Source organism: Bubalus bubalis, chromosome 7, assembly GCF_019923935.1.
Source record: "Bubalus bubalis isolate 160015118507 breed Murrah chromosome 7, NDDB_SH_1, whole genome shotgun sequence".
In the NCBI taxonomy this organism is placed as follows: domain Eukaryota; kingdom Metazoa; phylum Chordata; class Mammalia; order Artiodactyla; family Bovidae; genus Bubalus; species Bubalus bubalis.
The window spans coordinates 20,147,489-20,406,626 of NC_059163.1; the positions used below are offsets into that span (position 1 = coordinate 20,147,489).

General features: G+C 42.1%; 4 protein-coding genes, 1 non-coding gene and 2 pseudogenes across 24 annotated transcripts; 6 read left to right on the top strand and 1 right to left on the bottom strand.

The window, feature by feature from the left end:
• Positions 1-2,085: 2,085 nt before the first annotated feature.
• TMEM150C (transmembrane protein 150C) lies at positions 2,086-117,014 on the top strand. Of its 5 annotated transcripts, none has more exons than XM_044945736.2 (9): positions 2,676-2,763; positions 96,127-96,223; positions 97,620-97,673; positions 97,800-97,832; positions 98,299-98,366; positions 106,489-106,616; positions 109,369-109,546; positions 113,080-113,314; positions 116,996-117,014. In XM_044945736.2, the coding sequence occupies exons 2-8, from the start codon at positions 96,144-96,146 to the stop codon at positions 113,286-113,288; spliced, it is 750 nt and encodes a 249-aa protein (XP_044801671.1). In that variant the 5' UTR covers positions 2,676-2,763; positions 96,127-96,143; the 3' UTR covers positions 113,289-113,314; positions 116,996-117,014. The 5 variants fall into 5 exon arrangements, with proteins under 5 accessions (XP_006072956.1, XP_025145600.1, XP_044801671.1 ...); XM_044945735.2 differs by lacking the exon at positions 116,996-117,014 and adding an exon at positions 113,589-115,251; XM_006072894.4 differs by lacking the exons at positions 2,676-2,763; positions 116,996-117,014 and adding an exon at positions 2,086-2,497 and having other exon boundaries at positions 113,080-115,251.
• On the top strand, positions 90,603-90,742 carry LOC112586313. Its single transcript, XR_003110775.1, has one exon. It is a non-coding gene; the product is annotated as a U4 spliceosomal RNA (small nuclear RNA).
• A 19,605-nt stretch (positions 117,015-136,619) lies between the features above and the next one.
• Positions 136,620-174,589, bottom strand: ENOPH1 (enolase-phosphatase 1). 3 transcript variants are annotated; one of them, XM_025289831.3, is made up of 6 exons: positions 174,438-174,589; positions 147,586-147,687; positions 145,665-145,867; positions 143,767-143,899; positions 141,085-141,208; positions 136,620-137,712 (listed from the first exon to the last, which is right to left on the bottom strand). In XM_025289831.3, the coding sequence occupies exons 3-6, from the start codon at positions 145,787-145,789 to the stop codon at positions 137,573-137,575; spliced, it is 522 nt and encodes a 173-aa protein (XP_025145616.1). In that variant the 5' UTR covers positions 145,790-145,867; positions 147,586-147,687; positions 174,438-174,589; the 3' UTR covers positions 136,620-137,572. The 3 variants fall into 3 exon arrangements, with proteins under 3 accessions (XP_025145616.1, XP_025145615.1, XP_006072955.4); XM_025289830.3 differs by having other exon boundaries at positions 174,427-174,589; XM_006072893.4 differs by lacking the exon at positions 174,438-174,589 and adding an exon at positions 173,771-174,331.
• Positions 174,590-174,766: 177 nt separating this feature from the next.
• HNRNPDL (heterogeneous nuclear ribonucleoprotein D like) lies at positions 174,767-180,094 on the top strand. 9 transcript variants are annotated; one of them, XR_006552158.1, is made up of 9 exons: positions 175,001-175,453; positions 176,258-176,426; positions 176,523-176,684; positions 177,158-177,289; positions 177,463-177,577; positions 178,113-178,283; positions 178,579-178,670; positions 179,042-179,146; positions 179,834-180,094. XR_006552158.1 is itself a non-coding variant. In XM_025289817.2 (8 exons), the coding sequence occupies exons 1-7, from the start codon at positions 175,011-175,013 to the stop codon at positions 178,647-178,649; spliced, it is 1,263 nt and encodes a 420-aa protein (XP_025145602.1). In that variant the 5' UTR covers positions 174,767-175,010; the 3' UTR covers positions 178,650-178,670; positions 179,834-180,094. The 9 variants fall into 9 exon arrangements, 6 of the variants coding, with proteins under 6 accessions (XP_025145602.1, XP_006081029.2, XP_025145610.1 ...); XM_025289817.2 differs by lacking the exon at positions 179,042-179,146 and having other exon boundaries at positions 174,767-175,453; XM_006080967.3 differs by lacking the exon at positions 179,834-180,094 and having other exon boundaries at positions 179,042-179,201.
• A 10,429-nt stretch (positions 180,095-190,523) lies between these two features.
• On the top strand, positions 190,524-194,644 carry LOC123465990 (annotated as a pseudogene).
• A 598-nt stretch (positions 194,645-195,242) lies between these two features.
• Positions 195,243-197,628, top strand: LOC102401465 (annotated as a pseudogene).
• A 32,723-nt stretch (positions 197,629-230,351) lies between these two features.
• Positions 230,352-247,456, top strand: HNRNPD (heterogeneous nuclear ribonucleoprotein D). Of its 6 annotated transcripts, XR_328811.4 has the most exons (10): positions 230,353-230,860; positions 232,739-232,795; positions 241,665-241,833; positions 242,442-242,603; positions 243,834-243,965; positions 244,394-244,493; positions 244,607-244,753; positions 245,857-245,951; positions 246,265-246,371; positions 247,131-247,456. XR_328811.4 is itself a non-coding variant. In XM_006072888.4 (9 exons), the coding sequence occupies exons 1-8, from the start codon at positions 230,628-230,630 to the stop codon at positions 245,922-245,924; spliced, it is 1,068 nt and encodes a 355-aa protein (XP_006072950.2). In that variant the 5' UTR covers positions 230,353-230,627; the 3' UTR covers positions 245,925-245,951; positions 247,131-247,456. The 6 variants fall into 6 exon arrangements, 4 of the variants coding, with proteins under 4 accessions (XP_006072952.2, XP_006072950.2, XP_006072953.2 ...); XM_006072888.4 differs by lacking the exon at positions 246,265-246,371; XR_003110534.3 differs by lacking the exon at positions 244,607-244,753.
• The last annotated feature ends 11,682 nt before the right edge of the window (positions 247,457-259,138 follow it).

Sequence of the window (259,138 nt, forward strand, 5' to 3'; positions counted from 1 at the left end):
GCCCTGTTTGCTCTGTTGTCAACAGATTGTGTTAGAATACAGGATGGGACTACCCTGGTGGTACAGTGGATATGAATCTGCCTACCAATGCAGGGGGCATGGGTTCGATCCCTGGTCTGGGAAGATTCCACATGCTGCGGGCACCTAAAGCCTGTGTGCCATAACTACTGAGCCCTCAGACTGCAACTACTGAAGTCCATGAGCCTAGAGCCTGTGTTCTGCAATAGAAGCCAGCACAATGAGAAGCCTGTGTGAGGCAACAGAGTAGCTCCCACTCACTGCAACTAGAAAAAGCACGCTCGTAGCAACAAAGACCCAGTACAATCAAAAATACATAAATAAAAACAAAATTAATTAATTAACAACTAAAGAAACTTAAAAAAAAAAAAAAGGAATACAGCCTGGATTTTTTTTTTTTTCCTAGCTGCACTGGGTCTTTGTTGTGGCATGTGGGCTTCTCTTGTGTGGAACATGAGCTTAATTGCCATGAGGCAACGTGGGATCTTGGTTCCCCAACCAGGGATCAAACTCCCATCCTCTGCATTGGAAGGCAGATTCTTAACCACTGGATCACCAGGGAAGTCCCATGGATGGATCTTTAAATACATTTTAAAAAAAGAGGACCAGCTCCAGGATAGATTTTTACTCGTATACCCATAGATGATTTAATATATCTAGATTATATTGAGTACATTGTGGATGAATTTTTCACAGGTGAGATGCCAAGACCAATAAAAGAAAGATCAAAGCATGGATAAACTTCTATTTTGTTTGTCTTTGGTCCTCTTGAAGCTTCACTAGAACTCTCGTGACATTAATGGAATCTGCTTATAACAACAAATTCTCCTTCATAGCCAGCATCTTAACATAATATTTCAGCTGTCAATATCCCAGTCTGGAAGGTAATTTATTCCACTCTTTGAGTTAACATTTGGATGGATGTTTTAGAGGTGAAACTGGCCATGATTTAGTGCTAATGACAAATGGCGCTGAGCCTGACGCCACAAATTCAAGTTTGTTTCTTAAGCACAAGTGGGCCTGGCTTTAAGTGAAAATGAAAATGTTCAAATAACTTTAACGTAGTGCAAGAGTTCTCAATCCTTCCATAAAGACAAAGAAAAGTCAGGACATTTTACAAATAGGGAACCCTTCAAAGAAGGGCAATAACTTAGTCGTGGGCATGTCAGAATCGCCTTTGGCTCTTTTTTAAAAAACATAACCTTGCTGAATTTGCTCTTCTCTGCTCAACATTCTCCACCCCAGGTTCAGACTTAGGGGGGTCTGAGGCAGATCAAGGTGTTTCTGTTTTTTACAGTTCCCAATGGTGATTCAAATGTGCAGACAATGTTGAAAGGGACCACTAACTGTTTGGACAGATTCAGAAGTTTTCAAAGAAGGGACTGGAATCAAGTGTAACTAGAGGGTTCCTTCAGTTATCCCAGAGAGAAATGATTGGCATTAGGAGAGATGAAATTTAGGGAAGGTCCTCCCTTCAGAGCTGGGGTTCATTCAGGAACTGGCCTCAAGCAATTCTGAACTCTGGAGAGAGATCACTGAGGAGCTGATGAAAGCTACAATCATTCTCCTCAGAAAAATGGGCAGACTCAGCCTTACAAAATGCAGCAGAGGATTTCAAGTTTTTGGTTTGGCTGTTTTAACTTTAAGGGAAGGGAAAGAGAAGAGGCCAGGTTCCTGGCCTCAAGAAGCTCACAGTTTAGTAGCCAGGAGAAACCAGCAAAAACAAATCAATACACGGATAGTGGTGTATTGTGGGGGAATAGTATATCATGGGGGAAGGAACAGTTCTGGAAGGTTGAATTGGAGGATCTGAACTATGTGCTTTGAGAGGCAGCAGCGAAGAGGCAGGTGTGGTAGGGAGCGCCTGGGGAGACCTCCCTCCCCCCGCAAAAGAACAGAGGTCAGCCTACGGCAGGTTAATAAAGGGGGTTCTCTTGTGGGAGCACCGGAAGGATGCCTTTGGAAGAGAAGTTAACCCGTGAGCGTGTGATAAAAATAGTTGATCACGCCGCTGCCAGAGGTCACTGACATGGTGCCCTGATAGGCTGCGATCCCGGGTGGGGACAGCTATTCAAATACAGATGAAGACAGTTTTCAAAGAGACGAGACTCTGGGAGGAAGACAGCCAGCTGTCGCTGGGAGGGCGCCCTTGGAGTGCCGCTCATCGCCAGGGTCAGAAGTTGGCCCTGTGTTGGTTCTTCCCGATGAAAGAAAACCGCGGGAGAGCGCCGAGCGGCGGCGAACTGCATTCAACCGATGGGCACGAAAATGAATTTTAGCTGCTCTGTGCAAAAGCCCTAGGTGTGTGAACCGAAGGGAGCCGGCCAGAATATTACAACAGGTCAGGAATAAATAACCGCCAGGCGGAGGATCCCAGATTCCGTCCTTCCTTTTGTTGGGTGAGCGGCGAGCGCCAGGCGTTCGCGTCCACAAAGGCGAAAGAAGCGGTCCCACCGGCGCCGCTCGGCTCCATCCCCGGGTAACTACGCGGGGCCCCCAGGGGTGGTGGGGGTCTGAGACCTCGGGGTGGGGAGAGCGGGAGGTGAGGTGAGGGGACTCTCTCCCGGTGGCCTGGCAGCCGGGACCCCAGAATAAGTCGGGGGCGGGCCGCGGTGCGGCGCGGCGGGCGGGCGGGCAGATCCCACCCCTTCCTGAAGGAAGCGCCCTCCTCGCCGCGACTGCTGCTGCCGCCGCCGCAGGTCACGGCCCCGCCAGGCGACCGCGGCCCCGCCGCACCGGGAGCAGGTAGGCGCGGCGCCCCCTCCTCCGCGCGGGGCCGCCGGGCAGCCCGGGCTCATCGTGCTCGGCTCCGCACCCAGCCCCGAGGCGGAGACCCCAGGAGCGGCGGGCGCCGCAGAGGGGCTCGGGCGGCGGGGTCCTCCCGGCCGCGGGGCCCTGCTCGGCTAAGCCCCCTCCCCGGAGAGCCTTGGGCGCGAGGCCGCCCCCCGATACCCCGCGGGCGCACACCCCGAGCGAGGCGCGGTGGCCGCCGGCGCTCCGGGTCCCCGCCGCCGCCGCCGCAGTGCCGTCCGCCGGGCCCCGGCGCCGCCCGCCGGCTGCGGCTCGGGTCCGGTTCCTTTGACAGGTGTCCCCGCCCGCCGCCCCATCGGGTGCCCAGGCCTTCGGTGGTGGTCGGGGGCACGCGGGTGGGAAGGGACCCCAAGTTCGGCCTCCCAGGTCTCCGCGCCGCGCGCCGTTCTTCACTTTCCCGTTCGCCGCGGCAGGCTGGCGCGGGGAGCCGGGCAGGGGCTCTAAGTTGCCTTGCCCTGTGCGCAGCCCTCCACTCGAAAACCAACAGCCTCGCCGTCCTTCCCCGGGTGCGCCCTGAGAAAGAAATGGATTTTCGGTTTCTCCGGCGAGACGCCGGTGAGTGGGTGACGACCGAGGCTGTCTGATCATTCGCTGCAATAAAAGAGTGATTAGCTGTGGATTATGGAGAGAGCCGTTGTGGAACGATTCTCTCCTCCTTAAACGAATCCAACGGAGAACCAGAGGGTTATTTTCCCAATCTAAATCCATATTCCCTTTCTCTACTCATCCCTCTCCTCCGTCCACCCCTACCTCCACAGCACTTTATTATATTCCCGACACTTACCCGATTTTTTTTTTTTTTTTTTGTGGTCAGGTTTTTTTTTCCCCAACCAGACTGTCTTTCCCGGTCGAGCCAGGATTGTGACTACAAATGTGAGAACACAGCCCAGTTGGGATGGAAACCCTTCTCCTTGAGTGAACCGGTTCCCACTTCCTGTGGGAGACCAGGAGAGGTCCTGTTAGGCAACCAAATATACTAATAATATGTGTTTTTTTTTAAGTTCTTGGATCAGTTACAATAACACAGCCTAAACGGTAATATTAATTTCTGCTTCTCCGTTTCTGTGCTTGAATCAAAGGCAGATTTTTTAATAATCCAGGGCTGTAACTCCATCCTGGGCTGCAGTTCATCAAAAGGATAGGCAAATGTGAATGTATAAACTCCATGGCAACAGTTAATAAGTTGACCTACTTAAAGTTTTCAAGGAAAAATTGTTAGTTTTTTAATCATAAAAAATATGATATTTGCAGATCAAAGAATTTTACAATTTCAGCTCTCATGCATTAAATCCCAAACTTTCTCTTCTGTGTGTCCCAGAAACACCATGTTTCAAAGATTAACTATAGCTACCGTCTCTTAATGAGCTAGAAATGTGAGTTTAATCTTCGAGGCATAAGCATAAGAATTTTAATGGTGGTTTTTATTTATACAGTATTTAATAAATATTTTGCAAGCTCCCCAGGTTGCAAGTTCATAAACTAGACATGGTAAATAAAAGGATAAAGAAGTTTTGCTAACAATAATGACAGTTGGTAGATGTTATGACATTGAATAAACATATTAAAGTATTTGGGAAACGCATGTTTATTATAACCTGCCATTTTGCTGAAGGCAATTTGTTTGGATTATTTAAATTGACTTTAAAGTGTCTTTATAGCAGTTGTTTAACTTATGTATTTCTCATCAAATGCCTTTCACCAGTTGCTTTGTGGGGGAGATAGGTTACTCTGTGGAGTCATTTTTTTTTTTTTTTTTGCATGAACACAGTAATGCCTTACGTTTAGGCTTTGTTCTAGAACTACCATGGTCATGCTTATGATGACCTTGCAGGGATTTCTCGTACTCATTTTATCTGCTTGTGATCATCAAGAGTGATGGCACTTGACTTGACACTCCTGTGTCTTTCTGCTTTGTTTTCCCTGTGACCTAGGCGTACCTGTGCAGTACAGTAGCCAGATTAGCAGGGCAGCCTGGAGACATGAAGGATGAAAAGCTAGCTGGCCCCTGCAATCCTAGCCATTTGGTTTCAGCGTAATCTGGCCGCTTGGGATCAGTTCAGTAACTGACTAAGCAAGACAGACACTGACAAGATAATGCATGACCTCTGTTTTCCCCTTCAGGAGAAGAATCTACAACATTCAGAATCCACACTAGAGTGCTGATTAGGTGCTGTGAAGCTCAAATGATATATGAGCTAAAGTTCTCAACATGTGATGCAAAAACCAAATGTTACAGAATCTGAGTCTAAATTCATGAAAAGGCTAGAAACACACCCATGTGTGTAATAAATATTTTCTTTATCCTAAGGGCATCCCTACTTGTTTTAACTATAAACTTTTATTCTGAGAGCTAATGGTGCCATGTATCTTTATGGTTTTATTTTTTTCCTTCATAATTTGCTCTTAGCACTAGCTCATAAATTAGTAGAACTTTAACAAGTTATTATTATCACCAAATATCATTTCCTGGCATGTATGAATTTTGAAAGATAACTTGTGGAAATGGCAAACCTTAATGCAAAGAGATATTTGGCCAATTGAAATGATACTTTGAAATAATAATGAAATCTTTGGCAGTAGCCTTCACAATCAACCTCACAGTATTTTAAGTCATGCCAGCTCCATTAGGTAGCACTCGGAACTCGTTATGAAGGGAGAAATGAATAATTTTCTTTTTAACATCTGCGAATGGCCTTTCTCTAGATCAGTGCTGTCCAATAAAACTTCCCACAATGATGGAAATGTTCTATAGTCTGCCCAACATGGTAGCCAAGAGCCCCATGTTGCTGTTGAATCCTTGAAATGTGTCTAGTATAATTGAAGAACTGAATGTTGAAGTTTATTTCATTTAAATTAATTTAAATAGCCACACGGGGCTTGTGGCTACCTACTGGACCCTGCAGCTTTAAATTCTGCCCCCCTCCTATTTCCTGCAGAGATAGTACTTAATGGCAATTACCCTTAATTAGAAGAAAGTAGAGATCAACCTTAATAGAACCGGGACTTAAGATTTGACTCTAATCCTGTTGTTATGAAAAAATACTCACAGTTACCCTGAAGAAGGTGTGTCATGCTGAAGTTCAACTCTATTCTAAAAGTAGTTTTTCTTTTTTAATTTCCATATGTCTGCTGGCCACAAAAATAAGCAGCACTCAGATGTGTTTAGATGCTTGGCCCCATGTGTCTGAGTTCTTAAACTTGTTTTATTATTTGCTTGTTTACCCATTATGGAATCATTCATTCTTAAAGTCAGTTTCTATACTTTTCAGTGTTTCAAGGTGAGGGTTAAATAATTTTATTTATTGCTTTATTTTTGGCTGCGCTGTGTCTTCGGTGCTTTGCGCTGACTTTTCTCTAGTTGTGGCGAGTAGGGGGCTACTCTTGTGGTGTGTGGGCTTCTCTTGTTGGGGAGCATGAACTCTAGGCACTTGGGCTTCAGTAGCTGCTGTACTGATGCTCGGTAGTTGTGGCCCACGGGCCTAATTGCTTTTAAGCATGTGGAATCCTCGAACCCCCATCTCCTGCAGTGTCAGATGAACTCCCATCCACTGCACTGTCAGGTAAGTCCAAGGGGAGGGGGATGTAGAGAGGCAGAAAGTCGCTGCCTCACTCAGCCTAGGTACCTGGAATACCTCTCCCCAGCCCAGAGCTCGGGGTCCTGGGCGCTCCCCTTCTCTGGAAGGGACTCTCCTTCAATCAGTTATTTTAAAATGTCACACAAATGTTCATGCATAGAGATGGCGAATCCATCTGCCATGCAGGAGACGCGGGTTTGATTCCTGGATTGGGAAGATCTCCTGGAGGAGAGCATGGCAAGACACTCCAGTATTCTTGCCTGGAAAATCCCATGGGCAGAGGAGCCTGGCAGGCTACAGTCCAGGGGGTCACAGAGTCAGAAGAGACTGTGTGACTAAGAATGCACAAAATATAAAGTAAATTAACCCCCAATTTGTCCCTGCCCTTAAGGTCTTAACACTATAGGATAAGATTTCCCAAATTAGTGTCCATTCCACGAGAGGATAGAGATGCTCAAGTGAATTTAGGAACTGTTCCATATAATCCACCCCCTTTTTGGAGATTTTCAACGCACTACCTCATGTTAAGTTTCTAAGATGAGATGCATATACTTATTTAACTTTTTTATTGTTGAGGTTTTTCAAAAAAATTTTTCATACAGCACTTACCATAGTATTTTTCAAGCCACATGTTCTGAGTCAGAAAATTGATTTAACAGGTTTGTATCAGCATTTAAAATATATATATATTTATTTATTTATTTGGTCAGGCCTTGGGCTTCCCTGGTGGCTCAGCTGGTAAAAAATCCGTCTGCAATTTGGCAAACCTGGGTTTGATCTCTGGTTTCAGAAGATCCCCTGGAGAAGGGAATGGCTATCCAAGACAGTATTCTGGCCTGGAGAATTCCATGGACTGTATAGTCCATGGGGTTGCAAAGAGTTGGACATGACTGAGTGACTTTCAATTCACTTCACTTCCTGTCAGGTCTTAGTTTCGGGATACAGGATCTTCCCTTGTGGCTCAAAGGCTCTAGAGGACACAGCCTTAGTAGTTGCTGCACTCGGGCTTAGTTGCTCCGTGGTATGTGGGATCTTAGTTCTCTGACCAGGAGTCGAACTCACATCCCCTGTGTTGGAAGGCGGATTCTTAACCACTCAGCCACCAGGGAATGGGATGGGATATATATTAGAATAGGAATTATCACTGTGCAGCCCTCTTAGTGGGAGTTACTAGGGTTTGATAAAGTAGTTCCCTCATGTATATAAGTGCAAGGCCATGAGACAATGGAGAGTGGTGGTCAAAAGCACTACAGAATCAAGGCCTCTGGGTTCCAATTCTGACTCTGTGCAGTAAGCACTATTTAAACCTACTCATTGTTCATTCATTTATTTATTTTTGGCTGCACTGGGTCTTCGTTACTGCCAGCGGGCTTTCTCCCGTTGTGGCTACTAAAACCTACTCTTGGTTATGGTGCGTGGTGTTCTCATTGCAGTAGCTTCTCGTGTTGCAGACCACGGGCTCTTAAGAGTGGTCTCAGTAGTTGTGATGCCCAGGCTTCGTTGCTGCTTGTCATATGGAATCTTCCACCATCAGGGACCAAAGCCCTGTCCCTGCATTGCAAGATGGACTCTTAACCACTGGACTACCAGGGAAGCAAGCCTTCAGTTCAGTTCAGTTCAGTCACTCAGTTGTGTCCAACTCTTTGCGACCCCATGAATCGCAGCACGCCAGGCCTCCCTGTCCATCACCAACTCCCAGAGTTCACTCAGACTCAGTCCATCGAGTCAGTGATGCCATCCAGCCATCTCATTCTCTGTCGTCCCCTTCTCCTCCTGCCCCCAATCCCTCCCAGCATCAGAGTCTTTTCTAATGAGTCAGCTCCTCGCATGAGGTGGCCAAAGTACTGGAGTTTCAGCTTTAGCATCATTCCTTCCAAAGAAATCCCAGGGCTGATATCCTTCAGAATGGACTGGTTGGATCTCCTTGCAGTCCCAGGGACTCTCAAGAGTCTTCTCCAACACCACAGTTCAAAAGCATCAATTCTTCAGCGCTCAGCCTTCTTCACAGTCCAGCTCTCACATCCATACATGACCACAGGAAAAACCATAGCCTTGACTAGATGGACCTTTGTTGGCGAAGTAATGTCTCTGCTTTTGAATATGCTGTCTAGGTTGGTCATAACTTTCCTTCCAAGGAGTAAGCGTATTTTAATTTCATGGCTGCAGTCACCATCTGCACTGTTTTGGAGCCCAAAAAAGTAAAGTCTGACACTGTTTCCACTGTTTCCCCACCTATTTCCCATGAAGTGATGGGACCGGATGCCATGATCTTCGTTTTCTGGATGTTGAGTTTTAAGCCAACTTTTCACTCTCCTCTTTCACTTTCATCAAGAGGCTTTTTAGTTCCTCTTCACTTTCTGCCATAAGGGTGGTGTCATCTGCATATCTGAGGTTATTGGTATTTCTCCCGGCAATCTTGATTCCAGCTTGTGTTTCTTCCAGTCCAGCGTTTCTCATGATGTACTCTGCATATAAGTTAAATAAGCAGGGTGACAATATACAGCCTTGACGTACTCCTTTTCCTATTTGGAACCAGTCTGTTGTTCCATGTCCAGTTCTAACTGTTGCTTCCTGACCTGCATACAGATTTCTCAAGAGGCAGGTCAGGTGGTCTGGTATTCCCATCTCTTTCAGAATTTTCCAGTTTATTGTGATCCACACAGTCAAATGCTTTGGCATAGTCAATAAAGCAGAAATAGATGTTTTTCTGGAACTCTCTTGCTTTTTCCATGATCCAGCGGATGTTGGCAATTTGATCTCTGGTTCCTCTGCCTTTTCTAAAACCAGCTTGAACATGAGGAAGTTCACGGTTCACATATTGCTGAAGCCTGGCTTGGAGAATTTTGAGCATTACTTTACTAGCGTGTGAGATGAGTCGTGCTTTATTATTAGGTAAATGTCTGTATGTATACTGGATTGTGATGTAAAATACTGCCTCTGAAACTAGGGTGTTTCACTTTGGGAAACACCCATCTAAGACAGGACTCCATGCGAAACGCTGAACCTGGGTGTCTGGTGACAGAGTCCATAAAGTTCAACTGTTTTGGCTCACATGTTGCAATGTAGTAGGGATACATAGATGCACGTCTTGCAGACCTGTGAGACTCCAACATTGTACAGCATTGCACAAGTGCGGAAACGAGCTGACGGCAGTTGTTTTCTGTGTAAGACGAGGCCTGATGAGTGAGAGGGAAGTCGTTGTACATTTTGGCTGCAGGAGACCTCACTGCTGCTGGCCTGTGGCCTCTAAAGTTGAATGCTCTTTAAAGGACAGGCAGTATGGGGCCCAAAGAAACCCAGATGTCCCAGAAGCTGAGAACTCAGTCTTCTGTCCCTCCTGATCACTTCCTTACTTCTACACACTGCTTTGTAGCAAATAGTCACAACAGGTCTAAATATGTCCGTCCCATACACCCCCCACTTTTTTTACTTGATTCTAAATTATTTCTTTTTCAAAATCACTTTCTGCCTGTAAGTGCTTCATGACCTAGTTTTCAATATAATAAAAGGAGAACAATGTTGCTTTAAGAATTTCATATAAAGGGATATGTCCTAAAACTGAGGCTAGGAATCTCCTTGTACCCTTCCTTGGCTCCAGAACAATCTGAAAAGTAAAACTAATTTTGCTTTAGAAGCAGAGTTCAGTTTTTCTTAAAGGTCAAACTAAATATGAGCAATCACTTGTTCATAGACTTTGTCAGGTCCAATAGAAAAGGCAACAGCTTGTCATCATCGTTACTTTTCTTCTTTAAAAACTATAGAGGCTGTGTCTAACATCCTAAAAACCCATAAGATATGCAGATTTTGTTCAGTGCTTCAGAACTGTCCATCTCCGAGGACAGTGATACAGGCTCTATCTTTGGAATGCAAAGGAATGAGATGAAGTGTCTTTGACAAGACATTGAAAGTCATGTAATATTTTTAGGCTAATGTAGACAAAGCTTAAGAAGTAATTGTGATTAACTATGGCAGTAGCGGAAATTAGCCTGTAGTTTAAATGGTGTTATTTAACTCTGAAGTAATTATAATGAATTATAATGGCTTTCAACTAAATGTAAACATAAATGTCTCCAAAAATAGCATAGCCTTAGTATTCATCAAGCATTTCATGTATTAGCAAAGTAGATGTCTTCCTGGTTTTTTTACACTTATGATGACTTAGCTGCCAAAGAGATATTTTAAATGGTAATAACTGGAAGTTTTGAAACATGAATTAAAACTGACTGGCATGCTGCGATTCATGGGGTCACAAAGAGTTGGACACGACTGAGCGACTGAACTGAACTGAACTGATACATAGCTAAAATGAGTATTGTATTTTTTAAACTGGGCTGGTTAATAAAATAGTCTTCAAATGATTTTTCATTCTATCGATTCATGAGTGAAAGGTGTTAATTAAGAGGTGTTGATACCATGGTAAAGCAAGCCAAATAGAAATATGATTTTTTTTTATACTGAACTTGGAGTGTTTTGTTTGTGAATTATACTTAGAATTATGAAATGTAATTGTTGTGGAATTTCAATGGCAATCTATCTCCTGGAATTTGTAAGTTCTACTTTTCACTAAAATTACTAATACAATTATGTAAAGTTTAAAAATAAAATAAAATAAAAAGTATATTTACATAGAAACAATAGTATCTAAATTATACCAAGTGTTATAACAGAAATACTAACTTATGGATGACAGTTTTTCTTCTTTGTGGTATTATGTTCCCACATAGGCTAGACTTTAAAATTATGTCATTTTGAAAAATTTGCTGGTCTTGTCAATGACAGCACAATGTTTACAAGAATCATATTTATCTCCCTATAATTTTTGTAGCTAATAGAATTGTTCTTGAGAAAGCTTATTATCTTTTCTGTGACATTTTGATTGGTGTTTTTCCATTTTAATTTGAGCTTATATGTGACATAAAAATTGATTCTATGAAAAGTGGACCACTTGTATGCCAAAATTTTGATTGTATGAGTAAGAAAAATATAACAACCTAGTCTATCATCTAAGAGAATTAGAAAAAGAAGAACCAACAAAATTTTGATTGTATATGTATGCATGTAAAAATAAAGACAAAATTTTCCAGTAAACTGATTTGGGGAAAAAAATACCACTGTGATTAAATAGTGGCCCGTTGTGTGTGTGTGTGTGGTTCTTTTTTTTTTTAAGATCAGGCCACATGAGTGTTCACTCACTGAGCCATAAATTTTGGCAATTCAGAAATGGTATTCTTTATTAGTTATTGGGCATTATTTGTGAAATCCGTGGAATGGTCCCTGGCCCAGAGTACCTTTTTTTTTTTCACTGTTACTTCCCCCTTATTCATAACATAGGTTTTTTAACTGATGTCATCACATGGAAAATTAAAGAGGATTGTTCTGGATGATAACTGCTCCCCTCTTGAGCATCTAAGAGCTAGAAAAAGCCTTTTGAAGTCACATAATTTATTTCTTAGAGTCTTGGCATGACCACAAGAAAGATGATGTGTAGATTTTGCATGTGTGCGTGCTCAGTTGCTCAGCGATTCTGATTCTTTGTGACCCTATGGACTGTAGCCTGCCAGGCTTCTCTGTCCTTGGGATTCTCCAGGCAAGAATACTGGAGTGGATTGCCAAGCCCTTCTCCAGAGGATCTTCCCGACACAGGGATGGAACCCGCATCTTTTATGTCTCCTGCATTGGCAGGCGGGTTCTTTACCACTGAGCCACCAGGGAGGCCCTTGTGTAGACTCTATTCTACTTTTAATCTATGAATATTTTACGTTAGTTCTTGACATACTGTTTATCCAGGCTGACTTAAGAGGACTCCAACATAGAAGCCAGGCTCACTTCCTTTCCATATGACTCTAGGTTTGCTTGCTTGTTGCTTATTTACCATCTTTTTCCAATTAAATCATTGTGTGTAGAAATTACTATGCAAATTTTTTTTGTATCCCACTGAGCTGTCTGAGAACAGGAGTTAGCAAATTGCACTATTTTGAAAATAGCCACACCCATTGGTTATGAATTACCTGTGACTACTTCTGCACTCCCTCTACAGAGTTAAGGAGCAACTGAAACAGAATCCATCTGGCCCATAAAGCTGAAAATCTCTGCTCTTTGGCCCTTTCATTTGATACTCCAAGACTTGTTCATTTGATATTCTTCCTATGGGATTCTGGAAGAAAAGATGAAAAAAAAATAGCTTATTACAAATTATATATAGTGAATTACTTTCTGTAGGGGCAAATTTCATAGCTGCATGACTAAATGAATGACATCCCTTCTCTCTTCCTGTTTCACTGTCAATGGCTGTGAAAGAAGGTGTTATCATCATACACTTAGATGTCAAGTTGACCTGTGTAACCTTAAATAAGCTACTTAATCCTTTTAAAATCATTGTTTCCTCGTGTACAAAGTGGGGATAAGTACAGTACCTGCTGTTGGGAGACAGTTCTTGCGTCCCATGCATTTTGACAGGACTTACAAAGTGAGGCACTGACTCCCCTTTCAGTCTAGATTGTCTTTACAAGGATGTTTATGTAGCAAACAGTCTTGGCTGATTGAGATACTGTTTTCCTCAGAAGTGCAGAGCAGGCTTGCTAATATTCAATATAATGGATTTGAGTTCTTGCAGCTCAGAGTCCTCTCCAGTAAAGCTGCTAACTGCTTATGCAGGTGTTATGGCCCTCTTTGAATGCCCTAGGAATTGGAGCTGGGGAATTAGTGCAAGGAAATGCTGGTGCTTTGGCTACTGCTATTGCTATGGATGCTAAAGTCCTTTGTCTCCACCCTGGGAGTCTTGTGTCTTCTGCTAACCTCTGCAAGTAAAATCTCAATTCTTTCACAGTTCTTGGACAACTGTTCTATGGAATTATTATGAGAATTGAACAAAGCAATAAATATAGAACATTTAACACAGTGCCTGGTATATAGTAAGTGCCCAGTAAATGTTAGCTATTATTATCCAGCTGGCTATTAACTCTGCAGTGTGAAATTCAAGTCCCAGTTTTGTGTGGACCACTTATGTTTTAAGGTAGTAGTTTTTCAAACTACTGGCCACCAGAGCTATGAGAACAGTTAAGTAGGTTTATTTTTTTTAATAAAACAGAAAATAGAAAATAATAGAATAATAAAGTATCCAAGTGAAAAATATGTAGTAAGGATAAATATTGATTTGTAAAACTTTTAATTTCTGTTATATATGTATATATCTGTATACAAGATTATGATGTAAAATATGTATTTTTTACTGTCAGTTGCAGTCAAAAAAGTTGGAAAGCCATTGCTGCCCTAATACATAGGTGGAACTGTCCAGAAAAACTTTTGTTCAAGAGAGCATAGAACTCCTTTCTTTGTTCTTATTCTTGGAAAGGGGTGGACTTCCCTGGTGGTCTAGTGATTAATCCTCCATACTTCCACTGCAGCGGCCATGGGCTTCATCCCTAGTCCAGGAACTAAGTTCCTACAGGCCACATAGTGTGGCCGAAAAAAGAAAAGAAAAGAGGTAAAGGGCCACTGTCACGCATCTGAAAAGGAATGACCAGAGATTCAGTGTGTTCACACTGTGCATATTGTGTGGCTCATTTTGCCCGTGATTAGCAGAAGATGAATATAACCACATAGGTCATTTTCTGAAGAAAGGAATATTTTTGTATCAGCATTTTCCAACAGAACTTTCTACATTAATGGAAATGTTCTGTTTCTGAACAATCCAGTACAGCAGCCACTAGCTACTGAGCACTTGAATGTGCAGCCGAGGAGTGGAACTTTTAATTAGAGCAATTTCAAATTTGTATTAATTTAAATTTAAGTAGTCACGTGTGGTTATTGGACAGCCTAGTTTTAGTTTGAACACCCAACGGTGGCCTTCTCCAGCACAGCTAACTGTATAAATTTGGCTTATGTTAAGTCCTAAGGTGCAGCACCCTTCCCTTGGGTTAGTCAAAAGACCATTGACCCTTGCCCATGGCTGGTTTGGGCAGACATTGGGGTGAATAAGCGCTTGGTGAACTGCTACCTTGGACAGCGCCACAAGCCAGGGGAAAATGGCAAAGAACCAGAGGGTAATGGTTCTCAACTCTGGCTGTGCAATAGAATCATCTGAAAATCTGTAAAAATGCAGGCTGCACCCCAGATTGTTAAAGCAGACATTTCTACAAGGCTCACCGGGTCTTCTACCATACTCTTTCACTTGGGAAGCATCACAGATGAGCAAGGCAACCCATAGTATCACAGGGATGCCCAGAATCAGATAGAGAGGGGAGCAGATGCATGAAAGACAGTGGAACTCCATCTTACCTTAAACAGAAAGGCTCCAGCTTACTTTTAGTGTTGGGAGTTGAGCTGTTTTCACACCTGGATGCCCTGGCAACAAGGGCCCTCTTTTTCAGTGGTGTCAAAGTATGAATTTGTGTGTGGCCGAGTTGAACTTCAAAGGAGGAAAAGTACAGGCTTTTATTGACCAACTCACATGTCCAGTACTTTCCATTTGTATATTTGGCCCTCGTGTATGGAGTTCCTACTGAGTATATGAGATTTGCTATCCTTGCTCAGTCTAATGGGGGAGACCAACAGGTAAACAGTTATCATACAGGAGGGTAAGCACAGTAATAGAAGAATTATAGGTTGCCTTGAGAGCACCCAAGAGACATCAGGGAGGGCTTCCCGGAGGAGGTGACACCAAGCTGAGTCTTGGAGGATCAGAAGTAGTCATGAGAAGAGGAGGAGATGGGAAAAAAGAGAAGATAGAGTTTGGGAGCGGAGTTTGGCCAACATTTTCTGTCCCTTTAGGACTAAATACCATAAGATGGCTTCCTCCTGGCAGAGACCCTACCTGCTGTTTTAGCAAACCTCACGGGATATCCTTATCCTAACTGGCCTTTATCATTTATCTGTTCACTCATTCATGCGTTCACTCAACAAGTGTGACCTATGGAGGCATTACTTGTGCAGATATGACCTAAGTGCTGGTGAAAATGCAGTGAACAAAGCAGATAGCATTCCTGCCCTCGGGGAGCTTTATATGCTAATGGAGCAAGCTAGCCAGAAATAAACAAGGAAATGGTATAGTATACAGCTGATGTGCTAGAGAGAAAAAATAAAACATGGCGAGGAACTTGGAGATTCTGGAGACTGTGCTCTTAGAACCAGAAGTCACATCACATTTCTCTATGAACTTAGTAGCAGCTTGCTCTCTCTCGCTCTCTCTCTCTCTATCTCTATCTCTATCTCTCTCTATATATATGTAGAACCTATTGCTCAGTCGTATCTGACTCTTTGCAATCCCATGGACTGTGTAGCCTACCAGGCTCCTCCGTCCATGGGGTTTTCCAGACAAGTGTACTGGAGTGGGTTGCCATTTCCTTCTCCAATGTGTGTGTATATATATATATATATACATATATATACATGTATATATTTGGCTGCACTGGGCCTTAGCTGTGGCATTAGAGATCTTTAGTTTCGGCATGTGGGATCTAGTTCTCAGACCAGGGCTTGAACCCAGGCCCCCTGCTCCACAGCGTCTTAACCACTGGACCATCAGGGAAGTCCGTTAGTAACTGTTCTTACCACTTTTCTGAGACTGGATTCCGTAGTCATTTTCCCTCCTTTGCTCAAGCCTGGACATCTACCTGTGTCCATAACCCTGTGTCCTTCTGCAGCACCGTAACTTGTGCCAACACAACCTCTCAAACCCACCTTCCCCCCACCATGCGTCATGTCTTGTATTTTCACTGTCTCTTAGCATCATCTCTTCCGGTCCTCTGTTGATTTCCCTCTCTCCCACTTTTCCTCTTTGCCCCAGGGTGAGTAAAGTTCTCAACCTTTTGGCTGATTGCTCTGTCACCCTCTTCCAGGGGTCACTGAATGAAAAGGCTTGTTATCCTCAACTTTGAGGCTAAATGTGGTCAATCACCTTTTACTGTTTCTCACCGCTACTCTCCATCCAGCTTCCAGGCACTTTCGTTTGTTGCCTGAAAAACTGAATACCTGGTCTTCCCGTACCTCCCTTTCCTGACTGGTCATAACCCTTGGGGACAGCACCATCCCAGGTGATCTAGTTGTGAATCTGGCTTAAAAATCACTAGACCTGCTCAGTGAGTTCTCTGAGAACCTCAGCTACTCACTCCCAACCCTCCACCCAGATCCTTGTCCAGCTGGTAGTTTTTCACCTTCAGGAATTTTAACCTCAGTGTCTTATTTCTGAACATAGCTGTGTATCCTTCCAACTCTTTCGTGCCCTACTTCTCTACCTCTTTATCTTCATTAAGATGTCATCTCTTGACTTCTTCAGTTACCCAGACTTTTCTCTACATGTGCAAATATATTCATGGTGGTGGTTTAGTCGCTAAGTCATGTCTGGCTCTTGCGACCCCATGGACAGTAGCCTGCCAGGCTCTTCTGTCCATGGGATTCTCTAGGCAGGAATACTGGAGTGGGTTGCCATTTCCTTCTCCAGGGGATCTTCCCAACCCAGGAATCGAACCCAAATATATATATTCGTACTCATCTTCATTTCCTTTGCTCAAGAGATGTGGTCCATTTTGACCCATGTTTAAGGTTGGCCCAACAATGGCACCCCACTCCAGTACTCTTGCCTGGAAAATCCCATGGACGGAGGAGCCTGGTAGGCTGCAGTCCATGGGGTCGCTAAGAGTTGGACATGACTCAGACACTTCACTTTCACTTTTCACTTTCATGCATTGGAGAAGGAAGTGGCAACCCACTCCAGTGTTCTTGCCTGGAGAATCCCAGGGACAGCGGGGCCTGGTGGGCTGCCGTCTATGGGGTCGCACAGAGTCGGACACGACTGAAGTGACTTAGCAGCAATACTTGAACCCTGAATGCCATCTCTTCATGCTATCTTTGTGGGGTTTTTTTTTTTTTTTTTTTTGGTAGTTGTTGTTTCACTTTTGTTTTGTTTTTTTAATAAGCATAGTCTTTTAAAAAAAATTTATTTGATGTATGTCAGAGAGTGTTTTGCCTATGTTTTCCTCTAGGAGTTTTATAGTTTCTGGTCTTACGTTTAGATCTTTAATCCATTTTGAGTTTATTTTTGTGTATGGTGTTAGAAAGTGTTCTAGTTTCATTCTTTTACAAGTGGTTGACCAGAGTTCCCAGCACCACTTGTTAAAGAGATTGTCTTTAATCCATTGTATATTCTTGCCTCCTCTATGACCCACCTCCTAGAATATTGGAAATAAAAGCAAAAATAAACAAATGGGACCTAATTAACCTTAAAAGCTTCTGCACATCAAAGGAAACTATTAGCAAGGTGAAAAGACAGCCTTCAGAATGGGAGAAGATAATAGCAAATGAAGCAACTGACAAACAACTAATCTCGAGAATATACAAGCAACACCTACAGCTCAACTCCAGAAAGATAAATGACCCAATCAAAAAATGGGCCAAAGAACTAAATAGACATTTCTCCAAAGAAGACATACAGATGGCTAACAAACACATGAAAAGATGCTCAACATCACTCATTATCAGAGAAATGCAAATCAAAACCACTATGAGGTACCATTTCACACCAGTCAGAATGGCTGCGATCCAAAAGTCTACAAGTAATAAATGCTGGAGAGGGTGTGGAGAAAAGGGAACCCTCTTACACTGTTGGTGGGAATGCAAACTAGTACAGCCACTATGGAGAACAGTGTGGAGATTCCTTAAAAAACTGGAAATAGACATGCCTTATGATCCAGCAATCCCACTGCTGGGCATACACACTGAGAAAACCAGAAGGGAAAGAGACACGTGTACCCCAATGTTCATCGCAGCACTGTTTATAATAGCCAGGACATGGAAGCAACCTAGATGTCCATCAGCAGATGAATGGATAAGAAAGCAGTGGTACATATACACAATGGAGTATTATTCAGCCATTAAAAAGAATACATTTGAATCAGTTCTAATGAGGTGGATGAAACTGGAGCCTATTATACAGAGTGAAGTAAGCCAGAAGGAAAACACCAATACAGTATACTAACGCATATATATGGAATTTAGAAAGATGGTAACAATAACCCTGTGTACGAGACAGCAAAAGAGACACTGATGTATAGAACAGTCTTATGGACTCTGTGGGAGAGGGAGAGGGTGGGAAGATTTGGGAGAATGGCATTGAAACATGTAAAATATCATGTATGAAATGAGTTGCCAGTCCAGGTTCGATGCACGATACTGGATGCTTGGGGCTGGTGCACTGGGACGACCCAGAGGGATGGTATTGGGAGGGAGGAGGGAGGAGGGTTCAGGATGGGGAACACATGTATACCTGTGGCGGATTCATTTTGATATTTGGCAAATCTAATACAGTTATGTTAAGTTTAAAAATAAAATAAAATTAAAAAAAAAAAATTTATTTGGCTGTGCCAGGTCTTAGGTGTGGCACACAGGCTCCTAGTTGAGGCTTGCAGGATCTAGTTCCTTGACCTGGGACAAACCTGTGCCCCCTTGCACTGGGAGTGGGGAGTCTTAACCACTGGACCACCAGGGGAGTCCCTCATGGTTTCTTTGGAACTTTTGCTCTATTAACATTCCTCTCTCTTCTGTGGTCTTGCATCTTTCTTAACGCTTTACTGGCTCCTTCCCATCAGCTGTCACGGTTCCTTCCTATCAACCAAGACTTTGCAGGTTTCATCCATCTTAAGTAATTCTCCTGGGTTAAGTAAATTAAGGTAGATCTCTACACTAGAATTAAAAGCAGGAGGAGAAGGAAATGACAGAGGACCAGATGGTTGGATGGCATCACCGATTCAATGGACATGAGTTTGAGCAAGCTCCAGGAGATGGTGAAGGACAGGGAAGCCATGGGGTGAAGCGTGCTGCAGTCCATGGGGTTGCAAAGAGCCGGACACGACTGAGCGACTGAACAGCGTTAGAATACTGTAGAGTTATCTGAAATATTGATAGCGATATACACTGCTATCGGTATTTCAAATAATCATGTGGAAAGGTGATCACAAAAAATGAGTGAAAAAAGTATTAAAATAGCTTAATGAGTGAATTTCTTTTTCACATTTTATTTATTTTTCTTTTGTGTGGTTAAAAAAACACATTAAATTTACCATCTTAATTATTTTTAAGTATACAGTTCAGGAGTGTTAAGTATATTCACAAAGGTATAGCCAATCTCCAAAATCTTACCATCTCACAAAACTGAAACTCTACCCATTAAACAACTGCTGACTTTCTCCCCCTCCTCCCCCAGGCGACTGTCACCACCATCTACTTATGCCTCTATGAATTTGACTACTCTAGGTACTCATAGACGTGGAGTTGTACAGCATTTGTCTTTTTCTGATTGGCTTATTTCACTTAGCACAATGTCGTGATGGTTTATCCATCTTGTAGCATGTCAGAATTTTCCTTTTTTTCTTTTTTAAGATTTTTTTGACTTGGACCATTTTTTTTTAAAGTCTTTATTGAATTTGTTATAGTATTGCTTCGGTTTTATGTTTTGTTCTTTTGTCCATGGAAGCCTGTGGAATCTTAGCTCCCTAACCTGGGATAGAACCTGCACCCCCTGCATTGGAAGGTGAAGTCTCAACCACTAGACCACTAGGAAAGTCCCAGAACGTTTTTTCTTTTTAAGGCTAAATAATATTTCATTGTATGTATATGTGTGTGTGTGTTAGTCACCCAGTTGTGTCCAGCTCTTTGCAACCTCATGGACTGCAGCCTACCAGGCTCCTCTGTCCATGGGATTCTCCAGGCAAGAATACTGGAGTGGGTAGCCATTCCCTTCTCCAGGGGATCTTGTTGACCCAGGGATCAAACCCAGGTCTCCTGAATTGCAGGCAGATCTTTTACTGTCTGAGCCACCAGGGAAGTCCACCACACTTTATTTTTTTTTTTTTAATTTTATTTTATTTTTAAACTTTACATAACTGTCCACCACACTTTAAATGATTTCATTTTTAAAGAAAAAAGTATTTGTTAGTATAGGTAAATTTGGGCTTCCCAGGTAGCTCAGCTGGTAAAGAATCCACCTGCTGTGCAGGAGACCCTGGTGTGATTCCTGGGTCAGGAAGTTCCCCTGGAAAAGGGATAGGCTACCCACTCCAGTATTCTTGGGCTTCCCTGGTGGCTCAGACTGGAAAGAATCCGTCTGCAATGCAGGAGACCTGGCTTCAATCCCTGGGTTGGGAAGATCCCCTGGAGGAAGGCATGGCAACCCACTCCAGTATTCTTGCCTGGAAAATCCCATGGACAGAGGAGCCTGGAGGGCTACAGTCGATGGGGTCACAAAGAGTCGGATATGACTGAGCGACTAAGCACAGCACAGCATAGGTAAATATATAATATATAAACATATTAATACATACATATATGTATAAAAGATTGTACATCAAAATGTTAACAGGCCCTCCTTACAGTGACCCAGTGTAAATGATTCCCCCAAAGTATCTGAAATGTTTAGCCAAAATGATTGATGACAGGGTATTTAATGTTTGAAAGGATTGGTTTTTCAGTTCTAGACTATGGGATTTGGAACCCTTTTCATCTTCTTTTTCCTGATGTGCACCTTTTAAAGTCTTTGCAGTGAGCACACTTCCCTGTCATAAATGCTGAAGGAACCTTCAGTGGAGCCGCATCAGCTCACTGTAGCCGTCCCCGCCTTGCCAGGTGCTGCTCTCCTCCCAGCGTCTCACTCACCACTCGCAGCCTGACCCATTCTGCTCTGAGCACCACGGAACTCTGCTTCCTGTGCCCACAGTGGTGGGATGACCTGCACGGGCCTCCACAGCTGCATGGGAACCCCCTGCATCTCTGGAGACATAGCTCAGGGCCATTTCCTCCTCACCTGCCCTCCCCTTGCCCTCAGTGCAGAGTCAGCTTCCTCCCTTCAGGGCTCCCTAATCCCTGTTCCCATGTCACTGCACTTGTTTCCTGATTGCCTGTGGGCCGCCTGGGGCTGGGGACTGTGCCTACATCTTTGTATCTGCAGCCCTTAGCACAGAGCCTGGGCAACGATGCTGGGCAGCCTGGGGAGCCATTGGTTGTTCAGAGGGGCTGGCTCCCTGGCTGCTTAGAAATGAGGCTGGACTGTTTATAATAGCCAGGACATGGAAGCAACCTAGATGTCCATCAGCAGATGAATGGATAAGAAAGCTATGGTACATATACACAATGGAGTATTACTCAGCCATTAAAAAAAATACATTTGAATCAGTTCTAATGAGGTGGATGAAACTGGAGCCTATTATACAGAGTGAAGTAAGCCAGAAAGAAAAACACCAATACAGTATACTAACGCATATATATGGAATTTAGAAAGATGGTAACAATAACCCTGTGTACGAGACAGCAAAAGAGACACTGATGTATAGAACAGTCTTATGGAGTCTATGGGAGAGGGAGAGGGTGGGAAGATTTGGGAGAATGACATTGAAACATGTAAAATATCATGTATGAAACGAGTTGCCGGTCCAGGTTCGATGCATGATACTGGATGCTTGGGGCTAGTGCACTGGGACGGCCCAGGGGGATGGTGTGGGGAGGGAGGAGGGAGGAGGGTTCAGGGTGGGGAACACATGTATACCTGTGGCGGATTCATTTTGATGTTTGGCAAAACTAATACAATTATGTAAAGTTTAAAAAAAAAAAAAAGTCAAAACCTAAAAAAAAAAAATAGAAATGAGGCTGGAAGAGTAGATGGAAGACTCCCTCAAGGCCCTTCATGCTACTATACCCTTCGTGAACAGTGCAGAAGACGTAGGAGTTGTGGGTTCAATCCCTGAGTCGGGAAGATCCCCTGGAGAAGAAAGCGGCAACCCACTCCAGTATTCTTGCCTGGGAAATCCCATGAACAGAGGAGGCCGCTGGGTTACAGTCCATGGATTCGGAAAAGAGTCAGACATGACTTAGCGACTAAACAAACAACAACAAAAAGAGATGTTAAAATTATTGAAATGCACTGCATTTATGTCTTACTGATATTGGTCTCCTGTTGTCTTGGGCTCATAACACACATTTGGTAAATACCTATTGTTTTTTAGTCGCCGAGTCATGTCCGACTCTTTGTGACCCCATGGACTGCAACACACCAGGCCTCCCTGTCCCTCACCATCTCCCGAGGTTTGCCCAAGTTCATGTCAATTGCATCAGTGATGTCATCCAGCCATCTCTTCCTCTGATGCCCTCTTCTTCTTCTGCCCTCAATCTTTCCCAGCATCACGAACTTTTCCAGTGATTTGGCTGTTTGCATCAGATGACCAAAATACTGGACTTCAGCATCAGTCCTTCCAACAAGTATTCAGAGATGATTTCCCTTAAGATTGACTGGTTTGATCTTCTTGCTGTCCAAGGGACTTTCAGGAGTCTTCTCCAGTATCCCAAGGACAAATACCTGTTAACCACCTTAATAACCCTAGTAGCTCCCCGTGATCAAACTTCTCTTCCTTAAATTTGGCTACTTTGAGAGGCTGGGAGGGGGGTTATTTAGGGGCCTGGGAAGCCATTATTAACACCCTCCAAGTCATATGATTGTGACTAGCTGCCTACACCGCATGTATGATTGATCCCAGTCAGGACCCTTTTGAGAAAAAACAAAGAAGTTTTAAGAGATCTACTACTGGCATGGCTTGAGTGCAGTGTTTAAACATCCTGTGTGTAAAAGCAGCTGATGAATCCTTGCTGTACTTGCTGTTGCCAGTTACTCCTGGGCCAAGAGGGGCTTAAAGTCTTACTGTGTAATGTTCACTCTGAAAGCTGTAATGGGCCAAGTTTTGTGAAACAGATTTTGCAGGCTGGTGTAGTTAGGTCGTTTGGGACAATTCTCTTACATACGAAAGAAAGGTTCTAGGCCTCCTTTAGGGAGCATTAAAAGAGCAGAAGGAAAAATGAAAAAGAGTTATAATTACTGTGCAGCTGAATCTTTTGGGGTCATCTTTAGCTTCACAGACCACAAGAATTTACCTTGATTTTCCTTGAGAAAAGTGGCCCAATGTAAGCGATTCACCCGAAGTATCTGAAATATTTTTAGCCAAAATGTTTGATGATAGGACAATTAATGGTTGAAATGATAGGTTTTCCAGCTGTTGAAACAATTTGTAAATTGGCATAGGTGGTCTGTGCTGTTTGCATCAGAATCACAATAGCTTGGTTTAATGTTTCCTTCTTACCAAGATCAGGCTCTTTTTATAAAAGTTGAGTTAGACTAGATTGGCTTGGTTATGATATTGTTGTTTTGTTTTCTTTTGTTTTTGCCTAGTAGGCCAGCAAAGGAAGTAACATCATTACCTGGAGTAATAGACTCAGAGATGTGATTTCAGCATTTAAGCCCTGGCCTGACCACTCTCTAGCCGGCTGTGTGCTTGGATAAGATATTTAATTTATGGAAGCTTAGAGTTTCTGTTGTTCATCAGGAAAATGTGGATTATCTGTCAGTTTTGCTTACTAGACTGTAAGCTTCTTCAAGTAGGGGTGGTATGGTTCATCCATCATTGGAAACTCAGTGTGTGGTATGAGGCCTGGTGAGTAAGAACTCTATAAATATTTTTCACACAAATCAGATTCGTCTCACTTATTTCATAGGTTGTTTGAAAGAGCGAGTAGGATGAGCAGCAGTAGAGTGTAGTGTTAAGAACACAGTCCCTTAGTCCTGGTTCTGGCCCCAGGAAGTAGCAGTAACTCTCCTCTGGGCATCTGTGAAAGTGGATGATGCTACCTACTTCCTAGGGTTGTAGTCAATGTGCCTGAACACCTAAGTGCTATATGAAAGTGAAAGGAAGTGAAAGAAAGTGAAAGTGGAGTCGCTCAGTCGTGTCCGACTCTTTGCAACCCCGTGGACTGCAGCCTCCCAGGCTCCTCCGTCCATGGGATTTTCCAGGCAAGAGTACTAGAGTGGGTTGCCATTTCCTACTCCAAGGGATCTCCCCAACCCAGTGATTGAACCCAGGTCCCCCACATTGCAGGTAGATTCTTTACCGTTTGAGCCACCAGGGAAGGGCTATGTAGAAATAACTGGTCAATTCCTAGGCAATAGAGATTTTTAAGATGATGTTAAATAATACTGATTTCTTATGTGCAAACACTGCAGTAGCTTCCACTTTGGTTTCTCTGCCTCTGGGCCATTAGAGTCTCCTTCACACAGTGCTATCTGCCTCATCCCCCCATTATTTCATTCTTGCCAGGTCTTCCCAGTCCAAGAACTCTCTTGAGATAGTATCTTATTGCAGGATCAAATCCAAGCTCCCGGTGTTGCCTTTCAAGGCCATGCATAATCTGAGCCCATTTTATCTATCCATGTTTTACTTCCAGTTCCTCTCTAATGTAGAATTTTACTTCCCACTCATTGGGGTCTAATCTTTTTCCTGGTGGCTCAGACAGTAAAGAATCTGTCTGCAATGTAGGAGACCTGGGTTCCATCCCTGGGTTGGGAATATCCCCTGGAGAAGGGAATGGCAACCCACTCCAGTATTCTTGCCTGGAGAATCCCATGGACAGAGGAGCCTGGCAGGCTACAGTCCATGAGGCCGCAAGGAGTCAGACACAACTGAGCAATTAACACTTTCTTTCACTTTCGCTTGTGTTCTTTTGTTTTCAAGGTCCCCACACTGAAATGCCCTCCCTGTCCCTTCTATTTACACTTAAATAGCTTTTAAATTTTTTATTTTGTTTTTATTTTTTATTTTGGCCATACCACTTGTCACTCGGGATCTTAGTTCCCTGACTAGGGATCGAACTCATGCCCCCTGCAGTGGAAGTGAGAAGTCCTAACCACTGGACCACCAGGGAAGACCTGACATGTGCCTGTAGCTTTAAGGCCCTCTGCCCACCTTTTTCCTAAACCCTGTCTCTTCCTGAACATTGATTGGCATCTCCTGTATTTTTGTATTTGATTATATGTAATTTAGAGCTTTCTTAGGTACCATTTTGAAAATTAGTATCTTCTCATAATGACTCAGACGTTAACTTGATAATATTAAAATTATTGTAAGTTTACCAGTTAGGCATTCAGGAAAATTATACCTGTTTTATATGTAGTATAAGTTTTGAAAAAATGTAACCTTCTCCTCTTGGCAGCTGTAATTCCACCCCACTGCTCATAAATAAAGCCCTGGAGTCCAGGCTATATGCAGTAAAACAAAATAATATTGTAGAGCAAGGCAGGACTACTATTGCTATTAGGGGACTCATAAGTCTCTAGTTCTTGACTTTTATAATACATGAGACTTTGGCTGTCTCAGTACATCAACATTTCTTCACTATTAAACCACAGATAGGTGATAGAATAAAAGAGCCAGAACCCTGAAATCACTTAAATACATAGTGGAAGTTCAATAATTGTTATGGACAGATTGGTTTGTGGTTTATTTGGGGCCCTTCAATGATTTAGTCTGATCTGTATGTGTCCATTTGCCTTTCCATACTAATTTAGTAGATCTGCTAAAATATTAGACTTTTATTAAACTTAAGATATAATGTGTTGGGAAGATCCACTGGAGAAGGAAATGGCAACCCGCTCCAGTGTTCTCGCCTGGGAAATGCCATGGACAGAGGAACCTAGTAGGCTACAGTCCATGGGGTCACAAAGAGTTGGACACGACTGAGTGACTGAGCACCATGCACCACCATAATGAAATAAAATTTTATTGCTGGAGTGCAAACATGCTACATACATTGTGAAAACCAACTTCATCTTCTGTCCTTTCTCCCTCTCTCATTTTTCTTTTCTTTCAATCAATGGGCATCTGAAATGCAGACAGCATTGGTCTCGACGGAGCTCTGTGAGTAAAACATGGCCTTCTGCTAAGAGATCACAGCCTAGCACTGGAAACGTATGTGAACAATGGTGGTCTAACGATAATGAGATTGGATTAAATAAGGGTAAATAGTTACATTCGAAAACTGGGTAAATACAGAGATAGAAGGCCAAGCTTAGAAAGTATATAAACATAGTTAATCACACTTACTAATTTTCTAGTGCCAAGGTCTGTGCTAGGTCATAGTTATGTTCCTATTAATATATCCTCCTGACAAATATTTGAGTTGGATATATTAATCTACTTTTCAAAACCAAATAAATTGAAGCAAACTGTAAAAGAGGCAGAGCTGTGATTCAAATATAGCCCAGTCTTTTATTATACCAGCCTGTCTTTATGCCAGTATAAAAATAAAGTTTAATATGTAAATAAAAATGTTTTGTTGGGTACTTCAAAATGACCACAAAGCTTTGCAGAGGTTGGCATTTCCCTAGAGGAAATTAGCCAGGATAAAAGGGAATAAAGTTTAAAAGATGTAATGCACAAGGGGAAAAAAAACTCTTTAAAGAAAATATCCTTCAGTTTTGAAACCTCCTGAGTAATGAATGGTAATATCTTCTCTATTAATTTGACACTAAAAGAACAGGTAGAGATGTTGAATGATTATTTTGTGAATCTTGAAATAAAACTAACTTTCTTTAGGCTTATTAAGTAGATTGCAAAAGGGGACTTAGACACGGTTTTTATATATAGTTGTGTATTTCAGCAATTATTTCGGATGAACATTAAAAACACTGTCAAATTCCAAATTAATCCCCTTGCATTTTTTTCTATTGAATTCTTTGATATCTCTAAATTAATTTGGTGAGAGTGACTTTCTTCACAGCATTCTAATTAACTCTCCAGAAGCGTTTATTCAAGCTTTTCTGTCTCAGAATTTTGTGAGTTTTTTTCATGTACATTTCTCATCACGGATAGTTCTAGATAGTTTATGGGTTTTGTGGCTATTGTAAACCTATTATGTTTCTTTCTTTACTGTATAATAAAAAATGGTTTGAATTTTCATCTTTTATCCAGCCCTTTATATGAATGCTCATTAATTCAAATAGTATTTTAATCAATTCTCTGGCCTTATTGTTGCAGATAATTCCATTTCTGCATTTCTTATATTGAAGCCCCTTATTTCTGTTTCTTTTTTGATGAATTGGTAAAACCTGCCCAAGCAGTGTTGATAGTTGTTTTTTTCAAAAAAACAATTCAACTGAGTAAAATTTAAAGACCTTACTGGCTTTATTTAATGATTCTTGAATTGGGCATCATCCCATTTAGGAGATAGAAAGGAGTTCCAAGAAGCTGTACCAAAATGGAAGACTTTATAGGCAGAAGGAGGCAGGACACAAAATTTATTCCAGCACAGGGTGGACTGTTTCAGGCAATGTCCCCTTCTTTGGGGAGAAGACAGGGGTCTGTCAAGCAGATTACTGTGGAGGTGCTAACCAAGTAATTCCAGACAGACTGGTTAAAGGTTATGTCGTGGGAGAGGCTGAAATAGCAGCTAGCTTTGGTATTAATTCTTGGTTTGGTGATGTGGGCTTAGTACAAGAGACTCCATTTGGGGACTGTTGTCTCTTTTTTAACATCATCATCGATTCATCCTAGTTTTAGTAGGAAAGCTCCCTTTTCATGCCAAAAAAATAATATTGGCTGTTGGCTTATGAGAGATACCCATTATAAAATCCTTCTAACCTTAGTTTTCCTAGATATTTTGAAAGGGATGAGCACTGAATTTGGTCAGCCTTTTGAACATCCTTATAGGGTTAATCTTATTTGACTCAATAGTGTACTGCATTATCTTCATAATAATAACTATTTATTTCCTGAGATAAACCCTCCTAGGCCATGATTTGCTTTTCTTTTACTTTATTGTTGACTTTATGTGCTATTTTCTATTTAGAACTTTTTACTCATGTTGTTCATCACTGTTATTCAAAAAATAAATATGTGTATTATATACAGTTGTACTTGGGGAATGACATTGTACATATGCTTTTGTATCCTGAATTTGACACTTAAATACAATAGCATTTTCCTATGGCATTAGAAGTTCTTCAAAACGTATTTCAATGGCTGCACAATATATTACGGTTTATCATAATTTCCTTTATCTTCCTGTTTTTTTCATTGCTTTAAGTTTTTGCTAATTTTGGACTGCTACAAACTGTGGGAGATAGTGAAGGACAAAGAAGCCCGTTGGGCTACAGTCCATGGGGTCACAAAGAGTTAAACACAACCTAGCGACTGAACAACAAAAGCTTAAATCATGCAAAGATGAGCATCTTTATGTGTAAACATTTGTTCTTACTGCTGATTGTTTCTGTAGTGTGTTCATTTCCAAAGGCTACCACTACAAATTACACAAACCTAGTAGCTTAACTAGGGCTTTTCAGGTGACGCTAGTGGTAAAGAACCTGCTTGCCAGTACAGGTTTGATGTAACAGACATGCATTGGATCCCTTGATTGGGAAAATCCCCTGGAGGAGGGCACGCAACCCACTTCAGTATTTTTTTATTATTATTATTATTATTTTCACTTCAGTATTCTTGCTTGGAGAATCCCATGGACAGAGGAGGCTGATGAGCTACACCCCATAGGGTTGCAAAGAGTTGGACTTAGCATGCATGCACAGTAGCTTAATCCAGCAAAAGTTTATTTTCTCATAGTTCTAGAGATCAGAAATTCAAAACCAAGGTGTTGGCAGGGCCATGCTCCCTTTGAAGGCTCTAGAGGGAGACTCATTCCTGGCTTCTTCCAGTTTCTGGCAGCTCCTGGCGTTCCTTGTGGTATCATCACTCCAGTCTCTACCTGTCTTCACGTGGCCTTCTCTATGTATGTCTCTGTGTTCCCTCATTTTCTTATAAGAACATCAGTCACTGAATTTAAGCCATGTTTTAAATCTATGATGATTTCTTTCTTTTTTTAATTTTTGGATCATATGGTAGCTTTATTGTCAATTTTTTGAGAAATATCCATAGTTGTTTTCAATACTGACTGCATCAGTTACCTTCCCATCAACAAGGTACATGGATTCTTTTTTCTCCGACACTCCAACATTTGTTATTTCTTATCTTTTTGATAATGGCCCTTCTGATGGGCATAAGGTGAAACCTCACTGTGTATTTTGATTTGCATTTCCCTATAATTAGCAGTGTTGGACAATTTTACATTTGCCTGTTGGCCATCAGTATGTATTCAAGATGATTTGTTCTTAAGACGCTTTGTTAATTATACCTGCACAGGGCCTGTTTTTAAATAAGGTAACATTCATAGGTAACTAGGGGTAGGACTTGGGCTTGTCTTAGTTGACAGGGACAATATTTAACCCACTACACCTTTTTTGAGTAGAAATACGAGGGCAAAAAACAAGTATCAAAGTATCTCTTGATATTTATTACCAAATTGTTTTCGAAAATGCATAAGATGGCCTGGTTCATCAGCATTGTAGAGTACTCATTTACCTACAGCTTTGCCCAAATTAAGTATTACCATTGGAAAAAAACCCACCTTTTTTGGATTGGGTACAAATGGAAACTGGTTTTTTAAAGTTCATTTCATGAATTGTTCATAAATTTGACAAGATTCTGTGTACTTAACATGGAAATTTCTTTTTCTGTAAAAAAAAATTTTTTTTTGGCCAAGTGGCATGTGGAATCTTAGTTCCCCAACCAGAGATCAAATCTGTGTCCCTTTCACTGGAAGCACAGAATCTTAACCACTGGACCACCAGAGAAATACCTCTGTAAAATCTTTTGTAATGTCTTTGCCCATTTTTATTTTAATGCATTTGCTGTTTTCTTATTTGTACAGTCATTATACATGAAGAATATTATCCTTTGGTTGCACTGCTTGTAAATATTTCCCCAGTTTGTCAGTCAGTTCAGTCGCTCAGTCATGTCTGACTCTTTGCGACCAACCCCATAGACTGTACCATGCCAGGCCTCCCTGTCCATCACCAGCTCCCAGAGCTTGCTCAAATTAATGTCCATCGAGTCAGTGATACCATCCAACCATCTCATCCTCTGTCATCCCCTTCTCCTCCCACCTTCAATCTTTCCCAGCATCAGGGTCTTTTCCAATGAGTTAGTTCTTCGCATGAGGTGGCCAAAGTATTGGAACTTCAGCTTCAGCATCAGTCCTTCCAATGAATATTCAGGACTGATCTCCTTTAGGATGGACTGGTTGGATCTCCTTGCAGTCCAAGGGACTCTCAAGAGTCTTCTCCAACACCACAGTTCAAAAGCATCAGTTCTTCCACGCTCAGCTTTCTTTATAGTCCAACTCTCACATCCATACATGACTACTGGAAAAACCATAGTTTTGACTAGACGGACCTTTGTTGGCAAAGTAATGTCTCTGCTTTTTAATATGCTGTCTAGGTTGGTCATAGCTTTTCTTCCAAGGAGTAAGTATCTTTTACTTTCATGGCTGCAGTCACCATCTGCAGTGATTTTGGAGCCCAAGAAAATAAAGTCTCTCACTGTTTCCATTTTTTTCCCATCTATTTGCCATGAAGTGATGGGACCAGATGCCATGATCTTAGTTTTCTGAATGTTGAGTTTTAAGCCAACATTTTCACTCTTCTCTTTCACTTTCATCAAGAGGCTCTTTAGTTCTTCTTCACTTTCTGCCATAAGTGTGGTGTCATCTGCATATCTGAGTTATTGATATTTATCCCTGCAATCTTGATTCCAGCTTGTGCTTCCTCCAGCCCAGCGTTTCTTATGATGTACTCTGCATATAAGTTAAATAAGCAGGGTGACAATACACAGCTTTGACAGACTCCTTTCCCTATCTGAGGTGTACTGTATTGTAAATGTTAAAAATTTCATGTTTTCCTGGTGCCTCAACATCCCACAGACAGGCTGTGGGCACCCTGCCTGGATGACCAAGTCAATGTGATAGGCTGGTGGTGCCACAAGCTCCCCTCTGACCCTCCTCTGACTGTGACCTCATGACCTTCAAACACACCAGTGAAATCCCCTGGCAGCTTTGGCATGTGCACTTTCCCCAAGCCCCTCTGAAGGCACTGCCCTCAGGGCCTCATTGTCTTGGCTGCTACCTGCCTGGTTGAGCCGCTACCTGGGCGCTCGTCCCATGTGGTCCCCTCCGTGTCCCGCCGCATCTGCCTCTTCTAGGACTCCTTCGTCTGACCAAGCTCTTTCACTTTCATACCCCTCCCCGTGATGGTATTCCATGTCCTTGTCAGACCGATCCTCCATAAACAAAAAACACCCCAACAACAGTTTAAGTAATGTTATGACTCCTTGCAACACAATTGGCGTAGAGGATGGGATGATCTAAGCCAGGGATGGAAAGCCCCACGGAGATGCCCCGGGACCGCTCTGGCTGATGAATGGGCTGTGGCACCTGGGCTCAGGCATTTGGAAGGCTCTGTGTCTTGGCATTCAGGCACCACCTAGACTCCAAGAATCCCCATGCTAAAGTGCAGACCGTGCCCTGAGCCCAGTAGAACGTCCCAGGATCTCGTTTCCCAGTCGCGAGCCTCACAGGAGAAGCTGGTCATCGTGGGGCTGCAGGTAAGCAGAGCCGCTGGGCAGCTAGCCTGTCATTTTCCCTGTATCCTGGTGGTGGTTGTTCAGTTGCTGTCGTGTCTGACTCTTTGTGACCCCATGAACTACAGCAAGCCAGACTTCCCCTTCCTTCACTGTCTCCCTGAGTTTGCTCAAACTTGTGTCTATTGAGTCAGTGATGCCTTCCAACCATCTCGTCCTCTGTTGCCCGCTCTTCTCTTGCCCTCAATCTTTCCAGAAATAGGGTCTTTTCCAAAGAGTAAGCTTTTTGCATCAGGTGGCCAAAGTGTTGGAGCTTGAGCTTCAGCATCAGTCCTTCCAATGAATAGTCAGGGTTGATTTCCTTTAGGATTGACTGGTTTGATCTCCTTGCTGTGTAAGGGACTCTCAAGAGTCCTCTCCAATACCACAGTTGGAAAGCATCAATTCTGCGCTTAGCCTCCTTTATTGTCCAACTCTCACATCCATATATGACTACTGGAAAAACCATAGCTTTGACTAGACGGAGCTCAGACTAATTAGGGAAGGGCTGTGCTGTGCTCAGTCATGTTTGACTCTTTGTGACCCCATGGACTGTAGTCTGCCAGTCTCCTCCATGAGATTTTCCAGGCAAGGATACTGGAGTGGGCTGCCATTTCCTTCTACCACCTGTATCTTGGTTAAGCACTGTGAAGTGGCGCCAAGGGCTGTGTCAGCGCCCACAGCCGAGGGGTCACTGTGTCCCGTGGTATTGGTCCATGACCCCGTCCACACTGCCCTTGTGGCTTTGAGTGACACCGGGAGTACCCCTCCCTTCTCATTCGGTGTCAGGAGACCCCCCCACAGAGTGTCAGCCATGAGGTCCTGTAAGGATCCGCCCTGCTGGGGTTGGCAATCCCGTCTGCAGTATTCCTCTTTCAGCCCCCAAGCCCATAGAGTATCAGGGATCCCGTTTATGCAGACAGGTGGCCCAAGTGGGAAAAAAAAAAAGGCTGTGGGGTGTGTAGGGGGAGGGGAGGAGCACTTTAATCCTGCCCCCCCAAAATACTTGAGGCTGTTCCTCAGTTTGCCTGAGATCTCTGGGTCCACTTAAGTGCTATTGACATGCTAGTAGTCTCCTTAGAATTAAATTGCACAAAACAAAGTTGTTGGGGCTGCTCCAGATCTCCTGCTTATAGACCCCAACCCCTCTAGAGGGAGGTAGATGGGGACTCCCACCCCAAGAGAGGACATCTCCCACCCCCTTCCTCACAGCTGCAGTCACTGGAGACCACCAGGAATTTGTCCAAAGACAGAGGGGGAAAAAAAAATAGCTGCTGGGAGATACAAAACACTCAAAAAGATTTTAACAAAACAGCAAAAAAAAAAAAAAAAGAGGGAACAAAAAAATGGGCTGATTATCCTGTGGTTGGTTGGGAGCAGGAGGGGAAGGCAGTCCCAGAGAGCGGCTTCTGCCTGGAATTAAGCCGGTCCTTCCTCTTCTCCCTTCCCCTTTATCACGACTAAAGACCAGTGCTAGCAGGAAGCTAAACAAATAAAGTGTTGGGTAGACAGACTGCCACTTTTGGTGGCTGCAAGCCCAAGGGTAAAGGAAGGAAGGGAGGAAACGAGGGAGGGAGGGAGGAAGGAGCTGCAAACCTTACAAACCCAGCAAAAACCAGAGGCAGCAAACATCATCCTAGTCCAAGAGTACTTACTGATTAAACCAATAGAACTAAGCAGAGGAAAAATAAGAAGTTACAGCCTCCTCCAAGGACATGCATAGGACATGCATTATAGTGTATGATAATAGCTAAACATCATCTCGTCTTCTTTGGATTCTGATGACAACATACTTCTCATTTATGAATTTTACTTACAAATTGAAATCTACAGGCACTCCTACTGGGGTCTTCAAAAATTCCTTCACTGTAGAGGCTTTGGCAGCCTCTTTTCATGCCTCTCAAAAGTCTCCAGACCACTTATTAATATAATGGCCATTGGTTGCCCCGGGGCTTCTGATGCAAGACACTGCCCCTTGGTCTCATGCTATACACCATTAAAACAACAAGTGATGGCTACTTACTGAGCTTTCCTAAAAACTGAGGCTCTCACAGACCTCGAGCCTGTGACCCTCTATACCCAGCTGTCCCTTCTGCTTTGTATGTGTGTGTTAGTTGCTCAGTCATGTCCGACTCTTTGCGACCCCATGGACTGTAGCCCACCAGGCTCCTCTGTCCATGGGATTCTCTGGGCAAGAATATTGGAGTGGGTAGCCATTTTCTTCTCCAGGGGATTGTCCCAACCCAGGAATCAAACCTGGGTCACCCGTATTGCAGGCAGATTCTTTACCATCTGAGCCACTGTGAGTGCTTCTGCTTTGGATCCTAAGCATGCCACAAGCTTAGCACGGCTCCCAAGGCCTCCTTAAGACAAGATGGAGCCCCACTTGGGCCCTTTGGTGTATTCCACCTACAGGAGGGGGTGGTTTCCCTAGGCCTCTGTCCATTGCCAGATGCCAGGGTACTGGAGGAGGTCATCCCTAGACCACTTGGGTACCTGGAAGGCGTCTGGATTAACTGAGGGAAGAGCAGTGGGGTTCACGTACTGGACAGGTGTCACTTCTCGCTTCAGACAGGATGGAGCTCAGTGGGATGCTACTCCTTTCCAGATTGTCCTGAGACAGACTGTCCCCAATAAAGGAGGGGCCCCAAGCATACTCAGCCACACTCCAGGGGTCATCTCGCTGTCTGGAAACCCAACCCAACAATGGCTCCATCTCATATTTATTACAAACTGTTGGGCTATAGCCTAAAAAGTATCCCCTTCAGGGTAAAATAGTTTAGAAATCTCTTGCCTCACTAATACCCAGAATATAAACCACAGTTACACAGGTCTCTGCATATACTAAGAGGCTTCCCAGGTGGCACTAGTGGTAAAGAACCCACCTGCCAATGCAAGAGACATAAGAGACACGGGTTCGATCCCTGGGTCGGGAAGATCCCCTGAAGGAGGGCATGCAACCCACTCCAGTATTCTCACCTGGAGAATGGAGAATCCCATTGACAGAGCAGCCTGGTGGGCTACAGTCCATATGGAAGCAAAGAGTCTGATGCGACTGAAATGATGTAGCACATGCACACACTGCATTTGCTAAGGCCACAGTACAAGGCTTTGCCAGGACACTCCTTGCCTTCAGAGTTACAGACGTTACTGGCAGTAACCAAGATGCACATTCTCACATTTCAGAATTCGCAACATGGGACACTTGGAAAACTAGCCAATAGGTCCTTTTTTTGGCTGTCGGATCTTAGTCGTGGCACATGGGATCTTCATTGCATTGAATGGGATCTTTTCAGTACGATACACAGACTCTGCTTGTGAGCACAGGCTCAGTAGTCGCAACTTGCCAGCCTAGTTGCCCTGCTGCACGAGGGATCCTAGTTCCCTGACCAGGGATCGAACTCAAGTCCCCTGCATTGCAAGGAAGATTCCTTACTACCGGACCATCAGGGAAGTCTCCCATAGAACGTTTATGTCCCTGAGAGATTTCAAATAACAGTTTAATTAAGAGACATTTGGTCTCTCAAATGGGCTTCCCAGGCGGTATTAGTGATAAAGAATCTGCCTGCCAATGCAGGAGACACAAGAGACGCGAGTTTGATCCCTGGGTGAGGAAATGGCAACCCACTCTAGTAATCTTGCCTGGAAAATTCAAAGGACAGAGGACCCTGATGGCCTACAGCCCACGGGGTCACAAAGAGTTGACACGACTGAATACTCAGCTTTTGGTCTCTCAAACAACCCCTTTTCAAATTCTAGTACAACCAATAGTAAACTCTCAAGTTCTCTATGTTGCCCCAAGGCTTAACTTATTCTTATAAATGTTCAAAACTAATACAAGTATGTAAAGTTTAAAAAAAAAAAAAATGTTCAATCTACCTCTCACCACTTCAGGCTGGAGGCCAGATCAAGGGCACATACTTTCCTAGGAGTCATTAACCACAGCTTATTCCACAGGCCAGGCCCCTGCTCACCTGATATAGGACTCATTTGAACCAAAACTTTCACCAAAACTAAAACAGCCACACACCACTCTGTTGACTGTTGGTCTTATTACTACTGGCCTAGGCATTTCCATTGGTTTACAGTCTGGAAGTTCTCAGCAGCTCAAATGGGTACCCACTTGGAAAGAGCCTCCCGAGTCCCACATTCCAGACCACATTGTCCTGGCCCAGAATCATCACCCCAACCCAAGACCACAGCATTGGAGACAACTTCACCCTCGGTGTCTGAGATGTCTTCACTTCTTACACTAAAACCTCCACCCCAGGGGCACCCACGGACCACCTCTCCTGTGGCACAAAGTGGACATAGGACATTTTTCTTTCCTTCCTGACCTGTTGTCCGCTTAGCCCTCGATTCTAGTATACTCCTTGCTCTCTATTAAAATGTACACCCCGTGCCCCCATGGCTAAAGGACGAGATCGAGGTTACTAATATAAACAGAGAGCCTTCCCTAGTGGTCCAGCGATTAAGAAAGACTCTGCACTTTGAATGCAGAGGTTTTGGGTTTGTTCCCTGGTCTGGGAAATAAGATCCCACAAACCAAGTGGCACAGCCAAAATGAGAATCTTTGGATTTCCCTAGTGGTCCGGTGTTAAGACTCCATGCTTCCACTGCAGGGGGCTCGTGTTCAATCTCTGATCAGGGAAGTTCCACATGCTGTGCTGTGCAGCCAAAAAAAAAAAAAATTGATATAGATTGTTGCTTTCTCCAAGAGGCACTTGTCTCATGTCAGCCAGCCCTTTGACTTCCTGGGGAAAGGACCACCCACTCCCTAATGCCTTTTCTTATACCCTCCCCGCACCCAGCTTGCAACCAGTCTCTTGCCTTCTTTCTCCAATCGTGACCTTCTTTCCCCTCCCCATCGGTTAAACACAGTACATTGTGCTCTAAATAGTGGCACCTTCGGGTATGACTGTGACCTGGACTCAAAGGCACAGCACCTTATATATTTTTCCTGGTTGGCTCCCCCACCAACATTTTTCCTAAGGAAACCATACTCCAGGGTGCAATGGTTACACTAGGGTTTCCAGGTTCTTTACCCACCGGGTGCTTCTGGCTTCTGTCAACCCAAGGACGATATTGATTCCTATCCTGATAAGGTTTGTCATCGTCTCAAGAGCATCCAGCCTTGGCACCAGTATAGGGGCCGTTCTCAAACAAAGCCAAGTCCTGACTGCCACCCCGCACCTTTCTGTGGCCTTTTCAGATCGCTCAGAGGCTGGACAAAATACTCTACCTTAGGCAACAAGCCCGTGAGTCCCTAACCCACATGGTGATAGATGACAGACTGGCTCTTGACTACTTACTAGCCAGGGAAGGGTTTCTGCCTTTCTTCCCACCTATTGTCTTAAATTAAGAACATGCAGATCAGGGACTTCCCTAGTGGTTCATCGGTTAAGACTCCATGCTCCCAGTGCAGGGGTCCAGGTTCAATTTCCGGTCAGGCAACTAGATCCCACATGCCGAAACTAAAAGACCCCACATGCTGCAGCTAAGACCCAGCGCAGCGAAATAAATAAACAGAAATAAACAAATACTTTTAAAAGAAACATGCAAATACAAGAAGGCACAGGCCACCCATACCTCAGCATCTGAGCTGCCATGTTGGGAAAGTAAAAGCCTGGGTTTTTTTGTTTGATGGTTCAGTTTCAGTACACTCACACAATGAAAGTAAAGTTACAAGATGTATTACTTACAGATCCCAGAAATGGGGGTGTTTGAGGGGGAGGGGAAGGGCGGCAGTGAGCCAGGGGAAGGGCAGCCCTCCATAGTGGGGTGGTTGGGGAGAGCAGAAGATAGAGAGCAGGGTAGCAAGCACCTTTTACCGATAAGATGGTTGGGGCCAAGGTTACAACTTTTCTGGGGCCTCAACTCTAAATGGTTCTTTATTTTTTACTGCAGGATAATTGCTTTACAATGTTGTATTGGTTTCTGCTGTACAACAATGAGAATCGGTTGTAACTATATATATATTATATATATATATCCCCTCCCTCTTGAGCCTCTCTCACACCTTCCCCACATTCCACCCCTCTAGGTCATCACAGAGTGCTGGGCTGAGTGCTAGGCTGGGCTCCCTGAATTATATCACAGCTTCCCACTAGTTATCTGGGGCTTCCTTGGTGGCTCAAACGGTAAAGAATCTGCCTGCACTGCAGGAGGCCAATGGGTTGCCATTTTCTTCTCCAGGGGATCTTCCTGACCCAGGGATCAAACCCGCATCTCCCTGCATTTACAGGTGGATTCTTTACTGTTGAGCCACCTAGGAAGCCCTAAATGCCTACTATCAGTATATAAAATATGCTATAAAATGCCTGCAGCAACTCAAATAGCTGTTTTCTCATCACACATAGTACCTCCTGCTGTATGGCATTATTAACTCAGATACAGGCCAGACTACAAGGCATGGGCCGAGAGGTAAAGCTCTCTCATACCAGCATCTTCTAAAAGATTTCTTTAGAATCAGAGATGTTGTCCTGTTCTCTTCTTGGCTATTGCCAACAAAGTGACATGCCTGGTTGTGGGACTGGGTTCCGCACTCTCATCATATATCGTCACCTATAGCAGAGTTAGCCTTCCACGGCCAATCAAGCTGTCCCACTCACTTTAACATCTGCGCAGCCCAGGTGACAAATGTCATCAAGCCTGCCTGGTATTGTCAGTGGTGTTGCAGCGTCACAAGGCCGATTGTATACTATTATAAATTTGTAAAAGTTAACATTTTCCTACTGCCTCAACATCCCCACAAACAGGTTATGTGCACCCCCGGCTGGGTGGCCAGGTTAGAAATAGGCTGGTGCCTACCACAAGTTTCTTCCTGTTTTCTTCTGATTTCATTTTGTTTCTTTTTAAAATTTTCTTTATTTTTGGCTGTGCTGCATTCTTCATTGCTGCAAGCATGCTTTCTCTAGCTGCGGCGAGCAGGACTGGTCCCCAGCTGTGGTGTGCAGGCTTCTCATCGCGGTGGCATCTCCTGTTGCAGAGCACGGGCTCTGGGTGCATGGGCTTCAGTAGTTGTGGTGTGTGGGCTTACCTGTTCCTCGGTATGTGGAATCTTCCCGGAGCAGGGATTGAACCCGTGTCCTCTGCATTGCCAGGCAGATTCTTAACCACTGAACCACCAGGGAAACCCTCTCCCCTGCTTTTGGCCTAGTGACATTCAAAAGCACCAATGATACCCCTCATGTCTTTTGCTTGTGCACACTCCCCTAGCCCCCAGTAAAGTCATCTGCCAAAGGTCTCCTCTTTCTTCCCCCCTCTCTGCTCCCTACCCGGCTTGACTGAACCCACTTACTGACTGCCAGCCCCTTCTCCCTTGTAGTCCTCTGCCATGCCTACCCCTTCTAGAACCCGTGAATATAATCCGTCTCTTTCACTTTCAAACACTTCCTTGTGGTGTTATACCAGTTCGCACCAGCAAAAACTGGTGCGAACTGGTATAACAGCAGTTCGCACTGATCATCGCCAAAAACCCGTTTTAAGTCATATAATTCTTCCTTACAACCCAGGTACCTGTGGCCTCCCCAACCAAGTCACATCTTCTGGATGTAGCATCAGATCATTCCAAACAAAACCTTCAAAGTGGGTGGGGAAAAAAAAAGATGCAGCAGTTTTCTGGTGATGTAATCATTTAACACACAGAAACAGTTATACTTCTGTAACTTAATGCAGGAATTTCTCTTGGGACTGCTCTATTCAGTTGATTTGTTTGTTGTTTCTTGCAAAAGGCCACATTATTTTTATTATTAAAGTTTTTGATGTTTTTATGTGTATTTTTAAAGTTTGTAATACACTGTAACATGTCAGGGCATCCCCTTCTTGTCTCTCATTCCAGATGAAGTTGGAATCTTCTTTGAAGTTTTATAAAACCTGCATAAAACTGTGGTTGGTAAACTTTAATGTGTATTAGAATCACTTGGGGCTGGGTAAGAAGATAATTTTCTTGAAAACCTACCCCTCTTGTTTTTCTTTTAAGTCTGGGCTGAGCCCAGGAATCTGAATTTTAATAAGCATCTGAGGGATTGTAAACCAGTATCCCTAGACCCCAGTTAAAGATACACTGCTGGGAGTAATTTTCATGAAACTGACAACTTTTTACTGTCTCTCCCTTTATTTGGGTCTTCTTTTTACCTTTTAGTCAGGTTTTCGCTCCGTATGTTACATCTTGCTCATTGTGAGTGGGTTTTTTTTTTCCTATTATATCTTGTAATTGTTATTGCTAGTACACAGGAAAGCTGTTGATTTCTTAGATGTCTGTTTTTTATCCAGCCACCTTGCTGAGTCCTCTTGTTAAGCCTAATAGTTTTTCAGTTAAATCTTTTGTAAGGACAAGGGGAGAGTGAGATTGGTAAACCAGCCCAGCACCTGGGAACACTTGATTTTTCTCTTCCTTCTTTACGTTAAATTTAGCATAAACTATTATATCTAGTTTACGTGTCACTGCATTGTCTAGAGTTTCTAGAACAATGCTAAATGAACACTCATAGGTGGTGGTTTAATCACAAAGTCATGTCCAACTGGAGTGGCTTGCCATTTCTTTCGCCAGGGGATATTCCTGACCCAGAAATTGAACCCAGATCTCCTGTTGCAGACAGATTCTTACCAACTGAGCTACAAGGGAAGCTGAACACTCATAGGATTCACCTGTAATTTATTCCTGATTTTATAGGGAATGTCTCTACTATGGTTTCATGGTTAAGAATGGTTTTGGCCATTGCTCTTCTGTGTGTTAGCCGCTCAGTCATGTCCAACTCTTTTCGACCCCATGGGGTTTAGCCTGCCAGGCTCCTCTGTCCATGGGATTCTCAGGCAAGAATACTGGAGTGGGTTGCCATTTCCTTCTCCAGGGGATCTTCCTGACCCAGGGATCGAACCTGGGTCGACCCCTGGGTCTCCTGCACTGCAGGCAGACTCTTTACCATCTGAGCCACCAGGTTGCTGTTCTATGGACCTTTACAAAATCATGATAAGGAAATAGCCTTCTATTCCTACTCTTCTTAAAGCTGCCTTTTAAAAAAATGAAGAAATGGGTGTAGAATCTGTGGGAAGGAAAAATTCTTTTTCCTTCTATCCTGCTAGGTTCCAGCTGAGGCCTGATAAATGGGACTGACAATAGGCAAATGAACAAGAGAAAACCAACGAGCTTATTAGCATGTGCATCCTGCTTACACATGGGAGTGAGCAGAGATGAATAACTCACAAGGGTGGTTAGGATCTAGGGACCAATGAGCCAGACATCCTGGAGTGTGAAGTCAAGTGGCCTTAGGAAACATTCGTGCTGCTCTGCTTAGTTGCTCATGGGTAACCATCCCCTTTTCCAGGGAATCATCTCACCACAGGGATTGAACCTGTGTCTTCTGCATTGGCACCCAGATTCTTTACTGTCTGAGCCACCAGGGAAGTGCAAGAAAGCATTAATATGAACAAAGCTAGTAGAGGTGATGAAATTCCAGCTGAGCTATTTCAAATCCTAAAAGATGATGCTATTAAAGTGCTGTACTCAATATGTCAGGAAGTTTGGAAAACTCAGCAGTGGCCATGGGACTGGAAAAGGTCAGTTTTCATTCCAATCCCAAAGAAGGGCAATGCCAAAGAACATTCAAACTACCATACAGTTATGCTCATTTCACATGCTAGTAAGGTTATGCTCAAAATCCTTCAGGCTAGCAGTACGTGAACTAAGAGCTTCCAGATGTACAAGCTGGATTTCAAAGAGGCAGAGGATCCCGAGATCAAATTGCCAACATTTGTTGGATCATGGACAAAGCAAGGGAGTTCCAGAAAAACTTCTGCTTCATTGACTCTGTGGATTACAACAAACTGTGGAAAATTCTTAGAGATAAGGAATACCGGACCACCTTAACAGTCTCCTGAGAAACCTGTATGCGGGTCAAGAAGCAACAGTTAGAAACAGACATGGAACAATGGACTGGTTCCAAATTGGGAAGGTTGTATATTGTCACCCTGCCTATTTAACTTATATGCAGAGTACATCATGTGAAATGCCAGGCTGGATGAAGCACAAGCTGAAATTAAGATTGCCAGGAGAAATATCAATAACCTCAGATATGCAGATGACACCACCCTTATGGCAGAAAGCCAAGAAGAACTAATGAGCCTCTTGAATGTGAAAAAGGAGAGTGAAAAAGCTGGCTTGAAACACAACATTCAAAAAACGAAGATCATGGCACCCTTTCCCATCACTTCATGGCAAGTAGATGGGAAAACAATGGAAACGGTGACAGATTTTATTTTGGGGGGCTCAAAAATCACTGTAGATGGTGACTGCAGCCATGAAATTAAGACACTTGCTTCTTGGAAGAAAAGCTGTGACAAACCTAGATATTAAGAAGCAGAGACATCACTTTGCTAACAAAGGTCTGCATGGTCAAAGCTATGGTTTTTCCAGTAGTCATGTACAAATGTGAGAGCTGTACAAATGTGAGAGCTGTACAAATGGGAGAGCTGGACCATAAAGAAGAGAATTTATACTTTTGAATGGTGGTGCTGGAGAAGACTGTTGAGGGTCCCTTGGATGGCAAGGAGATTCAATCAGTTAATCCTGAAGGAAATCAACCCTGAGTATTCATTGGAAGGACTGATGCTGAAGCTGAAGCTCAGTCCTTTGGCCGCTTGATGTGATGAGCTGACTCATTGGAAAAGACCCTGATGCTGGGAAAGATTGAAGGCAAAAGGAGAAAGGGGCTGGCAGAGGATGAGATGGTTAGATAGCGTCACTCAATGGACATGAATCTGAGCAAACTGCAGAAGATAGTAAAGGACAGGGGATCCTGGCATGCTGCAGTGCATGGGAATCAGATACAACTTAGCAACTGAACAAAAGCATTTTGTTGTATGTCAGTTACACCTCAATTTAAAAAAAGAAGAATTTGGAATATATACCTAACTTCCAAGGGGAGGGGGGAAGGGGAACTTAGGGAAAAGCAAATGACTCTGGTTGAATCTACTGTGCATAAAGAAGATTACAGTTGCTTCTGAGAGGATTTAGGACAATCGAGTTCTTTGGGAAATCCCTTAGGCAGATGAAGGATTTCAGGAACTCCAAAACCTTCACAATAGTTCTATGTCAAAGGGGTAGATTTGGGGGTGGCATATACTGATCCCCTCAAATCTCACATAGTGCCTTTTTAGTGTCTATTTAAGTGATAATATTATTTTCTTTTTTTAAAAAAAGAAAAAGTATGTTAATATAATTCCTAAGGCATCCCCACTCTTCTGAAATAATTCATATCTGCTGCTGCTAAGTCACTTCAGTCGTGTCCGACTCTGTGCAACCCCATAGACAGCAGCCCACCAGGCTCCCCTGTCCCTGGGATTCTCCAGGCAAGAACGCTGGAGTGGGTTGCCATTTCCTTCTCCAATGCATGAAAGTGAAAAGTGAAAGTGAAGTCACTCAGTCGTGTCAGACTCTTTGCAACCCCATGGACTGCAGCCCACCAGGCTCCTCCGCCCATGGGATTTTCCAGGCAAGAGTACTGGAGTGGGGTGCCATTGCCTTCTCCAATTCATATCTAATTGTAGCTTATTCTTTTCTTGCACTCTGAATTTTATTCCTTACAAAAGCAATCTCTCCAACAGTGAGAATTTTCATTGCCTGGCACAACTACAGTTGTCAAGACCAAGGTGTAAAAGCAGATTTCAGTAAAAAATAAAATAAAAGGGATGGGGGTTAAAAAAAAAAAAGGGAGATTGGAGCAAGGTACCAACTTCAGTTTTGAATATGGAGCCAAATTCAAAGGGAAAGTTCTAGGTGGTAACGTCTTCTAGCACAAACCAGATTTGTTGATGCTAAAACCTGTGTTGATAAACCTTTTTCCTGATTCACATTCTTTGTGTGTGTTTGTGTGTATGCTCAGTTGTGTCCAACTGTTTGCAACCCCGTGGACTGTAGCCTGCCAGTCTCCTCTGTCCATGGAGTTTCCCAGGCAAGAATACTGGAGTGGGTTGCCCTGGCCTTCTCCAAGGGATCTTCCCGATCCAAGGATCAAATCTGCGTCTCCAGCATTGGCAAGTGGATTCTTTACCACTGTGCCATCTAATTGATCAGAAAACATTTCTGTGGTTTCCTGATTCATTGAGAAACTGAGTGTGCTTTGGACTTGGAGTCTCCTTTGTTTGTTTTTATAAATTTAGCTAAATACTTCTTAAACTGCGGTCATTTGAGAAGATTATCAGAATACTTACTGGCATGTTTTGGGGTGGTTCCCTAATGGTCAATCTGTGGATTGGGAAGATGGAGCCAAAGAGATCTTTCTGATCCACTCAGGAGACTCACACACAAGATCCAGGGACAGAAATGATTATTGTCTTTTCTTTTTTTCCTTTTTTTCTTGTATAAGGGCATAAACTGTGGATATGTGGAAAAATGAAGAATTTATAATTTTTGGTAAGGAATTATAAAATTTCATCAATTCAAAACTGAGAGTTGATGTCTTTTGTTTTTATTCAGAAATTAAATTGGTCTATAGTTTTTCTTGGAGATAATGTTTTTGGTATCAAAAATACCCAATTTTCAAAAAACTTTGAGTAACTTCTCATATTTTTCATGTTCTGATATAATATATTCAGCTTTAGAATTGGCTTTTTCTTAAAATTTTGCAACTGTTAAAGGGATAATATTCAGAAAAAAGGAAAATTTTGACTCACACAGATAGAAAAATGAACATGTGTTATTTTATTATATTCCTGCCTTGTTATAAAGGGGGCTTCCATGGTGGCTCAGATGGTAAAGCATCTGCCTGCAATGCAGGAGACATGGGTTTGATCCCTGGGTCAGGAAGATCCCCTGGAGAAGGAAATGGCAACTCACTCCAGTATTCTTGTCTGGAAAATTCCATGGACAGAGGAGCCTGGTGGGCTACAGTCCATGGGGTCGCAAAGAGTCGGACACGACTGAGCGATTTCAGTCACTCATACTCAGTAGTCAGTGAGGGAGCCAGGCAGATGTTATAACCAGTTCAAAGTAAACTTTTTCAAATGGACACATTTACAGATCAATACTGAATATTGAAATGAATGTATTGAATATTGAATGAATATTCAGTATTGAAATGAATGAATAAATGTACAAATGAAAACGTGAAGTGTTTTTTCACAGGTAAGAAGGGAATCAGTTGGGCTTCTTCCAGACACAACAGAATATGCATGTCTGTTGATAGGAATGGTTTTGTGTTACTCTTAATTACCTATAATTTACAATTATAAAATAGCTTTCATAGAATCAGATAACCTGGAAGGCTGTCCTCTAGATGATACAGGTTTCCACTGAGCACAACTTTTTTCCTACAGAAGTGACACATTAGTAAAGCTAAAGAAATGCATTTATTCAACAAAAGTTTAAATTTCTATCCAGTGTCAATTTCTTTCTAAATTTGATCCATTTGGATTGCCTACATTTAGATTCAGTTTTAGAAATTCATGTATTTCCAGAATATAGTCCATTTCATTGAGATTTTCAAATGTATTAGTATTCAATTGCTTACAGTATTTTCTTCTCTATCTTCTAGAATTTTCTTTTAAATTATTTTTGAAGTCCTATGATTCAAGTATCAAAAATTATGAAGTTATATAGTGAAGTATATCTTTCCTAAACGTTTATGCATGCATGCTAAGTCACTTCAGTCATGTCCTACTCTGTGCGACTCTATGGACTGGAACCTGCCAGGGTCCTCTGTCCATAAAATTCTCCAGACAAGAATACTGGAGTTGGTTGCCATTTCCTTCTCCAGGGGATCTTTCTGACCCAGGGATCGAACCCGGATCTCCTACATCTCCTGCACTGGCAGGCGGGTTCCTTACCACTAGTGCCACCTGGGAAGCCCTCTCATCTATGTCCTCTATCTGCCTAATTCTCACTCCTCCCAACAAGTAACTACTACTTGTTTTGTATATGGTGTGTGTGTATAAAACTATAGACACATATATATACACAGTGTAGAGGGGGAAAAAAGACGCACAATGAGAGCTATGACTTCAGTTTTATTTGGGGCTGACAGCCTCTTTAATAGGTCCAAGGACCTGCTCTGGAGAGGTGGGGGTGGCGTGAGGTCAGTATATATATGACTTTGGCAAAGGGGGTATGTGCAGTCAAGCACACATTTTGGCGGAGGCTTCCTGGTAGTCACAAGGAGCAGATGTCACCATTAATGGTTCTAGTGCTTTTCTACGTGTGAGAAGGTGAAAGAATTTGGGTTCATAAAATTTTCTTCTGAAAATATCCAACTCTCCGAAGGCCTGTTCTGCCAGTTTCCCTCAGAACACAGAATGAGCTGATCTCTGCCCTGAATTCCTTTCAGGGTGTGTTGGAGGACAGAGCCTGAACTGCTGGTACAGGATGTAGAGCCTGGTGGGAAGTGATACTCTTGTAACACCAGTCAATGTAAATACATATTGTAGACATTTTCTAGCAGTATTTTGCATATTTTTATTCTTAAGATATTTGATTTATTTAATTTTCTGTGGGGGAAGTAATGGTGGTTTAAGAACCAGCTCTTGGATTTTCCTTTGTGCTAATTTGCTCTTTTTTTATAATGCATTGATTGTTGCTGTTAGATTTATTATAATTCTCCCTCTTAGTTTCCTTATATTTGTCTTTTTTCCCCTAAATTCATGAAGAGACTGCTTCTTTTATTCTTTCTCCGGTTTGTTCTTATAATGAAAATATTTAAGGTCACCCATTTATTCCTGAGTATAACTTGACCTGCATCTTCCTACATACAATATTTGAGAAATTCATAAAGATTATGCCAGTATGCATTATCACCAGCACTAATTCTTGTCATTTTTTATTAAAATTTTTCTGACTTAAGAAGCAAGCATGTTATCTCACTGTCTTAATTATACTCCTCTTTTATGTTCTCCACTGGCTTCTTATTCTCAGCTTATATAATCCATTGTGCTGATCTTGCCATAGTTCCCATCCCAAAAGATCTTTGATTCTGGCTTTTCTTGGAACTATTGCTCCATCTGTCTACTTAGAGCCAAACCTCTTGAAACAGTACTCCCCACCCCACTCCGTTCTCAACCCAACTGTACTCTAGCTTCTGAGCCATACTCTGAATACCATTCATGCCAGTGTCATCAATGATTTCTGAACTGTCAGATCCAATAATCTCATCTTGTTTCTTGTCTTTGCTGAGCTCTCAAAACGTTTGATGTTGTTTGCCCATCTTTTCTAACAATATATTCTTTCTTCCTTTTGCTCAGCCTCCGTGACTGTTTTCTCAGCCTCTCTTTCTCTGTGTGCGTGCTCAGTTGCTTCAGTCGTGTCTGACTCTTTTCAACTGTGGACTGTAACCTGCCAAGCACCTCTGTCCATGGAATTCTCCAGGCAAGAATACTGGGCTGGGTTTCCATGCCCTCCTCCAGGGGATTTTCCCCACCCATGGATCGAACTCATGTCTCATGCATCTCCTGCATTGAAGGCAGATTCTTTATCCACTAAGCAACCTTCCCTTCCTCCCTTGCCTCTAAACATGAGTGTTCTGCAACCTTTTTTTCCATAAAATAAAATTCATATTTTATAGCACGACAAGAAAAATTTAAACATGAAACATTTTGTCCGCCTTTTGGCCTCTTCTCTTTCCCCTACCATACCTTGTATATCTGCATTATACAAGGAGCAAAGCTCCCCCATTGGCAGAAATACCCGTTCAACCATAAACAGGAACCTTTTCCCAGCATCAACAAGACAACTCCTTAAAAAATAACATTCATTCTTGAACTTGTAAGAGACCACAATGATGCTTAGATCTGGATTGTGCAAACTGTCAATATGTCATTAATGTTCAGCCTTCTGTCTCAGAAAACTTCCATAACTGTGTTTGTTATGTGACTTGTAAGGGGTGGAACAGTTATGGGAGCTTTCTGAGATGCTGTTCCTGGATTTTAATCCTCAAATTAAAAATTTCATTTCTTTTTGATAGACAAGTTAATTTTCTGTCGATTCTTCTCATCCTACGCTGTCTGAATTACTGCAATGGCTGCCTTGGCTTGAACTTTGAATCTTGACTTGAACCTCTGTGGAACTGACTCCCAAACCTCTTGTCTTTAACGTCGCCCTCAGTTCTGAGCTGTGTATTTCTTTTCTGAATGTCCCGAAGGCCTCTTAAATGCAGCTTGTCCATATTATCATACTTTTTCGTTTCCTTGGGCATTTTGATTTTCCTTCAGCTATTCTTGTCTGATTCACTTTGTACACCAGAAACTAACACAACATTGTAAAGCAATTATACTCCAATAAAACAACAACAACAAAAACCCTTTCCCTGGCTTCTGCAACAAACTCTCCCTTGTCCTCCTGTCTGGCTGATAACTCACACTCGCTCACCTCTGCAGTATCCCCTTTGTCCTCTCCTCCTGATGTGCCGGGGTCCTCTGTCTTTGGCCCTGCTGAGCTCTCCCTCTGCTCTGCCCTCTTCCCGCTCCCTCCCTGCTCGCTCATCCCCTGCCCTCATCCACACTCTCCTTAAGTGATCTCTCCCCTGCACTTTCATGGTTCCCCCATCACCAGGAGGCTTAACTCCCAAATCGGTGTGTCCAGACTGCCTGCTTTCCTGAACGCCAGGCCTGTATCATCTCCTGCCTTCTTAACAAGTCTGCTTTCATCCCTCAGAGACACCGTAAAGCTTGACTTGTCCAAGATAATGGGCCGAGAGGGCAAAGAAAGTAGAAATAGTAAGAGAAATGGGAGACCAAAGAAGGAGGGTCTTGGGAAGGAAAAAATTGTCAATGCATTTTTATGCCTCTCCTGCTTTGCCCCAGCTGTGTTGGGGATGCTCACCACCCTACCCACTTTTCCACACTAGAGCCGTGGTTTTCAGCCTCTAGTCTCCCGGCCAGCGTCACCTGGGAGCTTGTTAGAAATACAGATTCTCAGGCCCCACACCAGGCCTACTGAATCAGACACTCAGAGGTGAGGTCCAAAAATCTATGTTTTGTGTTTGGATAAGGTCTCCAGGGACTTCCCTGGTGGTCCAGTGGCTAAGACTCTGTGTTCCCAATGCAGGAGGCCTGGGTTCAATTCCTGGTCAGGGAACTAGATCCCACATGCTGCAACTAAAGATCCCGCATGCTGCATCCAAGACCCAGCGCAGCCAATTAATAAGTAAATTAAATATATTTTTTTAAAAATAAGCTCTCCAGGAGATTCTGAGGCCTGCTAAGGTTTGAAAATCCCTGACCTAGTGAATTCCCTATTCATCCTTCATGGCCCAGCATCAGTGTTACCTCATCTGCAGAGCCCTCCCCAGTCTTCTTAGACAAAATTAATGACTTCCTCCTCTGTTTTCCCGTAGTACTTTATCCATGCCAATTATATAGCACTTATTCTATTTTAGTTAGCTTTTTAAGAATCCTTCCTCTCCAGCAGATTATAAGGTCCAGGCTTATTATTGATCTTCATATTTCGAGCGCTAGGCATGGTGCCTGGTATGAAGTAGACATGTTACTTGATCACAAATTACTTTTATTCATTCTGCCCTGCATGACATCCTGTCCCTCCCTTCTTAACCCATTCTTTTTCCTTCCCTCCTTGCCTTGAACCTGGCTTCTGGGTATGAATAAATCATTACAGTGAGATCTTACTGTTTAAAAGCAATGTTCTCATTGGATTCAAGGGTTCAACCTGTTCATATCTATCAGGTGGAGTTCAAAGAGAGCAGAACCACAAATAGAGATATAGAGGTGTGTGTGTGTATGCGTGTTTGGATAATTGTTACAGGGATTTGAGCTCATACGAGTATAAGCTAATTAAACTAACTGTGCAAAGCTCCTGTCTTCACTTGCATGCTGGAACTTGAGTCCATTTGGGCCAACATTTGGGAAGGGAGAGAGAGCTGTAAAGGGAGTGTGTGGGGAAAGTGAAGGAAAACCAGACCCCACAAGTACACGGTGGAACTCATGAGCATGAACTTGAACCCAAGGACAGACTGGAACAGGACAGTTCTGCCTCAAACCTTGATGATATGGATGTCCCACATGTGTAGCAAGTGCCGCTGCCATGGAGCTAAACACACTCCCAACCCAGCAGTCGGAGGCACTAAAGGAGAATCCGGGAAAGGGGGGAAGCTTTGGCCAGTGGGTGCCCCTCACTGAAGAGAAGGCCAGCAGATAAACAACCCCAAGTGGGAGCTATAAGAGCGCCTGCCTCAGGGACTGCCCTGGTGGTCCAGTGGTTCAGAGTTCCCACCCGTAGTACAAGAGACATGGGTTCACCTCCTAGCATGGAACTAAGATCCTGTATGCCACGCAGCGGGGCCAAAAATAAAAAAACAAAACACCTGCCCTGACCTTCGAGAGTGAAAATAAAATGTCTCTGTGCTTCTAAAAGAACTCCAAAAGAAACTTTTTTTAAATGGCTGCTGCTTCACTTTTGCCTCCAAATCTCATGTGAAAATTTGCCTTGTGCCCCATTCTCACCAAGAACAGACCAGGAAGAAATTTGGGAAAACTTAGTTTAGGCTAGCAAGCTGACACCTTATAAAGTCATCACAATATCCATGAGTCTGATTCTGAAATTGTTGCTATTGTTCAGTTGCTAAATCGTGTCTGACTCTTTGCTGACCCCGTGGACTGCAGCATGCCAGGCTTCCCTGTCTTTCACCATCTCCCAGAGCTTGCTCAAACTCATGTCCATCGAGTCGGTGATGCCATCCAACCATCTCATCCTCTGTCACCTCCTTCTCCTCCTGCCCTGTATTTTTCCCAGCATCAGAGTCTTTTCTGAAAGAGTGAGTCAGCTCTTTGCATCAGGAGGCCCAAGTACTGGAGCTTCAGCTTCAGCATCAGTCCTTCCAATGAATATTCAGGACCAATTTCCTTTAGGGTTCACTGGTTTGATATTGTTACTGTCCAAGGACTCTCAAGAGTCTTCTACAACACCACAGTTTGAAAGCATCAATTCTTCAGTGCTCAGCCTTCTTTATGGTCCAACTCTCACATCCATACATGACTACTGGAAAAACCATAGCTTTGACTATACAGACCTTTGTTGGCAAGGTGATGTCTATGCTTTTTAATATGCTGTCTAGGTTGGTCATAGCTTTTCTTCCAAGGAGCAAGCGTCTCTTAATTTCATGGCTGCAGTCACTGTCCACAGTGATTTTGGAGCCCAGGAAAAATAAAGTCTGTTGCTGTTTCCATTATTTCCCTATCTATTTGCCTTGAAGTGATGGGACCAGATGCTATGATCTTCGTTTTCTGAATGTTGAGTTTTAAGCCAACTTTTCCACTCTCCTCTTTCACTTTCATCAAGAGGCTCTTTAGTTCCTCTTCACTTTCTGCCATTAGTGTGGTGTCATCTGCAAATCTGAGGTTATTGATATTCCTCCCAGCACTCTTGATTCCAGCTTGTGATTCATCCTGCCCAGCCTTTCACATGATGTACTCTGCTTGATTCTGAAATACCTGAGATTTACTCTCTGAACTGAAAGCTCTGCAATATAGGCAATATTTTGCAAGAAAAACCACACTGTGAGCTGGGTTGTCAAGGAAAACTCTGCTTAGATTGGCTGGCAGTGGAACTGGTCCCAGAAAGATGGATAAGAATTACATAGGGGAAGATGAAGACATCCCAGGGGAGACAAATCATGATTCTCAACACAAGATCCTCAATCACCAGTGAAAGGCATAATTATGCTGAGGACATTATCTTTACTGAGGAAGAACAGATTTTAGAAAGATTATCAGTAAAAGTTAAAGCCATCTAAATTTAACTCATTAGAATATCCTTTATGCGTTATAGTTTAGTGAGGTTTTTTAATACTAGTGAGTGTAATAACGGATAATAGAGTTTAGTAGAATATAGTGGGTGAGAGCTTGGACTCCCCACTTAATAGCCCTGTGACTTGAAGCAAGATATTATACTTTTGTAAGCCTTTGTATTCTCATTTGTAAATTGGCACTAATAATGGTCTCTACCTCACAGAGCTGTTGTGAGGACTTAATAAGGGAATGCATGTCGAGTACTTGGTTGGCAGAATATTAGGCACATAAGTATGTTAACTGCTGCCAGTATCTCATTGTTATTGTTGGTGCTGTTATTACTGATACTGCTATTGTTTTTCTAAGAAATACTTTCCAGGCAGGCTGCCTCCAAAGATTCAGTGATACCTTTGATCTCAGCAGACAAGATTGTTGTTACCAGAAGAAATTTGCTCTTGTTATTTTTATCTTTCCTTTGAATTCAAATGTTGTTGCCTTTGTCTCTTCAGCTCAATCCCAAAATTCATCCCTCTGCTTTCCTGTAAATCTTCTCTTTGCTTTGCCTAAGTCATGGACTTTGCAACTTTTCTCTACTACCTGCTCTACAAAGCCTTGGGCAAGGATGGTTTGAGAGCCCAAAGCTCAGCAGTTAATATGGCTAGAGCCCCAGCCTCCCAGCCTGTTCATGACTTAGGTGTCCATGTGCACACCCCCCAGAGTTGGTCACTTGACCCACCCTCAGGTGCTAGCAGAAAGGAAGGAGATGAGGTTAAAGCTATTGAAGGGCAATGCTCTGTGGCAACCTGAATGGGAAGGAAATCCAAGGAAGATGATACATATGTATATGTGTGGCTGATTCACTTTGGTGTACAGCAGAAACTAACATAATATTGTAAAGCAACTATACTCCAATTAAGAAATAAAAAAACTAAAAATTAAACAAAAATAAAGCAATCGTAGGTCTTCCCTGAAGCAGGGTGTAGAGACTTGTTCTGTGGAGCCATGGAGAAATAGACTGATGTCCGCCCACAGCCGTGGGTTTCAATTTACAACCATAATTAGAAGCTGTTAAGCCTTTTTCTGCCTGAGAGAAAGACCTGCATATTTCTTTATCTTTGTTAAACAATTAAAAACAACAAACAAAATGTTATCCTTTAATTAAAGAGCTATCCTAACCTCTTTCTTTACTTGATTATCATTGAGTTTTCATAAATCTTTATGTCCTGCAAATCTGCAGTCTCATCCGCTCCCTCCACCACCACCACCCGCCCCTCACCATCTTTAATTAGATTTCCTGGCTTGTGACCATTTTAACTGGAGAAAAATCACTGCAGTGGAATTTGAAGTAATACAGTTCCTTCTGGCTTTATTACTTAGTTTCAATATCAATTCAGTTCAATTCAATTCAATCGCTCAGTTGTGTCCAACTCTCTGCGACCCCATGGACTGCAGCACGCCAGGCTTCCCTGTCCATCACGAACTTCCAGAGCTTGCTCAAATTCATGTCCATCAAGTTGGTGATGCCATCCAACCATCTCATCCTCTATCGTCCCCTTCTCCTCTTGCCTTCAATCTTTCCCAGCATCAGGGTCTTTTCCAGTGAATCAGTTCTTTGCATCAGGTGGCCAAAGTATTGGAGTTTTCAGCTTTAGCATCAGTCCTTCCAGTGAATATTCAGGACTGATTTCCTTTAGGATTGACCGGTTGGATCTCCTTGCAGTCCAAGGGACTCTCAAGAGTCTTCTCCTACACCACAGTTCAAGAGCATCAGTCCTTCAGCATTCAGCTTTCTTTATAGTCCAACTCTCACATCCATACATGACTACTGGAAAAACCATAGCTTTGACTAGATGGACCTTTGTTGGCAAAGTAATGTCTCTGCTTTTTAATATGCTGTCTAGTTTGGTCACAGCCTTTCTTCCAAGGAGTAAGTATCTTTTACTTTCATGGCTGCAGTCACCATCTGCAGTGATAAAGTCTGTCACTATTTCCACTGTTTCCCTGTCTATTTGCCTTGAAGTGATGGAACCGGATGACATGATCTTAGTTTTCTGAATGTTGAGTTTCAAGCTAACTCAGTACTGATTGGATCCCCAGAATGTATTTTCATTTATATACTTCTCCTTTAAAACAAAATCTATGGGTCCTTTCAAAGAAATCATTTTTTTCTTCTTTAAAAAAAATCATGTTTTTTCTAAGCCCAAATTGATTTGATTCCAATTACAAAAATTCTTTCAGTAGAATAAAGGGTTCCTAGTCATTGAAAGGTGTATTTTGCAGACCCTATCTCAGCTGTTTCCAAGAATGAAATGCCTCAAGCATTCTTTATGCTTTCACCTTCCACCTTCAAAATAGTCTCGGACTTCCCTGGTGGTTCAGTGGTTAAGAATTTGCCTGCTAATGCAGGGGACATAGGTTCAATCCCTGGTCTGGGAAGATCTCACATGCTGTGGGGCTACTCAGCCTATGTTCTGGAGCCCATGCTCCATGAGAAGCCCTCGCACTGCAACTAGAGAAAACCTGCGCACAACAATGAAGACCCAACACAGCCAAAAATTTTACTAAAAAGTGTCTTGAATTCATGTGTTTCACAATGTCCCAGCTGCTACTGCTTTGGTTCAATATATCTGTGTCTCCAGCACAAGCTCTAGGAGTTGGTGATGGACAGGGAAGACTGCCATGCTGCAGTCCATAGGGTTGCAAAGAGTCGGACACGACTGAATGACTGAACTGAACTGATTCGTGTCTCTCTTGGAGAGACAAGTGCAAGAGCTTTTGGCTCCCCCAGTACCACAGCCATACCGAAATCCTCTTTGATGGTAAAACAAGTTCATTTTCTAATCCTGTTTCCATGGCTTTGTTCCTCTGCCCAGCCCCTTTCAGCTTTGTCTGCCTGGTGAATTCCTTCCAGACCATCTTAAATGTCACCTTCTCTACTCATCTCTCCCTAGCTTCCTCAGGGGGATTAGGCATGCCTGACTCTGGGCTTGTAGAGCTTGTTTGTATTATGAACGCTATGACATTTGCATGTGTAATTATCTGATGCTGTCCCACTCCTCCTCTAGACTCCTTGATAACAGAATCCTTGCCTTCTTCATAAATATAGGCACTTGGTAAATACTTGTTGAGCAAATGAAAGCAAAATCTCCTTTAAAATAAAAAAAAACCCTCCTTTTTTTAGGTTGGTATATAAATAAGAAAGAGTAAAGGAGACAATCACTTGTATATTTTTCTGAAGAAACTAGAGAAAGCTGCAAGTAACTTGTTTGCAATTTAAAAGAAATGGGTTATTCTTTCACAGTCAGAGGATAAAAAGCAGGGCTCCCAAGATATACTTCACTCTTTTTAGAAATGGATAATATCTGCCTAAATATACAATGAATGTGTTTGTAGAAAGAAAAAAACAGATTTTGTTTTTGTTCAAAAAAGATCAAAGAACAAAATAGTACATCTGAGATCATCTTAGTTTCTGCGACCCAGTTTTGAATTATGGTCATGTTTTTAGGTGTTGTGTTTTAATAAAGTAGGCTATTTTGACCCTACCCACTCTTTCCTCTCTTTAAAAAAATTTTTTTATTTGTTTGGCTGCACCAGTCTTAGCTGTAGTATGCAGGATCTTCGATTTTCATTACGGCGTGCAGGGTCTTTAGTTGCTGCATGTGGGATCTAGTTCCCTGACCAGGGATTGAACACAGGCCCCTGCATTGGGAGCTTGGAGTCTTAGCTTCTGGTTGTGAGAAACACACTCACCAGCCCAAACTCGAAGAATGGACTTGGAGACATGAGGTGCAGCGAGGAGCGAGGCTTTAATGACGGTGTTAACAAGGTCAGGTGTCTGATGGGCAGGCACACCCAGAGTGGTTCCACAGAGCATCTTATCCCTAGCACACAGGTCCCTCCCCTAGTTCCTCAGTGGCTGAATTCTATGGGGTGAACAATCTTGCCAGACATTGCATAAGTTTGTTCCCTCCCTCTTTATGGGCTGCCCCCTCCTGACATCCTGTTTCTCCTTCCCTGCGCACCTATTCTCCTTCTTATGTTTTGAATTCGCCAATAGAATGAACCCGCACCAAAATCCTAGGCACCCCTCCCTCCCTTTGTTTGCCTGGACTTTCCAGTTTTGTAAGCCTTATGGCTATTGGCTATTACATCAGCACGCTGTCACTCAGAGCTAGCTATTCTTGAAAATGAACCACTTTAAGTTTTTTATTTCTTACATGGACCACCAGGGAAGTCCTTCCTGCCACTCTATCACCATCATAGAGAATGCTCAGGACCCTACAGTTGGCTGTCTGATGCCTCTCAGGACAGTACACGTTTTGATTTCATGCACCAAGATGCCAGATTTTCTTTGCACCCCAAATAAACCTAGAGGCACCTCTTTATCTTTGTAAATCCATCATTTAATGCAACAGGAAGTAAAAGTTTATGTGTTATGACCCCCACTAACTTTCAGAATATATTCTGGGGTGTTTTGTTGGCGCTTACTTCCATTATATCAGAACTATTTCAAGAATATTCGATGGTTTTATTTCTCCACATTGTTTCATTTGGTCAGTTATGGACTTTGGTAACAAGGACAGGGTATGTCTCACAATTCTTTTTTTTTTTTTTTTAATCTTTATTGAATTTGTTACAATATTCAGTTCAGTTACTCAGTTCTGTCCGACTCTGTGACCCCATGAACTGCAGCACGTCAGGCCTCCCTGTCCATCACCAACTCCCAGAGCCTACCCAAACTCATGTCCATTGAGTCAGTGATGCCATCCAACTATCTCATCCTCTGTCGTCCCCTTCTCCTCCTGCCCTCAATCTTCCCCAGCATCAGGGTCTTTTCAAATGAGTCAGCTCTTCGCATGAGGTGGCCAAGTATTGGAGTTTCCGCTTCAACATTAGTCCTTCCAATGAACACCCAGGACTGATCTCCTTTAGGATGGACTGGTTGGATCTCCTTGCAGTTCTCCAACACCACAGTTCAAAAGCATCAATTCTTCGGTGCTCAGCTTTCTTTATAGTCCAACTCTCACATCCATACATGACTACTGGAAAAGTTACAATATTACTTCTGTTTTATGTTTGGAGTTTTTGACCCCAAGGCATATGGGATCTCAGCTCCCCAACCAGGGACCCAATCTGCACCCCCGGCATTGGAAGGTGAAGTCTTAACCACTGGACCGCCAGGGAAGTCCCTAGCTCACCATTCTTAACCAGACAACTCCCAAGGCAGAGAAGTGTGATTAGAAATGGGAATAGCAGCCCTTCCTACAGCCTTCTAGCCTTTTTCCCATGTAAGTGTGAAAACAAATAACTACACTCTAAGGAATAACCTGATCACTGCTACACACAAGTTGAAAACAAAGATCTATACCCATACTACAGTAAAAGTGCTTCATGCTGACTATAGCGATCAAGACCGTGGTGGAGAGGGAGGCATTTGAGCTGGGTCTTGATGGGGCATCGAACTGCAAGATGCTGGAAGGAAAAGGAAGGTTATCAAGCATATGTTTCTGGAGAATACTATGGACAAATAGCACACGTCATCCTCCTAAACCACTGTCGGAAAGATCCCTTAGAGAGTAGAATGGCTACCCAATCCAGTATTCTTGCCTGGAGAATCCCATGGACAGAGGAGCCTGGTGGGCTACAGTCCATGGAGTCTCAAAGACTGACACGATTGAGCGACTAATGCTTTCACTTACCATATTATTGCTAATAGAGGACCCGCCAGTGCCTCCTCATTACCCAAGAATGTAGTCCCCTCCCAAGTGTGCCTTCCAGCCCACACAGCCTGGCTGCAGACCCTCCCGGACCCCACTTCCCACCTCTCTGTTCTCAGCCCCACTGCCTCACATGTTCTTCTCCACAAATATTTTCTGTCCTTTTTAGACAGTTTATCTTGCTTGATAACCTTCCTTTTCCTTCCAGCATCTTGCCCCATCAAGACCCAGCTCAAATGCCTCCCTCTCCACCATGGTCTTGATCGCTATGGTCAGCATGAAGCACTTTTACTGTAGTATGGGTATAGATCTTTGTTTTCAACTTGTGTGTAGCAGTGATCAGGTTATTCCTTAGAGTGTAGTTATTTGTTTTCACACTTACATTTCTTGGGCCAAGGCTTCTGCTTTTTGCCTTTTTAAATTTTTGTATTTCCCATTTCCTAGCGGACTGCCTTTCATTCACTCTTTACCAGGTATTCATCCCACCATGGGCCAGGCCTTGTTCTTGACACTGGGGATGGAGCCAGAAATAAAATATAAAAATTCCTACCCTCATGTTTGGGGTTAGTAGATACAAACTATGACATATGGAATGAATGGGTAAAAGGTCTTATTGTACAACACAGGAAACTATACTCAATGTCCTGGAATAAACCATAATGGAAAAGAATATCTTAAAAAGAATATATATATATATATATCATACATATGTAGAACATATATGTACATAGAACATACATATATCTGAGTCACTTTGCTGTACTGCAGAAATTAACACAAGGTTGTAAATCAACTATGCTACTATTTTAAAAAACACCCAGGCCAAAAAGAAAAAAAACCTACCCTCATGGAGCTTATATTTAGCCAAAGAAGAAAGTCTATTAATAAAATAGATAAATTATCACTCTGGGTTCTGTTGAGAAAAATAAAGCAAGATGATTCAGGGAATTCTGGAGGTGAGGCATGAGGGTAATTTAAAATGGGTTTTCAGGGAGGCGGTAAAAAATCCGCCAGCAATACAGGAGACCAAGGTTCAATCCCTGGGTCGGGAAGATCCCCTGGAGGACAAAATAGCAGCCCACTCCAGTATTCTTCCCTGGAGAATCCCATGGACAGAGGAGCCTGGTGGGCTACAATCCAGGCTACTCTCAGAAAGAATCAGACAGGACTGAGTGACTAACACGTGTACTTTTTCACTTTCACGTTCTCCCCAAGGAGGTCCCATTTGGGTGAAGATTTATGGGGGTAAGAGGGCAATCATGTCCATTTCTGGGGGGTAGCGCAGGAAATGCTGAAGGTATCCATGGTTCACCTGGAGGGTGGCATGTCTGGAGCCAGGAGAAAGACATGGACAAAGTCGGAGCAGAGTGAGCATTCAGAGGTAGGGGCTCGTGTTTAGCCTGAGCAGGAGTTGAGCTAAACAGTGATCTGATCTATGTTTTAAAATGACCAGACCACTGTAGAAAGAAGTGGCTAGGTTTCAGATCAGGATTTCCTGGCACACTGAGTGGAGTTCAGTTCAGTTCAGTCGCTCAGTCGTGTCCGACTGTTTGTGACCCCATGAATTGCAGCATGCCAGGCTTCCCTGTCCATCACTAACTCCTGGAGTTCACTCAAACTCACGTCTATCGAGTCGGTGATGCCATCCAGCCATCTCATCCTCTGTCGTCCCCTTCTCCTCCTGCCCCCAATCCCTCCCAGCATCAGAGTCTTTTCCAATGAGTCAACTTTTCGCATGAGGTGGCCAAAGTACTGGAGTTTCAGCTTTAGCATCATTCCTTCCAAAGAACCCCCAGGACTGAACTCCTTTAGAATGGACTGGTTGGATCTCCTTGCAGTCCAAGGGACTCTCAAGAGTCTTCTCCAACACCACAGTTCAAAAGCATCAATTCTTCGGTGCTCAGCTTTCTTCACAGAGTGTAGGGTGGGTGAGAAATTGAGCCTTTGAAGGAGACCCTGAGGATTTTGCCTGAGAATCAGAAAGGATGGAGCCACCATTAATGAGTGGAGACTGCAGGTTTGGGGAAACAAGATCAGGAGGACATCTGTGTCTACTGATGTATAAAGCTGCCCACAATATATTAAGTAAAAAAACTTCACACTTAGACATATGGAGGTGGGGAGCCTGGGAAAACATATGTTTAAGTGCCACCAATTAACTAATTAGGACGCAGCATTATTGGGGACTTCACCTTCTATTTTTCATGTGCATATAATCTACAAATCCAGTGATATGAGGAGCACAAAATGCACGACGTGGCCCTTCCCTCAGTGCATGTGAGAAGGCGAACAGCAAAGATGGATAAGATAGGGCCGTCAGACCAAGGTATAAGCTCTCAGCTTTGCAGGTTTCCTTCATCATTCACCAGAAAGTGCTCAAACTGTGGAAACGTTTCTAAATCAGAATAGAAATGTATGGACAATGGGGTGAAAGTAGCATTAATTGTTTGCTTAGGAAAATTCTTTCTTGTAACTCCGTTCAGAATACCATATTCTAAGCCAAAATGTGACTTGGTAAATATAGATTTAGAATAAGAGAAGTGAGGATATTTCTATCCAAAAAGACTACTTTGGCAAATTGCTATTTTTTTCTGTCAAGCTGTTTCTCCCCAGAAAACTAATCACTTTTAGAATCAAAGAAACTTTGACATACTGAGACATACTGAGAATTCTAATGGTTCAAGTTGCTCAGTTAAAGAATCTGTCCTTAATTTACACCAGGCAAGGAACAATTCAAGATATTAAGGGACATATAACTGACTTGAAAATGTGAATAATATGCTAGAAATTAGTTATATAAAGAGAGAATAGATTGTCTATTTGCTGATGAGCTCTTTCTAAAAGAAAACTATTTTTTCAATCTGTTTTTTCTAAGAGGGCCAAGTGCTGCAGAACCTTCCAAGGAGAATTTTGCAGATACCATAGCAAAAGGAAAAGTAACACAGGCCAGTGGAACATCCTAAAAGACAGAACAGTACTTGTCCAGAAACTGAGCAGTCAAACCACGGTTGGGAAGAGACTTGGTCTACGTATGGTAAAGGGAACTGTCCAAAGTTCAGGCGGGAAAAAAACAGAAGTAAAACCAATGAATCACTGAAGCAATCATTAGTATGTTTATTGTGCACACACCACAAAAATATAGTTTGCAAGACACGAGCACACAAACCAAGACTTGGAATGAGGCTCCGAGGTATATTGTTATTAATATAAAGTAGCTTATACAATGTGGAGGCAGTGATTGTTTATTCTTCACAGTGTTTCATAACAATATTAGAATTTCCTTAAATGAAAGAAATTGGTTCATGATGATCTCATATCAGTTTAGGGAAACAGTTTTAGTTTTACTTATGGTTTCCAGAGGCATAAGCAAGAAGTGACCCAGATCAAGTTAGCATCACTCATCTTGCAAAATGAGGTAAATTAATCTTTGCTTTTATAACTAAACGGGTTTTGTCCGCTCAAGGAATTTTCAAGTCTGGTTTCCGTTTGTGTTTGATTTTAACAATTACCTCCTTTGTTCTTTCTCTCAGCAAGCTCAGAGTCTGAGCAACTTGTCTAGCAACTTGTATGCCATAGAATGTGAGCAACTTGTATAGCACAGCTGCTGCTAAGTCGCTTCAGTCGTATCCAACTCTGTGCGACCCCATCAGGCTCTGCCATCCCTGGGATTCTCCAGGCAAGAACACTGGAGTGGGTTGCCATTTCCTTTTCCATTGCGTGAAAGTGAAAAGTGAAAGTGAAGTCGCTCAGTTGCGTCCGACTGGTAGCGACCCCATGGACTGAAGCCTACCAGGCTCCTCCATCCATGTGGTTTTCTAGGCAAGACTACTGGAGTATAGCACAGAGTATGAGCAAATTGGTGACTTTTAATTACCACTCTTGGTGTAGCCAGGCTGAAGAGTCACTGAATCTTTGATTCACATATTCACTGAATCCAATAGTCATCAAGATTGAGGATCCTGTATTTGCTATTACCAACAGTTGCATCAACATCACAGACCTGGGAGGTCAGATCGTTGTGTTCCTCAAGTTGTCTAATTCTGATGGATATCACTGATGTGTGTGTGGCTGCCGAAAAGTTTTTTAAACCCTTAAGAGGATACAACACACTGGAAAGGTTAATATAATGACAATACTGAGGTCAGTAGCCAAGGATTGAAAAATTCCCCAGAGCAGAGATTTTCAGAGGCCAAGATTTCACCAATGAAACAACTCGAATGGGTTATAATCAGATTCAGACTTTACCTTTCTAAGTCAGTCTACCTTTTTTGAGTGATTGACATAGCCCAACATAATGTATGAGCAATCACATATTCTCTTGACTACGTAGAACAGGATGAATGTGAGGGTGTTTTGTTTCAGGAGGGAGTGTTACAGGTGAGTCTTCACCTAAATTGCGCATCTGTGTAATGTGAACTGTCAGGTAATTTAATAAGAAATGTTTCTATGGAAACAGAAAACCAAGGGTAATAGTTTCAGCAAATTATACATTCAGTTTTGAAATTTGGAGAACAGCTAGTTGAGAATATTTCTAGGTTTGAGTTCAAAGCATCTTTAGCAGATGGAATGAGGGTGGCAGTCTCAGTTGGATGGATTTCCCTGGTTTGCAGTTTGACTATATATATATGTTAATTGATGGATAATTACAATATTGTGATGGCCTCTGCCATACATCAACATGAATCAGCCCACAGACATACATTTGTCCCCTCCCTCCTGAACCCCCCTCCCACTTCCCTCCGCACCCCATCCCTCCAGGTTGTTACAGAGTACTGACTTGGGTTCCCTGCATCATACATCAAGCAGTTTGACTATCTTTGATGAAGTCGTCAGCTGTTCTGTTAAACATGCTTGAGTGGCCCACACAGCAACAGGCCTGAAGGTTGTCCATGTGAAATTTACTGTGCTAATGTCTCTGAAGTTTAAAGTCAATAACACAGCCCCAAGACAACAAACTGGACCAGAATCTGAGAATGGGTATGCTACAGTTTTCTATTGAGACACAATTTTTATAGTTACCCATTTTTGCCAAAGATATTGACAGTGAAACTAATTTGTTAAAACAAAAGGTCTAGCCTTAATATTCATATCAATGTAGTAACAATAGTAATCCTATGCATATTCTCAAATATAACATTTCAGCATAAGTTTTATTGATTAAAGTCAACCTTAGTTCTTTAACACTGTCTGGTAATAAGGAATCTCAGATTAAATTTTTAAAGTTTCTTTAAGATAAGAAACCAAGCTAAGAACTTGTCTAATTGTGTCCTGCTACAAGAAGAAAAGATTCTTATTGGACTTATATAAACACATATTGTCATGAAAAAAAATATATTTAATAAAGGTTTCTGAATTCTGGAAGGATTAGATAGAGAGAAAAAAATGTTTTAACTCGTGTTTACAGAAGTATGCTTTATCAAACAGGTATGAGTATAAATAGCTTTTTTAAGAGAGGAGAAAAAGGGTCCTTTAAATCTGGAAAATAAAACATTAAAGATATGTAAGACAAACACTAACAAGTATGAAAGGAGAAATTAACAATAACACGATAATAGTGGGAGACTTTAATACCCCACTCACACCTATGGATAGATCAACTAAACAGAAAATTAACAAGGAAACACAAACTTTAAACGATACAATAGACCAGTTAGACCTAATTGATATCTATAGGACATTTCATCCCAAAACAATAAATTTCACCTTTTTCTCAAGCGCACATGGAACCTTCTCCAGGATAGATCACATCCTGGGCCATAAAGCTAGCCTTGGTAAATTCAAAAAAATAGAAATCATCCCAAGCATCTTTTCTGACCACAATGCAGTAAGATTAGATCTCAATTACAGGAGAAAAACTATTAAAAATCCCAACATATGGAGGCTGAACAACACGCTGCTGAATAACCAACAAATCACAGAAGAAATCAAAAAAGAAATCAAAATTTGCATAGAAACGAATGAAAATGAAAACACAACAACCCAAAACCTGTGGGACACGGTAAAAGCAGTCCTAAGGGGAAAGTTCATAGCAATACAGGCACACCTCAAGAAACAAGAAAAAAGTCAAATAAATAACCTAACTCTACACCTAAAGCAACTAGCAAAGGAAGAAATGAAGAACCCCAGGGTTAGTAGAAGGAAAGAAATCTTAAAAATTAGAGCAGAAATAAATGCAAAAGAAACAAAAGAGACCATAGCAAAAATCAACAAAACCAAAAGCTGGTTCTTTGAAAGGATAAATAAAATTGACAAACCATTAGCCAGACTCATCAAGAAACAAAGGGAGAAAAATCAAATCAATAAAATTAGAAACGAAAATGGAGAGATCACAACAGACAACACAGAAATACAAAGGATCATAAGAGACTACTACCAACAATTATATGCCAATAAAATGGACAACGTGGAAGAAATGGACAAATTTTTAGAAAAGTACAAGTTTCCAAAACTCGACCAGAAAGAAATAGAAAATCTTAACAGACCCATCACAAGCATGGAAATTGAAAGTGTAATCAAAAATCTTCCAGCAAACAAAAGCCCAGGTCCAGACGGCTTCACAGCTGAATTCTACCAAAAATTTAGAGAAGAGCTAACACCTATCCTGCTCAAACTCTTCCAGAAAATTGCAGAGGAAGGTAAACTTCCAAACTCATTCTATGAGGCCACCATCACCCTAATACCAAAACCTGACAAAGATCCCACAAAAAAAGAAAACTACAGGCCAATATCACTGATGAACATAGATGCAAAAATCCTTAACAAAATTCTAGAAATCAGAATCCAACAACACATTAAAAAGATCATACACCATGACCAAGGGGGCTTTATCCCAGGGATGCAAGGATTCTTCAATATCCGCAAATCAATGTAATACACCACATTAACAAATTGAAAAATAAAAACCATATGATTATCTCAGTAGATGCAGAGAAAGCCTTTGACAAAATTCAACATCCATTTATGATAAAAACTCTCCAGAAAGCAGGAATAGAAGGAACATACCTCAACATAATAAAAGCTATATATGACAAACCCACAGCAAACATTATCCTCAATGGTGAAAAATTGAAAGCATTTCCTCTAAAGTCAGGAACAAGACAAGGGTGCCCACTTTCACCATTACTATTCAACATAGGTTTGGAAGTTTTGGCCACAGCAATCAGAGCAGAAAAAGAAATAAAAGGAATCCAAATTGGAAAAGAAGAAGTAAAACTCTAACTATTTGCAGATGACATGATCCTCTACATAGAAAACCCTAAAGACTCCACCAGAAAATTACTAGAACTAATCAATGACTATAGTAAAGTTGCAGGATATAAAATCAACACACAGAAATCCCTTGCATTCCTATACACTAATAATGAGAAAACAAAGAGAAATTAAGGAAACAATTCCATTCAACGGAAATTCCATTCAATTCCATTGCAACGGAAAGAATAAAATACTTAGGAATATATCTACCTAAAGAAACTAAAGACCTATATATAGAAAACTATAAAACACTGGTGAAAGAAATCAAAGAGGACACTAATAGATGGAGAAATATACCATGTTCATGGATTGGAAGAATCAATATAGTGAAAATGAGTATACTACCCAAAGCAATTTATAGATTCAATGCAATCCCTATCAAGCTACCAACAGTATTCTTCACAGAGCTAGAACAAATAATTTCACAATTTGTATGGAAATACAAAAACCTCGACTAGCCAAAGCGATCTTGAGAAAGAAGAATGGAACTGGAGGAATCAACCTACCTGACTTCAGGCTCTACTACAAAGCCACAGTTATCAAGACAGTATGGTACTGGCACAAAGACAGAAATATAGATCAATGGAACAAAATAGAAAGCCCAGAGATAAATCCACTCACATATGGACACCTTATCTTTGACAAAGGAGGCAAGAATATACAATGGATTAAAGACAATCTCTTTAACAAGTGGTGCTAGGAAATCTGGTCAACCACTTGTGAAAGAATGAAACTAGAACACTTTCTAACACCATACACAAAAATAAACTCAAAATGGATTAAAGATCTAAACGTAAGACCAGAAACTATAAAACTCCTAGAGGAGAACATAGGCAAAACACTCTCTGACATACATCAGAGCAGGATCCTCTATGACCCACCTCCCAGAATATTGGAAATAAAAGCAAAAATAAACAAATGGGACCTAATTAACATTAAAAGCTTCTGCACATCAAAGGAAACTATTAGCAAGGTAAAAAGACAGCCTTCAGAATGGGAGAAAATAATAGCAAATGAAGCAACTGACAAACAACTAATCTCGAGAATATACAAGCAACTCCTACAGCTCAACTCCAGAAAAATAAATGATCCAATCAAAAAATGGGCCAAAGAACTAAATAGACATTTCTCCAAAGAAGACATACAGATGGCTAACAAACACATGAAAAGATGCTCAACATCACTCATCATCAGAGAAATGCAAATCAAAACCACTATGAGGTACCATTTCACACCAGTCAGAATGGCTGTGATCCAAAAGTCTACAAATAATAAATGCTGGAGAGGGTGTGGAGAAAAGGGAACCCTCTTACACTGTTGGTGGGAATGCAAACTAGTACAGCCACTGTGGAGAACAGTGTGGAGATTCCTTAAAAAACTGGAAATAGAACTGCCTTATGATCCAGCAATCCCACTGCTGGGCATACACACTGAGGAAACCAGAAGGGAAAGAGACACGTGTACCCCAATGTTCATCACAGCACTGTTTATAATAGCCAGAACATGGAAGCAACCTAGATGTCCATCAGCAGATGAATGGATAAGAAAGCTGTGGTACATATACACAATGGAGTATTACTCAGCCATTAAAAAGAATACATTTGAATCAGTTCTAATGAGATGGATGAAACTGGAGCCTATTATACAGAGTGAAGTAAGCCAGAAGGAAAAACACCAATACAGTATACTAACGCATATATATGGAATTTAGAAAGATGGTAACAATAACCCTGTATACGAGACAGCAAAAGAGACACTGATGTATAGAACAGTCTTATGGAGTCTATGGGAGAGGGAGAGGGTGGGAAGATTTGGGAGAATGGCATTGAAACATGTAAAATATCATGTATGAAACGAGTTGCCAGTCCAGGTTCGATGCACGATACTGGATGCTTGGGGCTGGTGCACTGGGACGACCCAGAGGGATGGTATGGGGAGGGAGGAGGGAGGAGGGTTCAGGATGGGGAACACATGTATACCTGTGGCGGATTCATTTTGATATTTGGCAAAACTAATACAATTATGTAAAGTTTAAAAATAAAATAAAAAAAAAACAAAACATTAAGGAACCAACAGTGTTTTAAATGAAGTCATAAAAATTATAATCATCTTCTGCCGGCTCCCGGAAGGAGGCTCGGCATACGCAAAGGCGGGATCGAGCCTCAATCTTCATCGGTTCATTCAGTCTCCTGTAATTAATTTTTATTTTGCTTCATCTTGGGCTTGAAGCTTTATGATTCTATCAGTTTTCCATTAAACTTCAGAAATTCTTGCCCAGTTCGGTATTATGATCTTAAAGTTATCAGAAACCTGTATTCTAAAGTTCTTGCCAGCGTCTTTTCCATGAATCTGTTTGCAGATTCATTTTGCTGAATGTAGTTGATTGTAAATGCTTTCAGAAAAGAATGGAGTATAAAAAGATTTAAAAATACCATCGTTCAGGATCTCATGAGAGAAAGTTCACCTGAATGATACAATTGAGAAATTGTTATTTTTATGATATACAGTATTATAATAACTGGAATTATGACTAAGAACATTGTACCAGGACATAGCAGATTTTTAGGAATTTTGTGTAATTTTTGGAGCACTTATATAGCCATGTAAATGTAATCTAAGATGTAATCTAAAAAAACATTACTTTTTATTTTACCATGTTTCCCATGCAACTTAACATATCAAATAAGCCTAAACAAACTAACATTTTTCTTTTATAAGGAGAGAGAGAGTATCTCTTGGGATCTTCCATGGGCCCTCTCTGGAAAATCCCAAAGTTAGTTTAAGGTCAAAAAGACAATTCAGAATTTGATTTGGGGAAGTTTGTCCAAAATGTCAAAAGGCTTAAAACACTTGAACAAATAGGATTACAGGTCATTGTAAACAATACCTAGTTACCTATTCAACCAGAGTGACAAAGGATTTCAAAGAATAATCAAGGAAGTTATATAGTTGTAAAAAACCTTAGCTCTTTTAATAGAGAGAACTCAGTTTTCTTAATCAAAAATGTGATGAAGACAATGTGAAGCCCCAGAAAGTATTTTGATAAAACACAGAGTCCTTGTTTTCTAGGCAGGTTACTTTAAGGATAAGAAAGACCTTGCAGAGCTTATTAGGAGCAGACCAATGGTCTAATACAATTTTGTCCTTTTAGCAGATGAAAGCATGTTAAGTTTTAGTTTTACATAGGACACTACTTACTAAAGATTATTTTTAAAACCTTTATAATAAGTCCATTCAATTTCAGCCAGCTTTCACTTCACAACATAAAATTCCTTTCCACAAACCTGTGACTTTCTATATTCATTTAGGTTTTGTCTTATTCTTTTCCTTTCTTACTCTGGAACAAGTAGTTACTTTATACACCTTTACCCTCTTTTTCCTTAACAAAAACACAGTTTATATTCCTTGCACACTCTGCATATAAAAATACATCCCATTTTCTTCCCCTATTTTGTATGGAAAGTTGTTTCCCTTCATTCATTGTTTCTTATAGTTTTGTCCTACATATTAATTATAAAATTTAACCTTTAGTAGCTTTTGCCTTCCAGTGAAGGCTAGGAAAGAGGTACTTATCAATTGTCTATCACATATTAGCATCCTGTGGTGGATTAGCTTCCCAGGTGGCTCAGAGGTAAAGAACATGCCTGACAATGCAGGAGACAGTCAGTCAGTTCAGTCGCTCAGTTGTGTCCCATTCTTTGTACCCCATGAATTGCAGCATGCCAAGGCCTCCCTGTCCATCACCAACTCCTGGAGTTCACTCAAACTCACGTCCATCGAGTCGGTGATCCATCCAGCCATCTCATCCTCTGTCGTCCCCTTCTCTTCCTGCCCCCAGTCCCTCCCAGCATCAGAGTCTTTTCCAATGAGTTAACTCTTCACATGAGGTGGCCAAAGTACTGGAGTTTCAGCTTTAGCATCATTCCTTCCAAAGAACACCCAGGACCGATCTCCTTTAGAATAGGGGGGACAGTAAGAGACACCAGTTTGATCCCCGATTTGGGAATGATTTGGGTAGATCCCTGGAGGAGGAAATGGCAACCTGCTCCAGTAATCCCATGAACAGAGGACCCTGGCGGGCTACAGTCCTTGGGGTCACGAAGAGTCAGACATGACTGAGCATCTGAGCACCACCTCCAGTAGTTTAGCAAATTTATAAATGTATAATTATTAAAACTTGTACTTTTTAAAGATATGTTTTTTATAGTATAACTTTTACTGTGGTAAAAGACATTTATTAATAGACCCAATTATCTTTTGTCTGTCTGTAAAATAAAAATTAAAAAGCCAAAAGTAGATGAACATGTTTAATGATCAATGTCTCAGTATATTATCTTATTTGGAAATAATCTAGATATTTAATGAATATCTATTATTTAGTTTAACTTAGTATAAACTTTTATCTTGTTTATTTAAATTACTTGTTTTTAACAATCATTCTTAGTTGTTAGACATCAAACAACTAAACATCCTCTTAAGTTATTTTTCTTATTGACAAATTTTGTAACAGAGAGCTAGCATGAGCTTATGTGACAGAGCAAACCCAGGTACGAAAAATTGTATGTTTTTATTACATTTAATGTCAACAACTCTGAAGACATGTTTTTATTGAACCGATAAACTACATTTTTTCCAAAGTATTCTTTTATTAAAAATTTTTTTTAGTTTTATACAATTTTTAAAACTTGCTTTCCATTTACAGTTATTACAAAATGTTGACTGCATTCCCCAAGTTGTACCATCCGTTCTTGTAGCCTCTCTTACACCTAATTGTTTGGACTTCCCACTTCTTCACCCTGATGTTGCCCCTCCCCCATGCACTGGTAACTGCTAATTTGTTCTATCTCTGAGACTCCTTTTTTTTGTTATATTCACTGTAACAGTTCAATACAACTGTTTTTGTTGTATTTTTTAGATTACACTTATAACTGATATAATACAGCATTTGCCTTTCTCTGACTTATTTCACTTAGCATAATGTCCTCTAAGTCCATCCATGTTGCTACAGTTGGTAATATTTCATTTTTTATAGGTGAGTAGTATTCCATTGTATGTGTACACCACATCTTCTTTATCTGTTCATCTGTTGAGGGGCAGACACTCTGCTTGCTTCCATATCTTAGCTATTGTAAATCATGTTGCTATGAACATTGGGGCACATGTTGTCTTTGAACTAGTGTCTTTGGTGTTTTCTGATATATAGCCCAGGAGTGGAATTGCTGTGTTGTATGGTAGCTCTATTTTCAGTTTCTTGAGAAATCGCCATACTGTTTTCCACAGTGGTTGCAATAATGTACGTTCCCATCAGTAAGTCCACCGGGTTCCCTTTTCTCTACATCGTCACCGACATCTGTTACTTGTGTTCTTTTTGACGATGGTCGTTTTGACAGGTGTGAGGTGGTATCTCATTATGGTTTTGCATTTCCCTGTTAATTAGTGATGTTGGGCATCCTTTCATGTGTCTGTTGGTCATCTGCATTTCTCCTTTGGAAAAATGTCTACTCAGTTCTATGCCCATTTTGTAATCAGATTGTTTGCTTTTTAAAAGTAGAGTTGTATGAACTGTTTATACATGTTGGATATTAATCCCCTTGCAGTCATATCACTTGCAAATATTTTTCCCATTCAGTAGGTTACCTTTTCTTTTGTCAATAGCTCACATTACTATGCAAAGGCTTTGAAGTTTTATTAGGTCTTTTTTTTTTTTCTTTTATTTCCTTTACTTTAGGAGGTGGATCCAAAAAAAAAAATATTGCTATGATTTATGTCAAAGAGTGCTCCGCCTATGTTTTCTTCTAGGAGTTAAACTATCTTCCATTTATCAAAGATTATCTTCAGTTCAGTTCAGTGGCTCAGTTGTGTCCGACTTTTTGCGACCCCATGAATTGCAGCACGCCAGGCCTCCCTGTCCATCACCCACTCCCGGAGTTCACCCAGACTCACGTCCATCGAGTCAGTGATGCCATCCAGCCATCTCATCCTCTGTTGTCCCCTTCTCCTCCTGCCCCCAATCCCTCCCAGCATCAGAGTCTTTTCCAATGAGTCAACTCTTTGCATGAGGTGGCCAAAGTACTGGAGTTTCAGCTTTAGCATCATTCCTTCGAAAGAAATCCCAGGGCTGATCTCCTTCAGAATGGACTTGTTGGATCTCCTTGCAGTCCCAGGGACTCTCAAGAGTCTTCTCCAACACCACAGTTCAAAAGCATCAATTCTTCAGCGCTCAGCCTTCTTCAGAGTCCAACTCTCACAACCATACATGACCACAGGAAGGCAATGGCACCCCACTCCAGTACTCTTGCCTGGAAAATCCCAAGGACGGAGGAGCCTGGTGGGCTGCAGTCCATGGGGTTGCTAAGAGTTGGACACGACTGAGCGACTTCACTTTCCCTTTTCACTTTCATGCATTGGAGAAGGAAATGGCAACCCACTCCAGTGTTCTTGCCTGGAGAATCCCAGGGATGGGGGAGCCTGGTGGGCTGCTGTCTATGGGGTTGCACAGAGTCGGACACGACTGAAGCAACTTAGAAGCAGCAGCAGCAGCTGCAGCATCTCATATCATGTTAGCTTGAAAAACATTTGGGTTAGATTTTATATTCTGAGAAGTTTAGGAAAATTTAATTTATATAAATGTTACTTTTCTTTAACTCAACTAAATAGAACTCTTTTTAAAATATCACACAAAAATAATATACACGCACACATAATATACACACATAAACATAGACAAACATGAATACAGATCTTTTAGCCTTCATTTAAAATTTTTAGCCGTGTCTCAGATACAAAACTCAAAAGAAAAACTGGATCCAAATTGTGTTTCTGGCAGGTGGACTAAGTTAAGATAACCTGCTTAGATGGATAAAGTCTTCTTTTACAAAAGGTTTCTGGGGCATCCTGTAAGGATTCTTTTAGAGAAGATACTTTTGGAGTCATCTTGTCTTTTAGTCAAAGAATGCATTCCATTGTCCCTGAGAAGTTTGGGATTTTCTCTTTGCAAGAGTGTCTCTTAAGGTGGCCTTATCTAAACTGAAACTTCTCCACAGTGGCCACTATCATTTTAAATCATCTAAAAGTTCACTCATTTTTCCAGAAAGGCACAAGATCCTGATCTATAGTGGGCATACATACGAAAGAGGGAGTCTTTAAAGGGAGAAGGAGATTCAGATCAGGTGGAACTTATTTCTACCTTTAGGTTTCCTGAAACAAATAATCTATGCGGAGCCCAGTAATCCTGCTGCTGCCTAAACCCCCGGGGAATCACAGGTTTCTCCCCTCCGAGTCAGACTTCTGAAGAAGCTTACACATACAGAAACAGAAAGCCATTGTGCACAGTCACGTCGGAGAACTCAGAACGCAAGGAGAGGAGAGCTCAGATCCGACAGGCCTACCCCTCAAACTCCAGGGCCATGAGAAGGGAGCAGACACGGTGGGCTCTGGGTCCTGGCACCTGTTGCTCATCGACCTTGGCGTCATTGGGGATTTTCTCTGGATTCTACTTCTGATGCTGTGAACTGTCAAAAGTTTAGGAAAAAAGCAGAAGTAAAACCAGTGAATCACGGAAATAGTCATATTAGTTTAAGTTTATTGTGCACATACCAAAAATAAAGAGTTTGCAAGACAGGAGCCCTCAAACCAAAACATGGAACAAGGTTCAGAGGTAGATTGTTATAAAGCAGCTTACACAGTGTGATGTGTGTGCTCAGTCGTGTCTGACTCTTTGGGACCCAGAGGGATTGTAGCTTGCCAGGTTCCCCTGTCCATGGGATTTCCCAGACAAAAATACTGGAGTGGGTTGCATTTCCTCCTCCAGGGAATCTTCCTGACCCAGGGATGGAACCTGAGTCCTCTGCATCTTCTGCATTGGCAGTTGGATTCTTTACCACCATGCCACCTGGGAAGCCCAACTTATATAGTATTGGCTGTTTACTCTTCACAGTGGTTGTTTACAATATTAGAATTTTCTTAAACGAAAGGGAACTGGTTAGTGATGATCTCATTATCAGTTTCAGAGAACGACTGAAGTTTCACTTTTGACTTTCCCAGAGGCAGAAGCAAGAAGTGACTCAGGTCCCGTTAGCCTTGCTTGTCTTGCAAAACACACCAAATTAAGTTCTGCTTGTATAACTAAGCTGATTTTGCTCAGGGCATTTTCAAGTCTGGTCCCATTTGTGTTTGATTTTAACAAAACCAAAAGGAGACACTTGGGAGGGATGGTGTGAGTGTCATAGGGGGTGATTCCCCTCCTCCACTGTGCTCCTCCCTCTCACTGTCAGGAAATGGATAGCATGCAGGATACGTCTGACCCATCTTCACAGGGAAGTAGAGATGGACCACAGAAGGGAGCTGGCATCTGAGCTGGGAAGGGGGCAGCTGGGAGAGCACTGACCTGAAAAAATAACCCAGGACCCAAGCCAAAGCATTCTTGGTGTGGTGACGGACATTGGCGCCTTCAGAGAGCCACCGAGGGGCATGACCAGCCGTTGGGCCCAGCATACTGTGCAAGTTAGGTAATTTGAATTTTGTTTGTTTCCTTGTTCTGGCCGCCCAGCATGTGGAACCCTAGTTCCCTGACCAGGGATCAAGCCTGCGTCCCTTACGCTAGAAGTGCAGTTCACTGGACTACCAGGGAAGTCCCTCTTGAGCAGTTTAGAGTTCCAGTTGCACGCCAGTCATTACTTTCTGAGAGTTGGGAAGCAGACCCGTCTCCTAGCAGATGCCTCTAGGCTGTACGGATTGTGTATGGATTGGACGGTTGGACGGATGTGTTACTCCTCTAAACGCTAAATGTCATTGTTCACTATGGAGCCACCTTTGTTGGTGATTTTCCTAATTTTGCACTGAATTCTGCGATCATGCCCCTTAAGTATACCCTGTAGCCTTCTGAATGTGAAAGTGTTAGCCACTCAGCTGAGTCTGACTCTTTGCAACCCCATGGACTGTAGGCCACCAGACTCCTCTGTCTGTGGAATTTTCCAGGCAAGAATACTGAGGTGGGTCGCCCTTCCCTTCTCCAGGGGATCTTCCCAACTTGGGGATGGAATCTAGTTCTCCCACATTGCAGGCGGATTCTTTACCATCTGAGCCACCAGGGTAGCCTTCAAAGTGCTTAAAATTAACAGAGGATGAGATGGATGGATGGCATCACCGACTCAATGGACACGAGTTTGAGTAAACTCCAGGAGTGGGTGATGGACAGGGAGGCCTGGCATGCTGCAGTCCATGGGGTTGCAAAGAGTCGGACACGACTGAGCGACTGAACTGAACTGAACTGATAATTTTATTTATTTATTTACTTTTGGCTACACTGGGTCTTCATTGCTGCACAGGCTTTCCTCTAATTGGGGCAAGCAGGGGCTACACTTCATTGCAGCGTGCAGGCTTATTATCATGGTGGCTTCTTGTCGTGGAGGACAGGCTCTGGGGCGCACGGGTTTCAGTAGTTGCAGCATGTGGGCTCCGTAGTCATGGCTCCCGTGCTTTACAGCTCGGGCTCAATAGTTGTGGCAAACAGGCTTAATTGCTCAGAGGCATGTGGGATCTTCCTGGACCAGGGATCGAACCCGTACCTCTTGCATTGGCAGACAGATTCTTTACCACTGAGCCACCGGGAAGCCCCAAGGTTGATGATTTTTGAGGTCTTTTCCAGGTTTTTTTGTGTGCAAGGGAACTGTATGAAATGAGAAACTGCCTTAGGTCACCTTTCACGCAGTGTATGTAACACCAGCTGGCTGTGGAAGACTAGGCATCAGGCAAGTTACCAACATTTTATAAGTCCTTGGTTTCACTGGGTTTTATTCTGGTGATGTAGCGGTTCTGAGTGTTCGAGGGAGCTCAGGTTCTGAGTTGTTGATTAGTTCCTCTGGCCTTGAGAAAGATGCAAGATGATATATGACCTTTACTGGTGCCTGTCTGAACTCTGCAAAGCAACCTCTGGTCTCAGATATTTTATGTTGTTTTTTTTTTTGTCCTTCCAAAGAAATCATCAGCATAATTTCTAAGAGACTGTTTGAAGGATTTTTGTACAAGGTCATACCCTGCTCCACTGAGAGAACATTAAAAGCCTATCTTCCTTTCTCTTTCAGTTTCCTCATTGAATTCCTAAGCAGTCACTGTTAAGCTGGAATAAATCTGCATTTCTACTTTCTTTTTCTCAACCACAAATGGGTGGGCTCTAGAGACAGTAAGACAGCAATTTATAAAAATGGGCTTCCAGTTATTGAGCTCTTGCCGTATACTTATCAAAGAGCCTGATGTGGATTAACTTCCTTAATTATCATGGCATCGCTAGAAAGGAGGTACTATTATGATCCCATTCTATAGATGAGAAAATCAAGGGTTAGATAGGTTAAGGGGTTTGCACAGCATCACCCAGCAACTCCGTGGGGAAGGAAGAGGCTACCCACTCCAGTATTCTTGCTTGGAGAATTCCATGGACAGAGGAGCCTGGTGGGCTGCAGTCCATGGGGTTGCAACGAGTCGGACACAACTGAGCGACTATCCCTCACTCACCCAGCAACTCAGTGGCAGAGCCTAGATTTGAAACTGGAGTCTCTGGATTAGGGGCACATTCTCAGGGATCCAGCTCAGTTCTGTGTCCCCGCTGTAATGGAGAGTGGAAGAAGGACCTTTTTGACCGTCACTTTTGGTCTTAGCCTATGAGCAGCTTGTCAGTTTGTAGGATGTAGAGATCCAAGTTCCGTGCTTGGGGCTTGACGATCATGTGCAGTAGTAACCTAGCATTTCTTAGCCATAGCGTCCTACCACAAGCCACATAAGATTCTCCCTGCATTTCCTTCGCAGATCTTGAACTTCCTGAACTTACCTATCTTCCCGGATTTCTTTTATGCTCTGGTTTGTTTCACGTCTATTTCAGGCCTGAGCAATTGGTGTCAAAGCCTGGCAAGAGAGTGCCAGCATCACGAGGAGTCGTTTGTTTTGGGTTCTTGGAGCTTCGGCTTTGGGTTAGAAAGGCTTGTTACGATGCTATTTCAAAGCTCTGGATCAGGGACTTCCCACCACAAGGATTTCATTTTCAGTTAGCCTGTGATCAGACTGCTTTACAGTTTTTTTTTTTTTTAATGTGTTTGTTTTTTGCCTTTAGGGACTGAAAGGCTCATAAAATAATTGCATGTGGCAAAAAGTCTAGAAAAGATTCTTTAGAACTGGTGAATCACAAATGTTAAAAGCAATCACTTCATTGTCATCTATAAAATTAATAATGTTACCCAACCTTTATTATACCTCCCAGGATGTCCTGAGGATTCATTTGATTTCAGATCTATAAAGTACAACTAGCTCTTTAGGAAAAACATATGTTTTGAGTATTTGTAAGGTCTTAAAAAAAATTATATATAGCATCAATCACTGCTAAGTGAGGAAGCCGTTCCTTGGCCTTAATTATTTCCCGTACTTAGAGCAAACACCTGGTCACTTGGAGCTCTTGGGTATGATCTGATTCATCAGGGCAGGTTCTGTTAAATGATCATCACCTCAGAATCCATGTGCTTCTCCAGGAGCTCTGGATAGTCACTTCATTATTTTTGTGGGAAATAATGGCAAGTATCAGATAAGATATTTGGGCTGTGGTTAACAGAGTATCTGAATGTATTAGCTATAGTAAAAGATTCAGCTGCTGTTAAAAGAAACCCAACAATAATGTGCCTTAAAAATGAAGGTTTGTTTCCTCATGTATCAGTCCTTGGCGGGTGTCCCACATTAGTGGGAGAGGAGGCTTTCATGACAAGCCATGCTCAACGTAACTTCTTTCTTCTGATCCTCGCCGGCTCAGCCCACGGGAAATGAGTGTTTGAGAGGTGCGCACTGGGCCAGGAGTGGCACACACTCCTCTATTCACATTCCATTAGCAGGAGTTTCATCTGGTGGATAATTCCCAGTGCAGAGGAGGCTGGGCAGCCAAACGCCTAGCTCTTCTAACGTGATGGAAGAAAGGGAGAATGGATTTTCATAGACAGCTAGCTAACAATCTTTTAAAAAATTTTATTGAAATATAGTTGATTTACAATGTTGTGTAAGTTTCATGTGTACAGCAAAGTGATACAGATATATATATATATATATATATATTAGTGTGTCTATATATATATTAGTGTATGTCTGTGTGTATTCTTTGTTAGATTCTTTTCCATTGTAGGTTATTTCAAGATATTAAATATAGTTCCCTATGCTTTACAGCTATGGCCCTGATGGCTCAGACGATAGTCTGCCTGCAATGTGGGAGACCTGGGTTCGTTACCTGGGTCAGGAAGATCCCCTGGAGAAGGGAATGGCTTCTCCAGTATTCTTGCCTGGAGAATCCCATGGACAGAGGAGCCTGGTGGGCCACAGTCCATGGGGCCACAAAGAGTCAGACATGACTGAGCAACTAACACTTACTTATATGCTATACAATAGGTCCTTGTTGGTTATCTATTAATATTTTATATACAGTAGTGTATATTTGTTATTCCCAAACTCCTAATTTATTCCCACCTCCGCCAACCTTTCCCCTTTGGTAACCATAAGTTTGTTTTCTATGTCTGTGAGTCTCTTTCTGTTTTGTAAATAATTTCATTTGTATCATTTTTTTAAATGTTTAACTTTTATATTATAGTTGATTAATAATGTTGTGTTAGTTTCAGGTGTACAGCAGAATGATTCAATTATACATGCACATGTATCTATTCTTTTTCAAATTATTCTCCTATTTAGGTTGATAATATTGAGCAGAATTCCCTGTGCTATACAGTAGGTCCTCATTGGTTATCCATTTTAAATATAGCAGTGTGTACGTATCCATCCCAAACTCCCAATCTGTCCCTCTCTCCCATCCTTCCCCCCTGGTAACCATACGTTCATTCTCTAAGTCTATGAGTCTGTCTCTGTTTTGTAAATAAATTCATTTGTGTCATTTATTTAAATTCCACTTATAAGTGATATCATATATTTGTCTTTCTCTGTCTGACTTACTTCACGTAGTATGATAATCTCTGAGTCCGTCTGTATCGCTGCAAATGACATTTCATTCTTTTTTATGGATGAGATAATATTCCATTGTGTATATATACCACATCTTCTTTATACATCCCTCTCTATTGATGGACACCTAGGTTGATGGCTAAAGCCTTGCCACAGTCAGTCCCTCTGGCCACCAAGTATCATGAATATCCTCTTTCCAACACATAGAACCCAATTGCTCCATCCCAAGGGAGACAGACAAGAGCCCATACAGTAAACATACCAGCTCAAAGTCCATGGTCTCTGGGGAATGCACAATCGCTTCCATCAGGTTTGGATATGCTTCCAATGGCCTGGCCACCTGTGAACTCAAATACAAGTTACCTCCTCTTGTACACTCATACTCACACTTGATATACAATGACGGAACAGGGATTAGAAAACCGCAGCTGGAACTCCCATTTGAAAAAGAGGAGAAAGAAATGCACGTAGCAGCCCCTGGCCCATAGCAATGCTGGTATGGAGCGGGCGGTGGGCAAGAGCCCTGCCCTGGCAGAGGAGGGCGTTCCCTGATTAGACCCTGGTTCTCTTCTTCAGGAGGACCCTCTTGTCCATGGCTCTGTGTGTCCCTTGGCCTCGTCTTTGAGGGAGGGGAGGCTCTTCGTATTCAGTTTCCCCTTTAGCCATGTCTGAAGCGGGCGTTAGAGACATGCCCTTGTTAGTGGCTCTACTGTTTTCTCTACATGCTGACAGCCGGAGGTCGCAGTACAGCGGTCACAGGGTTTATGGGCTTGGCTGTAGTACGTTTGCAAATACAAATTCCTCTGAGACTCAGCTGGCTTCTGATGTATTAACTTCTCAGCAGTTCACAGACCAGAGGTCTCTCACAAATCCTTTCCAAACCCTGGGTCTTGAGCCTTATTTCTCTACTTCCTTGCCTCCCACACTGAAATCAGTGGCAGCTCTATGCAGGCCTCTGGAACAGTAGACTTCAGGAGAAAGGCAACGTGCATTTTCTCATCTCTAATCTCCTAATGTCTGAGATAGAGAAGCCATTGGCATTTCCCACCTGTCAGTTCAGTTCAGTTCAGTTCAATCGCTCAGTTGTGTGCTGTGGACTGCAGCACGCCAGGCTTCCCTGTTCATCACCAGCTCCCAAAGCCTACTCAAACTCAAGTCCACTGAGTCGGTGATGCCATTCAACCATCTCATCCTCTGTCATCCCCTTCTCCTCCTGCCTTCAATCTTTCCCAGCATCAGGGTCTTTTCCAATGAGCCAGCTCTTTGCAACAGGTGGCCAAAGTATTGGAGTTTCCGCTTCAACATCAGTCCTTCCAATGAACACCCAGGAATGATCTCCTTTAGGATGGACTGGTTGGATCTCCTTGCAGTCCAAGGGACTCTCAAGAGTCTTCTCCAACACCACAGTTCAAAAGCATCAATTCTTCAGTGCTCAGCTTTCTTTATAGTCCAACTCTCACATCCATACATGATGACTGGAAAAACCATAGCTTTGACTAGACAGACCTTTGTTTGCAAAGTAATGTCTCTGCTTTCTAATATGCTGTCTAGGTTAGTCATAACTTTCCTTCCAAGGAGCAAGTGTCTTTTAATTTTATGGCTGCAGTCACCATCAGACATATCAAATGATTTTTGTTTTCTTTTTCTCTTTAAAACAATCAAGGGACTTTCTTGGCATAGACCAAATTTTGGAAGACATTTTTCTTGTGTCTGTTCTTTTTTTCTTAACAGTTTTATCTAATTATCTTATTTCTATTGAAGTATGGTTGATTTACAATGTCATGTTAATTTCAGGTGTACAGCACCTGAAAATGATTTAGTTATTGCAAAATATGGAATACAGTTTCTCATGCGATACAGTAGGACCTTGTAATTTATCTGTTTTACATATAGTAGCATGTATGTGTTAACCCCAGTCTCCTAATTTATCCCTCCCCATCCCCTGTGATGACTGCATTTGTTTCTATGTCTATGAGTCTCTTTATGTTTTGTAAAAAAGTTCACTTGTATCTCTTTTTTTAGATTCCACATATAAGTGATATCATATAATATTTGTCTTTGTCTGGCTTACTTCACCTAGTATGGTAATCGCTGGGTACATCTGTATGGCTGCAAATGGCATTATTTCATTCTTTTTATGGCTGAGTAATATTCCATTATGTCTATGGACCACATCTTTATCTATTTGTCTGTCAATGGACATTTAGGCTGTTTCCATGTCTTGGCCACTTCCCTAGCTATAATGAAAGAAGGGAGGGTAGATTTTGATGCTATACCAACCTATAGTAATAAAACAATAAAGACTTCATTGGTTCACATTACAAAAAATTTGGAAGCTGGTGATAGCTAGAATCTAGTGCAGTGTCTCAATGATACTATCAAGGAGTCAGTTCTTCCCATCTGCTACTCTGCCATCCTCAGCATGTTGGCTTTGGCTCTTTGGATTTGTGGTCTCATGGTTACATGATGGATGCCATAGCACTAGGTATCCTTCTTTCACAACAGCATCCCAAATGGAAAGGAGGAGAGTGGGCAGAAAAGAGACTTTCCATTATCAGGGATGCAAATCCTTCCCATTTGCATCTCATTGGCTAGGTGCAAGGGAGTCTGGAAAAATATTTGTCTAAGGAAAATGAGATACCTGTGATGGGCTTAGACAGGTCATGACTTATACCCTTGGGTTGAACACATTGCTGTCCTGAGTAGAATTAGATTGTGTTAGCTAAGACAAAGCAGAGAAATGACTGTTGGGTTGGCAATTTTATCTGTCACACATGGGGAATATTTTTAATATTATTGAAGATATAAATGGCCTCTGAGGAGGCTCTTGGCATAGAAACTCTAAGAGGATATTGTTGAATTGAAATACTGGAAGAAGAGACTTCCTTCTGGGATTATTTCTTGAATGATGTGAGGTCAGTACATTCCATCTATTTCTGAGAAAAAGAATCATTTCGGCCACAGACATGAAAGGATCCCAAAAGTCATCTGTCAATTGAATGAAAGTGATTGACTATCTTTTATAATATTTCTTTATTAATATTTATGTAGGCTGCACGGGTCTTCATTGCAGCTTGTGGGATCTTCACTGTGGCATGCAGAGTCTTAGTTGCAGCTTGCAAGATCTAGTCCCCCAGCCAGGTGTCAAACCCGGGCCCCCTGCATTGGGATCTTGGAATCTTAGCCACTGGACCACTAGGGTAGTCCCAAAGTGATTGATTTTAGAAATCAAGAGTACATTGGGGGAAAAAAAACCAATCACCATTGGTTCTATATTGAAATTATCCTATTCTTTTGGAGATGGTAATATTTCACAGATTTCCCTCTTTAACTAATATATTGTTTCTTTCCAGTGCTCAGAGAAATTATTTTGGAAATTGACCTCATAGCCTGAATAGTATTGTTTATATCTCTATGATTAGAGGAAGTCATGTATTTTTAGGGTGACACCAGGTCACTCAAGCTATCATGCTTTCCCAGATTTAGAATATTGGAAGCAGAATTTTAACCACCAGCATATTGAGTTTGTTGTTTTGCAGATGTCTCTCTATGCTGGCTTATATCTGAGACTCTGTAAACATTTTAAGGACAAAACAAAACAAATAGTCCTTGTCATTACGATTTGTAAATGAATTATAAAATAACACAAACCCTCCACATTTGTCTATGACACATGTGAAAAATAACTCAAGATTCCATGAAGGTTAAAAAAAAAAAATCAAGGATGTGCTTGGTTCATAGACACTGTGACAATCCTGGTCATTAGTAGTGACTTGTTAGTCTTTCTTGCTCCATGCCAGCTGGCTCTATGAGCAGAATGAAAAATTGCTTTGGCAGAGAGCTTACTTCCTGATAAATTACAAAATTAAAAAAAAAAGATAACTGAAGACCCCAAATATCACTTGCAGTAGCATGTAGTTAAGACATTGAAAAGACATCAAATGCTAGGCACTGCTATCAGAGCTTTAGATGTATTTTCAATCCTCACAAAAACTCGATGAAGTGGGTACCATTATTGTACCCACTTTACTGGTGAAGAAACTGAGACACAGGGGACTGAACATCCGAAGTCACACAACCACTGTAACAAGTGGCAGAGCTGGGATTCCAAGCTCTGGTATCTGGCTCCCAAGTCCATGAATTATAGCTGCATCTCTCCACTAACCTCCGTTTTATAAAATCCTTCTAGTTCATAACAAGAAAATTGTTTCCAGCTCCAGAAGATATTATCTTAACTTCTGAGACATTTCCCTGTCCTAAGTAGTTTCTCATTAAGTAAAATTATAAAATCCACAAATGAAGGTGATCCAGTAGGCTTTGCTTTTTCCTATTCATGGCTTGGAGAAATTTTACCTCCACTTGAAAGAGCAGAAGGCTTGTCTTCAAGGGTTACCATGGTAACAGTACACTATATTCTTTGACTTGAGTAGCTTCAGTAGATAATACTGTATGAGCCATCTGTCTGGAATTTGATGATAAAAAATATGAATATATGACCATTATCAAGACCCCCTCTTCAGATCATGTTCACATAGGTGGAGGCTTGGGTGCCAAGCTAATTTGGGCTTAAGGTAATGCTTTATTTGCTTCCATGAGACTGTAAATGTTCAAGTGACCAGATGTTCTCTTGAGCATTAAAGCTAGAAGACTTAGGACTTCCATGGAAGTCCAGTAATTAAGACTCTGTGCTGCCAATGCAGGGGGAAAGAGTTTGATTCCTGGTCAGGGAATTAAGAGGGCCTCCCAGGTGGCTCTGTGGTAAAGAATCTGCCTGCCAATTCAGGAAACTCAGGAGACATGGATTCGATCCATGGGTGGGAAAGATCCCCTGGAGGAGGAAATGACAACCCACTCCAGTATTCTTGCCTGGAAAAATCCCATGGACAGAGGAGCCTGGCGGGCTTCAGTCCACTGGGGCGCAGAGTTGGACGTGACTGAGCACACACGCAGGGAATTAAGATCCTGTATCCTGCATGCCCTGGCACAGCCAAAAGATTTTTTAAAAAGCTATCAGATTTACAGAGGGATAAAAGTGGCGATGGCAGAGCCACTGCAGACCTTTGACAGGGTTCATTTTTCTCTCTGAGGAAGAAGGAGAGCTTCAGGGTATCAGGGAGCAGATTGAAGTGTTCAGCCTCTGACTCCAAGTGTTCGACGGTCCTCACTGTGTAGTCCCACTCCTACCACAGATGCCATGAAAGACAGTGAAGACTGCTCAGACTTGTGTGCTAGTCGCTCAGTCATGTCTGAATCTTTGCAGCCCCTCTGACTGCAGCCCACCAGGCTCCTTTGTCCATGGAATTCTCCAGGCAAGAATACTGGAGTGCGTCACCTTCCCCTTCTCCTGGGATCTTCCCAACCCAGGGATCAAACCCAGGTCTCCCACATTGCAGGCAGATTCTTTACTGTCTGAGCCACTAGGGAAGCCTCAGACTTGAGGAATTGCTATTTACTGAAGAAACAAACACCCAGTAGAAATGTACAGAGGATTAGCAGTACTGGCACGCGAGGAGGATTTGACCGTCTGGATAACAGCTTCGCAAATCATTTGGATAAATGACACCATTTGGAGGAGAATCTTCCAAACCGAGTCTAAATGCCAGAACCCTTTTGAGAAGGTTTACGCAACTCTGGTTCTTTTCTTCCTTTTGTCAGAAATGTATTGGGTGACATTGTTCCAGATATAGTTTACTATTTGGGACATGGGAGAAATTATCCTGTTTTTTCCTGTGAGATATTATTGGAAGATTAATATCAATGGAGTAAATATTATGTTAAGTAGAAACATAATTCAGAATGCAAAGATAAAGCTGTCTTAGAAGTATGGCGTAGTCCTTCCTTCTTCCCCTCTTATCTTTAAAAAGGCAAAGAAAAATGTGGCCTCCTAGTACTCTTGCCTGGAAAATCCCATGGACGGAGGAGCATGGTAGGCTGCAGTCCATGGGGTGTCTAAGAGTCAGACATGACTGAGCGACTTCAAAGACTTCACTTTCATGCATTGGAGAAGGAAATGGCAACTCACTCCAGTGTTCTTGCCTAGAGAATCCCAGGGATGGGGGAGCCTGGTGGGCTGCCGTCTATGGGGTTGCACAGAGTCGGACACGACTGAAGTGACTTAGCAGCAGCAGCTGGTAGGTAGCACATTGATGCAACTCAGGGAAACAGTGGAACTTGTCCTTACTGGGAAATGTAAGTAAACTTTGTGTGACACTTGCTTCTGTGACTGGAAGCACTGGGCCAGTTTATTTTAATGGTGTCAGGAAAGATGGGAAAAAGAGAACCACCTCTCAGGTAACACTGAGGCAGTGAAGAGACTTAATTGAATAGACCTATTCATTTTTTTTCTTTTAAAGGTATTTGCAGTCAATATCTGAACTTACCAAGTCAGAACAGCTTATAAAACCAAACAAGGAACTATCCTGGTTGTCCAATGGCTAAGACTCTGTGCTCCCAGTGCAAGGGGCCCGGGTTCCATCCCTGGTCAGGGAACTAGATCCCACATGCTGCAGCTAAAGATCCCATGTGCTGCAGCTAAAGATCCCACGTGCTGCAACTAAGACCCGGTGCAGCCAAATAAAGAAATATTTTTTTAAAGAAATCAACTTTTCATCTCTTGGCACCTCCAGGAATCTTCTTCCAGCACAGAAACAATAGAGCACATCAGTGTTTTTTCTATTGCAGGTTCTTTTGGTCATATTATCAGCTAGGTATGGGCTAAGGAAAGACAGGTTATTTTGGACAAAACGGGACTTAGAGTCCCATTCTTTGGGTGTATATAACACAGTCCCTTGTGATTACAGAATGGAGGTGACAAATAGATTCAAGGGGTTAGATCTCGTAGAGAGAGTGCCTGAAGAACTCCTGATGGGCACAATAGGTAACAGTTACCTCCTTTACAACAGGAGGTTTGTAACACTGAGTGCTTAGTCACTCAGTCGTGTCTGACTCTTTGCACCCCATGGACTATCAGGCAACAATTAGAACTGGACATGGAACAACTGACTGGTTCAAAATTGGGAAAGGAGTATGACAAGGCTGTATACTGTCACCCTGCTTATTTAACTTCTATGCAGAATACATCATGTGAAATCCTGGGCTGGATGAGTCACAAACTGGAATCAAGGTTACTGGGAGAAATATCAACAATCTCAGATACACAAGTAGTACCACTCTAAAGTGGCAGTGACCAAAACCATCCCAAAGAAAAAGAAACAGAAGAAGGCAAAATAGTTGTCTGAGGAAGCTTTACAAATAGCTGAGGAAAGAAGAGAAGCAAAAGGCAAAGGAGAAAAGGAAAGATATATCCATCTGAATGCAGAGTTCCCAAAGAATAGCAAGGAGAGATAAGAAAGCCTTCTTAAATGAACAGTGAAAAGAAATAAAGGAAAAATATAGAATGGGAAAGACTAGATATCTCTTCAAGAAAACTGGAGTTATCAAGGGAACATTTCTTGCAAGAAGGGGCATGATAAAGGACAGAAACAGTAAGGACCTAACAGAAGCAGAAGAGATTAAGAAGTGGCAAGAATATACAGAAGAACTAAACAAAAAAGGTCTTAATGACCTGGATAACCACAATAGTGTGGTCACTCACCTAGAGCTGGACATCCTAGAGTGTAAGGCCAAGTGGGCCTTAGAAAGCATTACTATAAGCAAAGCTAGTGGAGATGACAGAATTCCAGCTGAGCTATTTCAAATCCTAAAAGATGATGCTGTTAAAGTGCTGCATTCAATATGTCAGCAAATTTGGAAAACTCAGCAGTGGCCACAAGACTGGAAAAAGTCCATTTTCATTCCAGTCCCTTAAAAGGGCAATGCCAAAGAATATTCAAACTACCAAACAGTTGTGCTAATTTCACATGTTAGTAAGGTGATGCTCAAAGTCCTTCAAGCTAGGCTTCACAGTATGTGAACTCAGAACTTCCAGATGTGTAAGGTGGTTTCAAACAGGCAGAGGAGCCAGAGATCAAATTGCCAACATTCATTGGCTCATGGAGAAAGCAAGGGCGTTCTAGAAAAATGGCTACTTCTGCTTCACTGACTATGCTAAAGCCTTTGACTGTGTGGATTACAACAAACTGAGGAAAATTCTTAAAAGAAATGGGAATACCAGACCACCTTACCTGCCTCCTGAGAAACCTGTATGTGGGTATCTTGTGCTTAGTCACTCAGTCGTGTCTGACTCTTTGCACCCCATGGACTATCAGGCAACAATTAGAACTGGACATGGAACAACTGACTGGTTCAAAATTGGGAAAGGAGTATGACAAGGCTGTATACTGTCACCCTGCTTATTTAACTTCTATGCAGAATACATCATGTGAAATCCTGGGCTGGATGAGTCGCAAACTGGAATCAAGATTACTGGGAGAAATATCAACAATCTCGGATATGCAGGTAGTACCACTCTAAAGGCAGAAAGTGAAGAGGAACTAAAGAACCTCTTGATCAGGGTGAAAGAGGCGAGAGAAGAGGCTGGCTTGAAACTCAACATTAAAAAAACTAAGATCATGGCATCTGGTCCCATCACTTCATGGCAAATAGAAGGGGAAAAAGTGGAAAAAGTGACAGATTTTCTTTTCTTGAGCTCCAAAATCACTGCAGACAGTGACTGCAGCCATGAAATTTAAAGACGCTTGCTCCTTGTAAGGCAAGCTGTGACAAACCAAGACAGTGAATTAAAAAGCAGAGGCGTCACTTTGCTGACAAAGGTCCATATAGTCAAGGATGTGAGGACTGGACCATAAAGAAACACTGAGCACCAAGGAAGGATTGATGCTTTCAAAGTGTGATGCTGGAGAAGATTCTTGAGGGTTCCTTGGACTGCAAGGAGATCAAACCTATCAATCCTAAAGGAAATCAGTCCTGAATATTTATTGGAAGGACTGATGCTGAGGCTGAAACTCCAGTACTTTGGCCACCTGATGCGAAGAGCCAACTCATTGGAAAAGATCCTGATGCTGGGAAAAATTGAAGGGGCTGGCAGAGGGTGAAATGGTTAGATAGAATCACCAACTCAATGGGCATGAGTTTGAGCAAACTCTGGAGATGGTGGAGGACAGAGGAGCCTGGTGTGCTACAGTGCATGGGGTCACAGAGAATCAGACAGGACTTAGTGACTGAACAACAACAACATAGTTGTTCAGTTACCAGGTTCAGTTACCACAGTTGTTCTCTTACCAGGGAAAGAGAAAGAGGGAAAAGGATCTTGATGATCTACATGAGATGGGGCACTGGTAGATTAACAAAACCAGAAAGTGTTGGTTGCTCAGTTGCATCCTACTCTTTGCGATCCCATGAACTGTAGTAGCCAGGCTCCTCTGCCCATGGAATTCTCCAGGCAAGAATACCAGATTGGGTAGCCATTTCCTTCTCCAGGTGATCTTCCCCACCCAGCAATTGAACCCAAATCTCCAGCATTGCAGGCAGATTCTTTACCATCTCAGTCACCACAAAACTGAAGCTGGTCCTAAAAGAGCTTTTTACTTTGATCTTCTGGCCTCCATGGTAACTCAAAAGTGGATAGGGAGGTGAAGGAAGGAAGGGGGCTTCTGCTATCTACACACATACACCTCACCGTTGTCCTTAAGCTTATACTCGTCAATTGCCAAAGAACCTAGTGACATTAGGATATATTATGGCTGAAGTAGATGGTCTTCATTGTAAGAATCTTCTTTACGACTTATTACTAGGTCAGAAGACTGATTTAGCTCATCACCTATTTCCTGATTCCTGTCAAAGTGATTTTGGGAGTCTAATCCAATTGAATAAAACAGTAAAGATCTATAGTTTTAAAGACATAACTAGATCACAGATTTCAATCTAAAACTATACATATTTCAGAAAAAACTACAGGAGGAGATCTTCTATATTAAGCACTAAACAGAGAGTTCTTAGGCTTGACATCGGAATAATGATCCACACAAGGAAAACTTGCTAAGTTAGAATTTATCAAAATTGAAAAAGACTTTCCTTTAAATACATGGTCCTGGATATTTACATGCAAAAAAAAGATGAAGTTATCTTGCACCACATACAGAAATTAAATCAAGATATAGCAAAGATCTGAATAGGCAGAGATAAAACCATAAAACATTTAGAATAAAGCATAAGGAGAAGGTCTCATGACACTGGATTTGACAGTGGTTTCTTGGATGGAACACCAAAACCACAGGCAACAGCAATAACAAAATAGATAAACTGGACTTCATGAAAATTTAAAACTTCTGTTCATCAAAGGTCACTATCAATAAAGTGAAAAGGCAACTCACATAATGGGAGAAAATTTTGTAAGTCATATATCTGATAAGGGATTAATGTTTAGAATATATAAAGAACTCCTACAACTCAACAATTAAAAAAAAATTTTAAACGTGCAGAAGACATGAATAGACTTTTCTCCAAAGAAGAGATATAAATGGCCAGTAAGCAAATGAAAAGATGTTCAACATCACTAATCATTAGGGAAATGCAAATCAAACCCACAGTTAGATACCACTTCACACCCATTTGGAGAAGGAAATGGCAATCCACTCCAGTATTCTGGCCTGGAGAATTCCATAAACTGTATAGTCCATGGGGTTGCAAAGAGTCGGATATGACTTAGCAACTTTCACTTCACTTCACACCCATTAGGTTGGCTACTATCAATCCAGAAAATAGCCAGAGTTGGTGAGGATATGGAGAAATTGGAACTCTTGTATATCACTGGTGTGGGTGTAAAATGGTGTGGCTGTCATGAGGGGTCCTCAAAAAATTAAACATAGAATTATCATGTGACCAATTTCATTCCTAGGTATATACCCCAAAGAATTGAAAACAGGGACATGAGTTTGTTTATATGTAATATATAGCAGCATCATTCACAGCAGCCAAAAAGTGGAAGCAACCCACATGTCCATCGATAGAGGAATGGGCAAACAAAATATGGTGTGTGTATATACATCCAATGGTGTGTTATTCAGCCTTAAAGAGAAATGAAGCTCTGATAGACACCATATCAGGGATGAACGTTAAGGACTTTATACTAAATGAAGTAAGCCATACACAAAAGGACGGATATTGTATGATTTTACTCACATGAGGTAGCTAGACTAGTAAAAATCATAGAAATAGAAAGTACAATGGTGGGCACCAGGGGCTGGGGCAGGAGGAAAGAGGGTTATTGTTTAACAGATATATAGTTCCAGTTTGGGAAGATGAAAAAATTGTGGAGATGAATAGTGGTGATAGTTGCATAATGATATGAAGGTACTTAAAAAGTTCTGGAGATGAATACTGGTGATGGTTACATAATGATATGAAGGTCAGTTCAGTCAGTCAATTCAGTTGCTCAGGCGTGTCCGACTCTTTGCAACCCCATGAATTGCAGCATGCCAGGCCTCCCTGTCCATCACCATCTCCCAGAGTTCACTCAAACTCACGTCCATCGAGTCGGTGATGCCATCCAGCCATCTCATCCTCTGTCGTCCCCTTCTCCTCCTGCCCCCAATCCCTCCCAGCATCAGAGTCTTTTCCAATGACAACTTTTCTCATGAGGTGGCCAAAGTACTGGAGTTTCAGCTTTTACATCATTCCTTCCAAAGAACACCCAGGACTGATCTCCTTCAGAATGGACTGGTTGTATTGCCTTGCAGTCCTAGGGACTAGCAAGAGTCTTATCCAACACCACAGTTCAAAAGCATCAATTCTTCTGCGCTCAGCCTTCTTCACAGTCCAACTCTCACATCCGTACATGACCACTGGAAAAACCATAGCCTTGACTAGATGGACCTTTGTTGGCAAAGTAATGTCTCTGCTTTTGAATATGCTATCTAGGTTGGTTATAACTTTCCTTCCAAGGAGTAAGCGTCTTTTAATTTCATGGCTGCAATCACCATCTGCAGTGATTTTGGAGCCCCAAAAAATAAAGTCTGACACTGTTTCCACTGTTTCCCCATCTATTTCCCATGAAGTGATGGGGCCAGATGCCATGATCTTCATTTTCTTAATGTTGAGCTTTAAGCCAACTTTTTCACTCTCCTCTTTCACTTTCGGGCACTTAATGCCATTGAATAGTACACTTACAATGATTAAAATGGTAAAAAAAAAAAAAAATTAGTGTTATGTATATTTTACCATACATACATAAAAAAACAAAATAATTCTTTAATAAGAGATTTAATAAGAGAAGACTCTCTCCTTCAAGAGAACGGAGATGCTACAGCCTTGAAGGTTTCCAAACCATGTATCCTCCCAAAAAAGATTAGTATCTAGAATATATGAAGATCTCTCAAACTGCTTTTTTTTTCTCAACTGTTAAAAAAAGAAATCCAAATTGAAAAGGAGTAAAAAGAATAGACATTTCACTGAAGAGGGCATCCAGATGGCAAACAAGCACAGGGAAAGATATTCAACATCACTAGCACCAGGGAAATGCAAATTAAAACTACAATGAAATATCAAATATATAACTATCAGAATGGCTAACACGAAAAAGAGTGGCAGCAGTGGCTAACACCGATTATTTAAAGATAACACCAGGTAGTGGTATCACCAGTACTGATAATGATATGAAGACCTTCAATCAATCATACATTGTTGCTGCTGCTGCTAAGTCGCTTCAGTCATGTCCGACTCTGTGCGACCCCATAGACGGCGGCCCACCAGGCTCCCCCGTCCCTGGGATTCTCCAGGCAAGAACACTGGAGTGGGTTGCCATTTCCTTCTCCAGTGCATGAAAGGGAAAAGTGAAAGTGAAGTCGCTCTGTCGTGTCCTACTCTTCGCGACCCCATGGTCTGCAGCCTACCAGGCTCCTCTGTCCATGGGATTTTCCAGGCAAGAGTACTGGAGTGGGGTGCCATTGCCGGAAACAGTTTGACCAAGTCCTTAAACTAAACATGTAGGACTTCCCTGGTAATACAGTGAATAAGAATCCACCTGCCAATGCAGGGGACATAGGTTTGATCCCTGGTCTGGGAAGATCCCATATGCTGCAGAGCAGCTAAGCCCGTGCACCATAGCTACTGAGCTCATGCTCTGGAGCCTGTGTTCTGCAACTACTGAAGCCCGTGTGCCTAGATCCTGTGCTCTGAAACAAGAGAAGCCACCGCACCACAACTAGAGAGTAGCCCTCATTTGCTAAAATTAGAGAAAAGCCTGAGCATAGCAACTAAAACCCAGCACAACCAAAAATAAAATTAAAATAAATATATTATTTTTAAGAAAGAACTGAACGCTTATTAGCTTTGCACAATGGCAGTTTTGTAGGCAATGAGGTTTATCCAAGGTGTGATTATTGCTAATTGAAAACTTTTCCCAATACCCCACCATGATGACTTGAAATATAGTTTGCAATGGCAATTTTTGACAGTCTCATGGAGACCAAATTTTTTTTTTTAAAGGCTAGACATGTATTATCAAATGACCCAGAAATTGCAATCTTGGGTGTTTATTCCAGAGAAATAAAAACTTATGTTTGCACAAACACCTGTAAACTAATGTTCATAGCTTCTTGATTTGCAATGGCCAAAACCTTGAAATAAACCAGGTATCTTGTAGGGGTGAATAAACACACTTGGTCCATCCATACCATGGAATACTACCCAATAATAAAAGGTACCGAACTATTGATCAACACAAACCTTAGATGGTCTCCAGGGAATTATGCTGAGTTAAAAAAAAAAAAAAAGTCAGTCCTAAAGGCTCCATTCTACATGATCCCATTTGTATAATATTCTTGAAATGATAAAATTATAGAATTGGAGAACAGATTAATGAGCGCCAGAGATCATTAATTAAGAAGGATGTGGAGGAGAGAAGTGGGTGGTTATGAAAGGGTGGCACTAGGGCTCTTTGAGGTGATGGAAACTGTCCTGTGCCTTGACTGTGGTGGTAGTCATGTGACCTACACATGTGAAATTGCATAAACTAAATACACAGAGTGAAAAGGCTGGCTTAAAACTCAACATTCAAAGGGCTAAGATCATGGCATCTGGTCCTATCACTTCATGGCAAATAGATTGGGAAAAAGTGGAAATGGTGACAGACTTTATTTTGGGGGGTTCCAAAATCACTGCAGACGGTGACTGCAGCCATGAAATTAAAAGACGCTTGCTCCTTGGAAGAAAAGCTATGACCAACCTAGACAGCAGATTGAAAAGCAGAGACATTACTTTGCCAACAAAGGTCCGTCTAGTCAAAGCTATGGTTTTTCCAGTAGTTATGTGTGGATGTGAGAATTGGACCATAAAGAAGGCTGAGTACCGAAGAACTGATGCTTTCGAACTGTGGTCCTGGAGAAGACTTGAGCATCCCTTGGACAGAAAAGAGATCAAACTAGTCAATCCTAAAGGAAATCCACTGTGAATATTCACTGAAAGGACTGATGCTGTAGCTGAAGCTCCAATACTTTGGCCACCTGATGTGAAGAACCAACTCACTGGAAAAGACCCTGATGCTGGGAAGGAATGAAGGCAGGAGGAGAATGGGATGACAAAAGATGAGATGATTGGATGGCATCACCGACTCAATGGACAAGAGTTTGAGCAAACTCTGGGAGGTGGTGAAGGACAGGGAAGCCTGGCGTGCTGCAGTCTATGGGGTCACAAAGAGTCAGACACGACTGAGTGACTGAACAACAACAAAATACACATACACAGAAAGGAGAGCACGTTTTAAAGCTCATGGAATCTGAATAAAGTGAAAACATTGTATCAGTGTCAGTATCTTGGTGCTGATATTGTACTGTGGTTATACAGGATGGGGATAAAGAGTGAAGGTTATACAGGATCACTCTATTCTTTCTTACAACTGCCCGTGAACTTGGAATTTTCTAACACAAACAAAAAACATAACCAAAGTAAATATAATGAAGAAGCACAAAGTAGTTCCATTAGGAGCGAATAAAACAATTATCCATAAACTTATTCTTATCACCTCCCAAGGCATCTCTTTGGTTAAGAAAGGGAAATTTTCATTTCTCATTAGACAAAGGATACAGTCTGGTTTTTTCCTAATTTGAACTTAAGGTTTTCCTGTGAGAATTAGGCTGGTAAAAATAGAACATTTCAGGAGAGTAGCCATTAGCCACCTTAACTGCTTCCAAAACAAAATAAGAAAAGCAACGCTTACTTAAAGATAACCAAAGAGTAAACACTTAGAAAGGTGGGCCTTCAATATATATGTAAGGAAAAGGTATTAACTAACTTTTGGAGAGTCATCTGCAGAAAGAAACTATTACTACCAGGAGGGGTGTCTGTATTGTCCTAGAAAAGCATGAGCCCAGAGCAGAAAGCATTAACCCGTCCTCACCCCAGCCCTGGAGGGAGAGTACTTTGTCCTTATAGGAGCACTGGCCTGCTTGGCAGTTAGAGTTGACAGAGATGCCACTTACAGAATATGCATTATGTATGAGGTACTTTACCTGCCTTGTCGTTAATCCTCCGAACAACCCTACAGAATAGTATCTCCATAATGAAACTAAGGCTTAAGAGATGAAATAACTTAGGACTTCCCTGGTGGTCCAGTGGTTAAAACGTCACTTTCCAATGCAGTGGGCACGAGTTCGATCCCCAGTTGGAAAAACCAAGGTCCTGCGTGCCTCGGAGTATGACCACAATTTTAAAACGAGAGAGACGGAAAAACTTGGCAGAGATCACACAGCTATAGAATGGCAGGCCTGGGCTTCAGTCCCCTGCCTGGCCATGCCACCTCCTGCCCACCATACTGCCTCTCTCGAAAGGCAGTGAGCGCACAAAGCTATTGTTCTTGATGCCATAGTCCTAGAATCATCCTGGTAACTCTCTTCGCTCTTCTCTCTTGCAAGTTTTGATTTCTCGTGTAGATGTTCCTAAAAGGGGATCCAATGCGAGCGTTTGTCCTTTTGGGCAGTTGTGTTTCTCACTGCACATGAATCGGTTGACACTGTGATTTTGTCACCAGTCCATTTTAAAAATGGTGAATAGGCATGCATTCTACTATGGCTGTTAATTCTGAGTATACTGGAGAATTCTGTTACTGTAAAAATATAACATACTGAACTTGGGTTAACTTCCAAGGTATTCCACCACCCTGTGGGGCCTCAGAATTCAGTCTTCAAGATGGAGAGATGGTGTTACTGATTTAAGGAACTGTCCCAGGCTGACAGCATCAGTTATTGGCAAAGCTAAGGTTGAGAACTAGGTCTCCTACCCGTTACTCTGGTGTAACCATTTCAGCTCTACTTATCCTGACGGAGCACCCTATTTCAGGGGCAGATCCAGAAAAATGGGTTTACATGCTCAATTAATGTCCTTATTTTCTGTACTCCCATTGCATTTTGAGTACTGGTGGAATTATTTTTGTTAGCATTATTTGTAGCTTTATTATGAGCCCACAATATTCTGTACATAAATTAATGAATGGATACTGAAAAACTGTATTGTGAACGTTTAAAATGTTCTTCATTTTTCACATTATATTAACTGGGTAGCTATGCACCACTGGGTCATAGAACAGCTTTTATATATTACACAGACTACTACCCATAAATAGTTGTATTCATTAGAGTATTTCCACCACCCGTTATAGTACCTGTCATGAGTAGGTTGTCAATAGTTATGAACGGGTTTGGATTGGATTCGATTGAATTAAATTGATTGAAAGGGGCTCTAATGTGTTTCAACTTCTAGATTCTGTAATTTATTTAACACCCCTACTCAGATAGATGTTTAGACAACAGCATGATTGTTCACTGACACAGTGTTAGGTCCAGTTGTCTGTGCCTTAGTGTGAAAGACGTACCGAATCAGGTAGGTCAGTTCTGAGAACTAAGATCTTCCCGAGTCCTCACAGGTTAGCAGCCTGGAAGGGAAGTCTGGCTTCTCTCTCTGTTTTCAACACTCGGAAGAGCCAGGGAATCTCAGCACATGAAAGCGGGTACCGTGGAGGTATCAGAAATGTGGTAGCGCTGGTTCAAACCCAGCAAGTCACTTTTTGTGGTTAATTATAAAACCCGAAATATTAATAATGAGCAGTGATATTTCCTTGTGAAAGTGTTAGTTGCTCAGTCGTGTCTGACCCTTTGCGACCCCGTGGTCTGTAGCCAGCCAGGCTCCTCTGTCCTTGGGAATTCCCAGGCAAGAATACTAGAGTGGGTAGCCACTACCTTCTCCAGGGGATCTTCCCAACCCAGGGATCGAACCTGGGTCTCCCGCATTGCAGGCGGATTCCTTACTGTCTGAGCCATCCACTCTTACTACTGGGCCATGAGACTTTTAGTTCATCATGTCTTCTGTACAGTGTTGCTAAATAGGCGAGATGATGGTTGTTGAAATTTCCATTACCTTCTTCTAGTTCAAACAAGAGACCTGCTTTCAGAGCTTTTAGCTCCCTGTGAACATATCCTTCCTTGCCAAACAAAAATAACAGCCGCTGTTAGAGGTGCATTTAATCACATTATCCTGTTTGTCAAGTCACCTGTGGAGGTCACTTAGGACATTTTAGTTTCTTGGAACAAGCTTTCCTTTTTGCCTTAAGGATTGTTGGCATCCAGTGTCTCAAATCAATTTCGTCTGATAGCTTTGGGCAAAGAAGGAAACTGATAATTAGTTACTTCTTTCTGTTCTATACCAATAACTGTTCACAGATATATCTGAAGCTTCTGGTTTTCATTTCATTTTTGTGGAGAATATTTTGTTCACATATTTTTCCTTTAAAATACAATATCCAAAATGCCTGACATCTGTATTCTTTTTCATTGTGTTGGTTGAAGCAAATTTAAAGTTATCCACAACACATTGTTTTCTAGAGCATTCGTCTTCAGAGTCTTCTGAGATGGTTGCTCAATAACATGTCATGAGGAAAGTCCAGATTTGCAAAGCATTCGTCATTTCTTTCTGTGCTGCTAATTTGTTTAGTAACCATTTCTCACACTCTTGTCTGCCAAGTTGCAGACATATGTACAAGCCAGGTCCATAGATCTATAAATCCATAAGTGTTAATAATAGCACTAGGACTTACTGGTGGTCCGGTGGTTGAGACTCGGCACTTCTGATGAAGGGGGCATGGGTTTGATCCCTGGTCAGGGAACTAAGATCCCACATGCCACGCAGCCAATAAATAAATAAAAAGATGATGAATGTAGATAGTTTCAAAATGTCATATTACTAGAAAACTATGTTAGGGACTTCCCTGGTCATCCAGTGGCTAAGACCCCACGGTCTCCGTGCAGAAGGCCAGGGTTCAATCCCTGCTCAGGGAACTCGATCCCACCTTCTACAGCTAAGTGTTTGGATAACTCAACTAAAGATCCCACATGCTGCAAGGAAGATCAAAGATCATACATGCCACAACTAAGACCTAGCACAGACAAATAAATACATAAACATTTTTAAAAAGAAAACTATGTTAAGTAATATTAATAGCACTACAAGTAGGTTATATGCCTTTGGTATCTAGATTTTCTCCTGAAACTCCTAACCCAAACTCTTTGGTCCTTTCTTGAATACACTGATGCTTGTATAAGGATGCACATCTTTAGGAGAAATTTTCCATCAATTCTCAACTAAAATTCTGGAATATTTAAGGTACTGATAGAAAACAGTCTAACATGTTACTTGCTCAAGGGATTTCCTGCCTGTGTAGTTGACAGTAATGATACTCATTTGAATCTTTGTTTCATAAAATATGCTTTTGTTTTTTCTTCATTAAAGTAAGCTTCCTTTCTATCTTGAAAGGGTGAGACCAAGTTTTGCCTCAGTTATTAACACTTGTTCATTTTATTTCAGGGGTACAGGCATCAGGCATGGATGGGAAGAAATGCAGTGTATGGATGTTTTTACCTCTTGTTTTTACCTTATTTACATCTGCTGGATTGTGGATAGTGTGAGTATTCTCTTATTTAAGGACTCAGGTGTAATGTAGATAAAAAAGTAAAGTCTTGATAGTACAGCCCCCCTTGTCTGTGTCTGCAGGCTCCACACCCTCAGAGTCAACCAACTCCTAATCAAAAATATTCAGGAAAGAAAAATTCCAGAAAGTTCCCAAAAGCAAAACTTGAATATGCTGGTCACTGGCAACTATTTATATAGCATTTTACTTTATCTTTACAACTATTGTATCAAGTGTCATCAGTTACTTAGAAATGAAAGTGTACAGGAGGATGTGCAGAGAGCACAGGTGACCCTTGACCAGCAGTAGTTTGAACTGTGAGTGTCCACTTATACGTGGATTTTTTTTTTCAATAAATACTACAGTACTATGTGGTCCGTGGTTGGTTGAGTTTGAGGATGTGGAGCTGACTATAGGACGTGAGAATCCACGGATTCTGGTATCCACTGCTTCTCCTGGAACCAGTCCCCTGCAAATACAGATGGACAACTGTATATGTCATATTCTCGTGAATGTACTTGTAAATACTTTAAAATAAGGTTTGCTAACTCAACCTTGCTGAAGTCCCCATTTCCCTTTCTTTATTCTATCACCCAAAGTAAATAATAAGTATGAGTAATAAATTTTGCAAAGCATATATTGCATACTGGTGATATGGACTCATTATTTGCAAGATTTGCTAATTTGATGCTAATGTGCTACAGATTTGGGCTTCCCAGGTGATGCAGTTGGAGAAAGCCATGGCACCCCACTCTAGCACTCTTGCCTGGAAAATCCCATGGATGGAGGAGTCTGGTGGGCTGCAGTCCATGGGGTGGCTAAGAGTCGGACACGACTGAGTGACTTCACTTTCACTTTTCACTTTCATGCATTGGAGAAGGCAATGGCAACCCACTCCAGTGTTCTTGCCTGGAGAATCCCAGGGACGGGGAAGCCTGGTTGGGCTGCTGTCTCTGGGGTCGCACAGAGTCAGACACGACTGAAGTGACTTAGCAGCAGCAGCAGCAGTAGGTGATGCACTGGTAAAAAATCTGCCTGCCAATGCAGAAGACTCAAGAAATGAGGCTTCAGTCCCTGGGTGGAGGAGATTCCCTGGAGAAGGAAATGGCAACCCTCTCCAGTATTCTTGCCTGGAAAACTTCATGGACAGAGGAGCCTGGCGGACTACAGTCCATGGAGTCACAAAGAGTCGGACTCAACTGAGCACACATACATACATATATTTGAACATTTGCTTGTTTAACAGTCATCGAGTATAAGGACGTCCTTATATTCGATGAATGTTAAACAAGAAAATATGATTTAATGTGGTTAGTCCAGTAATATTGGGAAACAGATAATTATTTTTTTAATTCTTTGTTTTATAAAGTTTATTGTTTTTTCTTCATAGATACTTCATAGCTGTGGAAGATGACAAAATTTTCCCATTAAATTCAGCTGAAAGGTAAAGTTTATCTCTGGGTAACTCTGTTCATCAGTAGATTTAGCAAAACTTTGCCACTGGTAAAGTTAAACTATGCAAAAGTAACTGTGTGTTAACCTGAGCTTCTGGGTTTTTTCTGTCATCCAGGAAACCTGGTGTGAAGCATGCACCATATATAAGGTAACTTGATCATTCTCTTCTGATCTGCTGTATCTTAGGCAACGTTAGCAGGGTGTATTAGTTCTGACTATTAGGACAAAGTAGCCTAGACTGGGTGGCTTACAAACATCAGAAATTTATTTCTCACATCTCTGCAGGCAGAAGTCCAAGATCAGGGTGCCAGCATGGTCAGGGTCTGATGAGAACCCTCTTCCGGGTTTCAGACTGCTGCGTTCTCATTGTGTCCACACATGGCGGAAAGAGGACTAGAGAGCTCTCTGGGGCCCTTTTATAAGGGCACTAACCCCATTCACTGGGGCTCTACTTTCATCACTTAATCACCTCCCAAAGGCCGCACCTCCTAATACCATCAAGTGGGATGTTAAGATTTCAGCATATGAATTTTGAGGGGACATAGACATTCAGTCCATTGCAAACAGTCATAGATTTTACTATAGAAATAATAAAACATTTCATATTTTTCAAGTATTGCAGGTGATGAACCTCCTGCAAGCTGTGTGTTTAGTCAAGTTATGAACATGGCAGCATTCCTAGGTAAGAAGAACATGAAGAATGCTTTATGTGCTTTGGGGTATTTCTTTTTTATTTTAAATTCTCCAAAAACTCATATCAAAAGTATGGTGGGCTTAGTTGGTAATTTAGTGTCATATCATGTCAGTATGCTAAAGTGGGCTTTTTTTGTTTTGAGGGTCATTTTTTTTTCATAAATCCCTTTCACCTGCTTACCTTCCGTTTTCTTTTCTCTTTACCATCTTCAATCATTATAGCAAATTCTTGACTTTATTTCTTTTGCTGCATGAAATAATGTATTTCATGTACCATAAAAATCCTGCATGAGACTATAATATTGTGCAATATGTTTTCTTTAAAAAGAATGCTTTATATATTCTTTCACTGGCAAGCATGAAAAATGCATAGGGTCTGAGATAAATATTGATGTGTATAGACATCATCTTTCAGTCTAAAGGTTGGCATTATCATTAGGGTCATGCCCTCCCCTGTTCCTGTACACATATCAAGCTGGCAAATGGGAACACAGGTTTATAAAAAACAGAAAGAAACCTTTTGTACTCATGTCCGGCCCTAATTCCCTTTTCCTTTAGGGACTAAAGCTCTCATTTAATATCCTGTCCTCTTTGTTCTGTGAGTGCTTCTCTCCGGGGGCTGTGGGAACCAGCCACACTCTCTGTCTTCCTCCAAATCAGCCTCACTGTTGTTCAGTCACTCAGCTATGTCTGACTGTTTGTGACCACATGGACTGCAGCACACCAGGCTTCCCTGTCTTTCACCATCTCCCAGAGTTTGTTCAAACTCATGTCCATCGAGTCGGTGATGCCATCCAACCATCTCATCCTCTGTCGTCCCCTTCTCCTGCCCTCAATCTTTCCCAGCATCAGGGTCTTTTCCAATGAGTTGGCTCTTCCCATCAGGTAGCCAAAGTATTGGAGCTTCAGCTTCAGCATTAGTCCTTCCAATGAATATTCAGGGTTGATTTCCTTTCGGATTGAATGGTTTAATCTTCTTGCAGTCCAAGGGACTCTCAAGAGTCTTCTCCAGCACCACAGTTCAAATTGCAGAGCTCATCTCCTCCAGGCCAAGGACTGCTCTGTGTCTTTCAACAGGTTGGGACTTCCCTGGTGGTCCAGTGGTTAAGACTCCATGCTTTCCATGCAGAAGGCACGGGTTTGATCCTGGGTCTGCAATTAAGATCCCACATGCCATGCAGTGCACCCAAAAAAAGTCAACCAATTATCAGCATTGGTATTTTGTTGGGTCCAGTCAGTGACAGCTAAATCCTTCAACAGCAGTTTTCTGCACATGGTCCTTTTGGATACTGAGACTTTCACTCCAAGTGAGAGCTAATGATGATGTTTATTACTGAGGGAGTATTTGACCTTTGTAGCACCTGTCCCCCAAAGAGGTGGCCTGTTATTTCATCTATTTATAACTCTCCTCCCCCTAAAAAATTTCTACTGGCTGTTACATGTTCTTTTTAAATTTTTGCTGTAGGAAAAGGGAAGACCTATAAAATTCCCTGGAAAATCAAGGGAGATGGTTGGTCCAACCTGCAGCACAGGCAGAATCTTAGTTGGTTCAGAAGGCAGAGAAACATAGCGAATGTTCCCTTGAGCCCCAAGGGAAATGCTAGGCAGTCTGGTTTTGTCCTCACTGCCTTCAGTCTTCCTGTTAGTCATTCAGCTGTGTCCAGCTCTTTGAGATCCCATGGACTGTAACCAGCCAGGCTCCTCTGTCCATGGAATTTTCCAGGCAAGAATACTAGAGTGGGTTGCCATTCCCTTCTCCAAGGGATCTACGTGACCCAAGGATCGAACCTGCGTCTCCTGCATAGGAACTCAGTACTCACTCTTTTTTCCTACTCTTCATACCACTCTTCTGAAAAGATGTAATAAATGTACTCATACTAAGGCATAAATGACCTCTAAGGAGATATGTGCATCTAATAGAACACAAAGTCCCAAGAATGACTCTGGACTTGCAGGATCAGAGACCTTTCCCAGTCCATTAGCAATCACACCACGTAGGCAGGTTGGTACCAACTCACACCCTCATCCCCACGGAGCACAGCAATAACAGTCATTAATGACAGTCCCTTAATATTCCAGGCACAATGCTAAGTGCTTTGCAAACATTACCTCTTTTAATCATAATACACTGGAGACTTCCCTTACGAGGAAATGTCACAGGATGTCTGTCCGCCCTGGGGCTTTAAAGAAACCATGAACATGTTAGAAGCCACATGTTACCCTTTGTATTCTTAAGACAAATCGATATGTCCCAATAGTCCTTAGCGCAATATCTAAAATATGCCAGTTTTCCCAGCCCACAAATTTATCCCTTTACAAAGCTGATGATTAACTCATTATAAAAGCAGTTCCAAAAACACAGTCATGAGAACAAGTTCCCCTCTTGCAGATGACATCCGTCAGCATCTGATTCTCCAGTCCTCCCCTGCTCCATCAAGAAGCAATTAGGTTTTTACTGGCTTTTGCTCTAAGGTATTGCAGCATCCGGTGTTTATTATATCTCATCACTTTTAGTGCCAGCTGGTAGACACAAAACTGAGTAAGATTAGTGTTCAGTGAGAGTGAACCATCTATTATTTACTTATCTGGGAGTGAAAATGAATCATTTTCCTAATAATTCTTGCCTTACACTGTGGTCGCTTTTGTCTCCCCAGGCCTGTCCCTTTTAGATCTCAGACTATCATTTCAGATGACGTAACTAACTATAAGAAACAGCCTGCATGCTGTGTATTCACTCAGTTGTGGCTCTTTGTGACCCCGTGGACTGTAGCCTGCCAGACTCTTCTGTCCATGGGATTTTCTAGGCAAGAATACTGAAGTGGGTTGCCATTTCCTCCTCCAGCAGGTCTTCTAACCCAGGGATCCAACCTGTGACTCCCGTGTCTCCTGCATGGTAGGCAGATTCTTTACTACTGAGCCATGGAAGAAGCCCTAAGAAACAACAAAGACCTCATATAAGTCACTGCTTGTTGGCAGCCATATAGATTATCATTTTCAACCCACAAATGCGTTGGTGTGGTATTTATTAAAATCAGTTAGCAAAAATCTTGTGTTTTTTTGATGGACTAATCAAAGATCCAACCAGTCTATTCTGAAGGAGATCAGCCCTGGGATTTCCTTGGAAGGAATGATGCTTAAGCTGAAACTCCAGTACTTTGGACACCTCATGCGAAGAGTTGACTCATTGGAAAAGACTCTGATGCTGGGAGGGATTGGGGGCAGGAGGAGAAGGGGACGACAGAGGATGAGATGGCTGGATGGCATCACTGACTCGATGGACGTGAGTCTGAGTGAACTCCGGGAGTTGGTGATGGACAGGGAGGCCTGGTGTGCTGCGATTCATGGGGTCACAAAGAGTTGGACACAACTGAGCGACTGAACTGAACTGAACTGAATCAAAGGTCAAATAAATGCTCAGTGATTTTCTTTACAGAATTATTTATATTGTTTGTTCTAAATCTGCACTTTTATGATCTAAGATACATTTCTTTTCTAAAAAATTAATGTATTTATTTTAATTGGAGGCTAATTACTTTACAATATTGTGGTGGTTTTTGCCATACATTGACATGAATCACCCATGGGTGTACATGTGTTCCCCATCCTGAACCCCCCTCCCATCTCTCTCCCCATCCCATCCCTCAGGGTCATCCCAGTGCACCAGCCCTGAGCACTCTGTCTCATGCGTCGATACTGGACTGCTGATATATTTCACATATGATAATATACATGTTTCACTGCTATTCTCTCAGATCATCCCACCCTTGCCTTCTCCCACAGAGTTCTTTACATCTGCATCTCTTTTGCTGTAAGACACATTTCTTAATAGAAATACTTCTGCCCTGGAGAGGTTGTGAGGATAAAGTTAATAGCTGAATGATTTGGTCACCTAGCAGCAGCCTCTCTCCCTCCTTCAGCCAAAACATATTGATTGTTATGTTCTACTGGTGTCATAAATAGGTATTATTGATGCATAAACAGTAAGACTAAACAAAATGAAGAAGAATTTGGCCAGGCACCAGTCTACAACTGCAGTGAAGAGCTGCTATTTTGGGTTTGAACTTGAAGAACCCTATCAGCTTCAAAATAAAAAATTTAACAAAGAAAATAAGCAATTACTCTCTAATATTTGTATTTTTTAACAGAGATAAATTAAAAAGAGCATCTGTATAGCAGATGTATAGCAAAGAACTGCTCTAAGTATCAAAAACCACAGATGGGTGGGTTTTTTAAATCTTTTCTAAAACTGTAAGTAAAATTTTAAAAATCTAAGGAAACTTTAAAATGATCTGTTGAACAGAATGTTAATGTGGTAAAATTGGTTTGCATATGTAAAGATAGCTTTGAAATTGCCCTACTGCCCAGAAGACCCTTTCAAGAAGCTATAATTAAATCACTACTTGGTTGTAAGTGGACTTCATTACAGATAGTCTGAATCTGCCTCCATTTAAACCTTTTAATAAAACTGTTAACAGACCAGAAACTTTATTATTTCCACAACCATAAAATTTCAACTAGATCTTATTTTAAAAGGAAAGTATGCCTTGTCTCAGTTGATTTTTTTTTTAAAGATTTGTTTATTTATTGGCTGTGCTGCGTCTTTGTTGCTGCTCTGGCTTTTTCTCTCGTTGCAGTGAGCAGGGGCTGCTCTCTCGTGTGGGTGGGCTTCTCATTGCAGTGGCTTCTTTTGTTACTGAGCACAGGTTCTAAGTCCACGGTCTTCAGGAGTTGCAGTGCGTAGGCTCAGTAGTTATGACACAGAGGCTCCGTTGTCCCATGGCATGCGGGACCTTCCCAGACCAGGGATCAAACTGGTATTCCTTGCATGCAAGGAGTATTCTTAACCATTGGACCACCAGGGAAGCCTTCAGCTGATTTATGATGGAGTTAATAGGTGAAAAGGGCAAAATGTGGTGTTTGGAATGCAATTCTGGAAGTTAGGCACTTTGGGTTGATTCCTGTCTTCAGGAAGGTTTCTGCTTCCTGCTTAATTTCATTATCTATTCTTGATGAAATGACTTACCATCCAGATTACAAATGAGAAGGCTAGAATGACTGGAGCCAGGGTAGTGGTACATGTCCAGAGTTCATTGGCGATAAATGAGTAACACAAAGAGTGGCAGGGACTGTGTCCCTGGGGGTACAGTGGCACCAACTACCTGGATGGCCAACGTGAAGAGCCATTTTGGTGTTTGCCTCAGCAGTGAGTCAGGGCTTCGGCTGGAGTTCCAGCACCATCCTAGCCCTCCAAACTGAATGATAACCAGAGAGTTCCCAGAGTCATACCCCCCACTAGTCATTTTTAAAAGCACATTTGAAATGTATTTCAAATGCATTTTGTCATATTTGCCTTGGTATTTTGTCATTCAGTTCAGTTCAATTGCTCAGTCGTGTCCGACTCTTTGCGACTCCATGGAGTGCAGCATGCCAGGCTTCACTATCCATCACCAACTCCCGGGAGCTTGCTCAAACTCAGGTCCATCGAGTCGGTGATGCCATCCAACCATCTCATCCTCTGTCTTCCATCTTTCCCAGCATCAGGGTCTTTTCCAGTGAGTCAGTTCTTCGCATCAGGTGGCCAAAGTATTGGAGTTTCAGTTTCAGCTTCAGCATCAGTCCTTCCAATGAATATTCAGGACTGATTTCCTTTAGGATTGATTTTGTCATTATGCCCTGACTAATATCCACACACAGGTAACTAGCAAGTGTCTCCCAGATGGCCTGTGTGGAGATTTCTGGTCTAAATCTAATGGCTTCCTTTTCTAAAGGTCACTTTGTGTTGAGGTGCTTGTAGTGAATTTCTCCTCTCCCCACTTCTTCCTCCTATTTCCATCCCCAAAGTAATAGAAATCTTTTCATCTCCTAATGTGGACAGAGGAGCCTGGCGGGCTACAGTCCATGAGGTCACAAAAGAGTTGGACACGACTTTTCGACTAAACAACAAGAATAACTGTTGTCACTGTTAATAGACTTCTGAAAATATCCCACTGTAGCTCCTAACTGGATCCCTCAAACCATTAGGTCGAAACGATAAATCATGGGCTAAATATAAATATACTAAAAGCTAAATCAGAGCCAAACAATTTACGATTTCATAAATTATGGTTTCTTTCTATTTTGCTTCCAAAATCCAAATATTATCCAAGTTGTATACCACTCTTTAATCAGAGGTACTTGGAACTGAAAGTCAATTCGATGAACTATCTTCGTCGTAGCTTGAAACTGTTAAATTCGGCAGATTTGAGAAATGCAAATTTGTGGATGGTTTCTTATTAATGGCTATCCGGTCCCATCACTTCAAGGGAAATAGATAGGGAAACAGTGGAAACATTGTCAGACTTTATTTTTCTGGGCTCCAAAATCACTACAGATGGTGACTGCAGCCATGAAATTAAAAGACGCTTACTCCTTGGAAGGAAAGTTATGACCAACCTTGACAGCATATTCAAAAGCAGAGACATTACTTTGCCAACAAAGGTCCGTCTAGTCAAGGCTATGGTTTTTCCTGTGGTCATGTATGGATGTGAGAGTTGGACTGTGAAGGAGGCTGAGCGCCGAAGAATTGATGCTTTTGAACTGTGGTGTTGGAGAAGACTCTTGAGAGTCCCTTGGACTGCAAGGAGATCCAACCAGTCCATTCTGAAGGAGATCAGCCCTGGGATTTCTTTGGAGGGAACGATGCTGAAGCTGAAACTCCAGTACTTTGGCTACCTCATGCGAAGAGTTGACTCATTGGAAAAGACTCTGATGCTGGGAGGGATTGGGGGCAGGAGGAGAAGGGGACGACAGAGGATGAGATGGCTGGATGGCATCACCAACTCGATGGACATGAGTCTCAGTGAACTCCGGGAGTTGGCGATGGACAGGGAGGCCTGGCATGCTGCAATTCATGGGGTCGCAGAGTCGGACACGACTGAGCGACTGAACTGAACTGAATCTTGGACAGTAATCAAGGTAGACTTTTAGCAAATAATTACCTACTGAATTGCTGTATAAATAGGATAATTCCTGAATTCCTAATCATCTTCCCTGCTAAACCTTAATGTCAAAATAAATTGCCTTAGGAAGTAGTAACTGCCTTTCCCTATATTAGCTATAACATATTAACTGCAAGTGCTTTTTAAAAATCATTTGTAGACTAGGCTCTCCCAGCTTTTTGTATAAATATGAAAATATCCCTGCAGTAAGCAATTAATAAAAGGGGATTCTTAAATTAATGGCTTGAGTATGGACTAGCCTTAAGGTCACTATTAGAAATCAGATTTGAAATCAAAGTAACTTCCTTCATTCTCTCTTCAGATTCTCCGATGACAATTTGGTTGAAAAGAGTGAGCTTTCAAAATGAGTAATTAACATCATTTGGAAGAACTGAGCTTTCTTAATATAATCACAGTATGATTTTTTAATACATACCAAACCCCCAGATCTGCTATGTTAAAATACAGATTCCATGATCTTCTTACTGTCAGCGCCCTAATTTGGATGAACTATCTTTGTCCTTTGACAATGAACACCCACAGGTAGAATCAGAGGAGAGAGGGAGTGAACTAGTAACGAAGGGATTTGTATACTTGCTTTATCTTCCTTCCCATACCCAGGAATGATTTCTGGCACAGGCACCAGCAGGTTTGTCTAGACTGATAACCATGTCTTCTTCCCCATGTTTTCTTGCCCCGTCTGTCCTAACACTGTTCTCAATTAAAGGGTGATTGAATCAGTGAATTCTCGTGCCATGGGCCGACTCTCTGCATCTGATTTGCCGTGTGCCAAGCCTCTGCAGTGCTCTCCTAAGCCAGTCTGTCCTGTGCTGACCTTGTTTTTGAAAACTCTGGGAACAACACTATTACCAGTCTATCATCTTGCATCACCCAAGTAACGTGTAACACTGCTGCTTCAGTTCCTCTCTGCTTTCCCCGGGTTAGCTAGAATAAAACATCTCAATAATCAGAAACATTGCCTGCAAGTTTTCTTTTAAAAATTGTCATTTCAGAGATTTAAAAATGTACAATGGCAAGAAGTTTACTTTAGCACATTGTGGCTTTAGAGTGCTATTTCCTAGTCTGGCTGCGTGATTTCAATTTTCCAATTATAACATTTTGTTTTATTCCCAGCTCTTGTCGTAGCTGTTCTGCGCTTCATACAACTGAAACCAAAGGTTTTAAATCCGTGGCTGAATATTAGTGGCTTGGTGGCTCTCTGTCTGGCTTCCTTTGGAATGACCTTACTTGGTAATTTTCAGGTACTTCATTTGGCCTTTTTCATCTCCATATCATGCTTCACCTATATGATTATCACAGCCAGTGAGGCATAGTCACTCTGTGGCCCATAAAATTCTCCATGGACTTTTAAAAACATTCTAACAGTGGTTCCTAATATGCACAGGTTCTCCAGCAGTCAGCCTGTCTGATCATTGAGCCTCACCTCAGTCAGTTCAGTCACTCAATCGTGTCCAACTCTTTGCAAGCCCATGGACTGCAGCATGCCAGGCTCCCCTTGTCCATACATGGGAAAGTCCTCACTGTACATCGGACATATAGCACAGCTCCTGGGAAACGCAGCCACTAAAATAGCTGTGTATTTTCTACAAGGGCTTTCAAAGTACTGTATACTTCTTTCATAATAAATTGTATCCGAATCTATCTTTCTAGAAAACTAATAGGACCATTGCCTTTCTATAATTAAACATTGAACATCCTTATTGGATGAAAGCTTGTGTTTCAGATTAGCAGGCTCACGTGGGAGTTAGTTTGAAAATCCAGAATTTCTTTAGAATTTCTTTAGAATGTGACTTGTATAAAGATGTACTAACCCTAACTCTGCTTCCCAGAAATATAAAAGTGCCAGGTCATTTAGGGACTTTTCTGGTGGCTCAGGTGGTAGATAATCTGCCTGCAATGCAGGAGACTCAGGTTTGATCCCTAGAGAAGGGATTACTGGAGGAGGAAATGGCAACCCACTCCAGTATCCTTCCCTGGAAAATCCCATGGACAGAGGCACCTGGCTGGCTACAGTCCATGGGATCGCAAAGAGGTGTACACGACTGAGCAACTAAAACACACACCCAAGGTCATTTAAGCATAATTTCCCTTGTCAGCACCAACTCTTGACTTCATTTTTAAGTCACGGAGACCACTGCATTGTTACAGTGGTTGTCTGTTTTCCCTGCCTCCACTTCCTCCCCAGCATCCTCCAGCCTCTGCTAAATACTGCTACTAGAAACCTCTTTCTTGCAATTAAACGCTGATCCTAGACTTCTCCCTTGTCTACTGAGTGAAATCCAAATGGTGACGACATTCCAGACACTCAGCACTCCAGTGAGCATTTCGTAATGTTCTCACTGAAAATAGGGCAGTGGGTTTTCTAAGACTGACTCTCGCCCTGAGTCCTCAGTGCTGATAATCCGTTAAATTAGTATCTCATTCCCCCGGACACCCCCGGTACAGTATTTTTTTACTTAATGGGTCGTCTGACAGACAGGCATGCAATCCCACCAGTTCCTCTAATTATCCAAGGTCTCATTCCATATCAACCCCAATAATGAGAAAGCTGCATCCTTAGAACCTATTGCCTTAGACAGTGAATTATCAGGAGAATATTTGAGAGTTTATCTGTTGAGCTCCAAAAAGTTAGGGCACAGAGCATTTTTTATTGAGATTTTGGTGGGAATCTTCCTTCCACTTATGCTTCTGTGCTACAAGGGCTGGCATGTTGTAAAATGCTCAATAACTATCATTTCTTTCAACTGGGTCTTGGATGGAAGTTACTGAGTAGACATTTTGTCTTTCACTTAAGTTCCCTAAAGAATCCATTGATGGGGTTGTTTGATTGAACCACAAATATTCAAAACCATCAATGATGACACTACATGTTCTTCACAGAACATTTTCAGGAGTATCTACAGAGATTACACAGGGAACAAATAATGCAGTTGCCTATACTCATTTCATAATTTTTTAAAATTTGACCCATGTAACTAAATATACCATCTATTTTTAAAATTAGATTTAAAAAATAAATAAACAGATTATGTATAGCATGGAAAGCCAGTTTTCTAGAAGTAAAATTTGACTTGGGGAATCATTATTTTAAATGTTTTAAAAATACGTGTTTTGACCTGTGGGGTGGTGGTTTTTTTCAAAGAAGAAAAAAATCCTACTGTACTACTGTATATTTTTTTAATCAGTGGGCAGTGATTTGAGCAGTTTACATCTCTGACTTCCAACTGGAACAACCCAAATGGGTCTCCTTTAACCTATTAACTGTATGAAGGCCTTGACCAGGAATCTTCAAACACTGTTGCCTTTTAATGGGTCTCCAGATATGGCAAAAGCTCATAAGTGCATTTTTCTTACTATAATGGGGGAGAAAAGGGAATTTCCTGGCTGTCCAGTAGGTAGAACTCCACGCTTCCCCTGCAGGGGGCATGGGTTCAACCCCCTTAACAATAATTGGCCATATTACAGAAAATGGACAATTCTGTAAGAATAGATAACAACCAGCATTGTTAGTTATCCAGGCCAATGAAATCTTGACCTGCTTAGAACTGACCATGCTCAATAGGTAAATACACAGCCAGATTCTGGTTCATTTCTTAACCTGGAGAACAGAGTTCAGGGTTTATGTCTATAGAAACTTGACATTGCTCCTTTTATGGGTAACTTTCCTGTTTTTTTCTTTTACTTTTCTCCAAAGCTTTTCTGGAAAACAAATTCAAAAACTAAATTACCACTGCTTGTTCATTCATTGGTTCATCTTAGCAAATGTTTTGAGGTTTGAGGGTACTAGTCATTTCCCTTCTTTCCCTCAGAGTTCAAACCAATGGAGAATAGACACAAAGAGCTGGTGGAGATAAAGGATTTTGCTCTTTCTACAATCTGTTAGCCCACTCTTAGAACATCTCTTTACCTATTTCTTTCTCCTTCATGTGTTCCACTGGCCTGTATGTATTTTCTGAATGGGCCTCCACAGGTCATTATCTGTTCATCCCTTAGCTCACAAATGATGAAGAAATCCATAATGTTGGAACTTCCTTGACTTTTGGATTTGGCACGTTGACCTGCTGGATTCAGGCGGCATTGACACTCAAAGTCAACATCAAGAATGAAGGACGGAAGGTTGGAATTCCACGAGTTATTCTCTCAGCGTCTATCACTCTCTGTGTGGTCCTCTGTATCCTTTGAGTGTGAAAAGGGTCTCTGCCAGTGAGATTAAAACATGGATGACTTGTCCTTGTAGAAGATGAGAACATTGCCATTCTCAGTTGCTTAGGATATACTGTCAGATCATCTCAGAATATTAGATAAAAACGAAAAGTAAAAGTAAAAACTGAAAACTCTCAGACCTACTTTTCGTGCCAAAGAGGAGATGGAGAACTAAAAATAAAACAAGCACTGCCTGCTCAAAACTGTTTCAATCTGTAGGAATGGTGTCATGTATTCTCCTTATCACAAATGGCAAAAGGCTTCCTTTTGTGAAATAGACAGAATGCATAATCCAAGAGAGAATTGTGCTTTATTTCTTCCATCTTGACAATTTTTTTTTTCATTTGTGACTTTATCATGGCTCTGTTATTTCATTTAATTTATTAAACTGTAAAAATGAATTTCAGGAGACAAAAATACATTTCTAAACAAGTAAGCTTTTCTGGAACAGAAATTCAAGAACTAGATTACCACAGCATGCACTGGTGTCCCAAACAAATAATTTTGAGGTTTTGATGTGCTATTTCCCTTCCTCCCTTGGAGTCTGAACCAAGGAGAACAGTCACAAGGAGCCAAATGGGTGCCAAATGGGTGTGAAGAAATCAGCCTTTATTCCTAGTAAACTTGGAAGGAGAATTGTGCAGGCCTCCTATCTCACACCTTAGAATTCAACTTATCCACCCAGTAACAAGGAGAGAAATCAGGGAAAGACAGAGAACAGCACTTCACTCAGTTGAACCCCAAACAGATTGCAGAAGGACTAGTCTAGGGTGGAGAACAGTGACCCCACCTACTATAGCAGAGCCCAGTGGAAGCAGGCCAGTTCCAAGCCCACCAATCAGATCAGTCAATCATTCCTAAGTGTTCACTCCAATAGGTCCTCTGGAAACCGTGGAGAAGAAGGGAATAAGGTTCCTAGATGGCCAACTGTAAACTAACACTATTACAGTCTTCATGAATAGCCAGTATTTATTGGGCACTTACAATGTGCTAGACATTATTCCAAGCAACTTTAAATGTGTCTACGCTTTTAATCCTCTCTTAACAAGAATAGTAACAGAGGTTAGTTACCCAAGATCACACATGAAATGTGTCAGTTTGTTTTAAACTCAGGCTCAGTTCTTTTACTTAGAGTGGCTTTAAAATATGAAAACATTTAGTCTTCAAAGACGTTCTTTAGTTAGTGGATTATTTAGAGGTGTTTATTTCTTCTTCCTTTCCAAACTGCCATTCAGTCATTTTAGGGGTTTTCTGAAGTTCTATGGTCACAATAGATAGAGAACATCAAAGGACTTGAAATTCAAGTAATCTGAGAAATACTAGTAATCTGAGTAAATAAGTCACAATTATTTTATGAGTAAACAGGTCAGAATTCTGCCAGTGTGAGATCTGAAGATGTATCCCTCCCCTATTAAGTAATAATAATATTGTTTTGGCAATATTTTGAACTGTCAATCAGAAGAGTATGTGAAGGTTTTGAATTATTTTAAATTTTGAGCTTATACTAAACAATTCTGATCCATGTTATTTCTGAAGACTTGGAACCATTCCTTGGTTCCCTGATGAATGGATCCAAGTCTAGTCAGGAGAACAAAGTTTAGCTGAAGTAGTTCTCACGTACTTTTTTGCTCTCTAAAAATTACCCAAGATTTTAAGTCTAAGTTCTGAATGTAGAACTAATTCTAAGGGAACATTTCTGACTTTCTAAATAACTTTATTTAGTCCTTGACCTCTTAGCCTTTCACTAGAGCATTGGTCACCAACCTTTTTGGCACCAGGGACGTTTCACGGAAGACAGTTTTTCCATGGACTGGGGTGGTGGGGGAGAGGCTGATGGTTTCAGGATGTTTCTCATCAGGAGTGCCAAACCTAGATGCTTTGGACAGGCAGTTCACCATAGGGTTCACGCTCTCATGAGAATCTAATGATAGGAGGTGGAGCTCAGGTGTAATGAGAGCAATGGGGAGCAGCTGTAAACAAAGATGACGCTTCGCTCCCTTGCCTGCCACTCACTTCTGTTGTGCACCCCCGTTCCTAACAGGCTATGGACCAGCAGCAGTCCATGACCTGGGGTTTCAAACTCCTGCAATCAAAAATATTGTGAACCTTTCTTCTTCCAAGCTCCTACCTTTATATATCCCGAAGTGTGTGTGTGTGTGTGTATATATATACACATATATGCATATACTTCATATATATTCAGGCATAGACATATCATCTGTTCCTTTGGTTTCTTAAGTTGCCTGTTTTTATTTGGGCACAAGTTTAAATGCAACACCAGGAATGAAACCAGCCTACATAATATTGTCTGAAAAACAATAATAAAAATTAGAGAGAGGAAGGAGTGCCACTTAAACATTGTTAGTAACATTGCAAAGACAAACACAGCTTATATGGATGTAGTTCACTATTTGGTAAGTACACATTGTTCCATAGTCATTTGCAGTGTCTTTTAAAAATATAACATTATTTTTCTGGCCAAATAATTACTTTGGAATTATAAGTCTTTAGCTAGTCTCACAGTTTATTAGGTCGCCATGGAGAATAGTGGGCAAATGCATGGGCAAGGAGTCAGAGTTCTTGTGTTTGAGCCCCAGTTCCACCAGTTAATACGTGTGTTACCCATTTGGCCTCCATTTCCTTATGTTAAGGGCTTCCTTGATGGCTCAATAGGTAAAGATCTGCCTGCAGTGCAAGAGACTTGGGTAGGAAATGGCAACCCACTCCAGTATTCTTGCCTGGAAAATTCCATGGACAGAGGAGCCTGGCAAGGTACAGTCCATGGAGTCTCAGAGTCAGATGTGACTGAGCGACAGACGGCTACAGTCCATGGGGTCTCAAAGAGTTGGACGCAACTGAGCATGCACACATGCCCCTGTACTCCCTAATATTTTTACTTATTTTTAATTGATAATTAATTATAATTGTTTTCAACATTATGTTGGTTTCTGCCGTACATCAACATGAATCAGCCATAGATATACATACGTCCCCTCCTTCTTGAACCTCCCTCCCACCTCCCACCCCATCCCACCCCCTTGAGATTGTCACAGAGCCCCGGTTTGAGTTACCTGAGTCATACAGCAAATTCCCACTGGCTGTTTCTTTTACATATGGTGGTGTCGGTGTTTCCATGCTATTCTCTCTATTCGTCCCACCCTCTCCTTCCGCTTCCCCCGCTGTGTCCACAAGTCTGTTCCCTATGTCTGCGTCTCCTCTGCTGCCCTGAAAATAGGTTCATCAGTCTGTGCTCCCTATTTTAAACAAACTGAAGATAACAGGATGTTGTGAGGATCCAGCTAGGTGCTCCATGAAAGCACCTAGAAGCATGTCTGGCACAAAGGAAGGGCTGCATGACGTGGCCTCATATTATTTATGTAGATAGAGTTCGGCTGGCCCCGTCAAGTTCTTTGGCTCTTTCCTGTAACCTGTCTCTGCCCAGAGAAGAGCCCAGCCTTAACGTGGCTGACGGAGGTACTTTCCTTGACCACTTCTCCTCAGACTTCATCCTCATGGCGCAAGGCATCCACATGTACGCCGCCAGGGTCCAGTGGGGCCTGGTCATGTGCTTCCTGTCTTACTTTGGCACCTTTGCTGTGGAGTTCCGGCATTATCGCTACGAGATTGTTTGCTCCGAATACCAGGAGAACTTCCTAAGCTTCTCAGAAAGCCTGTCTGAAGCTTCTGAATATCAAACCGACCAGGTGTAACCCTTCAGCTTTTCCTTGCTGGGCAGGTGGGTGTGGCAGCGAGGGAGGGGCCAGGACACACCCATAGGACTTGACACACAACCTCGTGACACACCACACACACACATTCATGGCCACATTTGCCAAATGAGCTTTTCAGGGCGAGTTATTTAACGAAAAAGCACAAGCCCTGTGTGTCGAAACACATGCTGTTACACTGAAAATATAATGCACGACAGAGCAAGAAGCTTGTGCATGATCAACGTCTTTTCCCCTCTCTCCCAACACCCGTGTTCTTATTGTCCTCTTCATGTACTCCAGCCACCGTGATCACCCTACCTTGGGTAGGGCAGGCCAAATGTGACGTGGGAACAATGCCAACTCCCAACGTTGCCTTCAGATCCAAAGGGCTTGGAACCAGCTCATGAAGAAATTGTGAATCTGGCTCTTGAATGGACCGAGTATCATTTACTTGGACAGGCACTGTATAGAGATGTGACCCCTCGTAACCTGTGGACGATGTGGGATCAAGGATGGAACTTTCCCAAAGAAACTCCCTTCATCATTGTTCAGCGGTTGGCTGACCAGATTCGACGCTATAAGCTGTGAGAGGGAAGTCCACCACGTGATTTGGACTTTCCTGTGACTGAGAAATATTCCCCAGTGTGAATATTTGCAGGACCAAGGTCTGCCAGGCATGGAGAGATGGGGGCAGCCAGGGTGTGGTTTCGTTTTTACTTCTATAGTACGCTATGTTTGGTTTTTATTTTCTACTTCATGATTTGCCTTTTTTTTTTTTGGTAAGTAACTACCATGGGTCTTTCAGAGGTCTCATGGATAAAGAGGATGTAGACCAAATGCAAGAACTAAACTTGTTTGGGGTTTAACCATGATAAAGCGGGGAGGGGAAGGTCACCTGTAGGCTCAATTTTATGTTTGAAGCCAAGAAAATATTCACAGAAAAGCACAAAGGTAAAAAAAAGAACTCCTTCTGGACATTTGTCAAAGATAGGAGTTTTAGAGCATCTTGTTGGAGGTTCAAATAAGAGGGGAGTTTCTCAAATGTACCTATCACTTAAATTTTGTATTGGGGTGGGGGAGGTTAAGGGCTTTTCATATTCAGAATTTGTAGGAGCCAATTAGAAGGGTACCCTCCCCCCCAAAACAAATTGGTTCAGCCCTACAACCCAGCATGCAGTTTCCACCTGCAAAGAGTTTTGAACTCAAACTGTAGGCCTGGGCTTTATAGAGGCTGTGTTTCATAAAAATGAGCAGAATTCTAAATTCAAAACGTCTTGGAGTTTTGGGCCAAGCTGACAGACGCTGTGAGTGCACTTTGTTTCAAGAAATCCCCAAATTCACTTCGCAGGGACTTGAGATTTCAAGGACTATAATGTGAATAATGTTTTTTAATTCAACACAAACTCTGAGCTTCTTGAGGAGGGGGTTCAATGACTTTTCACTTCTGTATTTATCCCCACTTCTTAGCACAGTGCCTGGCACACCTTAGGTGCTCAACCAACATCTGCTGACTAGAATTCCTGGTAATTTAGAGTAGGAAAAGGGTGTATCAGAGAAAGACTCAAAGATGAATGAGAGAGAAGATGACCGTTTCCTGCAAGATAGGAATGGAAGGAATCATGAGGTGGGGGAGGGAGAATACCTCTAACAGCCAAGTAAAATGTGAGAAAAAGAGTGTTCTCCTATTAGAAAGGCATCTTACTGTAAATAGTCCAAGGGGACATTTGTTATTTTTGAATACTGCTTTGGAGGCTTTTTTTCATTTTTATATTTTAAAAATTTTATCAAGGAACAAAGATTTATGAAGTTTGCTTTTACTCTACACAATCCAAGTTAAATAGCTTTTGCTGATGCACTGTACACTTTTTAAGAGTGTATCTAATAGCACATTTTAACAGAATCGAGCAATGACTGGCATTATTCATTGAGATCTGATTGCTAAATAAAATTCTTTTATGCAGAATTGTGATTTTTTTTTTTGGCCTCTTCAAAGAACATTTCTTCTCTAATACTGAAACATAGGTAAACCCAATGAGACATTATGTTGAAAATGAACTTCAGTGTTACACCGATAGCATATTTCTAGGGTGTTTGGGAACACTAACAACCAAGTCTCTGATTCTCTAGACACCAACTGGGTGTCCTACGATTCAGTTCAATTCTGACACGACCCAATGTTATTGCCAGACTCCACCAGCTTAAAGGCTCAGTCCCACAAAACTGCCCTCACTTCCTATGCTGGTCACAAGTGTCAGGTCCCCAGATTACCTTAGGTTCAACCTGGTCATAAAATTTGGAGGGTTCCCGCAACTCCCTACCCCTCCCTTCAGTGGTTTCCTGAGAACAGCTCACAGAACTTGGGAAGACAGTTTACTTCAATTTGCTGGTTTATCATAAAAGATATCGCTTGGGTTTTCCCGGTGGCACTGTGGATAGGAATCTGCCTACGAATGCAGGGGACACAAGTTCAATCCCTCGTCCAGGAAGATTCCACATGCCTCGGAGCAACTAAGCCTGTACGCCACAACTACTGAGCCTGTGTGCTGCAACTGCTGAAGCCTGTGTGCCTGGAGCCTGTGCTCTGCAACACGGGAAGCCACTGCGATGAGAAGCCCGTGCATCACGACGACAGTAAATCCCAGTCTCCTAGGTGCAGCAACAAAGACCCAGTGCTACCAAAGATAAATAAATCAATTTCTTAAGAAAAGCTATAGCTTCAGAACAGCCAAATGGATGAAATGCACAGGACAAGGAAAGCGAGGGACGCAGGGGCACGCCATCCTCCCAGGGTTCAGTGTGCTCACCAACACAGAGCTCTCTGAATCTCAACTGCTGGAGAGGGTATAGACCTTCCCCTCCAGCCCCCTCCCCCACCCCTGCCTGGAAGTCCAGCAGGAGATCTGGCCGTTTGGTCTTCCTGGTGACCAGCTTCACCCTGAGGCCATCTAGAGGCCCCACCCATAGTGATCTCATGAGCATAAACTCAAGTGTGATCAAAGGGGCTCATTATGAAAAACAAAAGCTCCCCCTATCACTTGGAAAATTCCAAGAGTTTTAGGAGCTCTTGGCAGGAACCAAAGACAAAGACCAAATAAAATTTTGTATCAGAGCACACAGACCCGTAAAGATCCAGACGACAGAGCCTCCTAGGAGTTAAGGACCACAGTATTCATCTAGGAGGACAAGACCAGGGAGCCTGCATTTGGAGTGAGCATTCTTACAGGAGCTAATGCAGACGACCCAGAGAACACAATAGGAGATACACTACGCTGCGTTTCTGGTAGTCCAGCTAAGTCTCCTGAAAAGTGCCCTTCCTGGTTAGGAGAGAAATATTTCAAAAACAACATTCGAGGTTCAATAGTTTTTGATTCAGTGGAGAACTGACAGTGAGGTCAAGTTGTGTTACCTGTGTTATTTATTGGATTTTCTTTGCACATGGTATGGAAAGGCAGAACTTGCATATCCTGAAATTTGCACTTTGCTGGTTATCGTGGAGACTGGTACATCACTGCTTATTTTTGTCCTTAGGCACTGTGTCAGGATGAATTAGGTTTTTGCCTTCCCAAAATAAAACTAACGAAACTAAAGTTTATTTTTCATACTAGGTGTCTATCCTGGATGAGCAAGGAGGCTCTGCTCATCATTATGACTCAAATACTGGCTGATAGAGGCTTCATCTTTTTTTTCCCATCTTTTTTTTCCCCTAGCCACAACCACGGACCATGTGGGATCTTAGTTTCTTGACCAGGGATCGAACTCAAGCCCTCCTGCTGTGGAATCATAGAGCCCTAACCACTGGGCTGCCAAGGAACCTCTAAGTCTTCATCTTAACCCTTTCCATAGCTGCTGACAGCCAAGAAGATGTGGGAGACTGCTCGGTGGCCTTAAAACCACTATGAAAGGACAAACATCACTTAGCTTACATTTCACTGGTGAGAGCAAATCATCATAGCCAAGGGTGGCTTTCTGGCCGTGTGCCCAGAGTAGGAGAAGCCTTTTTCAACAACCTTGTGACTTACTGCCACGATTCATATTTAGGTTTTTTAGGGGGGTTGGAGGTGGGATGTTATTGATTTACTTTTATTGAAATCTAATTGATTCACATTAAGTTTTAAAGACTTTTTGAGTTACTATCCTTCCTTTGAAATGGGAGAAGAATTGTTAGAGAACTCATCAACAGGGACTTCCCTAGTAGTCTAGTGGCTAAGACTCCACGCTCCCAATGCAGGGGGCCCAGGTTTGATCCCTGGTCAGGGAACGAGATGCCACACACTGCCACTGAGAGTTTGCATGCCACAACTAAAGATCCCACATGCCACAACCAAGATGAGAGATCTCGCAGGCCGCAACTAAGACCCAGTGCACCCAAAAAAAAAAGAAACTCATCATCATCCAGAAATGGAGGAAGGAGGCGAACTGTGGGGTTGGGTTAAACACCTAATTACAAGTGTGAAGAAGCATCTAAACAGCAGCTAAATGACAGAAGTGCAATTCCACCAAGTCTAAGGACTCTCAGCCACATTTAAAATGTGTCATGTCCTCCAAAGTAGTGGGAAGTTTGGAGAAAGAGAATTCCACATATGAAGCAAGTTGATTTTCACATGGTATAGAAAAGCAAAACTTGCATATCCTGAAATTTGCAATTTGCTAGTTATCGTGCGACGATAACCAGTTCTCTATCTGTTCAGATTCCCTATTAACATTCCTCAAAGTGAGGGTTCCAAGAAACAGCAAACATCCATATCTGAAGCGCAAGGGAAGGTGAGTGAGAAGGTTAGGTCCATCACTGGAAAAGCAAAGATCTTTTCATTAGCATAAATATTCTTTTATTTCTCCTACCTTAAAAAGTAAACAAGGACTTCCCTGGTGGTCCAGTGGTTAAGAATCCACCTGCCAATGCAGGGAATATGAGTTCGATCCCTGGTCCGGGAAGATCCCACATACTGCGGAGCAACTGAGCCCATGCACCACAACTACTGAGCCGATGTGCCCTAGAGCCACGCTCTGCAACGAGAGAAGCCACCACAACGAGAAGCCCGTGCACTGAAACTAGAGGAGCCCGGATGGCTGCAACTAGAGAAAGCCCCCAGGCAGCAATGAAGACCCCGCTCAGTCATAAATAAATAAATAAATACATTTTAAAGCAAGCAAAAGAAACAACAAAAAGTCCATATTTGCTGTTCCCAGCCCCTCTCCCACTTCTTTTTTAAAAAAATTTATTGAAATACAGTTGATTTACAATGTTGTGTTAATTTCTGCTGTACAGCAAAGTGACTCAGTTACCCATATATATATATTTTTTTTCATATTCTTTTCCATTATGGTTTATCACAGGATACTGAATATAGTTCCCTGTGCTACACAGTAGGACCAGTTCTTTGCTGAACCCACTCCAATAAGCTGTTGCTTGTACCACTTCACTGGACCTGCTTTCCTCAAGTTCCCCTTGTCATGTTGTAGACACAGTTCATTCTTTTAATATTTTACATAGCTTCACAACTGGATCACCCACACTTTCTTCATGTGGCTTCCAGAACATCACACTCTTAGTCTCCTTCCTGCTCTTGTCCACTCCTCAGTCTCCTTTCCTGGGCCGCCTTCTCCCAGACATCCTAACGTCAGATGACCATCCTAACGCTGGTCCCGTGGCTCGGGCCTCAGAACTGTTCCCTCTCGTCTATGCTCCTGCTCTTGGTGACTTCGTCCAGTCTTCTAGTTTGAACTGTTGCCATCTACTCACCTCTCGCAGCTTCTCCAGCCCAGACCTCTATCCTAAATGCCAGGCCTATATATTCAACTACCTTTGTGGCATCTCCCCTCAAGGGCACCTCAAGTTTAACAGTCCTGATCTGATCCCTTTAAAGTCATTCCTCCAGGCATGTTCCCGTATAAGTTAAAGACAACTCATCTTCAAGTTGCCAGACTGAAACCTTGAAGTCATTCTTATCTCTTCCTTCTCTCACACCCATATCTGTCAGCAAATTCATTCTGCTTTATCTCTAAATTATAGTAGAGTTTATCCCCTGCTACCATCTGGTCCAAACCACTTCCATCTCTCCTGGATTTTTATAATAGCCTACAAAAACTAGTTTCTCTGCCTTTTCATTTGCTCCCTTCAGACCATCCTCAACACAGCATTCAAAATGATCTTAGATCATCACACTCCACTTAAAATCTTCCAATGGCTTCTCTTTTACTTAGACTAAAAGCCCAATTCACTGAAATGCCCTACAAAGGCCAATAGGACCTGCCTTCTCACCTTTAAAAAAATTTTTTTTTTTGGCTGCAAGCCAGGTCTTTGTTGCAGCACCTGAGATCTTTATTGCCACATGAGGGATTAGTTATGGGGTGTAAGATCCAATTCCCTGACCAGGGATGGAACCCAGGTCCCCTGCATTGGGAGCATGAAGTCTTAACTGCTAGACCACCAGGGAAGTCCTTGCCTCTCTACTTTTCATTCTCTCCGATCTAGTCCCTCTGACTCCATATGTTCCCCTAAGAGCCAGGCATGCTCTGACCTCAGGACCTTTGCATTTGTTAAAACCTCTGACTTGACAATCTTCCCCCAGATATGTAAAACTCTCACCTTCTTCACCTCCTCAAGTGTTACTTTCTCACTGGGGCCTCTCTGGCCTCTAGAATTCACCCCCTTCGAGTCCATTCCAGCACCGTCACTCTTTTCAGCTTTATTTTGCTCCACAGCATTTTTTAAAAAACATGGTCCTGTAATTATGAAAATGTTTACATGTGTAACACTAACACATTTTACTTATCTTATTATCATATCCTCTCTACCCTACAAGGCAAGCCCCATGAGGGCAGGGATTTTTGCCTGCCTCATACCTGGTTCCTAGAACAGTGCCTGGTACAGCTAAGTGCTTAGCAAGTATTTTTTAAGTAAGTGGCTGTTAGCGACAACCCTGCCCTCTCTTTTAGTTTTATTATCATTCTTATTTTTCTTTTTTTAATATTTAGTCTTGTAAATACGAGCTACTCAGTGTTCACTTAGGAAACAATGGTAACGGTCAGATTTCAGAGGATGCAACTGTTCCTCCACTTCTCATAGCAAACAGCTTTCCTGTGTCTTAAGGAGGAAATTCCAGATTATAAAAAGGGTTATTTCTTATGATGTCTGCAGCAAGTAGAACACATTAAATACTCAGGTTCTAATTAGGACCTGAAGTAATCTTCATGCAAGCTCTGTGTCAGAACCTGATTTTCTCTTTTGGAGCTTCAAAAATAAAATCACTATTTTTGGATAACTGGGTACTTACCTGAAGAAAATTGCATCTATTTCATGGCTTTAAGACAGGAAGCTGAGATGAGCCTGCAAGTCATACTCAGATTTAAAAAAAAATTTTATTCCCCTCCACCACACACACCGTATGGCATGTGGGATTTTAATTCCCTTGACAGGGATTGAACCCGAAATCCCTTCATTGGAAGAATGGAGTCTTAACCACTGGACTGCCAGGGAAGTCCCATACTCAGATTTTTAAAATGTAGCTCGTCAAAAACTCTCCTTACAGATACTGTTTGGGTCAAGATAAACAAAAGGGTATAAGCTAGAACTAAGAGATTTATTTAACAGTCAACACCTAACACCTCTAGATGTCTGTAAACCAAGTTTAAATTTGTAGCCAAGGTCATTCAGAGAGGCTGGAGAAAAAGCGCTTGGATTAAACACAGGAACCAAGTGGATCCAGGGATTAGAAGCACTCCAGAGATTTCCCCAGTAGTCTAGTTACGGCTTCAAGCTCCTACTGCATGGGGTCCAGTTTCCATCCCTGGTCAAGGGGCTAAAATCCCACAAGTCACAGGCTGCAACAAAAATAAATAAATAAATAAAATTTTGCCTTTAACTTAACTTAAAAAGAAGTACTCCAGAGACTACTCACTGATTTGCTTCTCAAAGAGCCCTGGAGGCGCTTTCTCAAAACACAGCAGACTTCCACGTAGTGTCCATTAGTATTATTATCACTTGCCCCTGGAAAGCTTTAAACCCTACCCTTTTCTAGTATGAAACCTGAAAGCCTCATGCCTATTATTACTGGGTGTCTATTTCCATCTCATTGCATTGTATTCTGTAGGTAACAATGAACTCCTGGAATTTCAAGCACAGACTGTTAGGAATGGAAAGAACAAATTTGTGAGGCGCTATGAAAAAGACAGCGGGTGTGATTTGTTACTCCAGGAGGGTGAAGTGTTAGTCGCTCAGTTGTGTCCGACTCTTTATGGCCCCACCAGACTTTTCTGTCCATGGGATTCTCCAGGCAAGAATACTGGAGTGGGTTGCCATTCCCTTCTCCAGGGGATCTTCCTGACCCAGGGATTAAACCCGGGTCTCCTGCATTGCAGGCAGATTATTTACCATCTGAGCCACCAGGAAAGCCCCAGGAGGGTAAAGGGAAAGGAAAAAACAAAGACATTCTGAGGTTTCAAGCCTGGATGATTGGGGAGGTGGGGACACTGTGAAAATGGAGGAAGATGAGAGGCCGCTGTTTGGAGGGAGGAAAAGGGAACCTGTGATACAATCCTGCTGGTTATCCCCTCCCCCCAACTTCCCCAACCCCCTACACTTTTGAACACGGGCCCTTTAAATCCATCTGCACTGAAAGGGACAACTTGTCTGTCCACTGCTTGATACCGTATGACTCACTTGGTGAATTTCCAGTTACTGTGGCTGCCTAGCAAATTACCGCAAAATGTAGTGGCATAAAAACAACTGTGTATTATGCTCACAGATTCTGCGGGTCAGACAGGGCACAGCAGGGACAGCTCATTTCTGCTCCATGAGGTCTGAGGTCTCAGCTGGAACTCAAAGACTCTGAAGGCTGGTTTATTCATATGTCTGCAGATTGAGGCTGGCTGTCAGCTTGGGACCTTTTTATGAAAATATTTACTTGGCTGAACTGGGTCTTAGTTTATTTATTATTATTTATTTGGGCTTCCCTGTTGGCTCAGAAGGTAAAGAATCTGCTTACAACTTGGGAGACCCAGCTTTGATCCCTGGGTCAGAAACATCCCCTGGAGAAGGCAATGGCAACCCACTCCGGTATTCTTGCCTGGAGAATCCCATGGACAGAGGAGCCTGGTGGGCTGTAGTTCATAGGGTCGCAAAGAGTGACTAACACTTTCCCTTTTTGACATGAAGGCTCTTTAGTTGTGGCATGTGAATTCTTCATTGCAGCACATGGGATCTAGTTCCCTGACCAGGGACTGAACCCAGGTCCCCTGTATTGAGAGCTTGGAGTCTTAGCTGCTGGACCACCAGGGCAGTCCCAGCTTGGGGCGTCCTTTCCTCTCCCCGGGAGCCTCTCCACCTGGGCTAATTTGGGCTCTCACAGCGTGGTAGCTGGTTCCCCAAGGCAAGTGTCCAACCCCTAGCTCCTGAAAAAAGGCTAGAGAAGCTGTATCCTTCTCACAGTCTAGCCTGGAAAGTCCGAGTGTCACCTCTGTGGGCCTCTTTCGGTTGGAGCTGTCCTAAGCTCCCGCCCAGACTCAAGGAGGGAACAAAGGTCGCCACCTTCTTGGTGGGAGGAGTGTCAACGTCATATTGTTGAAGAGCATGGTGGGGTGACAGCAGGGAAAATGGAGGAGTAAGTCAAGGCTTCCTGGAGCAACAATATCGAATCTAACTCCAGACCAGAAGGTTGTGTGTTTAAATCACGTTGGGGTCAAAGTGTTATTTTTGGTATGACAGTATGGGGCTTCCATGATGGTTCACATGGTAAAGAATCTACCTGCAATGTGGGAAGACGCAGGTCCGATCCCTGGGTCGGGAAGATACCTCAGAGAAGGGCATGGCAACCCACTCCAGTATTCTTGCCTGGAGAATCCCATGGTCAGGGGAGCCTAGCGTGCTACAGTCCATGGGGTCATAAAGAGTCAGACATGACTGAGCAACTAACACACAAGGAACCTCAAGTCTTTCCCTCCAAGGGATTTCCCTGGTGGTCCAGTGGCTAAGATTCCAAGCATGCAATGCAGGGGTCCCAGGTTCAATCCCTCCTCAGAGATCTAGATCCCTCATGCTGCAACTAAGAATTCACGTGCCTCAACTAAGAATTCACATGCCGCACCTAACACCCAGTGCAGCCAAATAAACACATTAATTAATTACAAAACAAGTCCTTCCTTCCAAGGAAGCACAAATAGATGGGCAAAACCTGTCAGAATCAACTATTTCAAAATCCTGGAAAGTAAGTAAAACCTTGCAGCAGCCCAGAGGGAAAGGCGTAAGGCAAAAACAGCTGAATCTCAGTAAAAACAGAGAGCGTGGTGGTGTTTTAACTCTCTTTGGTCCCAGCCCTGCTCCCAGGCTCACGGGTGGCCTTGACAGTAACAGCCTGTATTTCTGGTACAGGTAAGAGCAGAAAAATGGACCCCATTTGTTGAGAATTGTGGCTGTTTGCTTTGACCTATGTGTTAGTTCAAGCAGCAGTTTAAAAAAAAAAAGCATAGGCTGCTTGTTGAAGTTTATTTTTTCACAGTCTGGAGGCTGGCAAGTCCAAGATCAAGGTTCTGGCCAATTCAGTTTTTGGTGAGGGCTCTCTGGGGTCTCTTGCTCCTCTTATAAGGACATAAATCCCACTGGATTAGGGCCCCACTCTGTGTGTGTGTGTGTGTGTGTGTGTGTGTGTTAGTTGCTCAGTTGTGTCTGACTCTTCAACTCCATGGACTGTAACCCACCAGACTACTCTGTCTATGAGATTCTCCAGGCAAGAATACTGGAGTGGATAGCCATTCCCTTCTCTAGAGGATTTTCCCGACCCAGGGATTGAACCAGGGTCTCTTGCGTTGCAGGCAGATTCTTTACTGACTGAGCCACCAGGGAAGCCCAGGCCCCACCCTGATGACTTGATCTAACCTTCAGTTTCAGTTCAGTTCAATCGCTCAGTCGTGTCCAACTCTTCGCGACCCCATGAACTGCAGCACGCCAGGCCTCCCTGTCCAATGCCAACTCCCAGAGTTCACTCAAACTCATGTCCATTGAGTCGGTGATGCCATTCAGCCATCTCATCCTCTGTCGTCCCCTTTTCCTCCTGCCCCCAATCTTTTCCAGCATCAGGGTCTTTTAAATGAGTCAGTTCTTCGCATCAGGTGTTGGAGTACTGGAGTTTCAGCTTCAGCATCAGTCCTTCCAATGAATATTCAGGACTGATTTCCTTTAGGATGGACTGGTTGGATCTCCTTGCAGTCCAAGGGACTCTCAAGAGTCCTCTCCAACACCCCAGTTCAAAAGCATCAATTCTTCGGTGCCCAGCTTTCTTTAGAGTCCAATTCTCACATCCATACATGACTACTGGAAAAACCATAGTTTTGACTAGACAGATCTTTGTTGGCAAAGTAATGTCTCTGCTTTTTAATATGCGGTGTAGGTTGGTCATAACTTTTCTTCCAAGGAGCAAGTGTCTTTTTTAATTTCATCGCTGCAGTCAATTACCTCCTAAAGTTCCCATCTCCAAAGAAAGTCACAATGAAAGTCAGGACTTTAACATATGACTCTGAGAGGAGTTGGAGGGGGCAGGCAGAGGGCCTAGAAACACAGTTCAGTCCATGACAACCATCTGGTGGCTTCTTGGGGGACTGGCTCCAAGCATTCACCTTTATCTTGCCTAACTAAGAATTCCGCCAGGGTTGAGGCAGCTACCCTACCCAAGGGCAATTGTCAAAAATGTCCCTGGTGGTGCAGCGGATAGGAATCTGCCTTCCAGTGCAGGTTTGATCCCTGGTCTGGGAAGAGTCCACATGCCTTGGAGCAATTAGGCGCCTGTGCCACAACTACTGAGCCCAAGTGCTGCAACTACTGAGGCCCTTGTGCCTAGAGCCCGTGCTCTGCAACAAGAGAAGACACTGCAATGGAAGCCCATACTCTGCAACAAAGAGGAGCCCCGGCTTGCCATGACTAGAGAAAGTCCACCCTAAAACCAACAAAGACACAGTGCAGCCAAAAATAAATTATAGATTAAAAAAAAAAAAGTTTAAAGGCACTGGATTAGGCACAGCTACCCGGAGTACTGGAGAACAACTGAGACTAATGACAGACTGACTAAAAAGCTTGAGAGGAAAGAGTGGAGAATGAGGTACTTTGGCAAATAAGGGCTGTGAAAAGTTCTGACATGTTCCTGGTGTTATGGGTTGACTTGTGTTTCCCCAAAAAGATCTGTTCGAGTCCTAATCCCCAACAGCTCAGGACGTGACCTTATTTAGAAATAGAATTGTTGCAGATGCAGTCAGTTAAGATGAGGTCATCCTGGAGTAGGGTCGGCCCCTAATCCCATCTCCTGTAAGTCAGTCTGTGAAGACACAGAGACACGGGGAGAAAGCCACTGGAGGCGGAGAGAGATCAGAGTGATGCCTCTGCGCGCCAAGTAACGCTGAGCATCGGCAGCTGTCGGGAGAAGCGAGAGACAAGGGGCAGATTCTACTTCGGTGCCTCCAGAAGGAACCAACTCTGCTTACACCTTCATTTCAGGGTTTTGGCATCCAGAACTGTGAGAGAATAAACTTCTGTTGCTTTAAGCCACCCAATCTGCGGTTCTTTGGAGCCCTAGGAAACTAATACAATATTGTTGCTGTTTAGTTGCTAAGTTGTGTCTGACTCTTTTGCAACCCTATGGACTATAGCCCACCATGGGATTTCCCAGGCAAGAATACTGGAGTGGGTTGCTATTTCCTTCTCCAGGGGATCTTCCCAACCCAGGGATCGAACCCATGGCTCCTGTCGCATCCCCTGCACTGAAGGCAGATTCTTTCCCACTGAGCCATTAAAAGAAAATATAAATATATTTGTTGTTTGTAACTCTTTTCTCCCCCTCATATCTGGTTTAAAAGACAACTGCATAAAGAAATGATTATAAATCTATGTCCATGGGCACATAATAAAGATGTAATTTGTGACAACAATATAGCAGAGGGATGGCAGAGAATGGAGTTATATATGAGCAGAGTTTTATATCTATTAAAATTAAGATAGTGCTAATTAGAAATGGATTGTTGTAAGATGTTAATTATAACCACCCAGAGAAACCACTAGGAAAATACAATAACTCAAGAACATAATGTAAAAGAAACAACAAGGGAATTAAAATGGCATACTAGAAAATACGTATTTAACACAAAGGAAGGCAATAATGGAGGACTGAGGAACAAAAAAGATACAAGAAATGCAGAAATGAATTTTGAAGAATATAGTGCAGTATTGTTGACCATAATCACAATGTTATGTGTCAGATCTCCAGAAATTATTCATCTTCTAATTACAAGTTTGCACCCAATAGAAAAATGACAGAAGAAAGTCCTTACCAGTAATTACATGGAATGTGGAGAACTGAACTTCAATAAAAAAGCAGAGACTGGCAGAATGGATTTTTGACATACAACCCACTATACACTATCTGCACAAAACACATTTTCGATGCAGAGGTAAAAACAGATTGAACATAAAGGATGAAAAAAGACATGCCATGTAAACAGTAACCAAAACAGGACTGGAGGAGCTACACCAGCATCAGGTAACACAGAGGTTCAGACAAAAACTGTTACAAGGGACCAAGAAGTTCACTCGCTGTAATGAAGCGCCAATCTAGCTAGAAGCTCATAAACAGATATAGACCTAACACAGAGCACCAAAGTAAATGAAGCAAAAACAGACAATGAAAGGAAGAAATGGTTCAACAATAATAGATGGAGAATTGAATACTCTACATTCAACAATGGAAAAAACAATCAGAAGGCTCAATACTATACACCAGTTAGACCCAGTGAACATCCATAGAGCACTCAGTCCACCCAACAGTGGCAGAAAACAACATTCTTCAGGGCACAGAGAATGTTCTCCTGGACAGACCACATGTTAGGCCACAAAACAAGTCTCAATAAATTTTAAAAGATCAAAATCATTCTAAGTTCTCCAAGTATAATGGGATGAAACAAGACATCAGTAACAGAAGGAAATTTAGACAATTCACAAGTATGTGGAAATTCAACAACACACTCTAAAACGATCAACAAGTCAAAGAAGAAATCACAAGGGAAACTAGAAAATACTTCGAGATAAAGGAAAATGAGAACGCAAGATACCCAAACCTACAGGATGCAGTGAAAGCAGTATTCAGAGGGAAATTCACAGCTATAAATAACTACATTTTTTAAAAAAAAGAAAGATCTCAAAGCAGTAACCTAACTACTCACCTTAAGGAACTAGAAAAAGAAGAGCAAACTAAACCCAATACAAGCAGAAGAAAGGAAATAATGAAGATTAGAGTGAAGATAAAACAGAGAATTAAAATACCCTGAAGTTTGTTCTTTGAAAAGATCCACAAAGTTGGTAAGTCTTTAGACCTCATATTCTCTCTTCAGCTTAAACTAATCTTACTTTAAAAAAAAATTATTTATTTTTGCTGTGTGGGGCCTTTATGGCAGCACATGGGCTTAGTCGCCCCTTGGCATGTGGGATCTCAGTTCCCCAACCCCGGATTGAACCTGCGTCCCCTGCGTTGGGAGGCAGATTCTTAACCACTGGGCCACCAGGGAAGTCCCTAAATTCATCTTAGTTTTATTCCTACTACTGCCCTGAGACTGCATTTGTCTAATCCTAGTACCACTGCTATTCTCAACTGACTTGCTCACCAGCACTTGACACATTTGAGCACTCTCTTCTTCATTTGGCTCACACGTCACTCCCCTGACTTTCCTTCCTCCATGCCCAATCCTTTTCCAACTCCTTTGCTGACTTCTCTCCTTAGCTGGATCTGTAACGTTAGAGCCCAGGGGCTCGGTCTAGACTTTCTATCAACATTATTCTTATGTGTTATATTTTTAAAGGATAAATGACTTGGATTTTGATAGCATCTTCAGAATGAACTCACTACCCTGATTTTCAGCCAAGGCAAGGCCCTCAATTCTAGGCCTAAATTCAACTGCTTTTTGGTCGTGTCTACACTGGCATTTTACACTTTACATGCTACAACTCCTCAAGCTAAAAAATAGAAAAGTTTTTCTTCCAAATCCAATCAATAAACATGTGCTATCATTGTTGCCTCTAAAACACACTCTCAATGTGTCCACTTCCATCTATTTCCACTCTGCCATCCTAAGCCAAGCCACCACCATCCTTTACCTGTATTACCGCAATAATCTTGTCTTAGATCTAGCAAATTGTCTCTCTCAAGCACCATTTTATTCACAAACTGGAGACATTATAAACCTAAAAACATGTCCCAGGCACCCTAATGTGTAGGAGCTCTAGGTTAGAATTAGATACTGTCCATTAAATGTACTAGCACCAAGTTAATAAAGAGAAGCAAGACCCAGAGGCAACCTTCCTATTGGTACTGCTGTTGATAAGCAAGGTGACAGAGTACCAGTTTGGAAGAAGCTGTAACAGGCAAACTTGGTATTCCAGTGTCTGGCCAGCCCTGAGCAGCAATGTCAACGGTGGCAGGATTCTCAAACTCTGGACTCAACTACTGGGGGTTTCCTTCTATTCTGTAATCCAGCAGTACCACTCGCCACTACTCCTCCTCTAGTCCTTCCCACTGATTTCACAAATGTCTCACTCTGTGTTTTAAATCCCTCTCTGAATAAAATACCTAAAGCAGCTTCTGCCTTGGCATTCAACTCTGATACATCTATCTGGTTTTCCTGCGTCCACTCTTGCCCACCTACGATCCATTCTCCATCCAACAGAGAATTCCCTTAAAAATGTAACTCACGTCATGCCATCTCCTATTTAAAATTCTCTGGGAGCTTCCCACCACCTGCAGAAAACAGCCCCAACTCCTTATTGTGGTACCAAGGCCTGACGATTTAGCTCCAACCCACTTCTCTGATGCCATCCAGCCACTGGCCTGCTCTCAGTTTCTGAAATAAGCCAAGCTTTGCCCTAGATATTTACGACATGCTAGTCCATCTTCGTGGAATAGTCTTCCTTCCAGTTTCTTACTTGTCTAGTCTTTCATGTTCAGATTAGATGTCACCTTCCTAGCATCCTCCTTGTAAAAAGCCACTGTGTGCTATTTTCTCTTCAGGGCACTTACTGGTGTCTAATTTTCTATCATTTGTTGTTTATGGACTGCTTCCTCCAAAAATGAATGTACTGAGGCTTCCCTGGTGGTCCACTGGTTAAGAATCTGCCTTGTAATGCAGGGGACACCGGTTCCATCCCTGATCAGGGAAGATTCCACATGACTCTGGACAATAAAGCCCATGTGCCACAACTACTGAGCCCGGGCACCTAGAGCCCAGGAGCTGTAACTAGTGAACTCTGTGTACCCTAGACCCTGTCCTCCACAAGAGAAGCCACCGCAATAAGAAGCCTGCACACCTCAGCTAGAGTAGCCACTGCTTACTGAAACTAGAGAAAACCCTCTGGAAGCAATGAAGACCCAGCACAGCCAAACATCAATTAATTAAAGTGTTTTAAAAATGGATGTACCATGAATGTAGGGAGGGACTTTATCCCCTTACAGCACACTGCAGATGCTTAATAAATATTTGTATGAATAACTTGGGTAAAATCTGCAGAGTGAATTTTATTTCTGTTAGAGTGTCTCCAATGCTTTGGCAAAAACTACAAATTATTCTTAAACATGAGATTGAAGATAACAGCAGTTTACCATCTGGGCACAGGTGGTGGGAATAACAAACTCTTCTGGCACATACTACATTCAACTTTGTACTCCAAGGATTTGTTTTGTTTTGTTACCCCAAACAAGTTCATTTTAACACTGCATCTAGAAAAAACAGTTATCCAAAATCACTGATTTTTTTTAAAAAATGTGACTTAGGGAACAAAGAAGGAAGAGAAATATTAGTGGCTAGATTTCATTCAGTATTACTGCTGTTTTTTCCCAAACTACTCTGACTTCCGTAATATCATGTTATGAATTTAAGGATAAATACTGTCATGGATTTAAGGACAAATACACTCATTTTGTCTAGTCAAGGCTATGGTTTTTCCAGTGGTCGTGTATGGATGTGAGAGTTGGACCATAAAGAAAGCTGAGTGCTGAAGAATTGATGCTTTTGAACTGTGGTGTTGGAGAAGACTCTTGAGAGTCCCTGGGACTGCAAGGAGATCCAACCAGTCCATTCTAAAGGAGATCAGTCCTGGGTGTTCTTTGGAAGGAATGATGCTAAAGCTGAAACTCCAGTACTTTGGCCACCTCATGCGAAGAGTTGACTCCTTGGAAAAGACTCTGATGCTGGGAGGGATTGGGGGCAGGAGGAGAAGGGGACGACAGAGGATGAGATGGCTGGATGGCATTACCGACTTGATGGACGTGAGTCTGAGTGAACTCCGGGAGTTGGTGATGGACAGGGAGGCCTGGCATGCTGATTCATGGGGTTGCAAAGAGTTGGACACAACTGAGCGACTGAACTGAACACTCATTTTGGGAGAAGGAAATGGCAATCTACTCCAGTGGTCTTGCCTGGAGAATCCCGTGGACAGAGGAGCCAGGCAGGCTACAGTCCAGGAGATCACAAGGGCGGGACACGACTTAGCAACTACACCACCACCATCATAGCTCAGTTGGTAAATCATTTTCCTGCAATGCAGGGGATCCGGGTTTGATTTCTGGGTCAGGAAGATCCAGAAGGAAATGGCAACCCACTCCAGTATTCTTGCCTGGGGCCCATGGACAGAGGAGACTGGCAGGCTGCAGTCCATAGGATCGCAAGAGTCAGACACGACTTAGCGACTACACCACCACCACGACCACGACCACCACCACCACCACACTGATCTTGGGGCTTACTTGGTGGTTCAGACAGAATCCGCCTGCGATTCAGGAGACTCAGGTTCTATCCCTGAGTCAGGAGGATCCCCTGGAGAAGGGAATGGCCACCCACTCCAGTATTTTTGCCTGGAGAATCCCATGGACAACAGAGCAATGGTCCATGGGATCTCAAAGAGTTGGACACGACTGACAGACCAACACACACACACACACACACACACACACACACACACTCATTTCCTCTCTTAATGCTACCTCCTCGCGCTCGCGCGTGCGGACACACACGCACACGTTCTCGCTCTTAACGCTAACTCCTAGCGCCATCTGCTGTTATCTCGGGAGGACGCACGTGCTAGTCCCCAGAGAAACAGCACCATCTGCTGGACAAAGGCTGCCATGCACCTGTCTTGGTGAAAAGTCACCAGTTAAGCTTAGCAACTCAAGCCAGCCTTGCAAAGTCACCAGTTAAGCTTAGCAACTCAAGCCAGCCTTGCAGAAGGCCAAACAGGAAGCCCTGCTACCCAGAAGTGCTGATAAGATTAGAGAAGCCCTTTTGCGTGAGGCTTCTAAGAAACCAACTTTATCGACACAAGATTGACAATCTGTGCTCCTGTGGGAGGGAGAACAACTGGGCTTCGTGGCTCAGATAGTAAAGAATCTGTCAGCAAAGTGGGGGACCTGGATTTGATCCCTCGGCAGGAAGATGCCCTGGAGAAAGGGAATGGCTACCCACTCCAGTATTCTTGCCTGGAGAATTCCATAGACAGTGGAGCCTAGTGGGCTAGAGTCCATGGGGTTGGATATGACTGAGCAACTAACACAAGGCAGATCTGGATTAACAGGAATAAAAAGAACCACAGCTTTAAGAGGCCTTTGTCCCCTGATATCTCTGCAGGCAAAAGTGAAAGTCAGTCAGTTGTGTCCAACTTTTTGTGACCCCCATGGACTATACAGTCCATGGAATTCTCCAGGCCAGAATATGGGAGTGGGCAGCCTATCCCTTATCCAGGGGATCTTCCCAACCCAGGAATCGAACCAGGGTCTCCTGCATTGCAGGAGACCAACTGAGCTATCAAGGAAGCAGGCAAGATGCTTAGCAAATTTAATACCTTTGTCTCTTTCTGGAAATTCCAGAGGTGAGATTTTTCTCCTTTTTCTGTTACTAAGGATCATGATTGACCCCGACTCAGCTCCTAGCTCACTCCCCACTCTCAGGCATTTTTCTTCCTCAGAACCAGCCTATTTGATAACTCAAGTTCTTCTAAGATCCTTTTCCATCACATCAATTATGAATGCATTTCTTAGGACCTCAGAAAGATCCCACTCACCTTTGTTTTTTTCCTCTTCCTTCCCAGCCCACGCTGACAAACTGAATTTGATATTTCAGTATTCTCTTAATTTTTTAATCTATTTCTATCCTCAACTACTCACCATAAATTACAGTGTGTCTGGTACCCGTTTTAAAATTTTTTAACTGGAGGATAACTGCGTTAAATATTGTGCTGGTTTCTGCCATACAACATGAATCAGCCATAAGGTATACATGTGTCCCCTCCCCCTGAAGTTCACGCCCACCCCCTCATCCCACCCCCGAGGCTGTAACAGAGCACTGGGCTGGGCGCCCCGTGTTATGCAGCAGCTTCCACAAGCTGTCCATTTCACACGTGGCAGTATATATGTGTCAACGCTCCTCCCTCAGTTCATCCCACCCTGCCCTGCCCCCCACCACGCCTACAAGTCTGTTCTCGATGTCTACATCTCTATTCCTGACTTACAAACAGGTTCATCGGTACCATTTTTCTAGATTCCATGTATATGTGTTAATACGGTATCTAGTACCCTTTTTATTATGCATAGTAAATGCTTCTAGCCGCAGACTGAATGCTTGTGTTCCCCCTTCCTACCCCAAATTCTTATGTTGAAGTTTAACCCCCAAGGTGATGCATTGGAGGCAGGACCTTTGAGAGGCCTTTGGAGCCAAGAATGGGATTAGTGTCCTTATAAATGAGGCCCAAGAAGCTCCTCCACCCCTTCTACCCTGTCAGTGACAGTGACAAAGACAGCCAGCAGCAAGGGGACAGGCCTCTCCCCTCGTCTCTCATCTTCTCCTGCAAGAACACCAAAATCGCGACGAGCTGCTGAACAACCATCGACAGGAGGATGTTGGAACCCACCAAACAAAGATATTCCCGTCCAAGGACAAAGGAAAAGCTGCAACGATCCAGTAGGAGGGGGCTCAATCAGGTTAAAATCAAACTCCATACCCGCTAGAGACTCTTGGAGGACACAAACAGAACCTTTTGCACACCAGGACCCAGAGGAAAGGAGTCGTGACCCCACAAGAGAATGAGGCGGACCTGCCTATGAGTGTCCAGGAGTCTCCTGTGGAGGCATGGCTCAACAGCGGCCTGCTGCGGGGACAGGGGCACTGGCAGCAGCCGTCCTGGGAGGCAGTGGGTTGGCGTAAGTCCTCTTGGAGGAGGTTGCCATTAGCCCTACCATGAAAGAAAAGTGAACGTGAAAGTTGCTCAGTTCTGTCCCACTCTTTGCGACCCCATGGGCTTCTCCAGGCCAGAATACTGGAGTGGGTAGCCTTTCCCTTCTCCAGGTCGAACTCAGGCCAGGGATCGAACCCAGGTCTCCCCCATTGCCGGCGGATTCTTTACCAGCTGAGCCACAAGGGAAGCCCAAGCTCTACCACAGAGGTATCATATGACAGCTCGACCATAGAGACTGCAGACTCCAGGACTGGGCAGCCTCAGGCACAACTACACAAAGGGAGCAAGGCCCCACCCATCAGCGGAAAACTGGACTAACGATTTACTGAGCATGATCCCGCCCACCAGAGCAAGACCCAGGCTCTCCCCAGATGATGAATTCACCAGCTCCTTGGTCTTGGACTTCCCAGCCTTCAGAACTGTGAAAAATAGTTTTGCTGTTTTGAAGCTACCTAGTCTCTGTGACTTTGTTATAGCAGCCTAGAGGGACTAAGATACTCTCCAGCTCAATTCTCCACTGGCTAGAAACTGAGCATTCTCCTTTTCATTTCTTTCTAATCTAGTCCCTGGTGTATAATTTTCTCTCATTCCTTCCTTACTTTTCCAGTTGTTCCTCTACTATCATTAAGAGATTCCCCTTTCTTTAGTCTTCAGTCAGTTTTCATTCCAATCCCAAAGAAAGGCAATGCCAAATAATGCTCAAACTACCGCACAACTGCACTCATTTCACACGCTAGTAAAGTAATGCCCGAAATTCTCCAAGCCAGACTTCAGCAATATGTGAACCATGAACTTCCAGATGTTCAAGCTGGTTTTAGAAAAGGCAGAGGAACCAGAGATCAAATTGCCAACATCTGCCTGATCATCAAAAAAGCAAGAGAGTTCGAGAAAAACATCTATTTCTGCTTTATTGACTATGCCAAAGCCTTTGACTATGTGGATCACAATAAACTGTGGAAAATTCTGAAAGAGATGGGAATACCAGACCACCTGACCTGCCTCTTGAGAAACCTATATGCAGGTCAACAGTTAGAACTGGACATGGAACAACAGACTGGTTCCAAACAGGAAAAGGGGTATGTCAAGGCTGTATATTGTCACCCTGCTTATTTAATTTATATGCAGAGTACATCATGAGAAACGCTGGACTGGAAGAAGCACAAGCTGGAATCAAGATTGCCAGGAGAAATATCAATAACCTCAGATATGCAGATGACACCACCCTTATGGCAGAAAGTGAAGAGGAACTCAAAAGCCTCTTGATGAAAGTCAAAGAGGAGAGTGGAAAAAGTTGGCTTAAAGCTAAACACTCAGAAAACCAAGATCATGGCATCTGGTCCCATCACTTCATGGGAAATCGATGGGGAACCAGTGGAAACAGTGTCAGACTTTATTTTTTGGGGCTCCACAATCACTGCAGATGGTGACTGCTGCCATGAAATTAAAAGACGCTTAATCCTTGGAAGGAAAGTTATGACCAACCTAGATAGCATATTGAAAAGCAGAGACATTACTTTGCCAACAAAGGTTCGTCTAGTCCAGGCTATGGTTTTTCCTGTGGTCATGTATGGATGTGAGAGTTGGACTGTGAAGAAGGCTGAGCGCCGAAGAATTGATGCTTTTGAACTGTGGTGTTGGAGAAGACTCTTGAGAGTCCCTTGGACTGCAAGGAGATCCAACCAGTCCATTCTGAAGGAGATCAGCCCTGGGTGTTCTTTGGAAGGAATGATGCTAAAGCTGAAACTCCAGTACTTTGGCCACCTCATGCGAAGAGTTGACTCACTGGAAAAGACTCTGACGCTGGGAGGGATTGGGGGCAGGAGGAGAAGGGGACGACAGAGGATGAGATGGCTGGATGGCGTCACTGACTCGATGGACGTGAGTTTGGGTGAACTCCGGGAGTTGGTGATGGACAGGGAGGCCTGGCGTGCTGTAATTCACGGGGTCGCAAAGAGTCGGACACGACTGAGCGACTGAACTGAACTGAAGCTTTTTCAGAATCTGTATAAAGTTCATTCTTTAATTACCATTTGTGGCTTTACTAACACTTACAAATTACTCCCATTTCTATGATTTACTTATATTCATTTCCCTTTTACTACTCTTCTATATCTTCACATAGCTTACAAAGACCCTGATGCTGGGAAAGACTGAAGGCAAGAGGAGAAGGGGACGATAGAGGATGAGACAGTTGGATGGCATTACTGACTCAATGGACATAAGTTTGAGCGTAGTCCAGGAGATGGTAAAGGACAGGGAAGCCTGGTGTGCTGCAGTTCAGGGGGTCACAGAGTCAGACATAACTGAGCGACTGAACAATAATATCTTCACAGTCCTTAGATTTCTTAATTAGCTACTACAACATAGAAACTATCAACATAAAGTCTTTTATGTTCCCTGTCCTCTCCTATTTGCAAGGCTACTAAAATTATTACTCCAGGATTCATTCATTTTTCTTGATTAATTAGGAGAACAGTTGCCTCCTTCAAGCATTATCTTATATACCTCAAACATAAGATTCTCAAAAATCTTAAGAAATCCACTTATATCTTGAATGTTTACTATCCAAATGAAATAATAACTACTAAGGTTACATATCGGAGAAGGCAGTGGCACCCCACTCCAGTACTCTTGCCTGGAAAATCCCATGGACGGAGGAGCCTGGTGGGCTGCAGTCCATGGGGTCGCTAAGAGTCGGACACAACTGAGCAACTTCACTTTCACTTTTTACTTTTATGCACTGGAGAAGGAAATGGCAACCCGCTCCAGTGTTCTTGCCTGGAGAATCCCAGGGACGGGGGAGCCTGGTGGACTGCCATCTATGGGGTCGCACAGAGTCGGACACGACTGAAGCGACTTAGCAGCAGCAGCAAGATTACATATCTCTCTCTCTCTCTCTCTCTCTCTCAAATAATAGTCAATGATTTTCTACTGGCATTCCATTAAAATGCATACACGCATAAACACCCATATCACAAACACACACTCAAAATTAAGGCAAAAGCTAAACTAAAATTCTTATTTATCCAATCTCTCTTCAGCTACTTTTCTGCTTCTGGCAGTAAGCAAGCTTCCATAAAACTGAATGAAGAAGAAAATGCTTTTATTAATCATATGAAACTGACATGACATCCCATTAGGCTGAACCAGGATAAATAATGCTGTTATAAAATTTACATTTCTTGCATCCACTTCATATTAGATATCAGGGCTCTAGGTCTTTTGGACAAATTTCAGTAAACCATTTATTTTTTAATAGTGAACAGGAATTAACATAGGTTCTCAAACTGTACTAAGAAGTAGTTAGCTGGGCATCTCTGATCTGTAACAAGGGGCAAGATTAGGGCTGTTTGGTTAAACCTTAGGAAGCACCTTTCTATTTTAGCTGTTACATTAGTGCATCTTTTCCGCTGGTAAGGCAACTGCTTGCTGTGGGTACCACAATGATCAGCAAGTTTCTTAAGTAATAAACACTTGGTTAATCAAGACTCACATGCATTTTCTTTCCCAACTCTGCTCTCTTCTGGAGCAGAAACAAATAGCTTTGTCATTTGTAAACAGAGAGATTAATAGTTTCAAATTAGGTTGTTGTAATCTTAAACTCACAATTTAAAAGGGGAAGTAGATTATTATTAGGAATGTCTTTGAAATACTTCTAGTTTCAAAATAACAAGGCTTCTGAGAAACCACTCAAACCAACCTATTTTGATTCATGACTTGATAAACATTAACACATTTGACCTGTTCAGTCATAATTTCTTCTCTCAACTATACGTCGCCCTCCATAAGGGTTAGAGTTGTGGTCCCAAACAATTTCTACATATAGAGCATCTTTAAAATAAGTCTCCTTTTCACTGAACTGAGACTCTTTTTCCACTATGTGCTTGTGAAAGGAAATTTGAACATACACACACTTAACAAACCTTCCGTGTGTGTTTATATCTGTATTTTTTAAGCAAATGCCTTTTACCGTTAGAATAAAACTAGACGACAGGGACGACGCTGTGAAGACAGCCTGGTCTTCCTCGGGGCTCCTCCTCTAGGTTGAGGAAGGCAGGTACAGTTCACTGAAGGATGTGATGAGGCTGAAGTGGGTCTTCTCATCATCAGTCAGCCCTGCGTTGCCCGGTCTCACCACCACAGCGACATGCACGTCCGCCTCCTCAGCAGCGCTGGCCTCTGCGAGAAGCAGAACACGCGTCAGAAACAGTAGAACAGGGTGCTTGGGATTTGCTTCAAAGTGATCAGAGGGAGGTGGGAACGCAAGAAATAAGTCTCGGGACTTCCCTAATGGTCCAGGGGTTAAGACTTTGCCTTCCAATGGAGGGGGTTTGATCCTTGGTCAGGAAGCTAAGATCTCACATGCCTTGTGACCAAAAACACCAACACAATAAAAGAAGCATTATAGTTAAGAAATTCAACAAAGACTTAAAAAAAAGGTTCGTCTCAGAAAAAAAAATCTTAAAAAAAGAAAGAAATCTGGCCCAAATTCTGTAATTGTTGAAGCTAAAAAACAGGCACATGGGGACTTCCCTGGTGGTCCAGTGGCTAAGCCTCCGAGCTCCCAATGCAGGGGGCCAGGGCGCTAGATCCCACATGCTGCAACTAAGTCCCAACACAGTCAAATAACTAAATAATCTTAAAAAAAAAAAAAAAAAGGCACATGGGGGTAGAATTATTGTTTTAAATAGTTTTAATTTTTCCATAAAACATTTTTTTCAAATACGTAACTGTACTGACAGACTAGGAGGACGGTGTATCCCAGACTTCTGAGCTTTATTAAGTGCTTATGAACGTACAAAGACAGAGCCATGTCCTGCCAACAGCTTTCTTCCATTCCCTCCCATCAGTCCTCCAGAGACCTGAGCTGTTTCCCAGAGGACGGGCTGTCAGGAATAATTCCAATTAAACAGATATGGGACAAACAGAACCCCAGGATCTAATCAGCCTAAAACACCTACTTATACCTGGAGCCCAAAGATGTCATAAGCCTTGGCTAGACTGCCCACCATTTTTGCGTGGCGGATTCCTACTCTTCGAAATTCAGCTCAAGTATTCTATCTTCTAAAGCCACCACCATCTGTATTAGAGCATCCTCGGTGCTCCTCGTATTTAGTTCCATCAGGACAATATGAGGGACATCCCAAGTGGCGCTAGTGGTAAAGAACCCACCTGCCAATGCAGGAGACATTGGAGATGTGCGTCCGATCCCTGGGTTGGGAAGATCCCCTGGAGGAGGAAATGGCAACTCACTCCAGTATTCTTGCCTAGAGAATCCAATGGACAGAGGAGTCTGGAGGGCTGCAGTCCGTAGGGTCACAAAAAGTCAGACATGACTGAAGCAACTAAGCATGCACAGGATGATATGACCTGACATGTTATTACCTGCTGTCTCTCTTCTCATTGGACTATGAGTGCTTTAAGATCAGTGACAGCATGGATATGTTTAGTCACTCAGTCATATCTGACTCTTTCCAACCCCACAGCCCACCAGGCTCCTTTGTCCATGGGGATTCTCCAGACAAGAATACTGCAGTGGCTGCCACACCCTCCTCCAGGGGATCTTCCCAAACTAGGGATTGAACCCAGGTCTCACACATTGCAGGCAGATTCTTCACCATCTGACCCACCAAGGAAGCCCATAGCATGGATAGGTAGAAATAAAAACAGGACTAGTCAGAATTTCCCTGGTGGTCCAGTGGTAAAGAATCTGCCTGTCAATGCAGGGGACATGGATTTGATCCCTGATCCAGGAAGATTCCACATGGCGCAGGGCAACAAACCCGTATGTCACTACTACTGAGCCTGTACACGCTAGAGCCGGTGCTCTGCAACGAGACGCCACTGCAGTGAGAAGCCCGTGCACCATAGACTGTCCCCAACTCGCCGCAACTAGAGAAAGCCCAAGCAAAGCCACAAAGACCCAAACAAACAAACAGGACTAGTCAGATGAAACCAAGTAAGCTACGTATTGTGGGGGCTATCGCCAACGTGTCTTGGGTTACAATCCCCTCCTCCTTTTGTTTCTATCTGAAAGATAATAGCTAATCCCTTATGTTAAAATTAGCAGCTACTACGTGCCAGGTACTATGCTAAGACCAGAAACAGGAACAAAACGAAGGTCTTGTCTTCATGGAGCTTCCATTCCCATCTAAATCTTTCCAACAATCCTTAGGTAATTAGCATTATATGACCATACCCATTCTACTGATACGAAAACTGAGAGCTAGCCAGTGGTAGAGCTACAGTTGAAATCGTGTCAGACTCTGTGGGCTATGCTCTAGAACGAAGGTCAGCAAATGGTGGCCTACCGCTTGTTATCGTAAACAGAGTTTTACTGGAAACAGCCAGGCCCACTCACTTCTGTACTGTCTATGGCTGCTTCTGCACTTCGAAGACCAGAGTTGAGTAGCTGCATGGCCTGCAGAGCCTTAAATATTTACTGTCTGGCCTTTACAGAACACTACCATCAACTCCTGCTCTGGAGCACCACTGCTCTGAGTGGCCCTGGGCCAGCAGTGTGGCAATCACCTAGAAGCTTGTTAAAAATGCAATGACTCAGGTCCTCAGTGTGCAACTACCGAATCAGGACCCGCAATTTAACAAATGACTCCTTTGCACAGAGTGTGGGGAAATTTCAAGGAAGGAAAACTGGCAAGAGAGGAGGCACTGCAAGCAGACATAAAATCCACGTGCGAACAGTGGAGGACTGGAGACAGGACTCAGGTCTACGGCCAGAGACGGGGCAGACAGGGCAAGAATCTGAAACACACTCTCTGGATTCAGATCTGCTGTAATAAGAATCCCCAGTAGTTTCTCAACCTGTGGGAAACAGCAACAGAATGCATTAATTTAAGGGTGACAGGCTTCCCTCATGGCTCAGATGGTGAAAAATCTGCCTGCAACGCAAGAGATCTGGGTTTGATCTGTGGGTCGGGAAAATCCTCTGGAGAAGGGAATGCAAACCCACTCCAATATTCTTGCCTGAAGAATCTCCATAGATAGAGAGGAGCCTGGCAGGCTATAGTCCATGGGGTCGCAAAGAGCTGGACACGACTAAGCAACTAGCAAACTATCACTCTGAGTACTAAAAGTAAATGGGGCAGAGCTGTCTCTTCTATGTTCCCACCTTCTGTGAAAGGACTGTCACCCCCCAGAAAAAGAGTGCTCCACACCCCCCTGCTCAGATGCACTCACTCAGCAGCAGAGGCGCTGCCTTCCACGCACCCCGAGTTTCTAAGCACAATTCCCAAGCACCCCTGCCTCAAGCACAGTCCTCTTGACCAGCAACCCAGATTCTCAACCAAGCTGAGTCATCACTGTCCACGTGGGACTTGACACTGGTTAATGACCGTTTAGCATTAGATCTCTTACTAAGATCACCACTGGGCAAGTTTTGTCTGTAAGCATCTATTTGCACTGTTTCCATTAGAAACCTGTCTCATTTCTCATGGCTCCCCATGGAAACCTTCTTTATGAAGGCAAAGTGTTTCCAGTGCCAGGCTCAGCTCCCAACCTGGAGCGTACAATCCAAGAAGTCAGGTTACTCACCTCGGGAAACATCCGTCAGAAACAAGATGTTGTTGGTTGAACAGCCAATGCTGCTGGCGATCTTTCGGTAACTCTCACTCTCCACTTTGTGTCCAATCTTGGTATCAAAGTGACCATCCACAAGCTGAACACACAGGAGGGGAAAGAAGGATGCTATGAGCACGTGTGCCACCCAGCCCCTCTGGTTCTCATCCCTTTTCTTTGAAATACTCAACAATCATAGTCACTTCATCCACTCAAGAAATAGTCCCTGTAGGTCTACTTCATAGAGAACTTTGTGGAGGCTATGAAAAATAAAATAAGGTTTTATAGAAATAAACATCTGGAAGAAGAAAACTACTGATTCTATGTATATAAGATCATTCTGTAATCTTTTCGGCTTTCTTTCATTTTCAGTTTTATATCCAAAGTGTTTTACATATATATGCCCTGCTGCTGCTGCTGCTGCTAAGTCACTTCAGTTGTGTCTGACTCTGTGCGACCCCATAGATGGCAGCCCACTAGGCTCCTCTGTCCTTGGGATTCTCCAGGCAAGAACACTGGAGTGGGCTGCCATTTCCTTCTCCAATGCATGAAAGTGAAAAGTGAAAGTGAAGTCACTCAGTCGTGCCCGACTCTTAGCGACCCCATGGACTGGAGCCTACCAGGCTCCTCCGTCCATGGGATTTTCCAGGCAAGAGTACTGCAGTGGGGTGCCATTGCCTTCTCCGATATATGCCCTACTTTCTACCATTACAATACTATATGGACTCAAACAACTTACGGACTGGGTTTCACCTCTGATGAGAAGGTTCTCCACACTGTCCTTCTGATGCCAGCATGATCGGATTTCTCTAACCTGCCTCATTAGTAAGCTGTTATCTTACTTCCAAGAAACTTTGATTTTCTAAATAAAACATTTTGAAATTCTATCCAACTCAATATTTTATCTATCATTTTTGAGCAGTAATAGTGGTAGGCTTCCCAGGTAGCTCACTGGTAAAGAATCCACCTGCCAATGCAGGAACTGCAGGTTCGATCCCTGGGTCAGAAAGGTCCCCTGGAGGAGGAAATGGCAACCTGCTCCAGTATCCTTGCCTGGGAAATCCCATGGACAGAAAAGCCTGGTGGGCTACAGTCCAAGGGGTCACAAAGAGCTGGATATGACTTAGTGAACACACACATTATATAATGGGATGTCTTGAATATTTTCAGAACTTTTCACAAACTAAAAATAAGCCTAACTAAAAACACTCAAACTAAAAACAATCACTCAAAGAAATTAAGGTGTATTAATATTATGATTTTTAAAGTTAAGAATGGTTTTGCATATTTTCTTTCTCAAGTCTGTCTCACAATGAGCAAGTGGAGAATAAAGTATTCATTACTGAACCTAGTAGGTAATTATTATGTCCTGTCTCCTATGACCTGATTGTTTTATCAGAGATAGCAAAAAAGAAGCTTAAATCTGTATTCAGAGGAGAATAGTTACCAAACAATGAAAGGGTTTTATCAATGAAAGCATTTTATTTAATATTTGATTTAGAACCAAGATGAAAAGAAGGAAAGTAAAATAGACTTTGACAATCTTCAAAGCCAAACCTTTCTCTGCATATGGTAAAGGGTCAATAAATATTTACTTTAAAATAATAGTTAGCTGAGTAAACTGTTGTGTAACATTAAGTTTGGCCTGTATTCAGTTACTCAGCATTTCTTTCCCTTTTCCAATGACCATCCTGCCTACCAGGGGGCGCAAAGACAGTGGGACAGAAAAGCTAGCCAGGCCTTTCTCAGGTACAAGAGGTGTTCATAGGTGGCCTTAAGTCATTTTGTGCAATAACATCGCCAGTTCTCTTTGAGAAGAATGAGGATTCTGCTAAAATAAAACCTGTCTCCTAAGTACTGGGAACAAATGAAACCGCCGTGTGCTCTCAGGCACTCCAGAAGTCTGTGTGCCCTTTTCTGAGACCCAGGGTCAGGAAGATCCCCTGGAGAAGGAAATGGCAACCCAGTCCAGTATTTCTTTCCTGGAAATCCCATGGACAGAGGAGTCTGGCGGGCTACCCCACATGGGGTTGCCAGAGCTGGACGCGACTTAGCGACTACACCACCACCACAAAGTTACGTGCCGCTATCACACGTCCTACCTGACACCTTCAACAACCAAAAGCCATCGGCTTCCCTTCCTCGGGGCTGACAATTTTCTAATATTGACAAGATAGCTGGTTTATAAGCTAACTCAGGTCTTATTTATCTGTGATGAATAAATGTGGATGTGGATGGATATATAGACAGACAGGTCGATCTATATACATAGCTATATACATATAGCTAGTTTTAATACTAGTCACCAGAATCACTTGGGGTGGATATTTTTAAATGCACATGCATGACCCTCACCCCAGACCTTCTGAGTCAAGATGCACTACGAAGTGGGGCCCAGGGATCTACATCCTTAACAAACTTCCCAGGTTCCTTATGGGCAGCTAAGTGTAAGAACTTCTACAAAGTGGTACAAAGCCTGGGACCAGGGCTACAGTTCACCCTTTCATAATGTATTCCCCGTTTTTTCCACTTTTTTCAGCTCGCACAGCATATGTAAAGGCAATTACCTGAAAGCTGACTTAGTTTATAACTGTAGCATTCACAGCCACTATTTTATGCTTTGACGTGTCCAGAAAACAAAGGAATCGGGCCACCTACCTCAAGAATGTCCCCCTCTGTAGAATGCCCAAATAATAGTTTCTGCGCCTCCACGCTCCCTGAAGAATAGACATACACCTTCATCCCAGCCTCTCGCCACTTTCGGACGGCCGGAACCACATCTTCAAAGAACCTAGAGGGAAGAGCACAGAGGCAAAACGCAGGAAGAGGTTATTCCAGCCGGATGAAAACCAGTCACACAGCTGCCACGAGTTTCTCTATTTGTGTGCAAATGGACACCAGGGAAAGCACCTCCACGAGGCTGTGAGCTCCTGCAGATGTCATGAGCACGCCCCCAGAGAGCCACGGTCATAGATTAGAAGCAGTTTCAGTGGAGAGGGGACAGTCACCCTATGACAGTAAAAGTGATTATGGACAGAGAGATAAAATAAGAAAACAAATGTTTAAAGTCCTAAGGAATTCAAAAAAGCAAAAAAGAGCAATACTGTAGTGCTGTGTAATCTTTGATTAGTTCATGACCAGAAAAGGTTATGTCCAGTGTGCCTTAAGAAAGCACAGAAATGCTTTTAGAAAGATCTGTAGTCAAACAACTAAAAAAAAAAAATCGGGGGGGCTCAAAGCTATTCGTCTTTGATTAGCTAGAAAACAGAACTACATTTCTTGAGAACTAAGAAAACTTCAAGTTTTACTCTACAGAAAAAAAGTATGGAACAAATCAGTTAAGAGACATGTACCACCTCACATCTGCTGATCAGCAAAGCGTCGTGTCTGGTTTTCTGGGTCCTGACACTAAGTTGTTCACCAATTTTACGATGTGTTCTGTTCAGGGAGGGAACATCACAGGAAATGGGTGAAAAGAGCAGCACAAGAAACCTGGGAGGTGGAACCAGTCTGCTATAAAGGATTACCTGGAAAATGTCAGAGAAGTCTTCTGCTGGATGAAACACAACTCAATACATTACACAAATTGAAGGAAAGGGATTGACAATTAGTTCAAAACCAGTTCCCATAATTGTAAGTTACTTCATATGTTACTTTTCACTCAGAGGCAGGATTATTCTATGTTGAATCTACAGACTGATATTGCTCCAAAGCAGGGCTCAGACGTCTAAGATGATTTATTTCAGGCTCCTGGTTTTATAATTAAGGAACTAAGACTGTGAGAAGGCAGAGCTGACTCCTCTACATGGTCTCCTGGCTCCACTCCACTGGGTATTTTACAACGTGAACTAACTGATACTGACTTCCACATCACTGGCCTATCCTGAAATTCTCAAGCATCCTTAAAAGGTGGAAGCCCCCTTGTAAAGCACCTAAAGGAACGGCATCTCAATCGACAGAAAAAAGAAATGTAAGCAGCTAGTAACAGTCTTGGATCCTAGGCTTTACATTAGGCAGTGCCCTAAAATACTAATAGATGTGACTTACTGAGACTCTCTTAGCAACACAGGACTCACGAGGCTCTTCCGGCAGGAGTGCTCTGACCCCAGGGTCTGTGGAAAAGCGGCACTGCCGGCGGAGGAACCTCGCGGTGGAAGGTGCATCGTTTCACAGCATCTCGCTTCCCCAGTGGAGCAGAAGCCGGTAATCGTCACAGTCCCGGGAAGCACCCAACGGTGCTGGCACACATACCCTAAGGATCGGGTATGACTGAGCTCACGGAAGTTGCCATTTTCTAAGGCTGGGGTTAAAAGTTTCCAACCACCACACCAATCCAGATATAGGCCTGGGCAATTTAGCTGGGTGAACTAAATGTATCCCAGCTTTGGAAAAAAAAAAAAAAAAAAAAAGCACACTCACTCGTTGGAGTAAAAAGAATGCTGATTTTTTAGCTACTTTGAAAGTCATGCAACTTGCACTAGAGAGAGAAAACTAGTTGGAAATGCATTTGCTTTAGGGGGTGGATAAAGTGATGAGTCTCTTGAGGAGCTACGTACTCCGCTTTCATGTGCCCAGCCTTGAACGCCGCCCTCCACATGTGGCCCTGCAGCTGCTTCAGTGCCGTGGTCTTCCGGTCCAGGGACATCTGCCAGTACACGTTATCCACCACGGCCTGGATCATCCACTGCGGGTCGTCCGCCCCGTTACCAGAGTCTGCCGGGATCGGAACAGCCCCATCCAGGTGGGAGTCCTCTTCAGCCTTTAAAAGTCATCAACAACACGATCTGTGAAGAGATCCCTTAAACGATACCTGAAAACAAGCAGACCAACCTTCCCCAACTACCATGAGCTCCGAGCACCGTCACAAATTAAAGTATCCTAGGCTTTGGGACTAAAATGAATGATTCCTAAAAAACAGTGGATTATAGTTAATAAGTTTAAAACAGCTTTTCTGCATCACTGAAGCTGAAACTTAAAACTGTTTGAGAGGCATGTTGTATGTGACAAGAAAGAGCACAAAATGATAAAATGTTATAAGACCTGGTTTGTTGATTCACTGACTAGGATCAAACCAGGGCTTCAGTTAAATCTGATCATTTTCTCTGCACTATAACTGACTGAGGAAGAAATCACGAAAAGCTTAGTTTATGCCTGGAATTCAGTGAAAAGAAACCAGTGAAGCGATGCCTGGGGTTGGTTCACATACAGTCTCCTGCAATCGGCCCACATCTCACAAACCCTAATAGCTATTGAGCCTGTGACAATGTATATGCCAAACCCCTGAAGACGCAATGATTCATGTACTACAACAGGGGAAGACATATGTATGTTTCCACAACAAGTGCTGAGACACCAAAAAGGTGAAGAGGGGAATGTTTCAGACTAACCCTGAGTTATGTGGAAAATTCAACAAACCCAAACGCCCCATGCCCCAAAGGCTGTGATTCTCTTCAATCCGAACTCCTAACATGAAAGAACCTACAGAGCCTCCCACATTCTCCCATGTAGAAAATTAACTCCAAAAAGAATCGCCAGAGAGTTTGCTCTGCACAGTAAGACCTTTGCCAGTGAAGCAATTTTAATAAGAAAAACAACAGAAGAGGAGTTCCACAGAGCACAGTGGTAGGTGTCAGAGCAGAACAGAGCATGTGCGACTGAAGGCAGGTATAAAGACTGGGCGGAGGGGCATCCCTGGTGGCTCAATGGTAAAGAATCCGCCTGCCAATGCAGGAGACATGGGTTCGATCCCTGGTCCAGGAGGATCCCACTTGCCACAGAGTAACTAAGCCTGTAAGCCACAACTATTGAGCCTGTGCTCCAGAGCCCGGGAGGTGTGACGACTGAAGCCCACGTGCCCTAAAGCCCATGCTCTGCAACAAGAGAAGTTGCCACTGCAGTGAGAAGCTCTTGCATAACTAGAGTAGCCCCTGCTCACTGCAACTAGAGAAAAGCCTGTATAGCAATGAAGACCCAGTGCAGCCAAAAAATAAAATAAATAATAAATAAAAAAATTTTTTAACTAAAAAAAAGAAGACTGGGCCGAGAGTGAGCTGGGGTGAGAGATGCGGGCCCAGGAGTTCTGTGGCTGGGCAGCCGGGCCTTATGCCGTGGGGAGGAGACAGTGGAGAACGAGGTGATGAAGTGTGGTTGCAAGGAGACATTCATGAAAAATGCGACGAAATGGCACAAGACCTTCCTGCATTCCACCCAGAAATGATTTCGTTTATTTATAAATACGTGATATTTGTATGCAACTGAAACAGCTCCAGAAAGAGGCAACTGTGGAGACAATAAACTGCCATCATCTGGCCGTTTAATGATGTGGATTCCTAAGCAGGCAAGTCACGGCAACTCCCATGCCCTGTGAATCTAGAGCGCTTATTTTAAAATAAGCCCAGAGCATGTTCTAAGCCTTCAGGCATCCGCAGCTCTAACACCCTTGGGAATGTAGAAGCAAGGGAACAGAAACATCCCAACCTGTTTCCTCAAAAGACTGACATCCTGTTGGCACTCCTCTTCTTCCCAATGTGTCTGCAGATACTCTTTAACATTTTCTTTGACGTAAGGAAATAAAATGTCCTAGATAAAAGTGCAAAAGAAAAAAACAAGCATTAGCTTTTAGTTTGCATGAGATCAAGTTCTTCAACAATCTCACCTCACCTAATTCTAGCAAATAAGACACTGAAAGTTTCATTGAAAATATGAAAATTGCTGCTCTGGATAGAAGAGACAGAGAAACGAACGAACTCGATCAAGAGTCAGCACCTACAGCCCATGTGCCAAGTTCAGTCTCCTCTCGTTTTTGTAAACGGAGCTGTATTGGAATATGGCCACACTCACTAGTTTACTGGGTGTCTGTGGCCACTTTGGGGTCACAATGAGAAGGTGAATACTTGTAACCAAGACCATATGGCCCTCAAATCTCAACATTTAGTATTCAGTCCTTTACAGAAAAAGCCGGCTGACTCCTAAACCAGATGGCTAGACCACACGTCCTTGAGGGTAGGGATCAAGACTATCCAGTTTACACTACAGGGCCTGGGACCTGGACACAACAAATGTCTGCTTACAGAATGATGTCCACGTATAACATTTTAAAAATACCTGATCACCTTCATTCCTGTTTGGAAATCAGAACACCTACAGAATATCCTATGTATTCTTTTTTTTTTAATTGGGGTATACTTGCTTTACAATGTTATGTTGGTTTCTTCTGTACAACAAAGTGAATCGGTCATATGCATACATATATCCCCTCTCTTGGACTTTCTTTCTGCTCCTCCATACCATCCACCCTATACATTCTGAGGTGCAAAACAATTGAGAAATGAAGAACCTGTAAGTAACCCATGCACTGGGAACATGATTTCTCTTAGGTCAAAATTTTTATATTTACTTGTAATTGTAGCATGTGTGTCTTTTCAAATCCAATGTGACACATTCAATAAAAATTAAGTGTCAACTATATGCTAAGTGGGGCTTCCCAAGTGGCGCTAGTGGTGAAGAACCTGCGTGTCAATGCAGGAGACATGAGACATGAGTTCAATCCCTGGGTAGGGAAGATCTCCTAGAGGAGGGCAGGGCAACCTACTCCAGTATTCTTGCCTAGAGAATCCCACAGACAGAGGAGCCTGGCAGGCTACAGTCCATAGGGTCACACAGAGTAGGACACAACTGAAGCGACTTAGCATGCACACATATGCTAAGACAGGCTAGTGAGCCGTGGAGAAGGGGACTGAAAAGATAAACAAGTCACAATCCCTTTTCTCAATAAGTTTCTCAAGAATCTAGTTGGGGTGGGGGCAAGAGGGGGGGGATAAAATGATGCAGTGACTCTATAAAGGAGTCTGGCAGTTTCTTTAAAAGTTCAACAGTGTATGATATGACCCAATGATTCCATTCAATGTTCCATCCCAAGAGAAATGAAAACTGTGCACAAGAACTGGATGTGAATGTGTCATGAAAAAGTGAAAAGTGTTAGTCAATCAGGTGTGTCTGACTGTGACTCCATGGACTGTAGCCACCAGGCTCCTCTGTCCATGGCATTATCCAGGCAAGAATACTGGGGGTAGCCATTCCCTTCTGCAGGGAATCTTCCCGACTCAGGGATGAAACCTGGGTCTCCTGCATTGCAGGAAGATTCTTTACTATTCAAGTCACCAGGAAATGAGTCATACTAGTGAAAAAGTGGAAACAATCCAAATGGCCATCAACTGGCAAATGGGTAAACAGAAAATTCATACAACATAATACTGATACATGTTACTGCATGGATGAACCTCAGAAACATCATGCTAAGTAAGAGAAATCTGACACATAACCATATAAGGTATGATTCCATTTATAATGAAATGACAAAAAAGGAAAATATCTAAAACAGATACTAAATTGGCAGTTACGCTGGAGTGAGGAGTATGCAAAGGGCCACAGATGGGGTCATGAAACTTCCTCAACTACACTGGGATACATCACCTCCAGGTGTAGTAACTACATTGTGATACATCACCTCCAGGTGTAATAACTACACTGGGATACATCACCTCCAGGTGTAGTAACTACACGGTGATACATCACCTCCAGGTGTAATAACCACACTGGGCTACATCACCTCCAGGTGTAGTAACTACACTGTGATACATCACCTCCAGGTGTAATAACTACACTGGGATACGTCACCTCCAGGTGTAGTAACTACACTGTGATACATCACCTCCAGGTGTAATAACTCTCTTTTCTCATCTGAAAGTTAACACAGGTTTGTTCACAGAAATTTCGGAAAATACAGAAACGTACAAAATAAAAATCATGATAATCTCATGATCATCTTTCTTTAGAGAAATTTTTTAATAAATAAAGAGACCTCTCTGGTGGTCTAGTGGCTAAAACGCCAAGCTCTCGATGCAGGGGGCCCAGTTTTGATTCCAGGTCAGGGAACTAGATTCCACATGCAGCAACTAAGACCCAGTGCAGCCAAGTAAATAAATAGATATAAAAAAAAAAATACTACTTTTAAAAAAATGAGTGGGGGGGGTGGGGGAACTATAATGCGGTGCAATGGGTGAGACAGAGCATGAACAGAATGCTTGGCAGACCCAGGGTGTAATGGCCCTGCAACAGTTTTAGCAAGGATCAGCCTGGGAAAAAAGGAAATGAACAGATGCCATGAATGCAGACACCAGGTAGACAATTCATACAAGGCCTTACATTTCAAGGGAAAATCTATAATCAAGTTGAACCCAAGAAGTCTGCTTATTTAAACTGATTTACTCATTTATTTATTCAAACATGTCCTGAATGCCCAGCACAGGGGCAGGCCCTTGCATAAGGGCTGAGGATATAACTTTGAGCAAAACCCATACAGGATCCTGAATCTCAAGGAGCCAAGTAGCAGAAATAGAACATTAAAGATGGTACTTTAATAAATGGTACAAACCAGAGGTATAACCCTAAGGCATAAAATAGGAAAGTCTGACCTGTGAGGGAGGTCAGGGAAGGCTTTGCTGGAGAAGTGACCCCAGAACTGAGACCTAAAGTAACGATTCTCAAAGTGAGATTCAGGAGTCCTGGGGCTCTTGGGAACCCTTTTAGGGGGCTCCACGAGGTCAAACTATTTTCATAAAAATACTAAGATCATTTGCCTTTTCCACTTTACCAATGAGGATGCTACAAGAGACCCAACGTAGACGAGAATCCAACCATTTTCCTAGCCAGTTTACAAAATGCAAAACACTGTCTAAAAGTCTTCTAGCTACATTTTCCAAAGGAATGGGAATATTTTTCATAAAAATATATTATTTATTGGGGCTTCCCAGGTGGCACTAGTGGTAAAGAATCCACCTGCCAATGCAGGAGATGTAAGAGATGGGGGTTCGATCCCTGGGTTGGGAAGATCCCCTGGAGGAGGGCATGGCGACCCACTCTGGTACCCTTGCCTGGACAAGTCCATGCACACAGGAGCATGGCAGGCTATGATCCATAGTGTCACAGAGTCGGACACAACTTAGTGCACACACACATATATTATTTATTAATGTTAACAAAGTAAAGGGGCTGATTGTTTAAAATGAACAAGTATTTTTAAATTTGTTTCAACTGCTAATATGGTAAATGTTGATCCGTATAACCCACGTAAAAGCTCTTTGGGGCCTCAGTAATTTTTAAAAAATATTTATTGTTTTTATTTGGCTCTGTTGGGTCTCAGTTGTGGGTCTTGGGCTTTCCCTGAGGCATATGGGATCGCAGTTCCCGAATCATGGCTTGAACTCACGTCCCCTGTGTTGGAAGCTGGACTCTTAATCACTGGACCACCAGGGCAGGTGGTACTCAGTAAATTTTAAGCATACAAAGAAATCTTGAGAATAAGAACTCTGAGAACCACCAAAAGAAGATAGGCTTAATCTGAAGATGAGAGGAGAGGATTCCACACAGAGAGAATGGTGTGGGTAGGAAAAGGCTCCGGTAGGGTCATCTGATAGAAGCCGGGGGGTTTCAGATGTTTCTGCATCACCTGGGGATGTGCAGAGGCACTGAAGGAAAGCAATCCTCGTCCCTGCAAAGCGGGCTCACTTACTGTAAAATAAGAATGGGCTCCAATTCATGAAGCGCCAGCACGTGCTATCACAGGGTCATTGCGCCCGACAGAATGGCTGGCTTCTGCAGACTAGTGCTAGCTAGTACCAGCCCATCACCCAGTTTGGTGCTGAAAACCACTCATCTGTGTCCTCTCCCTCCCTTCCCACTTCCTCCTTATTACTTCTGGATTGTGAGATTTTAACTAGTAATACTATTACAAGAGTGACCAAGGGCAAAAGAGAAGAAAGATGCTGGTTGAAGGGGAGGAGGTGGAGGATGGGCAAAATAGATGGAGAGAATTAAGAGGTACAAACTTCCAGTTATAAAATAAATGAGGATGTCCTGAACAGCATAGGAAATACAGTCAATATTAATGTAATAACTTTGTATGGTGACAGATAGAAATGAATCATGGTGATCATTTTGTAATGTGCAGAAATATTAAATCACTACGTTGTACACCTGAAACTGATTTCATATTGTAAGTTTGTGATTCTTCAATTGAAAAACAAAAAGAGGAAGCTAGCAAACAACTTTTTATTTTATTTCCTGCTAACAGGCCCGAGCGATGCTATGATTAGGACATAGTTAGCAGACTGTTAGGAACAAAACCATGTGGGTTTTTTTTTGGTGGGTATAGAATTTTTCTGACTGGAACAAAGGCTTGGCTCCATAATCAGATTTTTTTTTTAATTTCAGAAGACTCAATTCTAAGTTCAACTTAAATTGCACTCCCAAAAGAAAATACACAACACAAGAAAATTATTATGGGTTTTTTGTTTTTTTTTTTAAATGGTAGGACTCTTCATACTATGTTATTCAAATTTCACCTGCCCCAGTAAAAACAAAGAAGTCATTCAGTTTTGCTTGTTCTCATGTGGCATTCCAGTAGCACTCAGCAGATTCTGAATCATACAAACAGTGTGAGCAGGCAAAATTTTCAGCATATTTGACATAAAAGCTTTGTTTAAGCTCAATAAAAACTCACTCTTGATCTTAAAGAAGGAAAATGAGCTAAGATTAATAGCTTTTTTTTCTGCAAGAGATTCCTTTTATTGTACTGATATATTTCTTTAAAAAAATTTTTTTTTAATTGACGTATAGTTGATTTACAATGCTGTGTTGGGTTTTTTTTGGCCACACCCTGTGGCATGTGGGATCTTAGTTCCCCGACCAGGGACCAAATCTGCACCCCTTGCACTGGAAGGCAGAGTCCTAACCACTAGACCACCAGGGAAAGTGTTAGTCTCAGGCATATCCAACTCTGTGACCCCGTGGACTGTAGCCCGCCAGGCTCCTCTGTCCATGGAATTCCCCAGGCAAGAACATTGGAGTGGGTAGCCATTTCCTTCTCCAGGGGATCTTCCCGACCCAGGGACTGAACTCGTGTTTCCTGCATTGGCAGGCATTCTTTACCCTTTCCCATATATTTCTGACTTTCTTTAAATAGTCAAGTTTTCCCAGGATGTTCCTCCTGCCTTCCTTTCTCGGGCTTAGCATCTCTCCTGCACTCATGCAACATGGCAGAACTGTAAACCAGCCCCTACTTGAGAGGGTGCCATCTGAGAAGATATGGCAGAAGGAAGGTGCACATACACAGCTCTTCCTCTCCTAGGCAGACACATGTGCAGAGAGGAGCAAAAAAAGTGCTTACTGTCACACTGGGGAGGCTGCAAATTAATGGAAACATCCTAAATCATCATCAGCTAGAGAATATAAGGGCATATTCACACTCTATAACATTACTTAGCAGTTAACAATGAATGTACTAAAATTTTCTATTTATCAATATGAACAGAAACTCTAACATATGAATAAAACCAATACAAAGTGGGATGTACCAAGGGCTTCAGGTATAGCTGTAATGATTTCTTAAGATCTGAAATAAACATCATATGAAAGTTTAGTTAGCTTTGTGGTGGGTGCAGTTATTGCACTAGTTTTTATCCTTGCTTATTTTAAATGTGTTACAATTTAAAAAGCAAACCAACTCTGATCCTTCATGCTATACCTTTCTCATCTGGTCCTTCTCCTCCAGCATCCTGCCTCCATTATTCCCCAACTTCTAAGCAACTGAAAACACTCCCCAGGGGAAATTTTTGGTCAGATTCAGGGCCACTCAGAGTTGAAGTCCTCAAAAACTTTTTAAAGGCATACAGTGCTATACTCTTTGGGCTCCACAAAATCGAATTTCCTATATCCAGCTTTATTGGTACCAAGAACAATTCATCAAGAGCCTGTTAATCCTGAGAGCAGGTACAGACTCCGGGCAGTATGCCAAGCCTGGGTTCTACCTCTTTCTTTCACCAACTGTGTTCGAGTAACTTATCTTCTTTGAGGATATTTTCTCATCTGCTAAATGGCGATGATAATACCAAGCAAAGTCACTGCGGTCACTAGAGGTAATTAGATAGATGAAAACACCCAGTTCCTTACCACTAATTATATACTCCAGCACAAACATTTTAACACAGCAAGATCACCTTTACCCCAATTTAGTGACAAATGATAGCAGAGAAGTCCCCAGAGAACAAATCACAAAGATAAACCAATTCATTCCTTCAACATCTACTGAGGACTTACTGAGTGCCACACATTTCTAATTATATTTATTTTTATTTACTTCTTGGCTGCTCGGCATGTGGGATCTTAGTTCCCAGACCAGAGATCAAACCCGGACCCTCTGCAGTGGAAGCAGAGTCCCACCCACTGCACCATCTGGGAAGTGCCACCAGACATTTCTGATAATGGAGTGATAGACCACAGACCTGTTCCTCGGGGAACTCACAGAAATAAAAGGCCCAGATTTCAAGCAATCCTGTTTAGGAGAAGCTTCAGAAATTAGAATCCACTTTAGAACTTCTGATCATCCAATTTGCCTCTTTCCTCTATACATAAAACTCCCCTCTGCACTGACAAAGCACACAAAGGTAGACAATGAAGTTAGAACCCAGGGTAACTGGAGTTGGGAGGTTAGCAGACTGAACAGTCTATTTTAGTGTGAGTGTTATTGTACAACATAAAAGTATATGGGGCAAATAACTCAACTGTGAAGATTTTATCCATTCTTTCAACATCCTTATTGAGCATCTATCAAGAAAAACTAATAAAATGCCTTCAAGATGCTTATTTTTAAAAGCCAACAATTACAGTCTGATAGGTACTATGGTACCAAACTGTTGTTGCATGCCAGGCCTCCCTGTCCCTCACCATCTTCTGAAGTTTGCCCAAGTTCATGTCCATTGCATTGGTGATGCCAACCAGCCACCTCATCCTCTGATGCTCTCTTCTCCTTCTGCCCTCAGTCTTTCCCAGCATCAGGGACTTTTCCAAGGAGTCGACTGTTCGCATCAGATGACCAAAATACTAGAGCTTCAGCTTCAGAATCAGTCCTTCCAACAAGTATTCAGGGTTGATTTCCCTTGACTGGTTTGATCTCCTTGAGGTCCAAGAGACTTGCAGGAGTCTTCTCCAGCACCACATTTTGAAGGCCTCAATTCTTTGGCATTGAGGGTCCAGGTCTCAGAACCATACATGACCAGTGGGAAGACCATAGCCTTGACTATACGGACGTTTGTTGGCAGAGTAATGTCTCAACACACTATCTAGGTCTGTCATAGCTTTCCTGCCAAGAAGCAATCATCTTCTGATTTCATGGCTGTAGTCACCATCTGCTAAGATTTCAGAGCCCAGGAAGAGGAAATCTGTCATTACGTCCACCTTTTCCCCTTCTATTTGCATGAAGTAATGGGGCCAGATACCATGATCTCAGATTTTTAACTAACATTTAATTTTAAGCGGGCTCTTTCACTCTTTCCTTCCCTCTCATCAAGAAGCTCTTCAGTTCCTCTTCGCTTTCTGCCATTAGAGTGGTATCATCCGCATATCTGTGGTTGTTGATGTTTCTCTCGCCTATCTTGATTCCAGCTTGTAACTCATCCAGCCCAGCATTTCTCATGATGTGCTCAGCATATAGGTTAAACAAACAGGGTAACAGCTGACAGCCCTGTAGTACACTTTTCTCAATCTTGAACCAATCAGCTGTTCCATACAGGGTTCTAACCATTGCTTCTTGACCCGCACACAGGTTTCTCAGGTAAGACGGAGGAGGAGGATGGAATGGAGAAGGGGGGAATGGCAAAACCACTCCATTATACCTGCCAGGAGAACCTCATGAACTGTATAAAAGGACAAAAGGATAGGACACCAAAAGACGAGTCCCCCAGCTTGGAAGGTGTTCAGTATGCTCCTGGGGAGCAGCAGAGGAGAACTACTAACTGCCCCAGAAAGAATGAAGCGTCTGGGCCAAAGTGGAAATGACGCTCAGCTGTGATGTGGTGATGAAAGTAAAATCCAATGCTGCAAAGGACAGTACTGCATGGGAACGTGGAATGTTAGGTCCATGAATCAAGGTAAACTGGACGTGGTCAAACAGGAGATGGGTAAGAACAAACACTGACATCCTAGAAATCAGTGAACTAAAACTGGATGGGAATGGGCAAATTTAATTCAGATGACCATTATATTTACTACTGGGCAAGAATCCCATAGAATAAACAGAGTAGCCCTCATAATCAATAAGAGTCCAAAATGCAGTACTTGGGTGCAACCTCAAAAGTGACAGAATGATCTCGGTTCATTTCTAAGGCAAGTCATTAAACATCACAGTAATTCAAGTCTATGCCCCAACCTCAGATGCTGAAGAAGCTGAAGTTGATCGGTTCTATGAACATCCAGAAGACCTCCTAGAATTAACACCAAAAAAAAGATGTCCTATTCATCACTGGGGACTGGAATACAAAAGTAGAAAATCAAGAGGCACCTAGAATAACCAGCAAGTTTGGCCTTGGAAAACAAAATGGGTCAAGTAAGAATGTTCTAAAAACAAATTTCTTAAAGCGGGTAGTGGGACTTCCCTGGCAATCCAGTTAAGACTCTGCTTACACTGCAAGGGGGCACAAGTTCAATCCCTGATCAAGGAACTAGGACCCTGCAGTGCCACGCAGCATGGCCAAAAATAAATAAACAAATAAAGCTAATGCTTATTGCTCAAACCTGCCCACTGAAAAATTTCAGGCTTTAAAAGTAATCTGAGAACAGCAATGATAAATTCTTTAACTTCAGTTATAATCCACTGATAGACAATTTCACAATTTTATAGTATGAAAAAAAATGCTGTAATGAACCCAGGATTCTCCTAACATGTAAGTATTTTTAGTCTACCACGCACCTAAAGAGTTGTTACGGTTTGGCACCCCACTCCAGTACTCTTGCCTGGAAAATCCCATGGACGGAGGGGCCTGGTGGGCTGCAGTCCACGGGGTCGCTAGGAGTCGGACACGACTGAGCGACTTCACTTTCACTTTTCACTTTCGTGCATTGGAGAAGGAAATGGCAACCCACTCAAGTGTTCTTGCCTGGAGAATCCCAGGAACGGGGAGCCTGGTGGGCTGCCGTCTATGGGGTCGCACAGAATCGGATACGACTGAAGCGACTTAGCAGCAGCAGCAGCAGTAGTATATATGAGGCTTCCCTGGTGGCTCAGCTGGTAAAGAATTCGCCTACAATGCAGGAGACCTGGGAACGATCCCTGGGTTGGGAAGATCCCCTGGAGAAGGGAAAGGCTACCCACTCCAGTATTCTGGCCTGGAGAATTCCATGGACTGTATACTCCATGGGGTAGCAAAGAGTCAGACATGACTGAGCGACTTTCACTTTCACGACAAAAGGGGTTTCCCTGGTGGCTCAGACAGTAAAGAACCTATCTGCAATGCAGGAGACCTGGGTTCAATCACTGGGTCAGCAAGATCCCCTGAAAGAGGGCATTGCAACCCACTCCAGTATATTTGTCTGGAGAATCCCATGGACAGAGGAATGTAGTGGGCTACAGTCCATGGGGATAAGCTGGACACGCAATAAGCTGGACACAACCAAGACACTAACACACACATGACAAAAGGCTATAGAACTAAACGACAGTACTTGTCTTTCAGGGGACTATGATTATCAATAAATTCTACTAAATGCTAGTGGGGGTACTATGCAAGCAGCAATTTATATTATTCTACACAGCTCAATGATAGCATTCTGAAAGAGCTCCATTAAGGGCCACAACATTTCTGAAGATCTAATTAAAGAAGTTGCCTCATAAATGTTTAGAAGTCTAGATATGGATTTGCTTTATTATCAAGTGGCTGTTTTAATGAAAAGGTCATAGAATCAATAAAAATAAAATTGTTGCTATATTTACTCATGTCTCCTTTGAAGAAAATGGGCAATAAAAAGGTAATGGGTGATACTTAAGAGTACTACAGCTATTTAAAGAAACTATTTTAAAAGCTTTCCAAAGGGACCACAGGGTGCAAATGATTTACAGTATTTGAGAATTTAACATTTTCCAGGCAGAGAGTTAAACAACACAAAGGCAATATTGGTGACCTATTATTTCTGTATTAATCCCAGAGATAAAAAAACAAAGGAAAATCAAGTGGCTTAATGGGTCCTAAGAACCAATCACATTCTCTAAATAAGAAATGAAAAAACAGGGTAATCATATTTTGGGGACTATCTATACAGATAAAAGGAAATCTAAGAGAATATGGACATAACAGGTTACAAAGGTTTTCTCTGGGACATGAGATACCAAGGGAGGGGAAAAACTTTTTTTTTTTAACATATCTATTTCTACAATGAAAGAGCATAGTCTTTTTTTAAATTGAGACATAATTGATACATAACATTATATTAGTCGCAGGTATGCAACGTATTGGGCTTCTCGTGGCTCAATGGTAAAGAATAAGCCCACCAATGCAGGAGATACAGGTTCGAGCCCTGAGTCAGGAAGATCCTCTGGAGAAAGGAATGGCAAAAACCCACTCCAGTATTCCTGCCTGGAGAATCCCATGGACAGAAGAGCCTGGTGAGCCACACTCCATGGGGTCGCAAAAGAGTCGGACATGATTTAGTGACTAAACAACAAAGACAGCACGTAGGATGAATGTTTGTGTATACTGAGAAGTGAGCACCACGGTGAGTCTTGTTGACATCCATCACAGTTAAGCAAGTTTTTTCTTGTGATGAGACCTTTTAAGACCTACTCTCTTCACAGTCTTCAGATATACAATACAGTATTATTAACTCTAATCCCTATGTTGTATACTGCATCTCCACAACTTACTTACTTTATAACTGGATATTTGCACCTGCTTGAACATTTCTAACAATGAGGAAATCTACTACTTCTTGGAGTGGTCCACACCATCCATCAGACAGATTCAACAGTTCTGGTATTAGAACTGCTCCTTAAATATCCTTCCTGAAGACCATACTAGGAACTACCAAGAGAAGTTTTGCAGCTCTGGCTGCTACAAAGGGTCACGAGGGCTCAGAAATGGTAACTCTGCTATTTTCATGGGTTAAGCAGAGATAATCACTCCCCTTTGAAAGCTGAAGCCTTTAGGAATGAACACTAAATATCTTCATCTGCATTCAAAAAGAATATATGTGATGCTGTAAGACAAACTTGTCTTCTAAATCCCATTAAGATTAAACTGTAATTAAAGAAATATAAACTATAATCTAATTAACTGCAATGAATCACATCTCACAAGGGAAGGTCATCCTTATTCACAAGCGCTGCTGCTGCTGCTGCTAAGTCGCTTCAGTTGTGTCCGACTCTGTGCGACCCCAGAGACAGCAGCCCACCAGGCTCCCCCGTCCCTGGGATTCTCCAGGCAAGAACACTGGAGTGGGTTGCCATTTCCTTCTCCAATGCATGAAGGTGAAAAGTGAAAGGGAAGTCGCTCAGTCGTGTCCGACTCCTAGCGACCCCATGGACTGCAGCCCACCAGGCTCCTCCGTCCATGAGACTTTCCAGGCAAGAGTACTGGAGTGGGGTGCCATTGCCTTGGGATAGGTCTTTAAAAGCAGCAGAGAGAAAGAACATCAGTATCTCATAAGTTTCAGAGCAGGAACCCTGACTGGCCCTAGGACAGAGTCCTAGCCCCTGTGAGTGTGGAGGGGAGGGAACTGACATTTACTTCCTTGACTCCACCTACATCGGTGCAAGGTGACCCCCTCTGAATAAATGAAGCAGCTGAGATTCAAAAAGGTTTCACTCCTGGTAGAGTAAAGCCAGGACTCAAACCCAGGTCTACTGAAGCCCAATGCTTGAGTCTATCCAGCTCTGAGGGTGGATGACTTCAGGGAGGATAACCCAACCCCCCAGATCCTGATGATATATTCCCTACAGAAGTTTCTAATACTGCTTTTCTCAAAGAGATTTGCACTAAGAAAAGAAATGAGAGATTCTGGCTCACCTGGCGGTACTGTAACTGTTCCAATAAACAGGAATAATGAGTAATTACAGCAACAGTGGGAACAACTGCCAACACTAACCGAGCCTTCACCGTTCTGGGCACTTCTCATTCTACAGTCAGTCCTCAGTGATCTCGCCTAATCCATGATTTTAAATGCCATGTTGCTGTGCTGTGCTAAATCACTTCAGTTGTGTCTGATGCTGTGCAACCCCAGGGACTGCAGGCTGCCAGGCTCCTCTGTCCGTGAGATTCTCCAAGCAAGAATACTGGAGTGGGTTGCCATTTCCTCCTCCAGGGGATCTTTCTGACCCAGGGATCGAACTCACGTCTCTTGTCTCCTGCACTGGCAAACAGGTTCTTTACCACTTAGCAGTTAGTTCAGTCGCTCAGTCGTATCTGACTCTTTGCAACCCCATGGACTGCAGCACGCCAGGCTTCCCTGTCCATCACCAACTCATGGAGCTTGCTCAAACTCATGTCCATCGCGTGAGTGATGCCATCCAACCATCTCATCCTTTCTTTACCACCAACACCATCCATATACCCATCTGTTACCAATGACCCCTAAATCCACAGCTTGAACCTGGACCTCTTTCCTGAACTCAAGAGTGATTTTTTTTTCAACGACCTTCCTCAAATCTCACTTGGATATCTGAAATTCAAACTCCTGTTTCTAGCCCTTAATCCTGCTCCTCCCACACTGTCCCATTTCAGCCAATTGGCAGCTCCATCCTTCCAAGATGCTCAAGCCGAAAGCCTTAGAGTCCTCTTTGACTCCTCTTGCTCTCATACTCCACATCCCACCAATTCATCAGCAAATGCTGTCAGCCCTATCTTCAAAATACATCCAGAATCTAATCACTTCTCACCATCTGCCACTGCTCCCAAGCACTCCAAATCACTCAATGCATTGATTAATGAATAACCTGAATCACATCATTTCAATCCTCAAAATAACCCTATGAAACAAGTGCTCTTATTTCCTCCATTTCACAAAGGCACATAAAGGTTAAATATAAACTAAGAAACTATAGTTTATCAATCAGGTCTTTTTCCTTTTTCCGTTCAAAGAGTCAGATCCCCAGAGCCTGATCTTCTGGTCAAAGGGATCTGATTAGCTTACAGACTTACGAGTTGGTCCCAGCCAAGGCCCAGGGCAGGAGTCAGTCAGTCTCCTGGAGCACGGCAGCACCAACACCAGTCTGACCACGAGCTCCTCTCTGAAATCCCACCCAGGCTCCACTGCCAGGACTCCCACTAGTTTTCAAACTACATGTGTTAGTCTCTTTTTATTCAGTATCAGCTCCACACTTTTTTTAAGACTTAAGAAAAGGAACTTGTTGGAAGGTCACATAATGAATCACTGAAAATCAAGTTAAGAAATGAAGCCCTCACGTGCATACCCACAAGACAAAGAACCCTTTTCTGTATTAAAGAATTCTGTCTTTGAAAAGCAATCCGTGTTTTTGAAAGTGGAGTCCCCTGGGAAGGGTCCAATGAGGTTCCAGAAGGGCCTCTGAGGACAATATTACTGACTTTCCACATGACGGAGGACCGGATACAGCAAGATAAGGGTGGGCTGGCCGCCACCCTTCTTCTGACCCCTACCTCCACCAAAACCAATAATGAAAATTAAATGAGTTAATAAATGTGAAAATCAAAAGCTGTATACAAAAATAAGCCTTTATTGTAAAAAGAATAGCTTTTTTGGGCATATGAAGGAGTTACATGGGGTGAGCTTTAAGGACAGAAAATTTAAGAACCTTCAAAGAAGGGAGGTCTTTTCAGAGCTAAACACAGGATAGCCTTAAAAAGTTTATCTGAGCAAAAGAAAGGCTTACCTATCTATGTATTTTCAAAACAGGGGTTATATATTAGAATTGGTACTTTCGGGGAATTGATCTGACTACATATACTTCAAGGATCTAAGTGACTTTAAGCATAGGAAAAAAAAAAATCAGAAAGAATATTCACCAAACTCTTAATGATTACTGCTTGGTGGTGGGAGCAAAAGGGCCATTCATTCTCTATGCTGTACTCTTCTATAATGTCTGCAGTTCATAATAAGCATGAATTAATTTCCATGGAAAAATTAGGGGGGTGGGAAAAACACTCCTCTAGCCTCACATTAACAGATACAAGTTTCCAAAGAATAATGTATTTAGCTCTTTAGATACTTAATTGTTAATAAAATTTACTTTATGGTGTTTTAACTTCCATTGTTAACTAATTTCTCTAAAACTCACCAGTTTTAGAAATGCTGGGTCAAAGAAAGTTCTAATATCACTCTACAAACACAACAGTTACATCGCATGCTGTGCAAATAAGATAAAATATCACCTTGAGGGAATCTGAAATAGCAAGGAGAGCAGAAGTGGGAGCAGACAACGCCAGCCCCTCCTAGCCCAGGCTGGAAGGTACCGTAACGCCGTCAACAAGCACTCGCCGAATGCCGTATGTGCAAGCGCTATGCCAGGCTCTGCTCTCCGCCCTTAAGTTGCTCTCTGCACGGTGGAAGACAGCACACGCAGACGACACCACAGGGCAGCATCTGCTGCGACGGCAAATACACGGCACTGCAGAGCAGGGAGACAGGACTCGGAAGTTCCTGCTTAAACCCAAGTCCTTGGAAAGCAGAAGTAGGTTTCACCTGTATATTCCCACAGCCTAGCACGAGAAATATGTTTTAAACATGTTTTAAGTCAATGGGTACATGGAACCAAACTGCACTTGGAGAGGAAAAGGTGTGACATCCCAAGCTAGAGGAATGGCGGTGGCATGAAAGACTGGCATAACCCAAATGGGCATGATCAGTTATCTACAAAAAAAAAAGTGTAAAGGAACAGAGGAACAGAAAGTTGGAAAACCTGACTCATTCAAGTTGAGGAGCTGAAACTACCTTTGAGACAACAAGAAACCCAAAAGGATTTTGATGGTGCAAAGACAACCTGTTTATGTACCTGTCTTCCTTACTTCATTCCTTCAGGGGGGGCAACTGCATCTTTAAGATTTTGGTTTCCTGGCAGTGCCTGGCACATGAAAAGTATTCAAATAAATGTGGGGAAAAGGAAGGGAAGACTGATTAGCTGGAAACATTATGCATGTGTCATAACATGGAAGGTTCTAGATGAGTAAGAGACCAGAAATTAAGGCCGGAGGTGTTTTCTAATACATCTCATGATATACTCAGGCCCAATACAGTGCTTCTCCAAAGGCTCCTCCCCTTGTTTAAAGCTGAATCAACAATCCTCTTGTATTCCACCATGAGTATATCTCTGTGTAGGAATCCGGAGCAAGGAGAGGTTTGGGGGAATAGTAATCAAACCAGGAAATCCTGCCATGCCAGTGCAAGCTGTCTGAGAGCAATTATGTTTTGTGTCTCGTTCTTGACCTATTTCTGCCCCGGGCCATAGAAGCACAGGTAGAGGTAATCACAGTGAGTTTCAGTACATACTGCTGCTGCTAAGTTGCTTCAGTCGTGTCCGACTCTGTGCGACCCCATAGACGGCAGCCCACCAGGCTCCCCCGTTCCTGGGATTCTCCAGGCAAGAACACTGGAGTGGGTTGTACATATTAGCACCCCCTTTTCCATACTGACTCTTCACAAGTGCTTTCTATCTCCAAACAGTCTAATATTTCCTGCATTGTAATCAGTGTTTCTACTGGGCTTCATATTTTTCAAAGTCCGCCCCCTCCCAGCTTATGACTAAGTTATTTATTTAAGCCATCTCCTACCATAAGCAAAAGGACAGAAGATTAGTATAATGGTCATCAAGTATAACAGTGGTCACTGGATACAGAAAAGTATATGGGACCTTAAGCTCACCTTCATGGCAAATAGATGGGGAAACAGTGAAAGACTTTATTTTTGGGGGCTCCAAAATCACTGCAGATGGTAATTGCAGCCACAAAATTAAGACGCTTGCTCCTTGGAAAAGCTATGACCAACCTAGACAGAATATTAAAAAGCAAAGACATTACTTTGCCAACAAAGGTCCGTCTAGTCAAGGCTATGGTTTTTCCAGTAGTCATGTGCAGATGTGAGAGTTGGACTATAAAGAAAGCTGAGTGCCAAAGAATTGATGCTTTCAAACTGTGGTGTTGGAGAAGACTCTTGAGAGTCCCTTGGACTGCAAAGAGATCCAACCAGTCCATCCTAAAGGAAATCAGTCCTGAATGTTCATTGCAAGGACTGATGTTGAAGCTGAAACTCCAATACTTTGGCCACCCGATGCGAAGAACTGACTCATTTGAAAAGACCCTGATGTTGGGAAAGATTGAAGGCGGGAGGAGAAGAAGTGACAGAGGATGAGATGGTTGGATGGCATCACCAACTCAATGGACATTGCCGGGAGCCGGCAAGAGACATTCCACTCGTGACGACGGACATGGGTTTCAGTCAGCTCCGGGAGTTGGTGATAGACAGGGAGGCCTGGCGTGCTGCGGTTCATGGGGTCACAAAGAGTTGGACACGACTGAGAGACTGAACTGAACTGAACTGAAGCTCACCTTGTATCCAGGGATCAAAGCTTTTTGTATCTATCTCATTCGATCTTCTTCTCTACCTTGTGAGCATGACAGATCCTACTCTCCCCATTCCTGGAGATGAAAAAGCCTGAATCCCTAGATTGAAGGAACCCAGGCAAAGTGACACAATTACAGCATCAATAATAAACCACACAGGTGGAAAAAGCTCCTGCGTGCTGCCTCTTATGGGCAGTCTTGTAACAGTTTCATACTGAGGGTGGAGTCAGCGCCCTACAGTTCTCAATGCTGAGAACATTAGAAATGATAATCCTTATTAAATGGCTATTAAACTAAAGTTGGGAGATACTATCAAACAACACAAGTTCTCTTCCTACAAAGACCATAAAATTAACATAGTAGTTTTCGTGAGAGGAAAAAAAAAAAAGTCAACTTCAACATTTCCTCATTATTATCTTCCAAAATGTATTGTTAGAATATAAGACAACATAAGAGTAAATTACAAGTATTATTAAACAATCGATTGTGTGAGCTATTTCTAAAAGTGCTTTAGCATAAAATATAGTGCAAAGAAATTTACTAAACAAATGTCAGAAAAGCATACAAACTAGATTCCATTGTTAAACATGAATCAATCTTTTATCATTTTGATTTTCAATGAAATGAGTATCTGCTACTCAAAAAAATACCACTGATAGGATCAAGGATTTTTCTGCTTAATTCAGAATGCAGAAGATTAAGTTTGAGACATCTTTTCTCTTGGTCTTATTCAAAACACTGCCAAAAATTCTGTACTCTAAGGTAAAACTCCAGCTCCTACATATTGTCTTTACCAACTTCCACAGCACTACAGTCCTTAAACAGAATCTTAAAAAAAAAAAAACTCAATTAAAAAAAGAAATTATAATCCCAGGACTTCCCTGGCAGTCCAGCGGTTTGGACTCAGTGTTTCCAATGCAGGGAGTGCAGGTTCTATCCCTGCTTGGGGAACTAAGATCCCAAATGCCACACAGCAACTAAGCACATGCAGCAATTAAGACCTGATGCAGCCAAATAAGTAAATAAATATTTAAGAAAAAATAAAAGAAAATTGCTTTGGACTTCCCCGGTGGTCCAGGGGCTAAGACTTCACACTCCCCCTGCTGGAAGCCCAGGTTTGATCCCGGGTCGGGGAACTGGATTCTGCACGCCACAACTAAGATCCAGCACAGGCAAACACATAAATAATAATAAAAAACACTCCGAGCTTCACTGCAGGGGCCGCAAGTTCAATCCCTGGTTGGGGAGTTCCACAAACAACAAAAAAAAGAAAGTTATTATTACAGTTCAGTTCCTGGAAGACAATTTGCAAAAGCTGGGGAAGTGACCACTTGCTTATTGCTTTGTTATTTACCACTTTATTTCATTATCTTTCTCTTTTGTCAATTTACTTGACTTCTGAGAAGTTTTGGTTCTGTTAATGATGACAGACCTCCTTTAATTCACCTACACTATCTTGGTCTGCTCTGTCACGTCCAATGAGCCATTAGGAAAGAGGGACGCTAACAGATCTTGGCTTCTGTATACAGCCTAACTACTCAGAGTTCAATCCACGGACCGATAGCATCAGCATCACCTGGGAACCTGTTCAAAACTCAACTTCCATTCCATATTATTCAACCATTAAAATAAAGATTGACATCTTGCCATTTATGATAACATATATGCACCTAGAGGGTATTTAACTTATATGCAGAGTACATCATGAGAAACACTGGGCTGGAAGAAGCACAAGCTGGAATCAAGATTGCCAGGAGAAATATCAATAACCTCAGATATGCCACCCTCAGATGACACCACCCTTATGGCAGAAAGTGAAGAGGAACTAAAAAGTCTCTTGATGAAAGTCAAAGAGGAGAGTGAAAAAGTTGGCTTAAAGCTCAACATTCAGAAAATGAAGATCATGGCATCTGGTCCCATCACTTCATGGCAAATAGATGGGGAAACAGTGAAGACAGTGTCAGACTTTATTTTTCTGGGCTCCAAAATCACTGCAGATGGTGACTGCAGCCATGAAATTAAAAGACACTTACTCCTTGGAAGAAAAGTTATGACCAACCTAGATAGCATATTGAAAAGCAGAGACATTACTTTGCCAACAAAGGTCTGTCTAGTCAAGGCTATGGTTTTTCCTATGGTCATGTATGGATGTGAGAGTTGGACTGTGAAGAAAGCTGAGCGCAGAAGAATTGATGCTTTTGAACTGTGGTGTTGGAGAAGACTCTTGAGAGTCCCTTGGACTGCAAGGAGATCCAACCAGTCCATTCTGAAGGAGATCAGCCCTGGGTGTTCTTTGGAAGGAATGATGCTAAAGCTGAAACTCCAGTACTTTGGCCACCTCATGTGAAGAGTTGACTCACTGGAAAAGACTGATGCTGAGAGGGATTGGAGGCAGAAGGAAAAGGGGACGACAGAGGATGAGATGGCTGGATGGCATCACTGACTCGATGGACATGAGTCTGAGTGAACTCCAGGAGTTGGTGATGGACAGGGAGGCCTGGCGTGCTGCGATTCATGGGGTTGCAAAGAGTTGGACACGACTGAGCGACTGAACTGAACTGAACTGAACTGAGAGGTTATTATGCTAAGTGAAATAAGGCAAAGACAAATACCGTCTGATTTCACGTATCTAAAAAACAAAACAAATGAAGGAACATAACAAAACAGAACAGACTTATATATAGAATAAACAGGCGGTTACCAGAAGGGAGGAATCTGGAGAAAGTAATGAAATAGGTGAGGGAGATTAAGAGGTACCAACTCCCAATTACAAAATAAATGGGGATGAAACGTACAGCATGAGGAATACAACCATTTATACTGTAGTATGTTTGTATGGTGACAGATGTTAACCAGACATATCATGATGATCATTTTATAATGTACAGAAATACTGAATCACCATGACACCTGTAACTAACATAGTACTGTAGGTCAATTATACTTCCATTTAAAGCACTACGGGATTTCACTGGCGGTCCAGTGGTTAAGACTCCGTACTCCCAATGCAGGGGGTACAGGTTCGATCCCTGGTCAGGGAACTAAAATGCCTGGCCAGAAAAAGAAAAAGAAAACAAACAAACATGTATACACTGGAAGGAAATGCACCAAAATGCAAATAACACTTATTTCTGGTGGGAAGGGGGCCAGTGTGAATTATGCGTGATTGTCAATTTTTACTTTATGCTTTTATGTATTTCTGTTTTCAATGAACATGCACTGCTTGTAAAATTAGAAAACAACAAATGTCACTAAAAATGAAAAAAAAAAAAAAGTACCATTCCAGATCTTCTGAATCAGAAACTACATTTTAGCCAGATCTCTGGATTATTTGTCTACACATTCAAGTCTGAGAAGCACAGATATAAAGGGCCACTGGCAAGGGTACTCACCACAACCCACTTAATACACTCTCTAGGAACAAATATCCTAATCAGATTCATAGTTTCAGTTAATAGAAGGTTCTTAATTATTACAAAGACTTTATCTTCAAGCACGAAAAGTCTTCCCAAGGCATAAATGAAAAACATACCCAACCACTGCCGCTCACCCTCTACTCTCTGACAAGGTTTGTTGATAGCGAATGAAATACTGATGGAAATATATTTATTTATTTTATACAGGGGGCTAAATATTCATTCCTTGCTTTCCAGGTAGCTCAGTAGTCAAGCATTTGCCTGCCAAGGCAGGAAATGCAGGAGACTTGGGTTCGATCCCTGGGTCAGGAAGATCCCCTGAGGAGGAAATGGCAACACACTTCAGTATTCTTGCCTGGAAAATCCCATGGGCAGAGGAGACTGGTGGGCTACAGTCCACACACAGGGTCACAGAGAGTCGGACATGACCGAGTGACTGAGCACAATCCTTGAGCACGTGTATTCATTAATGTTCCCAACAGCCTTATGGGGTTGCTATCCCCACAGTACAGGACACTGTACAGGACATCTGTACGAAGACTCAAAGGACAGTAACTACCTTGCCATAAATCATTCAGGGATCCAGAAGCTAGGCCAGACTTGCAGTCACCAAGCTCATCCTGATAAATACTACACTCTGTCCAGCCAATCCCTGTTATTTAAAGATACTATATTTACAAATTCTACCTACTAAAATTTATTCATAACCTCCAAATCATTATTCACTGAACTTTCGCACTTTTCTGACAACAGGTACATACATGAGCAGAAGAGCAAAACTTGTGGAAAAGCAGCTGCACACATTCCCAGTATGAGGTGATACTTTGCCTTACTTCACCTCTCGTATTTTAAACAAGCATCCTTTTCAAAGTCTGTTTGCCACTACATTTTCACATTTTGTGCTTTTTGTTGGTGACTGCCCCCAAAGTGCTCAAGTGCTGTCTAGTGTTCCTAAGGCAAGAAGACTAGCTCCTGGAGAAAGCACATGCGGTTAGAGAAGCTCCAGCACAGCCTAAGTTACAGCGCCATCAGCAGCAAGCTCAGTGTTAGGGAGTCGATGATATGTATTAAGTAAGACAAACAGAAACACACAAAACAAGGTTATCTATCCATCAGTTGTGACCAGAGGTTCACAGGAACCGCTCCCTTCATCTTCTCTATGGACAGTGTTTCAATATTTGCTAAGATGGTGTTTGCATTGACTTCATAGATCATAACTGCCCCAACTGTTGTTACAAGTACTAATTTGATGTGTAATGACAGGAAAAGCACCAAATTTTCAGAAACAAGAGATTATCTTCCCAACTCAAAAACAATAGTTGAAGGTTCCTGACAGGATAACTACAGGACTGGTAATGGTGTTATTTCACAGCTTACAGACTAAAATCATTGGAATAACACAATGCAAAAACTCAGAAAAATGAGTATTACATCACCACGGACAAAGATTCTCTGGCGGCTCCATGGGGTGCAGGCAAGATGATTCAAAGGGATAAGGGAGGAAAATACAAACCCATTCATTTATACTTATTTAAACCTCATCTTTGAATTCTAATTTACTTTATAACTTAATAACAATACACAAGAAATTCTGTTGGTTACAATAAGTTCTATTGGTTATGCCTGCCCCAACTCTACTGATGCTGTGTGTGTGTGTGGTCACTCAGTGATGTCTGACTCTCTGCGACCTTTTAGACTGTAGCCCGTCAAGCTCCTTTGTCCATGGGATTCTCCAGGCAAGAACACTGGAGTGGGTTGCCATGCCCTTCTCCAGGGCATCTTCCCAACCCAGGAGTTGAACCTGTGTTTCTTGTGTCTCCTACACTGCAGGCGGATTCTTCGCCCATTGAGCCATCGGGAAAGCCCGCTGATGGTTTATATAACCAAAAAATGTTGAGTGATCACTACCATAGAGGATCACAGTCAGTGCATGAAAAGAAAAGAACCTCCAGAGGCACATGTTCTGCAGTGAGGGGCAGGACTGATGGCTTTGAGGACTCAGATGCACTGGGAACCATCGAGGGAAAGCTGGGATCTACTGCTGCTTTGTCCCCAACAAGTCGTGATGACTCTCACCAAGACATGCCTCTAGGCATCCATTGATTCATATGAGAAATTAATTAGCTGGTTGTGACACTGACTAGATGATCCAAGCTAGGAACCCTTCTCACTCCAGAAATTTGACCATTCTGACTCGAAGAAAATAAGATATATTAGCAGTTAAGGAAAACCACTGTTTATTATTATCTGTAGCCTAAGGGTTAAAGGCATGTCCTGACAGAGCAACAGGCTGTTCACAGAACACATTTCCAGACTGGGAAGATTCTATGGAATCCTGTAAGATATCTAGGAGTTTGTGTCATCTTATATCGTTATAAGTTGCATCACAGACACCTTCAACTCTAACTACTTAGCAAGGGGAAAAAGAGACAGAGAAAGGGAAAAAATAAATATAACCAGTGCTGGTAACCTGTCTGCCATTCCACTCACAGAAGGTATTCTGTTCCCTGAGACAGTCTCAGTTCCCCAGTGTCTCTGACAGCATGAATGGTTCAGTGTGAGCCTAGTGTTTGACACAATATGTTTTTCATCTACGTCACCTAATCCCAAACCAACTACTTCCTCCGATGCTCAAAAGCAGCAGCAGCAATGTTTCAACTCTGAAGGAAAAATGGATGCATCAGTCTCCAGAGAGGACTGGCTTCCTAAGGGTATTTCAAAGGCATTTTTTTAAAAAAAAACCTTTTCTTTCGTATTGGGGTGTAACCATTTAACAATGCTGTGATAGTTTTAGGTGGACATCAAAGGGACCCAGCCATATATATACATGTATCCATTCTCCCCCAAGCTCCCCTCCCACCCAGGCTGTCACATAACACCAAGCAGAGTTCCCCATGCTATACAGTAGGTCCTTGTTGGTTATCCATTTTAATTACAGCAGTGTGTACATGTCATCCCAAACTCCCTAACTATCTCTTCCTCCCCTCTCCGCCTCTCCCCAGCCCAAAACTGTTTGTTCTCTAAGTCTGTGAGTCTCTTTCTGTTTTGTAAATTCATTTGTATCATTTCTTAGATTCCACATACAAGGAATGTCATAGGATATTGCTCCTTCTCTGATTTACTTCACTCAGTATGACAATCACAACGGCAATTTTTGACAATACTCAATTTTCACAGTGTATACTGACGGCAGAACCAAACCCCCAAATAAAGTACAGTTATTCTGTTCCAAGGGTGTACTCCTAAACCTATCACCAAGAGGTGGTGTAAACTAAAATTTGCCACCATATACTTTTATGGTATTTCTTACTGATTAAAGTGCTCTCGTGTCAGCTGTGTCATTTAACACCCACAAGACCAGGCAAAGAAGATGGAACAAGCACTGTGATTCCCGACAATTTGGTTTCAAATCCCAGGCAAACTGTTCAGTTTTTCAGAGCCTGTCTCCTATCAGTAATATGCAACAGTGCACACAACCTGACTTGTAGTCAAGGATACCAGTCGCATCTCAATGTTTCCTTTCATCATTTCCAAGTTCACACACTAACGTGACTAAAGCCCAAAGTAGAACAGAGGTCCAAGAAGGATACAATTTAGCATCTCTTTAAAGAGATGCTAAATTTAAAAAATCTGTATTCAAAAGATACAGACACTGTGCTAAAGGATTTCTTGGTTCAAATAAATTTGTGAAATGCTAGTCTCTTGAAGGTTCACAAAGCATTATGTGTGTGCAAGTGTGTGTATGATACAAAGGATCTGAGAAGGTGTGCAATAAAGAAACCTGGTTGAATAAGCATAGACCATTTTCTCAAAATGCATTTAGTAATCTTTTTCTGTGTAGTTACAATAAACATCCACAAAGACTTAATGTTCTTCCGAACACACTCTCAGAAACACTGGTTTTGATCATTTAATGCATAGCAAATAGACAATTGTAGTAATTAACCTTAATAAAAATAATAATTGATTATAGGACAAAGCACAATAAATTATCCTTAGAACAAGATCCTTGAGTGATTTTTTTTTGCAGTCTGGTCTCAAACGCAAAAAAAAAAAAAAAAATATTTAGACCATTAAGGCATTTTCATTCTCAGAAAGATCTCAGAATAAGTCTGTCATAAACAAAGATTCCAAGAAGTGGCTCAGCTCATCTTGCAGAAGACAAGATTAAAAAAGGTGAATGAGATGCATTATTTTTTGCTACAAAATTGATTTGCATGAGATATCTTCTCCCTAAATAGATTTTCCAAGAATGGTATATATGCCATATTACTACTTGTCATTACTCCTGGTCTTCTGATAACAGTGGAAAGCAAGACTGTGACTTGTAAACTATGAACCATAAAAATGCAGAATCCTTTTTTTCTTTGAAAACTACAAGAAAGTAGTTATTTTGTCACAATCAACAAGAGAAAGAAAAGTCGACTCAGTTATCAACATTTGGCCAATTCTGAATATTTCTGCAGAGGCCTCACGTGTACTTAAAAACTTGGGGAAAAAAATGCCAAACTAGATTTCTTAAGACACTATGCTGGATGTCAAGGTATTGTGATCCTTCTAAAGAATTTGTAAGTGGTTGTTACAGTGGAGACCTAAAAGTGTACAACAATTTTATATCATAACCTAGATCAAGAAACACCCAACTCCAGTACTCTTGCCTGGAAAACCCCATGGACGGAGGAGCCTGGTAGGCTGCAGTCCATGGGGTCGCTAAGAGTCGGGCACGACTGAGCGTCTTCACTTTCACTTTTCACTTTCTTGCATTGGAGAAGGAAATGGCAACCCACTCCAGTGTTCTTGCCTGGAGAATCCCAGGGACGGGGGAGCCTGGTGGGCTACCGTTTATGGGGTCGGACAGAGTCGGACACGACTGAAGCGACTTAGCAGCAGCAGATCAAGAAAAACATTCTTCACAGGTAACTTTAAAAAAATTTTTTAATTAAAACTAAGACTTTCAGTTTGCTGGAAGACGGGTTTTCCCTACTTTGTAAACGGTATCTCAATTATTGCACACAAGCACTTCTATGAGAACTTTTATCTTAAACCTCTAAAAGTCAAATAAACAGAAGACTAGGCCTGAGGGATTCTTTTAAAAATTATATTAATATCTGATATTTAATCATCCTGACAAATACAACATATATAAAAAAGGAACCTGCTCTAATGCAAAGTTTTGTGAACTAGATGTAGACAATTTGGTTAGCACTGCTATCCTAGACGACTTTGGGTAAGAACTTTGTCTTCTTTTTAAAAAAAGGAAAATGGACGGACTATAGATCGTTGCTAACCTCGTCCAGGAACATTCAGTGAGAGGCTCGGCCACGAACAGCAGGAGTGGGAAAAGGCGAAGAATAACCATTACTGCCTAAGACACCAAGGCTACCTGAAAAGTCACCCTGACGCTTCAGTCTTTCCATTTTGCTGGGCTGGAAGCCTCAGGGACCACTAGATCGCGGCCGCCGACTCCCCAGGTCCATATTGGCACGAGGCAGTCGCTTACCTGCGGGGTGACGGGGCGCACACCTGCCCGGCGGGCGGCGCCCACACCTCTTCACCTTGCCGCCGCGGACCTGCCCTCCTCCGCCCTTCTTCACCACCACCTCCCTCCCTTCCCACCCACCTGCAAACAACCGAGGGCAGGGACGGGGGAAGGTGAAGATGAGGAGAAAATACATCCAGCAATCCGCCGCAGACTACCTCCTCCCACCCCAGAGTCGGAGCAAAGCTACACCGTCTCTCCCACTCCTCGTGTCTCTAGTGCAAGGTCTGCGATACTTTCAACATTTTGGGTTTAAAGCGTAAGTAACTGCCCCGCTCCCTTCCGCCCCTCACCTTCACGAAAGCAATCGGGGTTGTGGTACCTTCGATATCTAACAGGATCACAGTGACTTCGGCGGGCACCGAAAGCACGACCATTTCCCCACCCCACCGACTGCTACCAAGAGAAACGGCCTACTGGTAGAGAGGGCGGAGGGCGGCGCCGGCAGCGCCCCCAGCAAAGGGCTGGGCTTCTGGTGGCCCAGAAAAAAAGTCCCGGAGCGGATAACCGCAGCGCGGCCTGAGGCACGAGGCGGAGAGGACTGGTCAGCGCCTCCGGACGTGGAGAAATCCGCAGCCCAAGGACCCTGAACTCGCCAGCTGCCCGGGGCGGGAGGCCCAGACCACGTGGGCAGAAAGAGAGGGCGGTCCTCACGAGGTTCCGAGGGGGCGGGGCGAGGCACAGTGCCGACGTCGATTGGCCGCTAGAGGGCCTCGAACCCGATCCGTCAAAATGGGGCCTCGCGTGGGCGGGAACAAAGAAGCGAACGCGGGAGACGGGTGCGCGGGAGCGCGCTCTCCGCAGACTGGTTGAGCGAGCGGGAGAGGCTCGGGGCACGTGCAGACGGGAGCCCCGCGAGTGGCGCGCCGGGGATGTGAGTGCCCCTTGCCCTCTACGGCACCTAGCCCCCTCCCTCCCCGCCCACAGCTTCGGCTTTGGCATTTTTTACAGTAATCCGACCGGGTCCGCGCCCCTCCTGCCGTTCCTCAGCCACCGAAGGAGGCCGTTCAGGTCCCGGTCAGCTGGACGGCGTCGGCCGATCGGCTAGCGCGAGGCCCGCCGCGCCCCCCTCGGCCCGCGCGCCTGGGGCGGCAGCGGAAGAGGCGTCCGCGCCGCGCGGCCGCCCTGAGAGGCCGCCGCGCGCCCGCTTCCTGTTCGGCTGGTTCCAGCCAGCTCGAGGACAAAACACGCGTGCGCGCGGCGGGCGGACGGCCGGCGCGCTCGCCGCCTCAGCCGCCAGCGCCGGGCGCAGTCCGCCTTTTTCCGGAGCGGCGCGGCCACGGTGCTAATCGATAGCAGCAGCTCTGCGCTGGGGGAACCGAGGGCGGAAAAAGGCGGGGTTGACGGCTCTTGGCTGGGAGTGGGCTGGACCGGACGCCAGAGACAAAAGGCTCTCAAGGCAAGAGGGACTGTGGCGTTGCTCGGGATTCTGACCCCAGGACTCGCCCCGTCGTTGTTTCTCTTCTGACGCGTCTCTCTTCCCAAGCCCGCGTCCCCTCACTCGCGACCTCGTTTCTCAGCAGGAGGGCCGTGATGGAGGTCCCGCCCCGACTCTCCCATGTGCCGCCGCCATTGTTCCCCTCCGCTCCCGCTACTTTAGCCTCCCGCAGCCTCTCCCATTGGCGGCCGCGGCCGCCGCGGCAGCTCGCCCCGCTCCTCCCTTCGCTCGCTCCCAGCTCCGCCCGGCAGGGGGCGCGCCGGGCCCAGCGCCACGTCACCGCCCAGCAGCCCTCCCGATTGGCGGGCGGGGCGGCTATAAAGGGAGGGCGCAGGCGGCGCCCGGATCTCTTCCGCCGCCATTTTAAATCCAGCTCCATACAACGCTCCGCCGCCGCTGCTGCCGCGACTCGGTCTGCGCGCCAGCACCTTCCGGCCGACCACTCCGCCGCTATGGAAGACATGAACGAGTACAGCAACATAGAGGAGTTCGCCGAGGGATCCAAGATCAACGCGAGCAAGAACCAGCAGGATGACGGGTACCGCACGCTTCTCGCCTCTCCCCTCTTTTCCCCTCCCCCAGCGCGCCGCACGCGCTCTTCGTCCCTGGGATCCGCGCGCTACCCTACCCCACCTCACCCGCCCATTCTTGTCCCGAGTCGATTCTCCCGCGTGTCCGCCGGACCCCACTAGATCGGAGGGAAGAGGAAAGTAGGAGACGGACGGGGTTACTGGAGAGCCCCGCGGAAGGTGGGGGAAGGGCAGAGGGTTTGGAGGCGGAGGGCGGCGGCGTCTGGGGCCAGAGTGCGCAGGCGCCGCGTGGGGCCTGAGGGGGAGGGGCCGGGCCGGCCGCGCCGCACACTGCAGCTGCCGCCGCCTCTTCACTGTATCTGTTAGGGCTCCGGGCAGATTTTCTGGGGAGGATGCAGGGGGACCCTTGGTTTGGGAACCTGTAGGCGACTGGTGCCCAGATCTCCAGTATGCGTGATGATGAATTCTTCAAGTGGAACGTTGACTTGACAGCTGAGGAAGACGGTGAACCTGAGTAGTGGGCGTTCACTTTAGAAAGTTGCATTTTCCTAGTTCGGAACGGTCTTTTAACGTGTTTGGTTGGCCTCGTTTAAACTGTGCCTGGTGCAGTGTGGAGAGCAAAGATTTGGATAAGTGACCTTGATGGAATTTGGGGCTTTTTTGTGGTCTTTGGTTCCTGTGTGTTTGTAAACAGGTGAAATTACTTGTACGTGGGTATGAATTTCCTGTGCTTACAGTTTGTAGTAAACGTAACTTTAGAATTGAACCGTTTTAGCTACTGCTGTTTGTAAATAAACAACTTTTATTTCTAGTAAAATGTTTATTGGAGGCTTGAGCTGGGATACAAGCAAGAAAGATCTGACTGAATATTTGTCTCGATTTGGGGAAGTTGTGGACTGCACGATTAAAACAGATCCTGTTACTGGAAGATCACGAGGATTTGGATTTGTGCTTTTCAAGGATGCTGCTAGTGTTGATAAGGTATGAACCTGTTTGCATCGTGCTTTTTGTGTGCGTTTTGCAAGTCGTTCGGAGGGTTGGTTGTATGTTGTCAGATCACATAAATCTGTCTTCTAGGTTTTGGAACTGAAAGAACACAAACTGGATGGCAAATTGATAGACCCTAAAAGGGCCAAAGCTTTAAAGGGGAAGGAACCCCCCAAAAAGGTTTTCGTGGGTGGATTGAGCCCAGATACTTCGGAGGAACAAATTAAAGAATATTTTGGAGCCTTTGGAGAGGTGCGCCGTGCTTTTGTTTATGCGTATTCTTATTCGATACGTTTATGTAACGTTTTGTCCCTGGCCCAGTTCTTACAGAATAGAGATCGGTCAGGGTGGAATTAAATCATTGCTCAAGTCCTCCCTCCCTTACCACTGCTTTATGTGTTACAATGGAAACTAGTATCTAAATTAATGGAAATTAATAGCTAATGTATTTCAGCAAAAAGGTGAGGCTTTGGTGTGGTCAGGATTGGAGTGGCATCTGTGGGGTACAAAAGGCTGTTGAGGTTTTCCTCTCCCCTCTAAAGAAACGGTTTGTAGATAAGCCAGGTTACTCTAGTTTGATGTTGATAATGAAACAATTTATACAGAAGTCAATTCATGAGAGTAACATACTTTGTTAAAGATTGTGAATGACTTGTGTCATTCTGAAACATTTTGGCAGCTTTTTAACTTTACTGGGTGATCTTGGGTGTGCATCTTGATTTCAGATTGAAAATATTGAACTTCCTATGGATACAAAAACAAATGAAAGAAGAGGATTTTGCTTTATTACATATACAGATGAGGAGCCAGTAAAGAAATTGTTAGAAAGCAGATACCATCAAATTGGTTCTGGGAAGGTAAAGCCATTTGGATTCTGTTCAGTGAACAGTGGGGTGGGTTTGTTTGGTTTTGTGTGTGTTTTTTTTTTTCTTTTAAGGGAAATTTCACAACCTGTTATGAGAAGGAAAAAAATGGCTTGACATTAGAACAGTGGTAACAATTTTGTATTCTTTTTACCTTTTGTTTATAGTGTGAAATCAAAGTTGCACAACCCAAAGAGGTATATAGACAGCAACAGCAGCAACAAAAGGGAGGAAGAGGTGCAGCAGCTGGTGGGCGAGGTGGTACTAGGGGTCGAGGCCGAGGTGAGACCTAATTCCAGGGAAATGACGCAGTGGTTTAAGCTATCAACTGCTAAATATGAATAAGCCCATTGGAGAGTAACGCCAAATTTAAACTGTTACAGCATGCAAAGTGCTTGTTTTAGTCCAGGGGTTTTTGTTTTATTGGTTTCACTTCAAATAGCCACTCTGACAGTGTCAGTACTGATGGGAAAATAATACCATTGAACGTAATTAAGATTACATGATACACCTTGGCATGATAGGTGTTCTATGGCAGGAGTCCTTGTTCTAAACATGCTTGCTGTCTTCTTGATTTTTTTATCCCCCATTAGATTTAGGAAGCCTGATACGGGCACAGTTGGACTTATACACACACATCCCTCGTTTGTTTTTTTTTTTTATGACAACTGTAAGTGATATTTTCTTAACCAGATAGCACTGTAGATGTCCATTCTTCCTTTTTAAGATTTGCAGAGTGAGGGACAGGAATGCATCATTTTATGTTAGGACTGGGGGTCAGAAGTTGTTTCCTAACAATCATTGTGCATTGTTTCAGGTCAGGGCCAAAACTGGAACCAAGGATTTAATAACTATTATGATCAAGGATATGGAAATTACAATAGTGCCTATGGTGGTGATCAAAACTATAGTGGCTATGGCGGCTATGATTATACTGGGTATAACTATGGGAACTATGGATATGGACAGGGATATGCAGACTACAGTGGTAAGAATATTTATTTAACTTCATAAACCAATGGTATTAAGATTCATCTCAATTCTGAGATTGTGTTATAGAAGTGTTTAGAGTTAAATTTTTGAGATGTAATAGTCACAGGGGGTTATACAGATTTAGTGACTGGTTATTATGAGCATTCTAGAATGTGATATGTGCCTAATTTATAGTGACTTAAACTACCTAATTCTATTTGGCATGCAGAATTTTGTACATCTAAAGCTTTTAAATATATAGCAAAACCATATCATTAAAAGCTAAGTAATTTTTTGTCTTTTCCACGTAGGCCAACAGAGCACTTACGGCAAGGCATCCCGAGGGGGTGGCAATCACCAAAACAATTACCAGCCGTATTAAAGGGGACACTGCAGAAAACAGGTGTGTATCAGAGTTCAAGAAACCAGTAGAAATGTCTAATTTAATTTAAAGATCAATAGACAAATGAAAATGAGTAAAAACAAAATACCACGTAGCGTGTTTTTACTAAATTGTTAAATTTTTACTTGCTTTATGAGCCTGTTTTGCCTAAAGTGTCTATAGATCTTTAACTTTAAAGTTTTATCTCACTTTCTTTAGTAATACAGAAAAACTTAAGAGTTTTTCTGTTTGCTTTGTGTACCAGGTGGTCTAGAGGAATAATTAAACTTTTTAGAACTGTTAACAGGTAAAGTACTGAAATGGGTACAACTTAAGGAAAACAAGAATGTTGTCTTCTAACTCTGACATTATACCTTGTTTGTACCCGCCAGCGGGAACTTCATTGCAGGCCGTGTGTCACCCTGACCACGTCTATCTCTGGGGGTCGCACGTTGCGGGCAGAGCGCAAGGCATACACCAGAAAACGCTGTCCTGTGGTATGGTCTCTTCCAACTTCATGTACCAGCGTAAAGATTAAAGTGGAAAACTTCAGACTTTGGCTTCTTTTTTAATCATTTTGAAGATTAAGTGTCTAAACTTAACTTAAATGGTTTTTTACAGGAGTTAAAGTACATAAATGCCTTTTTACAGCTTAATCATTTTGGTCTTCTGTTTAGTGTTGTATTTCAATTGTGGAGCCTCATTTTAAGTGTTCATTCTTTAAGATTTAATGCTTGCTTTTTCTTTTTATAGCTAATAGTGAAATCTACAAACCAAAACAAGAACTTTAAAATCTGGGATTTAAATTAAAGATCATATGCACTTAGCAATTTGTTGCCTTGAAATACAAGCGTGTTAGAAATTCGTGTTTGTAATAGAATTTTACATGGCTTACTAGAGACACTTCTAGTAAACCTTGCATCTAGCACAGTTCAATCTGTGAATATGAAAAGATTGTGTTCCCTGATTTTCTAAGTAAGTTTTAATATCATATGGGAACTTCAAGGTGAGATGATTATGATGATTATAATTACCCAAACTGCATTTTGCCAATGAATTTGCATGTGATCTTTAATTATTGAAGAAAAGAATAAAGTGAGAACTTAAAACAATTCATGAAAGTGGACCTTAGAAAGCTTGCCGGAGTTGCACAAATCTAATTGCTATTTTGTTTTTGTTTTTAGGAAGAGATTGCTAAAGTAACCATCTTGCAGGAGGACATTGAAGATTGGTCTTCTGTTGATCTAAGATGATTATTTTGTAAAGACTTTCTAGTGTACAAGACACAATTTGTGTCCAACTGTATATAGCCGCCAATTAGTTTTCTTTGTTTTTACTTTGTCTTTTGCTATCTGTGTTATGACTCTGTGGATTTGTGTTTATACAGACTTTATTTGTATGATTACATGTTAAACCTCAAATAAATGCTTCCTTATGTGATTGTTTTTCTGCGTCAGGTACTAAATAGCTCTGTAAAAGTGTAATTTAAATAAGCAATAATTAACGCACAGTTTATTTTGTAGGGAGTCTTGCTCCATAGGAAGAGAAAACTGTGGTCCTTTATGAATAGCCAGCTACAATGTCTGCTCTGTTCCCCTTGTTTGTTAGATGTATTCTATGCTCTTAAGACTTCATTTTCCTCTCTAACTGAGGCTTCCATCATAACCTTTAATGTTGTTTCTTCTCTGCCTATCTGGAGACATTGTCATGAAAGTTTCTGTGGCATAGTTATACTGTTGTGATTAGTGGGAGCTTTCTAGTAGACCATGAGTCTTTGGTTATATTTTGAAAAGTAAATTTTTAATGGCACAAAGCATGCTGGTAGCTCCTTTTATGAAGAAAATGTTTTGCTTTGTTGTCTCCGGAAAGGCATTTTTTTAATGGATTGTTGTATTCAGTGGTCTGCTAGAAAGAGCTTTGACTGATCATAATACCATAACTTTGTTTTCTTGATTAAAATGTCCAGATATACCCATTGCGGGGTGGGGGGGCTAAAACTGTGTTATAGGAGCTACAGGTTAAGAATATCAGATATAGTTAGATTTTACACAACAATTTTGGCAAATAGGTATGAAGTTATTAAAGTTTGAACAAAACTTAGATTAAAAGATTTGAAGTAGTAGCTGAGTAAATTAATTGTATTCTATTCTGTTGGTTTTATGTCACAGCAAGCACCGAACTGAACAAAATGTTTTCTCTTGGGGCCTTGTTAGGAAGCTGTACTGGGTGTTAACTGTTAGATGGTGTGAGTTCTTAGAAGGCATGGGTAGTAGGTTTCAGTCATTTTTTTATGCGGTTAGTGCATGAGCTGAGTAGTTGAGCATATTCACATTCAGACATAAACGAATAATGGAGAAGGATAACCCTTGATTCTTATGTAAATGCAAGTCTTACGTGTGACCAAGTCATGTCATTACAACACATCTTCCTGGTGCGTTAAAAACTTTTAGCTCTAGATTTGGGAGGATATCCTAGATAAGTTCAAGTTTTGAATTTTACATTCAGTGTAGTTTACTGAGTTTAATGTTTTCGGTTTTGTTGCTTTGGTTTCATGTTCGCCATTAGGATTGGCATACATGTTTACTTGTGGAATAGTTCACCGCACCTTCAATCAAGTGTAAATTTTTTTATGCTAATGAACCTGCCTCTTGTTTTCTTTGGTGCCTGCAACTTTCTTTATTCCAGTGATGTTTGTACTTGATGGGCTATCAAGTTATAATGCTTTTGGCCTTGTTTTGCTCCTGTTTTGCTGTTTGACCTTAAACCTAAGCTAAGTACCAGTGTTGGCTATTGCAAGGGATTGTTTATTTTTTCAACATGCAACCTTAGGGGACAGAAAGGAGATTTTCGTTTTAAGTTATGTTGTCAAGTCAGTAGGTGCAGTGTCTTTAGGGCAGTAAATCTTGTAAGTTCAAATATATGATTAGGTGACAAGTTGACATTGAGATTGTCCTTTCCCTGATCAAAAACGAATAAAAGCTTTTTTTTAAACAAAATCCATACTCTTCAGTCAAGTCTTGATATATATGATTTTGAAGAAATACACTACATCTAGTCTGAGGTCTTTTAGAAAAATGAAGTACCTATGACAGACATAACTCAATTAGCCTGTATTTTTCTTAAATACACTTCCTGAATAGTTTTGACCAAGTTGTATGTGTTGCTCCTTACCCCTTAGAGACACCTTAATTATTTAACAGTTTTATTGAACAGCATGTTAATATTTTGTAGTCTGAGATACATTTACATGATTAAGAATTAAGAGTTAAGATGCATATTGAGATACTAACATGGATAAACAGCATTTATTCCATTCTCTTCCATGCATCTTTTTCATAATGGTGAAGGGAACTGGATCCTTCGTCAAGATTTAATAGGATGTCAACCATAAGGTGCTGTTTCACTCATTACATAATTGCATTTATTTTAATGCAGTTTTTAGTTACAGGAGGTAGAACTAATGGTGTGTTTCTACCATTTGGGTTTCTTCTACCTGTAATGCAAAATCAAGAAATGTCATTCTGTAAAAATAATTACCTCAGAATTTTCAACTTAACAGGGCTTTCCTAGTGACAGCTGGTAAAGAATCCGCCTGCAGTGCGGGAGACCTGGGTTCGATCCCTGGGTTGGGAAGATCCCCTGGAGAAAGGAAAGGCTACCCACTCCAGTATTCTGACCTGTAGAATTCCATGGATTGTTTATAGTCCATGGGGTTGCAAAGAGGCAGACACGACTGAGTGCCTTTTGCTTCACTCAACTTAACAGAATTGCCATCTACTATGGTTTCTAGTTTTGTGGCTGCCGTGTTCTGCACATGGCATTTTAATTTAGACTTAATAATGTATTTTTGTCTTGAAATAGTAAAATTAGATGTGAGATTTCAGTTTTGGTTGAAGCGAAAATAGTTAATCACCTTTGCTCGACCACTGCATTTTATAAAATGTAGGAAAGAGTTTGCTGGTGTTTTGTGAATTTCGGGAAATGCTGAACATTCTGAAGATTGAGTTTGTGTTACTTTAAATGGCAGTTAAATTTCTGACTTTCTGTCTACTCGGGAGGAGTAACCCTATTTGGGGAGGTAGATTGTAAGTTCAGAGGGTGACAGGGTTTAGGTGTGATTGGGGAAGGAATATTCAATGATCTCTGATTTCTTAAAGATAAAAATTTCAAGTAACAGTGCTTAAGGTTTTGGTTTCTCAAAAAACAGCACATGGTAGAAATACATGAGAAACACTGCTACAGACGAGTTCTCACACTAATGCTTACCTCCTTTTGAGACTCACCAAAAATGAGTTCTCTTCAGACAACAGAAGAAATGAATGTCGATACATAAACACTTTTAAAAAGACACATTGTAATTGATTTGTGGGATCTTAGTTCCCTGACCAGGATTGAACCCAGATCCCAAACAGCTGAACCGTAACCACTGGAAAGAAAGTAAAAGTGAAAGTAGAGTCGCTCAGTCGTGTCCGAGTCTTTGTGACCCCATGGGCTGTAACCTACAACACTCCTCCGTCCATGGGATTTTCCAGGCAAGAGTACCAGAGTGGGTTGCCATTTCCTTCTCCAGGAGATCTTCCCAACCCAGGAATCGAAGCTGGGTCTCCTGCATTGTAGGCAGATGCTTTACCATCTGAGCCACCAGGAAAGATGGCAGGAAGTAACCAATGGGCTGGCAGGTATTTGCCAGTATTTCCTGTCAATGAGGTTGCGCAAAGGCAGTTTCTTTAGAAGTATCTACTCAGAAACTCCAACCAGTCCATTCTGAAGGAGATCAGCCCTGGGATTTCTTTGGAGGGAATGATGCTGAAGCTGAAACTCCAGTACTTTGGCCACCTCATGCAAAGAGTTGACTCATTGGAAAAGACTGATGCTGGGAGGGATTGGAGGCAGGAGGAGAAGGGGACGACAGGATGAGATGGCCAGATGGGATCACTGACTCGATGGACGTGAGTCTGAATGAACTCCAGGAGTTCGTGATGGACAGGGGGGCCTGGCGTGCTGTGATTCATGGGGTCGCAAAGAGTCAGACACGACTGAGCGACTGAACTGAACTGAACTCAAATTGTGTGTTGGCTGGTGAACATAATACACAGGGTGGTAGATGAGACAGGAATGCCCAGCCCTGCAAAATAACCTCTGGAAAATAATCCCCTTATTTTTCAAGTTGAAGGAGTTAGATACTAGAAAATTAGCTCATTTCATTTGGGATCTATTACAGTCCTATAGGGCATCTCTGAGGCTTAGGTTCAGTGTTTAGGAGTGATATTACTAAGGTTGGTGCCAAGATCTTTTGTAGGAAAAGTAGGATTTTATTACAGTTGATTTATTCTGATGAAACGGGCCTGGATAAACTGGAGCAACTACTTACTCCAGTAAGAGAGCTGTCCTATGGGATTGACTGATTGCTTTGGTTGCCTTTGAACTGAGACATTTGATACATAAAAGTTCTTCGTAGGCCATTCAGAGGGACCAAGAGAGGGTGTGTCAGTGAAGACTAAAATATAGTGTAATTCCAGTATTTTTCATTACCAGGAAAGCCTTCTCATGGCCTATATGTTGAATGGCTTATGTGTCACATATTGCTCTCATTACGTAATGACATTTCTATTAAAGGCATATGGCTGTCAGAACATGTACAGTGATACTCGGCATTATACCATCAATTTATTGATGCCAGGTAAAATAAAAACAAGTATTCCCATTAGCTTTTACACATTTTAATGTGATTTTTTTTCAATCAAAATTTTTAAACATTATTTTTGGTGGCACTGGGTTTGTTGCTGCCTGAGGGTTTTCTCTACTTGCAGTGAGTGGGGGCTGGTCTTCACTGTGGTGCAGACCTGTCATTGTGGTGGCTTGTCTTGCTGTAGAGTACAGACTAAGAGTGTCAGCTTAGTTGTGGCTAAGGAGTTTAGTGGCGCTGTGGCATGTGTTATCTTCCCAAACCAGGGCTTGAACCCTGCCTCTGCAGGCAGATTCTTAACTACTGGGCCACCAGGGAAGTCCTCATGTGACTTACGTGAGACTTTTAAAATACTGGAAATAGGACTACCTGCTGGCCCGGTGGTAAGAATCTGCCTGCCAATGCAGGGGACATAGGTTTGACTACTGGTTTGGGAAGATTGCATGTGCAGGGGAGCAGCTTTTGATGCCTGCATGCTCTATGGCCAAACAAGCAACAATTAATGAGCCCTTGTGCCACAACTGCTGAAGCTCACATGCCCTAGAGCCAGCAAGTTGCAAAAAGCCAGCAGCAAGCTTGCGTGCTGCAGCTGCCAAAGCCCCTGCACCCTAAAGCCCAAACTCCAAAACAAGACACCGCGACTAGAGAGTAGCCTCTTCTCACTGCCTGAGTGCGGCAACGAAGACCCAGCATAACTAAAAATAGTTACGAAGCAGTGTGTATATGTAAAAGATTTTTTAATAAGATACTGAAAACAAGTCCAGTAATTTTTGCTACTCTCTAGGACTTAACTATATACTCAGTACATCATTGGAGATAAGGAAAGAGAAAAGTCACTTTTTAGTCTGTAATTTTTTTATACTTGGAAAAATGACAAAATATTTGTACAGATATAATTTTTAAAAACTATGCATTTGAATGACCAGAAAATAAACAGACCCCCAAATTACACCTTTGATCTCATTTTAAATGTCTATTTTTTCATATATATATTTTTTTAGTTACAATTATGTAAAAATAGGACTTAGATCCTGTTATAACTAAGAATAACTTCACATATTCCTTCTTGGTTGGGGGGTGGGGTGTGGAGGAGGGTAGTCATACCACTCTTAGTTCCCTGATGACCAGAGATCAAACCCGTGCCCCCTGCATTGGCACCAGAGTCTTAACCACTGACTGCCAGGAAAGTTACCAGACATGCTCAACCAGGAAATAATACAGGCATTAATTGCTGTTCTCTTGACAATTTCATGGGAAAATATGGAGACTCTTTTAGTATAACTTAAGAGCAACCATCACAGTTTATTAACCCCATTTAGGAGTTGCCATAGGAAAGAAGAAAAAGCACTAGGTGAAGATGTCAAAGTTTCTCAAAATTACCCCGTAAATCACTGCTAAGATCATGCCCTATTCTTTTTTGAATTTGCAATACATATTTACATTTCTGTGCATTAGTGCACTCCTACCTATAGTGTAAACAGTATCCAGATATATATAACTTCACGAGATAGAAAAGGCATTCAGGGATACCTTGGAAATACTAAAGTATTGTTTCAGATTATCTCAAGCAATAAGGTGAGTCACATAAATTCTTTGGTTTCCCAGTACATATAAAACTTATGTTTACACTATAGTCGACTAAGTGTGTAATAGCATTATCTCTAAAAAATGTGTACCCCTTAATTTAAAAATATTGCTAAAAAGGTTTAACCATCATCTGAGCCTTCAGCAAGTAGTCTTTGCTGCTGGAGGGTTTTGCCTCAATGTTGATGCTGCTGACTGATCAGGGTGGTGGTTGCTGAAGGCTGGGGACAGAAATGAGGTTTGCCACATTGAATGATTTTTTTCCTTTCATGATCAATTTCTCTATAGCTCTTAATGCTATTTAATATCATTTACTCACAGTAGAACTTCAGAATTGGAGTCAACCCTCTCCAACTCGGCCACTGCTTTACCAACTAAGTTTATGTCATATTCTAAAATTTTTGAATCTTCACAGAGTCTTCACCAGGAGTAGTTTACATCTCAAGAAACCACTTTCTTTGTTCATCTGTAAGAAGTAATTCCTCTTCCATTTTATTATGAGACTGCAGTAATTCAGACATATTCTCAGACTTCACTTCTAATTCTCTCTTGCCATTTCCACCACATCTCCCTGCTGAAGTCTTGAACCCCCCAAGGTCATCCATGAGAGCTGGAATCAACTTCTTGCAAACTGGCATCTGACATTTTGACCTCATGAAGCACAAATGTTCTTTAATGGCATCTAGAATGGTGGATCTTTTTGACAGGGTTTTTAATTGACTTTGCCCAGATCCATCAGAGGAATCACAAAGCATGACAGCTATAGCCTTATGAGGATGGACATTGCAGGGACTGATGCTGAAGCTGAAGCTTCGGCTTTGGCCACCTGATACAAAGAGCCAACTCATTGGAAAAGACCCTGATGCTGGGGAAGGTTGAGGGCAGGAGGAGAAGGGGACGACAGAGGATGAGATGGTTGGATGGCATTGCTGACTCGGTGGACATGAGTTTGAACAAGCTCCAGGAGATGGGGAAGGACAGGGAGGCCTGGCGTGCTGCAGTCCATAGATTTGCAAAGAGTCAGACACCACTGAGCGACTGAACGATAGCCTTACCAAATGGCTTTCTTCAGGAAGACTTGAAACTACTCCTTGACCCATGGGCTGCAGAATGGGTGCTGTGTTAGCAGGCATGAAAATAGCAATTAGCTCATTGTGCATCTCCATCAGAGCTCTTCAGTGCATTGTCAATGAGCAGTAATACTTTGAAAGGAATCGTCTCTTCTGAGTAGTTCTCTCAACAGTGGACTTAAAATAGGAAACCATGTTGTCAACAGATGTGCTGTCCTCCAGGCTGTGGCTATTTATAGATCATGGGAGATGGCTTCTTTCCTTAAACATCAAGAAACAGCCTCTGCTGGCTTCAAACTTTTTTTTCCTGCCGCTTCCTCACTTCTCTTGACCTTCAGGGAATGGAGGAGAGTTAGGACTTTGCTCTGGAGTAGGCTCTGGCTTGAGAGACTCTTGTGGCTGGTTTGGTCTTCTGTCCAGACCACTCAGATTTTCTCCGTAACAACAGCAAGGTTGTTTGGCTTTCTTATCATTCAAGTGTTCACTGGAGTAGCACTTCTAATTTTCCTCAAGAACTTTTCTTTGCATTCACAACTTGGCTGTTTGATGCAAGCACTATTAAAGCCTATCTCAGTTTTGGACATGCCTTCCTCAGGAAGCTTAATCATGTTTCTCTTTTGGTTTAAACTGAGAGATGTGTAACTCTTGATTTCACCTGAACACTTAGAGGCTACTGTAGGGTTGTTAACTGGCCTAATACTGTTGTGTCTTAAACAGCAGAGACGCCTGAGGAGAGGGAGAGAGGCGGGGGACTAGACAGTCAGTGGCGCAATCAGAACATACACTTTAGGACTCCCCTGGTGGTCCAGTGGTTAAGAATCTGCCTGCCAACGCAGGCGACATGGGTTTGGTCCCTGCTCCTGGAAGATTCCACATATCGTCAGGCACCTGAGCCCACGCACCGCAACTGCTGAAGCCCACGTGTCCTAGAGCCCATGCTCCACAGTAAGAGAAGCCACTGCAATGAGAAACCCGTGTACAGCAACAAAGACCCAGTGCAGCTAAAACTTAAATAATTTTTTTTAAAAAAAGGACACACTTATTGATTGTATTCTTAAATGGGCATGGTTCCCAATGCCCAAAACAATTACAATTTTTAAATCGAGGAACACTGTTGGCAGATCACCATAACAAATATGAAAGTAATTTTAAAAGTTTTATATCTTTTGACAATTACCAAAATGTGATGCAGAGAAACTAAGTGAGCAAACGCTATTGGAAAAATGGTACCAATAGTTGCTCAATACAGGGTTACCACAAACTCCATTAAAAAAGAAAAAAGGGTTAATAACATCTGGAAAACACAAGTGCAATAAAATGAGGTAGTCATGTATAATTTTTCAAAAAGTATTTACTTGCCTCTGCATTCAGCAACTATGGCCTAAATAGTTCAATCCTTCTAAAGAAAATTAACCAGGATAAAAAAAATTTTTTTAAGTCTTATTTCTTAAGAGGATCATGGCGTCTCGTTCCATCAGTTCAGTTCAGTCACTCAGTCATGTCCAATTCCTTGCGACCCCATGAACCGCAGCACACCAGGGCTCCCTGTCCATCACCAACTCCTGGAGTTCACTCAGACTCACGTCCATCAAGTCAGTGATCCCATCCAGCCATCTCATTCTCTGTTGTCCCCTTCTCCTCCTGCCCGCAATCCCTCCCAGCATCAGAGTCTTTTCCAGTGAGTCAACTCTTCGCATGAGGTGGCCAAAGAACTGGAGCTTCAGCTTTAGCATCATTCCTTCCAAAGAAATCCAAGGGCTGATCTCCTTCAGAATGGACTGGTTGGAGGTTGGATCTCCTTGCAGTCCAATGGACTCAAGAGTCTTCTCCAACACCACAGTTCAAAAGCATCAATTCTTTGACACTCAGCTTTCTTCACAGTGCAACTCTCACATCCAAGCATGACCACTGGAAAAACCATAACCTTGACTAGACAGACCTTTGTTGGAAAACTAATGTCTCTGCTTTTCAATATGCTATCTAGGTTGATCATAACTTTCCTTCCAAGGAGTAAGCGTCTTTTAATTTTATGGCTGCAGTCACCATCTTCAGTGATTTTGGAGCCCAAAAAATAAAGTCTAACACTGTTTCCACTGTTTCCCCATCTATTTCCCATGAGCTGATGGGACCGGATGCCATGATCTTACTTTTCTGAATGTTGAGCTTTAAGCCAACTTTTTCACTCTCCTCTTTCACTTACATCAAGAGGCTTTTAAGTTCCTCTTCACTTTCTGCCATAAGGGTGGTGTCATCTGTATATCTGAGGTTATTGATATTTCTCCCGGCAATCTTGATTCCAGCTTGTGCTTCTTCCAGCCCAGCATTTCTCATGATGTACTCTGCATATAAGTTAAATAAGCAGGGTGACAATATTATACAGCCTTGACGTACTCCTTTTCCTATTTGGAACCAGTCTAGTTCCATCACTTCATAGCAAATAGATGGGGAAAAAATGAAAACAGTGGCAGATTTTATTTTCTTGGGCTCCAAAATAACTGGACAGTGACTGCAGCCATGAAATTAAAAGAACCATGCACATTGGAAGAAAAGCTGTGACAGACAAACCCAGACATCGCATTAAAAAGCAGGAACATCTTTGATGACAAAGGTACGTCGAGTCAAATCTGTGGTCTTTCCAGTAGTCATGTACCAGTCTTTCCAGTCAGTCATAAAGAAGGCTGAATGCTGAAGAATCGATACTTTTGAACTGTGGTGTTGGAGAAGACTCTTGAGGGTCCCTTGGACAGCAAGGAGTTCACACCAGTCCTAAAGGAAATGAAACCTGAATATTCATTGGAAGGACTGATGCTGAAGCTGAAGCTGCAGTACTTTTGGCCATCTGATATGAAGAGCTGACTCATTGGAAAAGACCCTGATGCTGAGAAAGATTGAAGGCAGGAGAAGGGGATGACAGAGGATGAGATGGTTGGATGGCATCACCGACTCAATGGACATGAGTTTGAGCAAACTCTGGGAGATAGTGGAGGACAGGGAAGCCTGGTGTGCTGCAATCCATGAGGTCGCAAAGAGTCGAAACGACTGAGCAACTGAACAACAAGAGAACTGGAAGAGCTGAAAAGGTAATGGGAGATTTACCTGGCTAAAATCTGACAAGATTAAAACCTAGAGAAGCAAACATAGCACTCAAATCTGGGTTTGATGGCCTCACTGGACTAAGGGCACAGAAGCCAAAAATGTAGGTCCAATCCCCAGTGGAGACTCTTGATACCCCATTGCTCCATTAAACTAAGGGCTTGCAAAGGACTACAGTTTCCAGGCAAGGGATAACCTGGATTCTTCATTTGGGTGGTTAAGGCAACTTCAATCTCAGAATTTAGATTAAGATAGTGCTAGGAAAAGTAATGGAGAAGGCAATGGCACCCCACTCCAGTACTCTTGCCTGGAAAATCCCATGGACGGAGGAGCCTGGAAGGCTGCAGTCCATGGGGTCGCTGAGGGTCGGACACGACTGAGCAACTTCACTTTCACTTTTCATTTTCATGCATTGGAGAAGGAAATGGCAACCCACTCCAGCGTTCTTGCCTGGAGAATCCCAGGGACGGGGGAGCCTGGTGGGCTGCTGTTTATGGGGTCGCACAGAGTCGGACATGACTGAAGCGACTTAGCAGAAGCAGCAGCAGGAAAAGTAAAGGGCCTCAAGAGCTTGAAAGAATCAAATGAAAATCATTATTTCATCCTAGGTTTCTGATTGTTTCTACAAATATTTATTCAAACATAATGACCCATAAATAAAACCAGCACAAGTGAGAATCAGCACACACAGTGTACAATTCCAGGAAGCATCAGGCCTCCATGCTTATCATGTTGAAATAATATATAAGCTTGAAAATAGCTCCAGGGAAGAGGAAACAATAAAAACATGACAGTAGGTCTGATAAAGAATCAAACAGGACTTACACAAATAAAACAGCACAATAAATGAAATTAAAAGCAAAAGATAGGTGAGTCTAACCACAGATTGGGCACAACTTAAGAATACAGAACTGAAGGATGAATAAGAAGTAACAATCCAAAATGTATGGAAAGACAAAAACAAGAAAATTGCCTTAGAGAATCAGTGACATTAAGGATACAGTGGATAGATATAACATGTTTAATTGGAAGTTTAGAATAGGCGATATGGGGCTTCCCTGGTGGCTCAGTGTTAAAGAATCCACCTGCCAACGTAGAAAACGTGGGTTCAATCCCTGATCTGGGAAGATCCCACATGCCTCAGAGCAACTAAGCCGATGTGCCGCAACTAATGAGCCCACGATCTAAAGCCTCAAAGCCACAATTACCGAAGCCCGTGTGCCCTAGAGCCCATGCTCTACAATAAGAGAAGCCACCACAATGAGAAGCCTGCTTACCACAACTAAAGAGTATTCCCTGCTCACTGGAAACTACAGGAAAGCCCATGCAGCAACAAAGACCCAGCACAGAATAAAAGGCAATGAAGAGATAAATGGCTGACATTTTTTTCAGAAGCTTTGGAAGACAATCTACAGACTCAGTATACCAATAAACTGTAAGTAACAAAAAATACTGAGAAATCTTTACAAAGGCGCATAATGGTGAAACCAAAATACTCAACCACAAAGAGAAAATCCTTAATACAGCTACATCTAGATCCAACCACCCGTAAGCAGGAAATACAAGAAATAGAGGCACATGTTAAACTACCATGAAGATGCAATGATCCCAAATCTAGATTGTGGGAAATTCAGCTATTAGAATGTCCCACATCGTCAAAAAATAAATGACATAAATAATTGGGCAGCGGACGTGGTTCAACTGTAAAAGTCTTATGGTAATTAATATATATTATAGTAAGCAAGCATTTAAAGTGCAAATCACTATTTCTTTAATTATGACATAGTATGGGTTTCCCTGGTGGCTCAGTGGTAAAGAATCTGCCTGCCAGTGCAGGAGACAGGAGTTCAGTCCCTCCTCTGGGAAGATCCCCTAGAGAAGGAAATAGCAATCCACTCCTGTATTCTTGTCTGGGAAATCCCATGGACATAGGAGCCTGGCAAGCTACAGTCCATGGGGTCGCAAAAGAGTGGAACCTGACTGAGCAACTGAACAAGTATGGATTTTATGGAAAATGGAGACTGCCTCCCCATATTTGGGGAATTCCCATCATATGAGTCTTGGTGAGAAGTAAAGAGTACCACTTAATGTCCTGCTGAAAAAATCACCTTTCCAAGTCCCAGAGCTAAAGCTGGGAGACTGAAAAACATGCAGACCCCTGGGGCACTATTCATTCCTCCTGCTCTTATCTGCTGTTTCTGTTGTTCAGTTGCTAAGTCCTGTCCAACTCTTTGTGACCCCACAAACTGCAGCACACCAGGCTTCCCTGTCCTTCACTATCTCCCGGAGTTTGCTCTAACTCATGCCCACTGAGTCAGTGATGCCATCTCATCCTCTGTTACCCACTTCTCCTCCTGCCTTCAATCTTTCCCAGCATCAGGGTCTCTTCCAATGAGTCAGCTCTTCAAATCAGGTAGCCAGAGTTTTGGAGCTTCCACAGCAGTCCTTCTGATGAATATTCAGGACTGATTTCCTTTAGGATTGGCTGGTTTGATCTTCTTGCAGTCCAAGGGACTCTCAAGAGTCTCCTCCAGTACCACAGTCTGAAAGCATCAGTTCTTCAGCATTTAGCCAACTCTCACATCCATTCATGACTACTGAAAAAAACATAGCTTTGACTATACGGACTTTTGTCAGCAAAATGATGTCTCTGCTTTTTAATATGTTATCTAGGTTTGTCATAGCTTTATCTTCCAAGGAGTTCAGTTCAGTCGCTCAGTCCTGTTCGACTCTTTGTGACCCCATGAACTGCAGCACGCCAGGCCTCCCTGTCCATCACCAACTCCTGGAGTCCACCCAAACCCACGTCCATTGAGTCGGTGATGCCATCCAACCATCTCATCCTCTGTTGTCCCCTTCTCCTCCTGCCCTCAATCTTTCCCAGCATCAGGGTCTTTTCAAATGAATCAGCTCTTCGCATCGGGTGGCGTCATTTAATTTCGTGGCTACAGTCACCATCCACAGTAACTTTGGAGCCCAAGAAAATAAAATCTGTCACTGTTTCCATCATTTCATGGCAAATAGATTCAGAAAAAAGTGGAAACAGTGACCGATCTACTCTTGTCCCAAGGGTCTGATCAGGCTTGTGTCTGCCTCCTTCCTAAGGAAGCCAGAGGTCCCATCTGAACAGCCTTCCTACAGCAGTGTTCCATTGTAGGAGGCTAGGCGGGAGTCCCAGACCAGTGCTATCTCCCGGGATATTGACACAGTGGCCAAGTTTATTGGCGCTGGGGCTGCCACAGTTGGTGTGGCTGGTTCAGGAGCCAGCATTGGAACAGTCTTTGGCAGCTTGATTGCTGACTATGCCAGGAACCCGCCCTTGAAGCAGCAACTCCTCCCTGTGCCGTTCTGGGCTTTGCCGTGTCTGAGGCTAGGAGGCTCTTCTGTCTGATGGCCCCCTTCCTCATCTTCAGCGTGTGAGACTCCGTGGAAGTCACCTACTTATCCTTGCTGCTCAACTCCAGGCCATGCCCAGTGCTTTACCATTAAACACAGCATTTCTGGGACTTCCCTTTTGGTCCAGTGGTTAAGACTTCACCTTCCAATGCAGGGGATGAGAGCTCCATCCCTGATTAGTGAGCTAAAATCCCGTATTCCTCAGGCCAAAAAAACAAAACATAGGACAGAAGCAATACTGTAACAAATTCAATGAAGACTTTTTGTTAAAGTCTGGTCCACAAAATAAATTTTTAAATAATAATAATATTGAAAAAAAGAACTATACATCATACATTGAGTCACTTTATTTATAATTTTATCTCTAAAGAACACTGATCATAATTAAATCTTGTGTAAATAAAAATAAATAAATGCAAAAAAAAAAATGGTCCACAGGAAAAAAGTCTTAAGAAAAAGTTTCTCTAAAAATAAAAAAACTTTCCCAGCCTCTCTTACAGCCAGAGCACAGATTTACGACCTCGATTCTATCAGTCAGAGTTCTCCTGTAGCAGACGTTGAAACAGACAGAAGTGAATGGAATTGATTCAGTGGGATCAGTGCTAGGACAGGTGGCTGCCGTGGTGGTACTCCTTTTCCAAGAGAGCAGTGGTGTATTAGCAGCATCATCCAGATTCCAGTATTGATGGCATCAGTGCCGAAAGCAGCATGTTCGTGGACAGCAGGAGCGGCAGCAGGAGAAACAAGGGGAGCTTTATGGAGCCCATTCTGCAGTGTGATTTTGGAAATAATTCCTGGATGAGAGTTCCCAGTGTGGCTTTCCAACTCTCCTAGAGTCTAAGTACTAAAATAGTCATTATTAAATTCACTTTTAGTTAAAAAAAAAAAAGAAAAAGAGGAAAGGATATATAACAGATGAATTAATGGAAGCAGTGCCAGAATAGCAGATTGAGGCCATCCAAAATTTCACTACTCCATAAAAGAAATGAGAACAGTGGCCAAAGTTGTCAAAATCAACTTCTTCAAAACTCTGGAAATAAAGTCTTGCAAGGATCCAAGGAGAGGTCTTTTGGCCTAAAACTCGACATTCGAAAAACAAAGATCATGGCATCTGGTCCCATCACTTCATGGCAAATAGATGGGAAAACAATGGAAACAGTGAGAGACTTTATTTTCTTGGGCTCCAAAATCACTGCAGATGGTGACTATGGCCATGAAATTAAAAGACGCTTGCTCCTTGGAAGAAAAGCTATGACCAACCTAGACAGCATATTGAAAAGCAGAGACATTACTTTGCCAACAAAGGTCCATCTAGTCAAAGCTATGATTTTTCCAGTAGTCGTGTATGGATGTGAGAGTTGGACTATAAAGAAAGCTGAGTGCCCAAGAATTGATGCTTTTTAACTCTGGTGTTGGAGAAGACTCTTGAGAGTCCCTTGAACTCCAAGGAGATCCAACCAGTCCATCCTAAAGGAAATCAGTCCTGAATATTCATTGGAAGGACTGATGCTGAAGCTGAAACTCCAATCCTTTGGCAACCTGATGGGAAGAACTGACTCCTTGGAAAAGACCCTAAAGCTGGGAAAGATTGAAGGCAGGAGGAGAAGGGGACGACAGAGGATGAGATGGTTGGATGCCATCACTGACTCAATGGACATCAGTTTGAGCAAGCTCTGGGAGTTGGTGATGGACAGGGAAGCCTGGCATGCTGCAGTCCATGGGGTTGCAAGGAGTCGGACAGGACTGAGCGACTGAACTGATGGAAAAGCTGGCCAAGAACTCGAGTAGGCAACTTTGGAACCATCACTGGAAAAACATTTAAAACTGGTCAGATGAGAAGATGTTTTTATGGCTGGAAGGGCTGCGGTTGGTCTTGGTGCTTTGTGCTTTGATGACTTGGGAATGTCTAATGAGATTGGAGCTATTGAAAAGGCTATGATTTGGCCTCAGTATGTGAAAGATAGAATTCATTCCACTGTATGTATTAACTCTTAGCAGGAAGTATTGGCTTAACAGCTTCATCTGCTTTGGCAGTGAACAGAACTCCTTCTCTCAAGAACTTCATGATGAAAGGCTCTTCAGTGTTGATTGGTGCAACCTTTGCAGCCGTAACTGGAGCTGGAATGCTGATACAGTCAGTATCGTATTATTGGAACCCAGGCCCAAAACATCTTGCTTGGTTATTCCTATCAGGTGTGATCAGTGCAATGGTGGCTCCTCAAAATATTATGAGGCCCTCTTCTCATCAGAGCAGAGGGGTACACCGCTGGCTTTGTGGGAGACCTCTCCAATGTGGCCATGTGTCCACCCAATGAGAAGTTTCTGAACATGAGAGCACCCTTGGGCATGGGCCTAGATCTTGTCTTTGTGTTCTCACTGGGATCTGTTTCTTCCACCTACCACGGTGGCTGTTGCCACTGTATACTCAGTAGCAATTTATGGTAGATTAGTTCTTTTCAGCATGTTTCTTATGTATGATATGCAGGAATCAATCAGGTATGCAGAAGTAGTACCAGTGTATACGGTTCAAAAATATGACCCTATCAACTCAGTGCTGGGAATCTACATGGAGACATTAAATATATTTACGCTGGTTGTCAGTATTCTACCAACTGGAGGCAACAGAAAGAAGTGAAGTGACTCAGCTTCTGACTTCCTTAATACTTCAGATATCTGGCTTAATAGGGGAAGATTTTCCCTAAATAGGGGCTTCCTGCACTAATGATAAAGAACCTGCCTGCCTCCATCATGCAGGAGATGTAAGAGACATAGGTTCAATCCCTGGGTTGGGGAGATCCCCTGGAGGAGTGTGTGTCAACACACTCCGGTATTCTTGCCTGGAGAATCTCACGGACAGAGGAGCCTGGCAAGCTACAGTCCATGGGGTTGCAAAGAGTCGGACAGGACCGAAGTGACTTAGCACACATGCATGCATGTTCATTAAATAGTTTGTGCAAGCAGCTTTCATTGAAGTTTAGAAGATAAGACTTGTCAACATGTTTCAGGTGTTACAGCAATGTGATGCTTCAGGTCTGCTTTTTCTTCTGGGGAATAAATTCAGTAGTTCTCTTCCAAATAGCGCACTCATTTTCAATTCTCATGTTTGAATAATTCTAAAATGTTTTGATGAATGTGAAAACCGGTTTGTGTTGCAGGAATTAAAGTGTTTTATCGATTTTTAAATTTATTTGGTTAAGTGAAATTTAGGAAATGTGTGCCTGCATTTTTTTTTTTTTTTGAGTGTGGGATATTAACAAGTAATGTTATAAGTGACATAAGGGTTTGGTAAAAGGACAAGAGAGAAGTAAAGGGTCAGCTGTGGTCTTCCTGTGAAAACTTAGAACTTGGCACATATGTAATTGTGGTGAGCCACGGAGGGAATCTGGATGTTTGAAAATAAGTTCTGGCTGTACATCTGCTAACTTATCAGAAGCATTGAGCAGAAAACAAAGACATAGACGATTCTCAGGACTCTCCTTACAACATAGATGTGGTCATGTTTGACTTCTCATTGTTTCACACTGTTAAGAGAGTCCACAATATTAAATATATGGAGAATTCCTCTTACATAATATATATTAAAAACAAAAAACGGACAAGAGGGTGGCAGAGGATGATATGGTTAGACAGCATCACTGACTCCCCTTGGATGTGAACTTGAGCAAATTCTAGAAGATAGTGGAGGGTGGGGAAGTCTGGCGAGCTGCAGTCCATGGAGTTGCAGTTGGACACGAGTTAGTGACTGAACAACAGCAGTATATATTACATATGTGTGTTGAAGTCATGAATCGTCTAGAACAAAATATCCTTAAAACACTCAGGAAAAAATATTCAAAGCATGAAAATTCTTGCATTTTTAAGTATACAAAGCAGACTCACAGATATAGAGAACAAATTAATGGTTACCAGTGGGGAGGGGGAAGGGGCAGAGGCAATATAGGGGTGGGAGAGTAAAAGGTACAAACTATCATGTATAAAATAAGCTGCAAGGATATATTGTATAATCCAGGAACTAATAGCCAATATTTTATGATAAGTATAAATGGAGCCTAATCTTTAAAAATTATACTGTGAATCACTATATTATAATATGTAATACATAATATTGTATATCAACTGTATAACTAAGTTAAGAAGTTATAACTATATAACTAAATTTAAAAGTATACAAACAATATGTGCATAATTGCTGAATAGTTTTGCAAATTTATTGAAATGTTTAAAGGAATACATGCTTGCCTTTCTCCTCTCTTTAAGTTTTAATGCTTTTTATCAAAAAGCCTGTTTGTATTACACTTGAGATTATAAAAGCAGTTTTTCCCCTTAGATTTGGTTTCTTGAATTCCATCTCAGAGGAATCACTAAAAAAAGGAAGGCAAAGTGAGGCTTTTTTCATGAGCTGTATCAATCAAAAATGCAATGGAGTTGGGGTGGGAGTTGGGAGGGAGGTTCAAGAGGGAGGGGACATACATAAACCTATGGCTGATTCATGTTGATATACGGCAGAAGTGAACACAATATTCTAAAGCAATTATCCTCCAATTAAAAAGAAAAAAGAAACAATGAGTCTACCAAAAAAAAGAAATGAAAAATGCTTCGTTCGAGTTTCGAATAGCAGAATTTTCCTTCTCTACTCCATAGACCATTGCTTAACTCTCCCGTGCAATTTGTAAGTTTTTCTTTGATACAAGAGTTATTTTTGGAAGTTCTTATGAATGAAATAACTGTATGATTATTGAGATGGTTGGTGTTTTTTTAATTTATTTTTAACTGGAGGATAATTGCTTTACAATGTTGTGTTGGTTTCTGCCATACATCAGCTTGAATCAGCTCTAAGTATGCATATGTCCCCTCCCTCTTGAACCTCCCTCCCACCCATGGCTGGTGGTTTTGACAAATATTTATTATAGTAATCCAGAGATAACTATTCTAACCATTTCAATTTACATAGGATGCTTATTTCTGAAATAATAAATGGGGGGAAAAAAGCCAGAAAAAAAAAACAGATAAATTGGATTTTATTAAAATTAAAAATGTTTGTGCTTCAAAGTATAGCATCAAGTGAGTGAAAGCAATCCACAGAATGTGAATATATTGCAAAACATATATCTGATGAAAAATAAAAAACCTTGTAACTGGAGTATTAAAGAAATACAACGCAAAGCTGGGGGGAAAGACAAATAACCCAATTTTAAGACTGGCAAAGAATCCAAATAGAAATTTTCCCAAAGAATATACACAAATGGTCCAAAAGTACATGAAAAGATGCTGGACATCAGTACTCATTGCATGCATGCATTATAATTTGCTTCACTTGTGTCCGACTCTTTGCAACCCTATAGACTGTGGCCCACCAGGCTCCTCTGTCCATGGGATTCTCCAGGCAAGAATACTGGGGTGGGTTGCCATGGCCTCCTCCAGTGGGTGTTTCTAACCCAGGGTTCTAACCAGAGTTTCTTACCCCTCCTGCATTGGCAGGCAGCTTCTTTACCGCTAGTGTCACCTGGGAAGTCCTAAGTAGTCATTCAGTTCAGTTGAGTTGCTCAGTCGTGTCCGACTCTTTGCGACCCCATGAATCGCAGCACGCCAGGCCTCCCTGTCCATCACCAACTCCCGGAGTTCACTCAAACTCACGTCCATCGAGTCGGTTATGCCATCCAGTCATCTCATCCTCTGTCGTCCCCTTTTCCTCCTGCCCCCAATCCCTCCCAGCATCAGAGTCTTTTCCAATGAGTCAACTCTTCACATGAGGTGGCCAAAGTACTGGAGTTTCAGGCTTAGCATCATTGCTTCCAAAGAACACCCAGGGCTGATCTCCTTTAGAATGGACTGGTTGGATCTCCTTGCAGTCCAAGGGACTCTCAAGAGTCTTCTGCAACACCACAGTCCAAAAGCATCAATTCTTCGGCACTCAGCTTTCTTCATAGTCCAACTCTCACATCCATACACGACTACTAGAAAAACCATAGCCTTGACTAGACGAACCTTTGTTGGCAAAATAATGTCTCTGCTTTTCAATATGCTATCTAGGTTGGTCATAACTTTCCTTCCAGGGAGTAAGCGTCTTTTAATTTCATGGCTGCAGTGACCATCTGCAGTGATTTTGGAGCCCCCCCAAAATAAAGTCTGACACTGTTTCCACTGATTCCCTATCTATTTCCCATGAAGTGATGGGACTAGATGCCATGATCTTCATTTTCTGAATGTTGAGCTTTAAGCCAACTTTTTCACTCTCCTCTTTCACTTTCATCAAGAGGCTTTTTAGTTCCTCTTCACTTTCTGCTATAAGGGTGGTGTCATCTGCATATCTGAGGTTATTGATATTTCTCCCGGCAATCTTGATTCCAGCTTGTGCTTCGTCCAGCCCAGTGTTTCTCATGATGTACTCTGCATAGAAGTTAAATAAACAGGGTGACAATATAAGCCTTGGCGTACTCCTTGTCCTATTTGGAACAAGTCTGTTGTTCCATGTCCAGTTCTAACTGTTGCTTCCTGACCTGCATACAGGTTTCTCAAGAGGCAAGTCAGGTGGTCTGGTATTCCCATCTCTTGAAGAATTTTCCAGTTTATTGTGATCCACACAGTCAAAGGCTTTGGCATAGTCAATAAAGCAGAAATAGATGTTTTTTCTGGAACTCTCTTGCTTTTTTGATGGTCCAGCGGATGTTGTCAATTTGATCTCTGGTTCCTCTGCCTTTTCTAAAACCAGCTTGAACATCTGGAAGTTCACAGTTCATGTATTGCTGAAGCCTGGCTTGGAGAATTTTGAGCATGACTTTACTAGCATGTGAGATGAGTGCAATTGTGCGGTAGTTTGAGCATTCTTTGGCATTGCCTTTCTTTGGGATTGGAATGAAAACTGACCGTTTCCAGTCCTGTGGCCACTGCTGAGTTTTCCAAATTTGCTGGTATATTGAGTGCAGCACTTTCACAGCATCATCTTTCAGTAGTCATTAGGGCAATGCAAATATCAAATCTTTGCTTTGATACTGCTTTGAACTAGTTAGTGAAAACTAGTTAGCAACTAACTTTGAACTAGTTAGTTCCTAAAATGCATGTGGAAATAGTATATTCACCAAATTCATCTAGGACAATGGAAAAATCCTGAATGATCAAAAGTTACCATCATAATTTCCTCGTGTATTTTCTAAGAAAGAAACATAAATTATCAGTCTTATACCAAATTCAAAATGAGTATTAGTGGTATGAATGACATCAAGTTGATTTCACCTAAAAATGTACGTGACAAAATTAGTGATACACATTTTATTTTTTAAAAATCCCATCTCTTTTTTTCCTCTTTAAATTTCTCTATGCATTTGTAGAGGTACAAGAGCAGTTTTATTTTTATATTTTGGCTGTGCTGTGTCTTCATTGTGGCCCATAGGCTTAGTTCCCTGACCAGGGATGGAACCCACATCCCCTGGATTAGAAGGAGGATTCTTAACCACTGGAGCATCAGGGAAGTCCCACATCTCTCTTTTACATCACTGAAAACTTTGAATATTGACTTAAGAAATCTTAGGAAGCCACATGTCAGGCTGGTGGAGCCTTGAGGTGACTCCTGCTGTGGGTGGATTCCAGGGCCCAAAGCACAACCGTGTGGGAGAACTCCAGGTGCCCAACTCCATAGCCAAATGGGCCCTGGGAAAAGTGATTGGGACAGCAATTCAACAAACTGCTACAGTGAGAGTAACCAGGCTTTTTCTGGATCCCTACTTATTAAAGCATTTTATTTTTTTTAATTATATTTATAATTGATTGATGACTGCTTTACAATATTGGTTTGATTTCTATCATATATCAGCATGAATTAACCATAGGTGTACATATGTTCCCTCCCTCTTGAACCTTCCTCCCTCCTCCCACCCTTTTCCACCCCTCCAAGTTGTTACAGAGCCCCAGTTTGAGTTCCTGAGTCATACAGCAAATTTCTGTTGGCTATCTATTTTACATATGTTAGTGTATATAAAGCGTTTTCTTTTTTATTCTTAAAAAATATTTACTTATCTTTGACTGCCATCACCACCTTAGTCATGGTGCACATGCTCTCAAGTGGTGGCATGTGGACTTAATCGCCCCTCAGCATGTGGAATCCTCCCCAACCTGGGATCGAACCCACGTTCCCTGCATTGGCAGGCAGACACCCAACCCCCGGACCACCATGGAAGTCCCCATTAAAGTGTTTTAGTAAGTGAAAAACCCACTTTGTTTACAATGCTCTTTAGCAGTGCGAAGCCGGGGAACTGTGTTGCTCACTGCTTTGCTTGTCGCATGAACAAAGCACGTGAAACAGGAACCGCCTGAGATCATTTTCAAAGCTGGACAAGTCATAGATCTAGTGACCGGGAAACTGTGAGCAGGAACTCCTTACCTGGAGAGTCCAGTCAGTTTGGAAACCACTCATTTAACCAAAAATTGCGCAGAACTTGGTACCTCTTCAACACAGTGAAGGAGGATTGGAAGACAGAGACACAAGCACAGATTTCTAAGTTTGCTTCATGGAAAAAGCTTTCTAAGTTTCCTCACAAACTGTCCAATTCATCCTCTGGGATTCATGAAATACCAGAAGTAAATGAAATAAAGGCCTTGTTATAATTTTTCAAGTTTCTTTATTGGTAACATACTTTTTTGTTACACTGAGACTCAGCATGATGCTGGGAAAGATTGAAGGCAGGAGGAGAAGGGGACGACAGAGGATGAGATGGTTGGATGGCTTCACCGACCGGATGGACATGGCTTTGAGCAAGCTCCGGGAGTTGGTGAAGGACAGGGAGACCTGGCGTGCTGCAGTCCATGGGGTCACAGAGAGTTGGACACGACTGAGCAACTGAACTGAAATGAAGTGTACCTAGTAATCCACGACATTATTTTATAGTGTTTTATAATGTTTATAATCTTTGTATAATTTTATAATGCTTTGTTTTAGAAGGTGCATTTTTTTCATTCAAAGAAATCTTGAATGTATCTTAGAATCTTTTTTTGGAAGAAGAAAATCTACCTTTTGATATCATAAACAGATAAAGCCACATTAAGTGAATTGTTATTTTTGAGGGTATGTAATACAATACTAAATTTTTTTCTCTGACTTAACCAGTTCGAAGTTGAAATATTTAACATGCTTGGGTCAGACTTTATCAGATTCAGATCTGTATTAATAAGAATGTTGACCCTTATAAAATAAAACTTAAAAATTAACACAAGAGTGAAATCTTTTGACAAAATTTAGATATGCAAAATTATGACTGGGAAATTTTTATTTGGTAGAAATTATGGTCATAAAAAGAAACTATAGGGAATTCCCTGGTGGAACAGTGGTTAGGACTCTGCACTTTCACTGCTGAGGGCCTGAGTGCAATCCCTAGTTAAGGAATTAAGATCCCACAAGAGGCCAAAAGAAGAAAAAAATTATAGTGGCAAAATTTTCAGTGGTAAAATTAGATATGGGCAAGAAGTGACCAAATCTTCAAAACAAAGAATTGATTCTGATTAAATAATTTCAGAAAAATAAAAATAAAATGAAAAACACTGAAAATGGCTTTACTGGTCTCCATATCAAATTAAGCAAAGATTTAAATTTAGTTTATATTTCAGTTCAATTCATTTGCTCAGTCGTGTCCGACTCTTTGCGACCCCATGAATCACAGCACACCAGGCCTCCCTGTCCATCATCAACTCCCGGAGTTCACCCAGACTCACGTCCATCGAGTCAATGATGCCATCCAGCCATCTCATCTAGGAAAAAATTGATAATTCATCATAATATCATTCTATTAAAACATTCTTATTGAATTCTTAAAATATGTAATAAAAATATACTAATCACAAAACAGCAGCATAAAAAGCACTAAATTTCGTATTAGATGTGCATTGGGGAAAGGGGGGGTGAATGGGTTAGAAAATACTATTTTCATGATATTTGGCAAAACTAATACAATTATGTAAAGTTTAAAAATAAAATAAAATTTAAAAAAATGCTATTTTCATTTGTTAATTTTTCCTTTTGTCTGTATTTCCCCATGACAATTTTGTGAAATAAATTCAAAAATTTACTTCTTACCACAATTCAAATGTATAGGGAAAAAACAAGAAGTTTTGGGGGTTTTGTTTTACTTTCATACTGCTGCTGCGTTGCTTCAGTCGTGTCCGACTCTGTGCGACCCCGTAGACGGCAGCCCACCAGGCTCCCCCATCCCTGGGATTCTCCAGGCAAGAACACTGGAGTGGGTTGCCATTTCCTTCTCCAATGCAGGAAAGTGAAAAGTGAAAGTGAAGTCGCTCAGTCTTGTACGACTCCTAGCGATCCCATGGGCTGCAGCCTACCAGGCTCCTCCGTCCATGGGATTTTCCAGGCAAGAACACTGGAGTGGGGTGCCATTGCCTTCTCCATCTTTCATACTAGTCCTTTTATTTAGTAGAAATATGGCATTGCAGTCCATGCTGACATTCTGAGATTCTGTAACTTATTTTTCTAATGCAAGATTTTAGTCACACAATAAATTATCCTAAGACTGTATCATAATGCTTTTGTTACCCCATTGATTTATAATTAAGTTTGTTTGGTCAGTTACCCACTAATAAAATAACCCTGTGGGGTATAACACATGGGTTTTCTGAAGCTAAAACTATTCTGACTTTCCTCTTAGTGGAAGAGAAAATTATTAAATGTCTAATCCAAATTTTGTCTACCCCAATAACCTAAATGGTCCATTTAGTCCTCCAAGAATGGAAACCATTCCTGTGGAATATTTAAAGTAGAAAAAGAAAACTGCTATTGGAACTAGAGAAATCATCTTTAGATATTTCAAGGACTGTTATGTGGAGGCATGATTATATTTATTCTCTGTAACCAAAGACTGGGACTGGGATACATAAAATCACAGAAAAGGAGATTCTACTCTGTTTAAGAAAGAACTAATATTTGGAGCTGTCTGCGAATTGAATGGGGCTTCCCTCATGGCTCAGTTGGTAAAGAATCCGCCTGCAATGCAGGAGACCCCAGTTCGATTCTTGGATTGGGAAGATCCACTGGAGAAGGGACAGTCTACCCACTCCAGTATTCTAGGGCTTCCCTTGTGGCTCAGTAGGTACAGAATCCACCTGCAATGCGGGAGACCTGGGTTTGATCCCTGGGTTGGGAAGATCCCCTGGAGAAGGGAAAGTTTACCCACTCCAGTATTCTGGTCTGGAGAATTCCATGGACTGTATAGTCCATGGGGCTGCAAAGAGTTGGACATGACTGAGCAACTTTCACTTTCAGGAGTTGAATGACTGCTTATGAAAGATGAGATTTACATCATCAGGAATAGTCAAGCTGAGGTTCTGGGGTGTTGAAAGAAGCGTCTTTGGTTGAGATCAGATCCTTGAGATCAGTCACAGGGAAATTGTTACCTGTGGTTTTAGGAGCGCCAGTGTTTACAGTTTCAGCGTTAGTCCTACAATGATGTCTCTTTCAACTACTTGCAGTTCACTGATGTCAGTTGAAGTGGAAAGACAGGAACAGGGTTTCGGTGCAAATACCTCCTTGGAAGTATGTTTTGCAGAAGAAAATCACCATGTCTGTTAATATATAACAAAAGGAAGATTAAAAGACCACTGGTCTGATAGTCTTAAAAATGCCTTCAATTTTTGAGAATCCAAGATTCTGCATCTGGAAAGCTGTGTAGCTTCAGTCTGGAGAAATGGTTGGAGACAGCTGGCAGAGGTTGAGGGAAGAAAGAGGAAAGAGCTGGTGTCTGAAGTAAAGACTGATTTGGTCACATGTGAGTCCTCAAGAGGGAAAAGTGGAAACTGGGTTTATAAACAAACCAGCCAAGGTAGAGACAGAAGGTGGAGTTTGGTCACCGGGAGGAAAGCCAGAGACTAACTTTTGGAAGTAGAGTTCAATGAAACCAAGACCCCTCATGGTCTTGACCCAGTCAGTCTTTCCAAGTGTCATCCCCCCCTTCTCCCTGTCAACACCAGACTCTCTGCAGCTCCTTGAACACAGGGAGCCCTTTCTCTACACTCGCAGGTCCCTCTGCCTGCAACACCACTTCCTCCCTTATCTACCTGGGGTTCACAGCCTTTCCTCTAGACAGAGCTCACAATCAGCTCCTCTGTCAAGTCTTCCCCAGCCTCTCCAGACGGGAGAAGAGATTTGATCCTCTGTGTTCCAACAGCACCCTCCACATAAGGATGAACTACCCATAGCCTGTAGCCCATCAGGCTCCTCTGTCCATGGGATTCTCCAGGTAAGAATACTGGAGTAGGTAGCCATTCCCTTCTCCAGGGGATCTTCCTGATCCAGGGATTGAACCTGAGTCTCCTGCATTGCAGGCAGATTCTTTACCATCTGAGCCACCAGGGAAGCCCAATATAATTATTGTCAAGATGTCTGACTCTCTCACTAGACCATGAGCCCCTTGAAGCTAGGAGCCATGTCCTGTTGATTTTTCTGTCACCAGAATTTAAATCATGTCAAGCACATGTTTGTACCTCAATAGATATATGACGAATGAGTAAGTGAATGAGGGGATGAGTCCAAGGGCAGCAGCACAGCTGAGCCCACTCTGTGGATGCAGACGCTCGGTTCCTTTGGTTCAACAGCAAGAGCAAGCTCTCACATGATAGCTGAGTAGCTCCAACTATGAGATAAAATATTCCTGGGATAGAGAGCCAGACATGCCATTATAATGGTTCTCATATTACCCTGAAATCCTCTAGAGACCCTGGCACAGTGTTTTGTCTAATAAATATGATGATTTGCACTATATGTATATGTATTTGTTCAAATTAGTGCATAAGTATATGAATAAATCGATGAAAACCTCAAAAAAAATGATCCATTAGATTAATTAAGCCAGTGAGAATAATATCTGGAGTGAGTATGACAGCAAGACAGTCTTAGGCAAAGTGAGGTGATCTTACTTTGAGTGACATCTTATCACCTTTGCTATATTCTCCTGGTTGCAGAAGCAAGCGAGAAGTCCCACCACACTCAAGTGTAACTGATAACACAAAGACATGAATGTGAGAAGTGATTTCCTACCCAGCTTCAGAGAAGTGGTTTCTGGGAACCACATTCCACCTTTACCTTAACTTTGTCGTTTCCAAGGAAACAAGCCTGTTCATTTTGGGAGTCCAGATCTAAGTATATTATATTATCTGTTTATTTTTGGTTACGCTGGGTCTTTGTTTCTGGCCATGGGCCTTCTATAGTTGCCACAAGTTGGGTCTTTCAGAGTGATGACTTCTCATCGTGTTGGCTTCTCTTGTTTTGAAGCACAGGCTCCTGATGCTCTGGCTCAGTAGTTGTGGTGCAGGGACTTAGTGGCCCTGCAGCATTTGTGGGATCTTCCCTGACCAGGGACTGAACTCACGTCCCCGGTGATGGAAGAAAGATTCTTAACCACTGGAACACCAGGGACGTCCTGGCAGGCCACAACTGATTCTGTCACCTTCACCTACAACCCTGGATCACAACAAACTGTGGACAATTCTGAAAGAGACGGGAATACCAGACCACCTGACCTGCCTCTTGAGAAACCTATATGCAGGTCAGGAAGCAACCATTAGAACTGGACATGCAACAACAGACTGGTTCCAAATAAGAAAAGGAGTACGTCAAGCCTGTATATTGTCACCCTGCTTATTTAACTTATATGCAGAGTACATCATGAGAAACACTGGGCTGGACGAAGCACAAGCTGGAATCAAGATTGCTGGGAGAAATATCAATAACCTCAGATATGCAGATGACACCACCCTTATGGCAGAAAGTGGAGAACTAAAGAGCCTCTTGATGAAAGTGAAAGAGGAGACTGAAAATGTTGGCTTAAAGCTCAACATTCAGAAAACGAAGATCATGGCATCCGGTCCCACCACTTCATGGGAAATAGATGGGGAAACAGTGGAAACAGTGGCTGACTTTATTTTTCTGGGCTCCAAAATCACTGCAGATGGTGATTGCAGCCATAAAATTAAAAGATGCTTACTCCTTGGAAGGAAAGTTATGACCAACCTAGACAGCATATTGAAAAGCAAAGACATTACTTTGCCAACAAAGGTCTGTCTAGTCAAGGCTATGGTTTTTCCAGTGGTCATGTATGGATGTGAGAGTTGGACTATAAAGAAAGCTGAGCACCAAAGAATGGATGCTTTTGAACTGTGGTGTTGGAGAAGACTCTTGAGAGTCCCTTGGACTGCAAGGAGATCCAACCAGTCCATCCTAAAGGAGATCAGCCCTGGGTGTTCATTGGTAAGACTGATGCTGAAGCTGAAACTCCAATACTTTGGCCACCTGATGCGGAGAGCTGGCCCATTTGAAAAGACCCTGATGCTGGGAAAGATTGAGGGCAGGAGGAGAAGGAGACGACAGAGGATGAGATGGTTGGATGGCATCAGATGTTGGGGGCTGGCATGAGGCACTCCGCCCATGGCAAAGGTCATGAGGAAGGAGGCTCGACATACGCAAAGGCGGGATCGAGCCTCAGGAGTCCCCCTGGAAATCCTCGAGCATCTACCCCCATAACCAGAGCCTGCCTACTTTACTACTTTGTGCTCTCACCTACACCTCTGACTTTACGGGGGGCTGTCCCCCACCACCTCTTTCGGAGAAGGAGTTAACTTAAAGCTCCAGTTGATAAAAACCCCTGGGCGTGACAAGAGTGTTTTAACCTACAAACTCCTCTGAAGGTTCTCTAGCCTGCCTGACAGGCTTGTCCGGCCACATGTGATTGCTCACAGCCTCCCAACCATGAGAGGCACAAGATGCTTTAAACCTTCTAAAAACAGGTTCCTTAGAAAAGTTAGAAAATTATTAGTATAAGTATAATGGGCTGATTAGAAATCATATTGGTGAAGGGTTTTTCATTTGTTGAGCCAATGTTTACTGCTAAGTCTCCACATCCCCTGCCCTTATACACATTAATGAATATATAGAAGAAATAAGTATTAACCTTTGATATTAATCACGTTAGACCTTAGGCTAAGTAAATTCTTTCCTTAACTAAAACCCACTACACCCTCACCCTATAGGAATGTAACTTTATTTGGGTGGCGTCTGTTTTAAGAATAATCACCCCTGGAGAAATAAGTGTCCTGGTTGACTGACCGCTGTCACAAGGAGAGGGTCGTAAATTGTCAGCAGGCCCCCTGGCCAGAAGATGATGTAACACCCCTAAGACCTCTGTATACATTTGTATGAAGCACCTGACTTTGATAAAAGTCAGGACTGCTGACCCCACGTGACTTTTGCATAACACCTCAGTGTATAAAAGGAGACCATGGAAAATAAAGAATTGGGATCAGTTCCTCGAAAGACTGGTCTCCCCATGTCTCTCTCTCTCTCTCTCACTCTGGTTGAGTCTCCATCTGGAGCGCGGAACCCACCATGCTTACTAATTATGCCTGGGCTTCTAAGATCCAACCGGGGAGGCCTCAGTGTCTCCTCTCCTTCGGGAGAACGGAAGGACGCCTGCGGCCTACGTAAGTGGTGCAAGCTTCTTGTCTTGAAGTTTTATTGGTCCCCCGCGTAAACCAAGCTACTCAGCCTCTTTTCTCCACTGAATTTTCCTACTGAGCTATCCTTATTCTATTCCTTAATTAACGTTTAATTAAGCAGTTGTTCCCCGACCCTCGCCTAGCCGTCTCTCCTTCGAATACCCTGGATCAGCTGGGGCTGGTCCCCGGCAATCACCGACACAATGGACATGGGTTTGGGTGGACTCCAGGAGTTGGTGATGAACAGGGAGGCCTGGCGTGCTGCGGTTCATGGGGTTGCAGAGTAGGACACGACTGGGTGACTGAACTGAACTGAACTGAAGTGCTTTGTTTTGATCCCATCACAACATTTGATTTTCCTTTAAATTCCACCTAAATATGGCATTCTCTCCAATCCTGTAACTCTTTTCCCTTGAGACACCTATAGTTTCTCCCATGTGCAGTCTCTCTTGTTGCAACATGTGTGTTTGACTACAGGTTTGGTCCTAGTCGTGTTGGGCTGATTGGCCTGGAACAACTGCCATCAATGTATGGACAAGTCCTTTGCTGCCACAAAGCAGGACCTCAACTCAGTAGCAATATACACATCTGAGACCCCTTGTGTTTCCCCTGCTGAGAACTCTCTGTCCTTAATTGCAGGGTTTTATGCTGAATCTGGACTTTTATTATTTCTTTGGGTTTCAGAGACATGCTGATTTTTTGAGTAAGCAGGCAGGGCAACTAATCTTTGGGGTTAGAGACCAAAACTCTTCTAAGTTCTATTTTTATTTTTGACCAAATGTCAGCCAACTTCTCATGGGTTGTCTGCTAATAAACTTGCACTACTTTCTGACATGGCTTCATAGAAGATGGTTTGGAATTGTACCGGCTACTCTGCAGAACTTTGACCTAAATAAGATGGTCCACTTTAGAAACACCTTAGACTAAAAAAGAGAAAGAGAAAACAACTGTTTTGAAGGGACTGTCTATCTTAGCTGTCTGAAAGATCATGTAGTTTAAAGAAAAACTTCTTTCCTCCTCAAACATCCTTCATGTCCATTCTGAGGGGATTAATATTGGCTGTTTTATTCTGTAACTTGATAAAATTGTCAACAGTCTGAATTACTGTTTAAGTAAGTTAAAAGGATTTGTGTGTGTGTTTTGAAATGGTTTTTTTTCCTTTCTCTCTCTTTCTCTCTCTGCACGTTTTAGTTGTCTCATGTGGGATCTAGTTCCCTGACCAGGGATTGAACCCAGGCCACCTGCATTGGAAGCATGGAATCTTAGCCACTGGACACCAGGGAAATCTCAAAATGGGCTTTTCTAAATCTAATTTTTTTCCCTCTTTTAGGAACAGAAATATTATTAGGCTTTCTCCAATGATGATTTTATGTTTGTCTAAAGCTTATTCCCTTTCCCTTTTTTTCCCTTCTGTCTCCTCTTTCTTTGCTCCTCTCTCTTAAAGGTGAATTGATGAGAAAGGAAATAAAGCCATCAATTTTCAGAAGTACTGTCTATGATCAAACTGGTGATGGGTTAAGTCTCTGGGTATACATGACATGTGCAATCCATAATCGCCGAGTGAGTGAAGGAGCAGAATGTTTCAGGAAGGACACTGTACTGGACATCAGGAGCCAAGGGCTCTAGTCCAGCTCTAACACTTCGTGAGTGACTGTCAGCAGGACAATTAGCCTCCTGGCCTCATTTTCCTCATCTGCAAAAAGGGAGGCTCAGACCAGCTGATCTGATTTCCCTTCTGCTCTCACATGTCTTTCCTCTTTGCATTGCATGATCTCTATCACACTGATGCATTGAAGATTTTTCTACTTTTTTTTTTTTTTTTAATTTTTGGCCACATCACAAAGTGTGTGGGATCTTAGTTCCCCAACCAGGCATCAAACCCATGCCCTCTGTCGAGGAAGCATGGAGTCTTATCCTCTGAACCATGGTGGAATTCCCTTTTCTTTTTTTAATAATTTATTTTTGGCTGTGCTGGGTCTTCGTTGCTGCAGGCAGGCTTTTTCTCTAGTTGTGACATGCAGGCTTCTCCCTGGGGTGGCTTCTCTTGCTGTGGAGCATGGGCTCTAGGTCAGGGCTACAGTATTTGCGGCTCCCCGGCCCTAAGCACAGGCTCAATGGTTGCAGCACCCAGGCTTAGCTGCTCCACAGCATGTGGGATTTCCCCAGATTGCAAATCTGGGATTTTCAGGGATTGAACCCGTGTTCTCCTGCATTGGCAGTCAGATTCTTTACCACTGAGCCATCAGAGAAGCTCTGCTTTCTTTTCTTAGGTTTCAAATTTTGGATTCAAATATCTCTTTTTTAAAGAAATTTTACTTATTTCGGCCGTACGAGGAACATGTGAGAACTTAACTTCCTGGATCAGGGATCAAACCCACGTCCCATGCAGTGGAAGTGCGGGGTCTTAATCACTGGAGCACCAGGGAAGTCCCTCTCTTTGTTTCTGGTACCTCATTTCTTCCTTCCGGGTTCAATTTTTTTCATCATTAAGCAGAGATAATCACATTAATATTTGAAAAGAGTGAACTTTGACGGATAAAAAGGAACAATATAGGGGGGTTTGGGGCAGGCTTCCCCAGAACGTGCTATTTTCACATGTGGATTATTTTGAGCTGAAGATAATCAAGGCCCAGCAGAGTCAGGAAGACCTCTCTTTTTAACCCTCTCCTTAACTGCAGAAGGACTTATCTGCACGTCAGAGTAAACATTTACTCTCTTCTTCATCCTACGACTTGTCTTCCTCCACTTTGAGGGCCCACACCCTACCCCCTTCTTAGCTTAGAATAGTATGTAAGCCTCAATCGCCTCTGAGTCTCATGTCTTTAGGGCTACTCTGGTAGCTCTGCTGGTAAAGAATCTGCCTACAATGCAGGAGACCCATTCAATTCCTGGATCAGGAAGATCCCCTGGAGAAGGGATAGGCTACTCACTCCAGTATTCTTGGGCTTCCCAGGTGGCTCTGATGGTAAAAAAAAACCTACCTGCAATGTGGGAGACCTGCGTTTGATACCTGGGTTGGGAAGATCCCCTGGAGGAGGGCATGGCAACCCACACCAGTATTCTTGCCTGGAGAATCCACTGACAGAGAAGTCTGGTGGGCTACAGTCCATGGGTCACCAAGAGTCAGAGACTGAGTGACTAAGCACAGCACAGCACAGCATTCATGTCTTTATGGGTATCCTGAACATACAAAGTTATGTTTGCTTTTCTTCTGTTAATCTGTTTTATATCAGTTAATTATTATTCCAGCCAACAAACTTAGAAGGGAAGAAGAGAAAGCTTTTCCTCTCCAAGTGCATATGGAGCAACTGGACCTTGATGGGCAAAAAAGCCAAAAAACAGAATCTCAACCTAAACCTCACAGCTTATGCAAAAATAAACTCAAAATTAGTCACAGACTTATATAAAAAAAAGCATGAAACTTTTAGACAACAATATAGGAGAAAATCTTTGGGAACTCAGGCTAGGCAAAGCCTTCTTGAGCTTGATACCAAACAGCACGATTTGTAACAGGAAAAATCGACAAATTGGACTTCATCAAAATTAAAACTTTTGTTCTGGGAAAGCATCTAGAAAGAAGATGAAAAGACAAGATACAAACTTGGATAAATATCTGCAAGCCACACAAAAGAAAAAGGACTAGTACTTAGAATATATTGAGTTGGTCAAAAGGTTGTTCAGGTTTTTCTAACCTGAACAACAAGGTTGTTTCTGAACAACTTTTTTGCCAACTCAATATAAAGATTATAAAGACCACAGTTCAGTCATAAAAGATAAAGAACTGAGGAGTTCCCTGGTTGCCCAGTGGTTAGGATTCGGGGTTTTCATTGCCATGCCCCAGGGTCAATCCCTGGTTGGAGAACTGAGATCCCATAAGTGCATCAATGTGTGTGGGGAGTGGGTCTCAGAGAAAGGATCGTAAATTAGAATATGAGCAAAAGACATCATAGTATTGTGATTTATAAGACTTTTGTCCCTTCCTGGCACATAATTCCTAAAACACTTGTAATTTTCTAGCTGAACAGAGCAATAGCAGCATCTTTTGTTATAATACTTTTTTTCGTTTGTTTCTGAAATAGCTTTAGAGCAATAAAGGTGAAATATGTATCTTCTGTTATTCATAAAAATTCCCTTTCTCCTATCTGTGTACGATAATAAAGTGATTTTTGGAAAACTCCTAGATAATCATGTGATGAGAGGTGGTTGTCGGGGAACCAACCATGTGATTAGATAGTTGGAACTTTTGCCCATCTCCTGATCTCCAAGGAAGGGAGAGGGGCTGGAGGTTGAATTCCTCAAAAAAGACTGATGATTAAATTGACCACACCTATGAGAGAAGGCCTCCATACAAACCCAAAAGGACAAGGTCAGCGGAGCTTCTGGGTTGGTGAAAACAGAGATGCTGGGAGAGCGATGCATTCAGAGAAGGATTGGATGCACCGTGCCTCTCCCCCACACCTTGTCCTGTGCATCTCTTCCATCTGGTTGTTCCTGAGTCATATCATTTTATACTAAGCTGGTGATCAAGTAAACTCTTCTCCCAAGTCCTGTGAGCCACTCTAGCAAACTAATGGAAACTGAGGAAGGGTTGTGGGAAACTCTGATTTACAGCTGGTTGGTCAAAGGAATAGGTAAAGACCTGGACTTGCAATCGGCATCTGAAGTGGGCAGGGGCAGCCTTGTGAGTCTGAGCCCTTAGCTTGTGGGATCTGATGCTATCTACAAGTCGACAGTGTCAGAACTGAGTTAAACTGTAAACACTCAGCTGGTGTCAGGAGGAACTGAGAACTGCTTGGTGTTGAGGAAAAACCTACACACCTCTGGTTGAAGTGTTGTGAATGTAAGTAAAGAGGAAATAAGGGTTTTTTTTTCCCATTAGATTGAGTGTCAGAGCTGTTGTGAACTGTTAAAGTGTGAGAATAGTGGAAATAGGGTAGAGCAGAAACACAAGGAGGGCTTTCCCTATAAACACATATAGACATTTCACTGAAGTGGGTATCAGTTCAGTCTCTAAGTCATGTCCAACTCTTTGTGACCCCATGGACTGCAGCACGCCAGGCTTCCCTGTCCATCCCCAACTCCCGGAGCTTGCTCAAACTCATGCCCATTGAGTCAGTGATGCCATCCAACCATCTCATCTTCTGTCATCCCCTTCTCCTCCCACCTTCAATCTTTCCCAGCATCAGGGTCTTTTCCAAGGAGTTAGTTCTTCGCATCAGGTGGCCAAAATACTGGAGTTTCAGCTTCAGCATCAGTCCTTCCAATGAATATTCAGGACTGATTTCCTTGAGGATGGACTGGTTGGATCGCCTTGCAGTCCAGGGGACTCTCAAGAGTCTTCTCCAACACCACAGTTCAAAAGCATCAGTTCTTCAGCGCTCAGCTTTCTTTATAGTCCAACTCTCACATCCATATATGACTACAAGAAAAATCATAGCTTTGACTAGACTGACCTTTTTTGGCAATGTAATGTATCTGCTTTTTAATATGCTGTCTAGGTTGCTCATAGCTGTTCTTCCAAGGAGCAAGTATCTTTTAATTTCATGGCTGCAGTCACCATCTGCAGTGATTGTGAAGTCCAAGAAAAGAAAGTCTCTCGCTGTTTCCATTGTTTCCTCATCTATTTGCCATGAAGTGATGAAACTGGATGCTATGATAGTTTTCTAAATGTTGAGTTTTAGGCCAACTTTTTCACTCTCCTCTTTCACTTTCATCAAGAAGCTCTTTAGTTCTTTTTTGCTTTCTGCCATAAGGGTGGTGTCATCTGTGTATCTGAGGTTAATATTTCTCCCAGCAATCTTGATTCCAGCTTGTGTGCTTCATCCAGCCCAGCATTTCACATGAAGCCTTGACGTACTCCTTTACCAGTATGGAACAAATCTGTTGTTCCATGTCTGGTTCTAACTGTTGCTTCTCGACCTGCATACAGATTTCTCAGGAGGCAGGTAAGGTGGTCTGGTATTTCCATTTCTTTAAGAATTTTCCACATTTTGTTGTGATCCACACAGCTAAAGGCTTTGGCATAGTCAATGAAGCAGATGTTTTTCTGGAACTCTCTTGCTTTTTTTGCAGAAGGCAAATAATCACACAAAAAGATGTATGATGTCACCAGACATGAGGAAATGCAAATTAAAACCACAATGAGAGATCACTACATACCTCTCAGGATGGCTGAAGTAAATAATGATAATATCAAATACTGGTGAAGATGCAGAAGTGCATCATTAGAGTGTTGGTGAGAATGTAAAATGGTACAGTCACCCTGAAAAAGTTTGGCAGTTTTTTATAAAACAAAACATGCACGTACTGTTTGAATCAGCAATTACACTCTTGGGTGTTTATTCTAAAGAAATGAACATTTATGTTCATAGAAAACCTGTACATGAATGTTCATAGTGGCTTTACTTATTGTAATCCTAAGCTGGAAATTGCTCAGATGAACTTGAACAGCTGAATGATTTAAATAAACTGTCCTGCATTCACATCAGGGGATACCATGCAACAATAAAAAGGAATAAAATTTTAAAAATATTTGCTGTGCTTGGTCTTAGTTGTGGCATGTGGGATCTAGTTCCCTGAAAAAGAAGTCACTCAGTCGTGTCCAACTCTTTGCTACCCCATGGACTGCAGCCTACCAGGCTCCTCCATCCATGGGATTTTCCAAGCAAGGGTACTGGAGTGGGTTGCCATTTCCTTCTCCAGGGGATCTTCCTGACCCAGGGATCGAACCCAGGTCTCCCACATTGCAGGCAGACGCTTTTACCGTCTGAGCCACCAATAAAAAGGAATAAACTTAAAAAGTTTTGCTGTGCTTGGTCTTAGCTATGGCATATGGGATCTTTCTAGTTCCCTGACCAGGGATCAAGCCTGGGCCACCTGCTTTGGGAGTACTGAGTCTTAACCACTGGACCACCAGGGAAGTCCCATGAACATAAAACTTGAGAGATGCAAAATGGTAAAGTCTGATTATCTCCAACCCTATAAAAGAGAACTTCTTTCTTATGATAAAAATAGCCATATATACTTAGGAATTTCTTTTCGGAATTTCAAACTGGAGAGAACTAGATCTGCAGTGTTGTTTTTATAGGATAACTGATCAGTAAATATTAGGCAGCCATGAAAACTTTAGCTATGAAGATGATGCAGCAACACAGGAAATATGTATGGCATAATATCTGATGAAAAAAGGAGAACATGTAGTTTCACTGTTAAAAGTCCACACATAAGGGAAAAATCACATGAAACGTATCAAAATGCTCAGAGTGGTTATATTAGGAAGGTAGCCACATGAATGATTTCTTTTCTTTCCTTTCATTGCTTTTCAGATTGAGTAAGATTATTTTTAATGACTAAAAAAAATTACAACTGGATTGTATGTAGTGACTACTGCATTTTTCTTCTCAAATCTCCCAAGAGTTTGGATAGAGTCACTAAATAATCCCTCAGCCTCAGGTCACTTCCTTTCTTTTCTGACAGAATTGGTTATTAGATTAGATTAGATTAGTGAAATGTTATAGACATAATATATCCTGACTTCTGCTTAGCATTTAATAAATCTTTGCTTTTGGTTAAGTTTCTTTGGGTCATAATAACAAATGTGCTCAGATTTGCTCATGCAAAGTGTGAATCTTGGGGAACAGGACCATTGTATATAATCCAAGGGAGGAAGTTCAGCTGAGGACAGAAATCAGTGACTAGTATGTGATGAAGAACCAAGGCAGATACCATCTTTCAGGACCATGTGGCCTCTGGTTCTTTCTATACGTCTGCTGATTCTTTCTCTCTCTCCTCCTTCACACTCAAAACCTATCTTCTCAGCTTCTCTGATCCACATGGTGCAAAAGGCTGCTCACTCTCATAATCAGATTTCCCCCTAGCTCTAGCCCTCTAATCAAATGCTTAGAGACCCAGTATTCTAATTTACATTCAATTTTAATTCCTAGGAGAGAAAATCCAATTGATCAGTGAGTCAAGTGTTTACCCCAGCTTTGATTTTGGCATTGGAGGTGGGGGTGGGGAATGTATAAAATAAATTTGGCTGCAAAGGGGCCACCCTTGGTTGAGGAGAGGGTTTGGAGAAAGGGGCCTTGGTTTGGCAGACAACTTAAAAGGTATTTACCACTTGGGTTTTTTATTAATTTATTGGACTGTGCTGAGTCTTCCTTGCTTTTGTGCAGGATTTCTTGAGTTATGGCGAGCAGCGGCTACTCTTCGTTTGGTGTGTGGGCTTCTCATTGTGGTGGCTTCTCTTGTTGTGGAGCATAGGCTCTAGGCGAGTGGACTTCAGTAGTTGCTCAGTAGGGCTTCCCTGGTGGCTCAGAGGGTGAGGAATCTGCCTGCAATACAGGAGACCCAGGCTCGATCCCTGGGTCGGGAAGATCCCCTGGAGGAGGGAATGGCTCCCACTCCAGTATTCTTGCCTAGAGAATCCCATGGACAGAGGAGTCCGGTGGGCTTAAGTCCAAGAGCCAGACACGACTTAATGACTAAATCGCCACCACCAGGCTCAGTTGCTGTGGTGCATGGACCTAGTTGCTCAGTGCCATGTGGAATCTTCCTGGACCAGGGACTGAATTCATGTTCCTTACTTTTGCAACTGGATTCCCATCCACTGCGCCAATGGGGAAGTCCACCACCTGGGTTTCTCATGAGTCCTCAGCATCAAGCTGGAGAAACAGGAGTTGGTTGAATACATAAGAAGGTATACTGTAACTGGGTAAATGACCACACCCACAGAAGATAAATCAGTGACACTCTGCCTAAGATTTCTGGAGAAAGTGGCTTTCAGATCTTATGAGTACATCTACGATAGCTTCCAGTAAAGGCTCTATGTAGGCTCTGTCCTGATCAACATTTTTTCTTAAAGTCTTGAATTCCTTAGGCCTGGGGAATTTGTGTTTCCATTTTCCCTAACATTCTTAAATCTTCTCTGCCTTCACCCCTGTCTGCATGCAAGCGTGCTAAGTTGCATCAGTCATGTCCAACTCTTTGTGACCCTTTGGACTGTAGCTCACCAGGCTCTTCTGTCCATGGGATTCTCTAGGAAAGAATACTGAAGTAGGTTGCCATGCCCTCCTCTAGCAGATCTTCCAACCCAGTGACTGAACCTGCACCTCTTATGTCTCCTGCATTGGCAGTCAGGTTCTTTACCACTAGGGAAGCCCCTGGGAAGCCCCCACCCCTGTCTACTCTCTGCTAATGATAGACTTTTTTATTTTTAATTGAAGTATAGTCGATTTATAATGTTAATTACTGCTGCATAGCAAAGTGATTCAGTTATACTTTCTTTTTAAATGTTCTTTTCCATCATAGGATATTGAATATAGCTCTCTTTGCTATACAGCAGGACCTTGTTGTTTATCCATTCTATGTATAAAACCTTACATCTGGCTAACCCAACCTCCCACTCCACCTCTCCCCCAGCCACCTCCCTCTTGGCAACCACAAATCCATTCTCTATGCTAACGACCGACTTCTTAACCAGTTGAGAAAAATAGAAACAATCAGAATCGTTTATCACCAAGCCTAATGATTTATCTAAATCTGGACTCGTATAATCGTCCAAAAGCAGAGACATTACTTTGCCAACAAAGGTTCATCCAGTCAAGGCTATGGTTTTTCCTGTGGTCATGTATGGATGTGAGAGATGGACTGTGAAGAAGGCTGAGCGCCGAAGAATTGATGCTTTTGAACTGTGGTGTTGGAGAAGACTCTTGAGAGTCCCTTGGACTGCAAGGAGATCCAACCAGTCCATTCTGAAGGAGATCAGCCCTTGGATTTCTTTGGAAGGAACGATGCTAAAGCTGAAACTCCAGTACTTTGGCCACCTCATGTGAAGAGTTGACTCATTGGAAAAGACTCTGATGCTGGGAGGGATTGGGGGCAAGAGGAGAAGGGGACGACAGAGGATGAGATGGTTGGATGGCATCACTGACTCAATGAACGTGAGTCTCAGTGAACTCCGGGAGTTGGTGATGGACAGGGAGGCCTGGCGTGCTGCGATTCATGGGGTCGCAAAGAGTCGGACACGACTGAGCGACTGATCTGACCTGATAATCGTCCTTCCCTCTTATACAACAGGTGAATCATCTCTACCCTACCTTGTGCATTGATCCCATCTTCCCTCACCTACTTAAGAACCCGGCTTCTGCAGTTTTCCCATTTGTACGCTACATCACCAGTTTCTGTCCTTCTACTGTATTATTACCATAATCATACAACCATGCTATAATATAAAAAGAAATCAGCCCCCACAAATTAGAGTTATGTCATCTAGACTGCCAGTTAGCTATAATGTTAAACTATCAGCAGACCAAAAAACCTTTATGGTCTGATCCTCTTGAACAAATACTGTGTCCCCTTTGAGAAATGTTTTAGCAATCTTCACAAAGTCTTTCCAAATTTGTTAAATGATGGTCAACACCATGGAATAATATGCAATGTACTTGTTCCACTGGGGTCTTTCAGGATTTGAGTCTAGTTGTTAGTAGAAGCAATGAAAGAAGAAATGATATGGGTCTTGAGGAGAATCAGCATTCATCTGCAAAGCACCTACTTCAGGATAGGTCATTACAGGTTCTTCAGGCAAGGGGACACTAATCTCCAGACAGTTTGATGGATCAGATTGAAACGGAGCAGGACCATATGGTCCTTGTCCCCTAACCATGTCCTCTGCCTGCCTTTTGCCTGTGGAAAACATCAAAGAATAAGTTTAATCAGAGAAGTGAGAAGTGCTGAAACGTAGAGTCATCAAAGGAGACTAAATAATAATAATGTAGTCATTAAGAATAGTCAAGGACCTTTAGTTCTTTTTCAAGGACTATAGATAATATTCTGAGCCACATCCTGTGAGCTGTCTTATAGATACCAAAACACCAGGTGGAGAAATTAACTACATGATGACCAGACTGTACCCAGGACTTGAGCTGCCACAATTCCAAGGACTGACTGAAAAGAAAAGGGAACAAGTGCAGCCCGGAACTGAAGATTAACTGTACCTAAAACAACCAAAATGGCGCTAGTCAGACCACTGATGACCAGCTGAAGACGCCTGTTAGAGATGACTGTGCTGTTTCTGCATGTAACCCCCTCAACTCTGTCTATAGAAGCTCTCACCCCCTGCTTCTCACGGGGGTAGTCGGCCTTTGGACAGATGTTCACCACTCTCCCCCACAAGTTGCTGGCACCTGAAATAAAGCAACCTTTTCCTTTCCACCAACCTGGCCTGTTTACTGGCTTTTGAGTGGTGAGCAGCCAGACCTCCCACACATACCCTTCAGCAGCATGATTCCTATTGCTGCTGGAACAAATTACTACAAATCTAGAGGCTTAAAACAACACAAATTTATTATTTTACATTTCGGAAGATCTCATTGGGCTAAATAAGGTGTCACATGGCTTCATTCCTTTTGAAAGCTTTAGGGGAGATTTTCTTTCCTAGGCTCTAGGGGAAATGAATGTACATTACTGGCTTTTCTCAAAGCCAGTAGTGAACCTTCCTACTTTTTGTATTTCTCTTTCTGCCTATGACCTTTTGCCTCTTGTAAAGATCCCTGTGATTACACTTGGCCCACCTGGATAATCCAGGATAATCTTTCCAGTAAAGGAGCCTTTATTTAATTAAACTGCACAATCCCTTCCACAATCCCTGCATTCAGCTGGGAAAGGTACACCCAACTGAATGCTGAGTTCCAGAGAAAGACAAGGAGAGACAAGACGGCCTTCTTCAATGAACAGTGCAAAGAAATAAAGGAAAACAACAGAAGGGGAAAGACTAGAGATCTCTTCAAGAAAACTGGAGATATCAAAGGAACATTTCATGCAAAGATGGGCACAATAAAGGACAGAAATGGGAAAGACCTAATAGAAGCAGAAGAGATCAAGAAGAGATGGCAAGAATACAGAGAATTGTACAAAAAAAGATCTTAATGACCCAGATAACCACCATGGGGTGGTCACTCACCTAGAGCCAGACATCCTGGAGTCTGAAGTCAAGTGGGCCTTAGGAAGCGCTGCTGCCAATAAAGCTCATGGAGGTGATAGGATTTCAGCAGAGCTATTTAAAAACCCTAAAAGATGTGCTGTTAAAGTGCTGTCCTCAATATGTCAGCAAATCTGGAAAACCCAGCAGTGGCTACAGGACTGGAAAAGGTCAATCTTCATCCCAATTCCCAAGAAGAGCATACTAAAGAATGTTCAAAGTGAGTGAAGTTGCTCAGTCATGTCCGACTCTGTGACCCCATGGACTGTAGCCCACCAGGCTCCTCCGTCCATGGGATTCTCCAGGCAAGAATGCTAGAATGGGTTGCCATTTCCTTCTCCAGGGGATCTTCCTGACTCAGGGATCGAACCCAGGTCTCTCGCATTGCAGGCAGATGCTTTAACCTCTGAGCCACCTAGAGTAGGTAAGAATGTTCAAACTACTACATAATTGTGCTCATTTCCCATGCTAGGAAGGTTATGTTCAACCACCCTAATAGCAGAAAGCCAAGAGGAACTAGAGTCCCTTGATGAAGGTGAAAGAGACTGAAAAAGTTGGCTTAAAACTCAACTTTCAGAAAACAAAGATCTGATATCAGGTCCCATCACTTCATGGCAAATAGATGGGGGAAAAAATGGAAACAGTGACAGATTTTATTTTCTTGACTCCAAAGTCACTGCGGATTATGATTGCAGCCATGGAATTAAAAGATGCTTGCTCCTTGGAAGAAAAACTATGACCAACCTAGACAGCCTATTAAAAAGCAGAGACATCACTTTGCCTAGTCATGATTTTTCCAGTAGTCGTGTATGGTTGGGTGAGTTGGACCATAAAGAAAGCTGAGCACCAAAGAATTGATGCTTTTGAACTGTGGTGTTGGAAAAGACTCCTGAGAGTCTTGGGCTGCAAGGAGATCAAAGCAGTCAATCCTCAGTTCAGGTCAGTCGCTCAGTAGTGTCTGACTCTGTGACCTGATGGACTGCAGCATGCCAGGCTTTCCTGTCCATCACCAACTCCTGGACCTTACTCAAACTCAAGTCCATCGAGTCGGTGATGCCATCCAACCATCTCCTTCTCAGTGGTCCCCTTCTCCTCCCGCCTTCAATCTTTCCCAGCATCAGGGTCTTTTCCAAGGAGTCAGCTCTTTGCATCAGGTGGCCAAAGAACTGGAGTTTCAGCTTCAGCATCAGTCCTTCCAATGAATATTCAGGACTGATTTCCTTTACAATTGACTGGTTGGATCTCTCTGCAGTCCAAGAGACTCTTAAGAGTCTTCTCCAACACCACAGTTCAAAAGCATCAATTCTTTGGCGCTCAGCTTTCTTTATAGTCCAACTCTCACATTCATACATGACTACTGGAAAAACCATAGCTTTGACTAGATGGACCTTTGTTGGCAAAGTAATGTCTCTGCTTTTTACTCTGCTGTCTAGGCTGGTCATAGCTTCCAAGGAGCAAGCATCTTTTAATTTCATGGCCACAGTCACCATCTGCAGTGATGTTGGAGTCCAAGAACATAAAGTCTGTTTCCATTGTTTCCACATCTATTTGCCATGAAGTGATGGAACCAGATGCCCTGATCTTAGTTTTCTGAATGTTGAGTTTTAAGCCAACTTTTTCACTCTCCTCTTTCACTTTCATTAAGAGGCTCTTTAGTTCTTCTTCACTTTCTGCTATAAGGATTATGTCATCTGCCTATCTGAGGTTATTAATATTTCTCCCAGCATCTTGATTCCAGCTTGTGCTTCAACCAGGCCGGCATTTTGCATGATGTACTCTGCATATAAATTAAATAAGTAGGGTGACAATATACAGCCTTGACATACTCTTTTCCTAATCCAGCCCTAGGACAGAAGCAGAAGATATTAAGAAGAGATGACAAGCCTACATAGAAGAACTATACAAAAAACATCTTCATGACCCAGATAACCATGATGATGTGATCACTCACCTAGAGTCAGACATCCTGAAATGCAAAGTCAAGCGGACCTTAGGAAGCATCATTATGAACAAAGCTAGTGGAGGTGATGAAATTCCAGTTGGGCTATTTCAAATCCTAAAAGATAATGCTGTGAAAGTGCTGCACTCAATATGCCAGCAAATTTGGAAAACTCAGCAATGGCCACACGATTAGAAAAGGTCAGTTTTCATTCCAATCCCAAAGAAAGGCAATGCCAAAGAATGTTCAAACTACTGCACAATTGCACTCATCTCACACACTAGCAAATGCTCAAAATTCTACAAGCCAGGCTTCAACAGCACATGAACCGTGAACTTCCAGATGTTCAAGTGGGATTTAGAAAAGGCAGAGGAACCAGAGATCAAATTGCCAACATCCGTTGGTTCATCGAAAAAGCAAGACAGTTTCATAAAAAGATGTACTTCTCCTTTATTGACTACGCCAAAGCCTTTGACTGTGTGGATCACAACAAACTATGGAAAATTCTTCAAGAGATGTGAATAACAGACCACCTTACCTGCCTCCTGAGAAACCTGTATGCAGGTCAAGAAGCAACAGTTAGAACTGTACATGGAACAACAGACTGGTTCCAAATTGCCAAAGGAGTACATCAAGGTTGTGTATTGTCACCCTGCTTATTTAACTTGTATGCAGAGTACTTCATGCAAAATGCCGGGCTTCATGAAGCACAAGCCAGTCAATCCTAAAGAAAATCAACCCTGAATATTCACTGGAAGGACTGATGCTGAAGCTGAAGCTCTAGTACTTTAGCTACTGGATGTGAAGAGCTGACATTGGAAGAGACCCTGATGCCGGGAAAGATTGAGGGCAGAAGGGGGCGACAGAGGACGAGGTGCCTATATGGCATCACCGACTCGATGGTAATGAGTCTGAGCAAACTCTGGGAGATAGTAAAGGACAGGGAAGCTTGGCCTGCTGCTGTCCCTGGGGTTGCAAAGTCAGACATAACTTAGCTACTGAACAAGAACCTTGAGTCTGAGCATCAGAGGACTCCCAAATCTGGTGTAAGGAGGTGATTGTTCTCAGGCAGCTGGTACAGGATGAGGCATATCAAATAACTCAGAGCCACTGCAAGAAAGGCCTGGCTCCAAACAGCCCCAGGACAAGAAACTCATTCCTAAACCTTTGAGGCTTTCAATATTTGTTAGTTGAACCCTAACCTGAAACCCCCAACTCGTCTATATTATGTTCTCTTTCAAGAATTATTCCCTTGAACTGTAGCTGCTAAAAACCAAAGGGTCTTCCCTGGCGGTCCCCTGGTTAAGAGTCCAAGCTTCCAATGCAGGGGCTTGGGTTTGATCCCTAGTCAGGGAACTAAGATCCCACATGCTGAGCAGCAAGACAAAAAAAAAAAAAAAAAAAAAAAAAAATTAAGTAGGACAACCATAAAATTAGTTAAAAGAAACTTACAGGTAGTTTATGAAGCAAAACCTGCTATTATTTGGCTTCAGCCTCGGAAAACAAAGACGTCTGGAGGATCCAAGATGCCAGAACTCAGTCGAAGTCTGGATAAACCCTATCCACAGCAGTTAACCAAAATTTCACCCCAGGGCTTCAGAAAGGGGCAGGTAAAAAAGGAAAAAGTACTGAATTTAATGAAAATGTTCATCTTATTTTTTATGGGAAATGTTATTAGTAACTCAATTCTTGGTTTTATTTGCAATGATCCTTTGCTGTATCAAAGCGTGTTTTTCTTTGTAGAAAATGTCACTTTAGGAAAAAATACACTCATATGACCACACATAAGAAACACTTTATTTGGAGATTAGCCTGTTATCAGCAGAAATCAGTGGTGAGAGGCCCCTCATGACAACCGCCTTCTGACTCATTTTCCTGCTACCATTCCACGGTCCATACAACATCCAGAATGATCTAGATTACTTGAATCCAGATTATCATTATCTGGATTCTTCTGGCCACTTTAAGTGAGGTCACATCCTCCCCCTGCTCAAAACCCTCCTATAGTTTCTCATCACATTGATAATTAAAAACGAACTGCTAAGTACTGGAGCTTACAAAGTCCTGGGTGACCTGGTTTCTGGGTCTCTTTTAGGGATGCTCTATTATGCTTTCTTGCCTTCATTCTGTTCATCCACGTTGGTCTCTATTGCTCACTGAAAGTGCCCAGCACAGTTCTTTGTCTTGTAAAGCCTTCCCTGAGCTATGTGTACGACTTTCTTCCTCACCTCCTTCAGGGTTCTATTTAAAATAGTACCTCCTTGAAGGGTCTTCTCTGAACACTGTATCTAAAACAGCACAAAATCAGGACTTCCCTGGTGGTCCGAGGGCTAAGACTCTGAACTCCCAATGCAGGGAACCTGGGTTCGATCCCTGGTTGGGGAACTAGATCTCACATGCTGCAACCAAGAGTTTGCATGCTGCAACCAAAGCCAAAACAAATACATACCCTGTCCCTGTGTGCGTATTTAGTTACTCAGTTGTGTCCAACTCTGCAACCCTATAGACTGTAGACCGCCAGGTTCCTCTGTCCATGGAGTTTTCCAGGCAAGAATACTGTGGTGGCTTGCCATTTCCTATTTCAGGGGATTTTTCCCCACCCAGGGATAGAACCCAGGTTTCTTGCATCTCCTGCATTGGCAGGAGGTGTCTTTACTGCTGTGCCACCTGGAAAGCCCCTATTCTATCTCTAGCACCTTGCTAATTCTTCCTATCACTACCTAAGATTATACTACATTTTGCCTATTGTTTGTCTCTTCCACTAGAATGTCAGCTCCATAAGATCAAAGACGTCTGCTTTGGTCACTGTTACATTCCCAGTGCCAGAAATGTACCTTGTCATGGGTTACATGGTTGAATGTGAATAAATCTAGCTTTAATAACCCACCATTAATGTTCTAAGAAGCATTTGGATGAATGAAGACATATTTTAGAGGTAGGAGTTGGTGACTGATTGGAGATGCAGGGTGAAGGTGGGGGCGGTATCAAGGATTCCCTGATTTTTGCCAGGAGCACACCAGTGGGTGGAAGCGTCAGTTACCAAGACAAGAAGGAAGACCAAAGAAGCTGATTTGTAGGGAGGGTGAGCTCAGTTTTGTACACTTAAACCTTGAGGTGCCTGTGGGACAACCATGTGCAGAAGTTAAGTAGGCAGTTGGATATGGGATAATTCCTTTTTAAAATTGTTTGAATCTGTTTTGAGCTAGGCTTTAACTGAATTAAAAGGCACCCTACTGACATCTCTGTGGTCAAACATAACTCAAACTCCATGACAGACTTGCTAAAGCTAAAATCTGATAGTTCACAATGACAGGGACTCTGTTTCCTAAGTGCAAAGAGAGATTCCTGGTAACCAAGAATGATGATTGAGAATGTTCACTTTTTGGGCAAATGGTTGCTAAGTCACTTCAGTCATGTCCAACTCTGTGCGACCCCATAGACGGAAGCCCACCAGGCTCCCCCAACCCCAGGATTCTCCAGGCAAGAACACTGGAGTGGGTTGCCATTTCCTTCTCCAATGCATGAAAGTGAAAAGTGAAAGTGAAGTGTCTGAGTCATGTCCAACTCTTCGCGACCCCATGGTCTGCAGCCCACCAGGCTCCTCCATCCATGGGGTTTTCCAGGCAAGAGTACTGGAGTGGGGTGCCATTGCATTCTCCAGGGCAAATGGCTACTTCACCTAAAATCACAAGCAAATTCTTTAAGAAAAAGCTTAAATCTTCCTGAGGCTGTCCTGCAAATGAGTAAATGTTCAGCATGGTTGCAGCAGAGGCTCAACTATGTGTACCTTGCATAAGAAACGGGTTCTTCTTGCACTTTCTTCCAGACAGTTTATTCTAGGTTGTTGAACGGAATGTGTATTCCACTTCTGAGCACAAATTTGCTTACTCCATTTGTAGAGTGTATTTATTTATTTAAAAAATTTTTGGGCCATGCCACACAACTTGCAGGATCTGTTTCCTGCCGGGAACTGATCCTGGGCCAGGGCGGTGAAAACCTGGAATCCTAACCTGTAGAGTGTATTTAGCAGATTAAAACTGTGATTTCTTAAGTGTGAATATCCTGTTCTGGATAAAAGTGATTTGTTTACAATCTCAAATGAACTCTTTCTTAAATACTGCAGTTGTTCCTGCAGGTTTTGCTTCATAAATGCTGAATTCAATGACGCGCTAACATTTCAGTGTGCTATCTGAAACACTGGGAACCTCCTGAGGCATGGAATTTCTGATGTCAACACAGAGAAGGGATACTAGTTTTCCACAGGGCTGGCACCAGTCTAACTTACTGCCAATACACAATCTTCAGCCACTTAAACATTAAACTCTTACCAATGACTATGGAATACAAATTTGGTTTTCCCTCTTAAGAAATTTCACATGTCAGCAAGTAGTTTGAGGAAGTGATTTTATGCCAGAGATTGAGATGGTTCAGTTCAGTTCAGTTCTGTCACTCAGTCGTGTCTGACTCTTTGGGACCCCTTGAACCGCACCATGCCAGGCCTCCCTGTCTATCACCAACTCCCAGAGTTCACCCAAACCCATGTCCATTGAATCGGTGATGCCATCCAACCATCTCATCCTCTGTCCGTCCCCTTCTCTTCCTGCCCTCAGTCTTTCCCAGCATCAAGGTCTTTTCCAATGAGCCAGTTCTTCGCATCAGATGGCCAAAGTATTGAAATTTCAGCTTCAACATCAGTCCTATCAATGAACACCCAGGACTAACTTCCTTTAGGATGGACTGGTTGGATCTCCTTGCAGTCCAAGAGACTCTCAAGAGTCTTCTCCAACACCACAGTTCAAAAGCATCAATTCTTCAGCGCTCAGTTTTCTTTATAGTCCAACTTTCACATCCATATGTGACCACTGGAAAAACCAGTGAGATGGTAGTAAGAGACTTTTAAGTCTCTGGAAGAATATTTAATTTACCCAAAAGATCCTAAACCTAACAAGTTGCCATTGAATAATTCAACCGGCAGTTAGTTTACTATGTGTGCATATGGGCATAAGGGAGGAAGGGGGCTTAGAACACATATCTTTACTCTCCAGAAACTCAGGGTCTAGTAAAGTCACATATTTAGAAAAACAGAAGAAAAGATAGAGATAATTCTACCTCAGGTAGTCTGGGAAGGATTCACAGAGGTAGAAACATTTAATTGGAGTTTTGAAGGACAAACAGGAGTTTTACTTGGCAGATAAGGAACATAAAGAAGTAGAGTTGAAGTTAAATGAGTTCTAAGAGGAATGTTGGGTGGATGTGGGAGCATACGATGCAGAGATCTGGACCACAATATGTAGGGGTATGAGTTCTAAGGCATCATATATACTCACATAACACATAGTAAAAGTGTTAGCTTTAAAATCATTCCTAGGTTTCCTGGAATTTTTAATATCAACTCCAAGAACTCCTAGAGAAGGAAATGGCTACCCACTCCAGTATTCTTGCCTGGAGAATCCCATGGACAAAGGAGCCTGGTGGTCTACAAGTCCATGGGATTACAAGAGTCAGACAGCACTTGGCAAGTAAACCACCAAGAAGTCCAGAAGATACAGGGCTATGTGTGAATTAAAATAAACCTTTTGGGCGTCTTTTACTAAAAAGCAGGCACGCGAAAAGCTGTCTGAAGAGCAAAAGAATCCTCCCTTTTAGACAGAAGAGATTCAAAAGACACCCCCTTCAGATGATCTTCTTAGTCATCTCTAAATTGGAATATTGGGTTTGAACACAATACTCACTTTCTTCTTGGCTTCTTTTATTTTTTTGGCCCATACGGCTGGGCATCTGGGATTTTAGCTCCCCGACCAGGAATTTAATTCCACACCACCTCCCCCACCACCCGCGGCAGTGGGAATGCAGTCTTAACCACCGAACCACCAGCGAAGTCCCTTGGCTACTATTTTGACAGGTGGAGACAGACCTGAAGTCACTACCACCTGATCAAAGATGCACATTCTTGGCATTGCCTGGGTATGACTGACTTAATACAGTTCAGTAAGATTATATTTTTAAGACGTTTTCAGAAATTGATCCGTAGTCTTGGGTTTTAATTATTCTGTAACGCTATTTCTCCTAAATTAATTATTAAGGAAAAAAAAAAGACTTTTTAGTCTTCCTTTGAGTTTTGGATGGTGTTAATACGAATTCATTTAATTACAAAGTGGAAAACAAATATTTAAACTCTTCAGAGTTCTTAGCTATACTTCACACTAGTCTTCGTTTCTCCAGTGCCTAGGCACACGCTAAACATGCAAATAATCACTTGTTGACTAAAGAAGTACCTAAAGTCTTCGCATTCTTCTAGATGTAATTGCAAGAAGCTGCAAATCCCAAAGCCCGAATAAACCAGCTTCCAGTCAAGGCGCTTGGGATTTCTAATAGGTCTATTAAAGAACTTGACTGTTACCCCGCCTAACACTCTGAGCGGTGTTTAACAACAACAACAACAAACTCCTCTAGTCCACAACAGACCGAGAAACCTTGTAAAGATGACTCACAGCATTTATATACTCTCTATAGCACAAAGGCATTAACATTAAATGAACCTTTGGTTGATTTAACACACTTCCCAACTCCTAGCATTTTCAAAGAATCGTGGTAGGTTTCAGGATCCTCAACGACAGCAAAGCAAAACCATCCCGTTCCTTAAGATACGTAAGTTACCTACTTCTTCTGGAGAAAAATTTCAGGAGAAAAGCAGGCAAGCAAGTATCTTATTTGGAAAGTACATCTTAAAAGGAAAGCAGCCCTGATCGTCAACAACCTCAGCCGGCCCGTCACGGGTTGGGAAGCAGGGGCAACCGGGGAACCCTCAAAATGTCACCCGGTCGCCAGCGACTACGGCGGCCGGAGGAGCTGCCGCAGTCCGTGCCCGCGCGCGGCCAGCCGGGGCGCCTCGCTCAGGCCACCCCAAGCTAGGCGTCCCCAGGAGCCCGCGGGAAAGTGTCAAGACCTCTGGGCCGACTCCCTTTCCTGGCGGGCACCGCTGACACCCAGGGAGCCGCCGGCTGCGCGCCTCCCCTCCCCCACTCCAAATCCGCAAGCGCACAGGGTACAGCCGCCTTCCGGGAGGTGCTACCACACCCCGGCCCGACGCCTCGCCTCCCGCCCGCAGCTGGGCTGTGCGGGAGGGGCGGCTGGGAGAGCCGACCAGGAACCCTCGGAAAAGCGGGGGCGGAGGAAGGGGTCCCTCTAGCCGCGCCTTCGAAACAGCACTCCTTGTTCTCGATGGTCCCCGCGCGGCCGTCTTATCGAACGCCATTTCCGGTTCCTTTTAAAGGCCCCACGCTGTGCGGCGCTGCGCGTGCGAGGAAGGTATAAAAGGGAGCGAGAGGGCGGGACCGAAGAGGAAGGGGGGGAAGGAGAAAACTAGCGGTAAAGGGGGCGGGGGAGGTGCAAAGGGCGCGCTCGCGCGTCACGTGACCGGGACGCGCCGTTCTTCCGTCGGCCATTTTAGGTGGTCCGCGGCGGCGCCATTAAAGCGAGGAGGAGGCAAGAGCGGCCGCCGCTGCTTTTTCTTTTTTAGTGCAGCGGGCGAGAGCGGGAGTGCGCGCTGCGCGAGAGTGGGAGGCGAGGGGGGCAGGCCAGGGAGAGGCGCGGGAGCCTTTGCAGCCACGCGCGCCTTCTCTGCCTTGTTGTGTGCTTCGCGCGGTAGAGCGGGCGCGCGGCGGCGGCGGCGGGGATTACTTTGCTGCTAGTTTCGGTTCGCGGCAGCGGAGGGTGTAGTCTCGGCGGCGGCGGAGGCAGCAGCACCATGTCGGAGGAGCAGTTCGGCGGGGACGGGGCGGCGGCGGCGGCAACAACGGCGGTAGGCGGCTCGGCGGGCGAGCAGGAGGGAGCCATGGTGGCGGCGGCGCAGGGGGCAGCGGCGGCGGCGGGAAGTGGAGCCGGGACCGGGGGCGGAACCGCGGCCGGCGGCACCGAAGGGAGCAGCGCCGAGTCGGAGGGGGCGAAGATCGATGCCAGTAAGAACGAGGAGGATGAAGGGTGAGTAAGGGGCGGCCCGGGATAGTCAGGCCCAACTATCCCCCCTCCCCCTCCCTACCCCCCCGCCATTAGGCCTCGTTCCCGCTCTCCGCCCGCCCTCCAGGCGCCCGTGCAGCCTCTTTGCACTGTCCTCCCCTTCTCTACGCTGGTCTCCCCGGGGCTTTCATTTCCTTCTACCCCCAGCCTGCTAATCGCCCCCTCCCCCATCACACACGTTTCCACCTTTAGCCGTCACCATGCTGCTCCCCGGCCCGCCCTCCTTCCCTCCCTCGCCTCGGGTCTCCTCCCACTGACTTAGCCGCCGGAATTTTTTCCCGCCTGTCGAGGGGGTAACCTTTTTTCTAGTCCCGGTGTCTTCTCGCTGCCCAGTTTTCTTAAAAGTCCTGGGTATAAAAAACGCAATCAGACAGAAAAGCTTGTATGCCTGGACACCTAAGGGTTATTGGGTGCTTCTCACTGCAGCATCCCGAGACGATGCTTTTTACAAAACACATGCTTCGGGGAATGTGCAGGCTGTCCAGCTTTCCTCTTCTCCCGTCTTGGCTTCAGGCCGAATGTATTTTGTTTTTTTCTTAGTATTTTGAGTAAGTTTCGCCTCGACCTTCGCCTTTTTCCTCTATGCACCATCGCCCAACGGCTTGCTCACATAGTCCCTACTTTTCAGCTTTACGGAACCCACTGGGCCCGGTGAAATTGCCCGATCGCCTGTTGGTACGTTGGTTTTGCTGCCAGGGCTTTCCTGAAGTTCCTGGTCGGCGGGCCTGCGCTTGACTGGAGCTGTTCTACCTCCGGCTTGCGAACTGCCCTTCCCCCACCCGCAGAGTTATTCTAACCGCGCACCTTTTTCGCGCCCTCGGCTATTGGATTCCCCGACTTGTGGGTACAGATAGTACGCTTACCTTACTTCTTCTGGGCGGTTTTCAGTTTTTACAACCCACCCTGTGCCCGGAATCCTTTTTTTGGTCTCTCTTGATTTCTCCTTCCCGCTCTCACCCGCTTAAGTTAAAGGAGGCCCACCAGCCTTCTTTCATAAAACGAACAAATCCTGTATTGTGCTATGGCTTTTTTTTATTTTTATTTTTGCAGGTTTTTAAGTAAGTTGTTTTCTCCATTTGGAATACGTTGTGTGTATTACTTAAAGCTGCATAGTATTTATTAGAACGCAGCATTTGGGAGCCGGGAGCATAATACAGGAGTTAGCAGGAGGGACTGAATCGAGGTTCTTGCTTGAGTTTTCTTATTCCCGTTACTGATCGCTCATTTTGGGTTATCGCTTCCATTAATTTTTGTAGTTGGGGCCGGGCGGGGGGGGGAGGTGTGTGTCTCTGAACTTTTTTCCGCTGTAACAAGGAGAAAGGTGTTGGTAGAAGGTAAAAAAACAGTAAAATGTCGCTTTAACCCAATATTAGAAAACACGGTGTCCTTTATTGGGAAAAAGCACAAGCTTTGCAGCGGGAGAGATAAGCCCTTTGGATACAGGATTTAATATTCTCAGCCGAGGCAGACTTGTGTGGGGCTGTTTTGCTGATTGCTGGCTTTGGGAGAGTAGAGGTGGGATGGGGAAACTTCATTTATCTTGAATTATGTACGACTTAGTTTAAGAAAGGGATATGTTAAATGTTTGGAAACTTAAGCCTTTAACGTTTTGGTTTTTTTCTGAATTCTGTTCTTGGGATAGAGGCAGCCAAATGATTAATTGTTTAACTTACTGTTTGGGGCAGGCTTTCTGTTCTGAATTTTCAAATCACAAAGCAGCTGCCTTTGTAGTTAATCTACTATTGAACTAGAGTGTAAATGAATTAAAGTTTTTAACCCTAACATGTCAAACACTAAAACTAGAATTTTGATTGGTTGCTGTACCGGTTGTTAATTCCCTAGCCATTCAAACTCCTCCCCACGACACTCTGAAGCAGCGACGGCACAGCGGGAAGAATGGTAAAACTTTTACATTTTATTTCTGTATTATAAAGGTTTCAGTAGTCATAACATGTGGAGGCTGTGAATTGGTTAGTTGCCCATTGATTCCCAGGAAATTCTAGACTTTAGTACAGTAGGATATTTTGTACCTGGGATATAAAACCTTTTAGGCATCGTGTGTGATCTTTGGGCAAAATTGATGCCATTACATGGTTTTTGGTCTGTGGTAATGCATGTATTTGTGGTTTGGCCAATTAATGCTTAATATAATTAGTAATGATGTTTTCTATGTGAGCAAGAAAAAGTAAATTTAAAGTTGATTTGTTTTTGTTAAGACAAAATTTCCTTGTAATTCTAACTTTAATGCTATGTGTGAAGGTTATCTGATACGAAGTATTGTGTGTTTAAAATATATTGCATGTTATACTGAAGTATTCTGGAGATGTCAAAACCATTTTTAAAGTAGTATTGTGTATATGTATGCAAAAATGAAGTTTTTTTTTAAATCTCCAAACATATTTGTAAACACAACTTTAAAAAGAATTGCACATTAATGTTAGATCATACTGATGTGGCTTTCCACTACAGCTTAAATCAGATTTTTAGATGTTCAGTGTGATTTGGCTGGAATGTTAATTACAGTTGGTTTACATGTATTCACAATTGCATGACTTTTTGGAAGTCTGGTAGATTATTGTTCTTTTTATCCCTCCCTTCCTCCAGATGTCACTATTTCAGCCTTTAGGTTATATTTGAGTTTTCTGAGAGTTTGTTTTTACTACCACTGGTGTTTAGAGGGCAGGTAAATTGCAGGTAGTTGACTTACAGCTGTAGAAACTACATTCTAAGAGCCCAGTTGGGGTAACATTTAAATCTTACAGGAGCTTATTACTGTTATTTTCTTTCACTGAAATCTGTCCAGTTTTATATTGGAGATGAAGTTTGACATACTGAATAAAAGTTTTTTGATGGAAATTAATCTGGCACTTTGATAGTTGAATTTCATTTCTAGGTAATAGTGGCAAACTAAGTATAAATTATAACTGTACTTGACTGCTCTATTACTTATTTCATCTTATGTAAGCAATTATTTTCAGTAATTTGAAAGGACCATACACTTAGGTATAAAAGTTGATTATTTCTTTGACCTTGCGATAATTTTTGTGTTCTGTTACCTAATACTATAACTTTGCAAGTGTTTTGAGTGATCTCTCAGGAAAATTGAACAATTGAATATTTACAGCTAACAATTTTAGGTTATGAAATTTACTTTGTACATTTAACAAATATTTTCATTTTTAAAGTCTAATAATTTGACTTAAAAAAAAATACTGTCTCATTAGTTAGCCTCGTGCTTTACACATACTGTTTTTTAAAACAACAACAAAAAAATATCCCTCAAAATTTCTAATCTTTTTGGTGTCTGCACTTACCACCCTATGTGCTGTTCTGTGTCCCAATTTGAGGAAAACTGGGGAAAAGTTTCATAATAGTGAAATAGTGGTTACTAGAGACAAAATTATCTAAATTTAATTTCTTAAACATATCTTTTTGTGTGTGTCTTTTTACAATTCTAATGAGACTAAAGTGATTACAATTTCATCTTAAAAGTATTTTAAATTATTGTAGACTGAAGTGTTTATTTTTAATACAAGAATAAACAGGCATTTTGAGGAGGGCATACTTTAACCTCTAGTGGAATAAAAGGGTTTCCACAATTTACTGTGGACGTTTAGAGTATTTCTATAGTAAAATGCCTTCCTGAGTTCACCTCATTTTAATTTTTCCAACTTTCACATCCCAAGTTTTTACTTAGAAACTACTACACTGGGATTTCCCAATTTGGTGTGGACTTACTCCTCCTCTATAGGGCCACAATCCTTTTCGATACTCTACAATCACTTAGTGTCTGCTAAAATAACGCATTCCATGTATAGCAAGCTACCTGGAGACAAAGTTTTTACATTCTAATGATTCATGGGGAGCTGTAATAATACTATGTTAACCTTCAGACAGTTTTACAGGGTAGGTGCATTGACTTACCTTCATTGGATTAGACAAGCAGAATAACCCATTTGTCTATCAGCCAAAGTACAGCAATAATTTCCTAATAATAGGTTGATTGATACAGTACTGTAACTATTAGTGTATAAACTTAAGTATGATTCTTCCTGTTTGAGAATATTGTAAATTAAATGTGCTATAGGTTGTCACCCATCTAAGTTTTAAGAAATGGGTCTACCTAACAAGTTTCTGTTTTAAATATTTGAGATTATACTCTATATCCTGGTGCTTCTGGGGCATCTTGAACATTGCTTTGTAGAAGAACAGTTACTTTTAGATAAAGTAGTCTCACGCCAGATTGACTGGCCGTTGATTTAGTATGTTGGATTTACTATAAAGTTGAGACCCTGAGTAGACTGAATTTTAGCATTCTTTGGAACCTTTGACAGCTTCCAGGGCTAAAAGTGCAGAAATGGATGCCCTCAGATCTTAAGTACTCAATTCTCTTCGTTTCACATTCTTTCTTTAATATACAGGATACTAAAATCACCTGACCTTTGGGGTTTGGAATTGGAGAATATCATTGAATATCAGTTTTTAAGTGTTGCTTTTTGAGATGAATATACTTATAACCCCTTCTATAAATTAAGTGTATGTTTACTGTGAGTTTTCTGTTTTTTTTTTTTTTTTGTTTGTTTGTTTGTTTTTTTTAAACATTACCAGGGTACTCTGTCATCTGTAAGGGTGCCCTAATAAGAGTTTTGAATTTACCATTATGTGTGATTTCATGGCCAATATTGAGGGAGATTAGTTTTAGCTTGAAAGCATTTAAAAAGGAATAGAATTAATTTTTTCCCGTATTTGAATTAAAATTGCACCTTGAGTGTGTGCAGGTTCACAAATGGAGTGATGAAACAACCTTTGTTAGTTGAAGTTTTTTTTGACTTTAGTTCTGCTTCAACGTTTTAGTAGATAGGGCACTGAACTGGATGCTGGAAGCGTGGAATCTGTTTCTGTTACTTCACTTCCAACAGTGTGGTCTCAGGTAATATAACATGTTTGTTACTTGGTTTGCTGATCTGTGTGATGGAAACACTGCTCACCACAGGAAGATTGACTACATAGCCTGCTTTCATAGCTTGTGTGTATTTATCCTGTGCCTTAATAGTTGATACTGCCAGTGGTTTACTCCTGTGGAGTAAAGGTAAGCATGTTTTAGTTTCTGGAGTATTATATTATACATTGGAGCTAGACATTTAAGACTCTTTGGGGGTGGATTGGGAGACTCATATTACTGGCAGTGTTTGGCCAATAATCAAGGTGATAGTTTTAAGTATTGGGTCATGTTCTGTAAGCTCCTGCTTATCTAGACTTGAAGCTATCACAAAGCCCAAACAGCCGGAAAACCCAGCTCTGTCTCCCTACCCCAAGTCTCATGAGAAAGAGATGAAATTGTCAGCCAGTATACTCAAAAAGAATCAACAGACAATGTCATGGAATGAATCTTACATATTTTCCCCCTTACATTATTAAAAAGTAATGTGATTTTAAAGCATTGCAAGATTCTGAAGTTCCATCAAGAAAGGTGAAAATCATTTGATAAGTTTAGTGTTGATAAAGGATTGTGAACGTGTAGTAATCTCAGTTAACCAGAATCTTAACCTCTAGGTAGAACAGTGTTTATCTTACAAAGTTGATTGAGAGTTTATTTTAAAAGCAAAAATACAAGATGTCATTCTTGCTTGGGAATGAAATGAAAAGGGGAAATTTTGGGTTAAACATTTAAAGTTTGTTCAAAAATTCTCATGTTTATTAGCTATTAAATTTCAACTCAGTTGTCTTTTTTAGTCATTTAGGTTCATTCAAAGTATGAAGAAATACGATCTGATACATTAGCTCTTAGAAGAATTTTTTTTTTATTGACTTGCTAAAAGTTTGTCAAGCGATTTCCAGGGGTATTTTTTTTTTTAATACAGATTCTAAAATGATACCATGTGATATCTAGTTGCAAAAATGAACCCCTCCCTGTTTTAGGTAACTGCTGACTTAATTTTAAACTAAATCTGTATTTCATAAGGAAAAATACTCATTTTTTTTATCTACTGGTAAGAGTCTTACTAGCAATAACGTTTAATATTTTAGGATTGTAAAGACATAATGATAAAATACCAGAAATTTTATTTAAATAAGGATTAGTGTTTATGCTTGAGTGACATTACTCTAAAAGGTGACAGTACTTAGCCAGTCATGTTACATACTTGAAATGTATTAGCAGTTTGACATTCTGTTGTAGTTTTTAAACTGTCAGAATTTGTTATGAAACTACATATGGAAGATTACAAGTTGTTGGGAAGTTTTAAAAGAGAACTTTCTTTGCCCTTTTCCAAAATTGGAAAGAAGTGTAATGATATTCAAAGTAATGATGTATTACTTTGAATAGGGTATTTGACAGTAAAGCCTTGTTAGGGGAAGTATCTTTATATAAAAAATACTATTGAGTTTGGAGTGTTTAAACCTAGAGGCCTCAGTAGTATTGAAAATAAAGTTCTTAGATGGGAAGAAACAGAACAGCTTCCACCAGCCAGTACTGTTCTTACATATTGCTTTTTATATTTAGAAATTCGTCCTTACTAAAGTTACTGGCATTTATGTAGAGTACAAACAAATCATTAGTGTGAATTTGGAACTACATTTTATTTAAAGAGTCTCAGACAACCTAATTTCCTGTCTGTATTTTTTATATGGGATATATAAAGTTTTGAGTCTAAGTCTTCAGCATTAAAAATAATCTTTTAGGATCCATTTGTATAAAACTCATCTTGGCCTATACTACCCTTTAATGTTGGAAACGTTAATTAGCTCATGCAGATTAAAAAAATTCGAGTCATTGAATAAATGAAAAAATTATTTAATAATTAGTTTGTGTTCTACCCTTCTAAATAGTAATTTGTTTTTATTGAGCACTTAGAGTGTGTCAGACCATGTTCTGTGCAATTTAAATCCTTATTGCAGGTAGCTGAGGTAAGCGTTCAGGAAGTTTTGAAGGAAGGATTTAAACCCCAAGTAGCTTGGCTCACTGCCTCTAACCTCTAGAAGAGAATGTCCCACAAAGCACCCTCAAGTCTCATTTGGAGAGTTATCTGCAATGCTTGTCATTTAATACTATAGTGTGGTATAATGTCAGTATTTATAAGGCAAGGATATTTTAATTGTTCAGTAGGTATTTTAAGTGGTGTACTGTATTGCCTCTGGGGTGCTAAATAATTTTATAGATAGAATTAAAAAATTAAACTTTGTTGATACTGTAGATGAAGTTCTACACTTCAGTTGGGATTATTGATTCACTTACAGGTAAGGATCAGATTTTAAACTTGTAGTATTAGGGACCCAATTTTGCTGCTTGAACAAGTCCTGTGCTGTAGTTTTAACTTGACTGTTCAGGATTTTTATGAAAGTCCAGCTCTCCTTCATTGTAAAATGTTTGTGTATCATTGCAGGGGTGTAAGTAACTTGAAAGTCAGTCTTTGCATTCAAGGCAGCAAAGGTAATCTGTACAGATAAGATATTGTGCTTTAAGTAAGATACAGTAATATAAAATACAGGTAGTTTAAATTGACGTCTTATACCATCTCATAATTTGAGTTGGGATGTGGGAATGCTCATATTATAAAGACGCTAAAATAAGTTCCCATTTATCCAGAATTAAGATAACAGGCTTATTTTTATCTGTTATATTTTGGTATGTCTACTGAATAAAGATGGGATGGATTTAATATGTTACATTTAGTAAAGATGGGGTGGATTTGGTACAGTATGTTCATTGTAGTATATCCACCTGTCTGGTTACCAGTTTTGTGCAGCAGCCTGCCTTATTAGAGCAGCAGAAGAGTGCTTTGGGGCTGCCAAAATGGTAGTGAATTAGTCTCAAAAAGAGCCGGTTAAACTCCTGGTCAGAGGCTGTTTACTGTTACTTTACCAAAAATTAGAAAAAAATCACGTGCCAACTAACTTCCCCCAAAATGGAGCAGGGAGCATTTTAGAATAGCGGCTGCTGATTAATCTGGCAAAAATGAAAACTAGAACTAAGAAAGCTAGAGCCAAGAAATAAGGTGTATTTAATGCATTAATAAAAAGTTCAGAAGAGTGTAGGCATGCTACAAGTAGCATCAGGTGTCAGTGGTGACTGACAGAGTGTTAAATCATGATTACAGCAGAAGAGTATGTGCACTATGCTGTAGGGGGAAAAAAAAATCAAGTAAGTGCGTTAATTGCTCAGTCGTGTCCGACTCTTTGGGACTCCACGGACTGTAGCCCGCCAGACTCCTCTGTCCGTGGGATTCTCTAGGCAAGAGTACTGGAATGGGTTGCCATTCCATCTAGGCGCATTCCAAGTAAATTGAACGTTAAACAATTGAGAGACTAGGAAAACAGGAAATACTTGAAGGAAGGTGGACTATCTGGCTCGGTCTCTAAAGGTGCTGGATGGCTAAAGTTTTATTACTACATATTTTGCTCTAATTTTTTTACGAACAGTAATTATTCTCTGGAATATCTATAAGTTACAGTTGTCTAGGACATTTGCTGTTCTGGATAAATAGGATTTGACTATTAGTTTAAGAAGGATAGCCTCTTCAGTGACCTTTTAACTCTTAAGGTAGGCACATTAAGTATTTTTTGATCCTCAGGACTCTTATTAAATGTGCAGGGTTTCTCTAAAGAACACTTAATGGACCAACTGATGAATTAGTATGCTTATGTAGTATTTAAGAAAACTGATTTCTAATGTTGACAAAAGTTTGGGGTTTGTGAATAATAGAATGTGCCTCATTCTTGGTGTTATATTTTATTTCTTTGTAACTATTTTTTATTAATTTTAAATTGAGGACACAACTCAATAAAAACATTGCCTTGGGTAAATAAAATCAAAACTAGTTTTGTCTCAGTATCTGAGGAATAGGCCAGACAGCCACAGGATTTTCTTGCCTTTCAATTTCAGTTTTTTAAAAAAGGCTTCTTTAATTATTCTCTTCAGGTTGAAATAATTTCAAACTGTTAAATTATTGGTGGAAAGTTTCTATAATAATCACAATAGTAGTAATTTAATAGTTGGATTTTAACATAGTTGAAATTGTTTCTATCAAGAACATCCCATGAATATCGGAGTAAGAGGTCATTGCCTTATAGTCAGTTTCTTTCTCATGAAAAAGATAGCAGTGTCCTCTTCACCTTGAAAGAGTAAATGTTGATAATGTACTTTCGTCTATGAAGGTACGTACTCTGGATCTGTAGGTTAAAAATAAAAGTGCTTAAAGCAATTTAAGTAACTTGGACTGTATATTATTTCACTGGATATGAAAGAAAATGTCATTGAAAATACCTCAACTTTTTCCCCATGGAATTAGCCATAAACATTAAAAAATACCTGTATATCATGAGTGTTTTGTTATACTCCTTTGATTATAGAATACAAAAAGGGTTAATAAAAGTTACTTAGAGTGTGGAAATTTTATTAGAATTCTGAATGTTAAGCATATAAATAGTCCAGTTCTAGAATACAGGTACAAGTTGAAAACCTAACTTAAATGGGAAGCACACTGTATGCCTAAAAATGACTTCTTTTGTGTTAAATTTATCATTGGAAGTAAGAACAAGACTGATAAAACAGTAAGATCAGTAACACCTCAGTTAATCTGGCATTTTTAGGTTAAGCTGAAGCAAGATCTTATTCTAGAGATAAGACTGTCCTTTTGTTGAAAGAGTTGGTTTCAGTGGCAGAATTCTAAGAGGCCCACAAGATGGAGATGTTCTTGCTTTAATTTCTTTCCAGAGCTGAAAGTTAGCACCACATTCCCCCGCTGCCCCTACCTCTGACCCACTGTAGTTACAGATAGAAGTCGTTGAACAAGCATGGTTTTACTCCCATGTTGAAATTGATTTTTAGTCCTCACATAACAAATTCTGACAGTTTACCCTTAAAGTAACAATCTTCAGTCTCTCCAAAGGATAGGAGGTAATGTTAGCTCTTTTGTGGGAGTGGGTAAAGAGGGCAGAAGTCAGAGGGCTCACAGAGCTGCCAGATCTGAGCTTTATGACCTTCTGCTGTAATAAAAATAGGATTTCATGTTAAATTTTCTTTTGAGGGGGGGTGTAGTTTGGATTTAAAGTGTCTTGGTGGTTTCCACTTACCACCTGTCACTTGTAGCATTTTAAGGATTTAAATATCTTATTGCTGGTTAACTGAGGTTCTACTGGAAATAAATCATCTAGGTTAATTAGTGGGTTTTGCTTCACTGGATAATTCTTTTTATTCATTAAATTGCTTATGTGATTACTTTTGTCTTTATTAAGGATTCTTAGCACATCCAAAAACTTGGTTTACAACTTAATTCTGAGACTTTCTCATTTTTTTGTGCTAAGAGTTTTATTAATGAGAGAACTGTTAGAAAAGAAACTTCAGCGTAAGCACATGGTAGCTGCTGTGATTAGTGGGAACTGCATAGCCTTTTTATAAGTTTAATAAAGATTTGGAAGAGAAATTTCAAGGTGAAATTCTGTATTTTGCTATTAGCAGTGTTGTAATTTAAGAAAGACGGTATACACTCTTTTTACCTTGGGGATGCACTTATCTTTTTGATAAGTCAAAAGACTTAATCTGCTGCTTGCTCACTATCTTGTAATTAATTATGCAGGCGCAGTAGTGATAAACAAAACTCTCCAAAACTGTAATAGAGTGTTCTTGATATGTGGTTGTATAGGAAGAGTGACATTTCAATATACTGCCCAGTAAATCGGTGCAGTTTGGGGAAAGTATATTATTGATATGGATACTTAAGGCAAAATAAAAAACTTTTTAGCATTTTAATATTGCTTTTTGTCTTTACAGGAAAATGTTTATAGGAGGCCTTAGCTGGGACACTACAAAGAAAGATCTGAAGGACTACTTCTCCAAATTTGGTGAAGTCGTAGACTGCACTCTGAAGTTAGATCCTATCACAGGGCGATCGAGGGGTTTTGGCTTTGTGCTATTTAAAGAGTCGGAGAGTGTAGATAAGGTAGTGTGCTATGTGTTCTCATCAGTTAATAATAAAACACGTGAATAGTTTGATAAAATTAATATGCCCATTGTTTGTGATTTCCCTCTTTGCTTATATGAAGGAAAAGATAACAGCTTTTGCCAATACATTTTAAGAATCAGATTGAAGAATTGTTTACTGAATACTTCATGTGCCAGGCTCTACTATATTAAGATTAAATTTAAAAGCCTTTAAAAATGCTTGATTGGAAAGATGTGCTGTGACATGTTTACAGAAGTAGAGATGTTGAAATCTGTAGGCAGGAAACTTGACTGAATCATTTTACATTTCAGTCTTTAGGCTACAGGGAAGTAGCAGTCATGCTTATAGTGCTGATAGATAAAGGCATGATGATTTTCGGATTATTGATTAACCCTTCTCATTCTTAACTGACCTTGAGGCTTAAACACTAGTATATATTAGCAGATGGCACATCACTACATTTGGACACTTTAACTGGGAGCTGGTCAACGTATGTCTGGCATTAGCTATATTTATTCAACTATAGTTATTCTTAAGTAAGTTAATAATCTCTGAACTTTAGTTAAGATACACATCTTTCAAATGAAAAACTTCAATTTCCTTAGGTCATGGATCAGAAAGAACATAAATTGAATGGGAAGGTGATTGATCCTAAGAGGGCCAAAGCCATGAAAACAAAAGAACCTGTTAAAAAAATTTTTGTTGGTGGCCTTTCTCCAGATACACCTGAAGAGAAAATAAGGGAGTACTTTGGTGGTTTTGGTGAGGTATGTGTTAATATTTTGACCCTTTTTTTTTTTTTTTTTTTGGTCAAATTTAGTATAAATACAGTTGTCACATTATAGATTTCTCACTGGGTTTTCCAAAATTGTTTTGAAGTTTGGACAGATAATGTGATTTGTTTGGAAATAAGGACAGTATAGATACTTTATTAGTAGTATTTTCAGAGCAGTGTCTTTGGAGGTTAGAAGGTTGCCTGTTCTAGTTTATTGAGGAGCTGTTGTGCGCAGTGTCCCTGGGCACACTGTACACAGACTTTAAAGGAGATGTTCCTATTTTGAAATTTACTGGATTAGTAGAAGGGATAAAACTAAATGAGGAAGAAATCAAGATTGGATTACCTGAGATGTACAAGGAAATGCTTCAGTTGAGAATAGGAAAGAAATAAACTAAAAATATGGTGTAGTGCCTTCTCAATTTAAGCACATGTATATGTGCAGATTTTATGAAGCTAATTACAGATTTAGATTCTGTTCGTGAATTAATGATTTAAAGCTGAGAAATTTGAGTCTTTAGACCTAGATACAGCCGGCAGACATCCTTGATATGATTCAGACAGACATATTGCTTGTTTTGTTGTTAGTATTTAAGAGCTGAAATATTTCCTGCGAAAATCTGGGCATTTACCTTTTCTTCAATGTTTGTAAGATCAAGCAACATTGGGATTGCCTTCTTATTACAGCCATCTAAGATTTAAGTGTAGCAGCTTCTACCTTTGCTCGAATATTCTTTATAGTTTTTAGCAGTTCTCACCATTCCCCCATATTCTCCCAAACACAGTCACTTTAATTCTCTTTCTCTTAAAATTGACTGTTTGGGGATGTTCCTGGTGTTCCAGTGGTTAAGACTTGACTCTTGCCATGCAGGGGGCGTGGGTTTGATCCTTGGTCAGGGAACTAATATCCCACATGCTGAATGGCACGCCCAAAATTTTTAAAAATGTATTGTTTCCTTCTGCTTGTGCTTAGTGGGCATTTGAGTTTGTGACCCTTGAATTAAGTAATATATATCAGTGCCCTGGGAAGCTGTATTTTTATAAAAAGCTTTAAAGACTTTAGGTGGAGTGTATATTCTAATGTGAAAACTTTTTTTAAAAGAGTAAAGTAAACAGAGACAGCAGAATAGAGCTTGAGGGCCAAATGCTTGTTTTCTGTGTGCATTTTCCCCACTAAACTTGCAAACTAAGGTATTACAACTTGTTTTTTTTAAATAATCAGGTTGAATCCATAGAGCTCCCCATGGACAACAAGACCAATAAGAGGCGTGGATTCTGCTTTATTACCTTTAAGGAAGAGGAACCAGTGAAGAAGATAATGGAAAAGAAATACCACAATGTTGGTCTTAGTAAAGTAAGTTAAGCAATTGTAGGTAATACTGGGTGGTGTTGAGAGTTAACCATGTAAACTTTCTATAAAAGGCTCAGTTTGTGTGCTTCTGCTTTAAAGATGTCTTATTGGCTCCTTATTTATCAGTCATTTTTTTACTTTTTGCTTTTATTTGGGGAATTTTTTTTTCGTTTTTAAGTGAATTTTTGTCTAGACTTTACCAGGAGATATTTTCTGAGGACTCAACAAATAGAATATAGTAACATACTTAAGCAGATACTTCTTGGATCTATCAGAAGTGTTATTTCTCCAAGTACTGATGATTGGCTTAATTGAAGAATTGATTTGAGGAAAGTATCACATCAGCCCACTGTATGTTTTAGACAGTATTGGCTATTCTGGTTATTTTTTTTCCTTGAGTCAGTATAATCACATACTTTTTCTCTCTTTAGTGTGAAATCAAAGTAGCTATGTCGAAGGAACAGTATCAGCAACAGCAGCAGTGGGGATCGAGAGGAGGATTTGCGGGAAGAGCTCGTGGAAGAGGTGGTGGTAAGCGCGAGCCTAAGTTTACTCTTATCTTAAGCTTTTCTACTTTTTAATTATCCTGAAGTAAAGATCTTTGCTGATCTTCTGACTTTAGTGAACCTATTAATGTGCTGCAGGCCCCAGTCAAAACTGGAACCAGGGATATAGTAACTATTGGAATCAAGGCTATGGCAACTATGGATATAACAGCCAAGGTTACGGTGGTTATGGAGGATATGACTACACTGGTTACAACAACTACTATGGATATGGTGATTATAGCAGTAAGTACTATACTTTTTATATTAACTGCTATTTGACATTTATTTTGTACAAATTTGGATAGGTAGAAAGGTTAGTGTAGCTTTGCCAGGTGCCAACTTCTTCAGGTTTCAAATTCCTGGAAACTTGAAACTGCAGCCATTTTTTTGCTGTTTCTCCCAGCTTTTGTAGCACATGCACGCTCTAAGGGTAAGGTGTATGTGTGTTTCTGTATATGTTTGCTGGGCTTCGGTTTTTCTTGCTTTTAGAAACTTGAAGGTTAGGTCAGGTCTTGTAAGTTCAAGGTATTCTAAATGTCAGTTCTTGGACCAACCAATAATCTTGGCATGATGTGTCTTAAATCCTATAAAAGCGAAGGATGTTGCCAGTTACAACAAATCGTATCCTCACCATAAGATAATTAGGTGTAAATTGTTAAAACAGTTGTTGAACTTGATGGGGCAAAAAAGAACCCTTGAAATGGAGACTTGTGAAGCCCTGACTTTATTGTGCAACTTGATACGTTGCTCTCCTAATTCGTGGTGACTTCTGCCTTTCAGGGAAGGGGCTCTTCTGGAAACAATTTTAGGTTTGTTTGGAGGAGAGTGGTTGCATTGATTGCATTGTTTTAAGTGGTGATTCTTTTTCTTCCTTGGTTAGACCAGTTCTTGGAATCATATCCTTTTCTTAGGTGACTAGGCCTGCTGCACAATAATAGGCTAACTAAAGTCAGAAGAAGGTCAGCAAAGATGGCTGGGTGAGATTGGAGCCCTTTGCTTAGAAGGGCAGAAATAAGAAGCGTTGATTGTGGTTGACAGAATCTCCTGTTCTAAATTGTAAGATGGATTTACCCGGTGGTTGAAAAAGAGTCTGCTATGAAACTCGAAACCTTTAAACTGTAAGGGTCAAGGGATTGTGTTCCATTTTATATAAGAATCAAGTAATCAACTCATCCTGAATGCTTCTCATTGTAGGCATTCAACATATACTTGTTAAATGATTGGAGATGGTGATTTTTTATGCTGGGAGGATAACTCCTAATTTTTTGCTATTATTTAAAATTAGACACTGTTCTTACTAGTAGTGTGTAACCACTGCAGATGTTCTAACCCTGTTTTTACTTTAGACCAGCAGAGTGGCTATGGGAAAGTATCCAGGCGAGGCGGCCATCAAAATAGCTACAAACCATACTAAATTATTCATTTGCAACTTCCCCAACAGGTACGTTCTCAAAACAGTCCTATTACCATCTTAAAGTAGTTTATATGTTCTATATTGTACTTAATATAATGTTTACTATTTTAAAGTTTCACAGCACCCAGCTGTGACAGCACACAGCTTATCATATTTTAACATAGTGACTTTTCAAGATATGTAACACAGGTGCTTTTAAGCTTTTTGCCTTTTTTGTCCTATTATTAACAAGTCAGTAAAGTTAACAGGTAAAGTACTGCTAATGGGTACAAATTAAGGAATTGCAGCAAAAAACTATTGCCTACTAACTCTGACATTATACCTTGTTTGTACCCGCCAGCGGGAACTTCCTTGCAGGCCCTGTGTCGCGCTGACTTCACGATTCTCACAGGCCCGCTCAATGCGGACAGGGTACGAGATGCTCACGCTCTCGAATGCTGCCGTGTGGTATGGTCTCTTCCAACATCCTGTATCAGCATTATAAAATAAAATGGATACTTCAAGCTTTGCCTTCACTTATTTCTTTGCTTTTAAAAACTATTTGTAATGTAATTTTAATGCATTTTTTACAGGCCCAGTAATGGTTAAATACGTCAGCTTACTGAATAATTTTAACTATTTATTCTTCTAAGGATACAGCTTGTCTCTGGATTTTCCAGTCTTAATTTTATATTTTATTAATCTATTTTAATGCTTGCTTTTCCCATTTATAGACGTTGTAGCAGTAATTGCAAGAAGTTCTTGAGCTGAATTCCTGTTGTGACAACTTCCTATATATCTATAATTATAATAGATAACTTTTTCTTTTAGTTGTATATAACTTTTCTATAATTTCCGATGGGCAAGAGATATGCTGATCCAATAAAATACGTTTAAATATTAGATGCTCTTGGGTCAAAATGCCTTTTACCAAATTGACTGACCTTTTTTATGAGTTCTTGGGCAGATGCTTTTTGAAAAGCTTTTTGTAATTTTAAAGAACCCTTTGAAAGCATATCACATCTTAAACCAGTGGTGCACATGTGGATTTACAGCTCATGGACTCTACTGTTCAGCTTTAATTTATAAAACATATCACACATTTAATGTTATACAATATTTACATATAGTGGCACATAGGGATATCTCAGTTTTATGTAAATTTTGGTAAGTGTTGTAGCTGCCTGGAGTGATTGCTGTTTTCTTTTTCTTCTTCTTTGTCTCCAGGTGGTGAAGCAGTATTTTCCAAATTGAAGATTCATTTGAAGGTGGCTCCTGCCACCTGCTAATATCAGTTCAAACTAAATTTTTTGTATCAAGTCCCCGAATGGAAGTATGACGTTGGGTCCCTCTGAAGTTTAATTCTGAGTTCTCATTAAAAGAAATTTGCTTTCATTGTTTTATTTCTTAATTGCTATGCTTCAGAATCAATTTGTGTTTTATGCCCCTCCCCCCAGTATTGTAGAGCAAGTCTTGTGTTAAAAGCCCAGTGTGACAGTGTCATGATGTAGTAGTGTCTTACTGGTTTTTTAATAAATCCTTTTGTATAAAAATGTATTGGCTCTTTTATCATCAGAATAGGGAAAAAAATGAGGAATTATAAACTGTCATGAATTGAAGTTAAGCAGAAGTTTGGAAAATAGTAAAACTTGTCAAAATTGAGGCCATGGTTAAGATTGCAGTGAAATTTTACATGTTTTTAGTTAAAATCTAGTTTTTGGCACAGTGTGCCTCCCTGTCCTAATTGGAAATGACTTAATGTAGTTAATTTGTTTGTTGGATGTTTTAAAACTACTTCCATATGTAGCCATTAAGCTTTATAATACTTTCCCAGTTTTTGCTTAATATGTATTGTGCTTTTTAGAACATATCTGGATAAACGTGCAAGAACCCTTTTGCACAGATAATGTTTTGTGCTTCCATTAAATAAAAAATCTGGTAATCATAATACAAATGCAGCTAGTTTAGAGATTTTTAGGGTTGTGGTGGGTTTGTATTCGGTAGATATCCAAGTGTTGAGGGAGGATTAAAGAAATGTATACTGTGTTGATGTGTGTGCTCATTTGTTTGGATGATTTTTATTGCCATTTCTTAAAGTCTTAGTTTTTTTGGCGGGGGAAGGGGGGTGTTTAGGGCTTTAAAACATCCCAGACTGGGATTTGAAGACACCTAGCAGTTCTGAGTCATTCTAAGAAAGTAACTGGGAGTTTAGTTGCTGGCTTTAGGATTAAGTTGGAAGGTTTCTTTTTTTCTGTCATTTGTAAAATGTAGAAATAGGTTAACTTTCAGTTGGAAGGCTTTTGGTATATGTTAATAGCATTCAGGGAATTGATACCTATCAACTTGGAAAATCTTTGCAGTTATTACTCAAGTGTATGGTGGTAGCTTATCCTGACTATTCAGCTGAGTCAAGCCAGCTGCTGAGAACAGATAGAAAAAAGTACATTATAGGTGAGAAATCTGATAATTTTGTAGAAGAGTGAAGTGATTTTTATAGTCTTCCCCCCTCCTCCTGTTATGGTGTTGAATCCTCTGATATTAAGAATTGACCTCCAACTAGGCAGGCATTTTAGTGAACAGAAGTTTGTGTTAGTAAGTTAAACTTACATGATAGATGTCTAAATTGGGGGCTTGGAGCCTGTTTTTGTTGATAGTGTTACAACACGGCACAACTATGCTAATTTGTTTCCTGTATGGCTGTTTTTGCACCATAACAGAGTTGAGCAGTTATGACAGACTGTAAAGCCTGAAATGTTTACTATCTGGCCCTTTACAGAAAACTTGTGCAGACCCCGGATCTAACTCAGTGAATTTGTTTTGGAATTGTTAAGCAGTACTATATTTTATGAAAGTGTTATGTGTCAAAATCTTTTTTTAAAAGGGGGGTTAAGACATTGAATTAAAAGATAGGTTTTAAAAAGTGAGGTTTGTTTGTAAATGTTCCAGATCGAAACCATTTTTTGCAAAAAGGTTGGAACTGGTTGAATAAAAAGTAGGTTTTTAAAAGTGACGTTTGTTTGTGTTGGATAATGTAAAGCTATCAACTTCATTTTAAGTTTTTGTTATATTAAAAGGTTATAGTGCCCCATGATTCGGGAGATTTAAATAGATGTGCTCAGGTGTAATTCTTTGCCCCCAGCAGTTCAGTGTTTTAATTTTAGGGGATGATTTATTCCTGCTGCTGACATTTTATAGAAGTTACACTTGGATACAGCATTAGGGTAAATATTGATTTTTATACCATTTGTTTCCATATATTTGATACCACATTTAAAGTGCTATTCCCAGATCCCTTTCAGGTGTTATTTCTTGACTGAGATGAATATTTTCCTGTGCACTGGGCTCTGATTTGCTTCCAAACTTGCGCAGAATTGAAAAACTCCCTTAATATAAATCTATTCATCAGTTTCATGTTTTTTTAGGTCTTTTACATTTCAATCTGAACTCCTTGCCCTTAAGAATTGTTCAATAAGTTGAGGCTTTGCTGTTATTCGGAGAGGGGTGGTGGTGGTGGTGGTTTTTCTTTCTTTACCTATCATTTTAGGTTCTCTGTTTTCCTGAATCCCAGGTCTTGCTTTTGTATAGCCCGTCTTCCTGCTTAGGCCTTTCCATCTATAAAGGTCTATTCCATCCTTGTAACTGAACTATCAGTGCTAGTTTGACTCAATAGAAAACGCAAGGTTTTGTTAAGAGATTTGACGCTGTTTTGAATCTTCATCATTCATATGAAATGCTTAGTGTTTTACCAGTCATCAGTGTTCTCCAGTTTCATGACTGTCTTGGGTTTGTTTCACCCATTGTGCTGAGCACTCAGTGGGTCCTGTCATTGTGTAAACATGCTCTTCAATTCTGGGAAATGTTACTGAGCTAGTCCTTCCACATGGCCCTTCACCACCCCAGTTTTTCTGTTCTCTGGTATTGTTATTTGAGTGTGAGCCCTGCACATCAATTGCAGGTTGTTAATTATACTTTGAGCCATTTTACAACTTTTCGGCTTTTTTTTTTTTAAGGTTTTAAATTTCAATAAATTTCTAAGGCCATCCCTTCCAACCTGTTATTCCATGGATTATCTTTTCTTCATCTCTAAGATTATTTGTAACTTTGAAAGTTTTGTTTCCTGCAAGGTGCTTTTCTTTCCTGTTGCGTGGGCCTCTGCCCTTCATCTTCCTCAAATATTTGGTGATCCTTAGCTCATATTTAGGAGTGCAGCATTTTAAAAGCTGATTGGATGTTGTGTGTGGGGCTGAGGGATGGGGAGGATAGGGACTTGTCAACCATGGGGTTCACATCTAGGCAGTCAGGCTGTCTCATTTTATTGAGGAACCTCTTGATGCATTTCTCCTCTACTTTGAGCTGATCAGGTTCCCCAGAGAAGTCTTTTTTTTTTTTCCATTCTGCTGCCTGGAGGGTAAAAAAACTTGGCTGCCAATGTTCTGAGATCCCAGTGTTGGGAGAAACCTGAGGGATCGGAACAAGTAAAGTACTTTTTAACTCCTTTGGTTTTCATCACGATATGCCTGTTGAAAGACCACCCTCCCTTATCTGCTCAGACAAGTTTCTGCCAGGATGGGGGAGTTCAGTTGTCCTGCAGTACAGAGAGGATATGGAGGTTTAATTGCTTGTCAACCAATGCTCCCCTTTACCTCTATTTCCAGGGAGATCAGGGCTGCCAGTTGCTTAGTAAGCCTTTGCAGCTTCTGTGATACAGTTTAAAATACTCTCACTGCTGACAGAAAATTCCTTTCTTGTCTGCTTGGTTAATTGCCATTTGTTCAAAAGCTTTGCAGCTTGTATAATTCAGTAGTTTCTTCTTTTTTATGGTATTTGTTTGTTTTGGTTTTTGACTATAACTTGTGGAATCTTAGTTCCCTGACCAGGGATCGAACCCATGCCCACTGACAATGAAAGTTGGATTGCCAGTGGTAATCCCCCCCCCTTTTTTTTAGTAACATTTCAGAAGAGACTGGAAGTGATAAGGAGCCTGTGTGTGTGTGTGTGTGTGTGTGTGTGTGTGTGTGTGTGGTGATGAAAGGATTGGGGGAACCAAATGAGGCAAAAGTACAAGTAGTTCAGTGCCCTTCTGAAGTTTGGTCACAAAGTAAAGTTTACAGGTAGGTTGCTAGTTGAACATAGACCCAATCTCATTTACTTGCTGGACAGTGTTAGGAAGCTTTGATTTTACTTCTCCCATCAGTTTTGTAGACCTGTTAGAGCTACTGATCCCATTTTCTATGTCTGTTGTCCTAATTCAGATTTTGATACCTTTTGATTAACTAGATGTCGGCTACCAGCTGAGTTAATTTCTCTTCCCGGGATTCTGGGTTTTCTCTGTCCCTTTTCTTATCTTCAGTATATTTTTCAAGGTTGCAGGTCTTGTTTACCACATTACTCTTTCCACATTGGTATGGCAACTGCTTGTGTGTGGACACCTCTCCAGGTTCCATTTATGCTGAGATAATTTTGAAAGGTAATCTTACTAAAAATATTAGAATCTGATTTTCAGTTCTTTGTGTTCTGTAGTTTATGTGTTTTGTTTTACTGCCTGGAAAAGTTGTTTGAAGTTGTTAGCTTGCACTTTAAAAGTACCGTATGTGTGCGGCCTTGAGGTATTGGGAATTTTAAAACAAGGACTGATAGCACTGTCCATCACGGTGTTTGTTTTTTCCTGAATTGTATAATGAGTTTTATTTGGTTTAGAGTCAGATTAACCAGAAATGTAAAAATCTGGATCCATGCATAATGGATACACTGACATCTCAGTAAATTTATTTGGGTGTGGTTTACGTAATAGTGCAATTTATCAGTGCACTAATACTTAAGGATGACCCTAGATTTCATAAAGACTGATTGTTACTACCTGCCTTGGAAACAGTTGAATGCATACTGATTTACCCTTTCTTCACTACTGGCCATATTGAGGAGTCTAATCTGAAATTTTGCATATGTAACATGATTCTAGCAAGATGAATATCCAGCTGTGTAAAATGAGTTGGCTTGGGCTATATATTGCTGTCAGTTGCCTATAATCTGAAAAGTTGGGGGAAATTTATTATAATCTGTTGGTATTTCAAAGAAGCTTGCAGGCTGTTTATATCAAAATCAGTATTGTTTGCAGGTGTTGCCTGGAATTCTGTATTTCACATACACCGAGTGATCTTAGCTGTACTAGAGTTCTAAGGACTTGCTTTAAGATGGTTAGTTAAGCCTGCTGTTTTCATAAGAATTTTTTGTTTTTACTTCTGTCTTGTATAAAGACACAGTTTCATGTTTCATAAAACTTAACACCACTGCAGGATTTTAATCACAGACCCCAGGTCTAGCTTGAAAGACAAAAATAGACTTGGCATTCTGAAGAGTGTACGAGATGACAGCAGTCGTGTACAAGCTGGGGAAGGAGTAGAGGAGGTGGAAGAGGTAGTTACTCAATTCTTTGAGGCAGTACATTCTGTGGCCTGCATATATCCCCCTTGCTTTGTCACTGATCTCACTCATCGATTCCATTTTTACGAATTGTTAATCAGCAACTCTGTTTAAAATTGAGTGTTTGTTGTCTTGAGTTGGGCTGATTACATATTGCCTTATTTGTTCATAAGCATCTTTTAGAATCTAATGAATGAGATGTAATTCCAACAGCCTGGTTATAAATGACTATAGTTTAGTGCGTGCCAAGCTGCTTCAGTTGTTTCTGACTCTACTACCCTGTGGACTAGCCTGCCAGGCTTCTCTGTCCCTGGGATTCTCCAGGCATGCGTACTGGGAGTGGGCTGCCATGCCCTTCTCTAGGGGATCCTCCCGACCCAGAGGTGGAGCCCACATCTCTTTCGTCTCCTGCCTTGGCAGGTGGGTTCTTTAGCACCAGCACTACCGGTAGCTTTGGATCAAGACGAGGATCCAAGGGACTGTAACTTAGAAGACAGCAGTGGGGCAAGTGCTAAGTGTTCCTTTTCCCCACTAAGCCCTATACAGGCGGATAATTTTGGAGGGACAGAGCATGAAGAGGACTAGATAAAACTATTTTACTACTTAAAAAAAGGGTGAGATACTTGATAGGAATGAGATCCTAAGTGAGCAAGGTGTTCCTTGTTACAGCAGCCCAAGTCAGTTGTTTTAGTTGTCATGGGAGGGATTCTTTAGTCTTCAAAGAAAGTACAGACAGTAGGAAAGGTTCTATTCATTAAACATGGATATTAGGGTTACTGGATTCTATTTTGAGAAACTTAGATAAGTTGCTTGGGAAGATAGTTTATTTCAAGGTATACATTTTACTTGTGTAGGCATATTTATTTTAGAATTTGAAGGCAAGGTTACTTTCCTGAATTTTTAAAAATTTCTCTTAAAACACTAGAAACTTAAGAGGTCTGTTGGTGCCAGTACCTGAATGTGACATTTAATATGTCATGGAAAGCTATGCTTTCAATAAATACTTGAAAAAAGTAATTATAATTGCCCCCTTTTTGTTGTATGGATAGCCCTGATTACACGGGGCTTTATCACATATTTAGAAAACATTTGCCAATCTCAGACTGGTGAAGTGGAACCCTTTTTAAAAGAAATTGGAAGAATGGGTTAGTTATGAGATAGGCTATGGCAATAAAGAAAACTTCAAAATGCTCAGAAATTTGTTGTAAATTGCTTCTCCAATCACTGATAAAGCATGCTACTACTGATTAGTTACATGTATTAAGGCCTATCAGCATGTCATTTTTTGAGAACCTGGTTGATTGATTTTAAACCCAACGTGATGCTCTCTGTACCATCTGACCTTTCCAGGCATACTTTCCCTAAGCAAATTCTGTTGGAACCAAGTGTTTCCAGTTCTAGGAGTCTACTTCCAGAGTCTTCATATAAAGTTTATAGTGGGCTTTAATGAGGTTTTGATTTGCACTAAACTTCCTTTTCTGAAAAGATTACTCATGTTCAATTACAATGTAGTGCTTTTGTTTTACAATTAAACTCTTACAGCAGTCATGCATTTTTTGCACTGTCTTGTTTCTTTTTTTTTTTTTATTTAAGCTTTCCCCTCTAGGGTGAATTTCTTGAAATAAACATAGGTCTTATTTTCTTAGTTGAAAAAGTCAGGCAACTACTGTCAAGTCAAAAAGGACATAATGTTAAATGATGGGATTTTATGCGTAATTGGTTAAATAATACTAAAAGTTGAGACTGTGATGGATGAAAAAAGGGCCATTTCCAGTTTTCTCCAGGATGTTCTGAGAAAGGATGCCTGCGGTGGGAGTAATCTCGGGATGTTCAGTCTTCGCCCTCAACTGGGTTTGCTGTCAGATTGCGGTGAAACCACCAAAAGGCCTGGGGATTCATTGAATACCTTTGCAGACTTAACACATTTTTCAAAAAATGGCAAATTAGAGTTGTGCAGTAGCAGTAATGTTAACCAAGGTCCTTGTAGTCAATGTAAATACAGAAAAAGCCTAACTATTATTATAGTCCTGTGTTTGTGTCCTCTGAGAACTCCTTTCAAGGGGTGTGGGGGTCTCATTGTGCCGGCCTGGAAAGAGAGAGGTGGTCATCATTGGGTGGGTCATAGTACTGAACAGGTGCTTCCCCTCAAATGAACTCGTAACTAGCTTGTGATTTGTTTAAATGCAGGCTGGAATTAAATCATGCATTCTGTAGTTCTAGGTTCTGCTAACATTCTATAAAGAGATAATGAACTTTGAAAAGTTAAAAGAATTCTCAGATCTATTAGAATGTGTGGGGCATTCTGTCTAGGAGATGATTTTTTAAATTCTTGTTTAGTATATTCAGTGGAATAGATGATATCAAATGAATGATTCTGAGGTTCTGCTCTGTCATTTACCCTGTGATGTTGGGCAAAAAAATTTTAACTCCTCCAACAAGCATCAATTTTCCCAGCTGTAAAATCTGTTCTTTAGGAGGTATGTGCAGTGTTTTGGTGGTGGTTCTCAGCTTCATACAGAAAGTGTGATGTGGCCAGGCTTGAGGGGAGTGGGCACGTACTTGCCCACTGTGATGGGAATGAGTGCCCTTTGCGAAGCTTGCTTGGCACCTGCAGGGACTTCCTGCTTTTGCTTTTGTCACTTCTGGGGTTTCTTGCTATGAGGTTCCATGTAGTAGCCCCATGATTTCCGTGAATGATGCGGAAAGATGAGATAAGCAGGAGGGAGGAGTTAGGGCCGGCTAAAGACAGCTCTGGATTATGGAATAGCTGTGATCCCCTTTTGAAATAAACAAGTAGTTTCCTGGGGAAAAGAAAAAGATGTAGTTAAGGGTTTCAGGATTTAACATTTGAGGTGTTTGCATGATATCCAGGTGAGTGTCTCCAGTAGAAAATCATTAGTGATTCAGAAGGAAGGCTATTGCCAGAGAAGGTAGTGCTGTGGGAGTGAATAAAAACACCCCGGATAGCGTGGAAAATGAAGAGACCTGAAGGCTGAGCTCTCTGCTGTCCTCCGAATGGATGCATGTGTGCATGATTGAACTCCCCAGGTCTAGTCCTCTTTCTCCACCCTCACAGCCAGTGGTGTCTTCGTTTATCCTCATTCCTCTTAACTACGTTAGCCGAGTGGAGTCTGGCAAGTTATCTAACCTGTGCTTCAGTTTTCTTATCTGTAAGATGGGAAGAATATTATGTACCTCAAGGTTGTGAGGATTAAATTAAAAAGTATTTAAACAGTACTGGCACATCAGTGGTCTGTAACATTAATGGGACTGCCTTTACCTGTTGCGATAACTGATTTCCAGTAGGGTCCAATTCCCATCCCTCTTAGTGATTGGAGCCAGTGATGCTCATTATCTTTCTTGTATTTATTTCCTGCCACACAACCACCACTTTTAAGTAGATGGTGTTTTAGCGTGTTGATGATCTTTAGGGGTCTTGCCTTCTCAACTGAAACGTAAGCTTCCCTTAACATCAGGACCACTTCTTACACTTGTGTATACAGCCATTCATTTCTTAAATATTGGTTATCTCTGTCAGTATGGTGAAGTCGCTCAGTCGTGTCCATCTCTGCATAACTTAGAATAAATCCTAATGTTCTAGGACTGTTTTGATGCTGAGTAGGAACTCAATATTTGAACCCACAAATGAAAAATCTAAGATTGTTTAAATATTTGTTTCTTTCTACTTGGGTATATTGTGACAGATGTAGCACAGATGGCAGGGAAACACTCCTTACTAACGAGTGCTTTCCTTCTTCCCGGCAGCTTTCAAGAATTGGTAAAAATACACATCATCTGGAAAACAAACTCTCAGACTGCCTGGGAGAACAGGCATTCTGTGAGACTTGCTTCCTGGAACCAGGGTGATGGCCTGTGCATTCAACAGTGCAGTGGAGAGGAGGTTGCAAGGACATGTAGTAACATAATGACGTGTAGTGTAATGTTCAGGCTTCTGGGTCTTGGCATCTCCATATGTAAAACTGAGGGCGGGGTGGTGGTTAGATGAGGTGATCTTTAAGTTCCATGTCTTCAAGCAATAAATATGCTAGTATTCACTGGCAATCAGTGAAGCATTGTTTTATGAAATGGCAACCCACTCCAGTACTCTTGCCTGGAAAATTCCATGGAGGGAGGAGCCTGGTAGGCTACAGTCTATGGGATAGCAAAGAGTTGGACGTGACTGAGCGGCTTCACTTAACTATACATTGTTTTATACATAATTACTATAAGTTGCAGTAGCACCCCACTCCAGTCCTCTTGCCTGGAAAATCCCATGGATGGAGGGGCCTGGTAGGCTGCAGTCCATGGGGTCGCTAAGAGTCGGGCAAGACTGAGCGACTTCACTTTCACTTTTCCCTTTCCTGCATTGGAGAAGGAAATGGCAACCCACTCCAGTGTTCTTGCCTGGAGAATCCCAGGGAGGGGGAGCCTGGTGGGCTTCCGTCTATGGGGTCACACAGAGTCGGACACGACTGAAGCGACTTAGCACTATAAGTTGCAGAAATATTAGGTAAATATAGGGCTTCAAAAATAATGCCAGCCAAACTCATGACAATATCTCTTAAAAAAACTTCAGGATCCTATCTCTACCCTCCAGAAACAACAACTAACCTGGGCCAAAGCAAAATAGTACTGATAATGCTGTCTGGCCCACAGTTAAGCAATCAGATAATATACTCTGAGTTAAATGTGGGTTTCATGGCTATATACTTCAGTCAGTACTTGAATCAGTAAAATCTCAGCTGTCTATGTGATCTTGAATTTAACTTTGCTATTTTCTCATCTGCAAAGTAAAGATAAAGCTATGTCTAAGCCTAGACAGCATATTTAAAAGCAGAGACATTACTTGGCTGACAAAGGTTCATATAGACAAAGCTATGGTTTTTCTAGTAGTCATGTACTGATGTGAGAGTTGGGCCATAAAGAAGTCTGAGGGCTGAGGAACTGATGCTTTTGAACTGTAGTGCTGGAGAAGACTTTTGAGAGTCCCTTGGACAGCAAGGAGATCAAAGCTGTCAAATCTTAAAGGAAATAAACACAGAATATCATTGGAAGGACTGATGCTGAAGATGAAGCTCCAGTCCTTCAGCCACCTGATGCGAAGAGCCGACTCCCTGGTGAAGGCAGGAGAAGGGGATGACAGAGGATGAGATGGCTGGATGGCATCACCGACTCTGGACACCACTCAGTGCACAGTGAAGGACAAGGAAGCCTGGCATGCTGCAAGTCCATGGGGTTGCAAAGAGTTGGACATGACTTAGCGAATGAACAACAACATTAACAGCACTTAACGTGCTTAAAACTACTGTTTTATGTGCTTTACATTATACTAACAATATAATCGTTTTTATCTCTGTGTCATTGAAACACCTCTCCCCCAAAGCACTTACTGCATTATGTTGGACTGTACTTTTCCCCCCTGGGTATAAATTACAGAAACTCCAAAAATTTCTAACATTAAAAATGCTTTAATAAAAAATATTTGGTGAATGGAAATGTGATATTGTGCTGGAGGAATTGGGACCTATTTAAAATGATGAAATTAGATTATTAGGATTAAAATGAGTTCTCTACGTAGTCAAGAACTTTTGATCTTTTTATTCTTCCCCATGGGTCACTATGACTTTTATGATTTTAAAGCCAACTTTATGAGACTTATGTGGCTGTTCAGTGGTTAAGACTCCACACTTCCACTGTAGGGGGCACGCGTTTGATCCCTGGTCGGGGGGCCAAGATCCTGCATGTTGTTCAAATAAACCAACAACAGAAACCTATCTCAGACCTCATGATCCCACTTAGCACAAAACCTTGTTGACCAACTGTAAAGAAGGTGAATGTTTTGGTTTTTAGGAATCTTAGTGATTCGTGGTTATTGAATGAGTGTATCACTCGAAAAAAAAAAAGCTGTTGGTGTGGTAAAAGATATGACCTGTGATTTATTTGAGAAATAACAAAGTTTTCTATTTTTTTTAAACTTTACCTCCCCCCCTCCCCCAAATGCCTAGTGTAAAACATGGTGGTTTGAGTTTTCATTTCAATGAAAGAGTGTGTAAAAGAGGTGATGTATATCTGGACTGTACTCATGTAAAGATTCTCATTAAAAAAAAAATTAGTTGGCTGCACCAGGTCTTAGTTGCAGCACGCAGGATCTTTGATCTTTGTTGCAGCATGTGGGATCTTTAGTTGTGACGTGCAAACTCTTGGTTGTGGCATGTGCGATCTAGGTCCCTGACCAGGGGTAGAGCCTGGACCCCCTGTATTGAGAGTCCAGTCTTAGCCACTGGACTACCAGGGAAGTCCCAAGATCAGGAAATTTTAAGGTCAAGGTCATTTCTGAGTAAAGAGTAAGGTGATGGGAATTTAGTCAGTGCCGTAAATGGAATCATCTTTCCTATTAAGTAGTAATTAACACTTAAGTAGCATTTACTATGGGGTAGACGGAGGAGCCTGGTAGGCTGCAGTCCATGGAGTTGCTAAGAGTTGGACACGACTGAGCGACTTCACTTTCACTTTCAGGAAATGGCAACCCACTCCAGTGTTCTTGCCTGGAGAATCCCAGGGACGGGGGAGCCTGGTGGGCTTCAGTCCATGGGGTCGCACAGCGTCGAACATGACTGAAGCGACTTAGCAGCAGCAGCAGACAACTGTGTGGTATTATTATTAGCTCCATTTTAAAGACGAAAACAGCACCAAACATAACCAACTCAGCACTAAACGTAACCAACTTGTCTAAAGTCACCTCTGTGGTACGTGGCAGAGTGCAGAGCTGAAACTTGGCAGTCTGATTCCAGGGTTTGTGTTTGTAATAGTAACAG

Coding starts and splice junctions, on each gene's coding strand:
- TMEM150C (XM_006072894.4), top strand. CDS start 96,144: ATGGATGGGAAGAAATGCAGTGTATGGATGTTTTTACCTCTTGTTTTT. Junction 97,674..97,799: donor CCATTAAATTCAGCTGAAAG/GTAAAGTTTATC, acceptor TCTGTCATCCAG/GAAACCTGGTGTGAAGCATG. Junction 97,833..98,298: donor AAGCATGCACCATATATAAG/GTAACTTGATCA, acceptor ATATTTTTCAAG/TATTGCAGGTGATGAACCTC.
- ENOPH1 (XM_006072893.4), bottom strand. CDS start 173,854: ATGGTCGTGCTTTCGGTGCCCGCCGAAGTCACTGTGATCCTGTTAGAT. Junction 143,900..145,664: donor GCTGGGCACATGAAAGCGGA/GTACGTAGCTCC, acceptor TCTTCCCTCTAG/GTTCTTTGAAGATGTGGTTC. Junction 141,209..143,766: donor CAGAGGGGGACATTCTTGAG/GTAGGTGGCCCG, acceptor CTGTGTGTTCAG/CTTGTGGATGGTCACTTTGA.
- HNRNPDL (XM_025289817.2), top strand. CDS start 175,011: ATGGAGGTCCCGCCCCGACTCTCCCATGTGCCGCCGCCATTGTTCCCC. Junction 175,454..176,257: donor AAGAACCAGCAGGATGACGG/GTACCGCACGCT, acceptor TTTTATTTCTAG/TAAAATGTTTATTGGAGGCT. Junction 176,427..176,522: donor ATGCTGCTAGTGTTGATAAG/GTATGAACCTGT, acceptor TCTGTCTTCTAG/GTTTTGGAACTGAAAGAACA.
- HNRNPD (XM_006072888.4), top strand. CDS start 230,628: ATGTCGGAGGAGCAGTTCGGCGGGGACGGGGCGGCGGCGGCGGCAACA. Junction 232,796..241,664: donor ACGGCACAGCGGGAAGAATG/GTAAAACTTTTA, acceptor TTGTCTTTACAG/GAAAATGTTTATAGGAGGCC. Junction 244,494..244,606: donor AGCTCGTGGAAGAGGTGGTG/GTAAGCGCGAGC, acceptor AATGTGCTGCAG/GCCCCAGTCAAAACTGGAAC.